This window comes from Strix aluco, chromosome 3 (genome assembly GCF_031877795.1).
Source record: "Strix aluco isolate bStrAlu1 chromosome 3, bStrAlu1.hap1, whole genome shotgun sequence".
Lineage (NCBI taxonomy): Eukaryota > Metazoa > Chordata > Aves > Strigiformes > Strigidae > Strix > Strix aluco.
Genome location: NC_133933.1, coordinates 97,708,309 through 97,996,666, shown reverse-complemented (window position 1 = coordinate 97,996,666; position 288,358 = coordinate 97,708,309).

Below are 288,358 nucleotides of genomic sequence, written 5' to 3'. Positions count from 1 at the left end.
ACTCAGAGACCTGAAAGTAACCTTGACAGCATGCAATAACGTGCTGTGTAATCTGCCAATGAACAGCTGTATCTGGCATGAATATGCATCCCACCTGTTGTCCCACTTTGATATTTACGAACATGGTTCTGTGCCCCACCAGGGCCTGGACAGCAGAGGGTTAGCCCTGTCGTATGTACCAAACCACATGACCTTAACAATGAATATAAGTGCATTTTTAGAATGAAACCACAGGCACTGAGGTCCTGATGCCCACACTATGCACGTTTCAGAGGCATTTACTTTGGGGTAATTCTAGTCTGTGTTCTTGGGCTGTTGGACCATAGTGGTTGGAACATAGAATCACAGAGTCATAGAATGGTTTGGGTTGGACCTTTGAAGATTATCTAGTCCAACCCCCCTGTGGGTTGAACATTACAGGCATTTTTTTCTTTTCAATCTTTTTTTTCAATTTAGCTTGTGCCTTGATACCACCTCTCAGTGTGAAATCAAGCATGGTAAGGGAAGATGACACAAAGGCCCGTGCAGCAATAGGTTGCAATAAGTTCATGAGATCACTGAAAAAAGTCAGACTCCACTAGAAGATATGCCAGGATGATTCCTAGCAAGGCTTCACTGCCTGGACATCAGAGAAACCATGAACACCAGATCCAGATCCAGAAGCCAGTAACAAATTACAAAACCAATGTGCATAGTTTGTATGACTTTACTTTGCAGGGTGGACAAGTCATGGCAGATCTTGTTAGTGCAGATATCCTGGGACAAAGAATATACCTAGGCTAGATTACAGCAGCATTAATTCTCTATACTATTTTATTTCTTATTTTTCTAGTTAATAAAATTGGTAATTAAAACTTTTTCTGCTATGCCAAATGCAAGACCGCTTAGCTCTCCTGCACCTTACTAAGTGCTTACCCTTATCTTTGTAGACAGGAGCTGGGAGAGAGATTAGAGCAATAAAAACCAAAAAGTGACTTCCAAACAACATTGTGCACTGCAAGGGCCGCTGTCCTACTTTGGATACCTGTTGACTTGGTCTTATGAACTGAAAGAAGCAGGAAAGACAGGTTGTAGACATGAGATCTGAGTACTGCTGAGCAGAGGCTCTGCAGAGGAACTACGCAGCAGTTACTAACTTATTTCTTGTCATAGATATCTCATGTTTTCCATGCCATGGTCACTTGTTTTGCTCCTTAACTAGTTTCTAAACAATCTATATTAATCAGCCTGCTTACGGGGTAGGAAATTCATTAATGAGTTTTTTAAGTAGCTGGTTGAGATGCTGGCCCAACTCTCATTGACCTCAATGCAAAGATTTTACCCCTCATGTCTTGAAAATGACAATGGTTTAGGTATCGCTCGCTTCCCTAAATCCAAACAGATTATACTATCAGATTACCTCATCACTTTTATATTAATGTGGAATTTACTTATTTATAAAAAAAAATACAAACATGAATGGTGTGACACAGCTGAGAAACATAGTGAAAAATAAAAGTGTGTTGAGTATCTTTCAGTAAATAAATTTATTTTAATTCATGACTCAGGCCTAATTCTTGCCATGATTTTGTTATAATAAATTTTAAAGAAAATAAGATTACAGTGATAAAACAACATCTCTTAGCAATGAGTACCTAGTGCACACATGCAAACAGTTAGGCTGTCTGCCTACTCTGCCAGCTAAAAAACACCTCAGCTTAATCTTTCACTATTATTTCCAAAACTGACTTTGAAATTTGATCTGAAACAGTTCATTCCCTGAACAATACCTCAGACTTCCCTGCCCAAGACAAATAATTCAATTAGAAGAAAAAACAAACCATTCTATCATTCCCATGATTAATACTCACTTTTGCCTGAAACCTACATTCAGGAAATCCCTTCTGTCATAAATCCTTTGTTGATATGCATCTGAGTTGCTTGAAGTAAGACACTTCTCAATTACAGCAACCCAGAAGTATTAAAAATGAAAAGTTTTTGGTCAGGAAATATAATTTCATTGAAAGCAAGTTGTTCTCAGGAAGGAACAGTTTAATCTTTTGATCTAGAAATAAAAATAATTCTAAAATGTTTATGATGTGAAATTTTGGTCTGTACAAGCATAATAAATCCACAGTTACTTGTAAGTGTATGACATTTAATGGTATGTAAAAGATTAGCACTAGTAAGAGATGCTTACTAGTTAATGTTTACATTTGAGAAGATGTCTCAAATGAAGAATGAGGAACAATTAAAATGGAACTTCACATGCAGTGGCTTTTTTATGACCAGTCAAGAGAAATTGACACTATTAAAGTGTGACAATTTTACATGTCTACTTGAGGATAAAATGATTTGCACTTAAAAGTGCCTATAACTATGCACTTTATAATTTAGGATCAGTATCTCAGCTACAGATGTCTACAATAGGTGAAATAAATCAAAGGAAGAAGAATTAAAGTATACATATTGCCATGTTCCACCTCTTCAACTTTTCCCATAATTCCTGTTTGTGCTTTATCTTAGTATACAATTTCAAGGTTTTCTGATTCTAGAAAACTAGGTTACTGAGAGTAAAACTTTCTCTCCCACTAGTGTTTTCCAAGGTTCATGTAGTGATCTAGTCACTTGTATATTGCAAAATCAGCAGCAGAGAAAAGAATGAACAATTCCTGTAGCAGTTTTTTTTCATTTTAGTTTTTATAAAGTTGTCACACAGTCTTTCAATGTAGTGAAGTTGAAATTATGAGAAAAGAATCTGATTGGTTATAACAGGAGCAATAAATGTGCAAAAAACTAATCTGTCAATTTTTTGAAAAGAAATGAAAGCAGTAATATTTTACAACTTTATCTCTTTATTTAGTTAATACTTATTTTGTAGTACCAAACAAGATCTCAGTGTTCTAGTATACCTTTAGTGATCATCAGCTGTGAAATATCTCTGTGCACAGATGACAGAATAGAATAGAATAGAATAGAATAGAATAGAATAGAATAGAATAGAATAGAATAGAATAGAATAGAATAGAATCACAGAATCATCTAGGTTGGAAAGGACCTTGAAGATCATCTAGTTCCACCGTTAACCTAACACTGACAGTTCCCAACTACACCATATCCCTCAGCGCTATGTCAACCCGACTCTTAAACACCTCCAGGGATGGGGACTCCACCACCTCACTGGGCAGCTCATTCCAACGTCTAGCAACGATTTGTGTAAAGAAATGCTTCCTAATATCTAGTCTAAACCTTCCCTGGCGCAACTTGAGGCCATTACCTCTTGTCCTATCACTTATTACTTGGTTAAAGAGACTCATCCCCAGTTCTCTGCAACCTCCTTTCAGGTAGCTGTAGAGGGCGATGAGGTCTCCCCTCAGCCTCCTCTTCTCCAGACTAAACAACCCCAGTTCCCTCAGCCGCTCCTCGTACGACATGTGCTCCAGACCCTTCACCAGCTTCGTTGCCCTTCTCTGGACACGCTCGAGTAATTCAATGTCCTTTTTGTAGTGAGGGGCCCAAAACTGAACACAGTAATCGAGGTGCGGCCTCACCAGTGCCGAGTACAGGGCTAAGATCACTTCCCTGTCCCTGCTGGCCACGCTATTTCTGATACAAGCCAGGATGCCATTGGCCTTCTTGGCCACCTGGGCACACTGCTGGCTCATGTTCAGCTGGCTGTCAATCAACACCCCCAGGTCCCTCTCCTACTGGCAGCTCTCCAGCCACTCCTCCCCAAGCCTGTAGCGCTGCTGGGGGTTGTTGTGGCCAAAGTGAAGAACCCGGCGTTTGGCCTTATTGAAACTCATGCAGTTGGCCTTAGCCCATCGCTCCAGCCTGTCCAGGTCTCTCTGCAGAGCCTCCCTACCCTCGAGCAGATCAACACTCCCACCCAACTTGGTGTCATCTGCAAACTTACTGAGGGTGCACTCGATCCCCTCGTCTAGGTCATCAATAAAGATGTTAAACAGGAGTGGCCCCAAAACCGAGCCCTGGGGGACACCACTCGTGACCGGCCGCCAACCAGATTTAACTCCATTCACCACAACTCTTTGGGCCCCGCCATCCAGCCAGTTTTTTACCCAGGAAAGCATGTGCCCATCCAAGCCTCAAGCAGCCAGTTTGGCCAGGAGAATGCTGTGGGAAACTGTGTCAAAGGCCTTACTAAAGTCAAGGTAAACAACATCCACAGCCTTTCCCTCATCCAATAAGCAGTTCGCCCTGTCATAGAAGGAGATCAGGTTTGTCAAGCAGGACCTGCCTTTCATAAACCCATGCTGACTGGGCCTGACCATCTGGTTGTCCTGCATGTGTTGTATGATGGTACTCAGGATGAGCTGCTCCATCAGCTTCCCGGGCACTGACATCAAGCTGACAGGCCTGTAATTTCCCCGATCATCCTTCCGACCCTTTTTATAAATGGGTGTCACATTGGTGAATTTCCAGTCTTTCGGGACCTCCCCAGTCAGCCAGGGCTGCTGGTAAATGATCGAAAGTGGCTTGGCGAGAACCCCAGCCAGCTCCTTCAGCATCCGAAGAATAGAATAGAACAGAACAGAACAGAACAGAACAGAACAGAACAGAACAGAACAGAACAGAATAGAATAGAATAGAATAGAATAGAATAGAATAGAATAGAATAGAATAGAATAGAATAGAATAGAATAGAATAGAATAGAATAGCTCAGTTGGAAGGGACTTTCCAACAGTTATCTAGTCCAACTGCCTGACCACTTCAGGGCTGACCAAAAGTTAAAGTATGTTATTAAGGGCATTGGCCAAATGCCTCTCGAACACTAACAGTCTTGGGGCATCGGCCACCTCTCTAGGAAGCCTGTTCCAGTGTTTGACCACCAGTAAAGAAATGCTTCCTAATATCAAGTCTGAACCTGCCCTGGTGCAGCTTTGAACAGTTCCCAGGCGTCCTGTCACTGGATACCAGGGAGAAGAGATCAGCACCTCCCCCTTCACTTCCCCTCCTTAGGAAGCTGTAGAGAGCAATGAGGTCGCCTCTCAGCCTTCTTTTCTCCAAACTAGACAAACCCATGAAAATGTAGAGGTTAGGAAAAGAAAAAAACAGCAAAATGAAAGGAAAAGACAATGAAACTATTTGCTTTGTCTTTCCTTTGAGGTAGCAGATAATCATCAGATGATTCCAAAAGTGCAAAAAAAGTTAAAATATGATGTGTACGTGTGTGTCTGTGGGTCCCTGTGCATGCCTGTTGTTACTCAATGTTTGCTAATTCTTTTCCATTCTTGTGAAACTACTTCTTCTCTCCAAACCTTCTGCTCTAATTTCAGTCTTTTTTTTCTATTGCTACTAACCAGTTTCCATGAACACCAATGGAAACAAAGTTGCAGTCATATTTTTTTTTCAGGATCTGAAAACTAGATATTTCACAGGCCCATCTTGTGTAATTTTTTAGCCATCTTATTTATCTATTAAGCAATAAAGCCCAGAAGCATCAGTTCATAAAAAAGGACAGCTTTTCCAACATTTTTCTTATGAAAAATACAGTTTAAATTTATGAATCAGATACACCCTGGCAAACTATTTTTTACTATACCATGAAATCCCTGATTGTATAAGTTGTGATTCAATTTGGATCTGTAACCAGCTGCCATTTTCTGCTTAGATGCCATGAGAATGAGGGTGCTTTAGGTCTAATTAGGAAATGAACAGAAAATTGAATGTGTAAGTGGCACTCAGAGTTACATGTTTAAGTTATTTAATTATATATTGAAAATGGGATGTCAGTTTCCATGTCATTCTGCGATCATTAAATATTGTATCATAAATCTTTTGAAGTTTACTGCTTAAGTGTGGCAGTAGTAGATGTCTCATAAATACATGACAGACTAGCAGAATAGATCAAATTCGAAGATACAATGAAGTATTAATTTTAAGATTATTTGTAAGTATTGTCAAAAAAATATAGCTTCCTGCAAAGTAGGTGTGCACAGATAGATATTCCCCAAAAACTGATGACTTACAGAATCACAGAATGATTTAGGTTGGAAAAGACCCTTAAGATCATTGAGTCCAACAGTTAACCTAACACTGCCAAGTCTGCCACTAAACCATGTCCCTAAGCTTCCACATCTACGTGTCTTTTAATACCTCCAGGGATGGTGACCACTTCCCTGGGCAGCCTGTTCCAATGCTTGATAACCCTTTCAGTGAAGAAAATTTTCCTAATATCCAATCTAAACCTCCCCTGGTGCAACTTGAGGCCATTGCCTCTTGTCCTTGTTACTTGTTACTTGTTACTAGGGAGAAGAGACTGACACCCACCTTGCTACAACCTCCTTTCAGGTAGTTATAGAGAGCAATAAGGTCTCCCCTCAGCCTTCTTTTCTCTCGGCTAAACAACCCCAGTTCCCTCAGTCACTTCTCATAAGACTTGTGGTCTAAACCCTTCACTAGCTTCATTGCTCTTCTTTGGATGTGCTCCAGCACCTCAATGTCTTTCTTGTAGTCAGGTACCCAGATCTGAACACAGTATTCAAGGTGCAGCCTCACCAGTGCCAAGTACAATCCCCCAAATACAAGGGGACAATTACTTCCCTGGTCCTGCTAGCCACACTATGTCTGGTACAAGCCAGGATGCTATTGGCTTTCTTGGCCACCTGGGCACACTGCTGGCTCATGTTCAGTTGGCAGTCAACCAACACCCCCAGGTCCTTTTCCACCAGGCAGTTTTCCAGCCACTCTTCCCCAAGCCTGTAGTGTTGCATGGGGTTGTTATGACTCAAGTGCAGGACCCGGCACTGAGCCTTGTTGAACCTCATACAACTGACTTCAGCCCGTCAATCCAGCCTGTCCAGATCCCTCTGTAGAGCCTTGCTACTTTCAAGCAGATCAACACTCCTGCCCAACTTGGTGTTGTCTGCAAACTTACTGAGGGTGCACTTGGTCCCCTCGTCCAGATCATTGATAAAGATATTAAGCAGAACTAGCCCCCATACTGAGCCCTGGAGAACACCACTTGTAACTGGCCACCAGCTGGATTTAACTCCATTCACCATCACTCTTTGGGCCCGGCCATCCAGCCAGTTTTTTACCCAGCGAAGAGCACATCCATCCAAGCCATGAGCAGCCAGTTTCTCTAGGAGAATGCTGTGGGAAATGGTGTCAAAGGCTTTATTAAAGTCCAGGTAAACAACACCCACAGCCTTTCCCTCATCCACTAAGCGGATCACCTTGTCATAGAAGGAGATCAAGTTAGTCAAGCAGGACCTGCCTTTCATAAACCCATGCTGACTGGGCCCTATCGCCCAGTGGTCCTGTATGTGCCATCTGATGGCACTCAAGATCATCTGCTCCATAACCACCCCCACTTGTTGAACTGCTAAGTCTACTACAGCGCCAGGAAAATATTGATTTGGTCTATGGTTTTGATTATCAATTTAGGCTTATGTGGTCATTTGCATTTTAATCTTATTTAGCCAAATAATCATGTGTAAAAATAATACTATTGTTTGAGCAAATTGGTAAATGTAGTGTAATTTTCAGTTTCTAAAAATGTAGATTTTTGTGAGTGTGTATGTGTGTGTGTGTAAAATGTAAAACACATTTTGAAATTGTAGTACTCAATGTTGTTGCATTGTTCTTTTCTCTTGAGATTTATTGCCCCAGAGCTGGTATGTATCTATAGCATTGTCAATTAGCAGTGCATTCCAATATGCTAGTTTTTCAATTTCATGAACTTGCTAAGTGAAAACTGAGAGCAGTATCTTGGCCTGCCAGCATGTATTTCAGATGTATATTATTAAATATAGTAGTAGGCAAAAGCAATTCTTCCTAGGTGAAATAACTGCATAAAAAAGCTATCTTAAAACCAACGTCACTGGGAAAAGCAAACTAGTTAAAAAGAGGTGGTGGATAACCTAACTGCCTTTCACACAACACTGTGTTGCAGGTCTAAATATGAAAGATGTGCAAATCCTGCAGTGGTATAGTCCATGAGTTTATGCCAGTGATTAGGAATAGCTTTTCTTCACATCTGCTCCTTCTTTTTCTGTTTGCCAAAAACTTAGGAAGAAATTGTTTGAAATCACTTGAAGTCTTGCATTCTTTTTTTTTTTTTTTTTTTTTAATAAACCTTTTTCACATTAATGTTCTATTTAAACAGGATACAGTCTGTCATAACTCAAACTGCAGTCTGGTTTTCCTATGATTTGTCTTATATCACAGTGATTTTTTTTCCTGGAGGCATAGCTTGCAAATAAGTGATCTTCATGGATGAGGATAGTTGTTTGTCATGGTAAATAATAGGAAAATCATGGAGAGAAAACACAGTCACTAACTTTTTGAAAAAGGGGAAAATCAACACTCCCTCAAACCTGAACAGAAAATTTTAATTAAGGTATTTGTCCCAATAAAAAGAATAGTCCAAACAAAGAATGCTGATTACACAAGGAAAATATTTAGACTCATGTGATGATAGTAAACTAATAATTTTAAATAATTTTAATAATTTGCATTCTTTTCTGAAATACATCTGGTATCTTATTGTTCTAATAACTCCCAGTTTACAGTTTCTTTGTTACACTTCACTGAACTATAAAGATCCTCTGAATTCTTGTGCACCAGCTCTTTCATTCGCTTATATATGACTGAGTTGATTCCCTTAACCCCTTTATTTCAGGCTATGTACAGCTTTTTTTCCCATTGTCTCGTACACAGTGAGGACCTTGGTATACAAAAAAGACCTTGGATTAGGGCTGTTTTCTGGAATGTATTTGTATTTTCAATTGTCTTGAGACATTATCTATTTATAGTATCAGATCCTGGAATTGTTTGTTGTCATCCAAAATTCTGATCTAAGCATGTTGAGGGCAGGGTACTTGGAGTGCTCAGGTACGTTTTTTTGTGTGGACTGTAACATTTTAAATTAAAATGTATGGGCCTTAAGTGGATACCCACTTGTTTTTTAAAGATTGAAGGCAACCTGTCAGTGCACACACAGATGTTATATCTCTGGCAGTGGTTAAGATGAAAGGGTTATAAATTCTTTCTTTTCCCCGACTGTGCCGGAAGACGCGCTCTGACTGGATACAAGGTTATTTGCTTATTCTTCTGAACTGAGACACAGTAGCAGGGGCAATACCTAAGACAGGATGTGATGAAAGGGGTCCTGAATATGGGTCTCACACACTACAGTATTATTTATTCTATAAATGCCTTAACAAAAGAGATCGGCTGGGAATATCCATATCTCAGAAGAGTATGAAGGATTCTTTATGTGGGTGATTGCAATATTACTACTGTTTTTGTGTAAAAAGGTTATATAATTTAAAGTATGTATAACTTAACAACCCTTTCTGGAACTGTGATTTTTTCATAATAGTTGTATTCTAACAGAGTGTAATGTGGCTAGTTGAGTTTGCTAGCTTTTAAATTTTATTAGCAATAAGAGTTCAGTCATGTAGGAACCGAAATCAGCCTGCTCACTTCACTTGTAAAACCCCTGTGATGTTGACTTAGCTGCTGTTTTATTCAAAGTATGTTAAGAAATTTTGCTTGTTTGTTTTTCTGGTTTTGTGTGAACATATCCCGTGACTGAAGATCAGAAGGAATAGATGAGACACAGGGAAAGAAAGAAGAGATGTAACTACAGATCTTGAGAGTTCAAATCTGTGTTGCTATAGAGTGTGCAACTATGGAAATAACATACCATTTCTATTGGATTTTTAAAAATTGCATCTTGCTGCACAGTAAGTTCTATTGTGGAGATTTTTTTTTCCATTAACAGTGTTAAGATAAATAAAAATAAAGAAGATATTGCTTTCAATAAAATGAAACTGTCATAACAGAGACAGATGCTGAAGGGAGCCGATGGTAAAAAGAGACAGTTAAAATAAGAGGAGTTCACAGGTATACATAGGGCTGGACTACTACGTATGTTTGGTACCAAGGTTAGGAATACAGTTACTTAGAGTCTAAAGGCTCACCTGGAGTTATCAACACAGGAGCTCTATATACATGAAAACCCCAGCAACTTTGAAAGACAAGAATGTTGTGGTTTTAATTGTTTTGACTGTTTAGTGAAAAAAAGGAGTATGTGGTCCCATTATCTCTCATTGCCATGGGAACTCTAAGCTTTAAATGACATTTAGAAAATTATTAACATCTATGCAGGATAGAAAGATAAAACGACTAACAAAGTATAAGATAATGGTCAGTGCTCACAAATGAGGGAGGTTATAGTCTGTGGTCTTTGGTTTTCAGATGTTAGATGTTTGGACTCAACTGTATTGCAGTTTTAGCAGAAATATACCCATAGCTTATTGCCACTTTCCAAGTTGTCTAAATGAAGGTGCCAGAAAACAGAATTCATTTTGTTTAGCATCAGAGGTCCACTACTCTAGGTATCTTGTGTAGTCAATGAATAGAAAAAGGCTCTTTGAAGGTGTAAGCCCTCTGAAGTACTTTAGACAGCTGCATCAGAATAAGAAGAAACAGCCTTTTCTATTAACTAAACAGAAAATTCAGAAACCAGCTTTTAGGTTGAGATGCACATTTGGTAACATGGATTCCACCCTGAGGGCTGAATCTGCTGCCAGGTGATATTTATGTCTTTGGAATTTGTAAGGAAAATAGACTTTGGGAGAACCTAGCTGGGACCAGGGACTCTGGAGGGATCTGTAAAGCCTTGGGGTTGCTACAAGGAGGATAAAGGAGATGATTGCAGGAGGAACATCCATCAGAGACAAAAGTGGCCATTTCCCTAACAGACACCTCACTTGAATAAGATGAGTTCAGAGATTAGCTTGCACAGAGCTTTCTCTCATTAAAATACTGGTAAGTATTCAGGAGATGCTTCCACCTAATCAGGGGGAGGCATTATGAAATAAGAATTTTATGACTATTTGATCATTGACATCACTATATAGTAAAACTTCCCTACCACTCTAGAAAAAAAAATAATTCTGAGGATGTAAAAAATCAAGTGACAATCTCCAGTAGGGGAAAAAAGAAAAGAGCAGACTTTAGAGCCAATTTAAGGACTTTAAAGAACTGATTCATGGTTGTTGAATTTGGGAGTTGTTAAGATTGCATCATATTTAATTTTTTTTCTGTGTTCTGTGACAGAATATGTAGGGATGTTTGCAGGTATGCTAGATACCAAAGAATTTTGTGAGCCATCTCTTCAGGTTTCATAGGAAGACTGACAGACAATATCTCATGGTCTCCTGAATCAGCTGAAATAATACTGCGGTGTTGGTATTCTCCTGTTGGTATGCTCCTTTTCCATCAAGTGTTTCTTTTTGATAGAGAGAAGCAGTCATTTAGCAACTCAGTGCTATGGAGGTTTGTAAAATTATCATTGTATATGTGAAAAAAAAGAACAACAATAGATATTATATGAATCACCAATATATTTCTCAACAAGGCTGATCAGGAGAGATCAGATTGTCTTGGGAATCACTTGTCATAAATTTGACATTTCCTTCTTTCTATGTTGTCAGCATATTTCTCATTGCTTATTAGCTGGTTACCTGTATGACATATATTCATGGTTTCAATCTAGTTTCTATTGTGTGGGCATGTACCTGATACTGCTTTGATTAACTCAGCTGAAGCTGAAGGCTTGAGTGGTTAGTAAAATGAGCTTCTTTCTCCCACTAAAGCTAGTACCTGTCTATCAGAGATGAGTGTAATTAGGAGACCACTTATTTATATCATCCTGAACAGAGATGCTGAAGCACATGGCCCATCCGCAGTTCTGGTGCTATAAATAGAAAATTACCATATGATCATTGTCTTGTACATATTTTTCCTGAGAGCTAAAAGACCCAAACTTATTGATGCTTAACTAGACCTACAGAAATATTAAGTTAATTTACCAGTAGCACAAATGCCAATAGAAGTCTTACAGAATGACTGAGTACAGAACGTACAGCAGAGAACAAGGAGGCTTTGCCAGTGAAGACAAAATGTTCTTCCTTCTGAGCATGCTGCCAGAAAACTCTGTTGAGGTAAAGATATCACCAGTAAGGAAATGGCCAAAGTGGTAGACTGATTTCAATAGCAAAATAACTCATTTTCTCCAGCTCCCATAAAGCTTCCAGAGGCTTAATGATAAAGTGCAGGCTTTGTGTACAGAAGACTCAAGGCTAGTATGGAGAAATAATTGTAGTTTTTTTTCCTATGAAAAATGAAAACTATTTTGTAAGGTGTTTCAAAACTTACTGTTGAATTGAATGAAGCTCTCATCTCTCATGTATTAAGTTCATTCCTTTTGTGGTATTTCCTGAACAAGAAGAGCAAGTGTTTCAACTTCCATCTGGACATAGTTCTGAAATATGTCAGAGACCGACCAGACCTTGATGTAGATGAGCAGAAAAGAAATTTCATAATCGTACAAATTTTCTCTATCACAGCAAAAGATTTACAGTCTAATACACCTTATAGTAAAATTTCCATCTGATTTATCAAAATTCATTCTATGCAGATATTAAAACACTCACTAACAGATGAACAATTGCTGATGTCTACATTGGTGGATATACATAAATCCCCTTTATTGAAACTTTCATTAGAAGGCATTTATAGGATGGATATTAAGGCAAAAATGTATGCCAGACTTTTTTCCTTCCATTTCCAATGCCTGTACAGGAAAATGGTATGGATAAAATGGAAAATAAATAATTTTTTTATACATCCTTAAAATAATCGTGTAATGGGTCTTCCCTTTCTCTTTTGGAATTCCTAGTAGCCTTTTCAAGATGAAGTTAAAAACTAACCCTCAAAGACCTCCTCTTTTAGCTATGTTATCAGGGTTGTTTCCTGTGAAGGTGAAATTACCACAAAACTTCCAAGAAGAATCCTAAAAAACCCCAGAATCTACCTTTAATAAATACTATGTTTTTATATCACAGCATTTATTCATTATAGCATTATAGCATAATCTCCATTGTATGCAAATTGACAATGTAGGACACCTCTGTCTCCAACTGATATGTTAGAGACATTCTCAGAGAGAAGGCATGGTTAGAAGCAGGTCCAATAATTCCAGGGTACAACAATGGAAGCATTAGATCATCTCAAATTGCCATTAAAAATATTTTCTTAACTTGCTTTTCCAGCTGGCTTAGATTCTTTGTTTTAGCTCTGTTGAAATCAGATTCATCTTGACCCTGAATGCATTGATGAGTTCCTGGTCCATTTGTTATCACAAATGGTTATTTTTTAGAGGAAAAACAGTGGCAAGGAGAAATGTCACAGAAATGTTATCTTAACTGTGGTAGACCATGGGAAATTCAAGTTTGGGTGAAACTTTAAACTTTTGCTTTCACTGCAAGGTGGGATCATTTCAATTCTACTGACTTTTTGTTATTTTCACATCTCTTTAAAAATCCCCTCTGTGATCTGTAATAAATTTTGGGTCTCCAAAAACAGCTATGTGGACTATGTGTGCTGTTTTACCTAGTATTTCATCAGGCTCATGATTAACATTGGACATATCAAAGGAATAGCTAAAATAAAGCAAATTGTAACAGCTATGGAGACACACATTTCTGTATATTGTCAAGATAATTTGTGAATTACACTTTTTAACTAGCCTCATTAAAACTTGTCCTTTGGAAAAAAACCAATCACATAGCTGAGTTTTTTCAAAGCTTTTAAGATTTTTAATGCCCTTACATTCCTGAAGTGATGGAAACATGCTGCAAAATATTACAAGCGAAGAGATTACAATAGAATCTTGAAGGACAGAAGAAATGTGCTTGAGATATTTAAAAAATTGAAAACTGCAGCCATAGTGGTTCCCCCAGCACAATAGAGTTACTGGGAAGCTGAAGCAAACTCAGAGGGCCGCCTGGATAGTTGGAGTGCTGGAAAACATGGCATGAGAGGAGTAGCAGTTTGTTCAGCCCATAGGAGAGAAGGTGGCCACTGACCCAAAATCCTTCACTGGCTAAAGGAGATCATAGGAAAGGCAGGATCAGACTCTCCCCAGAGGTGTGCAGTGAAGAGACAAGAAGCAGAGGTCACAAACTGAAGCAAGGGAAATTCCTTTGAGATACAGGAAAAAAAAAAAAAGACAATGGTCTCTCTCTTTACTCATAGCAGGGTTATCTCAGAGTTAAAATTGGTTGCCACGTCCAGTCACTTTTTGAAAATCTCCAAACATGGCATCATGACAGTTTATTAAATATTTGTGTGAATAATCTAAAAAATTCTAAAGCTTTAGAATTATTTTAGAAAATATACATAAATAGCACATTGGATAAAACTGGTGCAAATTAGTGATGTTTTAAAATTTTACTGTTCATATAACAATGTATTTTTTTACAGTCAAAACTTTTCTGAATCACAAAGATGTTTAAGTTATCTTTGAATTTGCTATGGTTTCTAATTACTTGTTCTTGAAGTAATAACTTTGAAAATTGGATAGGAGTCTTTTCCCAAAGGCATAATATCTTACACCTTGTTTGACAAAGGCTGAACATGTTTTCTTATTAGTTAGTAAACTTTAAATACTTAGGCCTCACCATGCAAAAACCTAAACAAAAATATTTCACGTAGAAATTAAAAAAATTCTTTAAGTCGTGCAAAAAAGGACACTTTAAATTACTCTTGTAATAAACAGACACATTAGTTTTCTTTAAAAATCAATGCATCAAAACCAGGATGTGAATCAAAACCAAAAACAAGTTATCTAAGTACAGTTAGAAATGTACTTTTGGAAACCACTGAATTAGAATTTTCATGCCAATGTGCTCTGACATTAAGTGGTTTATTTTAAACTCTTCTGTGAAAGTTCCCCATACTGCTCACTGGGTCTGGGCCTCTGGATCTATGGAGAACTCAGAGGAGGACAGTGAAACTCTTCCTGTTAGTTGGACTAACTAGTGACCCAAGCTAGCTGATCTGACCAATGGCTTCATTTGCTTGGATCCTTTGCTAAGCTCTCACATTGCAGCATTTCTGAGTAATGTTTCACAACATCTCCAGTTGGACCAAAGACCATGTCCTGTTCTGATGGGTGACGACCTGGCCTCTATTATTCATGCCTTCATCACCTCTTGGCTACAGTATAGCTGTGTGATAAACCTGGGCATGACACCTACAGCATTTAGGAAACTCCAACTAATAGAGAAGGCTGGAACACATCTCCACAGGCACACTGGCTACCATGGGTCCACCAAGCCTCCCTGCAGAGTTTTCCCACGGAATTTCAGCTCAAGTTCAAATTCCTTTTCTGCTATCAAAAAGCCAGATTGTAATTCTGTGATGAAGTTTTTCATTACAAGATCTGCTCTTTTGCTATAGACAGTGCATTGTAAATGGGATAAAGCTTATCTCTCAGAGCTTTCTTGTGGATCAAACTGAGACCTGGAGTTCCTGCAGGGACGGAATGTCACTAGATTCTCTTCCTCAACTCGAAGCTCCTCTCCCACTTTGCCTTTTTTAATGTAAACACATAATTGTAAAGCTTACTAGGACACTGCTCCTTCTGGAGAGGATGAGACAATAGAAATCACAGAATCACAGAATCACAGAATCATCTAGGTTGGAAAGGACCTTGAAGATCATCTAGTCCAACTGTTAAATCATGCAACATATGCACAAGTCTGTTGTTTACTGCAAAGCAGGAGGTCAGGGAGTGAGTGAGGACTTCAGCCAGGAGGACCTGTGTGGTGGACCAGATTGATCATGCACAGCTAATAGAAAGTTCAGAGTCAAAGTTGTGGCTTTCTTTTGAACAGAGGTGGTTAAAAGGCATAGAGGTTCAATTTAGCGATGGAAAACATTTTCTGAGTTCACTGAAAAATTCTTCTTGTTTGTTACCCCTAGAAACAGTTGATAAAATCAGAGAAATATTTTAAGGCTTTAATTCATCAGAGTATTTACCCAGACATCTAAGTCCATTCCTATTTAGTGAAGCATGTGAGTATTTTAGTGTTTTGTATCTACTACTTTTCTATTCATACTGGCCATGTGAAAAGTAGGTCTGGATGTTAACACAAGATGGAAGTGAGTTTCAGAATTTCTGTTGTGGGAGCAGAACACCTGACACGTTAATGCAAATACAAAGTTGGACAAACTAAGAATGCTTTGCTAGTCCCTCTGAAGTAAGCAACTAGTCCTGAGAGCAGAACTGAAGAAGTTGACAATTTATATAGCTTAGACTCCTGAAAAAAAAGAGATTATGGCTGCATGTATGGCTGATATGGAGGTGCAATTCCTAGATCCACTTCAGGTATAGCAATAATAATTTAAAAAAAAAAAGTTGTTAGGTAGAACATTCAAAACTGCCTCCTGAATATAGTCTCTGGAAAGAAAGCCACAAATAACTTCCCAAATATTTAGGTGGAATCTCTCTGAGTAACTAATTGTGGCTTGTCCTAAGGAACTCTGTAAATCTCCTCTTTCAAGTTTTCCTTACTTCATTCTTCTGTACATAATCCAGTGAAAGCAATTCCTTCTGTGTACCACAGCTGACCTACTGTACCACTTCAATTTGAGAGAAATGCAATAAAAATAGCTAAAGAATGTGCTGATGAGAACATTACTATTATTAAGGGAAGCTGTCATGAGGTTTATGTCATTAGGCATCTTAGTTTGCTGGTTCCTAAGATCTGCTGAGCTAAGAAAGCAGAGAACTACAGCTGGAAATCAAAGCCAGCTTTCAAGTGCAAGTGTTATTGATATTATAGAAGAATACATCTGAAGAAGAAAGCAGAATATGCCTTGACAGCACCAAAAATCTGTCCATCATATTATTTTTGCTAGACCTAAGCATTCTGTGCTCCAGCTGTGAAGGAATTTAAGGGATTACAGCAGCTAAAAAGGCAGGTATATAGGTCTATGTGTGTAGGTATATTTCAGGTTCAGAAGAACTATTTTTTTAAAATGCTATACTGAATTCAGTGTGAAATGGCTGAACTATTCTCTTTCTAGACAATTCAAGGGAGTCTGGTAATGAATTTGTGGCTCTGTAGTGCACTGGAGTTGCATGCATTTCTATTGTCAACATCTGAATTAGGTCTTGCAGCTCACTAAAATAATTCTGATTCCACCACCCAAACATTTTTTTCTATATAACTTTCTAGTCAGTGTGTCAACAGGGAACTTCAGCCATGGTTAACAAGGATGATGAATCAATTATTTGACAAAGCAATTCTATTTTACTGTTTCTCATGGGTCAAAAGAACACAGTTCAGCTGTAAATTTCACCTTCTCACATGTCAGTGTGAAAAGCACATTGTCAGTGAAAATAAGCCTTAAAGCTTTGAAGATTGATATCTGAAAGCCTATGCATTGGTATAAATTAAGCACATTATGTAAACTCTATCAATTTAGGTGTTCAATAGTTTCTGCACTAATCAGCGCCACACACATTTAAATGATACAACAAATAAGTACAGCAAAAGGAAAGGAGGAAGAATAAGGAAATTAACACAGTAATCACAAAGAATTGCTGCAAACTTTCCTAGAACTGTGAGGAACTTTTCTAATTATCCCATGGTATGTCTGAGGCATGTTATTGAAACAGTTTCAGTTTTGCAAAGAAAAAGCAAATAGAAGAGAAAAAAAAAAACTTTATTATGTTCTCTTTAGTCACATGTATAGCAGATCATCTGTATAACTACACCTCCTTCATCACCCTGGACAGACCACCTGTGGGTCATCCAATGCTTGGTGGAGGTCAGTGATAATTTGTTCAGTGGGTCTGTTATGTTCTATTGTGTTACATAGCAAATGTAATATATTCCTCTTCTATGCAAAAAAAGTACTGTGGGTACCTCAAGGATCATTTGCATTGCTGAATGCAAAGCTATACATAGCTGCAGATGTAAAATTAATACAAATGCACACTAAGGTAAATGCTAACATGTAGACATTGTTTTCATTGACATTATGCTCTTGAGAGCCTCTGCACAGAATGCTTTCACGGTTTCCTGTGAAAGCTATTTGTCACTCAGTAACAAATCATGATTCCAGTGCTCAGTCTATTTTTTCTTACCTCATTGTTCTTTATTTATAACTTGATGTATAAACTACACAGGAATTTTCCAAACATAAAGAAAGACAAGAGATATTGCTTCATACCCTTGAGCATCTAAAATAACAAAGATATTTGGAGATGCTCTCACTATACTAAATCCCAGATGACAGTATTAGCTCATTTCTATTGTGAATTCCTTTGTGTGTGTTCCTAAGTATAAATGATGCAAAGTAGTATGACTACAAATAATATCATGATCATGCTGGCAAAAAGAATTGTAGGACTGCTTTAGTAAGGCTACATCCATACTTTTCCCCTTGGATACCCTCCATTTACTGAAGACCAAGTCCTATATTTATTTATTCTGACAGCTTCGGCAGAGCATCCAATGGCTCCAGGAGCTGACCTCCGGACTGGCAGGAAAACTCTGTTATGAGCAGATTTGTTAATGTAATTCCTCTCATGCTTTAACAAAACATTTTCCTTTGAGATATTCAAAACACTTTAAAAAGGAGATATAAACTTTCTCTATAATAGGAGAAACCTGCCCAGATAAAGGCAGAAGCTTTTTGTGATTGAGTATTTTGCTATGCCTTTTTTGAGATACAGAAAGTATGGATGGGCATGATAAAGGTATCACTTAAGAAGGAAAAGGCAAATCTTTCTTCACATGAAGTTGTATCACTCCACTGGCCAGCATGAGCTTTCATCACCTTTAGATGCTGTTGCAGACATTGCTTGATTTAAAGACATTAGAGCACTTCTGAAGAGCTCATAGCTCCCAGTCTCATACACACTATACACCTATACAGTGTATAGCGGCCTTTGTATTAAATTATGTATTGCATGTGAGTATTTCTGTATAGAAAAACACACATAGACAATGTTACTGATCCACATCCACGTGTGTCTGCAGGATACACTCACACAACACCCAGTGTCAATTCCCAAGAAACTCCTCGGCTTTCCAGACTGTTGTGCCATTTCAGTTCTCAGCTACAAAGGAGACAAGAAAGATAGAAGGAAAAAAGCAAGGAAAATAAGTGCGGTGGAGAAGAGATAAAATGGAGTAACAATAGTACCTGGAGTGTGTGAGAGTGTTCCTTAAGAGAAAACAATGAGGCAGAAACTTGCACAAACAGTCAAGTGAAAAAACAACATAAAATGGAAACAACAACGGAGAAAATTGGGGGAACAATGCTCAACTGAAACGAGGTACAAAACATCTGAAGGACAACAGTGGCTGGAAAAGGAAATATATATATATATTGTTTTTCTTACATAGCTCTGTGGGTCCATGGCAACACCCACCACCAGACTTCTTTATAAGGTGATAAATTTCATAATTCTGAACACAATTTTTGGAGTAAATTGTTTTGACATTGTAAATCCCAATGAATAAAAAATTTTTTCCAGGGCCAAAAATGATAAAACTAACAATAGAAATGACGCTGTTCTGAGGATCAGTCAGTCTCCCTCTGCCAGTAAAACAAAAAAAATAAAGATCCTAAAAGGTCATGATTTTTAAAAAACATTAATCTTCTAAGAAGTTTTATAATAAAAGCATGAAAAAGCTAAAGTGTGACAGGGAAAAAAGAGTAGAGAACATTTTTTTTTTTCTCCAGATAGCTCCTGAGTTAGAAATAGACTGTTAATTTAAAATTTAAAGAAGGGTGCCAAGGATAATCATTGTGCCTAACTCCATCTGAAACTTCATTCCATACCATATACATATTTTTTGAGATGTCTGACATAATACGTTGATTAGGTGGATTTAAACACTCTGAGAAACAATATCCTAATTTATAAATATCAGTCATCCAAGGAGTTCTCTGAAATCCTAACTGGGGAGTTAATTTCTTAGGGATAAGCGATTATAGGGAAGCAGAAGCTACTATAGGGAGGCAGCCCTGTTTATCTTTTTTTTTTTCCCATTAGTTATAATTGTAATTGCATGCTGGGCAGATAGGGCAGTGTGTGTATATGTGTAGTTAGGGTCAGGATGGAGGGAACGAGGACAGAAGAATTAAAGTCAGCTTGATGCTCTTCCCACTGAAAAAAGCTCAAGTACTTACCTAAACCTTAGACATTCTCTCTAATTTTGCTCAACAGTTCTATTGACGTCAATGGAAATTCCAAAGGTAGAATGAAGACAGAATACAGCTTATTGTCATTTTGGAGCATAACAAAATATAAATCAGACATTTATAAAATATTTCTAATTGCAGTCATTGCAGAACACATCATTCTTGACAAGTTTTCATAAACATAAAAGTAGGAGTCACCCAAACCGGTAAACAGAATTCAGTGCAAAATAATATAAATTTATATTTTTAAGATTTTAAAAGCATTGGCTGTATATCTCTCCCTTGCAAATGGCAGCCAAGAATTGCCAGATGAAAGATGCATGTTATCCCTGCTAATGATGTCACCAGTGTACTTTTTTATGTACATATATTAATCATTTTGTTTAAAAGGTGATTTTCCAAAAAAAAAAAAAAAAAAGAGGTCAAGCTACCCCATTAAAAACAACCCAAGAAGATAAAATAAATGGACACAGCAGATATTAAATAGTTATAAAATAAGATGTTATCATTCATTAATCAGTTTAAGTGGTTTTATCTGATTGCTGTGGCAGTTAATATGTCTATGCCTGGAACTCTTATAACATAAAAAAACAAGAATGGGAGAAGTAAATCATTTATATATGTCTATTTCCAGCCAAACAATCCAAAATCCAGAAAGGAGATAGATTTTGATCTTACTACGACTCTCACCATGAATGCACATAAGCTGATTTCTGGGAAGTTCTTTTCAATTGTCCTTTTGGTATGTAGCAGAGGAGTGCCAGATGAAAAATATAGAAAATACTGAACTGCAATTTTTTAGTAATTTCTTTTGTTGTAACTGTGGTTTACTGTTCAGTGGCACACCATCTATCAGAAATTTTGTAACCTCCCAATAATTTTTCTGTGAAGACCTGGTGAATGTAGCCATGTCCGGACTTCTGGGTGGGTGGGTCATTCACTCAGATGAAATGGCTTTAGGATGTGAGAGTTTGTCACTAATGATGATCTAGGTTGGAATATAGGACAGGAATGGACTTTGTAGATCAGGTTCATTGTTTTGTAACTGCAAGTAGCTATGATGTTTAGTCTAAATGTCACTGCCTCTTCGACGGTCTTTGTCTGCCCCTCTTTCCACACAGCAAAACCGAATATGCTGGCAAAATACCAGAAAATGCAAGACTGACAACATGCTCTGCTAAGCCAGTAATAGCTTTCAAATGGCACTACCACAGTCCTGCAAGAGGAGAGACTCTGGTGGACCTGCCCAGAACGTGGTAAAGAATGGATCCTGTTTAAAAGAAAAGGTAAAAATATAAATATAAAAATATCTGGGTTTCTACCACAGCAGATTGGGGAGAATTCCCTCCTGAGTGCCAATATGGTGTTGGAAACATCATAAGCAAGATCCATTGATCTGGCACCAGGAAGATCTATAATCATCAGTAGATGAGGTAAGTCCTGAATAAGCAAAAGTCAATGAAACTATTGTTACTTTTCTACTAAATTTATACTTGTTCAGATGACAGTAGACCTGAGTATGAACAGATGTGCTGCTGTTTACCAGCTCTGTTCTGCATGCACCTCATGCTGTAGTAGGATTAAAGTAGCTTACCACTGCATCTACTCAATATCTAGTCAATGACGACCTTGACTACTGAGTGAAGAAGGTACGTGCAACTCAGTGTTTTCAAAGCATTTACAATGAAACAGTTTTGTGAGCCCCAAATAAATCTGTTTGCTTTGTGAGAGTGGTATACCCCATGATCCCAGAAACCTGGGATTCATGGTGAATTTTTAAAAAAGCATTACCTGGTTATGATGATTATCCCTGACTGGACAACGTCCTGAGCAACCTGCTGTATTTGACACTGCTTTGAGCAGGGGTTGGACTAGATGAGCTTCAGAGGTCCATTCCAACCTCCTCTGATCCTGTGATTCTATTATTATGATTAATTGTGATAAATTATAATTACATATGTTGACTAATTATTATTAAGGAGGCATATGCAAACAGAATATTTAGTGCTTATGGGTGTATAGATCTGTGTGTGTGCAGGTACAGATTTGCTGTGCATGGAGCCCTGAAGAGATACCAGTCCCCATCATCTCCTGATAGGCTACCATGGCACTGGCATCCCTAGAAATGCAAACAGGAATATTGCTGTAAAAGGGTGTGTTACTAAAAGGGCTAGTGGAGCTGGTGAGACATACTCAGGGCGGGGAACTTCAAGGCTATGGGAACCTGTGGTTTCTGGTGTTGTGGGACGAACCCTCCCCTGCAGTTTGAATGCCAAAGGATACTGAGTGTCTTGCTGCTGAGACAGTCTCCCATGTGTGAGGCCAGCTTCCCCATCCGCACTGGGTGTGATTCCCTCTTTCCTCCTCAATGTGTGATGCTGATGAAAACCATGAGACAATTTGTAAATGCCAGAAGAATTTTTGTCCACATCCAAATAAAAATTAACTTAATCTAAGTGCCTCCTGGCTGTGTCTCATTAAAAGTAAGCTGTATTGAACATTCAGAAATGTTTAGCAATGTCAATTTAGTGGGAATGAAACTATGTGTGTAAACTGCACAACTTTCAGGAAAGTCAGCCTTTGGATGGTGTGCTAATAAGGACTGGGTGATCTCTGGCATTTACTGTGGAAAAAGAAATGCATTACAGAGTGGAAAATAAAGCCTATGTTAAGCATGTGCAAAGGTACAGCATTAAGTAGACAGATACACTGGAAGAGATAATTATACTGAACTCATGTTTCTAGCCACAAGGGTGAACTTTCTCCAAAACACTGTAATGGCTGCAAGATCCCTAAGCTTCAACATTCTTTTGCTGTTTAGTAAATCACTGTGAAGTCTATTGCATAATGTGCCCTTCATCATTTTCTAGGGGTTTGTCCTCCCAGGGAATAATTGTCTCATAGTTCCAGCTGAGTTTAGCTGCAACCTGAAATATAAGAAAGACTAAAAGATCAGCCCTTAAAAAAATTAGTAAACTTCTCATCAATGTATAAGGATGCCCTGTATGTCTAAACCAGAGCACCACAAATTAATAGTCATGTAAGGGTTTTGATCTGACATATTTTGATAATTTATGTCAGAGTTTTGCATTGAAGATCCCTAGTTAGCTTCAGAATGTTTACTCCTCACTTTTCATCAAGTGGGTCTTTTGCTTTCAAAGTATCCACTGTTGAAGAAAGAGTTCATGGCTCAGGAACACTTGGGGAGTCCTACAGCTGGATTCAGCTAAGTTACTTCACCAGTTGCCTTCTTAAACTGTTTGCCAGCTAATAAAGTACCTTTCTGTTTCACTTTTCTTTTAATGTGAGAAAGGAATTATGCCACTGGATTTGCTGGGGGGGGTGTCACAAAGAAAAGAGTCAGAATTAGTCACTGACCTGAGAACCTAAATTTAAATAAAAGGTAAAACAGATGCTCTCTGGAAGAGCTTGAGACAATAATGGGCATGTGCATTGCGTCTGCATTCCAAGAAGAGCATATGATTTTAAAAGCTAGAAGTCCTCTAATCTCAGAATCCTCTAATGAGGATTTAAAAATAATCTGACAAAATAATCTGATAATCTTTAAAATAATTTGAGAAATCCTTTACTATGGACCATTTTAGTATTTTTGTCACTAATTAGATCAAAGTCAAGCTCTAGCATTAATACCTGTTAACCTGCTTTTCTAGAATTCTGTCTTTTAAAATTTCTTTCACTTTTCTGTAGTTCCTAATCACTGGGCAATTAAGCATTGAAATGTTCCTCTGCAAATAGAGTTCACTATATATCAGGCTCATTTAAGGTAACTGCTCACACAGGGACAATGATGCTGTTGTGATCATGCAATCTACATCAGATCTCAGCCTTGAGAAGCAGAATCCCAGGAGACATTTCACATCTACAGTCATTCCTTTAGTGGTTTGTTCTGTTCCACTTCTACTGGTACTTAGATGGTCACAACATTGTATTATCTCCTTGAGGACATTAAAACAATAGTAAAATACAGTGCAAGTCCATATGATTGGTCAGAAATGATTTTGAATTGTCTTTATATATTATTCTGTAATTGACTCAGGATGGTATTTTACTGCTGCAGTTTGCATGCAAAAAAGTGCAAATGCCTATTTACTGAAGTTAGTAGAAATATTGGGAAAAGATTGGTTTCAGCTCAAGGATTAAATGAGTTAATAGCTTCATGTTAATGAATTCCTTTTACTGTTGGGTTGTGTGCACTCATTATTTAGGCTAGTTAAAAATGTTTCAGGTCAACACGTCCTGTAGTTTTCATTATGTTTCATTATGAAAGTACTTTTCAGAAGTGTCATCCGTAATCAGTGCACTGTATACACTATATTGTGTGCAGTGGCCTTTGCTTTAAATTATGTATTGTATGTATTTCTGTGTAGAAAAACACACACAAACAATATTGCTGAACAACATCCACCTGTGTTTGCAGGATACACTCACAGAACTAGTGTCTATGCTCAAAGATGCTCCTAGGCTTTCCAGAATCGTTGTGTCATTTCAGTTCTCAGTTACAAAGAAGACGGACTCGGATTTCTGTCTTGGTTAAACAGTGCCATGCAACACTAGGTCTATTTATTACAGAAGAATTAAGAACCAAATCTACTCTAAAGAGAAAGTGAATTAATGGATTCAGAGTTCCTAGATATTTCCAATATGGGGTTTACATGGTTTTTCTCACTTTGATTTTATTTGATAAAAATAGTTGTTACAGGCCTGAGAACAAACAAATTAAATTTGAAATATGTAGATAGGAATCACACAACATATACTTACGGTAAGCACCATAAAACCTTTGATAATAGCTAGCTGCAATAGGTATATTTTTAATTATTTTTATTTTTTATGTATAAAACACACATTTCAGATTTTACTTATCTCCCTGAACTTTCCTAGAATCTGAGCCAGCTCACAATAACATAAACGTAATTTATCCTGTTCTGTCTGAGAAATGGCCACTGTACAATGCTCCTCTAAATGTATTTATCCAGCTAAAAATAGTTTGAAACCAAAAAGAATTCCTTTAGAGAGACACTGAAATGAAAGGAGAATAACTAATTAGGTCTTGATCCAAACTATGCTAACAATCATCCAGACTTCCATTGTGTCCCTGAGCTTTGCATCCAGTCTTTGGGACTATAAACAGCAACAAACAAACAAATATTTACCTCCCAATAGAGTTTCATTAATGCTTCTCCCCAGCTTCTTAAAATTAAAAATGTGCTTACTATTCTTCTGGATCTAAATCTCAGACCATGAGACTTATTTGTTAAGAAATTATATTTTGTTGGTACTTTGAAATACCACAATGTTTTCTCACATTGAATAAATATTTACAAAAATTAATAATAATCACAGAATCACAGAATTGTCTAGGTTGGAAAAGACCTTGAAGATCATCCAGTCCAACCATTAACCTAACAATGACAGTTCCCAACTACACCATATCCCTAAGTGCTATGTCGACCCTCCTCTTAAACACCTCCAGGGATGGGGACTCTACCACTGCCCTGGACAGCCCATTCCAATGCCTAACAACCCGTTCTGTAAAGAAATGCTTCCTAATATCGAGTCCTTTCCCTGGCACAACTTGAGGCCATTACCTCTTGTCCTATTGCTTGTTACTTGGTTAAAGAGACTCATCCCCAGCTCTCTGCAACCCTCTTTCAGGTAGCTGTAGAGGGCGATGAGGTCTCCCCTCAGCCTCCTCTTCTCCAGACTAAACAACCCCAGTTCCCTCAGCCGCATTGTGGAACAAAAGATATCATTTGGTAACTCGATTTAAAATTGCGTGACAAATAAAACCCTTATATCTGTCACAGGCTTGATTTAACCGATATTGCTCTTCTGGTGTTTTGGGTTTTTTTTGGTTTTTTTTTTTTTTTCAGCATTGTGATAAGCTGTTGGAGTACCATCTTTGATTCTGAGAATTATGTACAAGTGGATTACAAAAAAAGAGGGTGGTAGGGTCCTTTCAGTTTTGGTGAGACAAATTTGAAGATTCAGATGCCATGAGGTCTGTTAACAAAAATTGTTGAGCATGGCATACCTGTTTTCCGTGATTAGCGACTTGTCCTGCCAGAGATGCTACAGGAGCATCCTCCCATCTTATGACACTCTGGTCAGTTATTTCCTTTGGTTTTAATCAAGCTTATTGAAACAAAGCAAACTTTGGACAACTGAAAGGATACCGTTACTTTGGGTTATACACTGGGAAATTCTGGTGTAGTATATGTAGAATATGCAAAAACACAACCACAATGGCATGTGAATAAGTACACAACAAAGTCTTTATGCACTGCCACTTACGGCAGGTAGCATTTCTAGCTCATGTTTTGACTATCAATTTACTGAACTGTTATTTGAAATTCAGGTACAGGTTTTAATGCAGTTATGCAAACATTTTTACTTTGATACTGTGGAAGGTTGAATCACAAGTAGCAATGATTTAACAAAAGTCATGTAATGATGCAGGCAGCATGAGGTCTCTTGTTAAAATGTTCCACAAGCCTAGCTGGACAGCTCTTGTGCTGGTGATCAGTATGGCCATCTTCACCTATATTTCTCAGAAGCAGCTGAAAATATTACAGAGTCTGCCCAAAGTTTCCCTTCTTAATCCAATTTCCCCCCTTTTTTGTATGGTGTCTAAGCAAGGAGAGTACGAAACTTTTAAGTTCTCTTGCAAGATTCCATACATATTTTGAAGAATGGTGATTTTTTTTTAACTGATGTCATCATATATTAAAATATCACACAGAATATTCAAATAACAGCATAAAAGTAAATTCAAAAGCAAACTTCAAGGTCAACAAACTAGCATTTCAGGAATCCTTAGTCATATCACTGACATAAAAAAAAGTGAGGGCAGCCATGACAAAGGGAGTATTAGTCAGTGGTTCCTAAATTAATCAAATATAAACAAAGAGAAGAGTTGAAGAAACTGAACTCACAATTTTATTTTCCATTTTAGGAAAGTATTACAGTTTTAGAGTTCATACAGAGATACCCAAACACTAATAATTGTATCATTAAAAAGCCAAACACTGAGAAGGGGAGGTTTTAGTGGTACCATATATTAAATTTTCCCTCTTGTTACCTTAGTCAATTTGACAGCTCTTGTTCTCATGAGTGGAATCCAAAACTCTAGACTACATTTTACTTTTCTTTGACAAACAGAGGCAAAATAATATATGAAGAAAATTTAAATCCAGATGATCTACAGCATACTAGACTGCAAGTGGCATACTGCTGGGATTTGTCCTCTGATGTGCTACAGATTTTGTACCCAGTTTCTGTTGCTTCTTAGTGCCTAAATTTCATTCTTCCAAAAGTCAGATATTGACCCACAACTCTCTCACTCATGGTCCAAACAGGTGACAGAGGCCTCTGAGTCAGCTCAAAACTTAAAAAAAGGCAAAATAATGAAACATGTGCCTAAAAATGCCTTAATTGTTGCTTTTCAATAGAAAAGGATGAAAGAAGGAGGGATGGGAAAAAAAGGATGGAACTATATTGTGTTTTAGACTGGGAACACAGAAGTTTTTCATTTTAGGCTTGACTTTGACATGTCTTCCTAGTAGCATTGAACAAATCCTCTTACCTTCAGCTTTTTTTTTTGCCTGTGTTGTTGCTCATATTTCTCTTGTTTGTCTTCATGGGATCCTGTTTTTTTAAGTGCTTTAAATTGGACAAGACCTACAAAGTGGCTAAATATAAAAGTGTAATACTCAACCTAAAGTGTAGAGTAATTAAAAAAAACTAAAAGGGTAACATTAAACAGGTCATTAAAGACACTGCAATGAAGTAAGTTTTACATTTGACTTCTCTTCTACAATAAAAGGATTTGGAAGGTTTTTACTTGTAAGTAGAATAGGTGCTAGTTAAAAGAAAGTTATTTAGTTACTGTGTGGTGAATGTAAAGTAAGAATTTCTTAATTGGCCTGAAGCAGAAAACCCCTTGAATAATATATTCAATAGAAAATCAGAAATTTGGTCATGATTTGGAGGCATGGTTTTAAATAAACCTTTGTGAGCTGATGAGAAGGAAACATTTCACTAATTTTATAAGTGAGATGGTGGCTTGTTTAAAAATGATAAGGAGCACTATAATGTCCTGTAAATATATCTACACAGCTCATGGATCCACTGTATTACGGAAAATTTTTTGGTTAGCACTCGTTGCACAAAATATACCTTATCCAATCAGGAAATGAAAACAAATTATGTATTTTTTCTTTTTTTTTTTTTTTTTTTTTTTTGACACTGGTGCAAGCTCTGCACACAATCTGGTTCATCTTGAGTGTAGCAACTTGCAAACATACAGTTCTTTCACCTGAGTAGACACAAGGGTGTTTTTAGAAGTTTAATATTCTAAAAGCAAGGAGAATATTCTTTGGAATAGTGGAAAATCCAACATTGTTTCTTCAAAGAGTTCTGGCGAGCAAGATGACATTCTTGCCAAAGTAACACCAATGCTTTTATAAGCACCACCCCAGAATTATCACTGACTAATATAAATGCTTTTTTGTTTACTTGTGTCTTGGTAAACTATCCAGTTCAATTAGAAAATAAACAACATTCACCCTCACATGGACAGAAGGACCCTAACTCTACCAACTCCCATCTGTTGAAGTTTTACTCCATCTTTAGACTGTAGAATCAGAATGATTTCTTTGTCCCTCTCTGTTAATCTAGCCAGCTCCCTAGCCCTTAAATTGTCATAAAACATTTATTTACATCCTATAAATGCTCTGTAAGAGAGAAACCCACAGCAAAGTCCCTGAAATCCACTGCCAAGATTCTGCAAGGAGTGAAGACCTGACTGAGGGCTTGTCTGCTTCCAGAGCCAGGAGCAAAATCTTTGCCACAGGAAATAAGATAATGCATCAAAACCTCAATTTATCTTCCAATAGAAGCACCTTGCCTTGGGGAGATAGACTAAATACCAGATGCTGTGACACCAGAATCTGAAGCAATTTCATTACTGATCTTTCAAATAAGGAATAATCTTTTTTTCAACTTATTGTTCAGAGAACTATTCAAGGAGTCCTTCTTAAGGACTTATGGAAAATATGGAACCTAGGGTGTTAGCTGATTGCAATCACATGTATCAAGGGCAAAAAGGTAGCATAAAGCCAGAGAAACAGTCTGTCAGGTCCCTGAGGGCACCAGAAGGCCCCCACTGGGGCTGCCCTCCAACCCTGTCCATGGCACAGCTCCCTGTTTCAGCCCAGTCTACAGATGTGAGCCTGTCTCAGTGACATTGCAGCAATGCCAGCCTCCATCTCCATCTCCATCCCTGTAGGTAGTTGGCCTCCTGGATGGACCCCCTCCCCCCAAAATGTACATTGCAGCTTGTCTCCAGCCCTGCCTCTGGGCCTAGCTCCTTTTGCTATTGATGGGACCACTTGGATAGACCCCGGCTCTGGTTTGTTGCTTGGTATGTCTGGCATGGCTATAGATAGACATGGCCAAAGATTAAACCAAGTCTACAAACAGCAGTCATCTTTTCTCAAAGTCATTATTGCATTGGGTATGTTTCAGGACTGTCCTTGAGCTTATATGCTTGGACAGCATTTTCTGAAGTCGTAAGGTGATGAAAACTAAGTCAAGGTAAGTCATGGTAAAAAGCTCTGTAGTTAATAACAACTTAAACTGCTGGTTGGTGCAAGCATGGAAGAGGTCTTTCAGAGGGTGAAGGAGAAATTCACCAAAAGCTAGTTGATAGTAGAATTAATCTAACTGTTAAATAGTCTTTTGACTTAGATCAACCCAGTTGGTAGCCAAACTGACAAATCTGTATTTTAGATTATTTCTGCAGAGAACAGCATAGGTAGAAATTGGTAGTACAGAGGGAGGTAAATGTTAGTAGTAAATGAAAAAAACAATTTGGCCTGGAATTAAGTGATGAGTAGGTGAGTTGGGATGAGCTTTATTAAAAGCTTTTCTAAATTACTTCATAGCAGGAAAAAATTACATAACAATAAATGCATTGATGATACCAAGGTAAGAGAAACTGTAATTATTGTACCACAGAAGAATAGACCAAGGGACAGAAGTGGGGGCAACAGATGGATTTAGTGTTACAAATTAAAAACTAATTTGAAGAAAATTAACCAAGAAATTCATAAAATATTTGAATGAAATGCAGCTTGAGGGAGCCGAGAGGGATAAAAGTAACAAGCTAAATAATTAACAAAACTACCCAAGAAAAAGCAGCAAAGCAGTACTAAAGAAAGTAACAAAATAATAGAAAGATAACTCATAAAGGGACTAAGACAACAGCTTGCTTATTACATGTGGCACACCTCAGGCTTTGATTGTAACAGAGAATGTAGATGTTGATTCAAAATTCAGTGAAGTCAATGGAAATATTCCTTTTGAGTAATAAAGAGCTTTGGGACAGGACCTCAGCTATTGGGGTGTGTCCAGATGTGAGAGAAATGTCTTATTAGGAAAAAAGGTTCAAGAACTAAAGCAAATGGAAGAAAACTGCAAGCTCCTCTAGTTACAAATTATAGAGATTTGAACAGTACTTCAATTATATGACGTTCCAGTGTCAAAACCCTTATGTGCAGCTGTGTAAGGAGATGTTCTGGTTAGAGATCATACTGCATATTTTCAACCACAAATGTTGTTTCCATTTAGTTGTGGAAAAGGACAATTAGTGCCAAAGTAGAAGCCATCAGTACTATGTGCTATATAAACCAAGACTAGTGTGAATATTATTTCACATATTCATATATAATTATGTGTATAGAGAAGCAGATTTTCAAGGGATAGTTTTTGTTTTAATCCAAATAGTTGTTCTTTAAAATAAATATAGAAATGATTCTCCATATCTCCATTATATTTCATATGGACATTTGAAGTTTGTTAACTTCTGCACTTTTCTACTCTTATTGTCTGGCTAATGGTATTTTTTATTTAATATTGCTCTTTCCAAATATGAATGCTATTTCTGAGTTTTTTTATTTTTCCCTGTTAAAAGGATTGGAGCGCTATAGGTTTGGTAAGAAAAATAACTTCCCAGTGCACATAGAAATTAATTTATTAGCTATTTTATAGCTCTTATGGCCACTTTTAAGGCTCTGGGTTATAAGCAGATAGCCCCTAACAAATATTTGGATGCAAGTAGTTTATTCATATGTCATATTTCAAATGGTCACAGTTTTATCACAAATCTTGAAATATATGTTTTTTGAGTAAGAGTCTCTACTACTGAGAGAAGTCACTACATGGAAAAACTCAGCTTCTGCTCACAAAATGTTCCTACCTATCATGAATATGGAAGATATCTTGAGGTCATGAACTGACATCTTGTTCTCTCAGAACTAAAAGGTTAAATAATCCCCCAATTTATTTTTTTGAAAAGTTCGAACACACATTTTAACACAGCTGATGACACAATTATGAATTTCCTGACTTAATGACCTCACTTCTGCAGATCAGAATATTAGAAAATTACCAGTGAATGTATTTTATTCACTCCGATTCTCTGAATTAATCTTCAAAAGAAGATAAAGTATAGTGAAGTAAAGATTATCCTGAGTTTACAGATAAGGAGTGCAGTAACAGGGTTATTTGTCAAAGATTAAATGTGGGTCAGACCGTCTAGATCTTCTGACTTCCAGTCTAGTGCCTTAAGCACAAGTTCTTATTTGAACTTCAAATATTTTGGTAAGAAAGTTGAGAGGACTTCAGAGAAAAAAGGATGTGTCAAAGTCCAAAGTCTACCTCCATGCTCTGGAGTACTCCTGTAGGTGATGTGGTTGTCTCTCTTGAACATATGAACACATTTCTCTTGTTGGACTAGAACCCTGCTAAGATAAAGATACCAAAGCAAATAACTGTGCTCCCACATTGATGTCCCCACATTAGCATTCTCACAGTTACATCAGAATGCAAACACAAAACAATCATAGTGCAGGTACACGAAGAAAAGTGAACCAAAAATAAAAATCTTAGACTGAAGCACAGACTATGTTTTCTGAACCATTTGTGATTGCTCTCTAGCTCTTCATGTCTATACTCTTCCACTGAAGAAGACACTGTAAGATACTCCTTGCTGGTTGTGACTTGGGATCATAAAGCTACTTTGCAATGTTGTCTTTCATTTTGAAGCACAGTTAAGGTGATTTCAAAGCTTATTATTGTATGCCATGATTAAAGAACTGTTTTAAATCTTTTTTTCTTTCAGATATTGACTTATTATATCAGACAGGTCAGTTTTTGATGAAATGCTTTTTACTGTTATTAAAGTGAAATTTGACTTAATATCAAGGCTTCCCTATTAAATTATTTCCATAAATTAAACTACAAATGACAGCATCAGAACTATAATCTGCTTAGGAATTCCTTACTTTTGGAATACTGGAAATCTATATTTTAAGAAGATGTGTACTCTAATATTTTCATTTCTTCTTGGAGTTCAGCAAGACATAAATGTTTAAGTACTCAGTTTAACACCTAAAATGGGGCTTGCCCACTTAATTTGTTACACCAGTGAGTTCAAAAGAATATGGCACATTTGTATCTCGCATTGTGTCCTTATACATGAATAAATGACTGAAATAAAGTTAGGTAGTCTTTGAGATTAGAACGGGGTTTAATACTGGAGATAGTAGAATCATAGAATGGTTTGTGTTGGAAGGGACCTTAAAGATCATTTAGTTCCAAGCCCCCAGTGCCTCATTCTCAGTTCTTATTGATCATCATAACTATTTAGGATGTTGACCAGATGGTTTTCTGGTCTGATGCAGTAAAGATAAATGAGGGCATACAGAAATTCCTCTGTTGAGTGAATAGAATAATTAAATACATGTTTAATTAAGTCTCTGCACACAGTGCCATAGTTGAAGCAGCTCTAGAAGCATTTTGACTGAACCATAATATGTTTATGAAAATGCTGGAGAAAAGAGGGATCAGGACCTCCATATCCCCTCTCTCAAGCAGGAATCACAACTCACTGATATTTTTCCCCTTTCTCACATAGTCCAATATCAGTGTTCAGTAACCACCTTCTGAACAAGTCAAGAAGCCTTCTGATACCCTCTGCAGAGACCCTATGGGCTGATGGTAGGTGCCACCGAAGCCATCTCTTTTCCAGACTGGACAAGTCCAGTTCCCCCAGCCTCTCCTCAAAGGTCAAATACACCAGCAATGACCATGTTGGTGGTCTCCACTGAACTCAGTCCTCTTTATCAATGTTTTTCCTACACTGGGGAGTACAAAACAGGCTGTACTATCCTAGATGTGATAAGTAAGAGTAAAGGCTGAAGATCTCTTCTCTTGATCAACAGACTGTGATCCTATATGATACGGGCTAGGGTGACTGACTTCTTGCTGCCAGGGTGTAAGGGACTGTGTCAGCCATTTTGTCTTGACATTGCTGTTACGCCATTACACCCCCCCCCCACTGACCCCCTCCCCCAAGCTGTGGGGTGGTGTAAGATGGCAACTGTCTGTTTCAGCACCACTCCATTTCCTAGGCCAGGCCTTGACTTCCCGTTAATCTTCCTGGAGCTAGGAAAGCTACACGTGCGTGCAGGGCCGGGGGACAAGGGGGATGTGCAGAGGCTAAAGGCGTCGATGGCTGACCCCCACTTGGTATGACCACTGTGGACATCTGGGCATGTGCACATGGGAGAACACAGGGTGGTGAATATGCAAATGAGCTCTGTGGCAACAAGCAAACTAGTGGTGGGGACTGGATAAAAGGGGCTGCGTTCTCCTCTCTGAAAAAGCTTCTCGCTTGCAGTAGTTTTTTGCTTGTCTTCACTGTATCACCTGCCGAAGCTCTCGCCTGCTAAAGCTCTCGCCTGTCGAAGCTCTCGCCTGCCGAAGCTCTCACGTGCTGAAGCTTTTTCTTGCTTGTTTTCTCCCCATCGCCTGCACTGGGACCGGACCAATGGAACACTGCTAGACTTGTGGTGGTGGTAACTAGTATTGCTGCACTCTTTTGCTTGCTTGCTTAGGTATTCTGACTTTTCCTTTCTACTTCCTTCTGTCCTATCGTTATTATCAGTTATTTCATTAAATAAAGCTTACAAGGTTTCTGTGGCATCTGACCTCATTTGTGTCTTAATCTCACTCTTGAGATCGTTTAAGAACCCTCCCTGATATTGGATCAGGACACAGGGCCACTGCTGTCTCATGCCTGGCTCACTGCCTGCTGGAACCCCAGGGTTTTTCCTGCAGAGCTGGACCCTGGGAAGGCACTCCTCTTCAAGAATTTGACCTTCTTGAATTTCATCTTATTGGCTCATTTTTCTTTTCTATGTTTCTATGGGTGGCAGCCCTGACCTGCACCACTCAGTTTCTTGTTATCTGCAAGCTTGTTGTCACCTCCTCAAGTCATTAATAAAGATGTTAAACAAGACCCCACAGTACCCCACTAGCCTCCAGGTAGAGAACAATCCATTAGGTATTATCCTTTGAACGTGACCCTTAAACCAGCTTTTACCCATCTAGTTGCCTACCTAAAGTGCTATTTGTTCCCATGCTATTCATACGTTTAATGTATGCTCATCTTTCTCATCTGGGGAGGTGAGCAAAGACACACAATATTCAGAGAGTCAACTTTTTCTATTTTTCACTTTTCAACTTGCAGACTCACAAAATGTATTTTAGGAAATCTTTTTCAATGCCACAGGCTCCTACTATGACAAATCTTGGGAATGAGGGAGACAAAATGTTAAAATAACCCTCTCTCACAGTCTTCTTCAAGTCCTATACCTCTGAGAGAGAAACTAACCTAAAATTGCTAGAATAGGCAGCATATTTCCTATGGGTTTTGTTGACACCACACTGGATAGTAACTCAAGGTATTCATGTAGTTATTAAGGTTTGATTACTTACTGAGTAATTGAGGTTTTCTCACATTCACTGTGAACCCCGGTTCTCCTTTTTCTTCCTTTCCATACAACCTCTTCAGACCATATGCATTTGTCAGTATTACCCAAGAATCTCCTGCCAGAGGAAATATACAATACAATAGTTTTCCAACACTGAGGTACTTTGGTGACATTTAGAATTGTTTGCTGCTGGCTTATCTTAATATTCACATACAGTTTCATAGTACGAGAGCACAGGCTGGCAGCTATGTTTCAGTCTACCATCACCCATTTTATAAAGCTGTATGTGATTAAACAAAATAAAGGTATATCACCTTTCTTGGAACGTAAGTGAGCCAATAATGTTAAGATTTGCTTCTCACAGAAAACTATTTGTAGAACACAAATTGAAAATTTATTTCTATACAACCTGTTTTCTAAAGATCACCTGATAACATTGCTAAATAAGGTCTTGTGCACATATATATATTTGTATGAAAATAAGCTTCTTTTATTTGGGTGTGTGTTTTGGTTGGTTATTGGAACAAGTTCTGGCAAGCATCAGTGGAGCCTGCTGATTGCAGTAATCCCTTTAACCAGAATTCGTTCTTGAGGCAGAGTTGTTTCCTGACAACCATTGTCCATGTGCAGTTTGTGACCAAATATGTTCCACTAATGATTTATTTGTATAAACAGAATTGATTGCATTAATATCTGTCAGGAGTCACAATACTAGGAACTTGGAAACAGAAGAAAACACTGAACTAGGCTCTTCAGAAACCTAAAGACTTGTCACAGTAGGGGTGACTGTCCTAGTGATGAGATACAAGGCCACATACCAACTTATGGCTGGATCTTAATTCAAATGCTTGCAATGTCATGACTTTGTATCAACAATTTCATCTTCATTGAAAAAAATGACATCACATACCACTAGACAGACTGGTCTGCATTACTATGACATGTATTCTGGTAACTACCTACCTTTATGAAAATTGTACATATACAACCCTTTCAGAAAGTACAAGCCTGAGAATTCTTTTTCTAAAAATGGAAATTAGTACCTTTAATTAGTAATATAATATTGGAAATAGGCAAATGTGCTACTCTTTTGCTTTGTATGCTTTTGTCCTCTTGATGTTTTTGCCCTCAAGATCTTTCTTCTGCCAGGGTCTCTAAAAGCACTTTTGCCAGCTCCTTATCATCAGTAGTAGATGAACGCTGCCAGTTTTCCTTTACACTGATGCTATGTGGAATGCTTCATGTAAGATTGTTCTTAAAGTCTTATGAACTGGTTGCTTCTAAGGGAGAATAGCTGTAGTGAGAGATTTGTCCTTATACTTTTTACTGTTTGTGAACTTTTGTGCTCATCTGCTTTATCTTGTTCTCTGCCCTGATAGCACCTGCAATGACTCTCCTGCTGGGAACCCAGGTAACTCATTGTCTCCCATACCACAATCCTAACGGGACTTCTTCTTACTCCTTAATTTTCCTTTTCCACTAACTGTGTTTTCAAAATGAAAGTTTCAACTAGTAGTATCTTTGTGTGGTATCATGTGCCAAGATGTGTTGAGGGAAATTCTCTTTTCTCTTCAGTTTTCCTGCAGTCCAGTAACACTGTTCGCAGACTCTTGAGAAGGTCAAGGTTTCACAGATATTCCCAGTAACTTGCATCACAGCAGGCAGCAGCATCTTGCTCTTGAGTATTGATGTAACCATTCATTCCTTTTGACTCATCACAATGGAGAATCAAACTATTTTCATCTTTTATATCTGGCAACACTTCAAGAAATATGTGTAGAAAACTGCTGATGGGAAACAACTTGAAATGTAAAACCACCAGGAATTCCAAGCCAGAGAAAAACTTAAAAATCTAATAAATAATGTTACCTATTTTAGAGTGTTACTGGAATATATTTTATTTACTGTGTAGCTTTATTCAGAGCCCTGCCTTTTAAAATAAAAATTATTAAGACAATTTGTTAGCACATTCCTTACTTAGAACAAGTGCTTCCAAGCAACTGTTAAGCAATCCATCACTGGACAGACAGGCAGATAGGTTGAACTCAGATACCATAGTTCAGTCCCATTCTCTATTTTATGGGATGTCTGGTCATCTTCTATATTGGCTCAGGTATCATAAAGCATCTGTGGCTCCTGCAATTATTCAGCAATTGTGTTAGAGCTTCTGGATCGGTGGAATCGATTGTTATCTTATACTTACCTTGTTCTACCAATGAGCCTTTACCAGGCAAGTGCTTATTTCCTCTACCAGTAGGTTTAATTTGCATCACAAATCATTATGTACTAACTTTCCCTAAAGCTATTAAGGAAAAATGTCGCTGACACTTTAAAATTAAAAGTTTAAAATTAAAAATTTAAAATGAAAGGTGTGCAAGAACTGAAGAGCTGTCTGAACACTGAAGTAAGCAAGCTATTTGTCTTCCTGTAAGGGAAAAGCATCTGTGCAGTGGATCAAAAAAAAAAAAAAAAAGTATGTGGGTAGATTTTAGTGGTGTATGAGGATGGAGAGTAGCAATGGGTAACAGATGATGGGAAAGTCTGGAGGTATTTAGAGTGTAGGGTATCAGGCTGGATGATGGGCAGGAATGTAGGGAGCTGAGAGAGCTGCATGTGGCACAATCAATGAGGAATAGACTGCTGGGATATAAAGTGATCAAAATGGGTACCCTAATGTGCTCAGCCCAAAACATGCTTGGTCTCCTAAGCATGCTGTTGAACTGAGTTGTGCTGGACACTGAGAAAAAGTGGCAGCTGGCCTCAGATCGCAGGAGTAAAGGCAGGTTCAGTGCTGGCTGTGGGATTTGCCACTGAGCTGAATCTGCACCCCTGCTAGGGCACAGGTTGGGGTGTCTTAGGAGATGACCACCTTCAGCCCTGCACACTTTATGCTTCCACTGAGAATCCAAATGTTATGACACAGACTTTCGTCATACCCACTCAACTCACAGCTTCGCTTTTCCAACTCCCATACTTAACCCACAGCTGTCCCAGCTCATTCTGCACATAACCTCATTTGCCGGGCCAACAACCCAGCCCACAGCTCTCCATCCCCTTGGTGCATCTCCCTCCTGACTCTCTCTTCCTCCCTTGCTCACCCCATCAGTTCTACTTTGGCCTGATCAGGATGGATAAGTTGGGAGCACCAGTCTTTTAGTGTCATGTACACTCAGAGTTTCTGAGTGCATAAATCTTAGGAATGAATAGTTGGGTTATGGCTGGTCTGTCAGTGTTCATCAAACACCATGAAATATCAGCTATGCAGAAGAAAATCTGTGACCACAACCCAGTAAATCAAATTGAATTTCATCCTCAGAGTTTACATGAATTCTTAATATTTGGAAGCAATTTAAAATCTAAAGGAAGAAGCTCTTCCAGAACAAGCTCAGACCAACAAAAGATAAATTTTCTGTGCATTTCTTATATGCTGTGAGAAACTGGCTTGTGGGTCAACCCTCATTAAGAGTTGTTACAATTTGTTGTCTTCCCTAGAGAGAGGTGTATAATATAATTCATTCTATGATTAGTTAAACTTCAGATTTACATCTTGACTTGCTCATGCAGTTTCCAGTCTTCCAGATTATTTCCTGTGACCCTTCTTTCCAACATAATTCCATGGAGATTGAAACCTGAATTGCTACACATTGCCTGTGACATACTCATTGGCCTTTTCAGAGCATTTGGCCCAGTGTCTATGTATCCTGTATTTGTGAATCAAACAGAGGTCACAGGGCTCAGTGCTCAGCTGCTGTGAACTGTCTTCAGAGGAACTATGTTGAAATAAATCAGTTGGTGATCTGTTTTATCATGTGGAAAGGGAAGCTAGAGACAGACCAGATAACTTCATGGTTGCTTTTCATTGGTAGTTGCCAGTGTAGTGTAACTTGGTCAAGGCATGCTAAAAGGCAAAAGGTATGAAGTTAACAACAAATCTTGGTTACTTGACTGTGGATTTTTGACAGAACTCAGTGGGACATAAAGTCTGTCATAAATGATCCTGAAAAGTTATATGAAGATTGTATTAAAATGTGAAAATATAAACAAGTGAAAAAATGAACACTAGCTATAATATTTTCACATATTATGAATGAGTTTATTAGAAAAATAGAGAATTAGCTGGCTCAAGCATTTAGAATAATTACTGTTAGCTTCTAGCCAAGGTAATGTATAGTATTTTCCTGGATAATTGCCACATCCTCTCACAGTTTTTTTTTTAAAAAGTGGTACTTCTTTAAATGTCAAGTTGGGCTGTGTTGAATTATGTCAGTGTCCTGATCCAATGTTGACGGAGGTTTCAATATGATCCCAAGAGCGAGATTAAGACACAAATGAGGTCAAATGCCGTACAGTCAAAAACCAGTTTTTAATATTAAATGTGAAGAGTGGTAGTGGTAGGACAGAAAGGAAGGAAAAGACAGAAATCAAGCAAGCATCTGGAATAGAATTGTGAGAATAGTCACCACCATGGATCCAGCAGTGTCCCACTGGTCCTCAGTCTTCAGTTTGTCCGTGGCGTCCCATTGGTCCTCTTCAATAGTGGGTGCACATGGATCTAGCTTTGGCGGTGGGTGCACACACAGCAAAGATTTCTGTTAAAGATCATAGTATCAGCTGATTAGCATGTCTGCCCACCTTTAGTTTTTCCTAAGGTCCCACAGGTTTTTGCTGACTTCATGCTTCTTGAGCAATCATCTGACTTCTGGGGCAAAAATGCTCACCTCTTATCAGTTCATTAGCAATGTGTGTGTGGTGTCTGGCATACACAATAGAGCCACAAATGGTTTCACTCAGTCCATGTCTTCCCCTTTGAGGCTTATCTAAGGAGTTTGACAATGCAACTGCAAGGGAGTGGGGGGTGCAACCTTTGATACACTTCTGCTTCCTTGGGTGACATTCCTTAGACTAATCCAAAGGCCGCAAATTGTCCTTGAGGTTTGCACAGACACAAGCAAGCTTTGAGTCAATCATTTGACATTTCAGTCTGTCACAGATTATAGAATTTTCTAGGGTTTAACTTCATATAACATGGTTAATAACCAAAGTTTATATTTTATAAGAAATGCAGTATTAAGGAACAAGTTTTTAGGAATAGAGCAAATTTCATCCTACCAGTGACAAAAGATAATACTTGGACAAAGCATAGTAAAAACTAGGCATAGACAATTAGGCAAAATAAAACATAGATCTCTCTCCTACAGGAAGTTAATTTACCAGACTATCTTCTCTAAGGGCTTCCAAAATTCCTGTGTAGGCAGCTGGAGAAGACAGGTTAAAATTAATCATGAAATCCTAGGTAGCTCACATTATTAGGGCTTTGGTGTGATCAGGATTTCATCCACAGGTTGTACAGGCAGGTGATCATTTCAAGAGACCCCCAAATGAGGAATAACAAAACCCACAGCTGCATTGGATGCTGATATTTCAGATACTTGTCTCAGGCAAAGCCGTTGCTGTGTTCGGTTCAGTCAGATCTAACAAGGCAGAGTATGTTTCAAGTATATTAGAGTTGATGCAGCTTAAATATGTTTCAGCACATGGTCATTATTAGACAAGCACTATCAGTGCTCTTATAACTATGGAAAAGTTCTGCAGTTTTTTATATTTGAGGTAGAACGGTTTCTGAGAGCTAGAACTAGGTATAACAACTGCATCCTGCTTTTTTAAAATATGTCTGCTATTCCACAGAATCAAAACCACCGGCTCTTATATAAGGGATCACATAAAACTGAAGAATAAGATTTCTGAGTTTTCTGAATCTCAGTGTGTGAATTGAGACTATAATAACAATTTCTCCCTTTTTCAAAAGAAAGATAAGGATTTCTTTTTTTACGTTTTTTGTCTCTACATGTAGATCTCCTGGCTCATTCACTGACAATATAGTGTATTTTCACATGCAGCATGGAAGTACATTTATTATTGCAGTATTTAATGCTGGTAGAATATAATATATAATTTGAAAGAGCAACAGTATTGAACTGAACTCTTTTCTTTCTGGAAGATACTTGCTGTATTAAAGTGTTTTGTAGTGTGAATGTGAAGAACGCTCGGGTCTTGCATCTGTCAGAAAACTATATCCTTCTACTATGAGAGATGACATAATACCAGACCCTACAGGGAAACGTTTTGGGAGAAACTGTGGTTCACATTGTTTTAAAAAAGATGCTGACAACATTAGGATGGTGACCTTAGAAATATGAACACAGAGGTAAACTCTATGAGTATAGATAAAGCTGACTGTTATCCATACAGAAAGTTGACTTACTCCAGTGTCAGATTCCTTGACACATTAAATCTGTTCCAGTAGGGAGGGTGGGAAAGCAAACCACACAGAAATTATATTTCTGTGTGAAATAAAGAACTTTATGTACTCTTGATTATATCTGTTATTTCACACCTTTTTTAAAAAGAAACTGAGTTAACTAATAAAATCTTATAAGAAGATTAACATCATATTCATTTTCTACATAAATAAATTCAGACAAAGCATAATTAGTACACAGACTGCACTAGAAGTGACTTGTGAACCGATTTAAAATAGCACTAATAGAAGGAATCTCCACTTTTTATCAAATAAAAATGTGAACAGGTAAAAAGTTGAATACTGCATAATTTAATGCAATGTGTTTAATGTGTCACATTTATAGTTATTTACAGTAATATTTCCATGCAAACTTAAGTTACTTGTTTAGGAGAGTCCCCAAAGTATACTGTGCTGGTTGTCCTGCTGCTTTTCTTCCAAAAGGTCCAAAGAAAGGTGATGTTGACAATACTTTCTCAATCATCTATGCAGCTGAATTTCTAAATATAATTTTCTACTCACCAAAATTTAAGCTATACTGAAAAATAAAACCAATCTTTTTTCAACCAACATCAGAGAGAAAATCATTGATGATAAAAATAATCTGTCTTCACTAAAATTACATCAGAAATTAATTTGCTTTAGAAATTACTTAGCTCTGTATTACTTCTGAGCATTTGCTACATACTAATAAAAGTTTTTTCATACCAGCAGACTTCAGTTGTTAATTCTGGGACTTGTGCTATGTAACTCTAAGGTCCAATTCATAAAGGCTTGAGACAGCCTTCTTGAAAGCTCCCCAGGTTGGAAAAATGATACCTGCAGCTCATATTAAGTCTTTGTGAACAATTTTAAAAGTAGTTTGTACCTAAATATTGGATGCTATTGCTTTTGCTCTCTGAATTGGGGAAAGCAAATGTGTTCTAACAGGTCAGGTTTCTCATTTGTTTTTCCTTGCATTTCTCCTGGTAACATAGCTAAATTATCTCTTTATCGTTTCAGAAGTGGATAAACTGCCATTTAGCAACTTCCCTTACATTAGAAATCTTTTCCTAGTGTCTAGCCTGAAACATCTCTTTTGAATGTTAAATACATTAGATTCTTGTGCCCATGACTGACATGAGGAGAGGTAATGCCCCTTCTTTGGCAAAAACTTTTCATGGCACTCCTTTTGTTCTCTCAGTGTTTTAACACCGATCCTTTGTTTTTTTAAATCTTTCTGAATAAGTCATATTTGCTGTAACTCTGTGTATTGCTCTCCTCTGCGTTATCATTTCTAGATTGTGATGTGATGCTCACAAACTTGGTTTCATGTTCTCTGCAAAAAACTCCAGCCAAGGCACAGAAGATGTTGGGTATAACAGAGTGATCCTTCAAATGTTCTGCAGGATCCATTCATTCTTTTCAGATCCAGATAATGACAATTGTTTTTCTCCAAGACAGCTTGGCATTGTGAGTTATTATCCAGTTTGCGATCTGTAATAATCCATCTGCCCTCTGTTGGCCAGGTGGGATGTATCTAGATGTATCATCTACTTGTCTTGGTCCCTGTCTAAAGACATTCTCAAAATCCAGAAAGTCATTTTGCTGCATTCTTAGATTTATTGGTGAAGAAGTAGAGCTGTGATAATGTTGCACTTGAGGAGCAATACAGACAGTATTAGCAGTTAGGGTGGTACAAGATTGTAGGCCTTCTCCTGAGTTGTAGAAATTCACTAGTGATTGAAACCAGTATAAATAAATAGAGTGTGCTTTAGATTTTATTAGCTGATCAAACCCCTGTTAGATGCTAATTGAACTGTTAAAGAACAGCCCTTGAATATTTTGCAAATAGTGTGCTAATCTCACTGGGATTGTCTGCTTATCACTGCTAAAGGAAATAAACATTTTAAAGATAAAATACTGAAATTCAGAATGTATTAAAGTCTAGACTTAGAAAAAACTAATAGCCATTAGAAGAGAGGTTCTCTCCCTGTTTGGTTTTAAATATTATAAAGTGGTGTGACTGAATTCTGAGTTACAGAACCTTTCATATGTTTTTCAGGTGAAGGTTAGATGTTTTTCCCATTAATGAGATCCTCTAACGCTCCTTACATTAAATTGCTGCCCTATTCTTCTTGAAAGGCCAGCTTTCTGCTAGGATACAAGGTTGTCAAACATGATTACTTCAAAAGGGATGATTTTTCACTCTATGAAGATTAACTGGAGCTACTCAAAGCCTAAATTGCTTGGGGAAAAAAGGAAGCAATTCTTCATCAACAGTCATAATGTCTCCTGGGCACATGGAAAAATGTGGTGCTGGGAAGATCTTACACAGAAATTGCTGAACTTAAGTAGTGTGTAGGCTGGAAAAACAAAGAATCTGAGTGCAGTGCCACTCACATATTTTTTCTATATGACTGTTCTGCAGTAACCAGTCCCACTACTGCAATATAGCAACGCATTGGGAAGCTGATTATAAACTAAAATTTCTCTAGTGTGTGGTAATAGTTCAGCTCAAACAGCTTTCTACCTGGAAAACTCTCTTTGAGCAGTTTGTTTCTTAACTCCCCAAACAATTCCCTGTTGCAGTAGGGCTGTCCCTCATCTCCCCTGTCCAGTGTGTTCTGCAAAAGAGCTCATGGGGCTTTTTAGACATTTTGCTTATATTGCTTACAGAAAAATGTGTTTACTTACAAGAAAGCAAATTTGTAGGAGAAAATCCCAGCTGTTCATACTGACATATGCTCTTGTTTCCAAGTAAAACATAGAGTGGTGGGATATTTATTAATCGTAGAACATAACGTATAATTGAACTTGTCTGAGGTAAGTGAAAGATCTTTTTTCCATAGGAAACAATGACTATAGGAAGTGTTTAGTTATATCATTAAAACTAAGATCATATTGCTCTTTCTCAGCTGCAGATCCTACAGCAAAATAAAACATTTTCCAGATAGTGAGATGAAGATCCAATGTCAGTCATCTTTAACTCTTTTTTTTTTTATGGGAATCTGATCCAATTTCCCATTATTTGCCAAATTTCTATCATTCATATTTCTCTGTTGCCAGGAACAAGATAATAGATAACTTTAAAAATCCATAAAAGAGTGATACATTCTTCTTTGATGAATATATTCTTTTAGAAAAAATATTCCTTAGTTATAAGGAGGATGGAATTTTCAGGAGAATGAAATGTTTTGGTTCATACATAACATTTTTTGTTTGAAACATGATTATTACAGATATGACTACGTGTTTGCCTACCACATAGCTGCAGACCTATTTCTCTGAAATTCAATGTAAGTGTTACTTTTGACGTCCATGTTAGCAGGTCTGTTTCTGCCACAGGCAAAGGTGTGAGCATTGCCAAGTACTTGTCCCTTACTTCCTTTATTAGACCCTGCAGTATTTTTTTACTGTTATCCTTAAAAACCTAAACTGAAAGGGATTGAAATTGCCCTAGCTTGAATATTAAAGAAAAAGAAAAGAATAAAAAGAATGTGTACATTGAGGAGCTGTGGGATATTTGAAGTAACTTGTCAAAGAGGCTGAGGCTGTGATTCAGGAGAAGAGACAGGGACAGAGATTGGGGGATGAAAGTGGGAAACACATTGGGTTTGGTGGCTAGAAGAAACTTAGACAATTTGGGCAAAATGAGGAAGACCTGAAGAAAGATACTCGAAAAATTTAATTCAACAAGAATGCAGAGGGAGACGCAGGCCAGAAAGATGTGCACACTGAGAATCGTTCTGAAAGAAAATGGACATCAAGAACCATGATGCAAGATGGGAAAAAGATTTGAAGAGGTGCTGCAGGAATGGCAAGGAAATCAGGTGTGGTTTGTGATATAAAATAAAGTGGAGTCAAGGAGACACAGTTAGTCTGGGAAGAGTGAGAGAGAGCAAATTGAAATGGGAGGGAGTGGGTAGGAGTGGGATGTAAATGGGGCTAAGATTGAAATAAAGTAAGGTGCTGAGGAGGAGTTTATGGATTTACTGACTGAAGAGATGCAAAATAATTGCTGGATCTCTGTCACAACTCTTTGTTTTCACAACTGCTTCTGCTCTTCTAAAAGAAACTTTCTCTTAGTGTTATCTCTTTGATCTGTGACCTTGGGTATCCATTACTCACCACAAACTCCAATTGTGATGTTTCTGTTTTCCTAGTTTCTTCCTTCTCATGGGAAATTGTCCCATTCAGTTCCTGTTGGGCCATTCCATACTAGCCAGACATCTATGGAAACCCACTCTTGTGCTCTCTCTGGGCTGTTGTTGGGATGAATTTTAAAGTCTGATCCTGCAGTCTCTGAGCAGTTGCTGTCCACTCCTTGTCCTCCTGGCCACTTGTTCTCAGTTTTCCTGCCAGGTTATTTGTAACTTAAATCTTTTTATTATACAGCTCCACAAACTTGCACAAAATAGTGGTGGTGGGTATGGAGGACCGTGTGGTGGCAGATGACAGTGGTGGCAGGCAGAAATGCTTCAATTAGCACTGCTATTTATACAGTCGCACCCAAGCAGAAGTCCCATGGTACGCTAATGTACAGATACTGAAGCACGTAAAATGTTCCTAAAAATACTACAGAACATATTCTCATTGTTTTCAGACGGGGTGAGCAGAATGTTTTTCCCCATGGGCAACATGGCCTTGCAGATAGAGTGATCTGGAGGTTTCACTGTGCTCTGGTACCAGTAAATATCTTTAAAAGGCATTGGAAAAATGCTTCATCCCCTCTAATACCCCTGATGCACAGAAAGACAGCCTGTTAGTGTTGGTACTGATTCTGTTAATACACATGGTGAATGGGTCTAATGAGTCCACTCACCTTCGGTGATAACCATGCAGGTTGTTGATACAGTGCCAAAGGATAGATATTCTTTTAATACACATCTATGCACACACACTAAGCTCCTACATAGAAAAGTTTGTTTATGAAGATGGTGCACAAATTGCATGTATTTTTCCACTGCTGAGGAATAGCTGATGACTCCAGTTCTTTTAATTTAATCTGAAATTATGAAGGTTGGAATTATTTTCCTTGATCTAATGGGTAACTAATCAATTCCTTCAGCTGAGAGTAATTATAGTTCACTTAGACACACTATTTAGTTACAAGAAAGCTGAACTGAGCTGAACTCTTGTTCTTTTAATATGACAACTTGTTATTGAAAGGGAAGATTTGTTTTTATCTTTATGGTGCATTATTTATTTGAGTAGATTTTTAAAGTAGCTCACAATAGAATACAAAAGTTAAATTTGGAATCCTATATCCCCTAAGCATATGGTATTAGTGAAAAAAAATCTAAACAAATTAAAAATGCCTAAAAAAGAGCGTTGCCAGGGAGTGGAGAGAAGTGATTATTTTCCTCTATTTAGCACTCATAAGAATGCATCTGGAGTATTGTTTTTGTTTTGGGGCTTCCCAGTTTGAAAGAGACCTGTAAAAATGGTTAGGAGTCTGGAGTACATAATATATGAGGAATTGGACTCGCTTTGACTGGACCAGGCTGCCCAGAGAAGCTGTGATGTTTCCATTCATGAATGGTTTCAGATCTTGACTGGACATTGCCCTGTTCAACCTGGTCTATCTGTGAAAGCAACCCTGCTTTGAAGAGGGCATTGACCTTTCAGGGATCCTTTCCAACCTTAATTATTCTATCATGATATAACGAAACAATGCTGTTAAGCATAGTTACATCAGCAGTAGTATTCTATAAATCAGCCTTTATATCTCACATTTACTGCCTACAAAAAAATCTTTTATTTGCCGTTATTTATTTAACAGATCCCTTTGCCACTTACATGAAATGAGCTGCACAGTGTATATGTTCTTGACTGCGCAGTTAACATACTGCTTCCTGAAACCTCCTCTTCACAGTCTCAGCTTTATAATCATAAGAGATTTTAAAGAGAGGACAGACTATTCGATTATAACGTCTTCTACACTCTTCTACCTACTTATTTCATGTATTATCCTACATACTGAAGGTAGTAACATGAGCTTGGATAAAGCATATATTTGAAGTATTCTGTTTTCATTTTAAATCTTCAAAAGATAGAAAATCCATTAGTCCTGTCTTTCAGGTGTTCTCATGATTAGTCATCCTTTCTGCTAAGAATGCGAAAAAATTTTTAATTGGAAGTTTTTGGCTTGTATTGGGTACAAATGGCAGGGTTTCTGTGACTGGACTACAGGGTGGCTTGGGTGGAAAGTGGTGTGAGCTGCTCTCATTCAGTCACAGTCAGTTCTGAAACTGATGAGGGTGCCCCATCATGTCCCAAGACTGCAAACAGGTAAGGGAGTGTTCTGAACCATGGCTCAGACACATTTAAGAAAGAGTGGCAACCCTCAGGGGAGGAAGTACATGAAGAAAATATGTTTGGAGACATGTGGGGAGATGGTCTTGGGAGGACGCATGGAGGAGATGCTTTGGAGATGCATGGAGAGGCACATTACCATGAAGACATGTAGCTGGAGGTGTGTTTGTTGGAGTAGGCCCTCCATGCCAAAGGGGAACATTCCTGAGGGACTGTGGCTAGCCCGTACTGGGACATGGACACCCCTGAGGGACTGTGACCTGTGGAGGAACCCATGCTGTGGCAAGGAAACTAGGATGCATGGAGAAGTGGAGGAAACCCAGTAAGAAATATGGAGCAGCAGAAAGAAACCTTTGTGCACATAGTCCAAACCTATCGTGTTGTTTGTTGCTTCACCAAAGGGATTGGGACTGAGTGAGTGCAACCCACAGCCAAAAACAAGGGGAGCTAAAAATAAGGATGGGAAGGGCAGGTGTTTGGCATAAGATGAGCTTGGGAATGGGGTGGAAAGATGTTTACTTACGCGTTTGTTTAGCTGTTTGTATTTTCTTTTTTCTCAATACACAGATCAGTGATTAGAAGTTTATGTTAACTGGCAAAAGAATAAGTGAAAATTCCCCAAGCTGATACTCTTTTGGCTGTGATTACTTTCTAGCAGTTGGTCCTTGTTATTCCTTTCTGAAACAAAAAATTCACTAGTATGATATATTTCCTTTCTAGCAAAAGATGCCTAAATTGTAATCAAGCTGAACTACAAATCTTTTTGGTGAATCTATAAATATACTACTATTGGTGTTTCTGTCACTGCCAGCCCTTGAAATGATTAATCGGCAGTTCCCTACAGCCTCTTCAGTTTTCAGCCTCCTTTTAAAAGATGGACAGAGCATTACAATACTTGTCTATGCTGCTATGCAAGAAGATAAAATAAACTTTCCCCATACTGACTGTTTCAATACTTATCTAACCCACCTAAAATAACTTTTGCTGAGATATCTAATCAAGAGCTTATGTTGAGTTCCTCATTCACTACAGTTCTTTTTTCACTTTTCACAGGTATAACTCCTGTTTGCCTCTGTCCTCCATAAGTAGATGGGCCCTCCATTCAGTGTCCTGCAATTTTGCACTGTATTTTTTTAAATAGACCCAGCTTCTGAATGTTGCAAACCACTTAGTATGACTGCCCCATTCTCATTTAGAAATTGAGAAACTTCTCCCCTCCTCTTCACTCCCCTCCTTGCTGCCTTCTTCCCCAGCTACCAGTTTCCTTATGGCTATCAGTTTCCATAAAAGATCAGTGATGATGGGAAATGCAGATACAGTACAAGAGAAGGTCAAACATAGTCCTAACTTTGTGAAAAAGTACCCCTAAGGAACTACACATTGATTAATCTAATTTGGCCTCAGAAACAGTAACTCAAGAAATTATAAAACTATCTCCACAAAAGATAAAGCAAACAGAATTTAAATAGACAAAAGACAAGGCAAAAAATAGCTGGTATAGATTTGTCAAGGACAGGTCATATCAAATAAATCTAATTTTCTGTTATGATTAAATCTAATTTTATCCTTTGACAGGATAAATGGCTAAGTGGATAATGGGAAGGTGCATGCATGATGTGATATATTTTGAGCTTAAGGTTTTTCATGCTTTTCCACATGACATTCTCTTAAACTTAAGGAAATATGATGCAGTTATAGTGACCATAAGGTGAGAACGGATTTGGTTGAAAAATATGTCTCAGAAAGCAGTTATCATTGTCAATCCAAAAAAGTTGAGGTCATATTTACAGAATGATAATATGGAAGAAGAAAAATTTCAATGTTTATGATGAAATATGAACATATTACTTTTTGAACAATGCCATTGCAAATTTTTATCTTTACTGGGAGAGTAGAAATATAGCACAGGAAAAAAATATTGTTTAAGACCAGACGTCACTTCAGTTTTCTCTTACTCATTAGATTTTATCAAAGTATTTGTTGGACTTGCCCCTAGCGTATGGGAGTATGCATAAATGAAAAAAGGGAAATCTCAGGGTAGGAAACTACCCATAAAATGTCAGTGAAGAAAAAATATATGTGGAAGATGCATGTTTGAGGCTTTTACTGTTTCAAGTGAATTAAGTCAAATCAAGAACCCCAAGAAAATTATTCTTCTGTTGGAACCATTAGTAGTCATTATCCACATAATAATTTGTAATAAACTAAAACCATCCTTTCTTGATTCTTATGGGGATTCTGGTACACTTGTCACAAGAAGGGAAGAAAAGATTAATGTTCTTCCCTACTTACTGTGATAAGCACAAGCATTCAGTCCTGATGGGAGGGGTAGACATCTGAACTTCATTAGAGGAGAAAGCCTTTATAAGAAGTGTTTAGATTGGGGAAGAGAACCTTCTTTCCAAAGAAATATTGCGAGAAGATCTGTTCATACCCTGACCCTTTGCTGCCAGGGTGACAAATGAAGGCCTACAAAGAGCCCATTATGCAGTCGCAGTGCTGCTTTCATTTATTGCCTTGTGAGTTGAAGGACATGGGTCCCATGAGACAGTCTGAAATGAAATCTTCTTTGTTGCCTATAGCTATATAGTACTTTGCAATATTATGCCCTTAAAATTTGAAGCTGACAAGGCAAAAATGCCCCCTCCGCAACCAACCATAGATGATGGCAGAAAATTAGAGAGATTTTCATAAAAATGCAAGTAGGATGTCTGATCATCTTTAACAGTATTTCTTACAGGTGATATCTTCATGTGTTTAATCTCACTGAAATTAAAGCATTTAACAGTTAAACATTCAGAAGCAGTTAGTGGTCTAGGATCACGCTGTGACCATATCAGTCATATTTCTGCTCTGAATGAGAGCCATATTGAATTGAGTTAGTACTTGAATCGGAGACATCTACTAAAAATCCCAGAGATTGAGAAAACTAAGGGATAAAATTACGGAGCAAAGGCTGTCTAAAATTAAGGGTTGTATATCTGAACTAACATGTACTTTCTTGTAATATAGATCTGATTTCCTTCAACTCTCCCTTTGACCCTTGCAATCTTGTATTTCATTGTTTTGCAGTGGCGTGTTGGCAAAATAAGGAATGTTCTACAATGGTTTGTCTGTTGCCACTTCATGGCCAGCCACAAGTGTTTGTGTGGCTAAGCTTTTCCAGTTTGATTGGGAGTTTCTTTCTTGTTTCTGCTCTACTGACCCAGCTTTTGTTTTGTTTTGTTTTGGTTTGGTTTTTTTTTTTTTTGTTTTGTTTTGTTCAGGTTAAGCATGGGAATTGTATTTATCCGTGTATTAGCTGACAGCTAATTGCTTCATACTTGGATGTTTTCCCCTTCCTTTCACCACATACCCAGTGTTAATTTCACCAAATTTAGGTTGTGAGGTACAGATATTACCAGAAACAATTACTTTTACAAAACATTATGTATTTCATTGAATATATTTATTTATATGGTATAATAATACACAGGAATACAATATTTATTCTCAATAAAGTAGATGCCCCAACATAGGAAGTGTTGCTGTAGATGTTTATAAATGTTAACAGAGGGAAGAAGTTGGGAAAATGTCTCAAGGTCAGTAGAGATTAATTCTATTTCCTAGGCTCCTTTCCATCATCTGCTCATGTCTGTTGCTGGAAAGCAGTCATGAAACTAGCAAATCAGCATGGATGTTCTTACACTCTTTTCTTTACACATGTAATATCTTCTTGAGTTGAGCTCACAGAAGACAAACAGACAAACAGACAGAAACACACGATTCACCATTTCATGTTACTAGTGTGGAAGAAGCATTTCTCTGTCTATAAACTTTTTATTTCATCCATATTCTTAATAGAGATGTCAGACTGCTCTGAAATAATGGTCATTCCTTTCACATATGTCTCTTGTTCAAAACCTGTTACGACAACCTCTTAATTTTCTTCTGTCACTGACTGCGTCTTTGAATCTCTGGTTTTAAAGTAGAATAGAATAGAATAGAATAGAATAGAATAGAATAGAATAGAATAGAATAGAATAGAATAGAATAGAATAGAATAGAATAGAATATTTTAGTTGGAAGGGACCCACAAAAATCATCTAGTCCAACTGCCCAATCACTTCAGAGCTCACCAAAAGTTAAAGCATGTTGTTAAGGGCATTGTCCAAATGCCTCTCAAACACTGACAGGCATGGAGCACCGACCACCTCTCTAGGAAGCCTGTTCCAGTGTTTGGCCACTCTCTCTGTAAAAAAATGCTTCCTAATACCAAATCTAAATCTCTCCTGGTGAAGCTTTGAAACATTCCCATGCATCCTATCACTGGATACCAGGGAGATCAGCACCTCCCTCTCCACTTCTCATCCTCAGGAAACTGTAGAGAGCAATGAGGTTGCCCCTCAGCCTCTCTTCTTCTCTCTGTGAATTCCCCTCCAGGTTTTAATATTTCCCTGTATTTACTTTGTCTCACCTCTGTGCGAATGGGTCTCAGACTTAGTTTTTGATCCCAACATATGATCATTTAATTTGAAGATTTCAGTGGATAATCTGTGATAAATCAACCTCTTTGGTGGCAATTATCCTACTGCTCATTGTGTTTAGCTAGTACTTTTTCCATACAGTGTGATGCTTCTGGGATTACAAAATGAAGCTCTTGTGGTCTGCAGTGCCATCCCCACTGTTCTTATGAGCCAATTATACTTCTGTCATGAACAGCAACATATGAATTTTTAACTTGCCTGCAGCCCCTTAAACGGCCTATTTCAAAATGATAATTGTAGGTTGCCAATATAGTTATATTCAATCCTTAAAGGGAAAAAGATGTAAGATGTTCATTTTATGACTGTAAACATTTAGATACATTAACTATGTCATGTTTAGATACATTAACTGGGTCCATGAGCATGCAGAAACTGCAGCAAGAATTTTCAGTTGCAATTCAGCTCACAGAAGTTCTGTCCCAGGAAAACAGAACCATGGAAAGAAAAAAGAAATCCAGAAACTGCAAATTTAGACTACAGCTAGTATCCATGATCAGACCAGCATGTCCGTATGTAGGAGTTGCAACATATCAAAGCATAACTGTCCCATCTGTTTTTGAAAAAACTCTATTACAATATAGGTTATCAGGCCAGTTAGGAACCAGACAGTGGCCATCCTGGGAGAGGATGGGAAATTCATAAGAATTAATTAGAGTAATATTTCTCTTTGAGGTGGACATCACATCTCTGTAAAGCAGCCACACTTGATCTCAGGAATCACTTGATCCCTGGAAGCAAAATAAATTCTTAATTGACTGAGACGTGAACTGAAAAGCACTGAAATGTAGAATATCCTGTGGGAAAGGAAGTGTGAAGTTTTCTCCAGTCCATGTACACAGGGCTAATATTAAAACTACCAAGTGTTTGTGTGCTACATCTGGAAGCCAGAGAGCCAGAGAACCTCAGATGCTGGGCTGTAAAGCAAGGGCAACAGGGGCTGACAAAGGCAATGACCTGGACCTGGTTTATTCCATGTACCAGGAGCTATGCCAGCCACCAACAAGGACCTTTCTAAATCTGTGTTTATTAACAAGAGCAATATACACAGTGCTGAACTCCTGGGAGTAGGACTCACAATGGTCTTATGATCTCTTTTATAGTTTTCCAGCCTGACCACATCACAGAGCTCCCATTAATGTCTGTGGAAATCCTGGTCCCATGAGCTCTGTCAGATGACGTCCTGGGCGCTGACTATTATCAGCACATATTAATGAGCCTTCTCTTCCAGTGCATTTTAGAAACTAATTTTCCCCTTTGTGTTTTGTTTTCAGGAACAGCAAAGTGGGGTATTTTGTGTAATATTTGGGGGAAAATGGCTGAAGAAAAAACAATTAGCTCCCTAAGGAAACAAAGCAAAACAAACATACATCTTAAAATTACAGAGAACCTACCCTTTTTTAGATTTTGGTAAAAGACAGCAGGGACTTTTACCTACAAACCAGCATGGGGCAGTGTTATCCAAGCAAAGTCAGACCGCGTCTCCTGACAGATACAGCAGCACCAGCGTCTGTAAGATTTAGACATAAACACCTGAACAGACTCGGAACCTCTTGTAGGTAACTGGCTTGGACAAATATAGCTACATAAAAAAGAAAAAAATAATTTTCAGCAACAGTATTAAATGTGTTATATATTTTAGGAAGCAAACAGGGTGTCATAACAGCTAGGCACAGGTGTCCCCAACTCTGATGGTGATTATGATGATGATGAAGACACCGATGATAATGATAATACTGTGTTCAGTAGCTGAGGATCAGGAAAAGTAAAGTTAGTCCTGTTCATACTCACTAAAAAGGGAATGTAGAGAAGTGTGGGCAGAGGGAGGCACCAGAATAGACAAAAGACATGATATCTTTGAGCAAGATAAGCAGTGAACTCAGTAGGCCAGATTTTACTGGGTTAGTTTGTATGCATCTTTACAGATGAGAGCTTTGTGGAAAAATGACAGCATCTTTAAAGGTAGCAAAAGAAGTATGTAAGTACACTTTCAAAAGAAAAATTCAGAAAAATCTATTTATTTCATTATTAAGAGATGGTAGTTAAGGTCTGGGTTTAACCCATTACTGCTTCTGTATTGGTAAGGTTACCTTCCACAAAGACACATTTGCTTGAAAAGCAGCCACATAAATCCTGCTTTAGAGTTCTATGGACATTCAGGCACTTCTTTCACACACTTGCCAGCATACTTGCATGACAATCAGGATCACAGTAACAATGCTGGAAAATGTTTTCGCTAAGCCTATTTCTGTCTTTTGATGTTGTAGCTAGACAACAACTCATCTGAAGTACACAGATGATCAATCAAACATGGACCATTTTAGGAAGGAATGTGGAACCCAAAGGGAAATCTTTCAGCAGCTCCTTGAAGATGCTAAAATCCACAGCCACAGAGTGGTACTTGGATGGAGTAAGAGTTACTGCTTCGTAGTTGCTGCTGATCACCAGGACAGAGGGGAAGAGGAAGCCTCCTTTGCTGGTGATGAGAAGCTGCTGAACCCTCCTGCAAGTTTGTTAGAGGACAATGCTAGAGCAGAGGTGATCCCCTGCAGGAATTGTACAACCTTGTATGAGAATAATGGTAAAGCACTTGAAAAATAGGGCTTCTCTGTTGCTTTGTTTTAGTTCTGTCTGTAAAGAGGTATGTGGCCTACAGAAATAAATTATGTTGCTGTGGAATTTACTGGAGTTAATGAGTCGTTAATATTGCACCAATTGCACTGAAGTTCATTAAGTCATTTGCAGAATGACACACTGATTCAACAAACCAGTTGTTCTGGGTGTCAAGGGCACTTGATTACGTGCATTTGCCAATGACCTGAAGTTCTGGCAGTTCACCACTGTCCAGGTCTCCTTTATAGCAACCTTTTGTCACCTCAGAATCTATTGAGGGTTCATTTACATTTGCACTGTGCCAGGCACAACACGGACTTTGTCTTGGCAGGATCTCTAGAGGTCTGTTATCAAGTGTCATCATGATGAACTGAATAACCAGCCCTGAACCTGTTGCTGCTCAGAAGCTGAAGACACAGACTTGTATTCTATTCTTACCTCCTCCACTCTCCACCTGTGACAGGTTTTCTGCTCTTGAACATTACTTTTCTTCCTCCTGGAGTAAACTGTTCTGAAGTATGGATGACATATATGCTTCAACGGTACAGACTAATTTTTGGCCAGAAAACCTTAAGTGTAATATCCCCGAAGTACAGACTTATAATATGTTTTACTATTAACCATTGTAATTTTTTCCTTTTTTACTGAAATTTCCTTTGAATATGCTTTTTAGAGGCTTTTTGTTACTCAATGAAATGTGTCACTTGGGGGTGCATGCTTTTAAAAATAGAAGTAGATATTTTGAAGGGTGTTTAGCTTGGGCGAAAAAAGAGTTTTCTCATTAAAAATAAATAAATGTTGAAATACAGATGATACTAAATATTTTTCAAATCCCCCTCCCACCAAATGTATGTCTCTGAATTCTTGTGGTGGCTCTGTGTGGAACTGAATGTTGTAGGAGCAGAACTCTTTCATACAACAGTAGTAGCACCTATTAGTGCCTATAAGGTCTTCTCCAGTGTTTGTACAGCCTTATCAGACTGGAAATTGTCAAGATTATAGCATTTTTAAAAGCAAAATGAGATGGATTGAGTTAGATACAAGTATTGTGTTCTGAGTAAAATCACAAGTGTGAAAGAATCTTCATTCTTTAGTTGCATGTATTAAAATGATATTAAAAATGATGATACAATCCTATATTATTTACTTAGTTTAATATTAATATTAAAAATTGGTTTAAAATCAGGAGAAAATGTGAACAGATTTCTTTCTCACAAAAGGAAGCAAGCTAGATGGTTTTGAGGACTCCTTCTTCTATCATTTTTTGTTCTTTTTGTTCCCTTTTATGACTGGATTCCTCCACTGCTAACGACTTCATTTAATGTGATATGTGTTCTCTTCTTTGCTCCCAACAACTCCAGAGAAAATGAGGTTTCTTTTGTAGAAACTGAATGCTAAAAGGAGACTGTCAGGTATGTCATCGCATTTAATTTATCACACTACGAAGAAGGTAGTGCTTGCCCAGATGATCTGATGGTAGATTTAGGACACTGCTAATTTGTGGACTGCTGACAAATTGACAAGTTGGCAAAACAATAACATTATTAAAAAAAAATAAGAGAGACACTAAGCCAGTTTTTCTTCAAATAAGCTGTGGATAATATTGCTGGGTCTGTTTTATATTCTTAAAAATTAAACAGGAATGAAAAATCAGGAAAAAGAGAATTATTAAAATTGATACCAAAACAGGTTTAGCATGCATGTCCTGTATAAAAATAAATAAGAAGATGGTTCTATGATTCAACCTATAATTTTAAAAGACATTTACAAATAGAAATGGAAACCAAATACTTTTTAATAATAGCCAGATTTCTGTGATATAATATCCCTGAGATGGAGTTATGTGACTCTGGGAGCAAGTACACTGTGGGGAAACACAATTCAATTTAAATATTTTGAGAAGAAACTAAGAAATGAGATTTGAGAATAGGAAAAAAAGACTTCAGCGTTAACAGTACATTTTCTGTAATGTGATACAGCACACAGAAAAACAGACACTTTCTGTCTTGTTCTATCCCAAATTAAATGGTAACATTTATTTCTAAGTAACAAAGCTGTTAAAAGGCATTTGTACCTCTTGAGATAATTAAATTCTGAACATATTCATCAACATATTGATTTTTTTTAAAGAAAATTTATCCACTTTGTGAAACACTTTTATTTTTTTCCTCTGGAATGAATCTTGTGGTGCTGTGAAAACAAGAAATAATTAAATGTACATATTAAAGGTCTTTAAAAATGCTTCAGACAGATTTCTTCACAAAAACTAAAGGGAGGTGAACTTTCAAAAAAGAAGTTTCTGTCTTAAAAACAAGGACATATCAGAGGAACACAGTCAGAGCAACAAAGGGATGCAGCAAAACCCATTCTGTCCTGACGCCCCTGAGGAACCAGCCCTGGCAAATTTACACTTGTGGTTTGAACACAACAGAGGTTATGGAACACAAAGAAGTACAGTACTGCCAGCTTCCAGCAAAAAGTCCAAACTATTTGGACCAGACAGTGAATAAAAGGAAAAAAAAAAAAAAAAAAAAAAAAGAGAGACTTCTCATTGTCAGGGAGGAAAATTTGCAGCTCAGTCTCTCAGGTTGGATCACTTGTGCCATGTCTGTGGTACATATTTTCAGCTCAGCCTGAATTAGTTTTGCAGAATTGCCCTGGACAAGCCATTTGTTTAAAAGTACGAAGTCTTAAGTGTTCTTTAGAAGAATGAACAGACAGTGCAGTTTGGAGGAATGTTATTCAGAAATGCTTTTGGCTGGGCCTGGTGCCTCATTCTTCAGTCACAGTTGTATCTGAGTGCAGCACTGAAATTATGCTAAAAACCCTCTCGTGAAGAGGCAGCTGCCTTACTTAGGGAGAAACCTGGGATAGAACTGGACTTGTGATCACAGTTTCTCCTTTGGTCTTGATCTTGGAAAAGAATGATATACTATAGCTCTTTACAAAACCCTGGAGATGTCCCCAGGCTTCACCGACCTCCTACTTCCACCTTCTCCTTGCCCTGTGGCCCTGGCAGGACCTAAGTGTTTTGCCATCCTTTTCATTAGGCTAAAGACGTCCATGTCTCACAAGAATCATCTCAAATCAGCACAGGGTGCTGGGAGGGTCCAACACTTATCAAAAGTATTGCAAATAAACATTTAGCAAAATAATCAGGACAACTGTTATGCACAGAAAAATAAAACTGAGTATCCCAAATCAGTTCTTATAACCTTTATCAAACCAATGAGCACTAGCGAATCTATAAATGTTAAACTTTAACTTCTGAACAATTCTTCCTTCTGACACGCAATCTGTGTCTTCTTCTGAGCAAAAGTGTAACTTAAATTTTGAATAGCTTAGCTAGTAACTGGCATTGTAGGATGAAGGAAAGTGTGAGGGAGACTGCAGAAGAGCCTGGGAAGAGACATACGAGAGTTTAGGATTTGCATCATCAGGATTTTGATGATATGAAAAGTCTGCTTCAAAACATTCTGAAATAGTGCTTTTTATCTTTGAAACATATGAAATACAGTGTGAAAGCCTCTTAGGACACCTAGATGGCCAGAACTTCAAGACAGAACTTCCTTAATGGATGATATTTCCATGAGTATCATTAAAAAAAATCACCAAATTATGAACATACAACTTTTCTAAAATCAGGAAAAATCATAATGTGAAAGGACAGAAATTAGAGGGAAATTAAAAAAAACCCAACTCTCTCCCTGTTCTTATGCTGCCCACTGAGTTCTTGCAGGTTTGTTCTCAGTCCAGCAACTGTTACCAGCTTCTTGAATTGCAGTGAACTCTTCCCAGTCTCTGTGGGTCCCCCTTGCAGCACTTCTGAAGCCTGGCTGCATATCATCTCCCTTCTCAGGCTCTGCTTGTGTTGATGGTTTCCCCTTGCTCAGTCTTTTCCCCCTGCTAGCTCACCCTGCCTGCTGGGTGAGCATTTCAGCATTTCATTATGTGATGCTGATTGTTTTCTGTCCTGTCCATTGGGTGGGACAGACCATTACCTTTCTCTCCACTGTCTTACATGATTAGACATTGTTTTTCTTCATTACATTAAGTAACCCCAGTTAATTCAGACTCTTTTTGGACATTGTATTTTCTAGGTTGCTGATCACTGATCATTTCTAAAGTCTCTTCCCTGGACTTTCTACAGTCTGTCCAAATTCTTCTAAACCAAAGAGACTTAAGCACAACAAAAGATCAAGAGCTGAAGTATATAAGGCAAAACCAAGTTCAAATTTGAAATGCCATGTCTCAATTCTTTTTGGGAGATGTGATTTCTGGGCTTTCCTATAGGTGCAATTTCCCTGTCAAATACATCTCTCAAGATGCATCACAGTCTATTCTCTTGTAATGAAGTTTCAGAAAAGAAAAGGGATATAAGATAGCTGAACTATAATGCCCAAGACAGATGGAACAGAAATATTTTTATTTTGGTTGCACCATTTTTTTAGACCAAACTAATGGTTTTACAGCTTTGTCACAGGTTTTTTTCTTAACGTAAAGGTTTCATTGTGTAACCTTTTATTGCCAGCATACATTGTCTTTCACAAGAAGTTCACACTTCCCATACTTGAAGACACTGGAAAATACATTTCTGTGGTCATCCTAGTACTGTGCCCTAAAATTCCCTATCCCAAGTAAAAATCCCTGCCTTTGAGAGACAGAAAATTTTAGTTTAAGTTTAAACCAGTTGTAATACAGGCCCATACCTTTCAAATTATGCTGGACACATTTATATGGAGTGTGAGCAGAAGGAGATTGCTTCTGCTTCTAAAATCTGTGGATAAACTGTGTGGAGTACACCAAAACATTTACAAGCAATAATTTTTTTCTAACCTGTCTCTATGGAAGAAATGGTTAGGACTGCTAGCTGCCCACATGGCTCTGGCTGTTTCAACACACAGAGGATTTGACTTTGAGGTCTTGGGTGTATGTGCCATAGTATGAAAGCTAACATACAGCCACAGCCTTGCCAAATTCATACTTCAAAAATGGTGAGTCATGACCTCAAGACATGAAAGAGCCTTATGTGATGGGATCCCCAGTCAAGCCACTGCCTTGAGTTGGAATCACTCCACCACTAAAATTGAGCAGTTCTCTAAGCATGCCAAAAGACACTGAAGGCTTCCAATCTCTAGAGGTATATTTCAACAAAATCCAAAAATAGTAAGCTGGAACATGTCAATTCTTTACAGAGAGAAAACTCAGGATTGCTGGGTGAGATTGGTTAAAAATGAGTCTTGAAAACAAATCTTCCTCTTCTCACTTGTATTCTGGCAGTACAGGACCTTTCCTTTTGGCTTTCCTTTCTGTCCAGAAACCTTTGGTGGTTTCCTGAGTTGCAGAAACCATACACAGATCCTCTGAGGTCTCCAGCAAAGCATTCTCTAGGAGTTCTATGGTGCCTCTTGACTCCTTGGTTGCTCCTTGCATGACTCTCCATTGGCCTCCTCTTGCAGTTGGAGACCTCTGGCTGCAGATGTTCATTTTTTCTGTTGAAAGAGGAGGAATGTCCCCTCCCTCCTGAGAAGTTATGCTGATGCCAGAAAAAAGCACATGGTCGTCCTCACAGACTCTTTAGTAGAATGTGCAATATGCAGTGACCTGAAAATAAAGCAATTAAACTGCCATACCCATCTGTCATCACTTGAAATGATGAGATTTAAGGCATTTTTTTTTTCTGAGAAGTGAAATCAATGATGTCTGATTTCCTAAAGATTTATTCCCCTCTTTGCAGTCCCACACATTTCAGAAATCCCGTTTTTCCTGTAATGGCCCTTGGGGCATTACGCCTAGTTTGGAGCTGTGTCCCTGCTGATCTGTCAGGCCAGCAAGCACACACTGTTTGGCCAACAGGATTATGAAAAAATTCAATGTATAAGTGTGGAATTTTGCTTCCCTTTCCTGAATACATCAAGAACTTCCTTCTAAACAAAACTGATTTTCATGACTCTTATGGGTTTATCTATTGAGACTTCAACTTGTTTTTTTATCTAGGTATAACTGGCTAATGGGTTCCAAAATTAGTAGAAAAGGAGGAGCAGACAGATGGTTGGACAGAAATACATACAGAGAGACAACTAGATGTCATATGCATAGTGAAATAATTTCTGGGTAACACTAAACTAAAATACTAAACTACTTACATTGGTTTTTATTATGTCTTTCTTAATAACCCTTTACTGTTCACTTTGCTGCCACTTTCAATTTTTAGTGTATTTTCGTTTAGGAAAACTGAACTTAACCACTGGATTTAAATGTTGCACTGCTGCATCTGGAACTTAAAACAAACAAATGTAAATGTGATGAGGTAATGAGATCTGGCAGTACCTTTACTCAGCTCTGCTCACAAGGTCTATTGAAGAAGGCATGGTTTGGTTGATCCTTGTATTTTTCTCTTTTCCACTAAAACAGACATGTTACTATAGTATCCAGAGCTCAGGTAGTTGCAAGAATTTAGTTAATATTCATAACATGTATTAAATTTATTGTTTTTAAAACTCCATTCAAAGACCTTCTTTGCAAACAAAGTTCAGAAGTTCCCGGGATTACATTTTCTGTAGTGCTAGCATACCCACACAGTAGTTATACAATCACTAGGGAAATAAAAAATGTACGTGGTTATGTATTATTGTACTTGCTGTTCTGTTAGAATTCTGGAACTCTTCCAAAGTAAAAGAACATATCGTTATTATACTCTAAATCTAAACAACCAGAAGAGGTGTTATTTTAAATTAATACATTTCAAAAAAAGACAGTGAATATAATGTCCATCTAGGAAAATTCTCCACAAATAAGGGGGATTGAATAAGAGAAGGAGAGAAGAAAAAGGGTGTAAAAAGGGTTTTTAAAAAACTCATGAAGAAGTCAATGTAACAGGTTTCATTAGATCCTTGTATTTTTGTCCTTGCAGTACTTCTGCAAATTTGCTTCTTGATTGTTATAGAAATTAGTAGCCTGTTTCTCTATTTAGATTTGCATAATAGGGTTTTAATGTAAAGTGAAATGCAAATATTGGTTCTAAGGCCAGTGTAAATCCAAACATCAAATATCATTTGAAGGCTAGGTGGAAGCTGGCTGCCTGAAAATATTTTAATCCATGATCCTTCTCTCACCTGTAGTGGCTACACACATGTATATATACATGCATACATTTTTATTATACTTCTTGTATTTGACAAGAAGTGGCAAACACAGTATAATGATATAAAAAGCAAAATCCTATGAGTTGTTTTTTATTGTTACAAATAAGCTTGATAATATGATAATAATTTATAATAAAAAGAAAGAATAAGCTTGATAATATATTACAGTTCCCATCAGTAACAGTGAGGTCTTAACTGAAAACAAGTTTCATTAAAATCAATGCATTCTTCCTAAGAACCTTATGTATTTTCTTTAAAGCAGCCTGAAGATTTTAGTTTACTTCTTGTAGAGGAGATAAATTGGACAGGAAAATATTACATTAAGAAGTCATGTAGTAAAACTTTCGTGCTGTGTATTTTGAGTGAAGTAATAAAGCTTGGGCCATCCAAGGTCACCCTCTGACAGACATATGATTTGTGAGTTTGTATGCTGACCCTGAACACATAATAACAGGCAGAAAAACTTTACAGTATCTTCACATTTTTATGAATAGGTGGCCTTCATTACATTTCCAGTGGTTTCTTCTTTTTCATTAGCTCCCAAACCTTTTCCTAGTGTAATAACAATATTCAGGGATACTCTTTGACTGCCTCAAAGTTTCCCATAGGTTGTTCGTAGAAATAGTGAATGATACCTACAGTGGCCAGATTTTTTTCCTTCTAATGGTGAATATGATTGTTAACCTGTCCACACTGGGTGCATAGACTGAAAATTTTCAGTCATGAAGCTCATAAAGGTGCTAACCCAGATTAGACAGCAGCATCTTGCAATTTTAATGACCGTTAATACAGGTCATGTATTGACAGTAAGGCTACCAACAGCTAACAAAACAAACTGCTCTGCTTTCAAATGCATTACAGGATTTTTCCCCCATACTTTCAATCTTCTCTATCCTTGAGTTGATTCTCAGTGTTGCCTAATAACACTTTGTTTTTTAATATTAGAAACATGCATGCTTTTGCTGTTTTTCTTTCCATCATGCTAGAGAGAAACCGCAAAATCAAGCAGAAAGTCTAAATGTTAGTGTAATCATCCATAAAGAAAGGGAAAAACCTATGCTCATAAGAGCTGTTCATCAACTAGTTAAAACAAAGTTACTAGTAAGTGCTCAAAGGATTAAAAATTTGAAATATAAATGTAGAAAATTTCCAGTATTTTTCTTGTGATTTGATGTAATCAAGCTAAGTCAAGAGTATAAGGTTTGTACATGACAAGAGAGCTTTTCTGAAGTGAGATAGAAAAGCTCCACAGATATATTTGTGGAAACTTGGGTTAAACCAGAATGTGAAAATCAGCCGAATACTTGTTGAATAAAGTAAGAATCAGTGATGGATGGGGTAAAACTTGCTCAGCTACTTAAAAAAATTATCAATTTATAATTGTCTCCTGTGATCAGGAATCTGAGGAGCTGGCAGCTGCCTAATGCTAGAGTTTTTGCTTATATAGCTAACAGTATAAGGTGACAAAGGTATACTTTCTTTTTCACTTTTACCCAGTTCGTACATTCTTATCTTGAAACTTTGGAAATCCATTTTAAACAATAATGAAAAGTGTGTTTTATGCTAAAACAATACAAAATACAACAGAGACTCACTCTGAGTAGCTGTTATTGTCCCTGAAGTCTAGAAAACAAAAACCAGGGTTTGTTAAAAGATAATACTTTAATGCCAAGCCAATGAGCTCCACAACTTTTTTGTGTAAAACCATATGATGAAACAATACTCAAAGAAACATCGATAGTGAAGGTAGATAGATCACATGCACATATTACTTTTTATAGGAAATCATGTCAGTATGTATTTTTGTTACCTTATATACCTAATTTACATTGCCTAGGTAAGAAATAATTCAAATATGCTGAACTTCAGGATATATGATTTGCTTATGAGCACATGAATATTGTTTCAAGCTGGAGATAAAATAGGGAAAGATGAAATGTTTATGTTGCACATTAGCCTTTATTACTACGTGTTCATCATTATATTATTTGTATATGCTACTTCTAAGTATATTTTGCCTAAGCCTCTAGAATGGTTAGAAAGATGCTTTCTGTAATTATTTTGTAAATCCAAAGAATGAAAGTGATAAACTTACTATTTATATTATTGATATTTACAAAATAATTTTGGAAATATAGTACCTTCTTTAGTTTTTGGGTAGGCAATAGTGGAAATAAGAAACCTGAGTAATTTTGTTTCTGTGAATGTTTTTACAAAACTGAGGTACATTATCAATTAAACACAAAGATTCATGGGCCAGAAAATTTCTTACCTGAAGATTTTAGAGGATAGAAAAGTAGAAAGTCTTACCAGGTTCTACAAAGTGAGAAAGGTGAGACATGCTTCAGGTGAGGCTGCAGTGATGTGTGAGAGAGGTCTGTGTTGCAGAAACACGATGAGCTCCATGAGGCCAGAGGGTGGGGTAAGAATAGAAGGGTAGTCAAGAGCTACTGTCCTGCAACCCTCACTCATGGTAGTAGAGGAGTGCAGAATTGGAGGATCGGAGGCAACCCTGACCTCTTGCAGCAAACACTGGGGGCTGTGGTAGAGGAGCAACCCCATGTACTGGGAAACCAGTGTGAATTTCACCCAACCCCAGCCACAATTCAGGAGGTCTCCAGTCTTCCTGGAAGTTGACAGGGATATCCTCTGGTGTCGTGAGATTATTTCTGTCACATGAATGCACTGATAATGGTGCAGCACAGGCTTGGTTTCTGCTGGCCATTGCAGGAGACTCGATACTTCACTAGCTAAACCTTCAGTGTGAGACAATATAGCTGTTCTTATATTTATGTTACTAAACAAATTTCTTTATGCATAACCAATATGAAATGTAATGAGTACATTTATAAATGTTTTCATCAAGAAATATATACATAAATCTTCAAGATATATAAATTGGTCCAGTTCCACCTGGTCTGTGAATTTACACCTGATTAAGATCTACTCAGAGTATTCAACTCTCTTTTGAAAACAGTGCAACACAGATACACAGTTCTATAAAATATGAATATGAAAGTTAATTTTCGGAGGTGTCTGTTTTTATGACTTATCAGCCTTGAACATGAAATATCTGATTGAAGTCATCAGATTTCATGAGAGCAGAGTATGAAACATTTGGACAGAATTCAAGAAGCATAAAATGATTAATTTAAGATAACAAATTAAATTTCCATTATGCATTGTGAGAAAACCCATGTGAAGTATTTCCAGTGAAATGTGGATATAGATGAAGCTCAGATGTAAGCATATTTTGTTATGAATGTGATACTTGACCCATATTTGCTAAGGTTTGTGATTAGGATTCCAGATGAGTACAAGCCAGTCTGTGGTTCAAACGAGAAAACAGGTGGAAATTCACCTTGAAAATTTTTGTCTTGCTACTTCACTACCCAGAATTAAAGTCCTGAGAGATAAGGTTAAGGAAACCAGGTGTAAGGAAAACTTTGATTAGATATAAGCTCAAGCTGACAATTTGCATCCAAATCCTTTCCTATATGAGAGTGGCTGAACTGTGCAGATGTTAAAACCTCCATTTAAAATAATACACTTTTATTTTGATTTGAGGCAGAGTTACAATTGGAAGGGAACCCTCTGGAAATTTAAACATAGTCAGTTTCCTGCATAGTTTCATGATACTAAGACCAAAACAGAAAAATTATTTTTCTTATGATAACAGCTAATTTTATGAGGATTCTGCACATTTGGGTTCAAAACTCTCAAAGAGTATGTAAGACTGGCATTTTTAAATATTCAAACTAATTATCTTGCCTTCCTGAAATGACTGCTGTGCACCACTGTAGTAAACAAATCAGAGCAGTTCCAAGATATGATAGTAGTGCTCTTGGAAGTAAAAGAATTATGATCAAATGAAAATTTGTAAGAAGTTATTGGAGGAAAACCAACGGAGTGAAATGCATCAGGCAGAGACATCTGTAGGCAGTGGTCCACTCAAGCTGGAGCAAACATCATGGAGGCCAAAAAGATTAGTCTTTTCTGGAGGTACTACTCAAAGCTGTAAGACTTGCATGTTTCTTCCTTTCAGTTCTTTTCTTAGACCTTTATTATTCTGATACCCACAGACAAATAGCTTTCCTAAACATTGTTAGCAGACCTCATATTCTTTTAAGAGGTAAATATGTTTTATCTGTGCAATATTTTATTTTCTGATGGATAAATTACCTGATATATTGCCTTAATTTAATTCTTTGGATACAAATAACAAGTTTGGAATGGACAGGTAGTCTTCGAGTGTGTCCAGATGATGCACATCTTTCCAGATGGAGGAAAGGATTAAGGGTTAACAAGCCCAGATGAACTCTTTTCCTTCAATTCTATTTACGTAAAGGAATAACATTTTATTTTTCAGATTTCACCTTTATTAAAAAGAAAAAAAATCAAGTTACAGGCATTACAGTAGATTTATGCTTCATTCAAAACAGGCTAAAACAGTACTAACAGTGTACTTTAATAATTTTAGATTTGGTCTCCAGTACTCTAAAACCTTGTTCTATGTGATAGTTATCTAAAACAGACATTACCAGAAACAGATGTTGTTGGCTTTTTTTCTCTCTGCATGAAAGGCGTAGGGTTTCTCCAGAATAAAAGATATAGAAACCAAGAGGAAACATATTTTCTTGGTGCACATGTTTTCTACACTTGGCCTACTAAACTAGGATATTATGATTGCCAGACGTGCCTTCTTTGAAATAATAGATATGGAATAAAATGCCCATGGTGGGAAAACACTTGAAGGTGACATCAAATACAACCTGATTTATATACCTTTGAAATTCCACACAAAATTGAGTGATGCAGGCAACTCTTGTTTTTCTGTATAAATAGGCTATGCTTTAATGGTATCCATTTAGAAATGTGGAAATAAATACTCAGTAGAAAAAATGTACAACTCTAGGTAAATAAAAATTAAAATGAAAAATAAGACAATCAAGAAATAGGTTAATTGGGAAAATAATGCTTCACAAGTATTTTAATATTTATTCAAGATCAATCAGAAAAAGAAAAAAGGGCCTAGTGACATAAAGCTTGCAACGTTGGAGAAAAATGTAGTAACATGTCTGTATTTCTTTAAGACTAAGTACTTCTTCATAGTTGTGAAGCATTCCATTTGGCTCTGTTTAAATTCAGTAGAGAGCTATAAGTGGAGAGAAGCCCAAAACAGTTGGACACAGATAATATATTACATTATGACGAAAAGGTCAAAATTATGAGCAGAAGATAGTTCATTCCACTTGGAAACACACAAATAAGATATTTGGTGAAACTAATGCAAAACATGGATAGTCAGTGACTTGTAACACAGAGATGCCAAGAAGAAATGGCAGCATGAATGGCTAGTTCTAAGGGTTAGCTGTCAATGGAATGTGGCAGCAAACAAGGCCAACAACATTTTGGCCTAAGACATTAAAAAAAATCATGTCATAGTGCAGGGAAGTGGAACTGCAACTTCATAGAGCACCTAGGCTGCATCTGGAATGCTCTGCAACTCTCAGCATCTCACTACTGGAAACACATTAGCAAACTGGATGCAGTCCAGGGAAGGATCACAAAAGTAATATTAGATTCATGAGAAAAGTTTAAAATAGCTAGATAAAACATAATTTTGTTAAAACACAGACAATTGAGGCAGACATGCCAACTGAAAAGTGTTTAAGGATGTTTTCTTCAGTATGTGTGGCTATGAACAACAACAGGAAAGAAAAATTTAGGCTGTTGGGAGAAAAATTATTTCAAGGATAAAATGTAATTGGTGTATGGAAACCATATGCGGAGGGTCTAGTACGCTCAAAAGAAAAAAACAATTACTAAATGTAGAAAACAAATCCATAATTACAGAAGGATTAAGTGGACATAACAAAAGGGGCTTTTTGTACTTCTGACTTTATGACACATGTACTTGTCTCTGGAAAGGACATTTTAGCATTATTCAGGAAAGTAAGATGTCTCAGTTGTTGTTCCTTTTTTTTTTTTAACCTAGGCCTAGCTACTTAAAACTGTTATTAGCTGTTCAGAAATAGAGATCAGCTGTTCTTTTCTAAGTTTTTACATTAATGCTTATCTAGACAAAGCTTATGTTATGAGCACAGAATAAGGACTAGGAGAACAAAATCAGTCTTCATGGGAACTGAGCTTGGCTGATGTCCACAGTAAACATGTGCAGCAAATGTATAAGGACGACCTAAAAGAAACATATAAGGATGATCAAAAGAAGAAAATGTTTTTTCAAGGCTTACATGAGAAAAGATCTGTCTGTACCTTTAAGTCTACAATCTATAGCACATACTATAGGCCTTTTCCTTCTGGGAGCTCTACAGATCCTGGGGGATACAAGTCAGCCAGAATTATCCTTCAGGCAGGTCGGTGACTCCTCCGGCACTGTGGTTCATGATAACTGTTCTTTGTGCTGTTCTTGCAAAGAGGGTTCTCCAGTTGATGTCTGACTTGGAGATTGATAAAATGAGTTTTCAAGGGTGGTGGGGGGGAAATATATGATATCTGTACTGTGATACCCAGTGTCATTCTTGGACTAATATGCATCTTTCTTATTTATTTCTTTCCTCCTGCTTTGTGGGTATCTTCCGGTTTACAGATTAATTAAGATGTGGCTTGAGATAAACAGGGATGTTGAGAAAGTTGGATAGGGTAGGATGTTTGAGATAGTACTACAAAGGCACCTGATCCATTGCCTCAATAAAGTAGCACAAAAGATTAATTAGTATCTACCTGTACCTGCAACAGCTGCTGTGTAAACATGAGTTATCATTAACATGAACTGACCACATCTGAATTATGAGCATGACTTTTAAGGAAGTTTATCAGACTTGTTTACTAGATATTTACAGGTAGATAGGCTTAATGTAAAAGATCTAAATTTAGGCCATCTGAAGTGTTCTGATTTGCTGTTGAAATTCATTGTTAAGTGTGCATTTGTACAAATGTCTCTGAGGAGTTCCTTATAGAATACAAGATATTTAACCTTCAGGATATTTAACCTTTTTGTCCTTCCTCCCTATCTCTTTTTTCTCCATGTACTTGGTCTCTTACAGGATACCTGAACTGCGTAGCAGCTGTGTGATACAGCGCTCCTCAGTTTATTGATCCCCTGATCATCCAAGCCAGGGGCATTACATAGTTTTCTTTAGCTCCCTATGACCCACGGCCTCAGTTTGTATGTCATGGCAAGGTGGATGTAACTAACACACAACAGGTAGTTTTACTGTGATTGTAGGCAGAACTGGACATGGGACCTGGGAAACCATCCTGGATCCTTTAGTTTAAACAGGGCAATAAAGTGTGGCATTTACTTGGAAGGACAGAGTACAGGCTCTCCTGTAGAGAGAGAGACAGGGTCTCTTTTTAATCCTGCTAAATGGCTTGACTGAGAGTAGTGGTAAAGACATGGTTTGGCTGATCTTTACTCTGCTTATTTGCAAGTCCCAGTGTGTCATCTCTGCCATATTCAGAGTCATGTACAGCAGCAACTGGACTCAACCATCTGGATCAGAGTTTGAAAGGACAGTTAGAGGACCTTTTTTCCCTTGTGGTTTCTTTATTCAGTTGTTTCTAGAATAAAAATTAATTTTCTTTCAAAGGTATCCATGACACTCTAACTAATCTGAAATCTTGTATCAAATTGCAAGTAAACTATATACAACCTCTTTTTACATGTCAGCCATGGTCTACTTATATTTTGTCATGTACAAGTATCTGCTGGTAAGCTATTAATATTTTATAGAACAGAATGTTCATATTTTAAAACAATAAATCTGCTCACTTTAAGACATTAGATTATTTTAACTTGAATTTATCACTTGTTTCAATAGTATGAAGAGAAACTATGAATTCCTACTCCCACTGAAAGAGGTGGAATAGGGCTACATATTTATAAGTCTCAGATTTTTGTCAGAAGATACAGGAAGGATCTGTGACTGTAAATCAAGAAGATTAGGACTCACATATGAATGAACTGTGATTTAGAAATTGGTTTCAAGGTCAAGTAGGATAAGATTGTACTAATGCATTTTATCTTTTGTTGAGTACTGAGGAGTTATGAAGCAATATTTATAGAAAGTATTGTTGGTATGTCTCAGTAGAGCAGCCAGCATACTTCCTCCTAAATTCCCAGGTCAAAATATTTTTCTAATCTCATAGAGGGAAAAAAAAGTAACATTTAACATTTGTAGTGCTATAACATAATTAGTTGAAGTTTGTCTTCTTCAATTTTTCATTTATAATTTTCTGATTTTAAGCCATCTGTGGAAATTCTCTGGCACTAACTGTACCGACATGGCCAGATAAAACAGGTGAGAGTAGTCCAAAGAGGAGATGTCACTTCTCAAAGCATTATAATCATTCAACTGAAATGTTCTTCCAAGATTCCACATTTCAAAGTATTTCTAATAAACATATAATGACAGTATTCAAAATATATCAGTAAAACACACTAAAGGCATAACTTTAACTACGTTCTGAGATAAAATTAATAGATGACATGTTGCTGCTAGAAGACAATGCAAACAAGGCCTCTTCCTGCTTGGAGCCTTTTCTGTGTTATTAGGGCCTTTGGTGCAGGAGCCATGATTTGCTCTCTGCAATAGTCACTAACCTGTGACCTTTCTAGTCTGATGAATTCATCAGAGTTGTGCTAAGGAAGACTGCTCTTTTTGACCTGACACTTTTGGATTGTCCTTTGTTATTTGCTTCTTTTTAATATGGAAAAATCATATTTTTCATTGATCTATAAGGCATTTAGTCTGACAGCTTTAAATGATTTTATTTTCTGTAGGCTGAAACTATCCAGGTTATAGCAATAGTTCCCTGAAATATCTGAGAGCATTTTATTGGAAAAAAACTCCAACTTAAACCAAAAAACCCTACTAAAAAAGATTCTCATCCCTCAAGTCAGTTGGTGTCTTTGTATTTATCCCAAATAGAAATGACCCCTCATAGAAAGCTTTGAGTACCTGCAATTTGTTAGTCTAACTGAGAAAGCAACTGAATGTCACTTGAAAGGAAGTGAAAGCCATGACTGAAGCCTTGGGAGAGTCCAGTGTTTCTGAAGCCGTACATTTCAAAATCAGATCCAAAATGAACCCCAGCACCTACCTATTAAGTTCTGTCCTGTGCAGTGCCTTAGTTAGGCCTTGAATGAATGAGAATCTGCATGCAGTTGGCTGCTATTGATTTTATAGCCAAGTTTGAATGTCACTGCTGCAGAATCAATCTGAAGCTTACTAAATCAGGAAAAAAGATTACATAACCTTAAAAAAAATGAAGGTGGAGAAGAAATGTGTTTTGATGTATATGAACTACACTATCTGAATTTATTTCTCAATTATATACATAGTCTCTGAATTAATCCATATCATCTTTGCCCTGAAAACTAGTTTGAATGAAAGCCAAAAGAAAGTAATTTTAGGATGTTGCTTTCATTTTGGGAACGTTATTACATCAGTAAAAAGGAAGTTCTAGAGAACATAATGAATGTTCTAAGTATGGGGTAAAAAATCAATATAAAAGTTCCCTTGTATTGTAATTTAAAATAAGCACAATGTTTGCAGCTTATTTTTCACACCTGTCATATAATATCTCAGACAAATTATTTTAATATTAGACAAGTTCACTGTATGTATAAGATAAATCTCACAACTGAAAATGCAATTTACTGCTAGTAATTCTAAATTTTCCAAAGAAGCCAAGGCTAAAGCTGGCTACAACAGTACTGCAGTTATTCCACACTGTTGGTCAGGGCACTATTTATAATGCAAGCTATCTAATTGGTTGCCTGAGTTAGGTACCCAAATCAGAAAATATTACTTTGAGTCTGAGGTTTGTCTCCAGTGATTGTCAGGTTTCTTTTAAAAATGAGAAATACTGGTATTAATCATAAATATTTTCCTTCTCACAGTTCCATTATTCAGACAGTGGAGGTGCACTGAGCATTTCTACTGAAAATGATTGATTACAAAGGCATTTGATGCAGTTTTTTTTTTGTCAAAGTTACATTACTCTGCCAGCTGTGGAGCAGATGTGAAGGCATGCATAATAAGGGAGTTGAACCTCCCCTCCAGTGACTGGACTTGCTTAGACTGCATTGTCTATATGACCACATTGAGAGGCAAAAGAAGAGGCAAACAAGGCTCAGGAGGTGCATTTTAGACACTCATTCTTGGATGTGGCAAATCATATTTTGAATGTGCCCATCACTCGCAACTGACCTGGTATTAATGCCTTCCTCCTCTGGAATCAGAAACGATTAAAGACAGCCAGAAATTTTCAAAGAAAATGTACATCCATTAAAATCAGCTGAACAAAATATCTGAACGGCATCTAAACACAAATAATTCTTATCAATATTTTTTTAAAATTCATAATGTCAAATATATATTTTTAATGTTTAAAATCTACCTTTCAAAAATAATCTGTACTAAAAGAATGCTTTCAATCAAAAGGAATTTTACAAATCAAGGTGTTTATAGCATCACTAAATAAGAAACACAAAAAAATCAAAATTATCTAAACAAAATTTTATTTTTACGATTTTTACTACTTCACTTTATATTCATCTACAGTATTTGACTTCTGAATTGGTTTTGAATTGAGGACTGTGAACTATGCCAAACCATGATATGGCTTTGCTATAGAAATAAATATACAGTATGCATGTGTAGTTGCGAGAATGAAACTCACAACAAAAAATTTGGAGCTAGGGTTAAAACCAAAACGGTTTTAACCAAAAACATTGAAACCAAATTGACTGAAAGAGAAATAACCAAAATGGTTAAAACCAAAAACATTGAAAGTCAAGGAATTGTCAGCTGTTTTTAAGATCTACTATTACTTTGATCCTTTTTCTTACAAATACTGATATTGTGCTATCAGTTATTGCTACAAAAATCTGTATTCTTGCTGGATGTGTCACAACAATATATCAGAAGTTGAATATGTTTTGATGAGACAATATGCATCTTTTCTTTTGGTGTGCATCAGGCCCTTGTGGAGCACAGTCCCTCATGCTCGATGGCCTGGAGTAAGAGAGTACACGTGGAAGATCTGTATTACCAACTTGTATGTGCATCACAGCAACTGTCTTTAGTGGCAAGAGGTTGCATGGTTTGCAGGGGGACTGATCTGGCTGTCAGTCCCATGAGACAGTATAAGGGATGTGTACTTGATTCCTAATCTTTTCAGATACCCCATTATTTGTTCATTTCCCAGTTCTTGATGGTGTGGTATTGGCCATCTGTCTTCTTATCTGATAAGTGTGGAAGTGCAATCCCTGTCTGATTTCCTCATGGTGGGACAAGGCTCAGCTTTGCCCTTCTTGTGACCTCAAGCTCTAGTTCACAGAGGCAATAAAGGATAATGAATGGCAGTTAGATATGAGGTAAGCACCAAGGTCTCAGGTAGCCCATATATTATGTGCTGGAAGTTACAGTCTCAGTTGAAGGTTCTGTTTGTGTTGTTGAGGAACTTCCTAATGACTGTCAAAGTACTGATTCATCCTCTGACTCTGTAATACAATATATCTACTCATTCTTTCCATGTCCTTTGGAGATACTAAGTCATAAAGCATTCCAGTAATCAAATATCCAAGGTAGTAACGGCTGTTCTTTGTGCTGCTACAGTCTGTAAGAGTTTAGGGTGAAAAGGAGACAGAGCTTGTTGAAGACAGGGCTGTATGTGTCAGGATCAAGTGGAGATGCTCCCTCACTCCCTGGATACAGGGACCAGGTTGCCTGGCCTCCAGTGCAAGTTCCTCACAGGCGGTATGGATGCAATGGTTCCAGTTGTTTTGAGAACCACAAACCAGCCTTGTGGCTTCCCAGGAGCCCTGTGATTCCCTGTGTTGGTACAACAAGTCCTCTGGCTATAACAACAACTATGCTAGGAAACTTCACAAGAAAGACAACCTGTGGTCTACTGTGGCTGAAGGTTTTGCGGCTAGGCACAACTGGCTCTGTAATGCACATGCCTGTCTGAACAAAATCTGGTTTGGATTGTAGCTGGCCTCTGTTTTTGAGGAAGTTTCTTCTTCAGCAGATGGTAATAATTTTTAACAAACATTGCAAAGAGCTAGACATTTACTGAAAGACGCATGCTCGCTACATGGTAACCATGTGCATCTCTTGCATAGCACTGCCAAAACCTTCCACTGTCCTGGTTTGCATTTGCATAAGGAGCTTAACTTTGGGTCCAGAATGCAACACAGAAAGGGGCTGCACAGATTTGTCGCAGCACCTCCTGGTAAACTTGACATTGCACAGATTTAAAAGCCTGAATGCTCAACTGTTAAAAGCAAATGCTGTAAAATCTTTCCTCAGATCTGCTCACTAACTAGTGTCAGCCAAAATCACTGGTTCTGCAATTGGGAGATGTCACTGAGTTCAAGAAAGTGCAGAAAGCACTATAAATCTCTTTCTGGAATTTCAAACCTTATACTGTCATTGTAGGACTGTAGGATTTTTGAATCTTGGAAATTTTTAAAACTTGGAAAGAGTTCTGATGTTGAGTGCAATGTTGATGTCAGACATGCACAAGGAAACAACGCTATATGCATTCTGCATACCATGTATATAATCAATATATAATGCATTTTGTACACCACAAACCCAGCCTTAGAATTCAAGCATAGGCAAGCAGAAATGACAAGAAAGAAATAGCACAGGCTGTAAGGAGCTAACAGTTTTAAGAAAATTAAACCCTGATGTAGAAAACTTCTTATATCAGAGAAAAAAAGTGTTAAATAAAAGTCTGTTTTGAATTCTGTAACAACACTGATAGCAAAAAATAATAAACAAACCTCATGACTTTCAATGTTCTTCTGCCTCTTACTTCTCTAAATTATTTTTCACATTACGAAAAATAAAGAAAATGTAAGAAATGGAGAAGAGAGCTGCCAGATGAAGAAAACAAGAAGAAACATCACTTCAGTAGATGGGTTCACATTTTCAGTTGAAACTTTCCTTCCCTTATACCTAGAAATGAATGGAATGTTTCTTTTGCAGAAAGACCTATACAGTATTTAGGTCAGGTTAAATGATAACAATTGTGCTCTGTATGCTTTGTACTTCTTTTGCAGAAAAAATGTTAATAACATTTGTCAGCAATATGATGATGAATGAGGCTGAATCTTAAAATATAAAAATCAGCAGCTGGAGATGAAAAGCATTATATAAAAATGGTGAACATGTAAATACTTATATACTAACAGCATAGCTGTTTGCACGGAACTCTGACAGATGTTTGTTAAAGAAATGGACAGGAGTGTCACTCTTGTCTGCTCGGTGTGTCCATGTGGTGTTTGAATCCAGAGTGTGTAGGGGAAGAAAAATGATCCAGGGAGGAGTCAGTTATGGGGATGAAAGAAATATGTGCTGGGAAGATCCACATGACATCAGTATCAGCAGAGCTAGAGGCAGGGATTAATTGACACTGGTGGGGTTACCAGAGTCTTTTCCACAGATTTCTGCTTTGGACATTCCCCTACTCTGCTGAATGTGTACGTGCTTCAGTCTGTTTCTGCCTTTTCCCTTACAGACCAAATGATGTCTGTGAGGTTACAAAAGAAAATGAAGCATGAAGATGGATCCACTAAGCAGTGCAGCTGTGGACTTCTGTAGACAAATGCTCTTGCAGAGTTTTAAGGCCAGATTAACGTCTCTATATCCTCATAAAGGTTTGCTAATTTGAGATAACTAAATTGATTAAGCTCAGCCACAAGTGTGTGCAGGGGAATGATCAAACACTGCAAAAAGATATCCTATTAAAAATAAAAAAAATAATAATTGAAGCAAAGCATGAGCAAAGCACCTTGCTTGTGAACTAAAATACCCACAAGTATGAGACTGTATTTGAAAAGGAGGAATTGGCTCCCTAGCCTTTGAAAGGAGGTATCCTGCTTCAATGAGTGAGTCTGGTGCCTCTGCCTCAGGGTGGGAATTCCTCACATGGAAACCCAGAACCATGAGCACCCAGATCCAGATGGACATTTGGGACAGGGAGCAAAACCTAGCCAATCCTAACTGCCTTGAAGGGACAATTGGTTGCTCAAACAGCGTGGGCTTAAGACTGAATGCTGAATGAATAGGAAAAAATAATAATCATTCAGACATGTTTTACCTTACTTTTTAATAAAAACAAAGTTCTACTTTATTTGAAAGGATTTTCTTTATTTGAAGAAATAAGTAAATAAAACTCAGGCAAAATATTAAAATCTATTGGGGGAAACAAACTTTAACAATTCCACATGTTTTTTAAGATATTGTTAAAAGATGCTGAATCTGCTCAAATACAGTATAACATTTTTCTGTGTATTGCGCATTGCTCAACACTTCAGATAATTCAGAGTATTCTGGCATTCTAATGACAAACAGACTTGATTAAATGAGAAAAGGATGTAAATGCCACTGGCAGCTACTTATAATATTCCCTTAAAACAAACACACCAACACACCAAAAGTAAAACCCTCTTGGTTTTTTTGTTTTGGTTTGTTTTGTTTTGGTTTGGTTTGGTTTGGTTTGGTTAAAACTGATATCCCATATTGTGTTGAGTGAGCAGACATCTTGGGAACAATTCACAACATCAATATTTATATCGCTATTTATTTTGACTTACAATTATAAAAATTATAGATATTTAGCATATTTGAAAACCAAGAAATTTTTGGTGCTTACCTTTAGAAAATAATGTTTGGACATTTTAGCTATTATTGCATTAGACAGTAAAAGGAATAAAAAGTCCACATTATAAATACAGGATTCAATATATAGCTCTTTTCAATATATTGCTCTTTCAGTCTTCATTTTTACAAGTATTTCTCTTACACTTAGGTGATCATTCTGGTGGATTTCAGTACTTAGTCATCTTAATACCTAAATATTTTGTGATAACCCAGGAATGACTGGAAAGAGTTGACTCTTTTATTGTTTATTATAAGTGAACAACAAAAAAAGTAAAAGGAATATATATACATATATAAATTTATACCATTAACTAGGACACATTTTTTTCTACCTAGATCTAACACTTCTCCCAATAAAATGTGTTTCTTCATTGAATTCTTCATATTCTTATTTACAAGTCTAGAGAGAAATGTGAAAATCATTCCAGCATAGGAACAACTGATTTGGAGCTACATGAGGAAAACAAAGAACAAAAAAGAAAGATATTTCACATATTTGCAAAGATCTTAGCACAGTGGTATATGAGTTTTGGCTGGAGCCTTTGGCTCTGCATAGTGCAAAAGCTAAAAAGTGATGACTGATGAGGGCTGTTGTATGGTGAAATGCCTAATTGAAGAGGCACATCTTGCAATGTCCTTGTGTCTCACACAGCAGCTAACAAAAAATTTGGATTCAGCCTGTTCTGTGGTTAATTGACATCCTGAACTCATGACCCTTCAGTGCATGTTCTGTCCTAATTAAAACAAGATTTTCAAACAGTCTCTACTATTGCATCCAAAGACTATACTGGCCACACAGTCAGCAGAAATACTTCTATCAGTCATCTCCAGTCTTATTCCTCACAGAAAAAAGAAGAGATTTCGTACATTTTTAAAAATCTTCAAAGCAAATTTCCAGAGAGTAGAGTAGTTACAAAGCACCTGAGTTTTAGTGATGGCAATGAATACGATATCAGGCTGTAACAGGTTAAATGTGCCTTCAGGAACAAAAATGAAACCTGTGGAAATTACAGGATTGGTCACCTTTTCAAGATGCACTGGAATCTCAGTCAACCATTTAATGGGACACATGCATCATACAAAGTTGTTTATTTTTTTTTTTATCCTGAGTTAGCAATCTTAATATAGCTAGATAAGCTCTAAAAATAATGGTAGCTCAGATGAGGAATTTCTAGTGATACAGGGCTAATTATGATTTCCAGTGGGGAACATCTGCACTTCCTGTGTGGGTGGATCAGTGTGTGGGAGGAGAACTGTCTACCGAAATTTATTCACCTTATCCTCTAGCCATGATTCTGAGAGGAGTTAATATGGCTGTATAAATGTAAAAGCTCAATCCAACAATTCTTATCCTGGCAGCTTCTGTAGTATAGCCAAAAGTAACTACATCTAGTCAATAAGTACAACAGAAGTGCAAGCAATGAAAGTTGAGGTAGAATCTTTCAGTTATGTTGTTTCCTTCCATGATATTATAAAATTGGGTTTGTACCTACTCACAGTCCCTGTGCTAGTGCACCCCACTGAATACAGGGGTCATCCTTAGATTCACACTGTCAAAGAAAAACAACTTCTAGAGCAATGCTATTTTGAACATTCAGATGATGACTGATAGTTTCCTTAATATTCTTAAGTGATTCTGCACATTGACAGAGCAAATATTCATCTGAATTGTAAGTAGGTGAGACTGGGGAGTTCTGTGCTGAAAAGCACTAGAAGTAGCATTTGTCTGCATTTGAAAATCAGAGGTATGGGGCAAATGAAGGCAATGAGAAATGCATCTCCTAGCACTGCACAAAAGACAGCAGAATGTAGCAGGCAAACAACCTAAAGAAACACAGAGAGAATACATAGCTGAAAAGAGGAAGAAGGCTTTCAATCCTACTGCACACCTAGACCCTGTTCAAAAACTCCCCTGTAAGCCTTTAGAAAGATTCCTGCTGACTTGTGGATGCTCTTTTTTTATGAATTTTTTTAAAAACAATTGGGATCTGTTGCTTTGGCAGTAAAAGGAATGTTAATCCAGGCCGCAGACTCTCCATATGCCTTCAAGCAAACGCCTGAATCATCTGGGTGGTGTCTGTGGTTTATTCCTCAGGATAGTGGGGAGCTGTAGGTTATTCTCTAGCTGCCAGACTAATGTTTACAGTGTACTTCTGCACTTACCACTCTTCCTTCTGACTCCACAGTATATCAGGGAGACTATTGTCTGAGCTGTGGTTTTCCCCATTTGAATAATGGAAAAAAGGTAAATACTTCTAATTACTGTCTAGAAAACAGGGTAAAAGTGCGCTGTTCAGTCACTGGTTGAAGTGTGACTTCAACTTGGGAGAGCTTTTATTTGACAGTGAGCACAGGCTGTCACACAGCACAGGTGGCTTCAGGAGGCACCCTCTTTTCATTAAGACAGGTAGCAGTGAACTTTGAAAGCCTGTGCCAATAGACTTAAAAATACACATGTTTAAGTGATTTGAAATGAGAACTGTAATACAATATTTGCATGGAAACAGCTCTAAAGACACTAAAAGACCTAATTGTCAATAATTCCCAAGATCTGGAAATTAAACCAGACTTTCTGTGATGCAAAAGCATACTGAGCAATTTGGCTTCTACTGGCTTCATAAAGCCCTTAAATCCTAAACTCCATGGGTATAGACAGCTTTGATTCCACTGAATCTATGCTACCTAACTGTGCTGTGCGTTAAGAATTCCTAAGACAATTCTTAGAGGAAAGTTATAGAGAGTTTATTAGAAAAAAATTTTTTCTTGGAACTACCCATTACAATTTTATCCTTGCTAGAAATGTGTAATGGCATGTTTAAAGATCATTCTTTATTATATACTATTTGTCTTTTTTCTCCTAGAACCTTTAAACTTGTTCATTCTGTATTTAACTTCTAAGGGATTTTGCTTCAAAGAAAGTGTCTTGTCTGTAGTTAGTCCAATGATAAGGCAGGAGGCAGTAAACGTACAAGTGAAAAAAAATATATTGGAAGTTAAAAAAAAATATTGCTAAGTGAGGATCTGCTGGAGAGCTCCAATGTGACCAGGAAAAGCACTGCTGGAAAAAATCCAGGGAAGGAGAATAGGGACTGATGCCAGGTAACTGTAAGTGCAAAGGCTTGGGATAGATGTGCAGCCAGCGAAGTGTCAGTGCCATTGGTGTGGAAAGCAGCCACTTAAAGCTGTGATGTGGCAGGGGATCAGAGACTACTACTGCTGCAGCTTCACTCAGGGAAGAAGCAACATCCCATAACAGTTGGGCTCTGTCACACAGACTTGAAGACTTGCCCAGGTTGTCGATCAACCTTTTAAAAAAGTATTCTGCTGCTAGATGACTATGCTACTCTATTTAAAATCTGCAGACATTTTTGAGAGATAACTCTGCCTTCCCCCCCCCCCCCCCCCCAATGGAAAGCAGGAATGAAATTTGCATTTTGTTTTTCACAAAAATATTAATTTTCTTTTGATTGGATAATCAAAGAAGAGACACTGTTTATGCCTGTTTTACAAAGTGCATAGTTTTGTATGGATTAGTGGAACCCAGATGATGAAAAAGTCCATTTGCATAGACTTCCAAATGGCAGGATGTTTGTCCAGATTTGTTTATGGTAATCATTTCCACTGACCTGTGGATGTGTATGTCTGAGCTTTTGTTTTAAAAGCCAAAGGCAGAAGTTGACCTCGTTGTCCTGGATAGCTGACTGAAACCATGAATTTTGTTTTCGTAGTCAAACATCTTCTCCAATGTCTCTCTTATTGTCATTTGGGACTGAATTTTTTTCTTCTTTCATTAAAAGCCATGGAGAAGGCCAGCGGGGGGGGGTGTGGGGTGTGTTGTGTGTGTGTGTGTGATGACTATACCCAGCATTTTATTGCTTTGTTTATGAAATTGTTCAAGACTGATTCAGATTATTAAGGTTTTAAGGGCCTGAACATACAAGATCATCATTGCTTATTTTCCACTGAAGTCTATGGGAGCTTACAGAACCTGCCAGACTTCAGCTTCCACCCTGAGCAAGGATGACTATAGAGTTTCAAACCTACTCAAAAGAAGTATGCCAAACATATACATTATTAATATTGTACAGAAATAAACATTTTGGTGTATGGATAAGAGTGACCACAAAACTTGGATGTAAATTTAGGGAGATATTAAGAAGCAGTATGAGTTTTGTGCATCTCTGGAAATAAGCAAGAAAACTGCTGAGATGCTTTAATCGCTTTTGTCAAAAAGTCTATTAAAATTTACAAGATTTAGCAAAGACCTGCAGGTTTTTGAAAGACTAACTGAAAAAGCAACTGACCAAAAAATTTAAATATTTGTAGTTTATCCAGGGCAAGATTGAAAAGTTCAGCAGGAATCATTTGCAAAAAATGATACATGAGTCTCAAATCTAAGAGAGAAACGAGAAAAGAGAAAAACCAAGCTGTATTGGATTTATTGTGTAGGCAAATGCTAATAAATACCTTAGTAGATTGTTAATTGTTAATACAGAATTAAACTCACATAGAGAAAAAAACTTATTACCACTTTTAAAATTTAGCACTCACTATTTAACTAGTGTTGGGTAAAAGCTGAAACTAGATACTATTTAGACATGACAGAAGATAACAATACTTTTGAAGTCAGGAAAAGCAGACATGGACAATATATATATTTATAAATGTATATTTTATGTAAATAAGTATACATAAGTGTATCATTATATATTTGTATGCCTAAACTTTTATATTTAACTTTTTATTGATAATGCTGTAAATCTGCGGTGTTTAGGTGACATTGTCTCTGGAAAAATTATAGATCTACATTGTCTTCTTAGCACCCAACATAAGTAGTAGAAGTACACATATAGGTGAGATACTATTAAACTTAGGAAGATAACAGGCAAAAATTAACAAGAAAAAGCTTTTAGTATAACATATGACTGCAGATGCTGTTTACTTAGAAAGCTGAAAAGTTACTAAAAGTTATTAATTTATTTTATATATACTTTGCATTATAAGATCAAAAATTGTTTGCAGAACAGACAATGTTTGGCCACTGTACACTGTTTTTTCAGGTTAATTATTGACTGCCATCTTACTTTACCCCATATTTACCAAGTTCCACCCCAATGACAAAGGGGTCACCTAGTGCATATGGCAAAAGCCTGTTATTTTTCAGATCAATATAACTCTAAGGAGACCTTAGAGAGGAAAATCTTGACTTCTAAAGGTTTTTCCTATGTTTTCAGTGCCAGATTATTGTATGGGGGCTCCATACGCTTTTCTCTGTATTTTGACATGCAAGTTCAGAGCTGGTTACATACTTGAACACCAAGAGCCAATGAAAACAGCTAAATCTGGGATGCATTAAGACTAAAGGCATAAGAACTGGAAAAGCTACAACGATTGTGCATGACCATGATTTACTGTAGCTTCAGGTTTGGTTGTAAAATATTATGCTTATCATGCAGGGTATTATGTTATTCACTATAATCCTGATAATTTATCAAATGAATTGAGAAGTTATTCATTACCTGTTCTAGAGAGAAGGGCCTTTGTAATGTTTTTTTCATTAGGTCTGAACCAGTTGAGTTCTTATTTTAATATTGATGTAGCTTCTGTCAGATGGCCCATTGCTTTACACTTTAGAAGAGTTATTTTTTCTATTCTACTTTTGATATAATTTCAGAAAGATTTTCTTAATTCCCTTAATATATATCATTGACAGATGAGCATCTATCAAGAAGGATTTTTCATTAAGGTGTTATTTGCTTTTAATACAATACTACAATAAGTGACAGAAAGGTTAAGCACTTTTGTGTAATGTGACTGTATTAAACGAACATGGGTTACAGGTTTAATAGTTTTCTTGAAATATCTCTTTTACTTATTGGAATATAGAGGTAAGCATTTGTGTCGTGTGCATCTGATTCTGATATGCAAATAACTCCAGTTTCTAAGTTAAATGATTTTTTTTTTTTTTTCTGAGTTACCAATTTGATTACAATATCTGTTAACACCTTAATCCTGAATGTGAAAAAATGCACTATGTTCTCAGCATCTGTTGTGGATTATATTTCTTATCTTCTTGAAAGATAAAAAGTGTCAACAAATGAAATAGTATTAGATATAAAAATAAATTCCAATACTAAAAGATACATATTTTTGCATAGAACAAAAATATACTTTATCCAGATACTATAAAATATCTAGACTTCCTCTGCTGTATGTAGTTATTTTAGGCTATATTCAACCTGTTTTATTTTATGAGATTTAGGAAATAATGAGAAATTTATCTGTGCCTTATTTCTCAAAAAACTGAGGAAAAATAAATCTGGGGATTTACATATGATGCACCTAAGAAAATATAGATCTAATTGTTAGTCTGGGTTTCTTTAACACTGAAAACCTGTATTTCCTTAGTGACTTCCACTATAAACTCAGTGACCAACATTCTTCCAACACATTTTTTTCTGATAACTTCCAACACGAGTGGTGAAAACAATTGAACCTCTCCAAGACATAAATTTAGACTCCTAATATTCATGATCATCCCTCCATTTAAAAACATGTTAATCTCTTTTTCTGTTCATCTGGCAGGGGTTAGTGACATAAAATCTTTTCTTCTCCATATCCAATTTTTCTCAAGTTGTTTAACTGCTTAATTAAATTTTATTTGATCTATGTCTCTATATTTAATTTCAATTGTGTTACTTCCTGTTGAGCATCTAGTGGGAAACTATATTAGTTTGCTTAATGAAAGATATTATATATCCCTACAAACTTTGCCTTTGGTGGTCTGCCACTGGTCATCATAGTGACCACACTCCTTTAAGAGCACATTCCTGATTGTGATAATAATGCTGCCAAGTAGTTCACCCTGGGCAGCATTTTAAAAAAACCCCCAACCTCTAGTTCAGCCTTGCCCATAATGGAAATTCTGCCAAAGCAGCACTGATGATGCAAACCAAAATCAATAGAAAACTGTTGTTACTTGGCAGCAAACTATGCCTGACCCCTGTGACTGAAACCCATGTCATGAAGAAGACAGCAAATGCCAGAGCAGCTTCACAGACATTAAATCATTGTATCTGAATAAAAAAAGAAAATTATCAGGTTACAATCAAAGTTGTATGTGTAACACACAACTGTTATCGCTGTTCTTGCTGAATATCTGCAAAGATCAGTCTGCAACCATCACACCAAGCTTTTTGGTCAATTCCATATGGAAGGTCTTCCTGTTTTGTCCTTGATGGTGTAAGAATGTGGATGAGCTCTGGGATGATGTCTTAGAGCCTTGTCAATATTTTTGCCATCAAAACAATGCTCTTGCAGACTTGGCTATTCTGGTCTGGGTATATGGTACAGATTGAACAATTAGCTGCACAAAGCCATTTTAAACAGACAATTAAAATGTGGTGAGGAGCTGAGAATTAGGACAGTGAAATGAAGAAGGACACAATCAGGAAATGTCACATACCATCATGTTCTTTATAAAGGGGGGATTACAGTTAGAGTGCTTGCTGTAACAAGGAACATGTACTCTCAAAGTCTATCAGCCAAAACCAAATTAAGATTGTATGGGAAACTATAGCTGTGTGTAAAGAACTTATGCACTTCTAAGGTGTTAAGAAAACTGGACAACTTCTGAAACAGTTGGATTGAAAAAGCTGAACTACATGCACCATTGGGCATCATGTTAGTATCCAGAATGAAATGGAATGGAAGTTCTCTGCTAGACCTCAAGCTATCAAGGGGCTGTGGTATCAGAAAACTGGAGATTTCCATCAATGTTAAAAGTGGGAAACAATAGATTAATAATGACCAAAGTGTATTAGCTCAAAGAGGAAAGTATGGTTACATCACTCCTCATCTGTGTCTTTAGTGATTTTCCTTGACAGAATCCTTACAAAGATTTGTGAAAAGAAAGGCATTGTCTGTACCTTTCTAACACTGAATCCTCCTAGCAAAAGAAAAAAAAACCCTATTAAATCAACAGCCTCTTACGCATTGAACTTCTTGTGTGCAGCAGAATTTCATTTTTTGGGAGCACTTGAAACAGCTTCCCTTATTTTGATATTTTGTGTGTAGTTAAATTAGTCATGAATTAATTTAATGTCAGACAAATCTTCAAAAGCAAAAGAATTATTTTACTTTTAATTAGAACCCATCTTTTTTAGAAATGAAAATTTAGATCCTTCAGCTTTCTGAAATTTACCACTGTATTTTTGGAAATGTATTTCTAAACATTTGCCAATCTGTATGTGGTCATGTCATTGCTCATCCTAGATTCAACATCTGTTTATATCACAAAGTGCGTGTAGTCTTGCTATAATGAATGGAAATGTACATTTTAATGAGTTAATTTATTTCATCTGTTCTAATGCCAGTTTTTCTTCATTTAAGTACCCTGAAGAACTTTAAAGAATACATGGTTTTAGTCCTTTTAAGTAGTCTAGTTCCAGCTGATTAATCCATAAAACATGCTAGTTTTATATTGTCTCAAGGCTGTTTGAATTAAATAAATCATCTATTGTTATTTACATTTATTATCACCAATACACAAAAAGGATATATACATTTCTTCACTTGTGAATACCATGCCAGAATATTTTTCTACAGTGAGGCTAAGATCCAGAAAGATATTTAGGCATATAATTCCTATTTCACAACAACAGGGTTTCACCTATCAAGCATTTCAAAAATTCTGACTACTGTTCACTCTTAGTTACGTAGGACCCTGATACCTGTTTGGCACTTTGAGTTTTCCTAAAGAGATCACACAATGAACATTCACATGTAACATAAGCCCTGCTCACCGTTAGGTCTCTTTCTAGTCTCTCATTTTCCTATATAACTCCTCTCAAGTGAATACTTTGGTCTTGGTTTGTTTCCTCAGCTAGAGAAATGCTTCTTTTCTCCCTAACTTCTAGTTTGGGTCCCAGTCTTGACTCACAGAGAAAGAAAGGTAAGAAGACATATTGCGAGACATAATTGTATTTTCTGTGTTGAGACTAATTATTTTTCAGTTTTGCATATATATTTCACTACAAAATATTGTTATAAGTAATAATGATCAAAACACATTACTGGAAATGTGCAAGGAAAATGAAAACCTTTCACTTCTTTAAAAAGACTTATCATGGTTTAACCCCAGCCCTCAACTAAGCACCACCCAGCCGCTTGCTCATTCCCCCCTCCGTGGGATGGGGGAAAGAATTGGAAGGGTAAAAGTGAGAAAACTCATGGGTTGAGAGAAAGGCAGTTTAATGAGTAAAGCAAAAGCCACACATGCAAGCAAAGCAAAATAAGGAATTCCTTAACCAGTTCCCATTGGCAGGAAGGTGTTCAGCCATCTCCAGGAAAGCAGGGTTCCTTCACACATAATGGTTACTTGGCAAGACAAACGCCATCATTCCGAATGTCCCTCCCCCAGCTTTATATGTTGAGCATGATGTCATATGGTATGGAATATCCTTTCGGTCAGTTAGGGTCAGCTGTCCCAGGTGTGTCCTCTCACAACTTCTTGCGCACCCCCAGCCCTCTCGCTGGTGGGGTGGGGTGAGGAACAGAAAAGGCCTTGAGTCTATGCTTAGCAATAATAAAACCATCCTTGTATTATCAACACTGATTTCAGCACAAATCCAAAACATAGCCCCATACAAGCTACTATGAAGAAAATTAACTCTATTCCAGACAAAACCAGCACAGACTGTGTGAGCTGTCAGTACTGGTGTTAACTACTTTAACCTTAATTCTATTCTAAACTGAAGCTGTACCTAGGAAAAGATCATTCACAACCACAATTGTACACAGAGACCTATGGTTGGTCCTGAGCTATGAAAACTCTTTATGGAGGAGCAGGCTGCTGGATCCAACTTGCATAACTCTTGTCTTGTAACTCTTCTCAAATACCAGGCATGTGGGGGAGAAGATCTTGCAGGGCAAAACTCTTTTGTGATTTGTGGCCTGTTATGCTTCTGATCACAGTAGCATTCTGTAATGCTGTGCGATATTCCATACTTTCTGGAACTGTATCATTTCCATGGCCTTCACAACCCTCTGTAATTAATGAGCTCTGTGCTTCTCTGAGAACAGCTCAAAGAAACAAAACCCACAAAGAAACCCAAAAAACTTGTTTTCTGACTTCTAAAGTGGAATAAAGAAAAACATAAGTAGTTCAAGGAACATGGAAAAATAGGTGCATTCTAAATCTATAATACCTAGAGAATAATATGAATAATAGATACCTTTTTTATTAATTTAACAAACTAAACTACAGTTTTTGGAGGTCTTGTTACTGATTTCTTTGCCAGTAGCAAAGCAAGGGCAATGGCAAAGCAAAACACAGGCATGGGAAGAATCACAGAATCACAGAATGATTGAGGTTGGAGGGCATCTCTGGAGGTCATCTTGTTCACTCCTCCTGCTCAAGCAGGGTCACCTAAAGCCAGTTGCCCTGAAACATGTTTAGGATATGGACATGGAGCATGTTTGTATTCAATCAAAGTGCATTGTAATCATGCTCCTTAAATATGATTTTGTTGAATAAAGTAAAATATGAGTAGAACTATTACCTCACATTGTATACATCCTAGAGAAAAAATACTCACATAGACTAAATGTCCTGCAATATATATCCTTGGTATATCAAAAACTTGGAACATAACTGTTATTTACCAAGAAAGAAGAGGGAATGGAAGAAATATTAAAAAAACCATTGCTTAATACTGAAACCATAATGAGATAAAAAAATAATCATGGTACTGTTACCGTAAAAGCTGGCAGAGGAACTCTCTAAGATTCATTTTGGAGTTCTAGAAATCAGGCATTCTTTATTGAACTACTGTACTAAAGAACAAGTTTAACAAAGTAAAATGAACTAAATTTTTGAGTAGAGTTAAAAATTAGAGAAATTAAAGTTTTATCTTTTTTCAATACCTAATTAGCAGCCTGGCACATTGCATAAAGTGCTGTAAAAATGTTATAAGGACAAGTACACAAGGAGATAAAGGAACTTCTGATTAGTTGAAGCAGCATTGAAGACATTTCCTATGCAAGTCAGCTCAAATTAAAGCATCTAAAATATCTGTGAAATTTTCCCTTTTGGGATGTGGTGGTTTGGTCTGCTTTTCCCTATTGATTGTGCTAACTTTTGAGAATAGGAACAACAAAGAGGAAGTCTGTAGTGTATGGTAGGTTATATGATAAAAGGTTCCCACCTCCACTCACAGTGGTGGACAGGGGAACAGCAACACCCCCCTCAGAGACATGAGCTCCTGACACAGCTCCTCCCAGGGGCACCCCAGGAGATCGGTGGTCCAAGGCCCAAGGTCCATGTGTATGTATTACCTACGTGGTTTCATCTGCGTGGGCCTGTTGGAAATGCATGCTCAGCCTGGCTGCTGACTGGACCTGGGGACTGCCAGGGTGCAGGGTGGGTCTATGGCTCCCTGCAGTGCTGAGGCCTGGGAGCAGGGCTCTCCTGGGATGGGCAGGGCAGGGGGCACTGGGGTCAGCCCCAGCCATCGGACATCTCCCTGGAGACAGGCTGGGGCTGGGCTGGGACATCGTTCCACAGGTGGTCTGGGCCCAATGGGGTCCACGGCTGGGCAGGGCAGGGCTGGGGGGGCCTAGAGAACAGTCCTGCTGCGGTGTCACTGGAGTAGGGGCTTACGGCCCTGGTGGGGCTCACATGGGGTCCTGGGCCATGGGCAGGATGAGGGGGGCCCCAGGGGTCTGGGCTGGGACAGTCAGGCTTAGTGGTACCTCAGGGGCCATGACATGAATGTGGCAGGGTGGCAACCTCACCTGTAATGGGCTACAGGCCTCTTAGCACTGTTTCATTGCCAACAGAAGTAAATGTTGACATATTTCATCTCCTCCTGTTCAATTTAAATTTGAAATCTGAAATTCTGCAGTGTTCTCAAAGAGGAGCCACAGTCCTTTGGTCAAGCTATAAAGTCTTAAAAGATACAGAGCTTTAATATAGTTCTCTACCAAGGTTCAAAAAGGAATTAAGGTACATTATAGATGCACATCTTGTTGGTTTTGCAACTCCTATTGTGAACATGTAAATCATATGATGTCTGGCTGTGTATTGGAATTTGGGAATATGACTGATGACCAGGAGTCATGACTCGTTGGCTCTGTTTCAGGAATGGGACATGTGTTCCCAAATTCTGAGCTAAGATGACACCATCTCTGCAAGGACTACATCTGGTGTTTACTACTTGGGTTAGAATTTTGAAAGAAATGACCACTTGAAGCCAATTTCATTGATGTTGAACCTACTTTTGAATTATCTGCAAGCCCAAACCTTGCCTGAATGTCAAGATAGTTTCCTCAGGAAATGTAACAGGGCAGGAGATCAGAAAAATACCTGTGAATCCCTGGTTTACTGTTCTGAGACCTCTCTAGATGGCAGAGCACAGATAATCAAATGCCAGTAGTTTAGGCTCTAAAGGCCTGTAGGATTTTAAAGCACAGCTTTTATTTTGCATAGTGTCAATATTTTTGTCTGAACAGCCTACTCAATAGAATCAAAAATTCTTTTCTGAAAAGATACACATGTCATCTCAGTCTCAGAGTAGTGAATGCAGGCCCTTGGGTGTAATGATTATACTTCTACTCAAAATGTTTACTGGATGAAAGTGGGGAAATGCTAGGGAGGATCCAGGAAATTTCTTGATATCCTCCTGAGAATACAGGAGTTTTCCTCCTGGTATACATGTAAGGGAAAAAAGACTAACTCTGATACCATACAGCTTGAACAAATGAGCTTCACAAGAGAGCCAGATGAAAGTTAGTTTCCCTGTACACCCACAGTGGATGTGGATCTTCAAATATTTTGCAGTTTCACCATCTAGTAGGGCATTATTTGTTCATAATGCTTTCCTGAATTCTACTCTGGTTGTGGTAAAACGACAGTCATGGAAACACAAAAACGCTTTTGCTTATTGTCTCTTCCATGAAGATCCTATAGAAAGATAAACAGACATACAAACATGCTTCAAACTGCTTTTGAAATGGTAATTTGGAAAGTATTGTATCTATTTCTTTCTGAACATTAATTAATCATCTTTCTAATGAGTCAAAGGTCTCTGAAGCAATGACTCTCACTACATAAAAATTTTAAAATGTATTCTTGTGATTTGCTATTCAGAATGCAGTAAAGACAGTTCCTGTTAATGAGCAGAAATGTTTTATGTCATTGTGGCACCACAGTTGTGTAATACTTAGTAAAAACGTGGGAACACCATAAACATTAACTTCTTGCTATCATTCATCCAAACCTAGGATTAGTGTGATCCAAACCAGATGAATGACAAAAACAGCTACTGTTTTAAATAGTTCACTTGTCCATTTTCCAAGCAGAAGATAAACTAGCTGTAAATCACAGTTGGTCAGTTTAACATGGCTTTCAAAGTCCCATAAGAGTAAAACCAAACCCTGGAATCGTTAGAATGTAATATTTTCCATGTGTATAGTGCTAACCCAGGCACAGGGACAGAGAAGCACACACTTTAAGCATCATTGCAGATGATTCTCATGTTTATTAGAATGTGAAATATAGGATTAGTTAAAAAGATGATGATTGTTTCATATTGAAAAGGACTTTGTAAAATTGGTTACCCCACATCATTAAGCACTGTATTATGATGCGTACTACATGTCTGTTCTGGAAAGAAGGTCATTGTATTTATGCCGTTGATACCAGAAAACTAGTGAAAATAATTCTGTTCTCACTGCTGTTACTTTAAAGTTATCACAGTTATTCCATTTTATCATGAGATGAAGATCTTTTCCATACAAAAGCTGTTTACCTTTATTCGGCATTCTTACACTAATTCATTGCCTAGCGATTTCATAAGCCCATGATTATATTGTATTATCTGCTGTGTTGCAGGGGAGAGCTCTCCTAAAGTCACTTAAGCTTCAGTGATGGTAACCAACAGATTTCTCCTTGTCTGTCCAAACAAACAGACCGAAGAAGCCACACTCATTTCTATAATGTCTATGGCAGACTGAGATATCTCCCTACTGGCAAACACAAAAGCTTGTGTTTCCACACAGACTGACAACATCTTTATATGGTAAATGATTTTCAGTGACCATTGTGGTCCTTTCTTACCACTGAATCATTGTATCTGAAGTTTTGTGTGACATAGTATTTCATCCAATCATATTCTCTTCCCTACAGAAACATTTTCATCATTCAGGTGATTTTAATTACTAATCAGATAATTTCTTAACTTTGTTTTGGAAACTGAAATAAACTCACAGAGCAGCTTTTCCAGAACTCAGATATGTCTCTTTCTGAATTGTTTCCCACTTCATATGCTTGAAGACATGCTATCAAGAAAATCCCTGAGCTTCCATTTACTGAAGCTGTAGATCGATCTATAATAACTCTTAGATCTCCAAACCTGGTACTCCTAGGAAATAAGAAATATGTTTTCATTGTGATTTTAAGATTATTTTTAAAATACAAACATGGGAAATTTCAAGTTTAAATATCTGGCCTTCTGCTGAAGAGTATTAATAGCGAATTCTGCCAGATTCCCTTTTCTGTTTCACCAGGACAGCACTCAGCTCCAGTCTCTCTGGAAGTCAGTGTACTTATGCAACCAGCTGCCAGTTTCCTGGAATGTGAGGTAATTCCTGTGCCACCTGCTAGGAGTTAACTTCATCCTCAGTGCAACAAACATTTAAACCAGCTGCAATAAAGTGTATGCTGTTACTCTGAATTGACATTGACTTAAACTTGCTAAGTACTGAGTAAAGTTGCTGTGTTTTTCTCACTCCTTGCAGACCATTTTTATTCTTGAGGGCTAAGCAAATATTTTGGAGAGAAGATTCTCTTAACTGCCAAGAGCAGCATATTTGCTTGCTTCACATCAGAATTCAGTTATACCATAAGTTTTTTCAACAAATAGGATGTTGAATCTCAATTTTCCCTTGATTTGTGGTTTTATTATGCTGGAATACATTCAAAATACCCAGTTTGATACAATATTGAGAGGGTGTTCACAAACAGAACGATGTTTCCATGAATACTCTCTCAGGAGTGACCACTTTGTCTTTCTCAAGATCTTTCACTTTACTGGAAATTAAAATTTACATTAAAATGCCTTGGTCCAGCCTCTGGAAAAGATTAAACAGTGGTCTGTGGTGCCATCTGAACTTTTTGTGATGCCCCAGAACTCAAGACAAACTCTTCCCACAGATAACATTTAGAGATTATGTGCAGCTTTCTGTCATTTTCTAGTGGCAAAACTAGATGAAGAGTCTGAGGCTGCCAGTGCCTGTGAGTGAATACCCTTGTTCCAGCTGTAGATGCTCTGAAGAAGTTCTTGGTTAAAAAAATTCTGCTATGGCCTGAAAAGGGACACTGTTACACGTGTGTATTTGAAGTGGGTTTTGGATCTCATTAAACTCTTGATTTTGAAGATGACTTTTTCTAGTAAATTCTGTAATCAGTTATGGCTCTTAAAGTATTTATTTTCATGGTTTGCAAATGTATTTTCTTTGTATATTGGTGATTGCTTCCTTGCTTTTGAAAATGAATATTTGATTTATGTTTTTATGGTTCTGCCCCCTTATATTTGCCTTTAGACCAAAAAGAGTAATATACTATTGTCAATATTTAACTTAATGGATTTTCTTTAATACTCACTAGTGAACCTCTTCTAATTTTTTCACATCTTTCTGTTATTAGGAATCAAAGCTAAGTCAGAATGTCCAAAGAAATGGTAATACCAATTTATGTAAAAGCATTGTATTTTCAGCATTATTCTCTACCACATCCTTATTGTGTACCAATATTTTGACTGGCTTTGGAGGGGTTTAGATCAGGTCTTCAGTGATTTTCTACAAGTATCATAATTCTGTTTTCCATAATTAGTTCACCTTTTTTTTCAATATTTCATAAAACTACTGATCTATGTATAGGAAATAGAACATAAATCCCCAAACCACTGAAAAAGGCAGAGAAAAATAATGGAAGAGCTGCCTGGTTTTGCTATTAACTCATTTTGTTGTTTAAAAAAATAAAGAAGAATTTTTGCAAATTAATTAATAAGAAGGTGGAATTTCAGTCTGAATGCCCTTGAAGCTGTTGCTTCTGCATCTGCTTTTTTCCAAAGGAAGTTTATGACCTGACTTCATGTTACATGACTGTGGCACATGGCAAAGCTACTTTCTTTCTTTCTTTTTTTTTTTTTTTTTATTCCTCCTTTGCTTAGCTGTGCTGTCCATTTCCTCCAAAACACTTTCTATCTAGAAGGAGCTTAGCCACTGTCATTGACATTACCTGAGGAAAAGCCAAAAACCAAGAAGAAATAATCTCTTGGTCTCAACTGTGTTGTAGTGACTCTCATAATTGTTCTAAGATGTGTTTTTTCCTCAAAAACCTGCTGATCATAAAGAAAGCTGGGAGATCACATAGCCAAAAAAATAATCCAATGTAAATACACGTACTCTATCTACCAAATTTGTTTTTAAACTCACACTAGGAATAGTAATGTAAAAAACATTGCTGGAAAGCACAATTGTCTTGGAGTTTCCCTTTTAAATCCTATAGCTACCACTGAAGGCTTTGTTTCAGGATGCATTTGTCAGGAAACTGACATCATCAGCAGATTTTCCCAGACTTTCTAAGAGATAATATTCTTTGGTTTTTTTTCCTTCATAGCTAACCAGAAAAAGGTGACTAACTGCACTGCCATCATTCATAAATTCTATTTAGGAACACATATTTTGTTCACAGAGTTTTGTTATACTACTCTGGGGAAAACTGTAAGTCTAGTAAACTCAATAGAAGTTTGTCACTGACTTTTATGGATCCAAGATTCCACACCCTGCATCAGACTTTTACCTGTCAGGAAGACCCCTGCAAATTTCTCTGGTATTGTAAATGAGCTAAAAGGTGAAGATCAAGATATTTTCACATGGCCAAAGTGTTGTCAAGGGATTTTAACTTATATGATCATTAATAAGCAGTGGAAAAAGTTAATAAAAATTCTAGTCCAGATCCTCAGCTGTGATAATTCTATGTAGGTGTGTATATTTAACTTCATGAAGACCCACTCGCACCAGTTGAGGATTGTTTTGCTGATTAGGGATATCAATTAAACTCAGACACCAGAGTGAAAAGAGCAGGCGTATTTTACTAGAAATAACTAAATAATATCACAGAATAATACAGAAAACATACAGTAAGAAAAGACAGAACAGTGCACTTAAACAAATAGGAAAATACAGGGTAATGCATCAAATCATTACTACTTGAGAGAGAGAGAATAGTGATTAAGAAAGATCCATCACCACTTGCATACGTTACCATCACCCAGATCCGCAGTCGCTGGGGAGCCCCGGTTACAGCGAGGATTTGGAGAACCTTTCCCTGCAAGTGGGAAATCCTACGCGGTGCGTCCACCCGTAGGTGAGGCATCCAAAGTCGCTGTGAGCGGGTCCAGCCTTATATACCTAAAAATCAGTAAGCCAGAATAGCTGGCACCTTTGTTTTAAGCGGAAATATCTGGTTTTCATCTCATGTTAGGTTCCCCCCAGAGCCTGGCCAGGGCTTAAGGGAGAAGCTAAGGGAGTTTCCCTGCTTATCTAGTTAATTTATGAGCAAGGTCACAAGGCCAGACAACTGTTTCTGTGGCCTTGTTATCTTGCTCACACATAAAGAAATATAAGGATACATTCAAGATAGACATGTTTTATGACGTTTAAGCTACATCTTCTATGCATATTTCACCAATGACTACATATGGAGTTAGCAGTTTCAGTTCAGGGCCTGTTGCTCAGGCTTCAGTATTCCCACCTTTTACATCAGAATAGTTGGTTTGCTATAACTTAGTATAATACCTATTAGCACAATGGTTATCAGTTATAAAATATACAGGATTCATCTATAGGTCAACTCTGGCTTGGGCTTATTATCCAAGCCTTAGCACTTCAAGGATCCAGCCAAAATATATTTTGATAATATTATTTTCTTTAGATTTACTTACTTTTCTAAAGTAGATGACTGAGGGATAAGATATAAATATTATTATTTATTTTAATTTGGAAAAATTCAGAACAAAATTCTTTGAAAGTATTAGTGTAAGTCAAGGAGTAGATTCACAGATAAGACTGGTCTTGTCATTGCCAGCTTTGCAAAAGGCATACCAAAACAAAGATGAGTTTAACTGGGTAAAAAATCCAAGAGTGTTTTCTTGGCAATATATAAATATGTGTTTTACAATAATTTTAATTCTATACATAGTTTTATTTATTTTTTATTCTCAGCAGTAGAACAGCATAATAACTGAATTCTCTGTGTTATGGCTGAACTTCACCCCATTCTCACATGCAGTTATTCATGAAGTGGAACAAGAGGTCATCTACTTCCTTTGGGTAAGCACACTGAAGAAGTTAAACATAGGAACCATATGTATAGAAGAATAAACTTGCATAATTTGCATTATCTAAATAATTAGTAAGTACAGCGTAAAAGGTATAAGTTGTTACTTTATGCATAATGTCTAAAAAAACCTTGCATGAGGCATGATCCTTGGGCAACTATGTATTTTGGTTTGTTATTTTTGATAAAGCTGACTTTATAAAGAGAAAGCAGAATGTGTTGTGTGTCTGCTACTTAATGAGAACTTTCTGCAGGATACAAAGTCTAACATTTAGAATAAAGTGCATAACTAAGCTATAAAGAATATATTGTATTAAACTGTTTTTTCAGGCTTTATTTTTTTAGATCACACGGTTTTATCATTACTTTTATATACAAACGTTGAGCAGCTTTTTGCCATACAAGAAAGTTGACTTCTATTACATGAGATGAGAATGGGATTCCACATTTATAAATAAACCAAAACCACAAATTAAAAAAAAAAATCTTATAACATTGAGAACAGTTGTTAAAATGATGTGAATGGGTGTTAAATAAAACCTAAGGTACAGTCAGTTTCGGAGTAGTTTCTTATGCCCTCAGGAATGCAAAATCCATGCAAGTGCAAAAAGAAGATTAATTTTAATGCATGAATTTTAAAGGAAAATAAATCTAGCTCATTCAAAAAAAATTACAGTCAGGTTTCTGATGGATTTAGTATAATATTTCTTTTATAGAAGTGGAACTTTTAATGTGATACAGTTCATACTCTGTATTGGGATAAACAATGCTCTTACTTTGCAAGAAAGAAGAGTTAGAATTATTTATCATTAAGAATTTTATATGTAGGTTTTCAATATTCTGAAAGTGGGCCTTTACAAAAAATCTATTATATCTGTTGTGTCTTACCTACTATAGCTATTTCCTGTTGCAGTTTGCACACGTAGCTCATTATTTAAGTACCTACATCATGCTGAAGACATACCATTTATTGGCAACATTTGCATTACCCATTAGTATAGGCATTAAGTGTGGGTTTGTAGATGGAAATAGCTGGCGCCCAGGACCGATGTCCACACTATACACGTTTCAGGAGGTTTTACTTCAGACTAGTTCCAGTTTAGTCTAGTAGACAACATGTCCATCAGTGGTGGGAGTTCATTTAATGCTCTCTTGGAGTGCATTTCTCAGTTTAGCTTGAGCCAAAGGGAATCCTGTTTGTGTGTTCTGAGACCACTCGGTGGACTAAGTGATGGTTGTGGGAAATTTCCCTCAAAGGTGTAGCCCTGATCATTAATTTATCATCATTCAGTTTAGTTCTACAAATGCTAATGTAGACATAACATAGTAAACTAAATGATGAATTAATAATGCAAAACATAAATATGCTTCTAGATACAGGAGCTACACAGAAAAGTTTTTACAGAGAACATATTTTCCTCTCTATCATTGAAATGGCTGCAGATGTACTTTACTAACTAATTATTAAATAATTAATTTTGTTTAAAAATCCAAAGGGTAAACATCTCAGAAATATTTTACTAACATGTCTGAGTGTCTGAGTTACTATTTTTCTTGCACTTTGTATAATAAATATCCTTTGTAGGAATAGTATAAGATCAAGAAAGTAATTTCATAGTATTATAAAGGAAAGCAAAAAAATTATTACTAGACAGCATATATTCTATACATGTATATAATGTAAAACATGATTATGTGGTAAGATTTCATGGCACAACACCTATTCACCTGGAGTAATTCTTCAAGGTGATGTTACTGGGCACAGAAAGGTAAGGTTGCCACTCCAGCCTTACTTAATGAGTTCACAGTAAAGTGTTTTATTATGAAAGAATAGTTAAAATTCCAGTTAGAATTACACAATCAGCATTATAATGTCTTTTTTTCAAAAACGTTTATATTTTTTCACCATTTATTGTAAGTGACTAAAAATGGAAAGTAATTTCTTGAAGTAACAGCTGTCTGAAATTTCATTTGAAATATGAAGTTTCTATATGTACACAAGCTGTGGTTATTGTTGAAAAATAGGATTCCTTTGTGATTAAAAGGCATCTTTTCCACTGAGGGGATTTATGTGTATGAGTTAGTAATTTGTGCTGTGTAAGTAAAAATGAGCCTTTGAGGTTCTTTTTTGTTGTAAGGTTTTACAGTGATAACCACAACAGACTAAAAATTTCGTGAGCCTGAAAATATCTGTAACAAGGACAGAAAGAAAATTTGTTTAATGGCTTTTCTATAATTGACAGGAGCATCTTGATCAGAGAAAATCTCTCAAATAAGTCTTAGGGAATTCAGCTGCTTTTTGCACAGAACTGTATCTAATTAATGAATTTTTACCAAAGTAGTTTTAGGCCTCGATAGGCAAGGCTTCAGTATAGAGGCAAAGTGTATTTATCACAGTGAGAACAACATAGTTAGTTTATCTCCTGGAACAAGTTTATGAAGCAAATGAGTTAGAATGAATCCCTGATGTTAACTATTTATGTAATAAAGCCAAATCCTAATCCTTGTGAGGATTCATGCAAATTAATAACATTCCTAGTTTAACATGGATTTGAATTTATCTGATTGGGATCTAGATTTGGAGAAAAAAAACCTTATAGAATAATTCTGTATGTGTGTTCATGGATAGTGTGAATCAATGATTATAGCTGAATTCTGTCTCTGCAAATTAATAACACAAACTATCAGCTAGATGAAAAATGTATTATGCAGAACAGGACTGTATTTCTATCACACCTGTGAAACTATTAGACCACTGGTATTTCCTGCATAATATTTGACATCACTTGGGCGATTCTTGAATTATTGGTGTGTATATAGCTGTAAATATCATTCTAGCATAATTTGTAAGGTGGTTTCTTAATTTATACACTGCATGAACTTTACTCTTTGGATTATTATTAAAAGAGTTCCATGATGGATTTCTTTCTAAAAGTGAGCTAGATGGCTAGTATTTTGTGATTTAATATGTTAATAGAATACATTATAATTTATTCTAACATTTTTTGAGAGATTGAAATTCATACAGTAGAATACTATATATTTGTCCTTAGAGTAGTTATTAAATAAATGCTTGAGTGATGTGTTCATTCTTCCATACTAACACAGGTCTAACATTGTACAAGCTGCAAAATGAGTATGAAAGTGTTATTTTTTAACATCCAAAGAACTGATGATTTCGGACCTGCCCACAAACCTGGGAAGTTTTGAAGTCTACTGCTTCTTTGTAAAAGAGACATTGCAAACTGTTTGCTGGAAGAAACATTTCTATAAAATTCAATATGTAGTCTTGTCCTCATACTGTCTTTCAAGAAATGCTCTCTACAACGCACTTGAAGACTCCTCTGACTGTTTTTATGCTAGAAAGTACTACCTGCTCTGTTCGTTCAGGAGCTCAGTATACCTGTACCTATATGACTAAAATTTCCCAATATCAAATGGCCTCGATCATAATGCCCATTTAGAAGAAACATTGGCTCATCCTGTCCTCCAAACTGTGCCAGAGAAATTGCTAGAAATGAAACAGTATGGTTGTTTCCATGTCAGTGCTTGAATATGCATCATAGCTTTTTCTAAGTTACTAAGAAAGGCAAAGCCTCTGTGCCCTGACCCTTCAGATATACCTAAAGATATTACTTTGCTTAGAATCACTAAGGAGGAAATAGTCACAGAATTGTCTAGGTTGGAAAAGACCTTGAAGATCATCCAGTCTAACCATTAACCTAACATTGACAGTTCCCAACTACACCATATCCCTAAGCGTTATGTCGACCTGGCTCTTAAACACCTCCAGGGGTGGCGACTCCACCACCAACCTGGGCAGCCCATTCCAACACCTAACAACCCATTCTGTAAAGAAATGCTTCCTAATATCCAGTCTAAACCTTCCCTGGTGCAATTTGAGGCCATTACCTCTTGTCCTATTGCTTGTTACTTGGTTAAAGAGACTCATCCCCAGCTCTCTGCAACCTCCTTTCAGGTAGCTGTAGAGGGCGATGAGGTGTCCCCTCAGCCTCGTCTTCTCCAGACTAAACAACCCCAGTTCCCTCAGCCGCTCCTCGTACGACATGTGCTCCAGACCCTGCACCAGCTTCGTTGCCCTTCTCTGGACACGCTCGAGTAATTCAATGTCTTTTTTGTAGTGAGGGGCCCAAAACTGAACACAGTAATCAAGGTGCGGCCTCACCAGTGCCGAGTACAGGGCTAAGATCACTTCCCTGTCCCTGCTGGCCACGTTATTTCTGATCCAAGCCAGGATGCCATTGGCCTTCTTAGCCTCCTGGGCACATTCTTGGCTCATGATTTGTTTCTTTATTTATCATAAAGGAAATGATCTTTCAGATAATTTTTTGTTATCACTAATTTGTCTTTTCTCTCAAAAAGGTCAGTCTCCAGTACAGACATTTTAAAATGTGCAAGAGGAATGTTTTTGTTATCATAGCACTTTCTATGGACTGCATGTGTGCTAAGCTTGACCTTCTGGAAAGCCCCATTCTCCACTTTCTCATAATGAGTTTTCACTTCTTGTCCTCCTAAAAGGTTAGCTAGTAAATTCACAGCCTGACACATATGCCAGGATGAGCCAGTATGTCTTCAGCTTCTAGCATCTGTGCTCAGAGAGAAAGTGGCATAGCAACTCTTAGGGGTCACAGCTCAGTATGAGTCACTTGTTTGGGATTTATTTTGTTGGATTCACAGGTTTCTTTAGAAAGTCTTGAGCAGAGATTTTCCTTTCTGTTAGTCCAAAGAAGCATAGATGTCACAGAGACATACTTAATACATATTTACTCTGTGTTCTTTTCCACCCATTGCTTATAGTTTTGCTGTACAGCACCTCTTCCTTTTACTGAACTTATTTATACAGGACAACAACCTAGTTTTGGAAATACTGTGCTGACTCCTATATGGCTGCTTAAAGAAGAAAAATGAATGATGAACTTTTAATGATATTTTACACAAAACCACAACTCCCTAGAAATATACAGTCTTCTGTTTTTCATTACATTATTTCCCGCTGAGAACAATTCACACCTTAATTTCCAGCCACATTCCATCAGATTTTCCCCCAAATGAACAGTTATTTCCACTGGTGAGATGTTAGCATGTTCATTCTCTTATGTGGCATTTTCAAATTATCCCTTTGTACATAACTCACCAATTAACAGATAATTCTAGTTATTAAGAATTCATTCATTCTTTCATTTGAGCCCTTTTGTTAGTATTATGACAACTCACTGATATATTTATAAAAAGGCAGGTTAGGGTAAAGACCACTCCTTAAGCTTTCTCAGTAAAAAAAATTAGCGGAGAATCAGAGCTCTTTGTAATCACAGGTAACATCTACAATCAGCCATGTCTGAGTTCTCATCTGAGGTCACCATATATGGCTCCCTGCATGAGGTCTTAGTTTGCCTATGACACATGTTCACAGAATCACAGAATCACAGAATAATCTAGGTTGGAAAAGACCTTGAAGATCATCCAGTCCAACCATTAACCTAACACTGGCAGTTCCCAACTACACTATGTCCCTCAGAGCTATGTCGACTCTACTCTTGAACACCTCCAGGGATAGGGACTCCATCACCTCACTGAGCAGCCCATTCCAACACCTAACAACCCGTTCTGTAAAGAAATGCTTCCTAATATCCAGTCTAAACCTTCCCTGGTGCAACTCGAGGCCATTACCTCTTGTCCTATTGCTTGTTACTTGGTTAAATAGACTCATCCCCAGCTCTCTGCAACCTCCTTTCAGGTAGCTGTAGAGGGTGATGAGGTGTCCCCTCAGCCTCGTCTTCTCCAGACTAAACAACCCCAGTTCCCTCAGCCGCTCCTCGTTCGACATGTGCTCCAGACCCTTCACCAGCTTCGTTGCCCTTCTCTGGACACGCTCGAGTAATTCAATGTCCTTTTTGTAGTGAGGGGCCCAAAACTGAACACAGTAATCGAGGTGCGGCCTCACCAGTGCCGAGTACAGGGGTAAGATCCCTTCCCTGTCCCTGCTGGCCACGCTATTTCTGATACAAGCCAGGATACCATTGGCCTTCTTGGCCACCTGGGCACACTGCTGGCTCATGTTCAGCCGGCTGTCAATCAACACCCCCAGGTCCCTCTCTGACTGGCAGCTCTCCAGCCATTCCTCCCCAAGCCTGTAGCGCTACTGGGGGTTGTTGTGGCCTAAGTGCAGCACCCGGCATTCGGCCTTATTGAAACTCAAACAGTTGACAATCCACTCTCATTCTTTCACACCATTCCTCTAACATCATTACCTCACGTTACTCATGTGCCATATGCACCCCATACACTTGTGATCTTCCAGTATGTTCTCCATCAGGACCCCTACCCGCACTCATCTCTCAACATCCATGCTGAATTTATTGCAAAAGCATGTTGTTGCTGGAAAAGAAAATAAGAGCCATCACCAGGAAAAGAAGCCATAGGTGCATTTGCAGTGCCTGTGACAGGTCCTTGCTTAATCACCAGAAACTGTAAGACCACACAGGTCTCCAGCCAGTGAGAATTATTATTCAAGGGTGGACTGCTGTTGTCCTTGGCTGTGGACATGGATTCCTGTACCATGGATCCTTATCTGTCACACCCCTCACCTGGACTTGGCAGGAGGCTTGGCATATACTGCATGTGGGTGACACTGTCATATCTCCTTTTCCAAAGTCATCCTAGTGCTAATCCTAACTCTACCCTTCCCCAACAAGGAATTACCACCACTGGCACCAGCTAGTTCCCTAACACCACCAATACAGCATGAAACTGGTGCAGATGCATAGCAGTTAAGGACCATTCCCACTTGCCTTGCAGATCAGTCAGTTGAGGAAATATTTTCAGTTACATTGCTGATGGAGTCATGCACTTAACTCATAAGAGAGAAGTAACAAAAGACTTTATTGATATAAAACAGTGAGTTAACAAAGGTAAATGGTAAATATGACAGTGGTTTAACAAGATTTGATGCCAAGGTATGCTTGATTATTTACTGCATAGAGGACAGGGTCAGACAAAACTGTCAGGGAGACCCTCCCATTAAGTCATGAAGTTCAGAAAGGACCCCCTTGCTTTCTAAACTCCTTCTCAGAGAGGAGTCTATGCACAATCAATCCTTTAAATCACTTAGCTAAGATTTCAAAGTTTAGCATTCTATTAATCACTTACTGTGAATCTGTTGTGACAAGGAAGCTCTCAACCTTGAGGAGTAACTGTGAGAGGCATCCCTACTCAAGGGTTGTTCCTGGCGTGCAGCCTGCTGCTGTGCAGGAGATCTCAGCAGGCTCTGGGATGTCCACTATTTATAAATAATGATGATTGACTTATAGTCATATCTGCATACCAGCAAGACATCTGGGTCACCATTACAGACAGCCCTTGGCTACCATGTTTTCATCCATCCTCCAAAGTCCAGAGAATGCTGGATACAGCCATCACAAACTCCACTGGTGGTTATGGTTTATGGGAGGGGCGGAGGGGAGCACACTGCCACTAGTCAATTTATTATTTTATTCCTAGAGAAGATGGAAATGAACTTTCTGTGGTGAGGATGACTAACTATTCAAACTTACCATGATGCTCCAAAGCACAGAATGGCACAGTGTGCCATATAGGAAATAGTTATAGAATACTTTGAAGTAATGTTTAATCTCCTTAAAATAAACAAAGCTACGGTTAAATGAGATTTGAGTAGATCTTATGTGTTACTGTAGCAGAGTCCAGGTTCCTCTGCTGTTGCATTGTTTATTTCAAGGTCAGGTCAACTTTTCTTCAGCTCCTTATTTGTAAACTTTGTACTCCAAGTGGTCTTCAGGGCCTTCTTACTATATGAGTAGCAGTGCCTTCCACTAATTCTGTAAAATGCATTTATAGTTTAAGGTGTGCTTCGAAATATTTTCAGGAATCTCTGTCTACAGCACCTTCAGACAAAACCATTTCAAATCCAAATCTAATCCAGAATCTTAACTAAAATATATTCGGCTGATCTTTCTCTCCAACATAGGACAATATAAGTTATTTCCAGAGAATAAACCTTATCCTAAAGTTGTGCTGATGTTGATTGTGATCAGGAATTTATGTTTTCTTACTGGAAGGATGGGTTCTGTGGCAATCATTAGAGCTAGGATTAGGTTTGGATTACATTTCAGTAATATAAAATCTTGAATAAGCCGGTTAATTATTTTCTGGCTGCAAGAGTTTGGAATAGAGCTAGAGTCTGTTGTCAACACCTTTTTTTTTTTTTTTTTTTTACTTTGTGTACAGTTCTTGTCATAATTACTCTTATGTTGGGGGCCTGCAAATCTAAAGCTGGAGTATAGCTTTGTTCTTGAGACTGAGCAGCCTTCAGAGGGAAGACTGAAGTCTGGAGTAAATTGTGGTCAACAGTTTATGTTCCCTTCACTGGATGGGTGGTTCCCTTGGCTAGAATTATTTTTAAGGATAAGGTTATTTGGGGGGAATGTAATGACTGAAGAACCCATTTCAACATCTGGTGCCTCTCCCTCAGAATAAGGAAAAAAGAATTGTTTTAGGTCAATACTTTCTGCTCTTTTTTTCTTATAATTTTTTCCATGGCCTTGATTAAGTTCCACTCTTATGTTTGTGCTAGTGTCTGGGAATCTACAGACTGAAGAAGGCTGTTACATTTTGGATGCTACGTGTCTCAAGATTAAGAAGAAGGATTAAAGGACAACTGATGCTTTGTGTCCTATTTGTTTGGGAGTTGCAATCCCTGACCATTACTGGGTTTAGAATTAGGGCTCGCTCAGGGTTTAAGAGTTGGAAAGTGAAGAGCCCCTTTTAATGGTTGAAGCTGCATGCTTTTCAGCATTATGAAAGGGAATTGTATTACCCGTGTATTGTATCTTCTTTTAATCTATTTGTTTTCAGTCTTGTTTCTATCTTTTCTTGTTGGGTTTCTATTGTGGACAACAATTGTAAATTACGTTCAGAAAAGGGTAGCTCAGGGTGAATCATTATTTTATGCCTTGGGTTTGGCTCACATGGAGGTTTGAGATGATTTGAGAATTTAAATGTTGCATATCTCATTTTGTTTCTGGAGGATTTGGGAAATTAGGGTTCGGAAAGTGGCTTGTTTGATTGGGGTCTATATGTTTTGGTCTACAGTGAATGCTGACAGCCAGAGTAAGACTGGGTTTAGACTGGATAACCTAAAGATTGAAGGTACTGCTCAGACTGTGTGGTCCTAATAGTTGGAAGTACATGGGCTACAGCTGAATTATGATTAGGGTAGACAGTATAAAGTACGAAGAGCCATTTTGCTTATGAGATAACATATGACCTTCAGAGACTAGTGTCTCATTAGGAAAACATGATTTCTTTTGCTGTAGTTACATATGGTTTAGTTTAGAGTTAGGTATAAAAGCTGGATAATGCCCACGTGAATTCCCTGTCTCAGGACACATGGAGTTAAGGAGAAGACTGATATAACGGAAGTCCATGTATTATTTCCTCTCTCCCTTGTAGAGTTTACTTCCCTAAGTTATTAAAAGGTACTTGTTTGGCAATAGTTCATTTATATTTATATAATGTAAATAAATATGTGTTTTGTCAAACGTTTCCATTGTACCCTGCACATATGTTAATTCACTTCTGTCATCCTTTTGGGAGGTTAGCTAACCATGTCTCTCTGAACAGAGTTCAGTACAAGGGATACGTATCTCTGCAATTTGCTATTTATCTGTACAATTTGTTTGAGATAATATGGGTAAGTTTGTGCCAGATTTGTCTCTTTCTGTTCTACACAGTCCTCAGATTTCCTCGTGAATGCTTCAGTTCTTGAAACACAAATTCTCATTGTTCTAGAAAAACCAGTGCTCTCATCATCTGCACTACAGGGCTCACATTATCTCCTTCTTTCCTTCCCATGGAGTTTATGATCTCCCCGATGCCTGAGCATACATGGATAGATACCCAGAGACATGTCTAGTACTGGAGAGTTCATTAAAAAAATTCCTTCCAAGAAATATGTCTGTCTGTTACATGACTTCCTATTCTGTGCTATCCTTGTCAACTTTCTGGAGTGTGCCTTGGTCTTCCAAGTAATGCTTCAGCATCCAGGGCTATGTTTATGAGTAAATGTCTTGCTTTCTGGCTCCCAGTGCAAGTGGCATAACACCAGTCACAGACATGAGTTAATTCTTCCCTTTCCTGTTGTCCCACAGTGTAAGACAGCATCATCCATACTCTAGTTGTGAACAGTCCCTGTCCCACATTAACCTCTGAGCTTTACTCACACATTACTGTGAGACTGACAAGAAAAGCTTCTATAGGTATGTTGGTGATAAAAGGAAGACTAGGGAAAACATAGGCCCTCTCTGGAAAGAGATGGGAGTCCTGGTTACCCGAGATGGAGAAAGCTGAGGTGCTCAATGACTTTTTTGCCTCAGTCTTTACCAGCAAGTGCTCCAGCCACATGACCCAAGTCACAGAAGGTAAAGGTGATAGGAGAATGAGCTGCCCACTGTAGGACAAGATCAGGTTCGAGAACATATAAGGAACCTGAAGGTGAACAAGTCCATGGGACCTGATGAGATGCATCCACAGGTCCTGAGGGAACTAGTGGATAAAGTGGCTAAGCCACTATCCATCAAATTTAAGAAGCTGTGGCAGTCCAGTGAAGTTCCCACTGACTGGGAAAGGGGAAACATAACCCCCATGTTTAAAAAGGGAAAGAAGGAAGACCCAGGGAACTAGAAGGCCAGTCAGTCTCACCTCTGTGCCCAGAAAGATCATGAGCACATCCTCCTGAAGCTATGCTAGGATCCATGGAAAATAAGGAGGTGATTAGTGACACCCAACATGGCTTCACTAAGGGCGAATTGTGCATGACAAATTTGGCGGCCTTCTACAACATTTGGCCTTCTACAGAATTTGATGCTGTCCTGCATGACATCCTTGTCTCTAAATTGGAGAGACATGAATTTGACAGATGGACCACATGGTGGATAAGAAATTGGCTGGGTGATCTCACTGAAAGACTTGCAGTCAACGGCTTGATGTTTGAGTGGAGAGTGGTGATGAGTGCTGTTCCTCGGGGGTTGGTATTGCAACCAGTGATCTTTAACATCTTTGTTGGTGACAGGGACAGCGGGATTGAGTGCAACCTCAGCAAGTTTGCCCAATGACACCAAGCTGTGTGGTGCGGTCAACACACTGGAGGGAAGGGATGTCATCCAGAGGGACCGTGACTGGCTTGAGAGGTGGGTCTGTGAAAACCTTATGAAGTTCAACAAGGGCAAGTGCAAGGTCCTGTACATGGGTTGAGGTGATCCCAAGCACAAATACAGGCTGGGCGAAAAGTGGATTGAGAACAGCCCTGCAGAGAAGGACTTGGGGGTATTAATGGATGGAAAACTGAATATGAGCCAGTCATGTGTGCTCACAGCCCAACTGTATCCTGGGCTGCATCAAGAGAAGTGTGGCCAGCAGGACAAGGGAGGTGATTCTCCCCCTCCACTCCACTCTCGTGAGACCCCACCTGCAATACTGTGTCCAGCTCTGGGGTCCCCAACATAAGAAGGACATGAACCTGTTGGAGTGAGTCCAGAGGAAGCCACAAAGATGATCAGGGGGCTGGAGCACCTTCCCTAGGAGGACAGACTGACAGTTGGGCTTGTTCATCCTGGGGAAGAGAAGGCTCTGGAGAGATCTTATAGAGGCCTCCCAGTACTTAAAGGGGGCCTACAGGAAAGATGGGGAAGAACTCTTTATCAGGGAGTGATAGGGCGAGGGGTAACAGTTTTAAACTGAAAGAGGGTAGATTTAAATAAGATATAAGGAAGAAATTCTTTCCTGTGATGGTGGTGAGACTCTGGAACAGGTTGTCTACAGTTGTGGATGTCCCCTCCCTGGCAGTGTTCAAGGCCAGGTTGGACGGGGCTTTGAGCAACCTGTTCTAGTGGAAGGTGTCCCTGCCCATGGCATGAGGGTTGGAACTGGATGATCTTTAAGGTCCCTTCCAACCCAAACCATTCTATGGTTCTATGGTTCTATGATTATTTGCAAAAACAGTAGATGGTACAGGCAAACCACATACATGCTAAGAATTACATGATTTGGATAATTTCATACTAGCATCCAACCCATGTCATGTCCCTGATTAGCCTATTTGTATAGACACAGCCCAGGTCTCCTTCTTCCACCATAAAAACCCGCTTTTTTTCTTGCCATTATTCAGTAGAAATCTGATAGCAGAAGCAGACACTATGTAGAAATCATGATAATTGCTTTAAGAGATAGGTAAAATAAAAACAAGAACTCAAAAATGGAATGTAGAAGAAAAAAAAAAACACCTCTACAAAAGGAGATAAAAACAATGGTTTAAGTGGTAAACTTGTTAGCAATTTCAGTTTTAACTCCTGCCACAAACTAATCCATGATCCATGAATGACACTCAAGGTGAATGAAAGTGACCCATGCAGGTGAGATAGGGCTTTGCTTTATTTTATTTCAATTTAGACAAGGTCTCCAAATATATATTTAGTAATCAAGAATGTAAAGGCTATGGTGGAATAGTTTCAAGCATGAAAACCAGAGCAAAATTTGGATCCAAAAATCTATCTGTGATAACAGTGCTCAGAATAATAAAGGCAATCTCTTTTGTTGTACTCTCATAAAACACATGGTGAGGACTTGTTTTGGTTAGAAAATAGCAGCAGTTTATCTACAGCACTGCAAATGCACACTTTTAAAATGTCAGGAGCCAAATTTAGTCTTTTGAAAGAATACTGTAGTATACAGAGTGTAACAGGGAAGTTTATTTTGCCACTGCATTTCTTCAATTTTGCTCATGCTTTCACAATCCCATTTTTTCTTTTGTTTCTTTCAGTCATGAGGTCATAAATCCAGATTTATGATGACACTGGTCTTGCCACAGAATGATCGGTATGTCCCAGATTCAGCCTTGTGGGCTAAACATGACCAACTAAGAAAAAAATTGTCTGAGACATATTTCATCCTTTTTAAAAGAAAAATATTTTTAGTAATAAGTAAATATTAATTGTGGGATGTTTGAAAATACTATTTATCTAGAAACATCATAAAAATTCTGTTTTGATAAAGATTATTCTGCAGGATTGTTAATTTTTCATTATGTTATTTCTAAAAGACTGAAGTACATGTTTTTAAGAATATAGAATACCCCTGACTGTGCTGAGAATTTTATACGAAGGACAACAGTGAAGTCTCACTCATATTAACTATACTGAAATTCATGTTCTTTTATGTTCAGGGGTCATGTTGTTTGCACAGCCCTAAGTGTTACATATGCTAACAATGGTCCTAAGCAAAAAAACATTTTTGGAATTATTATGGAATATTTGAAAATTGGAGTTACCATGAACATCACGTAACAACATTTTCAAATTCAGAGTCTGTGAAATGGAAAAGCTCTAGAAAACTTTCCAAGTAAATTAGGATAGAAATCCAAGTCTCTGGATTATGGTATAGGAATTATGCTGAATTATATATTGGAAGCCCTGTCTTCTTTGAGAGGAGATGACAAATATACAGAAGATCTAATAAAAAATCTAATAAAAAATAAGGCTGTCTGAATAAACTTCCATAAATAGAGGCATTCAAGAGCAAATCCTTAACTACCATGTCTTTCTAGGCTCAGCCTAGAAAGTCAATTTGGTACACTCCTTGAATACTCTTATATACAGGGAAACAAATATATTTTCTGAAATACTGTGCTAATTGTTATGAAATAATCCGAGTCAGTGCCATCTCAAAAAAAAAAAAAAAAAAAGAGAAAAAGAATTTTTCTTTCAGATCAAAATCATTGTGTATGATTTCATTCTTCTCATGAGCAACAGTGACAGTGACAGAATCCTACTTATTAAAACCAATTAATTTATTGATGGAAAGAATCATTGTCAGAGAAGTATAATTTTGTTAAATATGAGAAGTTTTAAAGAAATGCTAAGTATAAAACAAATCTACATACAAAAAAAAAAGGTGTGCTGTTCTGTCAGCTTAACTGACAGGTTGCTGGGATCCTGAGCTCTTATTGTGTCTAGCTTCAGAGTGGTATTTTCGTGAAGGTTGTGCTCTGGTTAGCAGTGCAAAGACTGTCAGGTCCTAAGCTTCTCTGGTCCCTCTATTGCAGACTGACTCCAAGTTGGGAAGCCCATGGAGGTTTAACCAGCATGTCCAAGAGCCTCCCTGAACAAGAATTTTCAGGGTTGTTGAGGTTTCCTTTCCAAGGCTGAGAAATTACCAGACCAAAGCAAGCTGTGAATCTCTGCTGAGTGGTGATGCCTAGGGTACCTCTACATGATGTCCACTAGGCAGTATTGAAGTGGAGTAACATACTTTCATAACATCTGCTTGAGGTGGGATGGGAAATGGATTGAGGAGAGAAGATATGGTGATGTAACTTTTCTGAAGTGGCTGCTCATTGCCTGGCCTGCCATAATGCTATGAATGAAAAGGGATGGCTGTCACAGAGGAAAACTATGATAGTTGTGAGTTCAGGCTATGCTTTTTAATAGCAGACATGTATTTTGATGGTTTGCCTTACTGTTCATCTGTACTGCCCTTGTAGGCATCTTTCATACATAAGACATCTGGTCACCTGCATATCCCACCTGCCCTTGTAGACAATGTAGCAGCAGCTCTGTAAAGGGGGCTCTTACCACATCAGATGGACTCAAAGTGGAGTTTTCCCATTTTTTCCTTAAAGTGAGAATTTCAAGATTCTTTTGACATTTTTGTTTGTGAAGTTCCATTTTGCTAGAAAACAATATTTATCTGGAACTAGATAAGTTAAATAAAACTCAGAAAACTCTTCTGATAAAGACTAACTGGACAAAAATCATTCTGATGCCCATAGTGTGTTTAGATCATGAACTATTTCTTCAATGTTACTTTTCTGACCAGCAGCTTTTGGTGACTTCCTGCTATTTGCCTCACTGATTGCTCTGTAGAATCTTCTCCCAGCTATAGATGCTGGGACATGAGTGTGGATTTATACACTCCAGTTGGCCATGAGACCCTTGCATACAAAAGCTCCTTACTCTGAGAGCTGGAAGGTTAGTTTGAGAAGAAGTCCTCCTGAACTCTGTGTCCAACTTTCCAGCACCCATCTTGAGTGTCTTTCAGAGATGAGGAAGACAGCTAATAATGACTCATGCAATGAACTTAACCTTATATTTATATTTACACCTAAACTTATAAAGATAGATACATTTATTTATGTTTAAAATGTTATTACTCTTATTTCATATTTTTTTTTCTGGGATGACCGCAAGATATGTAGCTTGCACTCTGACTCAAACCAGCATTTCTTTTTGAAGTTTATTTGAATTTGTTGCAGAACGGAAATTCCAAATTCAACCAATGCTATAATAATGTTTATTCCTCCTCTTAGCTTTACTTTAGACCTAGTTACATCCCTTCCAGTATTAATGAAAACACTTAGAACTAGGATTTACTGATGTTTCATATCAAAAACCCTGTTTTTCCATTGTCTTGAATTCTTAAAAGCTACTTACACATGTACAAAAAGACTGAAGATGGCTGTGAAATCAGGGACAAGATTTATAATGCTTCAGAAGTAATTTCCTGAAGAGAACACTTAAAAATCCCTGCTCTACTGAAAGAGAACTGTACTAAAGCAAGTCTGTAGGAAATGCCTTTTAAGAGAAAATAAATGGATTTCACACCCACTTTGGACTTATTGTGCAAAGTGAAAACACTGAATATAACACTTGTCTGAGTAATGATAAATCCACTACTAGCAGTCTGCCAGATCAATCTCTGCTCTTGGATACTTACTTTTCTACAGTTCAACAGGAGTACACATCTGCAGCCTCTCCAAGGGGTTCTCACCTGATGTCTGCTGTGAAGGCAGCTGCTCAGGATTCAGAATTTCCATTCAGTAGGAAACTCCAAGATTAACCAGAAACTCTGATTTTTTTTTTTCAAATCTAAATATTTATTTTACATAGCAGTAAACTTAAATATGAGAAATATACCGTTCCAGGAGGGTGGTAGAACAGCATTTTTGCCCAGATGTTTTTTCTTTTTCCAAATTGAAATGCTCTTTTCCTTGCAATATAGGCAAATATTTTGCCTATGGCAAAATATCTAATCAGCTTCACTGATAAAAATCAGTTTCTGAGAAATGCAAGTCTCATACCATTTTTGGACTGATAGTGACATGTTAAATGGCAGCCAAAATAAAATTAATACATTGTAATGCTAAAATAGTACAATATCCTACAGGTGAGGGTAAGTGCGGAATAAATAAATGTATAGCTTCCAAGGGATATCAAAGATAGATTTTTTAAGGCACACTTTGGTAAGTGAGGTGTGTATTCTACTGATCAATTGTAACAAGGTTTTAAAACCAAGATAAAAAGCTTGGAAAATACAGAGAATAACAAATAAACCTAATATTACTGCTCTAAAGGAAACTAATACCAGGCGAGTATCAAACAATATCATCTGTTTTAGCAAAAAGCATCTCAACGGTGGTAAGAAAAGCAAAAATGTAAAGAGTAGACATTAGAAATACCAGATAATTCCACTCTCGATTACGAATTTATGATAAATTAACCTTAAATTAACCAGACTTAAAGTTTGATTTCCAAAATATGGAAAGGCACACACGAACATGCACACCAACAATCCAGTCACTCCTAAAATAATTAGTAGGTGCAATTACACAGAGAAACAAGAGTGTTACACAGACCATTTAATTAACTAATAATCCAGAAGATGCTTGTAGAATATAAAGCTTTTGTGTCTTTTCTGGCAGTTAGAATGGAAAAGCAGCAACCATCATTAGACAGATTACTCTTTGTTTTATTACTGGAGCAGGTTGTTTCAGTGGAAAGTCTTTGAAACCCAGCTAATAAAATAAACTAGAATAGTCCTCACAGATCTTTCTTATGTTGCAGGTTTTAAGTCAGGCTAATATTTAAACTAAATAAGGCAAACTGAAATATGTGCTTAGGCATATGGTCCTGTGACAATGTGAGTTGCTAATGTTTATAAATAAAATAAGGAGCAATAGTTGTACACAACGGCAAAGCAACATGGTTTGGTTCTTTAGAAAAGAACCATTTTTACAGGAGACATTTAAATTCTATGTAAGTAGCTAAACTGAAACAAGAATGGATTTCAATGTCTGCAAGACAATCTGATTTCATCCAGATGGATTTATTTTTTAAAATATTAGACAATACATAATATATACAATCAATCTCACAGAACGAAAATATCTTCAGATGATAGATCAGAAAATAAATTTCAGTTAATGCGTCAAACTAGCAAATTTCATATACTACTTTTTTTACTAAAATTCACTTCTGAAACTAAACTTTTAAAAAAAGAGATTTTCTATTTTACGTTGTGTAGACCCAACAACTTTCATATACTTATGTCTACTTAGGACTTCAGGAAATTCTCAGCCAACAGTATGTATTTAACAAATGATTTAACTTAAGCATCAGATATGCCCAAAGTTCACAAAAATTTATCCCATTGAAATGTTCACTTTAAAGTCAGCAATGCCTGACTAGAGCCTAGGCATTTCCTCTTTCATTAACATTTTCCTTTCTGTAGCACTCAGTGTAGAATTTCTAACTACTGTTCCTTCTATTTTCTTGACCTAGTTCTTATATTTCATTTTCACTTTCTGTTAAATCATTCAGCTTTTACTACTGCTGTATAAATATGTGTTCAACCTTTTTGCCTGCAGTTGGTGGAAATGTATATTACTGTATTACTATCCTCCCAAACACATCATGTTTTCCCCATATGTGCCCTTGCATCCTGCTAGTTTTAGACCTCTGTAAGGCTGAAAGTTTGTTCAAAGTTTGGTTTTTGGATCTGGTTTTATTTTTAGCAATAAGAATAATTCAGGCAAACACTCTGGCTGTTTTGACACATCTGCTAGTGTCTTCTGTTGATCTTCTTTGTGTCTGCCTGAAGAACATCAGAAGCATATTCCCAAAAGATTAATATGTGGTAGTGATGTATGAATAATTTAAAGAGGCCTTATGTAACCAAATGGGATCATGCTAAATTGTCTCATGACTAATTCTTCCTTACCAGCCGGGCACTGCTGGGAAGAATTTCCCCCTGAATCCTGTCACCTAGCAGTGCTCAAACTGAGCCTAGAAACTTGGTGGGAAAGACACATGATTATCTGTGAAACATAAACTTGTTTCATGTTTCAGATGCTTAAAGGATTTGTGTATATATAATGCCTTCTGTGAACATGTTCTTTCTGGAGAAACAGAGTGCCCTTTACTTGTAAAACTTTGCAGTTTTGCTTTTAGCAGACAAAATTAATGAAGAGTTAACAAGCAAAGGTTTCTATTACAGAACTGGGGAAAAAGTTACAGAAAAAAACAGGAACAAGGTCATTAACACAGTGGGTCAGAATATACTTGCAACACTTTGCCTATCGCCCATTTAGGATTTTTCCTAGGCATGGCTTGGTGATTATAAAGTAAGGATCACTCTGTTCTTGAGACATATTTTTCAGCATCAAATGCCCTAACCCTGAACTTTTGTCCCTTTCTTATGTCTAATAATTATCTCTTTACTGTTGAACACACATGAAGTTTCAGTGTACCCTAGGAGATGTGTTTCCCCTTACATTATGATTTAGGGAAATGTATCATCAGGTAACTTTGATTATTGATTCATATGCATGAGAAGGCACATAAAATTTCTTTTTCGTTTGATTAGTTCAATTCCTATGATATGCAAAAATTTTTTTGGAACATAAATTGCTCATCTGTTTACATTCTTGCTTAGGAAGTCAATTGAATTAGAGTGTTAGCTGGCTCCTCCCTTCCCAAACAATATAATGTCCACTGTGAACACTTTTCCCCTTGGCTTCATAAGAACTTGAAAAATGAGCAAGAGGAAAGATATTAATTGTACAACTGCTTGATTATGCCATAGACTGTGACACATCATTGGCTTCCCATAACAATCCCTTAAAATATACCAATAATACAAATCAACTATTTAATACATAAATTACTTTGTGCAAACTACCTCCTTCCATCTGTCTTGTTATTGACTGTTAATGTTAAAATTGCATCCTGTTAGCTCTTGCCAGGGACAGGCAGAGCACGCAAAACTGCCTTGGTGTAAGCATGAGAAGTAGATACCTGTAAAAGCAAGAAAGATTAAGTAATAGTCATAATCTTATATAACAAGAAGTAGAAAATTTCACATACTTAAAACCTCAAAGAGTAAAAAATCAAAAATCCAACAAAAAGAAGACAAGAAGGAGAAAGTTAAGTACCTTGAGCAGTATGAATGTCTTTAAAATATCGGGCAGCAGAGTTTTCTCTTTCCATGTTCCTGCTTACAGAAAAACCTACAAAGAGTTAGCAATTCTTCATTAAAGTATGAAAAGTACTTCCATATATGAGTATCTCTCAACATGTCCCTTCAAAAGGGTCTTGTTCATCTGATAGATAGAAAAAATGAGCTTGGGAAAGGGCTGCCGGAGAAAATCTATTTGTTATTTGTACTTCATGAACACCTGAAAGACTTAATACTGGCTTTGAATAGTGCTTTGTGGAAAACAGAATTTAGGAAGGGGGCAGAGATTATTCCCTAGAAATGGGAATGGGGGAAGACAGAAAGAGTGGAAATTATAGTTCTTCATTCAAGGTAAGCTGTCTATGCGAGTTAGCCCATGACGAAAGGATAACAGATAAACATGATAGGAAGAGAGTACACTGTAGCACAAGATCCTGAAAAAAATTGAGATTGTAGGTCATGAAGTGAGATGTGAGGAGCACACTGATGGAAATATTAAGTCAGTTGGTGAATTAGTAAAGACTGTTATAGAAAATAAGGCTATACAGGGGATATTCAGTGTCTGTATGATACTGGTTGAAAGCTATTGCCCTTGAAAGGACAGGAAGCTGAAGAAATTTGCCAAGTCCCAAAACAAGGCAAGTACCATGAGAAGATGACCTGGAATAGGATCATATGGAGTTGTTTATATAGGACCACTGTTATCCTTGCTGTATTCATATAAGCAAATATTTGTTAGTGGATATTTACATAAAGATGAGAGTATTTTATGTAGTTTTTCTCCACTTGTGTCAGAAATCTGTGATCTCCCATTTTCCAGAAGTTCCTAATGGCTGCCTCAGTCAGCAGCTCTTCCACGCACCTGTTTCCTGCTGCACTGTCTGTATTACATGTTTGTACTTGAAAGTAGTAAAATTCTTTACAAAGCTGGAGAACAGGAGCTCTAGGTTTTTGTTGTTGGTGGTTTTGTCTGATGGGGTTCATTCGGTCTGACAGCTCATTAGCAAAAGCTTACCATTGAGCTAGAAGGAGCTCAATATAGTCAGCTCAATATAGCTAGGAGCTGTAACTGCTATATACAACCGACAGGCAGACTGGGAATGGCAGGTGAAGACTTTGGGGAAAAGAAGAAGCAAAAAAGGATGTTTTAATACACCAGAAAAATATGCCTTCTGAGTAATTTCTAGTCTGTAAGTGGAAAGAGGACAGCGTTTTATAACTTCTGAAGACTGAGATGTTGTTAACTATCTGTGACCAAAAAGTCCTATTAATGTTGGATAGTGGCAATCTTCAAGAGATTATTTGTGGGAAAAAAGGTTTATGGAAGTTTATAGACAGTAAATATAATGTGATAGATCTGATAACATAGTTCCTTGACTTACAAAGAAGCACCCACCAGTGTTTTTTAATTTTATGTAGCTAGTACTTCCAAAACTTGACAAGGTTTCTCAGAAAGATAAGGATGTTGAAAACATGATATGGAAACTAAGGATACTTAGGAATCATGGATTAGTATACAAGACATCAGACCTTTTGGCATCAGATGGGATGCACCTGTCCCAGAGGGGGAAAAGGATCTTGGGGCAGGAGTTAGCTGGACTCATTGAGAGAGCTTTAAAATAGATTTGAAGGGGGAAGGGGACAAAACTGGAACTCCCAGACATAAGCCCCAGGGTAGATTACCAGAGTTTGTGGGCTGTTGTGCCAGCGACGACCCTCACCCTGCCATCTCCGTGGAAGCAAGGGATGGTGACATGCAGCACAACAAAGATGCAAGGGATATTGATGGATCAGTAACTGTGGTAACACCTGTGAAAGGTCAGGCTGGACTTAGGACCTCCAAATGTGAAAAGGTGCTGAGGAAATGAACCCATCTGAAGTGCATCTATACCAATGCACACAGCATGGGTAACAAACAGGAGGAGCATGAAGCCATGATGCAGCAGGAAAATTATGAAGTAGTGGCTATTACAGAAACATGGTGGGATGTCTCCCATGACTGGATTCTGCCAGTTGATGGCTACAAGCTCTTTAGGAGGGATAGACAAGGAAGGAGAGGTGATGGGGTGGCGCTGTATGTCAGGGATGATTATGATAGCTTTGAGTACAAGTGTAGTAAAGACAGAGTGGAGTGTCTTTGCGTTAGAATCAAGGGGAAGGCCAACAGGGCAGATGTTGTGGTAGGAGTCTACTATATGCCACTCAACCAGGACAGAGAGATGGATGAAATATTCTATAGGCACTTAGGAGAAATCTCTTGCTTGCTCTTGTTCTTGTGGGAGACTTTAACTTCCCAGACATCTGCTGGAAATACAACACAGCAGAGTGGGACCAGTCCTGGAGATTCCTGAAATGTCTGGAAGATAACTTCCTGACGCAGCTGGTGAGTGAACTGACCAGAGAAGGTGCCCTGCTGGACCTCCTCTTTGTGAATAGAGAAGGACTGGTGGATGATGTGGCAGTTGGAGGCCGACTAGGGCACGGTGATCATGAAATAATAGAGTTCTCTATTCTTAGAGACGTCAGGAGAAGGGGTAGTAGAACTGACATCCTGGACTTCCATAGGGCTGATTTTATCTTGTTTAAGCACTTGCTTGACAGAATCCCTTGACGATGGTCCTGAAGGGTATAGGGGTCCAGGAAGGCTGGACACTCTTTAAGAAGAAAGTCTTAATGGCTCAGGAGCAGGTGGTCCCCAGGTGCTGTAAGAGAAGCCGGTGCCAGAGAAGACCACCCTGGCTAAACAGGGAGCTTTGGCTGCAACTCAGGGAGAAAAGGAGAGTTTACAGCCTTTGGAAGAAGGGGCTAGCCACTCACAGTGATTACAAAGATGCTGTGAGGCTATGCAGGGTGGAAATCAGGAGGTCTAAAGCCCAGCTAGAAATTAACCTGGTTTCAGCAATCAAGGATTACAAGAAATGTTTCTATAAGTATGTCAACAACAAAAGAAAGACCAGGGAGACACAGGAGGAAACATGGTAACAAGTGATGAGGAAAAGGCTTCTTTGCCTCAGTCTTTAATAACAAGACAAGTTGTATTGAGGCAATCCAGCCTCCTCAGCCAGAAGACAGACTGGGAGAATGACCCCCCTACAATCCAGGAGGAGATAGTCAGTGACCTGCTGCATCACATAGACACACACAGGTCTATGGGACCAGACGGGATACACCCGAGGGTGCTGAAGGAGCTGGCTGGTGTGCTCACCAAGCTGCTTTCCATCATTTACCAGCAGTCCTGGCTGACCGGGGAGGTCCCGACAGATTGGAAATCAGCCAGTGTGACACCCATATATAAGAATGGTTGGAAGGATGATCCAGGAAATTACAGGCTTGTCACCTTGACTTCAGTGCCCGGGAAGCTGATGGAGCAAATCATTCTGAGTACCATCATACAACACATGCGGGACAACCCGCCTATCAGGAGCAGTCAGCATATGTTTATGAAAGGCAGGTCATGCTTGACAAACCTGATCTCCTTCTACGACAGGGCAACCTGCTTATTGGATGAGGGAAAGGCTGTGATTGTTGTCTACCTTGACTTTAGTAAGGCCTTTGACAGTTTCCCACAGCATTCTCTTGGCAAAACTGACTGCTCATGGCGTGGATGGGCACACACTTTGCTGGGTAAAAAACTGGCTGGATGGCCGGGCCCAAAGAGTTGTGGTGAACAGAGTTAAACCCAGTTGGCAGTTGGTCACGAGTGGGGTCCCCCAGGGATTGGTTTTGGGCCACTCCTGTTTAACATCTTTATTGATGATCTAGACAAGGGGATCGAGTGCACCCTCAGTAAATTTGCAGATGACACCAAGTTGGGTGGGAGTGTTGATCTGCTCGAGGGTAGGGAGGCTCTGCAGAGAGACCTAGACAGGCTGGAGTGATGGGCTAAGGCCAACTGGATGAGTTTCAATAAGGCCAAATGCTGGGTGCTGCACTTCGGCCACAACAACCCCCAGCAGTGCTACAGGCTTGGGGAACAATGGCTGGAGAGCTGCCAGTTGGAGAGGGACCTGGGGGTGTTGATTGACAGCCAGCTGAACATGAGCCAAGAATGTGCCCAGGAGGCCAAGAAGGCTCATGGCATCCTGGCTTGCATCAGAAATAGCATGGCCAGCAGGGACAGGGAAGTGATCTTAGCCCTGCACTCGGCACTGGTGAGGCCGCACCTCGATTACTGTGTTCAGTTTTGGGCCCCTCACTCCAAAAAGGACATTGAATTACTCGAGCGTGTCCAGAGAAGGGCAACGAAGCTGGTGAAGGGTCTGGAGCACATGTCGTACGAGGAGCGGGTGAGGGAACTGGGGTTGTTTAGTCTGGAGAAGAGGAGGCTGAGGGGAGACCTCATCACCCTCTACAACTACCTGAAAGGAGGTTGCAGAGAGCTGGGGATGAGTCTCTTTAACCAAATAATGAGTGATAGGACAAGAGGTAATGGCCTCAAGTTGCGCCAGGGAAGGTTTAGACTCGATATTAGGAAGCATTTCTTTACAGAATGGGTTGTTAGGCGCTGGAATGGGCTGCCCAGGGAGGTGGTGGAGTCCCCATCCCTGGAGGTGTTTAAGAGTAGGGTCAACATAGCGCTGAGGGATATGGTGTAGTTGAGAACGGTCAATGTTGGGTTAATGGTTGGACTAGATGATCTTCAAGGTGTTTTCCAACCGAGATGATTCTGTGATTCTGTGAAATGCTGAAAGCTATCCCAAATATCTATTGCAGTATCTCCAGACATGTAAGCCTACTTGTGTACAAAAGCCTTATAGTTTCTTTAAGACACGATTTCACTTAGGTTGTGTTCTGTGATGATTATCATGTAGAGAACATTTTTGAAATTTTTAATTCCGCTTTAATATCTTGGGTTGTATTGATTAAATTTCTTGTGTCTTGCAGAATTATTCAATTTGTCTTCTTAAAATCATTAGCACATGGTCCACAGAAGATCATACTATAGCACTAATTGTGGGCTATACAGCTCCGGTTGCCCTGAGTTAGGAGCACACCATGCTGCTCTCGCCCTTCAGGTGGACAGCAGTGGCAACTTTTACACTAGGACAGTCCCCACCATTCATATACTTTGCTGCTTCAGATTTTTCCCCACCATCCCAGGACTGTTTCTGAGCCTGGTTCCCCTCACTGGGCCTGATCCTGACCCCTACCTGTGGGCTGACGTCCTGGCCCAGCCTTGGCTTGTCCCCATCCTCAGGGAGCTGCCTGATGCCCAGGGATGGGGATGTTCCTGATGCCCCCTGGCTGCCCTGCTCCTGATTGGGATGATGGGATGGGCCCTGGCTGCCAGGGCCTGCCCTGTTTCGCCTGTGGAGGCCCTACCACTCCCTGCATCCACCACACAGGGAGTACAAGGTCTCTTGATGAGCAAAACAGACACAACAAATGTTAACTTCCATTTGAATCTTTTCTGCACATTCTGTGGACACCCTTGGGGGAGATATTCCTTGTGTCCTGGTTCAGAAATCTGCCTTCTAGACTAACGAAAATCAAGCTATATTTTAACCAAAGTGAATTTTATAGGAAATAGGGGGGGAAAAACACAAGACTAAAATACGAAGTTCTATATGAATGTTATTTAGCTTCTTCAAAATAATTGTTTTACTATAAACAGATGGCTCTAATATATCTTATGTCTAATCAAAGCCAAGAAAATTTTAACTTGATTACTTAAAAGAGGCTAATTGCCTTGAGGCAAATCAAAATCATAGAATCATAGAATATCTCAAGTTGGAAAAGATCCATAAGGATCATCAAGTCCAACTCCCTGTTCTGTGCAGGAGTGTCTAGAACTAAACCATACAACTAAGAGCATTATCCAGATGTTCCTTGAACTCTGACAGCCTTGGTCCATGACCATTTACCTGGTTAGCCTGTCCCAATGAATGACCACCCTCTCAGTGAAGAACCTTTTCTAATGTCCAATCTGAACTTCCCCTAAAGCAGCTTCATTCCATTTTCTTATGTCCTATTGTTGGTCACCAGAGAGAGATCAGTACCTCCCCCTCCACTGCTCCCCTTGGAGAATTTGTAGACTGCAATAAGGTCACCCCTTAACCTTCTTTTCTTGAAGCTGAACAGACCAGGTGACCTCAGCTGCTCCTCATAAGTCTTGCCCTCAAGAACTTTCACTGTCTTGGTAACCCTCCTCTGGACACACTCTAATAGTGTGATGTCCTTCTTATATTGAGTTGCCCAAAACTGCACACAGTACTTGAGGTGGGGCCACATCAGTGCAGTATAGAGGGGGACAATCATGTCCCTCAAACAGCTAACTATGCTGTGCTTGATGCACCCTAAGACATGGCTGGCCCTTTTGGCTGCCAGGGCACACTGTTGACACCCATTCAACTTGCCATCAACCTAAACACCCAGATCTCTTTCCACGGGGCTGATCTCCAGCCTCTCATCCCCCAGTTTGTATGTTTTACCAGGATTACCCAATCCCAAGTGGAGAATCTGACACTTGCTCTTATTAAATTTCATATGATTGGTGATTGTCCAGCTCTCTAGTCTATCCAGATCTCTCTGTAAGGCCTCTCTACGCTCAGGGGAGTTCACAGCTCCTCCTATTTAGTATCATCCGTAAACTTAATGTACATTCAATTCCTGTGTTCAGATCACTTATAAATACATCAAAGACCACTGGCCCTAAAATTGAGTCCTTGGGAACCCCACTGGTGACTGGCCCCCAGCCTGATGTAACCTCTTTTACTATAAACCTTTGAGCCCAACCTGTCAGCCATGTGCTCACCGAATGTATTATGTCCTTGTCTAGCTGTGTGCTAGACAGTTTATCCAAAAGGATTCTGTGAGAGACAGTATCAAAAGCTCTGCTAAAATTCAAAAGCACCACATCTACTGGCTTCCCTTGGTAGATGGGTGACCTTGTCATGAAAGGAAATTAAGTTGGTTAGGCAGGACCTTCCCCTTGTGAACCTGTGCTGCCTATGACTGTGTCGTCTCTCAAGTGTTTTTCAATAACTCCCAGAATAATGTTCTCAATAATTTTATCAGTCACTGAAGTGAGACTAACAGGCCTGTAAGTACCAGGGTCTTCCTTCTTACCCTTCTTGAAAATTGGGAAAACATTTGCCAGCTTCCAGTAGACTGTGACCTCTCCGCAATTATTATTAATTAATGAGTATAGGGAACTGTACACTCAGTTTAATCATTCTGCTCTCGTTCAAAAAGGAAATTTATCTTTTTGCCCTTTCCAGGACAATCGTGTTGTGTATTCGTGAGTTTGGGTTGGTCCAGGTGTCAGCTCTCATTGCTCTTCCTGGGCTCAGTCCCTTTGTGACTTGAATCTCTCCAGCTCCTGTAATATAATTTCCACGTACATTTCCAATACAGCACTGTGGTAGCAGCCATCTATTTTATAAATAGATGAATTTTATAGAATGTGCATGGCTATACTGTGCCAGGTAATGGGCCATGGCACTGTTTAGTTTACTGTGAAGGCTTATCTCAGCTCAAGCTAGGAAATTCTCTGACCCACTTACTTTAAATATCCCAGAAATCAAGAAGAATTTCAAACTAAAAAAATCTGAGTGAGACTTCCAGCATACATGTTCCAGATTGATAAATTCCATGATGGCATACTACTTCTGACCTCAAAACCTGGATAGTTTCATAGGGAGTGATACATCTGTTCTTCTGATGTTTATTAAAAGAATATTTGTTGAGAAATTTTTACTTCTTTATATATTTATCAGAAGTGATTTACTCAGTATAGTACTTAAGGCAGGATCTTATATTCAAGTGGTAAAGCAAGAGGACTGGTTTTAACTATTTTCACGCTTGAGGAAATAAGTGACTCAATTCAATATATATTTTCAGTTTCAGAAAAGTAAAGAAATAGGCTAAAATTATCATCTGCAGTACTTCTGTTAAATTTCTTAAAAGCTGTATTTTGTATAAATGATTGTTTGAAAACTGTTCCTGAAAAATTGACATGAAACACAACCTAGTGCTTATTTGTATCTACTGTCAAAGTCATTATTAGTACAGAATCAATGTGTACACTAGAAAGATGTAGCATAAGCTCTAGATACAATTTGGTGCCATCTCTCCAGTAAGCAAGCAGAGGACTCTAAGTGCTATAGTGGAATAGTGCTAGGTACAACATGTATTTCTCAAACTCATTTCTGTGTATTTTTTGCTTGCTTGTTTGTTTTAGTAAGGAACTGTGATAGAAGTCTTTGGATAATGCTGAAATCTCTGTGTTCAGTATTTGTCTTTAATTTTTAAAACACGATGTCCACTCTCCTCACTGTCTCATGCAAAGCAACATCCTTTGTAGTTCCTGTCATGGGGAGAGGTAAACACAAAAGATATCAGTTTAGGTCCATTATTTTAAAAGGAGATACTGATCCTGTAAACCATTATTCACAAAAATACAAATAATTACTTCAGTTGTGACCTCTTACAACACTAAAGATGATATAAGACTACAGGTTGCAATATTATAAAAAAAAAATGTAGAAAAATATTTAAGATTTAAATACTGTTTGAGAATAATCTGCCCTTAACTATTATCTGTCAAAGGCTCCAACCTTGAGGTGAACTGAAACACACCCAGAAAGAATGGTTGTTGTGATAGCATCCCATCCCCAGCAGAAAGTTTACATTTCAAGAGTACCTTCACAAGATGAAGAGCTGGACTGAAATAAAAAATTCTGTTTAGAGACCATTGTTGAGGCTTGAAATTTTGTTTTTCTTCTGAATTAGAACTAAACCAAAAATCTTTCAAATATTTTCAGGAAAGGGAACTGTGATAAGACATTTGTTTTCTGATCAGAAAGGTCAACTTTTGAATTCATGTCTCTTGCTACTGGAAACAATCTAAGAACCCTGAATGCTTGAAATCTCCCACTGTAAATGTTGTCAAAATTGATATTTCTCTGCAAGACATCCTGGCTTTGATGCAGCTGCTTATTTTGACCAAAAGCAAACAAACAAGTTGTTAGATCAGCTGACTAGTTCTAGTTAGAAACAAACTAGGTGGAAAAGATGGGAAGGGGACAAGAACGTTGATATTAGCAGTGTGGCTTAACTATTCCCCACAAGAAAGTGTGTAAGTGGGGAGCCAAGGCCATAGACAACAGTGACTGACTCTGGGGTCAAATTCCATAGCCCCTGCAGATGACTTCCTACTGCATGCAACTCTTCCTGCTGCTTCTAATGGATCATAATTCCCTTTTAAGCTTTATAAAATACACATACTGACACATGGTAATTCATGTTTATTGTTGTAATTTGGTCATACAAACAAGGGCAACTTTATTCAATTGAAAGTTATTACCAGAACGTGTCAAGAACCAAAACAAATGGCTAGAGCTGAGTATGCTTTCTTTTTTGTCTAATATAAAATGGCATAGAATAACTCCACTGTGGAATTTTATTGAAAAATGTAAAATTAGATTTTATAGAGGGCTCACTGGGGTAGCACATTCTTGGATTTTATTGAAGCTTAACATTGTCCTTAGCTTCTCAGACATAGTGTGTTTCAGTGACCACTATATTATTCCAAATAACTGTTGTGAACAGATTCTGGCGAAGGTTTGTATAACATTTATAGTCCTCAGCAAGCCAGTATTCCCAACAGAATTTCTCAGTTTCTCCACATTTAAATTGCCTTTGTGCTTCAATAAATGTTGAGTCAGCTGTATTTAGGTTATGCAAGATATTTTATGAGAAAGCATGTGCATTGAGCTAACAAAATCTCAGCACTTGTTTAGAGGCAGAGATCAAGTTTATTGTACAATTTATTCTGCTAAATGTTAATGCTATATACTGGAGCTTTTACTAGTACCTCACATGAGCTTATATTTCCCTTGTTCTAAAGTACCATACATAAATTTAAAAATGGCTCTAATGACATTATCTCACTGGAATTAGGATTACCTGATTTTCTTGCAACACTGAGCATTGTGTTTTGTACTTGCATTCTAAATATTACTAATATTGTGTAAAACTCTTCAGAGGACTTGGTTTCTCAGTCAGTGTCCCTGCTGATGTGTACAATAAAGGCTGAACAGGTTGGGAGAACAGGATGGAGTTTCAGCTGGCCTTGGGAAATGAGATACAGCTGTTTCCAAGTTTTATGAATTTCTGAGTTATGCAAGCACTTTTTCATGACACACATAGCTTCATGGTTTGCTTTTTGTGGGACCCTGCTGGAACAGAAATCAAATTGTCAAGGACTTGGATAATTTTGGCTGCTGTTGGTAGGCAGAAGGGAATGACTCCTTTGAGATGAAGTGGTAATAATCATCAGGAGTATATCATAACTAAATACCAGGCAAAGCACAGGAACTAATCCATAGATTAAGTTCTGCTCAAGACCATGTGCAGAGACCAATCTTCCCTCTAGCATCTTCCTCCTGTTTTCTTTTCAAGAGCTCTTCCTATGATCAGTGAGGAAGCAAAGCAGAGAGGAGAGAAGGATGGTGTTAATTCCTAATGTGCTTGCTATCTGTTTCTAGTATCTCATATTATGTAAGGTTCCATAAGAAACGGTTCTTACACAAGCTGAAGTTTTACAATAAATTCAGATATGTATAAATAGAGATTTGTGATATTAGACTGCCCTTTGTGTCTGTGTCCTCCTTGTTGGTGCTAGGACAACTGTGCTTGTGGCAGCCCTGTAGAGTACTATGATATTTTATTTATGCTGTGGAAAATCTCTGTGAGCTGACATTGTATTAATGCCCTTCAAACTTCCACGGAGTCTCTTCTGCAGTCTCTGACAAACACTCTGCTGGAACAACGTCTATGACATTATAAAGGGTAAAAATTAGACTCAGACTTGCTCTTTCTGATAGAAGGAACTGCAGTTTTACTTAATGGAGTTTATCAGAGGCAGTGCTGTGTAGTAAGAGAAACCTATCTAACTTTTTCCTTTTTATTCTACTTATATTTTCAAAATATGTATCTTGCACTGAAGCCATTCAAATTCTAGTTAAAGGATTCCCCTTAGCACAGCTTGACCTAGGAGATGCTTGTTACTCTTCCACATTATTTTTCTGTTTCCCAACTGCCCTTCTGTGCAGGAACACTAGGAGCAGCTTCTGGTTGTTAGGCTGCAGGTGGTGAAGAGAAGAAAAATGAGGCAGAGGCAAGGGAGGGGAGGCAGACAGCTGAGGTCTGTGTGGGACAGGGGTGGTTTTGATCTGGCAGCTTGTGGAAGCTCTTAGCTTGTGAGCCAGTCTCTTGTTGCTGAGAGCCTCACACGCTTTTAATTTGTCATACACACTGCTCGTTGAGGGCATTCAGCTTCATTTCAAAGAGGTATTTGCTTTCTCTCAGCTTACATTAACGCTTACCAATGAAAAGGGAAGCAAAGGAGAAAGTTATATTTGCAAAAAGTCCAGATAGATTTTACATTTTACTGTGTTTATACATGAAAACATTCAGTAGTTTATTTTTAACCTATTTCTAAAGCAACCAAACAGTAGTTTGTCTTTGGAAAGAGCTGATAGTCAATTAAGGAAAACTTCCATTAATGAAATTGTACGACTAATACTGAGATTAAAGGGGAGGAAGATGCTGTGCTCCTGACACTCAACTTTCTTTGCACGAGAAGCTTCTGTGTTGTGGTGCAGTTTGAGTTTTGGGGAACTTTATCAACCAGATATGGGGATAATAAGAAGAAAATAACAACATTTGAAGAAAAGCACATTTCTACAATGTAGTATCAGAGTCAGCCTCAATTCTTTCTCATAAGAAAATACCACAGAACAGTTAAGGTCAGAGATGAAGCCACAGGTATGTGTTTGTGGTATGTTTTAGGCAGATGTGAGCTGGTTCAGGAGAATGGTAGCCAGACATCATGTAGGAATCTTGGTTCAGCCTAAGCCATTAGTTACCAGTCTGCAATGGCTCCACATGCAGATGACTTGGCATACTGTCAAAGTGACCTTGCAAAACAGCAGATAGATGTACTCTTACTCCAGGAAATTGTAGGTGGCACTAACTGAGAGTTTGAACCTAAGGCCCATAATCTGTCATCTGCTGTACACTTAGAAGTTCCTTTCAAATCTAGGAGACTGCTGAGCTCTCTGTGTCTGCATGATGTGTGTTTGGAGAAAATACTGGGCTTCACTGGCCCTCCAAAAAAGAAGTTCCTCTCCAAAGTGCCCCTTACCTACCGTTTTAAATATTCTTCTGGTCTCTGATGAGTTCCTGCTCCAGTTTCTGCCTCAAATTTTGGCTATTTAAAATTCATTAAAGTTCACTTTTGGAAAACAGCTTTTTGGAGACTCAGTTGAGCTTAAATTCTCTTACCATTATTCTCTGTGTGTCTTAATACTCTCTGTGTCAGGCTGCTGAAGACAGGAAAATCTTTTACTCTGGAGGTATGTAGGACTTCATGCATAGGTCCCTAGGGTAGCTGGGATTCCTACATACTGCTATCTTAGAAATAAATACTAGTGACACTTCTACAGGATTTTCCTGACTGTATATTCCTTCAGCTGCTGCTCAACTATTTTATTTAGCACATAGCTTACAAACACATAAAAACTGTTGCTTGAAAACAGTTTGTATTCCTGTCTTTGCCCTGATTCTAAATCCTTTTTATTCATTCTAGCCACTAGCAAAAATTTGTTCCTAATCCTGTGCTATCGTCTTCAGTACAGAACCCTTTTCAAAATTATTGCTCTGGGCTTTCATTATCTTTCCATAGTTCTAATTATTCTGTTTTCTCTTTTCTTACTCACTGATAAAAGCCATTAAACATGCCATTTCTACTTCTTGAAAATGGAAGTCAGTCTCTTTTCCTTGGGACACTGTCCTGTTTTTTGCTTAAACAATGAAGCTAAAGAATAGTTTAAGCCCCAGGCAACATCATTATTATCTACATAGTGCTTCACTTTGAAATGTCTCATTCTCCACTGTTTGCTGTTCATTTCTATGCCTACTGTGTGCATTATTAACAGGAATCTGCACCCCCCTGCAAACAACTTAATTTATTTAACCACCCCACAGTTTCCTCTATTTCTCATGTTCCTTTATGCAGTACCATTTGTTTTTAACTGGCATATCCTATTCAAATCCTATTGGCATAATCCTATTCAAATAACCTTTTCCTCTCTTATCAGCTTGGAAATTGAAATATGCCACAGCCTAATAAGCTGTTCCATGCAGCTGGGTTTGGATCTGCTTAAAAACCACCACGTGTTTGTTAGTATCTTCACGTGGGTAGTGAGTTGTACCCTCACAAAACAGTCTGTACAGCTGGTGCCAGTGTCTTAGGCAGGAAACAATTCAATTTCAAAAAGGAATAAAAGAGTCTTTTTAATATCAAGATATAAATACTCCTACTGATATAGTTACCATGGTAGGGCAGGACTTTAGCTCACACAAGACCCAAATCTCGACTTCCCACAGGAGACAGCGGGTCCAAGCCGAGCTGACTGGTGCTGCCACTGTCATGAGCCAGACAAAAGCAAAGGACAACCCAGGTCTCTCAGACTTGACCACCTGTACCTTGGGAGCAGGTCTCTGGTGTGCCAGGTATCTCTCTCCCAACTAGTTCCTTGCTCTGGGAGTTAGCACAGGCTGGGGCTGTTCCCAACAGGTGGTTTGGGCACTACCACAGTGTTTTGAAGGCTAAGAGTTTGACTGTGTAGATGTGGCCAACTCATGCCTTATGGCAAAAGGATGGGTTCTGGAACTGTTTATGCTATGTAGTTGTTTTTCCCTCCATTTTGTTGTATTTTTTCTTTCTAATCTGCCTTTCAGCTCTCAAGTGAAGAGGGAAATGCAAATCACTTTTCTGTTAATTTTCAATCCTGTTTCTTTAGCACCAAGCTCTTTGTCTTTCTCTTATATAAAAGAAATTATACACATGGCTTCCAGATATGTTGCATAGTTATACAATTATATGTATAATTCCTAGATAATTTTCCTTTGGGTATGCATGCAAATATGCTGGGTTATTAGACAATAATGCATTTGTCAGCTGGAATATTTATTTACAACATAAATTAGTGTAACAGTGACATCAGTACTTGGAACAAATGAGCCATTAATCAAGCAAGCAGCCTGACCTTCCCTATTTGCTTGGTACTGTTGTCCCCAAGGCTTCTGTATTTCCATTTCCAAGTCCCATTTGCTGACTTCTTAGCTTAAAAGCTGTAGTCATAATTATGGAGAAAAGTAGATGGACTCTAAAAAAAGCACTTATTCCAACATAATAATTCTTCATAATAACTGTACTTAAGAAGTTGATGGTTGAATGGCATTCCTATTGCACATACAGTCATAGTAAATAACAGCTTAAAATGTAGACAATTATGGAGTGCATTAGTAGGAGATGCTGTATGACTGGGCAAAGGTATTTACCACGTTAGATAGTAATTCATAGACAAAACTGGCAAACAATATGTTATCCATATGTGATAGCTGCTTTCCAAAGAGAAAAATGAACATATTTCTGCCCCTGCATCCAGAACACAAGAAACCTGAACACAAAATGAGAGAGCAGGAAGAACGGTAATTTTACTTTGGGCTCCTGTTGGACAAGACCTGTTCATATGCATCTATTCCTTCTCTTAGTTGTATTCCTTTTCTACACCTCTGTCTGCTCATTTTTTGTAGGACTGGTAACCCTTTGGGTTGGGAATTTTTCATTAACAGTGAGACAAGGGGAGTTTCTGTATGGTCTTGGAAAATGTGGCCTTTTGCACATTATTTGACACTGAAGACCACAGCTTAGTTGGTTGCCATGAACTAAGAGAATATAAATGTTGATTCATATATTCATTGAGAATGAAGGGAAATCAATAAACAGGAAAAGACTAGAATTTACAAAAATGTAATGACATACAGTATGTATCATCCATCCTTTCATCAATATAAACTCCTTACAGCTAGTCTTCCTCTAAACTAAGAAAGGTCTTATAAGACTATCAATGAAACTTTATTTATGCATCAGAAAACACATGATTTCTGTTTGTAAACCCAACCAAGTCTTGATTAGTTCTTTTCCATACAGTGATTGTTTTTTTAATTCAGAAGGGCTTACTGTAAGACAGAGCTGCACAGGCAAATCTGTAGACTGTCTGTGGCAAAAATATATTTCTTGACTCTGTGGCTGATAATTTCCTTCCTTCCTTCCTTCCTTCCTTCCTTCCTTCCTTCCTTCCTTCCTTCCTTCCTTCCTTCCTTCCTTCCTTCCTTCCTTCCTTCCTTCCTTCCTTCCTTCCTTCCTTCCTTCCTTCCTCCCTCCCTCCCTCCCTTCCTTCTATTATCTAATTATTTTCTAGATCAGAAAGCATACGTGATATTTCTAAATGTCTCTTTGCAGGGAAGGAACCATACTTTACTGAACAGAACAGAATCATATACTCTAGAAGCTAAAGGGTAACTTGGAACTTTTATCTTTCGTTACTCTGTCAGCCATCATAACTCTTCCACTACCCTAATTGCTTTGCTAGCTCTCATTTTGCCCATGAGAGTGTATGAAATATAACCTGCAACTCATGGGGGAAAGTACTTCTCTGCAATTTATTATGAGAACGCCAGTGCTTGATCAAGGCTGCCTCACTGACTTGTCCCTGAAGAGAAGAAATGCTTCTCCTCTCTCCAATTTTCTCTTTCTTCCCTTTCCCTCAATACATTTATTAAATTGTCATTTTTACTCTTATTTAGACAAGCAAGCGCAAATATAGCACATAATCTCTGATTTTCATTTCTGTGTCACATTCTCATGTGAGGTAATCAACAACAGTCTGCTGTTGTTAGCAAAGCTAAATGAGTCTTTACTTGATAATGATCCAGTTTGTTGGGTTTTTTAAAGTAAATAGGATAAGGATATACAAACATGAAATATAGATTTTTTTTTTCTTGTTTTTATGTTTTTATGTTTACAATGCTGCTGTATTTGTACATAATTTGTATGAAAGAAATTATGCTTTGAGACATATACCATATATTCTTCTGATAGATCTTTTACCTACATTTTTTCATGAGCACATCTGTCTCAGTAGTACTCATATAAAAGCATTGCTGTTTGTGTAATCTACCCTAGAGAACCAGGACTTCTGAGAAGAAGGGCAAAGGAGGGGGGTTTTCTAAAGTTTTCTTCCAACTTCAGTGACTTCATACGATACCATGAGTCATATAGAAAAAAATCCCCTCAATTTATCAAAAGGATTCAATATAAGATACATAACAAAATGTGTGCCTTTACTTGGTACCAGAAAAACATGTCATGAAAAAGACATGCAGTTGCGTTCTATTGGGATAATGCATGAATTTTAAAATCACAGATATTTGACCCTTAAATTGGGTGAAATATGTAAAAGAATGCAGGCTAGAGAATCAGACTTCACAGAAGCTATTCATGTGTCTTTGCAAAAAGCCAGTCTGTCAAATAGCGCCAGTGGTTTGACTTATTTATAATAGCCATTAAAAAATAAACACATGTACAAGTACAGAAGAAAGCAGCATATTAGATGCAAAGGATTACTCTGATAAAATGTATGGTATGCTTTTGTTTCAAGTTAGCATGATAATTCATTTTTTTTCCTTTCATGAGTATTTCTTTTTTACATTATTTATGTTTTGCTGCTTCTCTTCCTTTGCTCCTTATGGACAAATTCAAACTTGCTGGCATACCAGGGCCCATAATTACTCCTTTTTACATAAACTGTTCTTAGTAACTTGTACTGTCGTGGGGAATAGGAGAAGAGAGGTGACTCCTGACAATCACTTCACTATGATTCAGGGAAATCCTACATCTCCTTGTTGGCTGCTTTGAGTTGTGATCTGTATTTGCTAAATAGAGTGAACAGGCACTGCAGGAAAAACAATATTCCTCTCAGTGAAGATTTCAACAAAAAATGTCTCTTGGCTTTTTTCTGATGATTTTTGACTATAGTATTCCCAATCCAAAGCCATGTCTGTCCAGTGAGTTTAAAGACTTGCTCCCAAAATACATGAAGTAAAATCTGGCAAGTGTGGCCAATTTAGAGCTGAGCAGAAAGATACAGATGCGGTTTCCAGGACTGGTGGTGAGCACACCTGCTTTGTGCCAACAGCTGGGGAAGATATTAGCTGGAGAGCTACTATGCTTCTATCCAAATACAGAAAGCAATCTAAGACCTTCTGACATGGTGTTCCTCAGATAGGACCTAACCTTCAGGGGTGCTTTACAACTTGATTCACTATCAGCATCTTCCCTCTGGAGCATACCAGTCTGACTGTTGTACAGATGTGGCAACTGATGTTTTCTTTTCAGCACATGAAAGGTGCTGTAGAATAGAAAAAAGTATTTCAATTCCATTTCTTACTCATAAAGTAAATTTACCTAGTAAGCTTCATAGAAAATAGCTGCAACAAGCACTTGACCTCAACAAGGAAAAGAAAAAATGAAAGGGATGTACTTTCATTAAGTTCATTTCTTCTGGAAACATCACCTGGTAATAAATGGTATGATTTTTTTAAAGAAGGTTCTTTCCAATCCCTGTTATTCTGATGTGGGCTTATTATGAGGCCTTATTATTTTCCTGTCTGAGGAGGCTCAAAGTTAAAGCATGCTCTTCTGTGAAGCAGAAGTGTCATTTCTGTGCTAGAAAACATCCTCCTCCTATTTTCTTAGTTGTCCATTCCAAGTTGTATTTCCAATTCAGGGTTACCCTCAAACCAAAGTCCCATATACGTCAAACACCTGTCCTGGATCCCTGCCATTTGTTGTGACAATTTGAAGAAATTGCCTCTAGGAAAAAAATTAATCCAGTAGAACTTTGATATTAAGGAGTAGCACAGTTTTGGCCAGTGATTCAAAATCACAATCAGCAATCCATCTTCCAGTCAACACTGAATATCATTCATGAACCACAGGTGAGGAATATGTAGATGCTTACATGGAAAATCACCTGATTATGGTCATCAGCAAAGGATTCCAGAAACAGTGGCACTTCAAAAAGTGGAAAAAATATTGTACTAGTAGCAATGTTAGATTCCTGGTTCTCGGAAATACTTTTAACAAGATAAACTGTCAATAAGTAGATAACATTACATCATAAAATATCTCTTAAATTTATGGTTACATTATAAGCAGCCAGGATTCATTGCCAAATACAGTATATTGACTGTTTAACTGTAAATCAACTTTATAGTTTGCATGTGTTAAAACAGTTTCTTTTAAACAGCAAATAACACTTGAAATGTCCCCATTTGGCAGTAACAAGGGAAGATTTTCAACCAAGAGAACACTGGGCCAAGTGAACAAGTTCTGAAGTACATTTTATATTCCACAAAAGTGCAAATGAAGTGATGAACGTGTCCAAACATAGGACACTCATGGGTTGGTATACTGTTTAGTTAATGTGTTTGCTTTCCAATAGTTCAATAGTTTCAACATATATATTGTTTCAGTCTAGAAGCAGTAAGTTTTTTAGGTTTAAAAATTAAGATGAAAGGAAGGTGTACCTTTTCTCTGGACCCCACAGACTCAATATTTTTCATTTACTTGTGTGGAAAGGTGAAATTTTGGCACACTTCAGTGAATGGAAAAATACGTGTAAAAAAGATAGAGATATAAAATTATAAAATGGTTTGAGTTATAAGGAAACTTAAATACCATTGAGTTCCAACTCCCCTGCCATGGGTAGGGACACCTTCCACTAGAACAGGTTGCTCAAAGCCCCGTCCAACCTGGCCTTGAACACTGTCAGGGAGGGGGCATGCACAGCTTCTCTGGGCAACCTGTTCCAGGGTCTCGTCACCCTCACAATAAAGAATTTCTTCCTTCTATCTAATCTAAACCTACCGTCTTTCAGTTTAAAACCATTACCCTTCTTCCTATCACTTCATTTCCTGATAAAGAGCCCCTCTTCATTCTTCCTGCAGGCCCCCTTTAAGTACTGGAAGGCCACTATATGGTCCTCCTGGAGCCTTCTCTTCTCCAGGCTGAACAATCCCAACTCCCTCAGCCTGTCCTCATAGGGAAGGTGCACCAGCCCCCTGCTCATCTTCATGGCCTCCTCTGGACCCGCTTGAGCAGGTCCATGTCCTTCTTATGTTGGGGGACCCAGAGCTGGACACAGTACTGCAGGTGGGGTCTCATGAGAGCAGAGTAGAGGGAGAGAATCACCTCCCTTGACCTTCTGGTCACACTTCTCTTGATACAGCCCAGGATACAGTTGTCTTTCTGGGCTGCAAATGCACGTTGATGGCTCATAATCAGTTTTCCATCCATTAATACCCCCAAGTCCTTCTTGGCAGGGCTGCTCTCAATCCACCCATCAGCCAGCCTGTATTTGTGCATGGGATCGACTCGACCCATGTGCAGGACCTCAGCTTTCTCCACATCACATGTAAACAGGTCTCCCATTGCCTTCTGGAGAGGACCCACATTTTCCCTTGTCTTCCTTTTTTTCACCGCCATGCCTATAGAGGCTTTTCTTGTTGCCCTTGATGTCCCTGGCCAAATTTAATTCTATCAGTGCTTTGGCCTTCCTAACCTGATCCCTGGCTGCTTGAACAGTTTCTCTGTATTCCTCCCAGACTATCTGTCCTTGCTTCCACCTTCTGTAGGCTTCCTACAGAAAGCTGTTTGAGCTTGTCCAGGAACTCCTTGTTCATCCATACAGCCCTCCTAGCATTTTTGCCTGACTTCCTCTTTGTTGGGATACATTGCTCCTGAGCTTGGAATATTGAATATTAACCAGCTTTCTTGGGCTCCTCTTCCTTCCAGGGCTTTATTCCATCCTACTCTGCCAAGCAGATACCTGAAGAAGCCAAAGTCTGCTCTCCTGAAGTCCAACATAGTGAGCTTGCTGTGTGCACTCCTTGCTGCCGTAAGGATCTTGAACTCCACCATTTCATGACCACTGCAACATATCCAGAACCTGAATGCTAAAGAATGAATTTTTGTACATTATAAGCAAGTGTCTCTGCTTAATTCAATTAGATATTCTGCAGTTCATGAGAGCTGTTATACAGATTTCCATTTTTTAAGGGTGTGTTTCAGTATCTTAGTTTGTTAAGAGAAAATTTGAACAAGTTGCTGTGATTTACATAACAATTGAAAATGGCTATGAATTAGCTATTTAATTTAACTTTTCCTATTATCTAAATACAACAGCTTTGGACAGAGAAACGAAAAAGAGAAACTGTATACAAAGTCTTCGAAAAAGAAAGTTTAATAAAACTTAATTTGGCTTTAAAGAGGTTGCTTTAGGAAATACAAAGTCACACTTTGGATAAGTGTGTCTCATTGTTCTTTTTTGTGGGTGTGGCAAAAAACCATGACCACCAAGAATGGACTGTGTCTTCCTTCATGAAAATGTAACTAGTGATGTAAAAGTTAGATGAAATAAGAAAAATATACAATATTCAAGATGAGTAATTTCTGAATGAAAATCTGTTCAGAGATTCCCATTATGTATGAATAAGTCTTGAAGGTAGCTTTTCTCTGTGGTCCTACTGCTGGCTGTAATACATCTATGCTTGGTAATGTGTGATTTAACATGCGCAGCTCCTGCTGACACATTGTAGATAGTATAAGAGTCCATATAATATCTTAAGAGAGCAGTGTTGAAATCCAGAAAAAATGTGTTAAATGAAGAATGACTTTGTACATCTGGACTATTTTCAGGAAGAAATGAAATAGGAGCCCTTAATACAGTATTATTGTATTTTCAGGCATCAGTGATAATAAGATAATTGCAGAAACATAAAGGACATTTCTAGTCTACCAGTGAACTGTTTGTGATTTTCAACTATGTATTCCTTCCCCTGTATTTACATATTTTTCAAAACACCTTGAAGTTCTTGAACAAAATACTTGCATATTGTTGCTGTAAAACTCAAGACAGTGTGTGGTTATAGTCAAACTAAGCTTGGGTTCAAGAGCTTTGACAGGTATTTGATGGGTGCCTGAGGTCCTGCAGTTCTTAAGAAATGAAGAAATGTGAATTCAGAAATACTTGTATGAACCAGGATACAAGAGAGAATTTAAATTTAAACTATGGACATAACTATTTCCAACATTAACATCTGAACAGTCAGCTGACCCCAAAGTCATGGGAGCCAAACTCAGAGAAGATTCAAATAAAGTTCTGGAGTAGGATCCATTTTCTGTTGTGTCACAGTCTTGGGATATTTATTGTAGTATTTTTATTTGAGATTCCATTCAGAAGGTTTTCAGAATTACAGAAAACCTCTGCTTACAAACATATAGCAGAATATGGAGTATTAACCTCTTGTGACTGAAAGATTCTTACTCCTTTGTCTCTGTGAAAGTTAAAATGCTATGAAAGTGTCTATTAAAACATGAGTCACCTCATCATTAAAAGTTATCAGGTTAGCCAGGCTTGATTTATCCTAGGTATATACATGCTCAGTCTTCCCAACTACTGTCTTTCATGTATTTAAAAATGGCTTTCCAGAGGACTTAGTCTTTAGTCTTCATAGGGTTAGGCTGAGTAAGTCTGTATCTTCTTGATTTTCATTCTTGCTCTTCTTGAAGATGGGTATGATATTTGTCTTTCTGGTTGACAGGAAACTTCTGTGATTGCTATCACCTTTCAAAGATTATTGAGAGTGTCTCTATGATGATATCTACAAGAAACCACAGGGATGCATCTTGTCTTATCCTGTGGACTTGTTCATGTCCAAATGGCTTAAGTGTTCCCTAACTGTTATCTTCCTTAACAGGGACTGATACTGCATTCCCACAGATTCTGTGGTGCCACCACATCTCAGTATTCCCAGTGTTGTCATAGATGTCTGACTGTGCATGGACTCTAATTCCTCCTACTTACTTCTCAAGTGCATGTATTTGTGTACAAACACTTGAGACTGGCTCCAGCTGTACCACCTTCTGAAGTGGAATGAGAGTGATGGCCCTGTCTTTTGAGTGTTTACTCTTTATTTTCCCTTCACCCACTTTGCTTTGGGCACCATCCTCGATGCACCTTTTTTAAAATCCTCCTCAATAAGTTAGAAAAAGATGGTTGGCAAACGTTTATATCCCCCTTCGTCAGATGGATTTCATGTCTCCCAGCAATTCTCATTCCCTGGTCATAAAAAGCAATACTTTGGCTGCAATGTCAATCATGCAGATAGATGTTGGTCTGCAGGATGCATCCACTCATCCTTGCTGCTAGAGCTGCTCAGTCCATTCAGAGTTTCCCTTGGTGATGTAATTTCCCTTGGTTATGTCATTGTTTCCCAGTGTTGCAAAAAGTCAGAGGATGACAGGATCTTTCCACAGCTCATGCATCTTTCCATGATGCAACACTTCCCTCTCCTATAGTGCTCCACAATGACAGGCTACCCTCCAGCATGGCGCTCCACAGTGTTGTGCTCCTCTCCTTCATGGTGGTTCTCCAGGAACCACATTGGAGGCAGCAGCAGAGTCAGGTCAGCCAGCCAAGAGCCTCCCAGAACAACATCTATATCATGTTTTTACATGAGTGATGCGTAGTATGGCTGACAGATCACAGTGCTGTCTCTCCTCATAGACCATCTACTCCTACCATTGCTGCAAGAGGAAACAGTGTCACTCTAGTGTGATTTTAACTGTATGTCCTCTGCTGGCTTTCCTAACTGCAGGTAAACTTCAGCCTTTCCCCTTTTGTGCACAGTAAACAAGGATATCTTGTAAATCTCTTTGATCATGTTAGGGATTTTTTTCAAAATTTGTGTGGGGAAAAAAGTATAAATATTTTCTAATTAGACGTTGGTTAGAGTTCTTTATGGTACCTTAACAAACTGGAGATCCAAAATTCTGTCATATCCAGATTTACTGCCTGAAATACAAAATAAAGAAAAAAATCCATTTCATGATTCATGTATTTTGCAAACAGAGTAAAAATACAAAAACGAGCCAAACAAAAAAACATTTAGCAGATGCTAGGCTTATGGTGTACAACATGCAAATATTTTCCTTCTGAGGGCACTTCTATTATTTACAAAAGAAAGTTTAGAAAATAAGTGGTGGTAAGCTTCTGGGTTGCTAAGAATTCCTAAGGACTGAGCTAAAGATTTTAGTTTAGTTCCCATAGCAGCTCTTTGGAGGGGGCCTCACTTTACTTGCAATCATCTTAACTAGGAATTTACTTTGTTGAAGGTAAGAAGTCCAATGTAAGAAATGCAAAATGTATTCCTACTAGGAGTGATCCGTGAAAATGATAATTGTTTTTGTGTTGTTCTGTTTAATATGTAGATTTTCATGTCAAGACCCAGATTTCTACAAACTTACTGTGTCAAAGTGTCTCTAAGATTGACAGAAGACTACCTGTGCTGACAATGAAGCTTCCCTGTGCTTATCTGCGCAATTGATAGCGATTATTTGTGACTCTTTGTGAGTCTGCAGTAATTGCTGGAAGAGTAAAAAGAGTGGCATACAAGCACCAAATATCCATCCAATTTGTATCTTTTCTCCTCCTTTTAAAATTCTCAAAAAAATAGTAATGAATATTCCATAGTCATCAAAGATCACCACAGTAAATAATAATTCAGAAGGTCAGAGCAATATAGAACTACAAAACCTATAATGGTCTGTTCCAGGACTTTCAGTCTGTTGCTCTGCATATACATAGAGCCTTTGTGATAATTAACAATTTGTATGAATTTAGGAACATGAGAGCATAGCTAAAAGAAATAAGGGGAACAGCTCCATGACATTTGTAATAAAGGTCTTTGGAAGCTATTTGAGAAATGTGTTTCAGTGCATGCAGCTAAATACTGATAGCAAAACATACACATCCCAATAATTTACATCCTTGCAAATAGTGCATGAGGGAGAAGATTGGCGATAAAAACCTAGAACAAACAGTATTGTGTGTTGGCTGTAGAGGAACAGTTACAGGCATGGAAGAGTCTGCTCTGACACCACTGACGTGAGAATGAATCCAGGAACATGTTAGCAGGAAGATTTTCCACTACTCTGGAAGGTCTGCAACCTCCCACAGCTGCAGCATTTGTTTGAATAGACACTTGTTTTGTGAGTGAAATTACTTAGTAAAAATGCTGTGCAAACAACAAAGACAACTAAGTTTATATCAGAGATTTCTAGCCAGGGTTCTTTACATAGCTGAGCATCCACAGCTGTGACAGCAATCAAGTGCACAATGTTTTCTTTTCCTTGGTTAATTGTTGTGATGAAATTGTTTCTAAAGCTTGGAGAAGTCAGTAGACAGCAACTGGGAGTAAGGAAAGTGGCCACAGACTCCTGGCAATTAATAAAACAGAGCTGAAATGTAAACAGCATAGTGTAGGTAGAGACATTTGTTGCTAATCTTCATGTGATTCTTCAGTAAAATACAAAGCCTTTTTCCCAGGGTAATGCTCTGAGGTAATAGTTTTAGAAGTGTTTTTCCAAGACCTAATGCATCAGAGCAGAGACACATGGGCTTGTAGCATAGTTGGTGAAAGAGGCAGTTGACACACAGATATCCATGCTGGATGGCTGAAACAGAGGTTCATGAGCTCACCACAAAACAAGTAGGAGAAAGTTCTAAGAGTCCGGAAATCTACTTTCTTCTAAAGATAACTGGCTTTTTTTTTTTTGCCTGAATGCTAGTACCATAAATGCAAAGGAGATAGAGAAGGGCTGGGGAAGGGTCAGTGAAACACTCAAAGGGTCATATTGAATTACATTGTTTTTGAAGTCATTGTCTTTCCATTTTGCTATCCCCAGTGCTTCTCCATGTTTTTCACCTTTATCTTCCTACTTCAGCATTTCCTTTCCTCAGTCTCCTGCTTTGATCTGCAGCCTGAGCCCGAAGTGACTGTCCTATTCACTGCCATGTTTATAGGAGCCTGGGCAATCTAACCTTAGCACAGATAGAGAGCACTTAATTTTGGGTTAGTTTTGCCAACTGATTTCTTTAGTTCTTTCCATTGTTCTTAGTCTTTAAAGACTTTGCTTTATATATCCACCTATATCTAACTTAACAGTTTTTTTATGATGGCAGTTTATTTTCTCATAACTTTCTGGTTCTGTATCTCTCATTATGTTCTCTTTTTTCTTTTCTGACACTCTTTGCCTCTTTGCTGGTATTTTCTGAGAATAACTTGTTATTTATGTGGCTCTCTTACCTTCTTCTTTCTTCTAACTGTACCCTAGAGCTACACTCTGTTAGAAATTTTTTTTTTTCCCAATAAAGAGTGTGGATATGACAAAATGGTGTTCAGTGATTGGATAGTGGGTGGATAGACATCTGACACCAGACAATGTAGACAGATGTCTGATAAATTATACAATTCTGGAAGCAAGTTCATCTGGGATTAGAAAAAAGCCATTCTACACAAATCCCTAACAGTGGCTTCTTTTCTTCCAGTATTCACAGGGTGGACCTTAAATTAGTCCAACGAAGTCAGAATAACTTTGGGAAACTTGGTTTTAATAACTTATAGAAGATAAATTTTATTTGGCTATTATTATTTAGTTATTAATATTATTGTCCTTGGCCTTGTGATGCTGGTATTCAGACAATTTCACAGTTTTCCTTGGAATTGAGGAAAGGCTCAGTAGACTGATTTCTTCTTTTACATTTGTGCAAATAAAGAACAATGGAAGGAGAATGGCCAGTCAAAAATGTTGTCAGGACTGAAGGGGAAACATTGAAAACAAATGATCTTTTTTTTGGAGTGACTCCTTTTACAACCCTGAAGAAAACTGAGGTCAAAGCAGCATTGGCATATTGTGCATTTAAAAAATCTGTTCTAGTTTCACTCTGCTCTTCCTTTCTAAGCTCAATGAAGTTGGTAGTGCACTCTGTAAGTGTCTGCCAGATGAAGACATCACAAATCTTAAATTTAGCCTAGGAATGCTGCCTCTCTTTCTTCTCTGGCTGACAATTCAGGGCAGAGCCAAATTTTAAGCTTTCTGAATTTTTTCCTCTACACTTACTGTAGAGGGAGATTAGGCTTTAACCTTCTGACTATCCCTTCCTTGATGCTATCATCCAGTTTAAGCATACACGAGGTTATTGAATTTCCCGCAAATACTCTTATACTTGAGCCAAATAACTTTTGTTTCATGAGAAAAAAATCTTTAGGAAAGTCATCCTGTCCTGATCTGGAGAAGACAAAAGATGGGAAATCCATCAGAACTCTCCTAGTGTACTAGAAATAACCAGGGAGCTTTTTTGTTAAAATGTTTGGTGTTTTTACCTGAAGCAGCTGAGCTCGGAGGCCTTCCATCATCCTTCTTTACCTCTTTCTGTTAAAGAGCGCTGTAGTGTTTGGTTATTTCCCTTAAAGAAAATAATGATTCCACCTTCCACTTGAACTAAAGAGGGAAGCCCGCTAGCTCTTGCTGACACAGTATCAAACTGGGAGCTGTGGATTAATTTTGTTAAAGTCTGCTATCCTTTCTGTAGTCACTGCTTTTTCCATTCTATGTATTTTCCCTGTTTTTCTGTTTTCTTGATTTATAACTGTGTACTTGCATCTATTACAGTGATTATTTTTTTTTCTACTTTGCAAAATCTGTACTTACTCCTTGATAACATGTACCTGAGTTCATGGGCAAATCACTGTCTATGCCTGAAGTGTCATCTTCTCTATTTTCCTTTCCACCAGTCTTAATGTTATTGGTAAAGCTTATCAGCAATAATTTAATATGATAATCTTGTGTAATTGTGAAAGTGCTGTATAGCATTTGTTATAAGAAATGCTCAAGGGTCTCAGGTTTAGTACCAGTTCCTATGATACTATAGTAGAAATTCACTGATTCACCTGAAATTTAATGATTACTTGTTCTATTTTTGTTAATAATACTAGCTATACTTGGTAGTGTTATCATCTGAGCAAAATAACTTTCCTTAACTGAGGTTTATGTCTTTAACTAAGATGACAGAGACATAAAAAAGGCATTTGGTAGTCTCTGGCTGTAAATTTTCAGTGATGCGAAGACAGCTCAGTTTTTGCATTATTAAGCAAGAAAAATGAGGCATTGATTTCCCAGGTCAGCTACACTGCCCTTGTCCCTTTATTCCAATATTGTTAAGAAATCTTTAACCAGCTGTGAAGAAGGGAAGACATTGAGATGTTCCCAAGTGTGAAGGAATCCCAAGCTAGAGGAAGGCAATCTTTATGCCAATGGTTCTTCACTGTTGTCACAGAAAGTATTTTGGGCAAGGCAAAATTTGGACCACACTGCACTCCTCCAACCTTTAGCAAAGCAGCAATACCTGTGTGATATTCCTGACAGAACAATTTTTAGCAACCTTTACACTTAAAAGTGAACCAAGCTGAGGCTGGTTCTTCTCTCTCAAATTGCTTTTTCCCATTGAGCCCTTTGGAGTTACTTTCAATTTATACTGACATGTACATGAGGACTGAAGGTACAAATATGATTCTTATAAATTCAGGTGTGACTTACATGAGTCAAAACTACAAAACACAGCCTGATAAAAGGTACAAGGCCATCTGGAGGGGCAGATTCAAAACTAGATTAACTACTCACCTGTTAAACTTGATAGAAAGTGGTTCCAGAACAAAAAATCATAGAATCATAAAATGGTTTGAGTTATAAGGGAACTTAAAGACCATCTAGTTCCAACTCCCCTGCCATGGGTAGGGACACCTTCCACTAGAACAGGTTGCTCAAAGCCCCGTCCAACCTGGCCTTGAACACTGTCAGGGAGGGGGCATCCACAGCTTCTCTGGGCAACCTGTTCCAGGGTCTCGTCACCCTCACAATAAAGAATTTCTTTCTTCTATCTGATCTAAACCTACCGTCTTTCAGTTTAAAACCATTACCCTTCTTCCTATCACTTCATTTCCTGATAAAGAGCCCCTCTTCATTCTTCCTGCAGGCCCCCTTTAAGTACTGGAAGGCCACTATATGGTCCTCCTGGAGCCTTCTCTTCTCCAGGCTGAACAATCCCAACTCCCTCAGCCTGTCCTCATAGGGAAGGTGCACCAGCCCCCTGATCATCTTCATGGCCTCCTCTGGACCCGCTCGAGCAGGTCCATGTCCTTCTTATGTTGGGGGACCCAGAGCTGGACACAGTACTGCAGGTGGGGTCTCACGAGAGCAGAGTAGAGGGAGAGAATCACCTCCCTTGACCTTCTGGTCACACTTCTCTTGATACAGCCCAGGATACAGTTGTCTTTCTGGGCTGCAAATGCACGTTGATGGCTCATAGTCAGTTTTCCATCCATTAATACCCCAAGTCCTTCTTGGCAGGGTTTCTCTCAATCCACTCATCGCCCAGCCTGTATTTGTGCATGGGATTGCCTTGACCCATGTGCAGGACCTTGCACTTGGCCTTGTTGAACTTCATGAGGTTTGCACGAGCCCACCTCTCAGGCATGTCAAGGTCCCTCTGGATGGCACATGTCTTCTCTCAGCATGTCAACTGCACCAATCCCCCTGTCCATGTCTCCAACCAAAATGTTAAACAGCAGTGGCCTAAATACTCACCCCTGAGGAACGCTACTTGTTTCCTCTCTCCACTCAAACATCAAGCTGTTGACGGCATCTCTTTGAGTGTGACCATCTAGCTAATTCCTTATCCATCTGTCAATGTCTCTCCAATTTAGAGACAAGGATGTCTTGTGGGACAGTGTCAGATGCTTTGTACAAGTCTAGACAGATGACGTCATTTGCTCTTCCCTTTTCCACCAATGCTGTAACAACTCCGTCGTAGAAGGCCACCAAATTTGTCAGGCACGATTTGCCCTTACTGAAACCATGTTGGCTTCACTGAAGTCATGTTGGCTGTCACCAATCACTTCTTTATTTTCCATGTGCCGTGGCATAGTTTCCAGGAAGATCTGCTCCAGGATCTTGCTGGGCAGAGAGGTGAGACTGACTGGTCTATAGTTCCCTGGGTCCTCTTTATTTCACATTTTAAAAATGGGGGCTATGTTACCCCTTTTCTAAACAGTAGGAACTTCACTGCACTGCCACAGCTTCTCAAATATGACGTTAGTTTATCAACATCCAGGGGTAGAACATGTTGTGCGTGTTTTTGAAGAGGTCAAGTTTTGTATTAGTTATTAACATTTACAATTTATAAATGCTACTAATACAGTTGTGTAATAGACTGAACATTCTTCTGTTTCATTATCTTTGAGATGTTTTAATTAATTTCTCTATATTTCCACCTTATAAGCTTCATACCGCACTTAATTTGGTCAGTTTTTGCATCAGAAATTCCTCCTATCTATTTTGGACATGAAAAGAACATAGATATTAAGCTCTGTGAAAAAAAACCCAACCATCATCTGTGTAAATGTGACCTCAAAGAGCTATAGAAAATCACTGTTTCTAGGGAGTCCACTTCAGTAAAATATGTGATGACATTTTACCTTGCGTATGCTAACTCTCCATGGTGTTGAAGCCTGTCATAGCATCTGAACACACTTTTTTCTCTGTATCTGGCCACTAAATTACTCCAAATACTGGCTTTATTGTGTTGTAGAATACAGAGCAAAACCTACTACCATTTCATGTTAGAGAATGAAATATAAACTATAAATATTCAGAACTGTAAATATTAATATATAATGACTGTTTTTCAAATGGCTTCAATTACACTGTCAGTTGTAAAACTTCCCTCCCATATGCCTCTGGAATATGATCAATCATAAAAGGGTGGGTATTGCGCAAATATCTGGTACAGACATAGCTCTCTGGATCTGAGCACCTGAAACTGTTTATTGGTACATTTAAATTTATTGTTAATGAATTTTAATGGCTAAGCAGCCAATTCAGTGTTCACAGGAGTCAGAGAAAACTACTCTGAAGCAGCAGAGAAACACCGAAAAGAGAAGCTGTTTACACAGCTCTTATTTCTTTGAAAAGTTACACTGCTGTCTTACCAAAAATTAGCAGTAGGGTAAAAAGAGAATAATAATAACTTAACATGAATCTATGATGAAAGAAAATCCAAAAACCCAGACCAAACGTGTGCATTTAGGGAAATCCATTTTTAAACTGTTCAACTCTGCCCTCAGATTCTTTACAGAGACATTTCCTCTCAAGTCTACAAATGATTTTACAATTAAATTGTCTTTATTGTGAGATGATGAAATCACCCTAAATGAAATCAGTTCAACACCAACATGGTGCAGGAAGGGCTGTTGGGCCCATCTAGGCACACTTACAGGGAGGGAGGCTTGATCCAGCTGTTCTGTCTTGGGAATTCTGCTTGGTGTCTCAAGGGCTGTAAGCAAGTTTTTCCTTCCTTGGCTTATGCTTGATGAAACAGATATTTTAGGGAGCTTGTGCTACTGCACTTCTCTCTGAAATGCTTTCTGTGGGGCCTCTCTATCATGAGTTTGGCCAGAAGAACCAAGGGCTTAAGAAGGAAAGCTTTGCTAGGAAGAAAACCTTAGAAGTTCTTCCATGAACTCTGCTAGTAAAATTTATTTTAAAAAATCCTTCTAGTTCACATTCTTTTAAAAATAAGAGGTAGAATCTACAGCAAATAAGGCACCACATCTCTTCCTACAGGTACAGAAAATGCAGCTGTGTTAGGCCTTATAGAAAACAAATAAGGTCATTCAAATGCACATCCAATCATTTTTATGTTCTTTTTTCCATTGCTACTAATAATCGTGTTCCTCCCAAGGCCATCTTGAAGGACAAATGATTGTATCAAGAAGGGTTTCTACAGAAAAGTACAGAGATGAAGAATTTCTGTTAATAGAATTTATGAAGAGATAGGTTTTGGATTTCCAAATCTGCACCTAATATTTTTCTTTCCATAATGAGTATGGTAGATTTATCTTTACCCAAATATCTTTGAAAAGAACATTCTGATTCACTTGCTAAAATTGGATATGAATTTTGAAACAGAGAAAATGTTCATGTTTGCTCTAAGAATTGTCACCCCTTCTGTATCACTCCAGGAACAGTTCCTGCACTAGTAGGCTGAGAAAAGGATGAAACTTAGCTTTAAAGGAAGATCCATTCATAAAAGGTGATATTTATTTATTTTTTTACTGCTTATTAAGCAGAAGTGGCTTTCTCCTTTTATATTGAAATTAATTTTTTCCTTTATCTTTATCTACTACTGGAGGAGAGCATAAGCCAAATTCATGCACAGTATGTATATGATATAAGCAGCTTCCTGAGATCCGGTGTAATGGCCTGAGTGTAACATGATTGGCTGTACACCTGAAGGGTACAGAACAGGCTGATGTAAAAAAAAAAAAAAAAAAAAAAAAGTCAAGAAAAGTTTCCCTTCATTTTATAGCAAGTTCGTCTGGCTTTTGAGGTAATAATAATACTGACCCTTCAGTAGTGTTTAGGTGTATACCGGTTTGTCCTGATCAGAATGTGGTCAGCTTGGTCCCCTGGGAACACGGGCTCAAAACTGCAGGAGTGATGATGAGTCCAGCTGGAAGGAAGGATAAGGATTATGCCTCCTGCCAGTGGAGTGCTGTACCATCCAGAACTGTCATGATGGACTGTGGTTTGTCTCATGATGGAAGGAAATGGACTGTCTGAAAGATACACTTTTACGACAGGTCTTCTGTGTATTACTTCATACCAGCAGTGATGTTAATGGGATCAAATATAGCATTTCCAATGTGATTTACATAGTAACAGCACACCAGTGCTTTTCAAATGAGTCTAAGAAGCGGTGTGGTAAATACCTGGCTTCCTTTAGGAGTAATGTTTCCTAATTCCTATTTCTTGGTCGACTGTTAAGGAAATAAAACTGTTATTTTAAAAGTGTCTCAAGCATCACCATATTAGCATGTATATACACCCTTCAGAGAGTGATGGATAAATTAGATTGACTGGAGATTTTTGGTAGCTGGAATAGGTACAGAAGTCTTTCACACACCTGAAAGATTTTGTTTTGAACAGAGCACTAGGAAATAACTATTTGTCTCCTCTGAATTCCCTTCCAGATCATTAAATTCCTGATTAAATTTCTGGGGTTGCATATTAACCCTAACAGCTGTACTCAGACTTCCCTTCCGAAGAAAGAATTTGCCTGTGACATGGAGGAGAAGCACGATGCAAGTCACTTCCAGCTCCTTAAGAGTGCACAGAACTAAGGATTTTAAGTGATGAGGAACTTAAATTGTTGCTAAATTAAATCATTCAGTCAAGATGTATACCGTGACATGACATGTTCCTTGACTTATTTTAATTCAGATCAGAATTAGAATTTTAGAAAGCTGGTGGAGAATTTATGAACTCTAGGATTATTTCTTGAGATGGCCTAATTCACAGTCACATAAAAATTTGAATAATACAATTATATATTCGATATTTAATATCATAGGGTAAATGTATAGAAAAAATTAGTATTTTTCCCAAGAAAATTCTTTTAGTCACACTTTCATTTTGATTGGAAAAACTTTGCTCAGTTCTCGTAATAGTGTACTTTCATATCAGCTCCTAGTTATTTTATTATTATAGGACAGATTCACCGGAAAATACCCTGGGGCATTCTGTGTATCTTCCAAAGAATTGACAAAATAGAACAGGTACATGAGTGTTTATATTTTTTTTTCCATTTTTTTTCCTTTTAATGACATGAGATAAAGTAGTTGGGTGAAATAATAAAAAACTCATTAGCAAAAGAAGTGTTCCTAATAAAGAACTTTGGGAAATGAAGTTGTCTTTACAGAAGCTTCCTCTTCAGTCTTCCACATTCATTCTTCTGACTTAGTCTAAAAATTGATAGTACCTTTTGGATGTTTACTATACTTGACATCACTCATAGTATTACAGTATTATACACTTGACTCAATTTCACTGTTTCATCAGTTTCTGATTTTTATTGTTTTTCTATCAGTCTTTTTCACTTGTGATAAATGTTTAGAAGTATGTGGTTATGTATAAGCCCATTATATGGACTGTTGTATTATACTTATTTTTAAGTACGTGCATGGGGAAGAATGATTTTCCCTCTTGATGTGTTTATTCCTGCAAGGAACTATTTATGTACATACTAAAGAATGCAGTGATGCCTGGGGAAAGTGATACAAGCTGAAAATTATTTTGTTTTAGTTAAAGTTGAATAAAGATGAGTGTCTAATTAAGTGTAGGTCTTTTAGGGCTGAGTACAAACTAATGGTAATAGGATCCTTCTATCTTTATCTTGGAACAATATTGAATTGTGGAAATATATAAAGATCTTCATTTAGTTTTGTAAGATCCTGAGACTGTAACTTCCCTCCTATGTTTTCATCAATTAGGATATCTTTAGTAAAGTTTGAAACACAGCCCACTCTGAGTTCATATTCCTTCATCCAAGATACATTCCATGAGTCACTGGCTACTTGGATTAAATGCACTGTGTCCATTTTAGATCAGACATTTCTCAACCCCATATTAACTGTCAAAATGATTTGGAAAGCCAGTTACCAGTAATAGAGTGTTTGGCAGCTAATAACAATTGCATAATCAGATTTCATTTTCCATTGTCCAGTGATCTAATAGCAAAAGCATTAGATACCATAGGCTGTTATTTTTTTTTTTTATAACTATTTTCAAATTGTTATTTAGTAGAAAGTACCCCAGAGCTAAGGTAATAACTATGTTCTCAGGTACTTGCTTGAATACAGTTAGTAAAAACACATGTTTATAAACTGTTTACAACTTGTGTCACACTCCTAAGTTTTTACAAGTCACAAATGACTGAGTAGTACTGCCGACTGGGGATAAATAGTTTTACTGTGGAATAAGAGGACTAGTCTGGGAGCTCTGTGCCCAGCCTATTTTGTCAGACAAGAGGCATGGGTTGTTCCCCAATATTATTCCTAGTGTTCATAAACATAACCAATATAAACATGCTAGATGGGAGTATTCAAGGATGGGGAAATCTAACTGACATTCACAGGACAACCAACCCTCAGATGAATCTACAGAGGGAGAAAAGAGTGAAAGCTGGAAAGCAAGAAAGAGAAGACATCATTGTAATACCAGTTAAAAGTGGAAAAAGAAAATGAAATTTTAAAAAGGGAAAGAAAAAACAGAAATTATATGGGATGTTCATACATTGCTTTTCCTGGTACATACATGAAGTTGTGAATGGCAGGTTTATTCAATTTGCTTCTCCTTTCTTTTCTCACTTCCTTGTCTCCTTTAAGCTTCATTATATGCCTTTAGACCTCTTCTCCTCCTGTCTTTTCCATGCTTCCTCTACTTCCCCATAGTAGAGTCTCCCACCATACATTCTTCTTCAGATGCTCCATTCTAGACGTTTGCTTTCATCCTTCAAGTCCAAGGTACTTATCCCATAATCCTATTTTATACCATAAAATCTGAGGTTTCAGAAGTACCTTTCCTTTCAGCTACAGACATTTTTTCCCCTACCCCACCTTGTTGCTAGCAGCTAGTTAATGTACTTGTAACAGGAAAGCACTGTGTAGCTGAAACCCTCCTTCTTTTCTGAATGTAGATAATAAGTCTTTTTAAATTGAAACCATCCCACATAAGTGAATTTGGTCCTAAACAGTGAAAATCCCCACTTGCATTCTTCTTATATCTGGTATTTGCAGAACTACTGCCTAAAATTCATTTATATTGCACAAGTCTCCTTGAAGTATAAGGAATAAGTGAAGCAAAACATAAGAAGACCTTGTCTTGCCTCAGAATTAACATGCTAAAATATTTTTGGATGCACTAAGGTCAATCACTCAAAAATTAGATTTGAAGTTATCAGACTGAGAAAGAACACAAAACATGATGTCCACTGAATTAAACTTCTATTTTCATTCAGGTTGTAGATGACTTAGGTCTAGAGTGGCATACGGACTTTAGGTAAGTGGAGAGATGGAATACAAAGAATATATTGCCCAGAGTGGGCTTCAGTTATTTATTACTAAATAAATAAATAAATAAATAGATCTTCCTAAACCAAATCCAATAAAAAATAAACAAGCATACAGTTGAAACAAAGACAGTATACTAAAACTCTGTATTACATTCAGTATCATTAAGAGGACTAGATGCATTCTAAACAAGGAAGTACTTAAACTGCAATATCTTCAGTCATTCAGTCTTCCTAAAGTCAATTCTTCCATCTAAATGATCTGTTAGACAACGCATTTTGAACAATAACATTTAAAGTAATTGCTTAGTATTAAAAATTCAGTTCTTGCCTGTATTTAGCATCTTGAAGTATTATTTATATATACACTTCTCTGTATTTTATTGTCACTTAGATTAGTATCCTTGATAATTATCTTAACTGTCCCAGGGCCCATTTTCTGGCCCTGAGGCCAATTGGCACAGTTTGACCATACTGTTAAACTCCCTTGGTTTCCAAATCACGTCTGAATTACCTTTCTGGAATGGCCTGTGGCCCATTATAACTCCTGATCTGTGTTAGGAAACTGTTATTAGATGTCCCAGGAAAAAGAAAAATATATTAAAAAATCATCCAACGAATTATTACATTTTAAGAGCATAGTCAGTTGAGTTCCAGTGCCTGGTTCTCTGCCACAGCAAATAGACATGACTGTAGAACAGGAATCATTGTCCCATTTACATTGAGCAAACATGTGATTTTCAGAAAGAAGAGGAAAAATTTTACTCCTGAATCAAATAGAAGCTGTGCTGGCCTATGCACTTTAATAGTTTTAATATTAAAAAACAAAGAAAACTTGGAATGGAAATAACAGCAGAGCTATCTATCCTAACTGTGTTTAATTTTTGTGATTCAACACATTCTTGGTTGGTTGGTTGGTTGGTTAGGTTTTTTTTGTTTGCTTGATATTTTGCAATGCCTGGGATTCACTTAAAGCTCCAGATCTGTTAAAAAACAGTGTGCTAAAGGCAATACTTGAAACTAAACTGAACTACAGTCTTTGTATTGTAATTTCTTCTTGCAGAGTCTCTAGAATATGCAGAACTTTATTTGCTTCCAAACCCTCCTGCTTGTTAAGATAAGGTTCATTGAAAAAGCAACAAACCTGTTAAAGAACCTGTCCACACAGTACTTCTTTTTTGACCCAGGCTGTGCTGAATATGTTTTGCTCCAATTTGTCAAATAGGATGTTGAAATCACAGCTGGTTCTTGAATACCTTGTTATGAGTCTTCTCATGCCCTATTCCTCATTGCTCCTGCCACTTTTCCAGATCAAGCCAGTTATGCTTTGTTTAGCAAGAAGCTCCTCTCTCTTCTCTTGCTCCTCAGACCTGGCATCCTTTCAAACCTTCTTCTCGTGGTGGGATCCCCAGTCCCTGACAGCTATCTAGTCTTACTGCTACACTTGACCCTACCCTTACACAAACTGGCCTCAGTTTTCAAGCTGGGTGATATTGAATGGGCACAGCACCTTTGTTTTTGGCTCTTGAAAATTTTAATTGCTGACACAAATCTTAGAAGCAGAACCCTAATCCTAATGGCCAATAGGTCATCTGATTTAATGATGAATTATCTGAATGTATATGTGGCAGCATTTTTAGTTGGCCAACCCCCCAGTAAATATATATTCCAGCTTTCTTAACTGTTTTGCAAACAACAAATTTCCAGAAAGGTGATTTTTAAAAATTTTTAATGCCATTTAAATGTTTCTTAGAAAGGTTACAGGTTACATACACACACATATAAAACACAAACAAGCCCTCCCCAGGAGATATATTTTGTTGTTTTGGAAGCGGCAGGTCTCCCGAGACAGAAACTCTATCACTGTGATATGTTTAAATGGTGTAGGAACCAAGACCTTTATTCCAATGACACAAATTAATGACACCTTAATTTGTGAGGTCGTAACTCAGCTGACAATAACACTCTGTAAAACTGCAATATAGGCAGAAATCAGCACATATTTAAAAATTACTAAAAGCAACAAGTTGCACATTTTATAAGAGGAGAAACAACTGCTTTTGCCTAATTTCACAAAACATTCACAATTCCATGAATTTCCATTTCAAATTCTCTGTTAGCCACAGAGAGAGAGAGAAGGAATAAAGAAAAGGCTCAAGGGGAATCTCATCAGTGTTTATAAACAGCTGAAGGAAGAGTGCAGATAGGATGGTAAAAGTAGAGAAGAAACCATGTCTGGTCTTTTGTTACCTGAAATTCTACTTAGTCCATCCGCACCCACTGGTAGCCAGAACTTTCCTCAAGGTCTGTGATCTTTTGACAGCGGTTTTTTTTTTTGTTGTTGTTCTTAACTATTCACTGTCCATGACACTGTCATTTTCTGCTCAGTTTCCCTCTTGCTTGACATTTTTCTTCAAAATTTGCAAGGTCCACCTTGGGGAAGAACTGTTACAGATGGATTGAGATTTTTCAAAGTGATGGAGCCCTTGTTAAGAGCATAAGCATAGCAGTTGCCAGTTGCCAGTGAGAAAACAGGCCTTCAAAGAATGGAATTAATTTGCTTTTTGGATAGGGGCTAAGGAAAGAAAACAATGCCAAAGAAGTATAAGGGGAATTGAGGACTGCAGATTTCTTTTCCCCTTCTTATTTTTAAGCTAATTTCCATTCTAGAATCCCAGGACAACTAGTCTGCAAAAAATTTAGTTGGTAGAAAGACCCAGTCAGAATTCTTTGCCTGTGGTCTGCAGGCACTTTTTTATGTATTCTTTGTGAAATTTACTTTAAAATTAATAATATCACTTTCAGTTAGTTTTCTCATTCCATAGTTGCACACTGAGATCTGTCTCTCCTGAGGAAACAACAAACCTGTGTTAACCCTGAAACAACTATAAAGACTAAACAGTTTTTTTAAATGCTTTATAAGCAAGCCTGAAGTTGTACATTCCCCAATCATTAAGAATATTCAAACATCGAGTTAACTTGACATAATAGAAAGCAGAAGACTTTCATTCTTGCAAGTTTAAAAGATAAATAAATATTAAACCTGTGACTTTAGGTAATATGAACAAGCATAATACACTCACACAACCAAATAATTATTTGATTTAATATGGACAAGAAACTGGAAGAAAATAGTGGACTTGATGGTAAGGTATACTATTCTGGTGAAAGGTTATGAGTGGATTTTAATTTAACATTGTCATTAATGACTTTAGCCAAAAAAAGTTGATTATAATCTACATGTAGATATTATCAATAAGAGAGAGATCAGAATAAATACAGGAGGAACTGAATTGTTTTGAGTATAAAAACATGTGATGTAAGGATAACAAAAGCAAATTGAATTCCATAAATGATTAGATTAAGTATACCTGTACACTGGAAAATTATGAACAATTCTGACCTTACACATTAAGAAAACACATTCAGATTAGAAACTGAATATTTGTAGAACGGATTCTTAGATGATTTAACAAATACAGAGTATAGACCAAGGGGAGAAAAAGAATTTGGGGTTCTTTAACGGGTCAAAATAAAGATTGAGAAGAGATGTCAGTTTTTATAAACATGATCAAGGTAAACACTGAGGAATGGAGAAGGAGAGGGGAAAAAGAAGTAATCTATTGGTACACACTAGTCATTCATCATTTTAGGGACCCTTTCAGAAAGTTCCGTTTTAAATTCTGTGTACATATGCCAAAAATCCAAAGTTTATTCCACAGTGCAACAATTTAACAGTTCTGTGTTGGCACTGCAATTATTAGTTTTAAAAAATGGAAGTAAAACAATTCTTTTCATGACTTGAATTATAAAATGCCCCCTGAATCTAGTTTTTTTTTTCTTTTTTTTTTTTTTTTTTCTAAAGCCATGAGACCCAGTGATAGCTAACCTCTTGATTTTACTGGGTTTAGACAGTGTAATTAACATAGTCAGTATTACAGAAATATTGAAATGCTTTGGTTACTGTAATCTGGAATCAAAGCTGTGTGAAAATCAAAAATTACATTGAAACACATTCACATCACTTCTAGTCCAATTTCCTGTTCAATTTCTCTTCATTTTTTAACATCAAACAAGTTTCTTTTGTTCTTTTGTCATCAGATATGCAATGGGGAGATGTTCAAAAGTCAACTTTCAAACTGGAGTGCTTTTCAAGGCTAATGAGAAGTAGAAACATTTAGGTGATGTGATAAAAGCTCTTCTGCACACCCACAAAGGAGCACAGAAAGGTAATAGCAGGAACGGGACTCCAAATATTACCATGCTGATCTGCTCCCAGGCCCATCACAGAAGACATCAGGCAGAGCTGGAAGGGACACCCAAATTAAGAACTCAGAAGAAGGGACACCCTGTCCAGGCCCCTCTGAGATTTGTCTCAGGGTAATCTCTGCGCCATTGTCCAAGTGTGGCACCCATTACAATGGGTCAACAGCAGCCCGTCTTTTGGACTGAAGGGTTGCTGCTGTATGGTACACATCATGGGGTGCAGGAGAACAGCACTTCAGGATAACACAGGAGTATGGGATGTTTAGGGGAGGAAAAGGGATGGATTTAGATGATTTGGAGAGGGACAAGTGTGGGAAAAAGAGAAGTAAGGGGAAAGTATGTGAAACTATATATGAAGTATATGAAAGGGAAAATACATGAACTCAGAATAAAGTAACAGTGTCAAAAGTGCTGAAGAACTTTAAATACTAATGGTAATGGATACACCTGGAGTAGTTCATTCTATATTGTTAGACTTTGACAATATAATTCAAATCTAACAACCAAGTTTAAAGAAACTGCAAAAGAGTGCATTGCTTAAGGATTTCCCCATTTTCCTTTAACACTTTTAAAATAATTTTGAATTTCAGTGAAGTCTTTCTTATGTACCTGCAGATACATTTGTTTGTCCTTCCACAGTGTAGTGAGTATGGTTCAAAATAATAAAATAATGGAAACTGTAAGTATGAAAGCAAGCCAGATTATTTTCAAAGGAACCACAATTCAGACACAAACTTTTGGGAGAATATGAGTGTAATATATGTTAAGAAGTGAATATGGGGAAAAAAAGGACTGCTCAGAGATGTCCACACTGGGAATGAAAAGCTGGGAAAACATTCATCCAATGAAAGTTTTAGTGAAAACAAAAAGTTGGAGGAATTAGGTCCGAGTCATTTTAATAAGAAACAAACTGCTGTTCATTACAGTGTCTTGTTCTGTACATTATCTTTTTGTCCCAAAAAGTACAGTAAGGAATAATTCCAGATTCTGGAAACAGTTGTCTTGAAACCAAATTCTTGTCTTAAACTGACACAAATGTCCACCATATGGAGTACCAAGCTGAAATCTGGTAAATTTTCTTTAAATAGAATAATAGTTCAGATGAAAAGATGAAAAAAAGTTGAGATTTCTGGCTCGTGGGGCTTAGCAGTATGTGTTACAACATGAACATTTACATATCTTATTTTACCCACTTTCTAAATTTTGTTAGGTCTATCTTGATCTTACTGCCATTGGCAGAGAGCAAGATTTACAATTAATGTATATCTAAACTTATTGGAACAGCATGCCTATGTTGCAAACTTCATGAGAAAAAATCTTGTCTGGTTTATGAAAAGAAAACCCCAAACATTTCATAGGTCTATTTTCCCTTGATGTGTATCAGATATGTATGAAAGTTAGCAAGAAAATATTATAACCTATTTGTTTTATCCATGATGCTGTTCTTTAGTTGTTGATAAAAGGAAAACATCATCCTTTGAAAGCGCAACAACAGGTGTCTAAAGAAAATCAGGTTCATTTCTGTACTATCTGTTATGGAGCATTCAATGAAACTTTCTTTCAGAAGTTTTATGATGTTGAATGACTGTTTTAAGAAAATAAAAAAGAAAAAAATACGAACATGAGAAACAAAGCAGTGGGCTGCTTCCACTTAAAGATCCTTTTGTAAGGAGTTTGGAGTCACTGAAATGTACTGACATTTAGAACTCTTCCCTTCCTTTCCTTTCCATTTATATTGAGCTCCATTGTCCCTAACCACTGTTGAATATTGTGGTGATATTTCTGCAAAATTTTTGCCAAACATCCACTTGAACCTGATGATGACTTTAGTAGGATAGCATGAGCTATAAATGATGCACAAACACAAAAATTATCTAAGATCTTTATTGTTTTCAGTATTCATCTGTTGATGTCTTTGATCTTTACATGAAACCTTCAGCATAGATTAGCTCTTAATTAAACATCACATAAGTCTTCATGGAAGCAGATTCTTTCTGCTCCTTGCTTTTTCTGATTCCAGTAAAGTCCATATTTCTTTAACTTTCTCCTTTCCCTAACTTTCCAGTAGACCATTTAGCCCAACAATTCCACAATAGCTCTGTGCTCACCTTGTGTACATTGATGTAGGCTATGCTCTCATCTGTCACAACATTCTCAGATATTAAATATAAGCTGTGGTGCTACTGCTAACCTCCTTCTGATACAAATCAGACCATAGTATATTCAGTCTTGGAGATGAAAAAAAATAGCAGGACACATGACCCTGAAACCATGAGGCTTTTTAAATTAAAGCTATTTTGGATTATATTAAAAAAAGATGTCTTTAGCTACTGAGCCTTTCAGACAGCCCATGCTCATAACTTTCAGAGTCTCTTTGAAATCATAGAATTAGAAGTACAATGACCTCTTAATGACATAGAGACTCATTTGCAATCATTTCACTCAAGGGTCTTTAGTGACAATAAATGCTGTGAAAGTCACGATTAAATTGTCAGTGTTCATAATGCTGTGGCTACCTCTAATAAGACAAACTATAACTAATTAGAGTAAGATACTTTTGAGTGTACATAAAATTATTAGCATTCTTGGATCAGAGCAGTGAAAGAAGAAAGGGCTTAGCAGAACTGCACCAGGCTGTCAGTGTGGGCAGCATGTGGTAAGATGACAAATTAGGGAGGAGGCACTGCAGCATGATGTTGTGTTACAGGGTAATGGCATGAATGAATGATTGTAGGGAAGAAGTTGATGAAAGGTCAAAGGGAGAGAGCAAGCAATTACCAAAAGTTTAGGTAATTGAGAAAAGATTTGCATAATTTAACATCTGAATGTTGTTATTTATCCAAAATAAATGAAAGGGTGGAACTTTCTATAATCAGCCCATCAAAAGCTCAGATCCCTTTATATGCTATCGTAGATGGCTCCATGGTAAGAAGTGTGATGTTGCAAACAAATTGATGACTTCAGGTGGAAATAAACAGAATTCATACTTTTAAGGCAATAATCTTTGATGTTAAATGATGTAGGTAAGTCTAGATTTAGAAACACAGCCTCTCAACAGAATTTTTCTCAAAATTAATGTTTCAAATTTTGCAGGAGGCATCTTTCAACAATATTAAATAGAAACTATAGTTTATGTAAAATGCTTTCTTGTTCTTAAAGGTGCTGACTAAAAATAAATTATCTTTATTTGCCTACCTTTTCCTCAGTACATAATAGACTTTTGCCTGTGTATCTTCCCCTGTAGCTCATTCCATGTAAGGAACAGTTGAAACTCTAACACTCAAAGCTTTATTTCCTTAAGAAGGAAAATAAAAAGGATCATCTTTTCATGCTTGTATTATTGGGCACTTCTTCTTGGCTCCTAAAATTGTGAGAGGCAGCTAAAAAGATGCCTGACCCTGTGGAAACCTTGTAACTTATTTTCTTACTGACAAATCTCTCTTTTCCCCAAAGGATTCATAGGAGACTTCCAGTTTCATGTTGACTGCCACTCTGTTTCTTTACTTGTCCCACAGTTTATTTTATAGGGGTTTGGGTTTTTTTTTTGAAAGGGGAGAAGTCCTTCTTCTGTCTCATCACTAATATTCAGTGTCTTCCACTTGCTTTCCCAGGCATAAGACATGTAGCATTAAAACCAATGGATTTGGAAAATGTTGAAGGTCACTGAAGAGAACTGACTGCAGTCCTGGAGTGCTCCTTGTTTGGAACAGAAAGTGAACACTTGACTGCTTTACTTCAGCTCCCACTGCATGCAGGTCCCTCCTTGGGTGTCAAAAGGATGCCTGGCTCCTAGGAAGAGCTGTATAAAGTGAGGGTGCCAGCTCATGCCTGGGCCGGTGAAGTGGCACTTGAAATTAGAGCCTTTGAGTAAAGGGTGTGAAAGTCCAGCCAAATGGGCAAAGCTCTGAAAGTGCAACAACCTGAAAGATCCTTACATAAACAAACATACCTATTCACTTGCACTTGCTGCCCCATGAAATCTTTGGATGGATATTTTGAGGCACGCAACTAGAATGGCATATACAGTTATATTATCCATTGTATTGCAGCACAGCCTCTGTTACTTTCCTTTTTTTGCACCTCTTTTTCACCTAAACATCTCCCACCACTCTAACCCTGTTTTCTTGTTTCTGTGACCTATGCAAACAAATCTATCTGACATGCATAATGTAGTGCTTGATTCCTGGGTATATTTTTATAACTGTATCTGAACCTTGTACTTTGCATGTTTCTGTATCTTTACTATGCCAGAATAACATATTGCACATTATGTATAGCAACAAGTTATCAAGTTATATGTCTATGCCTTTTTTTATTTATTTTTTTTTTCCCATGAAAACAACAAAAGATACACTCTAGGAGAACAGTAAATCTCTGTGGCAATCCTGACCCCTGAATGCATTTATTTTGCCTACAGCAAACAGCAGTAGCAATATCCAAGCCACTAGAAATTGGAGCTGAATATAAATATATTAAATGGCCATGACACTTTTGTAATGTAATTTAACCTCTCTGAAGAATGTAAATATGTTCTTTTATTGCAAATTCCAAGAGAATGAAGGCTGTGCATGACAGAGTTAATTTCCATTCAAGCATAAAGGAAGCACTTTTATTGATAAAAGGAATATAAAAGTTATCTAAGAGAGTATAAAAGCAAGAGTGAAAAAAGCACCATTGCCTTATTTAAATCTCCCTTAGAAAATATCAGTTATTTCTTCAGAATTTAACTGCAATTTCTATAAAAAAAAAAATTAGCATTCTACACTAAACTACTCATGAGGCTCAAGTGTTCATTTTGTATTAGTGTTATTCCACAATGAAAGCCACAATATTGGAGTTTTGTTTTAATTGTTTTGGGCCAGACCTTATGGACAGGGTGGCTCTGCCTTCCAAATTTGCAGTATATGCAGCTCTAACCTTTGGTGAAATGGCTTCAAAATACTGGTAGAGATTAGTTGATTTTCTAGTGAAGACAAACCCAAGATTTTCCATTCTGCAGTTTCAAACATTACATCCACAAGTTGATTCTTCTTCCAGAAATGGATTATTGAGGAATCAACACAAGAAAAGTGCCAAAAAATACAGAAGAGACCCTCACACTCATACCTGCAAGTTCTACACTGTATTTTGCAGGCATTTTTCCCTTTGTTTACAGAAGCCAGTGGAAATAGGCCATGGAAGTTCATTACAGTGAGAGTAGAGATGTTACAGATTTACAGGGGTTTTTTTTACCTTTTCACAATGGTTCTGAATCAAACACAGAGGATCACTGTCTACATATATAATCTTGCCTTTTGCTTGTCTGCTCAAAGTCATTATTTTCCACCATCTTCAAATCCAGGTAAGTTTCTCTTTCTCTTACTATTAACTACATAGTTGAGTGAACTAGGGATATAGTTTGAGACAATGAGTATTGTCATGGAGCTGGGTCTTTCAAATTGGTACAGATATTTGGTCACTAAGGCATAGTTTGGCAGATCACAGTTGGGACAGAGATGATGTATGAGCTAATCAGGATGAAGTAGAAAGAAAGATATTCTCATGAACTTTCTAAAAATTAAGTTAATGAGGGGAAATGCAAGAACCACTTAACCAGTTAAACATTCCTGAAACCGAAATTCAAGAACAATAATAGCAATAATCCAGACTGCAACTCTGGAAACTTGAACGTGATTGTTTTGGTTTAATTTGTTTCATTTTCCCAGGCTTTCATTTCCTTTTGTTGTTTGCTTTTGGTTTCCCTCCCACATCAATTCTTTTCTTCACTCATTTCAGAAGAGAATTATTTTTGGTAACACAAATTTTCTTTTAATAGAAACCATTTTCAGATAAGTCTACTACAGTTTCAAACCATAAATCACTACTTTTATGTATATAGGTTTCAAAAGAGCTCCATGTACTGTGTTTGGGAAGTCATTTGGTGTTTCTTTTACTATATAAGGAATTAAAGAACAAAAGGCTGCAAATATAAGGCATAAGAAAAATAGAGGTAGAGGGCATAGACTTTTTTTACTTTCTGCATTTCCTGTACATTTACAAGTTAAAAAAAATAAATATTGCCCAACTAATTTCACTGGGAGGGCAGTCTAAAAGATGATTTGTATGAACCTGTAACCACTGAAGTTCTGTAACTATTTTGCCTCACTGAGAGCAGGATCTGCAGATTGCCTAATCCAGACATGAAGAACCAGTTCTACAATCCATTAAATTCATGGTCCATGGGTCAGTAAGCTCTTCTGTGTGATTTACAACAGCACTAGAATTTAGATCAGATTTTCTTCTACTCCAAAACTGGAGCATCGCAAACCAAGCCTTGATTTTTTGTACTACAGCTCCATATTAGGCTGGCAATGTGTATCTAACCCAGCATCTCAAACTCTCTCTAGACAAGCTTTTTTTTTTTTTTTTTTTTTTTAATGCACTGGTGAAACTCTAGACTAATTGTAGCAACAGTAGTGGAGCTACTCGTATTGTGTAACTATGCAGATTGGTGGACTGAAGCCTGAGCAAGAAGAGCTGTTGCTCCCCAGAGAGCAGAAAACCAGTCTTCCCACGGGTGCTGAGGGCAATAGTGAAGAACAGGGGCAGGGGGTGGCTGGAATAAGCCAATACACAGGCAGAAACAAGTCCAACTTTCACACAACTTGGCAATGGCATGTGACACTTCTATTAAAAACAGTTCTGTTATAAAGTTGAGGGAACGATATGATGTCATTCATAATCATGTTGTGAAAAACATAGGCAAAAAATTTCCAGAGAGCCTGGGGTGAGGGTTTGCAGTGTGATCTACAGCTGCAGCCTGCAGCCTGGCCTGAAGAAAAACTGCAGAAAGAATTCTGAGAATTATTTTTTTTGAAAAAGAGAGAAAATACTCCATACTGAACATGCCAACTGTGGCATGGATGCTGAATGGATCATGCTTATCAGTGCCTCCTTTCTCAGGAGCTGAAATGTTGCCAGTGGCTTCTGTGCAAGGAATGGCTCAGCAAGCCATGGTAGCAGCAGAGCAGGAATCCAGCCAACAGATTGGATGTTAAGCCAATGTGGTGAACCTGGATAATTTGAATCACTGTAAAAGACCATGGCCTGTGAAGATGATTAGAAGCAAATACAATTTGCAGGAATACCAGAAAACAGCTGGAGATGATTGGGGGGAAACTGGTGAAGGGGAGCAACCAGGAGCAGCAACTTTGATCAGGAATAGTAAGTAGTTTATCAGAATGGGAGTCATGCAGTGAGGCTCTCTCCTCCCTGAAGCCTCAAATGGGTCAGGCTGCTGAGGGCCTCCAAAACTCAGCCTCTTCCCTTCCTCGGGGCAGCCAGTAGTGAGTGAGCTGTAAGAGGGAAAGGGAGGAGCAAAAGGCTGCCCAGTCATGCAGTTTTCAGAGAAGGACTTGGCTTTGGACAAGTACCAGAGAGCTTTGTTGAGGTTAATGGTAATTTGCCACTTGTGAATTGTTACTGCATTTTTTTTTTTTAATTTCCCTTCTGCCCTCTGTAGATACAATGACCTCTTTCTTGTTTAAGTCCATCTGTTGAACTCACTGCCTCACTGAGCATCCAGATGATTTAATTTCTCAGTTTTTTGACTGGATGCTCAGACTGGTGACTTTTAGTAAGGACTTCTTGTGAGATGAAGACTATGAAAGGTGAATGGGGAAGAAAAATAGAGCAGACAAAGGGGATTTTAGCTGTGAGTGCTTCTCAGACTGTGGGAGTAAGGCAGCTTTGGAGGATCTCACTGGGGTCATGGTGGCCATGAATTTGTCCTTTGTATGTGTGGATTTGGGTAGATGCATGCAGGATTAAGAGATTTGTGAGACAGACACAGTATGGCTATATTTAATTTATTTCCTGAATAAGCAATGTTTGGTTTCTGGTGACTGATGACATTTTGTCTTAAATGTCTCTGACTGTTCTTACTTATATTTCAGGAGTACTCATTCTTCCATGGGTGCATGGGAACAATAAGAATTCAAAGTAGTTCTATGGCATACAGAATTCAGGTTTTCTATGGCACAGAACTGGGCATATATTTTGCATAGCCTGTGATATTAAGAGAGGTTAAGATAATGTTAAGATTCAACACAAATGCTAAAACATGTAAGACTGCAAAACCTTACAGCATAAATGAGATAACTGTGAATAAAATTTAATTCATGGTAAGTCCACCATGAAGTCCATGACCACTCTACACAATATACATTGATGGTCTCTGACATTTTTCTGGTTTATTCTAGAAAGGTCTGTTTTCAGCTGGGAGGAAGTAGGTTACTTATATTGGATTGCTGTGTTCCTAATTTGATCTAAACTTTAATACGCTCTCACTGAGACCACATAAATATTACTTGTAGGAAGTGAAACTTGCAGTAATAAAAATAGCAAGTTAATGTGTTTTTCTGCTTAGGTCACAAGTAGAAATTACTTCAGTGATCTCATCACAGTCCCAAGTGGACATTTGTCTCCATCAGAAACAATTTCAGTTTGACATATTTTGAAAATTATGGGAAGATGACAACCAAGACTGGAGCAGCAGGCATTTAGCAAATTAGATGTTACTTTGATTAAAATTTATGATGGAAGAATATTGTATAAAATTCAGTTCCTTCAAAGAAAGACAGAAAGAACTTTTAAAATAGGTTAAGCTCATTACTTCTCCTCATCACATATAAATATGTTTAATTTAAATGCAGGTGGTTCATACCCTGTGCTGGATTAAATTAATTAAGATCATTTGGTATAGTTCAGTTTAGCTTCATTGACTTCAGTAAAGCCACACTAACAGTAAACTAGCTGACTGGGTGGACATACATAAGAATCACTCATATAAAAATTGAACCTTTGTAATAAAGACAGGCAAAATACATTAATGTTAGTACCATTCCTCATTAAAGACCCAGTCCTGTGCAATCTGAGTCTGTGGGACTGTTGTCAGTATTTTCAGTGGATCCAAGATTAAATCCCATGAGGCAGGTGGTAAGCCAACTCTCCAGCCAAAATCCCTGTCCAGGGCAGCGAGGTGTGTGTGTGAGCTGGTGGGTGAGACCACCTTCCTGCTGGGGCTGCTGCTGGACAAAAGCCTGCCTAGGGCATGGCTTCCCGGGTTGAGCTTCTGCATCCCTACCTTGTCCACTGTCTCCCAGCATCCTGTCTTCAATGAAGACACTGGCCCTGGAAGACAATGCTTAGATTTTGCTTTTTAATAGTTTAGTAAAGCCAAGACACTTTAATGTGAAGTCCTAGCATTAAGTGTCTCTTCTATATTGGGCCCAAGCCAAATTCAAACCTTGGCAGTGGGTACACAACACTTATAATATTGTGAATTTTGTGGAAGAATGTATATATACCTTCCCCTATTTACTCAGGGCACACCTTAAACCGTTGAATATATTTTACATCCCAGCCCAACAGAGAAAATCATGACACCAATCAAATGGCTGTCAAAACATTGAAACATATGTCTTCTGAAGTAGCTATCAGCTGTAAATGCCTACATTGATCATATTAGATTCAGCACAACTGGAAAATGGGTTTCCAAATTATTACTGTTTGAGTTAAATTTTTTAGTGAAATAGTTTCCTTAACATAACACAACACTGTAAAAATATTCTAAAACAGGAATCTAACCTGTAAAGTCCCAATAAGCATTTACTTACAGAAAACTATGGCTAAGCTACATAAAATAATATATTCTTTTCCCTCAGAGTGGTTAGGGATGATATATGGCATGTGTGCTAGACATGTAAATCTTAAGCGCCTAATTTGAAAAAAAAAATGAGCTCTGGGATTTAGAGGAAAAGTCCACACAACATCATTATTATTATTATTATTTACACAGGATATTTCTGCAATAGCAGTCATCATGCACATCTTAAATAGGGATGGTTATAAGGTAACCCAAATACAGTAAGGTGGGTGAATCTAGTGAGGGATTTACTTTTGACGTACGTGAGATCATAGAAAGACTAAGCCTCATAATAGAAAGTCTTTTTTTACGTTGCAGAAAAAAGGAAAGGGAAAGGAGAAAACACAGTAACATAGACGTAATAGAGACTTTATGGTTTTTATATTAGCTTGTGATCTCAAGTTGTATTTAAATCTGTATCCTAGTTTGTGCCAATTATAGTATGTAAACTAGAGCTAAAGAGATACTATTTGAGGAGAGGTGCAAAACGAGAAGGCAGAAGACCAGGGAAGAGGGAGAGCCTCAAGTCACCTCCCCGCTGAGCGGGAAGAGTGAGCTGGGAATGAGGGCAGCGGGGACTCAGAGTGGGCGGAGACTGGAGTAACGACACCCCACACCCCTCACAGACAAGAGCAGCCCCCAGGGAGCGCGAGCGACCAGGAGCACAGGACCAGGACGGGCAACCAGGGCGTGGCGCATCAGTTTGCGCGGCAGTTTGCGTCGACATGGTACAGTCCATTTCCGGGGTCTAGAACTTATCTGAGCTAGTTTCATCTTATCGTCTTCCACGAGTACACTGAACCATGGTCTCCACTCACGTTAAAACCACCATCAGAAAGAATGTGGCAACCCAGATGGAGCTGCCACGCAAACATGCAGCAGTCCAGGTCCCGGGCTGGAGGGAGTTCCTGAGCCTGTCAGCCCTGCCAGAGGGCAGCAGTGAAAGCACCTGTGTGTGCTGTGATCAGCTGGATGACCTGCTCAGCCTGGTGGTGGAACTCAAAGAAGAGGTTGAGAGATTAAGAAGTATTAGGGAGTTTGAAAAGGAAATTGATTGGTGGAGTAGCACCTTGGCACCCATGAAGCAACAGGAGGAAATGGAGGCTCCAAACGAGGTAGGTAATCCCTCATCCTCTTGCTACCAGGCAGAGGGAGGGGACCTAAGAGATGGGGGAGTCTGGAAACAGGTCCCTGCTCACAGAGGCAGGAAAATCCTCTCCCAACCTCCCTCACCCTCCATGGTGTCCCTTCACAATAGATTCGAGGCCCTGGAACTTTTGAATGAAGAAGAGAAGGAGGAAGAAAATGAGACAAACAAGGAGGAAGACCAAGGTCCACCAAGCCTGGGTCATTCTGGACCAGGTATTAAAACCAGTTCTAAAAAGAACCACAGAAGAGTCATTGTAGTGGGTGACTCCATTCTGAGGGGTGTCAAAGGCCCAATATGCAGACCAGACCCACTTCATAGGGAAGTCTGCTGCTTCCCTGGGGCCCACGTCAAGGACATCACGGAAAAATTCCCCGCTCCTAGTGAGACCCAAGGACTACTACCCTCTCTTGTTTTTTCAGATAGGTAGTGATGTAATTACCAAGAGGAGGCCTAAAGCAATGTAGAGAGATTTCAGGTCCTTGGAGAAACTGATTAAGGGGTCGGGGGCACAAATTGTGTTCTCCTCCATCCCTGGGGGGGATGAAGAAGAATACAGGAGAACTCAACAGATGAACTTGTGGCTCTGAGACTGGTGTTACCTTCAGAGCTTTGGATTTTTCAATCATGGGTTGGTATACAGGATGCCAGACCTTTTGGCATTAGATGGGATGCACCGGTCCCAGAGGGGGAAAAGGATCTTGGGGCAGGAGTTAGCTGGGCTCATTGACAGAGCCTTAAACTAGATTTGAAGGGGGAAGGGGGCAAAACACCAGTCCATCTGAAGTGCATGTATACCAACGCACACAGCATGGGTAACAAACAGGAGGAGCTTGAAGCCATGATGAAACAAGAAAATTATGATGTAGTGGCTATTACAAAAACATGATGGGATCTCTCCCATGACTAGAGTGTGCCAATTGATGGCTACAAGCTCTTTAGGAGGCATAGACAAGGAAGGAGAGGCGGTGGGGTGACGTTGTATATTAGGGACTGTTATTGCTTTGAGTACACGTGTAGTGAAAACAGGGTAGAATATCTTTGCATTAGAATCAGGGGGAAGGCCAACAGGACAGATGTTGTAGTAGGAGTCTACTATAAGCCACCCACCCAGGACAGAGAGGTGGATGAAATATTCTATAGGTATTTAGGAGAAATCTCACGATCGCTTGCCCTTGTTCTTGCGGGAGACTTTAACTTCCCAGACATCTGCTGGAAATACAACACAGCAGAGTGGGACCAGTCCTGGAGATTCCTGGAATGTGTGGAAGATAACTTCCTGATGCAGCTGGTGAGAGAACCGACCAGAGAAGGTGCCCTGCTGGATCTCCTCTTTGTGGACAGAGAAGGACTGGTGGGTGATGTGGCAGTTGGAGGCTGACTAGGGCACAGCGATCATGAAATAATAGAGTTCTCTATTCTTAGAGAGGCCAGGGGAGGGGGAAGCAGAACTGACATCCTGGACTTCCATAGGGCTGATTTTATCTTGTTTAAGCACTTGCTTGACAGAATCCCTTGACGATGGTCCTGAAGGGTATAGGGGTCCAGGAGGGTTGGGCAGTCTTCAGGAAGTCTTAATGGCTCAGCAGCAGGTGGTCCCCAGGTGCTGTAAGAGAAGCTGGTGCCAGAGAAGACCACCCTGGCTAAACAGGGAGCTTTGGCTGCAACTCAGGGAGAAAAGGAGAGTTTACAGCCTTTGGAAGAAGGGGCTAGCCACTCACAGTGATTACAAAGAGGCTGTGAGGCTATGCAGGGTGGAAATCAGGAGGTCTAAAGCCCAGCTGGAAATTAATCTGGCTTCAACACTCAAGGACAACAAGAAATGTTTCTATAAGTATGTGAACAGCAAAAGAAAGACCAGGGAGAGCCTCAATCCCCTGCTAGACGCAGGAGGAAATATGGTAACAAGTGATGAGGAAAAGGCTGAGGTGCTTAATGCCTTCTTTGCCTCAGTCTTTAATAACAAGACAAGTTGTATTGAGGCAATCCAGCCTCCTCAGCCAGAAGACAGAGACTGGGAGAATGACCTCCCCGCAATCCAGGAGGAGATAGTCAGTGACCTACTGCATCACATAAACATATACAAGTCTATGGGACTGGATGGGATACACCAGAGGGTGCTGAAGGAGCTGGCTGGGGTGCTCGCCAAGCTGCTTTCCATCATTTACCAGCAGTCCTGGCTGACCGGGGAGGTCCCGACAGATTGGAAATTGGCCAATGTGACGCCCATATATAAGAATGGTTGGAAGGATGATCCGGGAAATTACAAGCCTGTCAGCTTGACTTCGGTGCCCAGGAAGCTGATGGAGCAGCCTGAGTACAACATGTGCAGGACAACCAGATGATCAGGCCCAGTCAGCATATGTTTATGAAAGGCAGGTCCTGCTTGACAAACCTGATCTCCTTATACAACAGGCCGACCTGCTTATTGGATAAGGGAAAGGCTGTGGATGTTGTCTACCTTGTCTTTAGTAAGGCCTTTGACACTATTTCCCACAGCATTCTCCTGGCAAAACTGACTGCTTGTGGCTTAGATGGGCACACACTTGCTGGGTAAACCGGGCCCAAAGAGTTGTGGTGAATGGAGTTAAATCTGGCTGGCGGCCGGTCACGAGTGGGGTCCCCCAGGGATCGGTTTTGGGGCCACTCCTGTTTAACATCTTTATTGATGACCTAGACAAGGAGATAGAGTGCACCCTCAGTAAATTTGCAGATGACACCAAGTTGGGTGGGAGTATTGATCTGCTCGAGGGTAGGGAGGGTCTGCAGAGAGACCTGGACAGGCTGGAGCGATGGGCTAAGGCCAACTGCATAAGTTTCAATAAGGCCAAATGCCGGGTGCTGCACTTCGGCCATAACAACACCCAGCAGTGCTACAGGCTTGGGGAGGAGTGGCTGGAGAGCTGCCAGTCGGAGAGGGACCTGGGGGTGTTGATTGACAGCCAGCTGAACATGAGCCAAGAATGTGCCCAGGAGGCCAAGAAGGCTCATGGCATCCTGGCTTGCATCAGAAATAGCGAGGCCAGCAGAGACAGGGAAGGGATCTTAGCCCTGTACTCGGCACTGGTGAGGCCACACCTTGATTACTGTGTTGAGTTTTGGGCCCCTCACTACAAAAAAGACATTGAATTACTCGAGCGTGTCCAGAGAAGGGCAACGAAGCTGGTGAAGGGTCTGGAGCACATGTCGTACGAGGAGTGGCTGAGGGAACTGGGGTTGTTTAGTCTGGAGAAGAGGAGGCTGAGGGGAGACCTCATCGCCCTCTACAGCTACCTGAAAGGAGGTTGCAGAGAGCTGGGGATGAGTCTCTTTAACCAAGTAATGAGCGATAAGACAAGAGGTAATGGCCTCAAGTTGCACCAGGGAAGGTTCAGACTAGATATTAGGAAGCATTTCTTTACAGAACGGGTTGTTAGGTGTTGGAACGGGCTGCCCAGGGAGGTGGTGGAGTCCCCATCCCTGGAGGTGTTTAAGAGTCGGGTCGACATAGCGCTGAGGGATATAGTGTATTTGGGAACTGTTAATGTTGGGTTGATGGTTGGACTGGATGATCTTCACGGTCTTTTCCAACCTAGACAATTTGGTGATTCTGTGAAAGTAGGGCTGAAGACAGCTTCCACATTTTGGGTAAAAATAGTGGAAGCTAAGTTGTACCATGAAAGTATATATGCAGAAGATATCTTGGAGATAAATCTGTCTCAGGATTTAGGGAATTAAATATTTTCAGAAGAAGACATCTCAAATATTCAGCATCCATATTGTCTTTATTAAGGTATTCAGATTCTGACTATGCTAACAAATTATCAGTATATATTTGCTGGAATATTTATATGGTATTCTGAAGAATGGGAAATTTGTTTCTGCTTGGTTTTACATTGCAAGCATATGATAGTTCATATAGTAACTTTTATCACAATTGTGTGATAAATCCTGCATGATGATCCTAATTAAATTAGAAGTACTTAACTTTATTTTACATCTGTAATGAAAAACAGATTCAGACACTTTTTAAACATACTGTTAATTCCTGAGTCTTTGAACACAAGCAACTGAACTTGACTTTGATTCAGTAATCAACAGGCAGCTGCAGGTAGGAATGGAAGATTTTAAAAACGGAAGATTGTAAAAAATGGAAAAAAAGAAGACCCAGGGAACTACAGGCCTGTCACTCTCACCTCTCTGCCTGGCAAGATCATGGAGTGGAACCTCCTGGAAATTATGCTAGGGCACATGTAAAATAAGGAGGTGACTGGTGACAGCCAACATGGTTTCAGTAAGGGCAAATCATGCCCGACAAATTTGGTAGCCTTCTATGACAGAGTTGTTACAGCATTGGTGGATAAGGGAAGAAGTACTGGCGTCATCTGCCTGGACTTGTGCAGAGCATTTGATGCTGTCGAGCACGGCATCATTTTTCATAAATTGGAGAGACAAGGATTTGACAGATGGACTGCTTGGTGGATAAGGAATTGGCTGGATGAGCACATTCATGTGTACAAGTGGTGTTCCTCAGGGGTCAGTATTGGGACCAACGTTGTTTACCGTCTTTGTTGAAGACATGGACAGTGAGATTGAGTGCAAACTCAGCAAGTTCTCCAATGACACCAGGCTGGGTAGTGCAGTTGACATGCTGGAGGAAAGGGATGACATCCAGAGGGAGCTGGACAGGCTTGAGAGGTGGGTCTGTGAAAACCTCATGAAGTTCAACAAGGTCAAGTGCAAGGTCCTGCACATGGGTTGAGGCAATCCCAAGCACTGACACAGGGTGGGCAAAGAGTGGATTGAGAGCAGCCCTGCAGAGAAGGACTTGGGGGTATTAGTGGACAGAAAACTGACTATGAGCTATCAATGTGCATTTGCAGCCCAGAAAGCCAACTGTATCCTGGGCTGCATCAAGAGAAGTGTGGCCAGAAGGTTGAGGGAGGTGATTCTCCCCCTCTACTCTGGTCTCATGAGACTTCACCTGCAGTACTGTGTCCAGCTCTGGGTCCCCCAACATAAGAAGGACATGGACCTGCTCGAGCAGGTCCAGAGGAGGCCATGAAGATGATCAGGGGACTGGAGCACCTCCCCTGTGAGGACAGGCTGAGAGAGTTGCGCTTGTTCGACTTAGAGAAGAGAAGGTCTGGAGAGATCTTATAGAGGCCTCCCAGTACTTAAAGGTAACCTACAAAAAAGATGGGGAGGGACTCTTTATCAGGGAGCGTAGTGATAGGATGAACAATGATGGTTTTAAACTGAGAGAGGGTAGATTCAGATTAGATATAAGGAAGCAATTCTTTACTGTGAAGGTGGTGAGACACTGGAACAGGTTGCCCAGAGAAGCTGTGGCTGCCCCCTCCCTGGAAGTGTTCAAGGCCAGGTTGGACGGGGCTTTGAGCAACCTGTTCTAGTGGAAGATGTCCCTGCCCATGGCAGGGGAGTTGGAAATAGATGATCTTTAAGGTCCCTTCCAACCCAAACCATTCCGTGATTTCATGATGCTAAGATGGCTATGGTGTATTTGCAGGTAAGATGTACCAAAAGACCTTGTCCCTGGCTTGAATTTCCTAAATGTTGAATACTTCATGCCCAAGTATAAGCGATAGCTGCAGGCAGCCTAGAAGGAACCAAGTCATGTTTTACTGATATAAGCAGACATGGAAGGATTCTCAAAAAAAGCTGGAGAAAGGATTAAAATACTATTTATACAATTTCTCTAGAAGGGAGTACCATCTGTCAGCAACCCCCAGTACTGACCTTACTGTCTGTGCATGTTCAACAAAAGGAAATTTTCAGGTGGTTCCAAATTCTTTGAAATTTCCAGTAACAAAATATCATCTTTCTTGGATCCAGATTCAACAAGCACTTCTTCTGCATGCTAAACCCTGAATTGTCTTGTTATGGTTGTTGATACATTTGTTTGTACTGAAGGATACTTTTGTTGTGGCTGCACATGCTGTTCCTTTTCTGTTTCAAACAACAAACTGTTACTGCATTTCCTTCTATATGTAGATGAATTTCAGTGCCAGTGAAATAATCACCATTTAAATCTGCAGTGTTCACAATGCTTCTTCTATATCCTGATTAATATCAGTTATATCAATTCCCATAGCATCCAGCACCTCAATAATTTACAAAGTGCTTTGGGGCCAGAGAAATAGCAAGATAGACATATATGTCACCATCATCTTGAGGACACATTTCTAAATTGGTATGAGAGAATGTAGATTCAAATAAAAATATCTTTTCATATTGAGAACAGAAGGAATTTAAGCATGATTAAAGAAAGGCAGAGGTTTAATTATGTTTTCAGAAATCAAAAGATTGGCCAGCTTAAATATTGCAGCCTGAAACCTATTAAAAAATAGATGAATTGAGACGATTGATGGATCTTTTGTGCTTTTATAGAGACTCATAGACACATGAATCATTTCTCTTCGCTCATGTTACAAGCATAAAACTTGGTAATCATTACATGCAAGCCTCAGAGGCTGATTATCACATTTCCATAGAAGTTAATGTCTTCTGCAGAAGGCAAACTGTTAAAGTCAGTTACTCAGAGTCTGTAGAAACTGTATTTTCTTTTGAAGATCTGGGGGAAAAGTTTGACACTCCTTACTACTAAAGTAATATGAGCTGCAAAGAAATCTCTTCACTGTTGAGCAAAGGATGAGAGCATAGTATTACCCTTTAGTCTATACACTGTAATATTACACTACAGTCACAAGACATCAAAATAGACTTGAAAAAGCATATTATGCCACTTCTGGAGTAGAACAGAAATTCTCAAATGAAACTTTATATATCAGAAACAAGAATTGAGAGAAACCTGAACTTTTGCTGTACTGCATCTATTGAACAACAGCAGCTGCAAGAGTTGTCTTCAGGCCCTAGACAGAATATCTGGTCAAAAAATCAATCTGAAAACAGTCACAGTATGGGAGACTGAAGGGCCATGTAGGGGTTCTCTGATCATTTAATAAAGTAGGAGGATCTAATCATGACAAAAAATCTTACCCCAAACCAGACAAAGCAAAGCCTTGTCCTGAGTGGTGTGTACTCTTACTCAAGTTCCCCACCCGCTGTGTAATCAGCTAACGAATGAAGTGACTTTCTAGCTTGTGAATTTGGTTTCCTTCTGGTAGGAAAATATATCGAATCTGGAATTTTTTCACCAAATGGAATTCCTGTTTTCTGAATAGTTCTGGTGTTTCCCTGAATGATTTAATCACAGTTTATGTCGAGGTGGGTGTCAGAAAATCACAGAACTTTTGGCTGGAAGAGACCTCAGGAGTTCATCTTATCTACTTGGTGCCTCTAACAGCATCAGTTTGTCTTTGCTATTCCTGACAGATGTTGGAAAGATTCCTAAACATTCCTGATGCTGAAGAGCCCACAGCATGCATAGGTTTTTTGTTACAGTTTTAACCTGCCTTTTTCCTGTTGCAGCTTAAGATCATTGCTTCTTAACCTATCTGTTAGCAAACAAGCATGTTTAAAGCAATTTAGGTTGTTTCTCTCATATTAATATTCCTGGCATAAAAAATAGCCCATCAAATTTTCTCTACCAATTAAATCTTGATTTGGGTTATACAGTAGGAATTTCTACTTCTGAAGTTTACTTGCTGTCCATCTTGCATTGGAATAAAGCCATTTATGATTAGCAGCTGATGCACTATCACAGTTTCTCACTCTTTTGATTCTGTTGTGCAAAACTTTTTCCCACTATCTTTTAAGTTTCTGTCCTGTTTATACTTACCTGGATGAATTTGCTCTCTTTCCCCTCAATCTTAATTTGAAACATTCCTCATTGCATTTGCAGATGTGCAAAGGTACTCTTCCTCATCTTCTTTTGAGGGAGCCCATCCTCGCTCAGTAGTTCACAGAATCCCATGGTTAAGCCCCACTGCTGACATTACTGGCAAGGCCATATTTACCCTCAGGCTGTGTTTGTCCCTGTTTGAACCCTGAATTTTTTCCTGGGAGGGCTGATGAGAGCAGCCCCTGCCACTGCACTGCCCTGTGGGCTGCTTAGGCTCACCCCGGCCGAGGCATCTGTCTTCGCACGAAGGAGAACGCGTAGCCGGAGCCCAGATGTGCCTCTGTAGGCTGCCAGTAACGTTTTGGACAGCAATACTCGGGGCTGGGAGGCAGATGGATCTGTTCACTGCCAGCAGGGGGAAGTCACCAACTACTTTTACGTTTTGGTTTTCCTCCTGAGAATGAGGGCAGTGAATCTTCCAGTATTTCAGGTTTGTGCCTTTTCTTCCTCTGCCATTGGCACTGCATCTTCCTGTGCTACCCGAGCTGCATATTTATTTCTGGAAGAATTAAAAAGAAACAGCAGCCCTCCTCTAAAGAGGCGAAATAGTCGTTACTAGGTGGTGTGACTGTAGCTTTGCCCAAACTTTTGCTTTTGAGGCTGACTTTTAGACTGTGTTCTAACATGAAATTGTGTCTTAAAAGGTCTGCAGTATCTCCTTGCAAATAGACTTGACTCCTGTTTTTGTTTTCTGTTCTGGGGGAAGCCAGGATCAAGTACTTGGTTCTTATCCTTTATCCACAAACCACGTACTGCTCCCATATTACAGAGCATTTCGCCAGGAAAATACAAATACCTCTGGGTGTTCATATATAATTTAAGATGTTATTAATAAAACATTGCCACTTCAAAGTTTAAATAGCAAAATAAGGATACATAAAATAAGTGCTCGCTTATGTAATTTTTTTTTTTTCTTATTGGCTTTTTCATGTCAAATATGTTTTGGTGGGATTCTTATACATATAAACACTATTGATTTATGGCAAAAACAGTACTACCCAGGAGATTAAGCTAGCTAAATAGCACTGACAATGAATTGAAGATACTTAGGTGAATAAACATGAAAAATTTACTGCATATTTGCAACAGTCCATCATTTGTTAATCATGAGTGTTCACATAGTTATGAGATTATTCATAAGAATATTAATTTTTTCACACATAATTATAAATAGTTTGAAAATTTATCTCAGAAATATCTTTTGCAATTTGTAATTTTTAAAGTAAGCATTCTTACCTATTCCCTCAAAAAGCAGAAGGAATAGAACATGATTGAAGTGGTTAGTCACACTTCACTAGAAATCAATCACATGTAACTGATTTTATGAGACAAGAAACCTGAAAGATGAAATGAGTATGCAGCTAACGTTGTTTGAAAGTTAAGCACACAAAATATATGACAGTATTGATCTCCAGCAAGAAAGGGGTTGCTGACACAAAAAGCAGAGCTGAATATTTTGTGTGGTGTGGCCATTATTAATAATTAAACTTCCTCTTTTGCCATGTTGCATTTTTGCTGTTGAGAGGGAGCTGAGATTAATACTTCTAATCTCTTTTTCAATTTTTCATCCAGTTTGTGAGCAAAAACAGGCTGCTGAAGTGAGAATTTAAGCTTTTGTTATTGTCCTGTTTACTTGAGAATACACAGCACTGGTAAATCTACTTGATTACTGTGGCAGCATTTTCACAGTGGAAGAATATAGTTTTATTTATTAAAAGAATATAGTTTTCAGAACAGTACGGCAAGGGTAAAAGGAAGTGCAGAAAACTTTTTTTTTTCATTATATTTACAGTTCTCTGTTGTCCTGGAGATCCAGCCTCATGACAGAAGTTCATACAAAATTAGGTGGGGGTTCACCCTTTTCAGCTGTGTCCTTGTGTGGAAAAAAAGAGTTGCTAAGTCATGCAGTATAGCTTCTCTGGGTCATTTATATAAACCACGTGCTGGGTTATTCTCAAACGCTAAAGGCTGGCATGCAAAATATTAAGGCTCTGAAGGCAATCAGATAGGATATGGGGACTGTTATTGCAGTGCTTATACAGCTAACGTTTCTAAATTCATCTCTTTGGAGCAAAGCTTTTAAGTGTATATTTAACTCCACCTACATGGATAATCTAATTTAAGGCTATGAAGTCCATATATGTGCTTCTAGATAAATACCTTTTTAAGTGTTTTCCTGTTATGGAATAGTGAGTGATTCCATTCAAGAATTAAAATTCAAAGTTTTAGGACTGATGTGCTCCCAATGCTCAAGCCAAGCTCCTGAGATATGTTGCACCCAGGTTCAGCCATGCAGCCTGACAGCCTAGGCTCACACAACACAAAAAATAACTATGGTCCTTGTTCTCTCTGCACTGATCAGAAGGGTCTCCTTGAAACAGAGTCAAGAACACCTATATGAGGGCTCTTTTGAATAGTTCACTCACTTGTCATTGTATTCGTTGATACTGTCACAGTCATCTGAGTTGGTTGGGAATGGATTTTGCAAAAAACCTTAGAGGTGAGTCCATTCTCAATGTTAAATATACCACAAACTTAACTATAATAATTTGTTTCAGAATTATGTCAGTTTTCGATTCAGAGGACACAAACAAAAAAATAGCAGGTATTTAATTTCTTATGTGACTTCAACATTCCAGGACAAACGGTGGTGTAAGGGAGAGTAATCAATATTTGTCTTCAATCAATTTCACTTCAGTTTCATCTCTTGTTGAGTGCTGCCAAAATAAATGGCTAGTACAGCCAATCTCAAATGTTAGTTTAAATGAGTCACTCATGCTGTTTGCATAGTGGGTCAGATAATTGTTATTCAGTTTATCAGCATCTTGTCTTCTTTCTTTGAAGTAGCGATGAATATAAATAATTTCTGAGGCAATGCAAGTGAATAATCTCCAGTGTCAGTGTGGCGTGCTTCATACAGCTCACAGGGTTCTTGCTTTGCTTTCTGCCAGTAACTAAGTCCATGTGTTTCAGATGGACTGCTGTTTGCAATGATTTTGACAATTGGGAATAAATACCAGGAGCAAATATTTCTGGCATCATACAGCTGTGATTTAAGCAAAGTTTGTCATGATTTTCTTACATTCTTGTGGTTTTCATCCTTTGAGTTCAACATGACGTGGAGCTTCCATGCCAAAAAAAAAAAAGAGAACAAAAAAATGGCAGGGCGGGGCAGGACAGGGAAGGGAGCTTAATTTTGTAAACCTGAAAGCTAAATATGAAATAAAAGATAAAATACATCCCACCTTTCTACCAGAAGTTACAATAGTTACACAGAGACATTTTATACTTCCTTAAAAGGGAGCTGAGAGTTGCTGAAACCCTAGTGGAGAGGTGATTATAACTCCTCAGGCTAGTGAGAATGCAGGAATGATGTTGTGGCCAGCCCTGTGGCTCAGAGGGGCTGGGCAGAAAGATACTGAAATTACTGATGAAGGCAGGCTTCTGGACATTTCATACAAGTGTCCATATGGGTGTCTGAGCTTCTATACATTTAACATTTTGAGCTAAAGTGGCATTGTGGGAGATTCTGGGTCTCCCACTATGGGACTGGGATAGTCTGGGTACTGATGAGGCATATGGTGATACAGTACTAACACTGATGAAGATTTGTAGGAAGATTCAAGGGAATTTTCAGTCATGTGATGGAAACTTTGAAGCAGAAGACAGAAAACACCTGATGTGGTTCATGGGAGAAGGGGGGAACTGGGCTCCTCGGTGTCACTGCTGGTGCCTGGAGCAGCAGATGAACGGCAATGCAAAGGCTGCCTCCCATGAAAGGACAGGTCAGGCAGTCTGGTGATGAAAAGATCTGTCTCCTCTGCTGTTCCTTTCCCAGCTCTCCTTAAAGGCCTTGTAAGTTTTGTGCAGAAAAAGTAATACTTCACAAACTCAATCATTACTTGGCTGAGGTACACCACAGAAAAGAAACACTCGGGCATTTGTCCATGTTGGAGGCTAATGACCTTAAAATTCTGCTTTAATATTTATGAGTGCAATAATGATCAATACTGCATTTTTCTGAGTAGAAACAGCTAGATCACTTCTAAATTCTTGTTATTAAATTTGATAGTATTAATGCCTTTCAAAATATTCAACACCTGGCTTGTCTTTTAAAGCAAAAGTCTTGTATATTTTTAAAGTACAATGACAAATAGAGTGAAATATATGCTGCACCCACCTCACAGGCCCCATTGTCCTGGACCTGAAAGGAGAAAACGAGATGGAAGGATGTGGTTTATTTAGGCCACACATCTATTAACTGAACTGAGAATTGTGCAGCAGTAACCTTCACAGTGGGGATCATGTTTCTTTACAGAGCTGTTTCTGTTTGATAAATAGCTGTCTTTTTCCCATTCCCACAGGGGCCCTAACACTTTTCCTCACACAGGCATGGTGGAGCATCCCAGCTTGTTTTGGGGATGTCTGCCTCTTAATCTCCTTCCAGCTTAATTTTACAAGGAGGTTGAGCCCTTTCTGCAAATTGAACCCATATGATATCCCTGAAACCTGCTGCATGCCAACAACTGATTGGGTACCTCCATGTCTCTCCTGCTCTGTCCTTGGTCTTATATGGAGCAAAGAAACCTCATACTGTGGAGGTGCCTTAGTGACATGGGGAATAATCCTTTCTGGTTTTCCCAGAAGGATGATTAGAGCAATCTTTCACATGGGTCCCAAAACTATGTCTCTATGTTAAGCTGAGGGCTGAATAGCAAACCTGGGTGTGACAGGGTTTTAGGATGCTAAAAAACACTTCAGGACTTTCTCAACGGCCAGCAGAAACCAACCAGGTGCCATGCATCCAATGGTTCAAGTTGCGCTTCATTCCTATTTCAAATCCAAAAAAGCATGAGTGCTTGAAGGAATATTTATTCTTTATTCTTATCTGTCTAGAAAGTCTCCTAACATTTAAGCTTGTGACATTTGTATTTATGTTTCTATGATGAAATTCTACTCCTAAATACCTTACACAAAACTTGCCTTACTTCAGTGTGCTAGGGAGTTTGCAAAAGGTGGTTATTGACTGTAAATATATCCTTATTTGAGTTTTCTGTAGCAGAACATTGTAATGACTGTTTTTTTTCTTATAGAGAAACATAACCTTTACTTGCTCCTTGCAATCTTATTTTAAACATGTAAGGCATGAGTAAGGAGCCAAAGATTGATCTCATAAAGTTTGAATCAGCATAAGGCATTATTTTAAATATATTGTACTTATATCTACTCTTAGTTGTTTACTGCAAGTGTGAAGAAGTCTGTACATGTATAAGTTATATATAGGAGGAAAAGGACCTTTGTAATACCCCTGTAAAGCTAATTTTTCAAGATGCAATTAAAGTAAAGAAATGACTTTTGCATTGGAAATGAAATGCTCATCTTTTTAAATTCTGTACTGTAATTTCCATTAGCTGGTCAGTGGCGAAAGGCTCTCATCTGGAATGCTGATGAGGCCTCCACTGTCAGACGTCTTTCCTAATAAGGTAAATCACACAGCGTTTGGTCAATCAAACTAAATTCAGGGAAAGATCTCCAGCTTAAGCTCCTTTTGCCAAAAGACACTAGCAAACCACAGGTTAAAGTTCATGTCCACCAATAACATGTTGCCAATCCAACAAGAAATGCAATCAGGATGTATTTTCTACCTCTGACAAAAACTATATTATTATTTTTAAATGACAGCTTCTCTTTAGAACAGTCATCTCTCTGTCATCTGAGAAAGCTTATCTGAAACAGCTGGGAAATAACCCCACTGTTTTTTCAGAGCTTTTTTTGTTATTCTTGTTTTTAAATTTTATTTCTTAGGTGTAGGACTAAGCAGTCTGCTTTTGGTTTGTTATAAGCAAGAAGGAAATGGCACGACTTCTGCATATGGCCTGTCCTTGTAAGTCTGTCCCATTGATTCTCTGGTATTTCTTGAAATTATTACAAAGCACTATGCCAAATAGTTGTATTGTATGCTCTTTTTAAGTTTTTACTGGTGGCTTATATTTAAGTAAGAGTATGAGCAGGTGGTAAATATTAATCTCTATGAGAATATACCCATATATAAGGTGTGCCATTTTGTAGAAATAAATAGTTCAAGCTTGGATCATACAGAGCATATAGTTAGGTCAATAGAGGTAGAGGTATGTGGAGATAACTGCAGATGCATAAAAGGATATGAGATAGGATTTTCTTTGGCTCCCTTCAGGTTAATAACTAGCTATTTCTATCTCCCTGTCTAATAGGTGATGGTTTTACAGTGCCATGTAGGATCATACTACTTATGAATTTTCCATATGAAATCAATGTCAATGTGAAGCTGATTACTGAGCTGTTCAAGATTTCTCAGCCTTCTTCCTTTTGGGAGTAAAATCTTCTTATCGCTGGTTTTGAACTTATAAAACTTGGTTTTCACTGGTAAGGATTTATAAGAAAAGGCCTTTAGCATAACAGGCATCATTATTTCTGTGGTTTGTGTTTGTTTGGTTGGTTGGTTGTTTTTTTTTAAAGAACAAGGTTTCTCACACCTTCATAACCTGTGAAGGTGCCTTATCTTCTCCAGGAGCTGGTGACATCTGTTCAGCTCAGACTGCTCCATGCCTGTCTCCAGCATGGCTTCTGACCAGCTTCACCCCAAAGCAGAGCAACTACTAAAGGTGTCTATATGGAAAACTTGCCTTGTGAAATTCCTCTGTAAACTGATTCATGTCTTGAATGTGTGCCAGAGGATCATGGAGAGCCAGAGAATGGATTTAGGGCTCCTGCAGTGTTCTGGATCCTTAAGAAAGTGGACAGAGACACAGGATATAGACTAGAATCTGACCTTAATTCACTCAGACATTGATACTGAATTAAGACTATTATTAATATGCCATTAATTAATACCATACTTAACATTAATACAATACAATTAATTCAAGGACATTGATTTCCACACCAGACTCACTATGATTATGATGAAACAACCAATTCCTAGAGGGAATATATAGAGGGAAATATAGGGAAAAGAAATCTTCTAATATATTAATGCTACTTGTCACTCAGTCCTAACAAAAAAGGAAATTCTACTTTGAGGCTTCAAAAACTTTGATTAAAAATATTTTAATGAAATATGAGAATACCAAACCAAATGAAAAATTAAATAGTCTGAAGAGACTGCAGTTCAAATCGTGAATACTTAAGCAGGACAAAATAGTACTTAAATATGTGCAAAACTGAGATTTGGTCCATTATGTTTCTTACTGTGGCTGTCTTTGGAAATCTGAAGAATAATGTAAGCCAGAAATATCTGTCTGAGTAGCCAGTTAAATAAATCATGCATGTTAAAATACAAAATATTTTTGGTGCTTCCTTTACAGTTTTCACTCTATAAGCTACTGAGTGTCTTCTTGAAATTGGTATATTCAAGAGAAATTTTCTGTAAGAATATAGATAACTTCAGAGGAAGTCAGAAGAAGACACATGAATATAGAAATTAAACATTTTTAGTACCTCTTTCTGGGACACAATACTAAGTCGTTTATGGGTTCCAAAACAGGACAACGTTCTAAATAACTGTTCATGCATATCCTCTTTTTGATCATCAGCCAGTAGGGCCAATCCTATAGTGTGGTTCAGCCGCAATTGCATAGCTTTGTGCTAGCAGAGAGGACACAGCAGAGAAAAGGAGCAAATGCTCAGTATTTTGTCAGACATCTGTTCAAAACATCAGCTTTTTCTCTGCTTCTGTGGGTTGCACCCCTGAGAAAGGTCCTAGTCTTGTGAATGGATCTGTGCATGTGGTTCATTGTGTGAACCAACGTTCAAGTAGATAAACAGAAACAAATCTGCAATTTTCCTTTGAAACAGAATTTCACTTTTGTGTGTCCTCTTTACTAGTTGCTTAAGTGTGAAAAAGATCTTATTGCTTCCTCTTCTAGAACAGATATCAAGAGTAGACCACTTGGTCAAAGCTACAGATATGCAGCTTCTTTTCCCACAGGGCTGAAATGTGAGGGTGGATGCTGCTCCTTGATAAAAGGAATCTGAGCTTCAGGTCTTTTCAAATGCATATAAGTGTCTCTCAGCTTTATGAACTATGATCTAAACAGAGAAATAAGGAAAAAAGATTAAGTAGCAGAATATCTGAAAGTACAATCCAATATTCACTTTGTGTAATTATGGTAATTTGAAATTATATGATACATTTTCAGCTATGTAAATATAGATTTGATTCATATTGTTCACTGTTAATCCTGCATCAAACAGACATGCCAAATCTATCACACTTTAATTTTAACATTTTAACACTGCAGTCATTAAACCCCTGCAGAAGGCAAAATATTCAATGCAAGGAGAAAGTAGGTGTGGATCCCTCAAAAAATCTATAGGAATTTGGCAAATACATGACAAAATGTTTTCCTTATTGTCAGACACTAAAAATGTGTCTTTAACCAACTTTTCCATGAATCCTTCATCTCTATTAATTTTGTCTATTATTGGTCAGAGTACTTGTTTGTTTTAATACAAAGTTGGATATCTTCTTTACCAAAATATCCATTTGTTTACACAGCTTTTGGTTTCCTGTCATAACTGGGAACTCAGTTCAATGTGGGAGGAGCCTTCCAGTCCATATAGACTGAACTGGAATTGGGTTGCACTGGTCATTGATGGTAGAGAAGCAGGGAGAATTTTGTAGTGAATAGATAAATGCTATTAAGTATTAACTATTCATGATGACAATATGCAGACATCTATATATTGGTGTGCAATTTAGGTTTTACTGTGAGTAGGCAATCACAAGGAAATTGTGCTTTATCACTTTCATGTGCCTTTTATTTTCACATTTAAATGAGGGGTAAAATTAAATCCAGTATATAGGACTCACAAAAGTTTAAACTGAAGTCCCATGTAATTCCTGTATCACAGGCTTATCTAATGGAGTGATACTTTTTTTTTTTTTCTTTTTCCCTTCTGGCAAAGAAAGCAGTTTAACTGTGGTGCCCTACATTTTGGGTGAGTTTGCTAATCATAGAGCTTCAACAGACACAACTGTGCCTCCTGCCAAAGAGTCAGCTCCGAGTCTCTGCAACACAGCTGGGGCAGCGGACACAGCGCACAGCTACAGGATGGCTTTGCCACTGCTATGCTTATGCTACTGAGTTTAGGAAGATCATGACCTCCGCCTTGTTTGCTCTAAGGTGGCTAATTCTCTCCTTGTGAGGTGTGAGGCGTACCTGAATCACAGGGACCAGAGGGGCTGCATATTATAGTGCCCAACCACAGGTCCTGGGTGCAAAGGAAAAGCCAGGTGAGACAAAAAGCTGCGGAAGGGCTGCCTGCTGGCTGCCACTGCTGCTGGAAAGGGTGGGTGAGAACATAGAGGAGAATGTATGACCAAGCATGAAGGGGAAGGAGTTCCCAGGAAAAGCCATCCCATGAGGATTTCCTTCCCATCTTCCAAGGAGCAATGAGCTCAATTCACCAGATCTCTCCAACTCCAGCCAGTCCCTTTGTCTGCTATTTCCCCTCTTGTGGCTGAAGATTTGCCCCTCCATCTTGAACCGACAAAGTTCAATTTTGTTTACGCTGCAGAGAAGGCTTGTGTTGGCTATGAAAAGTCCATTTTTTTTTTTTCCCCAACAGAAATACAGTTTCAATGAAGCAGAATTACTTGGCTTTTTTCTTCATCTAAAAATCTAACTGTCATAAAACTGAAGTGTCTTAAGAAAACTTTTAAAAACGCTTTTAAAGAAAATTATTCTGTTGTTATTGTGCTGCTTTTTTTTCCTGCTTTTTTTTTTTCTGTTTTTTTTTGTGGTGGTTTTTTTTGTTTGTTTTTGTTTTTGTTTTTGTTTTTGTTTTTTTGGTTTTTTTTTTAAGAAATAAGAACTCCTCTTTGGCTTGCCTGAAGCTGTTCAATCGTCTCTACAGACCACAGTCCATCTGACACTGTGTTACATAAACTGTAGATCATGGAGGGAAGAGGCACAAAAAGGGAATACATATTTCTCTGAGACAGTTTTCAGCACATGTTCATAGTTGTCAGTCTTACCTTCTTTTTAATCTTGCTTCCCTGGAAAAATCTTTTTGAGAGGTGGGGCATTTGTCAATGAACAAGAAAAGCAGTACCCAGACAGTTAGATATATCACAGCCAGCTGGTCCAGATTGTATGTAAATTAAGTAGTTATACAATGAAGTAATAACCTTTTCAAATGACTGATAATAACATTTACAAATTCTTGGAACAGCCCTGCTGGCTGAAGAGAAGTAAATCAAACTGAAAAACAGAAGACGACCAGCATGACAAATAGTGTCCTGTTGATCACATTTCTTTCCTCAGGAAAATACTTCTATTAATGCAAATGGAGGTATAATTTAATATCAAAAACTTCCAGAAGGGTAAAAAGTAAATAAAGGACAAACTGTACCAGGAAAATATGACCGTCTGATTTGACAGCATTGCAGAAATAGTCAGATTAAGAAAACATTCCATTTGAGGGACCATTACTTAGAACTGATCTGATTCATAGTTTGTTTTTGTTTTGTTTTTCTTTCATAGCATTTAGGTCAAAAGGGATGACTGGAAAATCCAGGCCATCCTCCTGTTTGTGAAGAGACTTCACATTTCACCCAAAAGCTTACATGTAAAACCCTTTTTTTGTTGTTGTTGTTGCATACCCTGTGTTTGGCTGATGTGTATTCAGAATTATATTCAGTCCTGGGCTGAAGAACCAAGGGAGGGTTATTCTATCAACCCCCTTTGAAGTTCACCTCAATGGTTTGTCATTTTCAGTCAAAAATGTCTTCACCATTTTTTTGACTTTGACTTTCACTGATGACATGACATAATTAGATTTTCAGTAAGGCACTTACTAAAACTTTTAATACTGGAATAATTTTATTTAGAAATTGTTTAGAGAATCATGGTTAGAGTTACTGATAAACTTTGAGATTTCAGTGTTTGTTAGGAAAGGCTTGCTTCTGCCTTCCAAATGATTTTTTTTCTTTCCAAACAAATCTTAAATATTGTGCAACTTATCCTATTTTTACATGCTGTTCTGAATCTTAAACTCAGGCTACATTTCAGCAGGTTTCACAAGCCATTTGCAAAGCGTTAAGTCCAAGGTAATACCTTTGCTCTATGCTCTATTTGGACAAGAATTTATGAAAAAGGGAAGGAGGGGAAGAGGTGGAAGGTGAGATGCTATGCCCAAATTGGTAAGAAGTGTCCTGGCATCTGAGAGTTGAAATCCTTGTTGAACTTTATTCAGCTGAGAGACTGGGACTCAGGCATCCTGTAGTTCACACTTGCCTGCTCTAATGATTGGATTTTATAAGGCAGCTGCCTTATTTCTGTCTTTTGGAGCTGTTTCAGTTTCCAAACATGATTAAGTAAGCACTGATGTTGAGGCTTGATCTTAGCTCTCCCACATGGCAGAGAAGTGCACCAGCTGAAGTGCACCACCTGTCAGCACCTTGTTTGTCCTTTTTTATAACAAAAAATAATCTTAGAGTACAGACATATCATCACACACAAATTATTTCACCTTAGTGAGATATGTCCATGCCAGAATGTGTGGTGTTGGAACATCCCAGCTGTAAGTTAAAATGCAGTAGTTTAAATGACAGTGGAGATGAGATAGACGCATAACTTTCCTCTCACACCTAAGATAAGCGAACAAGGAAGGCCTGAAATGACCTTGCAGGCAACTAGGAAGAAGTAACCTCTCAAAATGTTACCACTGGACCACTTTTGGTTACACATCTGTGCACCAGGTTTCATCTTACTACAGAAAATTAAATTTTATGAAAGATGAAATGTTTTATAGGACAGTGAATTTGCTTTCACTTAGACTTACCATACAATTGTTCCTCTACTTACATTTTCCTCAAATTATTTTATTCATGAAAAATGACTGATGAACTTCATATGTAAACACAATTTAAAACCTTGCTTTAAAACTTTTCTACTTGATTTCTCACTTTCTGATGAAGGCATAATCTTGGAAGTAGCTTGGCCCATGTGAAACTAGGAACTACAGGCACCTGATTCAAATTTAAATTGAATAAGAATTAATGAGTAATTGATTAATTCTTTGTAGCAGCAAATGTTTTTCTCATTCATTGCTTATTGACAGAACTGCTAGGCGCTATACTGAACAATAAGCAATTTCTTCTCTTTCTCTTTCCCCACCCTTCCCCAGGTACAGCCTGAATCCAAATGTTGGCTCCAAATACTTCAACACTGTTTCAGGAGGGAAAAAAAGCAATTTTGGGTTGAAACATTATTGCCAAAGCCAATCCCACTAGCAGTCCAGTCTTCTTTCTAAAAGAGATGTTCTAGCTCATGTCAGAGTTTCCATGTTTTCACACATTGTGACAGACGGTATAAAGGTTTTGCTTGTGCTCGGTTTACTGTATGTGCACCATATGTTCTGCTTTGCTAAAGACGCGTTGCTGAGCAAAGTAAAAAGTGGCCTTATCCCAGTTGTCATGTTCTGGGTCAGGTAGAAACATCTGGCAGAAGGGGAGGTTACACCTTCCTGGGGAGCAGCCCAACATTCGCATGCAGAGAGACACCGTGAGCTCAGCAAGCAGGGAGGCGGCAACATGCGTCATGGCTGGGAGGCTCCTGGGTCATGGGCAGGACACAGGCCATCAGTCAGCCCTTGGAGGTACTTGGGAAAAAAATCACCTTGCTGTTCAAGCAGGACGATATGAACGCTGACACAACTCAGGAAGGTGCTGGAAGTTGCTGGGATGAGGACAAGTCTGGGGTGAAGGGCTGGTCCTGAACAGTGGAGTACTTACACAGAGGGGAGACTGGTTTTCTAACCTCGTTGCTTGCCCAGAAGAGCTGAGTTTTCTCTGTTTCAAAGTTACTAGTTAGAGGCTAGTAAGGCTTTAAAGTCGTTATAGTACACTGGTCATTATGGAGAAAAAGTGTGGAGGGTCAGCCTTAAAGCTCTGTCAGATGTGTACATAGTCTGTATTTCATGTAGCCTGCAGTGAATTAAAATAAATTTTTTAAAATAATTTCCTCAGATAATCTTCACTGAATAGAACCTGAATTAGGAGAGAGCAGAGTCAGAGAGTTTTCTGAGATAAAGTTTCCATTGTACTTCAACATGCCTAACTAGTTCTAATACTTACTAATACATTGCTTTTTTACAAACAGCAACAGGATAGTATGGCTGAGTAAATAAATCAGGAAAAACTTATCGCTTGTGTTACACATATGGTCAGATTAGGTGATGGTAACAGTCCTCTTTCAGCTACTGAGTCTGATGTGGAGCTTTGCAGCTATACGAGGTGTGAACTTGTCTGCAACCTTCATTTAAAACAAGTGGAACATAAAAAAAAGGAAATGGCCTGGAAACATTTTGTTACTCTTCGCTTTTTCCACAGTTCCTTTTGTATTTGTATCTAATGGTAGAAGTTATCCTGAACAACCTGATCTAACTTTGAAGTTAGCCCTTTATTGAACATGGCTAGATAAGATCTGCAGAATTCCTGTCCAATCTAAATTATTTTCTGATCCTATAACTCAAATTGTCCTCTCACCCAGTGAATTTACCTTTTCTTACCTAAATTTCATAGAATAATAGTTTTTAAAAGTGCCATAATTTACCCAAAGTAAGACTGTATCATTTCAAGACTGTAGAGTGCTGAGTTGTTTCAAACAATAGAGATAATTTTTCATTATTAGAATTCCAGTTAATGTCTGTTACGTAAAAGAACCAAAGATGAAAGAAATCTTAAAAGTCTTTAGGTTGGTAATATATTTATTTTGATGCTTTGTTCTTTTCTTGGCATAAATTCACCACACAAGAGGCATGTTGTCATATTGTCATTGTTTAATATTATTCTGTGCCAAATATTATTTCCAGCATTTGGCAATTAAGGTGCACAATATTTGCTATATCTGTCATGTACCAGAGAAGTTTCTTCTGCTGGTTTATTTTTTCTGCCTAGATTGCCAAATCTCTCAGCTTGGGTGATTGACCAATCTCTAGATTTTTCTATGTACCAATAGAAAATATTTTATATAAAATACTTAAGCAAAAAACTTTTATTTTCAGTATGTGCTAGTTTTTCACTGTATATAAAAAAATACACTATAGTGTGTGAAGGATAATAATCCAATTAATATGTGTCACTGCACTATTCATTTAATCTATGACACATGCCAGACTCTTCTTTCACTTCTTTTCTGCCCATCTTTGCCATAATCAATTTGTAAAACTTGATATAAAATACTCCAGAAATTTTTTTTTTCAGTTTAAATTCTTTGCTTAAATGTTCAATATTTTTTTGTCCAGAGATTATCTCTAAATTCTCCTTAAATCTTTCCTCAGCATCTGTATTCATTCTTCTCATTTCATATTATAACAAGATGCACACTAGGGTTGCATTCAGCAGTAATAGTAATAATATCCCTGTTCAGGGTGATTTCTCTAAGGTTTCCATTCCAAACTGAATTTTAGACTTTCTCTACCATTTAATAAAAGTTCTTTGAGCATCAAATGTATTCTGGAACATGGCCAGGAGGAAACAGTCATTGGTTTCTTTGAAAAACAGATCCAAGTTACTTTTAACAAGCTGATTTTAAAAGAAAACATTAATTACAGCTGCTTGTAACCCATTTTTGCCACATCCTATCTACAAAGCAACTTGCTAGATCCACTTCAAATGAAGTCTGTCTGAAAGATTACAGCAAGGTAAAATGTGTGAGATTAAATGGATAACATCGAAGCGAATATTCAAGGCCAAATTAGGAATGGTTGAAAGGCACCAGTTTCTTAAAGGTCACTGAGGTTCCAGTAATGAGCTTTACAAAACTGCTGAGATTAATAAAATTTGCCAGACCTCCAGTTAGACTCCTGCTTTCCAAACTACCTACAAAACACCCACACATTACTGGAGAGCAACACCTTGAAATAATTCCGCATGTGTCTCTGGGTAGCAGCTTGGACCTCATAAATCTCCCTTATTTCAGCTGTTTCAGCACTCCTGGTGAAGACCTTAGCTGATCCAGAGGAACATGCAAATTTTCTAACCTAAGCACATGACATTTTCAGAGCTGCAATGATCCCCAATTTGTCCCCCTACAAGAAACTGTCTCCCAGTTCATGGCAGGGCTGATCTGAGACACTTTTATTTCATGGCCCTATATCAGGATGAGTACCAGAAGCAAAACACGAGGGTCTTGCTTCTAGCGTACTGCAGCCTACACTCTGCCCTTGTGCAACACACAGAGATCCTCATCCCAGCTGTGCCACAGATGGAGTGCCCTGTTTGTCCATTTCAGTGAACAGTTTCTATCTTCTAGTATGTAAATAATATGTTGTGGTATACAACTACAGCTGCAAATTTACCTTACCGTGTGGTAAACACTTTGTCACAGTAATAATATTCTTTGTATCCATCATGAATTAACCTTTTTTCCATGGACTGTGCTATGTCCCTAAAGACATTTTATTAGGATGGAAGTTCTCTATGCATTTTTAACAAGAATACATAAGGTTTCCTTCAAATTGTTTTGTGGCATTAACAATATGTGGAGTTGTAGCCTTGTATGCCATTTTCTTCTTTGTGCTAAACACACAGTCAAGTAATCAAAACTCCTATCAAAAGGTCTAGAAGTAATTGCACATATCATTTTTTGTGCTGCTTTGATCAAAAATCTGATCAGTGAGCTAGCATTTAAATAATTTGAATACAGTTTCTGGAGAGGGTCCAAAGAAAGGTCACAAAGATGATCAAAGGTCCGGGAAGCCTGCCATATGAGGAAAAGCTGAGAACTGGGTTTGTTTAGCCCTGAGAAGAGAAGGTTTAGGGGAGACCTTATCACCATGTTCTGGTATTTAAAGAGTTTCTACAAAGAGCCACAGTGAAAACAGTCAGCTACTGGATTAATCTCCCAGGGAAGTGGTGGATTCCCCAACATTGGACACATCTAAGATTCAGCTGGACAGGGTGCTGGGCCATTTGTCTGGACTGTGCTTTTGCCAAGACAGGTTGGACCAGATGATCCTTGAGGTCCAGATGATCCCTGAGGTCCCTTCCAACGTGGTATTCTATGATGAGTCTATGATGATGAAATAAGTAATATAAATGGAAACAATACCCTCCCCCCCCCAAAAAAAAAAACCAAAAAAAACCACCAACAAAACAAACCCAACATTAACTTCACTGCCTGAACATTTATATATATGAACATACATTAACCATTGCAAATGTTCATTACCTTATGGAATAAATAACACTATCATTCTTACTGTCATGGTATAATTTGTCTTTTTGAGGGCTATTATTCAGGTAGATATAAATGAACTTTGGAACTTAATTAATGAACCTGAGACTACTCTTCACTTTACCTTTTGTGACATATATGGCTACTGTTCCCATTAGCACATGAACATATCTTGTCTCTCAATTTACCTTTATTGACTTATTAACATGAATAAATAGAAAAGGAACCAAGAAAAGTGAAATCACACAGGAACATTGCAAAAACTGGAAAGCAAAGCTTTGAGTCCACAATGGTTAAGCAGACAGAAAAATCACATACCATCATAATCCAGCAACAATTCAATTATTATTACAGGCATATGGTGGCTCAAAGCAGAAAGAAAAGGCAGTGCAGAAAGATAACACTGATTTACTATACTAAATGTGAAAGAATGTGTTTAAAGAAAACATTTAAACCATATTAACAATTTCTTGATTTTCAAATTAAAAAAGCAGTTGTAGATAATTATTCTTTCATAAAGGTTTTTCCTAGTAAAAGCTGAATGTATGTTAGGTTAAATCAAATTCTTCACATTTTTATTCCTCAAGACAAAACCATCCTGGGGAAAAAAAAATAAAATTAAAAGTTCTTCTTATCCTGCATGGTATAAGTCACTTAGTGTTGGGCAAATTCAATGTGAACAATTTTAAAATAAAAACATGTTCCTGTAAAATCTCCATTCGCTCAGTGTTTAATTAAATTAGTATATGTGTGTGATAATGGGAATAAAATGTTTTATTAAAATCAGTGATAATGGATGCATAGAAATATACAGAGAAAAAATAACTAAATATATCCTAAGTAAACTAGCTACCTACACACACACGCATATTTGGTCATGGGCTCTGAATTAGAGATTACTATTCAGGAAAAAGATCTTGGTGTTATAATTCATATTTCTATGAATAGTTCAGTAGCAGCCATGGAAGCAGCCCAAGTAGTAGGAGTTACAGGGAAAGGCACAGAGTGAAAAGAAACAGTTTCATCATATGACTCTTGAGTCCACAGTGCAGCCCTGTCTTGACTACAGGGTACTGTTCTCTTGCCCACATCTCAGAAATGCTGAGGCAGAACTGAAAAGGGTTCAGAGAAAGGAGATAAGGGTGACAAAGTGTCTAGAAATCTTCCATGAAAGGAGTGAGTCAATAAAGTAGTCCTTTTCAGCAAGGAAGACAGCTGGATCAAGGATATAAGAGAGATCTGTAAAATCTCAGATGACACAGAAACCTTGAACAGAAAACATTTTTTCCTTGTTTTTCATAATATGGGAACTAAGAGCCATCAAATCAGATTATCGGCTGTCAAGGTGCAAAACGGACAACAGCAAGTATTAAAATGATGGATTTTATTTCCTTGAGACAATGTGGATATCAAAAATTTATGTTGCTTCAAAATGCAAGTACACTGATTCATACATGGGATAAATATGTCAAAGGCAAGCTGGAGGTCATAGAAACCCAAAAGGACAATTTAAGGACTATTAATTATAGATCTGGTGAATTATAGATGAACTACAAGTTAGCGTATTTTGGGGAAAATTATCTTCTACCCTTTGCTACCTATCTAATGTTTTGTTAGTGATGGTATCAATCAGGATGGACAGGTGTTCTTGTGGAAAGTATGACTGTGGTGTCAGGTCTATTTGAAACAGAAATTTTAAATAGATGATTGGTTGGACAATATTCAGAAAGATATAGAGAAAACCATTAGCATAAATGTCTGATTGAATTCTGCCTGAATATTTTCTGAAATACTGAGATAAATTCATTCTAGTAATGCCCACACTCTGATCTTATACTTTCTGAAAAATCTCCAAATGTTCATTCTCTGCAAGCTTTAAAATTTAATGGAAAATAACTTTTCTACCATTTCTGATGGAAACAGGTCTTAAAATGAGCATATTATTGCCAAATTGTACCCACTAGTTTCTATCCACTAGGTCAGTCTTAAATAGATAATGCAGCCCAACATCTAAATATCAAGAGTTTAGTGAATTATTACCTATCTTCATGAAAGAAAAATGAATAAAGAAAAAAAATCCTTATATTTGAAGAGAGAAAGACTCTGCAGTCCTCTTCTGGATACTGACTGAGTGTGAAGAAACTCAGATTTCAACACTGCAAATATTAGAGTCATCATATAAATTCATTATGTAATCTCCCCTTGAATTCTGAGTTCAGTTTTGCCAACTGCAGAAAAGGGAAAATGCAAAGCAGGGCTGCATTAGAAATGAGAAGAGATAGAGAAGCACTTCACCAAACAATAAAAGATGAAGAACTCTTGTGTGGGAATGAAACTTCAGAAGATAGGCAGATAGATCAATTGATCAATCTGAACAGTATAGACTATGAGGAGTCAAAAATTCCGCAAATCTATGCAAAAAATCTGTAGCCTTGTAGCCCAGTAAATACAGTGTTGCCATTGCTTGTAACATGCCACAGATTTTTGTAAATCTCTTAATGACATAGGTATATTTTATTCTTAGTTAATTTAATCCTTAGCTTCATAGGAACTAATTTTAAACACATTTCTCTTTAGTCTTTCATTGTAATACTCTGACCATTTTTCCTATCCTTTCAAAGATATCCCACCATTTATAAACAGATGATGTTCCAACAAAATAAAAGAACAAACTATTTTAAGTACTCAAAGTTTATTCTCTTTATTTTTATTATCATCTATAATCACCCCTTCTGATTTGACATGTCTTTATGAAGATCTTGAAATAGGAATTAATTTTTAGCACTTTGACAGATTTTGTAGAAGAAAGTCAGTTGTCTTGTAACCTTTTTTTAATTATATGAATATATGCTAGGTAGAATAAAAATGACCTATTTTGTATTGTTTGTTTCAGTTTGTTTCTTGTTATTATTATGAGACTAAAATTTGGCAGCAGAATGAGGAGCTCTTGCTTCTTTTCATATGGTGTAATGAGAGAAATAAAACCCTGGTGAAAGGGAAAGATGTTTTAATACTTCTGAAACTAAGAACACTGCACTCATGCCAAATTTTCCTGACCCCAAAAAACGCATACAAGTTTGGATAATGAAACCTCTAAAAAATAGCTCAAAATGGATTGAATCAGTCTCAAACTCAGCCAAAACAAACTGACTGGTTTTAATGATTTTTACCAAATAAGAGGCAAAGGATTCTTGAGACAGTCCTTCAGACAGATAGGACAAGTGTTAGTATTAGGGTCCCACATTCTCCCTTCTAGGTTGTAAAAATTTCCTATGCCAGCTTGTCTGTGCACATTGAATAAGGGACTACAACTGGGGGGATCTGCTTGGTTTCCGTTTAAGTAGAATACTTTCTCAGAATGGTAAATTCAGAGAGCAGCAACACAACTTGGCTAGGAAACTCCACGCTTGCTTGAATTTCTCTGGAAACACTTATGCTATGCTTCTGAAAAAAACCACACACTTGGCCTACTGATAGACTTGTGTTAAGGCTGAAAGCGCCTGTGGGGTTGATTTGTGGGCTGCACAGTGGAGCAACTGCCCCCTCTCACATTTCCTTGTGATGCTCCAATAAATCCATCTCTCCCAATGTCTGATGCTGCTTAGAAGCCACAGAACTTATAGAAGTTCTTTTATGTCTTATAGAAGGCCCCTGAGTGCACTGAATTTTTTAAAAGAAGCTTTTTACCATTTGGGACACTTCAAGCATAAAAGAAATTGAGAGCTCTTCAGAAACACTCCCTATGTCCTGAAGAGTTATTTCGGAAAAAATAAGACAAACTAAAAAAGCAATCTCTTTCCTATCAATTGACACTACATTTCCAATTATTTTTAAGATATACAACAGTAATATCATTCTGTGATGTCAGAAGCTGAAAAATTACTTTATTTTTTCTGTAAATGGTGTATTAGAATTCTAAAAGGGTCCCACAAGAATCTGCCACCTAATTAAGTTTAAGGAACAATATTTCACAATTGCTATTTATTCTGGCTGTTCTAAGCTGTTTTGGAGTGTAGTTGAAGATTTCCATCACAGTAGCCAGAATATGATTTGTAAGATTAAACTGTTAGAGCCAGTTATCTCAGAGCATTATAATGACACTAATAAAAATGATCTCACACAGAATGATCAGTGTGGTTATCCATTATGCAGCACTTGTTCCATAAATGTGGCTTTAAGAATGTGCTTGTTATGCTCACTCAGGCAAGCTTTAAAGTTTCTTAATAGACTAATGTTGCCATTTTAGAGAACTTTGTTACATTGTTAAAGATTCAGTCTTCTTCATCAGTTTTACCAATTTAAGGGGAAAAAGATTATGAGGATGTATAATGAGCTTAAATAATGAGCTTAATTCAAATATTCTGAAGACAAATCTCAATGTTACAATACAGGAAAGCAATATAATTGAAATACGTATCTAATTCTTATTAGATTCTAGGCAGTCTTCCTTTCACATGAACCACAAACTGCAATACTACTCAAAGATACTTCTCAGAATATAAAGTGAGAAGAGAAGGGAAATAAAAACTGTATTTCATTAACAGCTTATAACTGCAGGAGACGTTATGCCTGTACTTTCCAAAAGAACCAGACTTACGCACTGTCCCACCTGCTACTTCTATAGAAAGATGAGATTGTCCTCCATTTCCACAAAAAAAGGTCCCTAAAGCTTTGCCTATATAGTGGAGTTCTGGGATGCTGTTACTAATAGTGGTATTGTCTACTCAGAATAAAGAGGACAGTATCTGGATGAGTATGTAAGTGTCAATAATTCTGAATACACATTGTTTATTTAGGAGAAGTTTATTTTGATTATTCTAAAGCATGTTTTATTAAGATCTGTGTTTCATTAAGTGGAGTTCCTCAGGGGTCAGTACTGGGACCGGTGCTGTTTAACATCTTTGTCGGTGACATGGACAGTGGGACTGAGTGCAACCTCAGCAAGTTTGCCGACAACACCAAGCTGTGTGGTGTGGTCAACACACTGGAGGGAAGGGGTGTCATTTAGAGGAACCTTGACAGGCTTGAGACATGGGCCCATGCAAACCTCATGAAGTTCAACAAGGCCAAGTGCAAGGTCCTGCACATGGGTTGAGGCAATCCCAAGCACTGACACAGGCTGGGCAAAGAGTGGATTGAGAGCAACCCTGCCAAGAATGACTTGGGGGTATGAGTGGACAGAAAACTGACTATGAGCCATCAATGTGCATTTGCAGCCCAGAAAGCCAACTGTATCCTGGGCTGCATCAAGAGAAGTGTGGCCAGAAGGTTAAGGGAGGTGATTCTCTCCCTCTACTCCGGTCTCATGAGACTTCACCTGCAGTACTGTGTCCAGCTCTGGGTCCCCCAACATAAGAAGGACATGGACCTGCTCGAGCGGGTCCAGAGGAGGCCACAAAGATGATCAGAGGGCTGGAGCACCTCCCTATGAGGACAGGCTGAGGGAGTTGGGATTGTTCAGCCTGGAGAAGAGAAGGCTCCAGGGGGACCATATAGTGGCCTTCCAGTACTTAAAGGGGGCCTGCAGGAAGGATGAAGAGGGGCTCTTTATCAGGAAATAAAGTGATAGGAAGAAGGGTAATGGTTTTAAACTGAAAGATGGTAGGTTTAGATTAGATAGAAGGAAGAAATTCTTTACTGTGAGGATGGTGAGACCCTGGAACAGGTTGCCCAGAGAAGCTGTGGATGCCCCCTCCCTGGAAGTGTTCAAGGCCAGGTTGGACGGGGCTTTGAGCAACCTGTTCTAGTGGAAGGTGTCCCTGCCCATGGCAGCGGAGGTTGGAACTAGATGATCCTTAAGGTCCCTTCCAACCCAAACCATTCTATGATTCCATGATTCTATGATCTCTAGTCACACTGAAATTTCAGCAACAAAAGCTGCACTCACATTCTAAGCAAGAGAAAGGAGATAATTCCCAAACAATGAAATTTTAGAGCACCATTTATATAAAGTTGCATATGTTGAATGATTATCCCAGTAGCATTAAAGGGAAATTTTTCAGTTTGGTAGGTAGTTAAAAGCAAATAACTCCCAGAGAAAACTGGTACATATATATACTTAGTGCAATGTAAACTGAACGTCTACACCTTTTAACTAATTTCTCTTTTCCTGACATCTGGAAGTTCAAAGTAATTGCACTTATCCCCGTGGAAGCTAAGGCTCTCCGATCCTAGGGAATGCAGTGAAAATAGGGAATGATCACGACCAGGATGGCTCGAGCAACACAGGATTGGAAACACAGCATCCCGCAGCATAAATCACCAGTACAATAAATTACAGGCAATGCAGTGATGGTCAACCCGAAATTAAGAAGCTAAAGTCAGCACAAACAATGACCTAGAATAGTCCTCAGATTAGATTTTTCTGGAAATACAAGAACCCTTAACGAGTAGCCACTTTCTTATGCCAGAGTTTTCTTGCCACTAGGCTCTGCAGGAGCATCTGCCTCACCCGGCACAACAGTCCCATCTTCTACCATGTGATCACCAACGTGTTCCTAAAAGCACAGAAATATCTTAATCTACTCTTTTATTTGCACCTGAGCTAAAGCCTTTGCACAGCTACTTAGTTGTTTTCTGGATACCTAGTTTTACAGTAGGGATTGTCATGCTGCTACTTGAAAAGCAACTAGCAAGGGGCATTGGTAACATGGAAGCAAAGGGTTTTAAATGGGCTGTAAGGAGAAATGATAACTAATATCTACCCAGGAGAAAGTTCTAGTATTGACTTTATGGTTCTAGTGTTGAACCAGGCTCAAAATCTGAAATATCACCAGAGTAGAAATTTGGATTTAAAAGCTACTAGTTTACTATTAAGAATAGGTTTTGGGATTTCTGAATCAACTGTGTTCTTTCTGATTGTTGACTGAAATAAAAATGTTTGATTTCAGCCACCCTGAGCCCCGAGGCTGTGCTGTGAGCATGGTCCCTGAAGCATTGCTTACCTCTGTGTGGTGTGCTCAGCCCATAAGTTATCTCCCATATGCATTGTGGCCCTATGACTATTAGTCCCTATATCCTGCCTGCCCTCCTGTACGTACCCTTCCTCTCACACCTCTTCTTCTTTGAAGTCCCGATAGCAGACACAGGAATTCTGTGTCTGAGAGGAATTTGGAGGTGCAAACATCCTCCAGCCTTTTTGTACACACAAGAGGGGCATCAGCTTTATTCATATTCCACTAAGTATTATGGTAGGAAATCATTCAACTGCAGGGCTTATATATGGCTAGTGAGAGAGCACATTTTGAGAACATATATCAGAGAAGAATGGTTACAAGTAAGTAACTTCCTTTTTTCTAAAGAAAATTGGTTGGGTTTTTTTTTCAGAAAATTATAACCAGCTGTAATCCAGATGAGATTCTATTTTATGCAGTTCCCTCAGGAATAGAAAGTTTAAAAACTGGTGCCACCAGGTACGACTCCAAGTGTAAACACCTGCTGGGAAACTATAATTATTCAGTGAATGTAACTTCCATACAGACTTTCTGTTTAATGTGTACATTTAATAAAACATCTTCGCTATGTCACAGTAAATAAAGTATATGGAGCAGATTCAAATAGGAAGAAGAAGTATCCTGTTGAACTGTTATCTTCCTTCTAAGCAAGTGAAATTTTAACACTGCTATGTCTCTTCTAAGAATCATGAGAAAAGACTTCTAAGCATTTTTCAATCCAGAACTGTGGAAATCATTTTTGTAATTTAGTTTAATTTTTTAGTAATTTGTAGAGTCTGCCATACAGTAGAAAATTCATATATTTCTACAGTTGATGGTTTTGCTGAAATTAATAATTGAACAGATCAGTTTAAAATCTACCCGTTTTGCTACTGCTTGTTGAAGAAAATCTAAATTACAAGAGGATCCTTTTCATGTCTATCTACATAATGTCCAGAATGTCTTTCAGCTTAGACCATTAATATTTCATAGATTAACCCCAAAAACAAAGTGAAATTGTTGGTTTGTTTTGTTTTTTTTTTTAGGACATGTTTATGGATGCACTAAACAACTTCTTAGAAATAAACAGAACAATTTTCAAATTAGTGTCTGTTTTTTTACCTGAAGTATTGAGAAGGGATGTTTTAACTGATATGATGCAGTTACTTAATTTGCCTAGAATAGTCTGTAGGATAAATTGGTTTACTTTACTTTGAAGGTATATAACTACATTACAGATGACTGCCTATGGCACATGGAATGATGCAGGCAGTTTGCAATATGTATGGTATGTGTAATAGTATAAGGATTTTGCCATTAACTCTCTATGTCATTCAGAAGCCACAAAGGAATGAGAAGAAAACCCTACATTTTTGCTTTGTTGTTTTCAGTGAGAAGGACAAAGCATTTTCTTCAGATAGAGAGATAATCAAAGGCAGATTTTTAGAAAATGGAAATAAAAATCTGTTCAAAATAAAAAGAACATTATGCATAAGCTGTAAACTATTTCTTAAATGGATAAGATTTCAAAATAAAAATTGGCTATCTGTTTTCTTTCCACCCATGTGTTGATGTTTATCTGTGTACATCAGTTATCTTTTGGCACATTTGGGGTTTAAGAATAGTTCACTTGGCACTGGCAATCTTTTAAGTAATGCATATGAAGAGCCATTTAAACCATCTTAATACCAGATACTCTCTATGTCTCATGCTTAGAACAAATATTTGTTTTCAAACTTACTACCTCTGATATTAGCAGAGGTATGGCTAAAAACCTCTGGTCTCCGTGCATTCCCAGTGCATGAATTCACATACTTTTTTTATGTTGCTGAAAACCAGTGACATAGATGCAAGTATAGTCAGCATTAGAGGATTTTCTCTAGGTTCACTGCCAGTTTAAGTGAATCTTTATTTAAAGCTATGAAAACAGTATGAAGCTTTTTAGATTTAAAGCCCTCAATACTTGCAACCCGTTATTTAGTCTCCATAACATGTCTAGTTTGATAAATGTGGTCCCAACAGCTCCAGACAATGACATCAGCACTGTGCCTTCCTCTGTTCCTGGCTGGACTTCAGCAGGAAGAACACTAGTAAGCTTTTAATCTATACACGTCTTAGTGAAGATCACTGAAGTTTCACTCCATTACCCTGTCAGGCCAAAGCAAAGACCTTTTGCTCTGCTCAACCACATGAACTTAGTCCAGGTGTAGGTACTTAGAGAACATACACAGCTCTTTAAAACACTTTATATTTACATAATAATTGAAAGCTTATCTCTGTGAAGATTCAGTTGTAGCCTGTTGTACTATTCATTAGAAACTCTACATTGATGATTAGAGACCCATTAAAATATTTGTCTCATCACACAATTGGATTTGCACCTCGTTTGTTTGTAAGTGCTTGAAAACAATTTTCACCATCTTCATAAGTCCCTTCACAACTCTAATGGAATTAACTTGTTTTATTTACTCTAAACTAAGTGCATGTTGGCTGAGCACACTCATATAATCTTTCAATATTATCCTGAATTGCAAGCTGCCTTCTTTTGTCTTCTTCATGCAGAGAGACTAAGGAATAGGGATCCTTCATCTGGATTTGACCCTTCTGATGCCACCATAGTGAGACTGAAAAAACCCTCCACAGCTTTCAACACCTGAATTACAGGCAATGTCAACTTCAAAGACCATTATAAGACTGACTGTCTATGAATTTATATTCTACAAACTGGATGCTCTGGGAAGGCCCTACTTTTCCCCTCTAGCTTATCCTACCCCTATGATGTTCCCTCCTAACTTGTGCCATTCATATGGTGACCTTCTGGCCACTCTCAGGAAGGACAAAAGTCTTTTCTATACAAGTTGACTGGGAAGACTATCACCCTACGTGGCAGCTTCCAAAAGTGTGTAACTCCAGCTCTGATGCCTCCCAAAGCTACTGAAGGATGGTGAAAATATCTACTATGCACAGCCTCTTCACAAACATCTCAATGAATCAGAATTAAAACGTTCTCCCAATCTCTGGTGTGTTAGCTAAAACACCCTCGATTCATCTGTCCTGCTAGCTAACCCCAGTCATTTTACCTTTCCTATAGCTCTCAGGGAGGATGTGGTTCTCCATCCCTACTATCTTTAACATTCTGGAAAATCAACCAGACTGAAGCTTTGGAAGCCCCTTGAAAGGTGAAATACAGTGTTAGACAGGAGGGAAAAAGAACACAGAAGAGAAAGTCCAGACCACAGTCCAGATTGCATATCCTTGTTACAGAAAATGAACATTAACAACGGGAATAGATTAATTCATCTGAGATCCTTCAGTGTCTTTGTTTGTCAATAAAATCTCAAACCCACTTAGATTTGTGACAGTTTGGTGTTCATAGCAGGCCTTCTATGTTGTGCTAATATACATGAGCTCCTCAGAGGCAACATAGGTTATCACACTGAGGTACAATGTAAAGCCCAAAGCTCATACTCATGTCACACAAATACTGCTATTGTAGTTATTTTCAACGTCAAAAAGACAAATCTTCTGCCAAAAGCCATGGCAAGAACAAAAAGTATCATTATTAAAAGCACTCATGAAAGGGTAGAACATGCTGTTGCCCACAATATCCCTTGCAGCCAGACCTCTCTTTGGATGAGTGCTTTGAAAAATATCACTTTTCCATAGTCTAAGTAAAACCGTTCTCTTAGGCCTATGGAGTGGTAAGGGAAGGTTGAGTTTTGCAGCCAGCATTGTAAATAGGCCATAACCAACATTAGGCTGTCTGTTTCAGTTCATCTGGCAAACTATTTTATTCACCAGCACTTCTTGCTGTAGACTGCTGGAGCTGAAATAAAAAAGGGAGACAGTGTGGCAAATGCTCTTTTAAGTCCATAAAACCCTGAAGATTTCATAGATGAGCTAGTACTTCAGCATACCGTTCACCCTCTGCAATCTGTTTCTAAGTTATTTTTAGAAGCAGAAGTCATCAGGGCAATTTAAATGTAAGGGCCAAATCCTGATCTCAGCTGCATGAAAAAATAACTATAGAGGCATTTGCCCATACTGTAGGCCTGATGGTTTTACTACCAAATGACCAACTGCTGAAATCATTACAAATTGATGATTTACTGTTAGATGAGCAAAAATGACATTCAGTGGATATTTCTTCATGGTAAGGATATTTGCACTGTCTGTTTACTTACTAAACTTCATCATCATAATGCCTGTATATATTAGAAACATAGAACTGAGCTTTGCAGTATCTTAACAATATTGTCCCCTGTTTAGGGAATAAGGGTGCAAAGAAATCGAATGACATGCCATTTGTATCATAAGGTGTCTGTGACAGAATTGGGAACTCATCCTATGTTTATTGTATACCAGTCCACAACCTTAATGCCAAAACTACTCCTTTCTCTCAAAACCTAGTCCAGTGCAAATGTCAATTAATGATACACAGAAGCTAAAGAAAGTACTTAACCCGTCAGCTTCATGACAAAGCAAGTCAGCGTGCTTAGTTAGGGACTAAGCTCTAACAGCTCTCTCATTTGGGATTTAGAGATGCCTGTTTACAGGCCTTGCTTTTTAATTCAGTTTTTCCAATTAAGCTCAGTTTGTTTAAAGGGACTGAGCCAGTCCCCACATATAAAATTGGTGGTTCTGCCTGATCACCACTTTCTACCAGCTGCGGGTAGCACTCAGTGAGAGCCAGGCACTAAAGTAGGTGTATGCTGAATCCCAGCATTCAGAGATAGCCCTGTTGGCCCAAGGATGAATGAGAACAAAGGAACTGTTCCTAGAGTGCCAAGGATTCGGAAAGCTGTTATGTTAAGCCATCACTGCAGGGATAATAGGGAGGAACATTTCATATTGTATATTCTGGTTTAGATTATTCAGGCATGGAAATCATGCTTAGTCTGCTGGATGCATGCATTCTTAAATAATGCTACACATTTCTAATATTTCTGCCATGTGCACAATCTGAAGAATGCAGAGATGCTTGCCTCTTCAGAATTTAATTGGAATTCCTATAGAAAGGAACATTTAGCTAAATATAAATCAACTCTCAATCTGGCTCAGAAGAAAAGTGTCCTAAAATGTACTAGTACGTGTTTTGATTAGGAATGAAGGAACATTTTATTACTATACATATAGAGACAATTCAAAACATATGTTCTGTACACAGTGTTTTGGGGGAAAGTTTCATCAGTGAAGCAAACTTAATCTACCCTTGGTGACTTACTGAGGTCACTGACTGAAAGAAACCTGTATGGTTTTCATGTTGTGAATAAGGAATAACTGAATATGGAAAACTTTCTTTTTCTGGCAAACAGGGATGACTGGTTGGTTGTCTGACAGGATTAGGCTACTAATATAAAAATCTTTGTTCATGAATAAAACAAGATTTTGAAGTAGTTATCTTCTGAGCATCCATGGATCCACTGAGGAATCATGTAGGTTGGAAGGGGCCATGCTTCATAATGTGATTGGTCATTCATGTGATATATACCCAAAATATTTCTGGCCATAGAAATCAACCTGAAGTATCAGACCAACTTTGGTTTTGTAGAGTACATATCTGAATTCCCACCTGAGAAATACAGATTTTGAGAACTCTGACTAGAAACTGAGAATCACTTTTAAGCTTTCAGTCTGGTTCATTTACCTGCAATACAGAAGAAAGGAAAGAAAAATGCTCTAAGTAAGTAGGGATTGTTAAAAAGTCCTTAAAAGTTCAATTTCATGTTCTTGAAGTGCTGAAAGCCAATTTGCTAATGAATTTTACAGCTGATAGAGCTTAATCCAGTTTATAGCTGGGAGAACTTGGCAAAGCAGAAGAGCAGTCTAAAAGTCTGTTAGTCTCTGTTATATGCGTAATTGGGCATAACAGGGAAGTGAGTGCTATCCTGGAGACACAGTTTACCAATTCACTTCTTTAGCTTCAGTGGAGGCTGGATTAGTCCAAACTGCTTGAGTTAAGAGAAATCAGAAAATTATATGACACTAATATTGCACCCATTTCCACTGAAGTCATGGGGTAAGAGATCTGGTTGCAGACTCTGACAGCTAGCTCTGTGGCTGTCCAAAATTCTCATGTGAAATCATGGGAAGTTAGGTTTGCTTCTTTACTCACTCGGTTGCTAATTGACATTAGTCCAGGGATAATGTTAAGGTTAAAAGGGCAAGGTATGCACCTGACCTCATTTAAGGGATTGATAGCAGGCTACTCCCCAAAATGGTGTTAATTTCCATCTAGCTATCAAGTATTAACAACTGTGTTAGAAATTACCACCATGACTTAATCCTGATTACAGTCACCTTCACACTAAATAATGATCTTGAGTAAAACCTTTTCATTTCCATTGCCTTTAGTCAAGCAATGTTTCAAGCCATTTTCTCATCTTCTGAAGCAAATAAGAGCTGTGGTTCACATGTCAGATTAACACAAATGCCAAATCAGACTTTACAGAGGGTCTTACACACCTAAATCAAATCATTTATCTAAAAAATCTTTTACAGTAAATCATTGGACACAGTATTGGTAAACATTAATAAACCTTAAGCAACAGCAATAACTAAAGATGGTTGGCTTGGAAACAATAGCAGAGACCTGGTATGGGTGATAAGGATGTTTCATATGCTATGCTACTTCCTGCAAAGAAGTCAAAAGTGAACCCTTTCTCTTATATGATATTTTCCCTGCTACTTAATTACATTATCATATTGTACTAGTGTGGCTACTAAGATAACAAAAAAATTAAATTTTATAGATTTCATGGACTTGGAGGAATGTTACAATTGTGCTCTCTTACATCATCCTTTGCTGTAATAAATAGATATTGCAAATTCATTCCTAAAGTCTCAAACTTCCAATAAAATTTTAATTTGATGGGAGTGACTTATTTCTTTGTTTTATTGGAGAAGGTTCATTCTGATTTATAATTCACAGCAGCCTTATTTTACTCATTTTCCTCATTTTAGAGTATAGATATAAAGAGTATGGTAGATAACAGAGCTTTGTATTATACAACAGTGGTCTGTAGGGATTGTTGTTGCATCTGCTGCATTAAATGAAGATACAGTCATTAACATACTGAGAACATCATTCTGGCACATGCCAATTAGCTGTCACACTCTTCTAGAGCCTACTGATAACCCAGTGTAGATATAGACAAGTGTATTATCATTTAATATAATCCCAATTATTTCTTTATTCTTCTCTCTACGTAAGTCAGGGAAGCTACTCTTTAATATTAAACAGAACTTGAGGATGTTATTAGCATTGTCATTTAATACAAATAATAGACCATATAAAATATAAAAGTCACTTGAAAATAAGTCAGTCAGGACCTTCTAAATGTTTATTAGCTCTCAACATCTCATTTTCTACCATGCTGTAGCATGAAAATAAGAGAAAGAGGAGCTTAGCAACCACTGTCTTTCCTATACCCAGTACTCATTAGATTTTCTCACCAGCTAGCAAAATCCATATATTTAAAGACGGAAGAAATGGATAACAGGGAAAGTGACAAAGATCTGCCACCAGGTAGACTATTCTGCGTCATAATGCACATCTGTAGGTTGTAATACAGTACAAACTGTGTAGTTAAGTGGCAACAAAATTGTTCAAATGTAATTTTCAAATATTAGCCTACATTACAAGAATAGTTTATTGGCTCTGCCAGCTTCTGTGTTCCCATTCCATGACTCTGAGTCTAAGCAGTGAGAAAGAAGTGGTGTGTGTGGAGTACACTGAGACTAACCCATCCAACCCAAATTAGCCACTGGGAAGTTCACACCTATGCTGGACTCAGGCAGAATATGTGTGATTCATAAACTACTTGTGACATTCCCTAAGGAAACTGGTCACCACAAAGAATTAAAACCTTCTCCAGCAGGCCTTCTTTGGTTTGATCCAAGAAAGGACAGTATTGTTTGGTGCTGAAAGTTAAGAAACCATCTCTCTGATATTACAGTTCACAGCTTTATTTGTGTGCCTATTTTTGCTGAGGTTTTCACTGGTAAGGTCTGCCTCCAGACCTTCCAGGTACCTGAGCCTAATAGGTAGTCTGTGGGAATGAAGCATTACCCACAGTAGAGAAAGACCAAGTCTTGGAGCATTAAGCCAACTGTAAAAACACAAGTCCATGCAGCCAGATGAATCCAGTGGTGCTGAGAAAGCTGGACCAGGAAATGGTCTGGATTTTATGGTAATAGTAGATTGTGGTGGAAGCTGAATGCGATGTGAAATGGGATATTATAAGAATGTAAGATTCATTAAGTTTAGACGGAGAGTCGGCAGGAGGTCGCATAACATGTTTGCCAAGACTTGGGACATCCAAGTTGCTTCTATTCCTCTACAGTGAAAAGATACTCAACTCCCCTGTTTGCTTTGACTCATAGGTCAAGCAAACTGGAAATTACTTTGACCATGTTTTTCAAGAATGAGATCCTTTGAGTTAGATGCCTTGCCTGAGGAAAGAACCCTGGGCTCTGTCTCAAGAGAATAACATGAAATCATGAGTAATCAAGTAAACCTTAAAGGAAGAGAGAATTCAGATATAAAAATGTATTTAACTTTTCCCAACATCTGTCTCTGGATGTGTCCTCAATGAATATGTGAGAAAGCTGAATTGTTTCATGGAGTCTTCTAATCCAACCTGCTTGTTTTAGAATATAAATTCTTCTCCAGGGGTTGTTGCTGCAATATGATACTGATGCCTATGGTTTGCAGGTGGCCAGAGTAGATGATCTGGCAGACCTTCAGCAATTCATAGTATATTGTATCCCATTACAGGCTTTTTCTCTGTGTAAGTTGCCCATAAATCAATCAAGATAGTTATTCGTTTGTTTGCTATGCATGGTTGCTCAAGGGATTGTATTTATAACCATTTTTTGCACTGCAGTAGTCAGCTACTACTATAAGAGCTCATTTGATTATCAACATTAAGTATCTAATTGGTGAAAATCATTGCTTAAATCTCACAGAAAAGCTTTTATTGCAACTGAATGAGAGAAACAGTTTAATGTTGCATGTTAAATAAAAAGATTGATAGGGTTTCCTGTCTGGAATATGCAGGCCAAGGACTGTGGGGATCAGTCACAATAAATCTGTTATTATCCCAAATAGTTGACTACATTTATGGCTGCTCTCAATCAAAAAACAGTAAAAAGCTAAGTGCATTACTCCAATATCGATGTTGTTGTCAGCATATCTATTTATGTATAAGTTGATATGTATATAAAGGTGAGCAGATGGATATCAATCACATTGAAATGTATATACTGAGTGTGGGATCATCTGTCTAGCTTAGACATCTGATTTTCCTTTTACCACCAGTGGAGAAAAATAGGCATCTCTAGAAGGTGAGTCCTCTTATGAGAGACTTCTCAAGAGAGTTCATGTAAATAATGTTTTGTATTTTCATTCTATCTTAGGCTGACTTAAAGGGGTAGCCAGTATCAAATCTTCCTCACAAAAGCAAGTGATGGCAAATCAACAATTGAACACATCAAGAAGTGGCCAGCTTTCCAACATACTACCAATTCGAGCTTTTCCATTCAAGCTCAACAACCTTATCTCTCTGTTGGCATTTCAGAGATCAAGTGAGGAAGAAATGTGGCCCAGTGATCAGTGATATTCAGGAAACACAGCAATTTCTGATATGTTATGAGGTCACAGCATCCATGCCAGAAGACCAAGCACACCTAAAGTGTTTGTCACACTACAACAAAAAGATATTTCTATACCTTCCTTATTATAAAGACATCTCTCCAGTGAAGAAAGACTGAAAGAGTTAGTGTTGTTCAGTCTGGAGAAGACAAGATTCTGTGGAGACCTTATTGTGGCTTTTCATTAATTAAAGGAGGCTTATAAGAAAGATGGGGACAGGCTTCCTCATAGGCCCTGTAGTGTCAGGACAAGGAGTAATGGTTTTAAACTAAAAGAGGGTAAATTTGGACTAGTTTTAAGGAAGACATTTTTTATGATGGGGCTGGTGAAACACTGGAACAGGTTGTCCAGAGAGGTGGTAGATGCCCGATACCTGGAGACATTCAGTGTCAGGCTGTATGGGGCTCTGAGCAACCTGATCTAGTTGAAGATGTCCCTGCTCGTTGCAGGGTGTTGGACTAGATGACCTTTAAAGGTCCCTTCCAAGCCAAATGATTTTATGATTAGCTTTCAGAAGGTGTGTTTTACTCTCCTTTAAGGGCCAGAGGTGAGAGACCTGAGATGGAGTAGTGGAAACTCTTCCCTTGCTGATAGTTGAATTGTTTTCTCTTTTAACAGTCCTTTCTCTGAGATCATTCTGCTGTATTGTGGTTATTTGGTTTCACCTTCATCATTACCATAAGGGTTTTTCAGTACGTAATAAGAGGAAAGTGCAAGTATAAGACCCACTGATAATTCTGTTGGTCTTTTTAAGTGCTTAAGCATATGATGAATTCTATGTATTAGCTATCCACCTTTTCCCATAAATTATTATGAGTTTTGAAATCAGCTCAGCATGTCAGTAAGTCAAAAGTATCAGAATGTGAGCTTCAACAGCAAATCTAAAACCAAAATTGCAAGGAAGAACCGAAAAGCTGCAACATAAATGTTTTGAGCCTAGCATTTTAAAAACTTGTTAACATGGCAACCCTTGCTGTAAAAAATCAAGGAACAGTACTTTGTTATACTAGGTTAAAATATATCTTCCAGAACATTTCTTAAGGCCCTACATAGATAGTCCAAAACTTTTCTTGACATTTAAAATATATGTGGTGGGTTGTCCCTGGCTAGATGCCAGGTGCCCACCAAAGATGGTCTATCACTCCCCCTCATCAGCTGGACAGGGCAGACAAAATATAATGAAAGGTTCGTGGGTCAAGATAAGGACAGGGAGAGATCACTCACCAATTACCGTCACGAATAAAACAGGCAGCTTGGGGAAATTAGTTTAATTTATTCCCAATCAAATCAGAGTAGGATAACGAGAAATAAAACCAAATCTTAAAACACCTTCCCCCCATCCACCCTTCTTCTCAGGCTTAACTTTACTCCCAATTTTCTCTACCTCCTACCTCCCAATGTCACAGGGGGATGAGGAATGGGGGTTGCGGTCAGTTCATCACACATTGTTTCTTCTGCTCCTTCCTCGTCATGGGAGGACTCCTCACACTCTTCCCCTGATCCAGCATGGGGTCTTTCCCACAGGATACAGTCCTCCACAAACTTCTCCAATGTGGGTTCTTCCCAGAGGCTGTAGTTCTTCATGAACTGCTCCAGCATGGGCTTCCCACAGGGTCATAGCTTCCTTCATGCTCATCCACCTCCTCCAGCGTGGGGTCCTCCACAGGCTTCAGGTGGAGATCTGCTCCACCGTGGACCTCCATGGGCTGCAGGGGCACAGCCTGCCTCACCATGGGCTGCCCCAGGGGCTGCAGGAGAATCTCTGTTCTGGTGCCTGGAGCACCTCCTGCCCCTCCTTCCTCACTGACCTTGGTGTCTGAAGAGTTGTTTCTCATATATTCTCACTCCTCTCTCCAGCTGCAGCTGCCATGGTGCAGCAACTTTTTCCCCTTAAATATGTTATCGCAGCGGTGCTACCACTGTCGCTGATGGGCTCAGCCTTGGCCAATGGCAGGTCTGACTTGGAGCTGGATGGCGTTGGCTCCATCAGACACAGGGGAAGCTTCTAGCAGCTTCTCATGGAAGTCACCCCTGTAGCTCCCCTGCTACCGAAACCTTACCATGCAAACTCAGTACAATGTGTAATAAAATATTTCCATATTTTTTTATATTTTAAAATGTCTTTACTTTTTTAATTATTCATACCACTGACATTGAAAGTACAGTGTTTCCAAAGGCTTTTGTAAATTGCAATATTAGATATACAATCAGAGGACTTCAAGCAAAACTGATAAATTTTAAATTCTGTAACTGAATAACAAATCTGTTACTAAAAAATCCCTATGAGCAATGTAAGCCCGTCTGCATGCCTTTTTCATCCTTTACCAAGGATTAGCACCAAGGACTGACAAAAAAATTAAAAAAAAAAAACTTAGGTATTTCTCAAGACAGTGCATAGTTTTAACGTAAATCAGAAGGTCTTAAGGACGCTATAGTGCTTACACATTCTAAATGGAAAGCACAAACCAGATGGAAAATATTTTTCTTAGGGAGGGTTACATTTCATTCCAATTTTCAGGAAGATTAGGGTGATCTGAAATTTCCAGTGAATGAATTGCTGACATTGATAGAACAGCTGATGCAAATGTTAATTTTACACCAGAGTTCTAAGAACATTTGAGACCTATTATTTTGGAGACTTTTATACATTTATGGTGACATCAGATGGTGCTGAGAACATAGGCCTGCTCTTGTCTTCTTGGATACTTTTTTGAAAGCATGTATTTAAATTAATTTTAGAATTTCCATTGATTTCAGTGTTACAGGATGAGGCAGTTAAGCTGAAGAAAATCAAGAGCGATAAAAAAAATGTCAGTAAAGTAAGAAAAGAATTGTGGACAAATGGTCTATTCACAACAAGATTTCTTTGTAGAAATCTGTCTGAAATAGTACAGTGCATACAACTGAAAAATAATTGAAAAATAATTAAAATATAATCTACTTTCATACAACAGGGAGTTAGAAGATAGGCATAGTCCAGAACTGAATGATCAATTAATATCCCACCCCTTCTTTAGTACTGGGAAACACTGCAAAACAGGGATAGGAAGGTCAAGGAAGTGACCAGCTAATCCTTTTTTACCAAGTTATTTCGTGCCTGGTCCCTCCAAATAGACTGTCATGGACAAGAAAGGTAGGGCAAATCCTTCACTCCTCAGCGTCCATAAGTCTCAGGCAATGGCTAGGCAGTCAGTGCAGGAATGCTGTGATGGCTGAGGGTAACTCCTTTCCATAGCCTCTGTCTGCCAGCTGTTTGCTATCGCTCCCTTGCTGGAAGCTGTCACTCCCACAGCAGGGTCAGTGGAAGGAATTGTCTCATCTGCTTCAGCCAGATACAGAGTCAGCCGCTTTACTTTGCAGGGCCTTCAGAAGCAAGTTCAATTTATGAAATGAATTTTTCACCAATGTGGATGAGAACTGCTCATAACTTGATCTCTGGGTTCATCTGCAAAGTGGCTTGTCTCCAGCAGAGATGTGATTAAAAAGAACTGCTTAAGGCTCAGAGCACAGTTGTAACATAATCCAATGTGGCTATTTTCTGCAGTGATTTTTGACTGTGGTCTTAGCAGCATCAGTATCAACAGACATGCACTGCAAAACCTAGTGTAAAATAGCAGTAAAAACAATCCTAAAAATCAGAGACTTCTCTTTGTGGCATTTCTAGTATCATCCTTTGCAAATCTTATTTCTTTTGGCTTTATGCCATTAGGAATTTAAATAATGACAATTAATCTTTCAGAATATGGGAACCAAAAGGGGCACATAATGTAATAAAAATAAAATTCTTTCCCTGAATAATATACAAATGGTTATCAAATAGTGCAGTGCTTTCACTAAGATTATTTCTTCAGTGATTAAGTGTTCCTAGGCACATACGAATATGAATATGAGTTGTAACCTGCTATGTATGATTTATGAACCATTACAAGTGTTCATGGTATTGTGCTACCGATGTCCCTGATAATAAAGATATATAGCATAATAAATTCTTGACCTTTAAAATGATCATTCACAGGAAGATTCATGTCTAGAGTATTAGTATTTGCATAAGGAGTCGTTGAATTTTTTAGTTATGAAGCCTGGACAGGAAGCAAAATAAAAAAGAGCACATGAGCTGCTAGTAAAAGTAGGAATCACTGAGGTGATGGAGGTCACAGCTCCTTACTCCAACAGAATCATGGTTGACAGGCCATTCGTTTATGACTTCTTGGGTAGGTTTGGCTAATAGGCTAAATTGTTGCAACTGTTCTGCAGTAAGGACACTCCCAGTCTTGGGGGATTTTAATTTTTGGTTTTTATTTCTGTTTTTAGAAGTCAAGTAATTTTTACATTTTGCTGATCTGATAAATAGGCATTATAATTTGTAAATTGCAGAAACTTTTTAATGTTATTTAAAATGTACAGCATGTTGAAAACATGGACTTTTTCTAGACCATTTTCATTTTATTTCCAGAAAATCCCAGAATCCAGAAACTTCAGTGATGAGGAATTGCTGCTAAAATGACATAATAACAGGAACTCAAAACATGGTATATTTAAGGGAGAAGAAGGGGAATTCAGCTGTGCAGCCTGTAGTAGAGAATTAAATTTCCCAGGTATTCCCTGAGGACTGCAGGAAAAGAGAGGTTTTAATCCACCCACTCACTAGTCTGCATAGGGCCTAGAGACCTGCACTAACAAGTGCTGTTACTGTATCTTCAAAGCTCACGATAACTCCTCTATTAAACAGGAAGATTTTCTTCTCAAGTGAAATACTGGAAGCTTGTAAAACTGCTGACTTTGCTATGTAATGAAATGGCTTCTCCAAACTTTATAAATATATCAACAAAGATATAGCACATAATAGGAAGTACAAAACCCTAACTTTTAGTGCCCTCAAGTTTCACTATCTTTATAAGTTCACATCAGTGGAAAATGTGAATGACTGTAAGTGGTATTAGCATCAGAGTATGCCAAATGCATAATTACCTACTTTGTGCACAGCAACAATTTAAGAGCCCTCTATTCACCGGCAATTTGAAAAGAACTTTCTGATGGGATATTTGGTAATTTCAATTAGACTAGAAATGCCTTGGAGGGCCAGTTACGTGTTGTGGTATTTATGCTGACATCAAAGGTTTAGTTGTTTAGACAAGGAAAATGAAGGCCATCTGACTATTCAGAGTATTTAGGAAGAGTTCAATTTATTTAAACCTAGAATTTTACCATAGATAGATGTCTCAGTTACAAAAAACGTTACCCGTTCTGATAATCCAAACTTCTACATCAGCTGTGTCCATAACTCGCAATCTTAAAATCTTCATTTTTCTTGTTTTTTAATGTACACTACTGCATAAACAGAATAATACTGAAGAAAATCTTGCACTGTAATTTTTGCTGTAGTTTTAATGAACAGAAATTCATAAGTAGCACTGGAGTTGAGAATATGTTCAGATATTTTAAACCTTGGAAAATGAGTAGGCTTAGATTTTTTCCAGACCATTTGATCACAATCTGAGCAGTCCATTTTCTAAACCATGTGGATGAGTTGTATTTGAATTTGACTCTTCATGCTTGCAATGCTTTTTCCAACTCACTGTTGCTCCTTCTAAACTAATCACAACCTTTGCCAGAAGAGGCAGCAGATTGACTCGAGTTTATCACTAAATAAACTGCTAAACTAATAAACTGTTAAATCAATGAACTTAAAAAAAAAAAAAAAAAAAAGAAAACTGAGTAAAAAGTTAATCAGCTACTAATCTGCTAGGTGCTAATTACTAATACACAAAATCAAACGCTTCCATTGCAATGTTTTCTGACATAAAACCATGTTTTGCCTTTATTACAGGTCACATGCTTTCATCATCAACTTGGCTGAGTAAGGTGAAAGATACTTAATACTTATACAGTGTCAGTCTGATCCAAAAGCCTTGAAAATCAAGGGAAACATGATCTGAACATGAAGTAATCAAACTGCTACTACTTGCTTCCACTGGCAGCCACTGCAGAGCCAGGAGACAATCTGCATTTGCTCATTTCTCCTTGATGATGCTTCTAAAGAGACACCTGGTAAAAGGTAGGAGATGATGTTGCCTAAAGCACATTAAAGGTCTACTTTTAAAAATTCTTGTCTGGTTATAATTCAGAGAGAGTAAACCACTTCCAGTGTCATCAACCACTTCTATATCTGAGATGGTGAAAGGCAGAATTTGTCACACAGCCAAATTCTCAGGTTCCAAAACCTTTATTTGGGCCATTTCTAATATGCTGTTGAAACATACCTGTCATCAGTACTTCACTACCATTATTTTATCTGCTCACTGTGTATGGTTTCTTGGAACGAATGCAGTTCTTTGTGGGAGGTTAAAATAAAGCAACTGGTTTTATCTTTTCAAGTAAAAAAAAATGTGTTGTATCTTACCTAACTAATACTGGACTTTACAGTAGCTCTGCTTCCTATTCTTTTCCTTCGTAGTCTATGTAGTCATAACATTTCCATAACTCTTCCCTGAATCTCAGGGAGAGAAAAAAAAAAAAAGAAAACTAAGAACTACAAGCCTGTATAAGCACCCTGGGTCATGATTTGTGCTTTCATTTGGGACCACACTTTGAAGTGGAAAAGTTACTAACACAAGGTATTCTGAAATTTTCTGTTGCTTCCTTCTGATCTTTACCCTCTGTTTATGTCTGTGAAGTTTCCCACTGTTTGCTTTGTTCTCTGTAACCCCTCAAACCCATTACTTTATGACACTATTAGCATCATGTTCAGGCTGCTACACAAAGTCTTACAGTAAAGTCTTCTGATTGCTGTATTGGTACTATTTTTCAAGTACGGGCTAGTCACTGAGTAGGTTTTGAATCTTGGAGACCAATAATATTATTCTACTCAGATGACAAATACACTCTTCTCCTTCAACATCAGAGTAGGAGATGTTACCCTTGTTTCTGTCTAGCTGCACTGAGTCTCTCTCTGCCTATCTTAGCCCCCCTACATCCATCCTGCAGAGCCAGAGAAATCAATAGGATCTTTCATTAATTTTAACAATTTTGTTTCTGAAGTAGGAGTTACCGCTTTTTTCCTGGCAGTCTGATAGGTGGAACTTCTCGTGCAGAGGGAGGAGATGGAAGCCCGGCTTCTTCTCATAATCAGCAGCACTGAGAGACAGTGGTGGTTGGTAGAAACACAGGACATGAGGAAAAAAATAATCACTGGGAAGATAATTAAGTAGGTTACCCACAGAGGTTGTGCAGACTGGCTGCACAAAGCCCTTAAGTAACCTGCCCTAACTTTGATGTTGGCCCAGCTTTGACAAGGGGATTGGACTAGGTGACCTTGGAGATCTGTTCCTGGCACAGTGCTATACAATCACACTTTGTATGTCCCAGCCCCTGCTGGGACATACACATGCACCACCAGACCATGGGTATCCTTAACTAAAACAATGTGTCTCTGAAGCAGGGTGAGTGCCTTTCCTGCTGTGCCAGAGTTGGAATCACCCAGCAGCCTTACCGAGTTTTCTGTTCTGTCTCTGCAGTGGCTCATCTTGAAAAGGCAAGGTGGGATTTTTCAAGGGTACGTGTTGATGCAGTAGTCAAGACACCTTCTGAGATAAGATTTAACCCTGTCTTTTCCTTTTGAACTGCCATTGCAAAAGAGCAAATGATTGGCACCTTTTCCATTAAAGATCACCTGTTAGCTTGTGAAAGCAAAAAGTAAAACATTTAGGGAACTTTTGGGCTAAGTGTATAAACAGTGAATGGGCAAGGGAAAATCTAGAGATGTCATCTGCCTGGACTTCCATAAGGCCTTTGATACAGGCCCCCACAACATGCTTAACACTCAGTTGGAGAGATATGGGTTTGATGGATGCACTGTTGGATAAGGAACTGGCCAGGTGACTGAAAGATATGGACCTGTTGGAGTGAGTCCAGAGGAGGGCCACAAAAATGATCAGAGAGATAGAACACCCCTCCTGTGAAGACAGGCTGAGAGAGTTGGCGTTGTTCAGCCTGGAGAAGAGAAGGGTCTGTGGAGACCTTATTGTGGTCTTTCGTTATTTAAAGTGGGCTTATAAGAAAGATGAAGAGGTGTTGGACATAAGGAAGAAATTTTGTATAAGAGTGGTGAGATACTGCAACAGGTTGCCCAGAGAAGTTGTGGATGCCCCATCACTGGAAGTGTGAAAGGTCAGGTTGGATCTAGTGAAAAATGTCTCTGCCCATGGCAGAGTGTGGGAGTGTCAGCCCTGCACAGCTGTGGGGGATTCAATAATTTAAGAGCCAAGTCGACATCAGCCAGTGAGCTCTGCTCGGGTCAGCTCAGTGCTGCGCAGGCTCAGAGAAGTGTTGGTCAGTCCTGCGCTGGCTCAGAGAAGTGCCAGCTCTGCTCTGTGCCGGCCCGGAGAAGCAGCAAGACTTTGAGGAGAAACAGGCCTTGGAAGAGAGATAAGAAGCTGCCAGGCTGTGCTAAGGTGGATGGAACTGTTTATGAGAGAGAGGGTTGATGACTGCTGATTTGCTTATTATGAAGTAAGAGCTTGAATGAGAGTATAAGTATGTATTATCGTATAAGTATGAATTATTGTAAGAAGAAAAAGGGAGATGTAAAGAAAATAAACAGCCCCTGCCTTGCAGAAAGAAAGAACACTGTGACGTGTGAATTATTTTGGCCGCTACAACTTATTATGACTTAATACAACTTATTAAAATTTAATACAATTTAATAGCAGAGGAGTTGGACTTGATGATCTATAAAGGTTCCACATGATCAAGTGGGCCTAGAAAGAGCCATCAGGTCAGTCAGAGACAGGGATAGTCCCACAGCAGGCAAGATTCAAGCAAGCTCATGATTTCCTGCAACGTTTGATAGCATAGAATCAAAAAGTGTTATGAGCAAAAAATGCATGAATATATCTCATTTCATATACCCTGTGATTTGTATTTGAAACACCCTGGAGTGGAAAATAAACATGCCTGTGCAGAAATAAAAGACATTTTGGAAAATTCCTAAGTTTTACCAAAATGTGTTGTTGATTCCTCTTGTCCTACACATGAAGCCACGTCATATAAGACATTTATTTTCACATTACTATATGGCTAATGAGAGATTGGATCTATTTTGGGGCCACATATTGAACTTGTTTAGTGGTATGACAGGCTGCTTACATATAAATCAATTGAGAATAATTTGACATGAATATGTGATATTTCTGGTCAGTAAGAAATCAAAACAATATTCATAAAGAAAGATAGCTGTGAAATACAAGAAAAGAAGCATTCAAATGAAAAACATGAAAACACAAAAAACCTGGGACAAAATAATTCCATCTATCATCCAGACCAATGAGTACTATTTCTGTAACATGGATCATTCCACCCCACATGTTATTTTATTAAAAGCACTAAAATCTTCCTTACTTTTTGTTTACAAATGTTCTTGGAACTTCAGAATTTCTCTCAGATTCCTTGGGAAACACTGGTTGTTCATTTCTATGAACACTAAGCCTAGGGCTACATACTAGTAAACAAAACAATAGGAGGAAAGAACTGTTCACTGGCACACAGATGTCTGCATTAAAAAATTAGTGGCTTAGTTTGGTCCAGTTCAGTTAAGTCTTTAATGTCTGGCTACAACTGGGGGTTTAACATGGGGTATGGGTTGTTTCCTAGCAGGTGGTTTAGACGTGGATATCCTCTTTCAGCAGGTAAGAAAGCTAGTTCAGCTGTCCATATGGAAAGGAGCCAGGTTATACCACTTGATGTCAGAGCAGATAGTGGCCCTTAAAATATGTTATTTACTTGTGTGTGTGTGCTGTAGGGTTTGAGGCACTTAATAGGGTTTGGCTTTTGGCTCATCAGCAGGGATCCTAGACCCTAAATCCTGAGAAAGTCAGCTGTTACTTTTGGTGTTGCCCTGTTCTAAGATGCAGAAGTGAACCCTGCACTGGTTTCTGAAACTTGGGTTTAGGCACTCCCAGGTAGCTTAGCTACCCAAACTGCTCTGAAATCAGGTTCTGTGAGCTTCTTCCTAAGTGTCCAGGGAAGCTGATATTCATGAAGCTGCTTCAGCACTGTCTTCTGATTTCACTGAAGAATTGAAGGTCTAGCAGGCTTGGTTTTGGTGGTGGTCATGTTTTCTTTGGTTTGGTGGTTTGGGTTTTTTTTATTTATTTATAATCTTGTTGAGTTTTTATTTTTTTATATGGGTGTCAGGTCTAGCTTCTGTGAATGAAAGTTGGGCTGGTTTTCAACCAGCTTGAATGTCGATGAATTGTGATTAACCACACATGTGTTACACAGTAGAGGTTTTCTTCTTCAGCTGGAAGAATATCACTCCAGACCAGTTGATAAGTATATTTATTTTCTCAAAAGTCACATCAAGCAGATACTTCAAAATAATAATTTGAAATGTGCTGTTTCCATGAATACTGCTTCCAGAATAAATGTTTGTTAAGATCAGGGGTTAAACAATGAAAAGAATATAGAGGAATGCAGTTCCCTGTGGTCCAGAAACCTGTACTTCTCCATAATTCTTCCTTCTCTTTGGCTGGTGCAGTGGGAGCTCCCCCTTCATAAATATACCATTTCCCAGAAAAGGAATGAGAAAGGGGGAGAAATACAGCCAAAATGAACTCAGTTTTTTTTTTAACTAAGTATTTCTGGAAAATATTTAGTGGTATTTGCTCAGCCCTATTAAATAATCCAAACCATTTTATTGACACTGAATGTTATCCATATAATCATTATAGCTGCACTGACTTCAACAGAACTACTCTCAATTGTTGCAGCTGAGGATCAAGATTAGAGAATTAACATGCTGGCATGTATACATTCAGATGCTCTCAGTGATACTGTGTTAGATGTTCATAACACAATGAAAAGAGCTGTAGTCTGATAATTGGTCTATATTGCCCCTTTGTTTCTTTTATGTTCACTGGTCTTTGTGCATAGCCATGATGCCACATGTACAGCCCTGTGTCCTTGGTATTTATACATGTTACTATCATGTTCTCATTTACCTCATGTAAGTATTCTGTCGTATTACTCTTCCCTTTTAAATTCACTCTTTCCTGATACCTAAATATATTTTCATGTACTTTTTTCTGAACTGTTTCCCTGTATATCCTTCTTGATCAGTAAACACCATAGGTAAAGAGGACAGTGGTTTCACACTTTTAAAATACATTCCACTCAGAGAAGGGATTGCAACACTGACGCTTAGCTTTGATTTTTTTTTCTAGACCAATTAACAGAGAAAGATGTCACTGGGAACTGCATAGCACCAACAAGATTCTTGGATGGGTGAAGACCATGACAACCTACCAGAAATAAGCATATTACAGCTCCCAGTTCCATTGGTGCATTCACACCTCAAACAGGATTTGGGTGAGCAATCACAAGAAATGCCCTTTCCTACAGGCAGTGTCACAATTAGTACAGGGATTTCTCTACAGATCAGTTCTGAAACTCATCAAAGTCAGTGGGAATGTGTCAGGGGCTTCAGTGAAATTTGATTCAAGTCTTGAATTAGTCCTGAACATACCCATTTGATGGCATTATAAGGAAAAAGATAAATATTAAATAAGTTTCAAATTACTATATTTCCTACATGGAGATCAGTTACTGCCACAGATAACCTCATATTCTTTCAAGTTTGAGCTGACTAACACCAGAAGGTTTAATATTACAATAAAGCTAGTGGTCTTCCAGCTAGTCCAGGATATACCATACCCACTGAAGAAAATAAGGAAATTTTTACAGGAGAAGCAGATTAAGTGTCATATGCCTGACTTTGATCTGATCCAAGCATAGAAAAGAACAAGAAGTGACCATAAATTTATCTCTCATTTTTTATGATATTATTTTAACAAGCATGAAAAGGGATCCCACAGGGAACATAATTAATGCCCAGAAGAGAGGCAAAACCAGGTACTTTCTATTACTATAGAAACTGCCAGGGACAGACTTTTTTATTACAAAGCAATTAGGAATCCAGACCTATTTTAACTAAGAAAGTGTGAAATATATCTAAGCAGAAGACAAACCCGACATGACTAATAAAGGATCTACCTACCTCTACTCATGCCTTTTTCACTGTATAGATTATTTGGGCTAAAGACTCAATATGGTAAAGGTGGGTAAGAAAAGTCAAAAAGGAAGTCTGGATGCGGAAAACTCATTTTTTTGTATGTTGGATAGTTGAGTATCATGCTTCCTCTGATCTTGGATTCACAGATTTTTTCACAGGTGCCTAGAAATAGTAATGGGGAAATTCTATGTTGATATTGCCTTTTTAGTAGGTTTTTTCCAATTGTATGACTAATATCCAGCGATGTCACATGTTAGAATTTTTGTTCAAGAACTCAGTACTTTTAGTAGCTAAAATCCTTTTGTACTTGGAAGTCAACTCTACACATTTTCTAGGTAGTTGTATTTTTATTTTTACTGCTATTATTTTTGTACAATGTACCCCTAGGAGCAAAGTTAGGGTACTAAACTTCTTTATGATGAACAAACTCTTTTGTTAGATTGTAAACTTCCTGAAGAAATGTGTGTGTTTAAAGCCCTAAGATAGCACAAGAAGCGGACTTGTTTTTTCATCTGAAGTGATATGTTGGTTTGATATCATATGGTTCATATGTTATGTAATCTGTAATATAAGTGCCAATGCATTAAAAGAACCCCAGTAAGGATAGTGCATGTACGTACATACAAGTGTAATGAAGCCACCTATATTAGATATGTAACACTTCAACTCACAAAATCACAGTAGGTTCAGATATTCTTTACTAGCAACTGGGAGAATAACAATGCAATAGTTAGAAGACTTGGAATTCACTGTGAAAAAAAAAGAAAACTTTTTCTTTGTTCAATACCTCATCATCCCCAACCAAGGAAGAGAGTATTCAACAGAAGCGATAGATCCAGCGGTCTTTCTGGCAAGTCATTTCACTGTTATGCACTGTGGTTTCCTCACCAATTCAATGAAATAAAGACTTCGTCTTTGAAGTACTTTGTGGACAATGCAGTTGACAAATGTAATCTTCAGAAAGATTTAGTATCAATTTCTGATAAAAAATTATGAGGTAATGTTACCACTATCTTTTCATGTTAATACCTAGCACTGCTGGTATATGAAATCAAAAGGCAAATTCTACAGCCCTAACTCCCACTGTGAAGCAGCTAGTCATGTGAGGGGTCCTATACCTTCTCGGTCTTATTTCTGTTCATCAGTTTCCCACCACTCCTATAGAGGAATGAAGAAAGCAGCTTTTGTATTCATCTGTTCCTAAACTTCCCATAGGATCTGTAGAATTTAACCCTAAGATAAAGAAAGATAGCCTCTTAAAGATTCATTAATTTTTAAGGCAATAAAACAGATCAAAGAATTCTTCCTAATGTTTCTATATCGACCATAAATTCTGTTTGAACTAAAACTGTAGCTCTTAGAAAGTCACTCTGTCTTTATTTAAACAGCTCATTTAATGAAGAAATCCCTATATATCTAAATAAATCTCACAAGTCAGAGTCCCAGTGTGGCAAGGACGCAGAGTAAGGAGTAGGAAAGTTAAAGATTGCTTAAGAAGTAAAAATATGGGTAAGCTCTAATTGTGAAAATATTACAGTAGTGAAGCTATCAAATTCTGTCTTCTGAGATAGGAGCAGAGTTGAATTCATCTGTTAATATCAACTGACCTAAAAAAAGAGTATTCATGTCAAAAATCTGCAAGGGTCTACACAATTTCATTTTCTCACCCACTTCTGGTCTATCTATGTGTAACCTTTCTGATTTTGTTATCACACATGTCAGAAACTATTCAGAACTTGTGATAAAGAGATAAAAATCTTGATAAATTAATATAGGGTCACTGAGAAAAAACAGGATAAAATGCCAGCTTTCAGCAGAACTCAAATCCATTGAAACTGTTCTGAGGTTTTAAAATGTGTCATTAATCTGCTTTGTCATTTTTGTTTGTCTTTTCTCTTCTGGGTTTTGGCCAGGTCCTGAAACAGAACAAGCATTTGTGGAACATATCTTATGTTTATGACGTATTTAATAAGGTGTAGTGAAGTGTATTATAATTATGTGATTTGTCAAGTGAACACTTTCAAAACATGTTATGTTTGATTGTTATTTCAAGTCTTGCAATTTAGACCATATGTGACCTAATAACAGGGATTTGAGCATTAATATCCACTTACTGTAGCCTATTTCTAATTATTTTTGAGATGTGTTGAAATGCTAAAGGACATCACCACACCCTTCAGAGACATTCAGAAAATAGGAGGCATTATTTTCAAAAGAAAGCACCTACCTTGCCAAAAAATGGAGATTCTACCTCTACCAGCAACAGCTCTCCTTTCAATATATTGATATATAGAAGAATTTTCCAGAAGACAAGTCACCAAGCACAAAGGTAGGTCCTTTGTAGAAACAAGGACATGTCCCATGTCTATAGGAATTTAGCATTATAGCATTTAAAAGCTAGGGGAAAAGAATCCTCTAAAAATACTGTTGAGGGAAAATGTACTTAGAGTGCCAGAAAATTATAATTAGGCCCATGGATTTGTGTAGCTAGAGATACACAAGACCAGTCCCCTGACCACAGATGCAGATATGCTCTGAAAGAGAGACCTTGCTCTTCAATAAGACTTTTTTATCCTGCTGCTGGGATGGGCTGCTCTATCTTAAGCAGATCTCTAGGTTATACCTGAAGTGGTTTTTTTTTTTTTTTTCAGCTGAATTTGGGAGAGAACTAATTATTGGATTTGCTTGTGTATCTTCTTGGGCTGTACATTTCTCTGTATCAGTAGCAATGTCATGCTCATGCTTTCTGGCAATTTTCTTGGGTGATTCTGCACCTGTATGAACATTTTGCTCTTTATTTTGTTTCCTTTCATCCTTTGATTTTATCCCCTTTCATTAAAAATCTGAAGAACTAAAGATAAAACAAAATGGAACTGTCAGTTTTACAATAAATCATTCATGAGTTTTGTAGTTGGAGGGAGATGACAGTTTGATATGAGAAGTTTTGACTCTCAGATGTCTCTCTTGACCTAAGTCTATATTGGTGTACTGGTTTTTTTTGAGGTTGTTTTTTCTCAGTTTCTGAAACCTTGGGGGTTTCCAGGTAAGCCAAATTTGTTGTGATATTCCCCTCCAGAAGGCAAGATGAAAATATCTTCTTCAAGATCACTACAAAGCTTGAGGAAGACCCAAGCCCTGAATATCATATTCCTGGATATGCAGATTAATTCCTAAAATATTATGGAAGAAACAGTCTACACTCATAACACCACTAGTATGAATTATAAAAATGTGTCTAATGTTGAATTAGGTAAATTCACTGACATAATTTGGGGGTCTCAGTACAAAAACGTCCAAAGTATAGCACTGAGTCAGATGGCTAGGCTGTGTCAAGGAGCAGGATTTCAGATGTACCTCTGTGCTCAGTATTTCTTACTGGTTAGCTCTAGGCAGCTCAGAGTGACTTTGTCATGATCACCTTTTACAGATGTGTGGATAACAGACAATAAGCTACAGCTTATCTGTACAGGCCAACTGCAGGTCACTGTAATGGGATTGTTTCATCTGGAAAAGACTAACCATTCATTTTATCTCTTAATTCTCTTCCTTCACCTTTTTGAGGAAGGTTTGTGGGATGGAGATGTCCTGCTTTGGGACCTTCCTTAGTATTCTTTGGTCTGAGTTTCTGAAGTGAACTTGTAAAAAAAAAAAAAAGACCTGAAGTTATTACAGGTCTTAGTGATATAGATGATGTCGTTAGTGTTGCTTCATCTCTCTCTTGCTCTCCACAGTTTTTGAAACTAGTGTGTAGGATAAGTAGGTCAAAAGATTAAAGTTGTCCGGAACAATGGTTTCAGATAGGTTTTCTCAGTAAGGAGACGTCTGTATTTCTTTCATGTGAAACTGTACCTTACAAACATTTTATAAAGTTCAGGTTCTGTAAAAGCAGTAGGAACTGGACAAGAAGAAGCAGCATCTTTGCTCATGCTTCCAAGACTTTTTTAATACAATTCATCACTTGGTTCAGAATATTTCTCACTGAGTGTTTTTTTGTGGCTGCATTTCCAGTATTCATCTCACTGTTCCTTTGCATTTTCTGCCCCCTACTCTTTCTGTATTCCTGTCTTTCTCAAAACCACACAGATCAGGAGAGGAGTAATTATATGCTACTATAGTAATTTAGGTAACAATCATTCTTAAGCCAAGCTACAGCAATCATAAAATATTGACTGTATTACTATTATTCAAATAGATTTTATGTTGTTAACTCAACAACCAAAGCCAGTCTTAAGATTGATCAGAATGACTGTTCAAGAATGCAGCTCACAGGAGTCTGCAAGTAATGATTTATGACTGTATTTATTTTTTTCCTGTTTTCCTGTCATTTGCCTCTGTATCCTTGGCAGCAAATGTTTCAGAATTACAGTAGAACACATAATAAGTAGAAAAGTGTGATGCAACAGTTTTTCAGGTAAAAAAATTCTAGTTAAAATATTAGAATTTACATTTTGCATCTTGATTTTTCAGTCATCTTTTTCATGTAAAAATAATTTCATTGCATAACATGATATTTAGAAGAGTTAATGTAGTAAACAATACAGCATAATAAGTCTTTCCAAAATTCTTAACAAGGTTTTTTATTGTGCTATGGATAGTAATAACTTTACTGTGGAAACAGCTGACTTAGCAGTTGTAAAATACATTCACACGTTCTTTTGCTTGAAACGAGCTAGGTGGCCAGAATGCTTTTTGTATGTTTCTCTTATGCATGCCCAATGTCTGGCCTCAGCCTCATAAACCAGGCAAAAACAATACTGAAAACAGGAATGAAACATGGGGTAACTGAATTAACAGATGGAGAGTGTCAGAACTTCATCTGTGTATCACGAAGTAGGGAAATATAAAATTAAATGCAAAATGGAAACAAAAGAGGACTGGAAAAAATTCTGCCCATTTAATGAAGGAATGAAGATTTTCCTTAAAAATATTGTGAAGACTTTTGAGCAGATGACTTACTTTTGCCCTTTGGAGACTCCCCTGAAATGGAATCTCATGAAATTTTAATTGGATTTTCTAAAAATTGGAGTTTCTAAAAATGCAAAACTTTTCAAAAAAAAATTTCCAAACATTAAACCAAAACTATCATTGCAGTCCTTAAGACAATGTACCACTACTTTAAAAATACTATGTTAAAATATTGAAGTGATACTATGGCTATTATTTGTAATTGTTTATGTCACTGTCTTTTGTAATAGAACTATGATGTTTATATCTGTACAGTTAAATAAAGAGTGCCATGAAACATTCCCAGTTACTGAAACTGGATTGTCTATAGCTAAGTTGTTAGAAATGTCCATGGCGCATTTTTGGTCCACAATAGCTAGCTCACTTTCTGACAGCTCCTGGTGAGGCTCAGGGACTAGACAGACCAAGGATCATTCCAAACAGGCTGTTTGTGTCCAGATACGTAATTTCTCATAGGCAGTTTTGGACATGGGCTACTGAATGCCAGCTGGCTTCATTGCCAAAAGAACAATCCCAAGCACCTTTAATTTACTGCTATTGACATAGTCATTGTGTCTATCCGATACTTCTGACTATGTGAAGAGTCCAAGCCCAGCTGTTACAACAGGGATAACAAAGTGGCACTTTTAGAGATTTGCCTTCTGACCCATTCGGGTTCCTCTAAGAAGTGGAGTTTTCTGCCCCTACTTACACCAATCTGGAATTTCACAGCTTTCCCACTTCTGAACTGAAGTTTGATTAAAACCTGATTAAAATCGCCTCTTTGTGGTAAGCAGTCAGTACTACACAATGCTGCAACAATTTCTTTCTTGGAGAAGTTTGCGATGTGTTATTGCATCAGCATTCACCTTTAAATAAAAATCTCTGTTAAGAAATGGACAAAACATTCAAACATTATATACACATAAAACAACAGTCTACACATTTGTAGACAATCAGTCAATTTTGTGTTCAACCACAAGCTTCATGAAATAAAACCTCATCTGGTAATCCTCTCTGTAGCAGAAGAGGTGCTGGATGTCTTCTTTTATGTAGTTCAGGAGCATTGGGACCCACTGTTGTGTCTGGTTTGCCCTCCATGGGCAGTCTGCAGTTCCTTGCTTAAGGAAAACTGCCTTTTTCATAGACCTCAGGCTTCTGAGTCCCCTCACCATGCACTTTCTACAAGCAGGGGTAGGTGTTCAGCATTCTTTTGCCAGCTATCTAACCAAGACAGAATTACCTTATTTGGGCAGCCTTTGTGGGTTGTCATCACAAGCCTTGTGTCTACGGAAGAAAGCTCTGAGACCTTCTCTCCCTGCTCCCAACTAACTGTGGAGAAAACACATTTTGGCATACGGATGGATATTTTTCACCCAACATTCTCTATATGTCACAGCTGTAAGGATGTGTACTGTGCTCGGTCAAAATATTTCTGCAAGCAGAGCTTTTCAAAAGAAAAAGTAAAACATACTCAAATAACAACAGTAATGCTTTCCTACACTAGTTCATAAATGTTTCACAGCAGCAATGACTGGAGATTTTTATACTATTTTCACCACTTGGTTGTCCAGAGGAAGTGGTGAAAACTCCATTATTCAGCAATCTAATCTAATATAAATAAAGTGTTAAGAGATTTAGTGTAGAGAACAGTTTAACTTTAGGAGGAGGATGAAGTACATGAAATTCTCCGTTTCAAATATCTACAATTTTTGACATAAATATCTTCAACACTGAGTGTTTAGTAGGATGTTTAAATATCATTTGAAAAGATTCATTGTGGCTTAGGGACACCTAAAAAGGTAGAGAATCAGATATGAATTTTGAAAAGCACTTGAAAAAGAAAATTTGATTTTGAGCAAAAAAGAAAGTCATTATATCTTATAGAAAGTTTTAAGTTGCTTTTGGTGCCCTAAAAGGTATTTACATCTACTAAGAACCGCATTCCTTTTAGATAAGTTTTGAGGGTATAGTTGAGAAGGATGATTTCTCAGATGTTTGGTTGCTTATAATTCATTCTAGCTTAAAATAAGCTACTTCCACTGTTTACATGCAGGTTGTTTTTTTAAAAAATGTACCTACTTATATATCTAAAAGGAATCCAGCTTGTGGAAGAAAGAAATTAATTTACACTTCAAGACAACATCAATGTCTAGAAAAATTTAGACTGAAAAGTAAGCAGAAATGCTGAAAGATCTGTAGCTACCAACAACACCTTAAAACAAACAAACACCTGACAAAAAATTAGCTCTAGAAATGGTATAATGTAGTTCATTACTGAATATTATGAAATATTTTAGGACTCCCAGTAATGTAAGATATATAGTAAACTATGAAGTCAGTGAAAGGGAAGTTACATTATTACTTTAACAAAACCTTGGAATAAAGGCTGTCTGGTTAGACTACAGGTTTCCAAACAGCATCTTGAGTGTATCAAAGTTAGAACTTCAGGCACTGATCCTGCTTTCATCTGTAAGCAGAGTAATGAAAGCAAAGTCCAGTAGGAAGAATAATAATGTTATCTTTCAGTAGGTCCCTGAAATGCCTTGGCTTGTCTAGTGATGGTGTTAACTCTGAATGTCAAAGATTATTTTAGTTAAGGTTCTTGCTGCTATTTCAATATCGTATTTGTGTGTGTGAGCATGCCCAGCTATTTCCTCGAGGGAACACTTGACAGCTGTACTAAATGGATGAACCAGTTAAAGGGAACAACATGTTAACAACTGTCCTTCTCTGTATATTTCTGTGTGTACATGTAAGTGAGCTCCTCATTCTGCCTGTCACAAATCACAAAAACAGACTGAAGTGCCTTTTTTATAAGGTATACTGCATCTAACTGGGTCCTCTCATGTTCCCAGTCTTCCCACTTTACTTGCAAATTCAGCTTAAAATGTATCTGCCTTCCTGCAAGCTGTGATGTATTACTTTTGCAAGCAAAATTAGCAGTAGTAGTATAACTACCTGTTGTATAATTTCTTAATGCAACACAAAGGAATGAACTATGTCACTCAAAGGCAGGTGGATGTGACACAGAGGCCATACAAGGCTTTACTGATAATTTTGGAAATTATGAAGGGATGCAGTATGAGATGAACTAGAATATCACCAAACAAATAGGTAATATAAACTGATACTGGTCTGGATTATGAAATTAAATACGTCTGCAAGTAGCTGCTCACAAGAAATATGTTCATTTAGACTTAACGCTGGAAAATTAAATTGGAAGGCTAAAACCTTGACTGGGAATGACTGTAACATCAGACTTGAATTTCTGCTTAGCACTGCAAGATTATGGGTGGGGGCCAATAGCAAAAATTATGTCAACTGCTGATGTTTTGATTAAATCAATGAAGACCAAATATGTCTGACACACTAGTGAGCGATGCCAGAAGAACTGGAATTTGCTAACAAAAAAAGAAGAGGTAGGTAAAGCCAAATTAATAAACATACCAATAAATGTGATCTGGAGTCCTGAACCACTGACCTCACTTCCAAACAATGACCACACGACTGTTCTTGTTTCTGGTGGAACTGGTGACTGCAGACAAGCCAGGTCTCACAGGTAGTGTTTGGTTTAAATTCCAGGTTTGTTTTTTGATGCACGCTGTCATGCACTTCTGAATCCTTTTCTAGATCATATACTTGTTATGTCATGATCCTCTCTGAGATATTCACTTTAATTTCCTTAGCACAGAAACAGAGGTGTGGAGAAGAAAGAGGGAGAAGGGCCTCTTGTAGACCAGCACCTTAGTCCATCACAGAATTAGGATGTGGTTAGGGCACAGGTAGCACCCTTGGCAGTACAGATGAAGGCATTTTACATCACAAACAAAATGTGTTTTGATCATAGCCTGATCATAGTCTGGACTACCCTTAATTGCCTGCCCTATCTGAATCCGGAAGGAGTCCACTGTAAAGACCCTTGATCTTTGAAGGATTTAAATCTAGCAACAGCAGCTGTTTTTGCAAGTGGAATTGACTTTTTTTCTAGAATCCATTGTTAAATTTAAAGGGAAATTTGTAATGAAACTGAGGGGTCCTAATATAGGATATACCTGCAGCTTTAGACTTAAAAGTGATTATTTTAAATCCCCCAAAAGAGCCTCTAAAATTATTAATGCATGTGATCCCAGAGCAGAAAGAATAAGTTTCTGTTAAGCAGGAACCTCCATTCACATAACTTAGGAGACTGGCTTGCTTAGTATGTTTGGCTTTACTGCTTGTTTCAACAAATTAATGAAAGGGCTGACTTCATGACTGCGGTTCTTTTAATTTGGCCACCAGGGATGTGCTGAAGTTCTGATGCAAACTGCTCAGGAAAGACTACCAGCTTGTTAAATCTGGCCCCGTAATCCCATGGGTCAGACTGTAAATAAAGTAATCACGGAGGCTATGCCTTGCTAAGCCTGCCTACTGCCTTTGAGTCAGGAAACAAGTTCAGCACTAATTAACAGACCCCGTTCTTGCTGCTCGGACCCTTCAGGACGAAGGACTTTTTATTAGACTGTTTTTGCAATAAGAAGTTAGGAACTGATCCAACAAAATGTTTAAGTATAGGCATTATTTCTAACACCTGAGTGTTGGGCCTTCGAAGCCATACTCGTGTAAAGGTAAACGTGTGCTGAAGGGTTTTGCTGAGTTGAGGTCTCAGTACTCTAGCCATGCTGTGCATGATGAGTTTTAACTTGCCTCTAGGACTACTTCTCTCAACAGAAGAGGAGCCACGATGTGATACCCTGGAGAGGAGACAGCCTGAATCCTCCTTTTCACTGCTTCTATTGAACTCATTAGTGTAATTGATTGAGACTCTATAATAAATTTAGCTTCTTTTTTCCACGATGCAGACTGGGCTGGTCCTTAGTTGCTGTACAGTGCTTTAACAGATCCACATAAGATGTGACTTAGACTGTGTAGACCACACTCTTGCCAAATCTACCATACATGTATTTAATAAGCTGTCTGTTATCACTAATATTTTTTAATTTTTCCTTGCAAAACTTTTCCTATCATCTAGACAATCCATTTACCTTTTTCTTTTTTCCTTTTTCCTGGTAAAATATGTCCAAAATTATGCTCTAATATGCTTTAATTAAATTAAATTTTGAATCTGTCTCTGATATGAGGCCTCCGTACTTATAGTATTGAATTACACTGGTCTTTCTAGAGCTGGGCTCTCACTACCCTTTGCTGAAATAATTATATCTTCCTTTCCTGCAGACTGAAACTAAGATTGTGTACCTCCAGCTTGCCAGATTTTTCCCTTCAAAATTCTGACTTTAGAAATCTCTCTAGGCTTGGACTTCCAAGACATAAAATGAGGTACAGATTACAAATCAGCAGTTGTTGGAGGCCACATATACCAGCAGCTCATGTCTTGCGACTGCTGCTATCTCCAGCTCTCCTCAGGAGCAGTTGCAGGCTCCCAGAACCTTGTATTTTGATCCTGTCTTCCTCCTGAGGGGAATGTTGCCCATCACTGACAGCTGCCATATGCATATCATGGTTATACAAGATTAACAAATCTTTTTGTCACCAAGATTTTATTTGTTCTCACTGTTGGGCAGGATCATTGAGATAATGCAGCCAGCTGACTGAGAAGCATGGGTCAGGAACTTTCCTGTCTACAAGTTCAACAAAGTCTGAGATCCTCCAAAGTGTCTTATCTTGCAATGGTAGATACTGTCAAAGCACCCATTGTTAGAGAAAATTTGGAAGATCAAGGGATGAAAAACATCGATTCATCCTCATCTGAATCCAAAGGCATGAAGGGTTTAGATAGCAGTTGTGCTTTACTGATTGACATCTCTATAAAATTGTTAATGTATTACAGAAGTGTCTTGACCAACTCAGTAGGAGAGTTGACAGTTGATAGATCTGCCAGTGTAAAATGAAAAGCTGAATAATGTATTTGCGAACATGTTTTAATTATGTGTGATATCTTCCATCTCTTCCTTTTCAGGTTAGCTTGTGCCTGTTTGTTTTGGCAATCCAAATGTGTAAATCACATTACATAGACTGCATTATTCCAACACTCTGAAGCCCAAACTGTTGAAATGTCCAAATGTAATCATTCTGTCAGCCAAGAGCAAAGTGTCTCCTCTTTTCCGAGGTAGAAACACACAGCACTTGCATCACTCAAGATCTTTTTCCTTCACCCAGGTAATTCTTCCCTGTGAGAGCTGCAAATGTTATCACAGCATGTATCAAAGCAGGGTGTTGCAGATGCCCCTCAGACCATTTCTCCGTCAGAGTATGTCTCAGCCTCTTCACTCAAGCAGCACCTTCCATGCCAAATGGGCTGGGAGCCCACATTAAGCCCTTACGTCAGTCTGGCTCCTGCACATCCCCAAATAAAACGGTCCAAGTCTACAAAATCTGCCAGGCCTATTTACACATTAAAGTGTACTGCTTGTCTATCAGTTTCATCATACAGCTGTGGAGTCCTTGGGGTATACCAAAATAAAAATCATTGCTGAAGTGAGACTGGGATAGTCTCAGCACCACCAGCAACATACTCGGGTCAAAAACCATATGAGAATAGCTTGATGTCTTTTCTTTTTCTTTCAGCTTTTAATTACAGATGTGTTGGCTTCCCTTTCTTCCCTTTTTTATCTGCCTGCTGTTTCTCACAGAATTATGACAAGGAGCAGGAGAATGCATGAATCCCAGGAGCAGAGAACAACCAGCAGTCAGGAGGGTAGGCCGGCATGTGAAAATGGAGGCCTGGGTATGACAGGAAACCTTTCCCACATGGCACCCCCTAATGTGCCAAGATGTTTTGCTGGGTGCAGTAGTACCCTGTCACGGTGTTCAAACAGTGCACAGCATTTACATCCAGTCTCGGCCTTTACCCTTGTGTGTACAAATTTGACCAGGAAACTTGGCTCAAAAGTGGAATCCCCTTGAAGTTTGAAGGGACTCAGACTTGGGGTTTTGGAAAAGCCTAAGTGGAAGATTGAAATTCAGCTTTCACTTCCTGAATGCCCAAAGTCTGGGAAGTATTTGGATGCAGCAATATTTTTTCAGCTCAAATAAAATACATGATAATTGTGAATGCTCCACTCTCAGGCATATTTGGGTAAGAACTTTTCAATGTGAGCAAAGAACCCTGTTCTTCCATTTCAGTATTGAAGATGGAACAGGAGTATTTGTTATCTTCTCTACTACACATTGTATTCATAAATTTTTGAAAGCAATGGGAATGTATATGCATTTTGGAGAAAGTCCTCCATGAAGAAATTTTTTTGGATCATGACTAAATGATGTGAGAAGGTTTTACAGAGGCCAAGAGGCCCTTCTTTTTTGTTCATGTGAATGCTCAGTAGTAGAAACATCTTCTGCCAAGCTAAATGAACTTTCAGTAAACTAAGAAAGCAATAGAAGTAAGGGAACTAAAGTCTTGCAGACATCTGAAATCTACAAAGATACATAGAGAAAAGTCTTTATTTTATTTTTTAAAAACACACCCTTTGGCTGAGAAAAGTCTATAAGTATCTGTTTGTGTAAAGCATCTGAATGAACTGAGCAGAAGTGACTGTGAATTCTGTATTTGAAAATGTTGTTGCTGAACACTGTAAAACGTGAGAGGGTTCTGTAGAAGTTCCTCTCTGCTTGAAAAAGGCACCACAAGATGGCAGCTTCTGAAGAGAATATCTAACATTTAAATGAAAAAAAGAAATTGTCATTTTATAAAGGACTGTTACTGAACATATGGTGGATATGAATGAAAAATACATCAGGGACTAAACAATAGGAAGGGGAAGCATAATGTAATCTTCGGCATTTATAAATATGCAGTCCATGACTGAAAACATTTATATACAAGTTTAGCTTTGTGACTAATCCAGTTACTACACAGTACCTGTACATGTTACATACTTGTAACAAAAGCCAGGTCTTAAAGTACATTTTGCACACCTACATAGCAGATGTGGTCATAAGTTACTGAGACTCCAAAAGCTATATAGCAATGATAGCTGTAATATACAAACACGCCCCAGTTCTTTTAATCAGGAGATCAAAATAGTATTTTGGTGAATGATTATGGATTTAAATAAAATTATGAAAATTCTGGTGGTATTTTATAACTTAACTGGCAATGAGGTGTAGATGAGAACCAGTATTGTTCTTCGTTGCAGCAACTTTTTCTTTCTCTAAATAATGTGGCTGTAGGTACACGTGTACAAACACATCTCATATTTTGCATACACACAGGGCTAGTATGTACACAAGCACTTTTCTTTTTGTAGGGCATTTCTTTTTTCACCTTTTTTTATTTTGAACCACTATTAGTAGTGTTCCTGAATCAAGTTGTTTTAAAGATAAAGTGTATGAAAGAAGTACAAGTAAACTAATCACCTTCCCTAGAAAAACACCTTATCAACAGAATTGTATTTGGTAGGTGTGCCTTAACATTGAATTGCCATAAGATTGCATTATCATTTAACTGCTCTAATCTCAACGTTAACTGATGTCTGATCCAAAAGAAGTGATTTCAAGTTTTCTGGCTGAAAATAACTGGGGTTTTAGTTCTTATATACACACTGAATGTCCAAAGTACCTCTTCACACAATGTGTATGTACTGGCCTTCCTCCCCACCTCTGCTGAGGGAAACTCTCCCACCTCCAGGACAGAGGGGGATTCGGTGGCAGGGAGCCAGGGGGAGGCAATGGCCAGCAGGTCAACAGGCCAAAGTGGGGTGCTCAGCCCCCTGTCTCCCCTCCAGCAAACCAAGCTTTAACAACTCACAGGTCTTGAGACTCCTGATATGGAGGTTTGGGGTGTGAAAGAAAATCTAATCATACACTGTCCTGGTTTTACAAACTGTCCAGGGGAGCAGGAATGGGCGAGAATCAAGAGTGGCTTATGCAAGCTGATTTTTCAGTCCAAAGGGAGATTTTCAAGAAACATAGTTATCAATAGACCCGTTCAGCATTTTTGTTATGGATTCCTTTTTTGGCTCTAGAGCTCCCTGTGTCTTCTCACAAGTATGAATAGGATAGATGGTTTCCTGTTGGCATTGGTGTCTCTTTCTATTCAGAAAGCATTTTCCTGTGTTACTGGTGGAGCAGAAGTTGGCATGGTTTTTCAGATGTTTACCAGTGTGGATGTCAGCTTCTCTGATGCCAGGAATGATGGCAATATATCTGTCTCTGGAGAAGGAACTGTTTGTTCAATTAGCCGCCTTCTTTTTACTGTGTACTCCCACAGAACTAAAACAAATGGTTTGTAGTGATACATCCTAGATAATTAACTCCTGGAGATCTGCCATACAAGCCAGTGAAATACACTTGAGTGCCTCTGTGTAAACCATTTGAAAGACCTTTTAATCCAGTATTATTAGGTCACTGAAAAAGAACACAGCAGAGATGTGGTTAAAATTGTGTGTTATTCTTTTCACTTCTATGTGCAGACTTCTAGCTCAAGCACCTCAGAACAATAACCCTCTATGAAATTTGTAATATTAAATTTAGACACTAGAGAACATCCTTCATCTAATTATACAAGGTTTGAAATATTTCAAAATCTGAAGGTGAAAATTGCTTGCTTCAAATAATTTAATTGAATATCTCAGTTCTTAGTATGTCGACTTCCTATGAGATCCTGTCATAAAACCCAAATAATTCATAGAACATTTTACTGGCAAATTATCTTTTCTAATATTATGAGGTGAATAGAACAATAACAAATCAAAAGAAAGCAGGTATTCTGAATATTAGTTATTAAACTATGTTGCCACCATCTGTAGAATGACAGTCTTTTCCTATATACTGTAATTTTACATCTCCGCAAGACTATACAGATAATAAGATAAATTGATATTGTGTGTTTTTAAAGACATTGTATTTTTAGATCAAAATGTCAAACACAAGGTTTAAATGCTGGTGATTTGCCAAATGGTTGAAACCACACAGCCAGCAATTCTTCCTTATGATTAACAGAGGTCTTATTTGCAAATATGGAATTTATTGTTTCTGATAATGTGATAAGTTCATGTATTTTCATTTATGTCAAGCACAATAGGCAAAAAGTATATATACCTGAATGATTAATGGAGGCACATAAACACAGGGAAATAGATAAAGGCAAGAGCCACAACATTGCAAAACAAAATGTGGAAGAAAGTATCTAATATAATCTGAGGTTCCTATCAGTCACGCTGACCCCTTCACAAACTTCTAAATTATGTCAGCCTGTAAAAATGTATTGCTTCACTTTCTAGGTAAGTCAGTGATATGTGAGTTCACTGAACACAATGCCTTTATAATAGTCATTAATCTTCATGGAAAAAAATACTCTATGTGCTCTGGAATGCACTGCATCCATTCTCCTCTGAAACCTCATCTGTGTTCCTAGTAATTGCCATCTGTTTCTAATTTCTGACATTCTGTGTCGGTGGCAAAGACTATTCAAGCTTCTGTACACAATCTGAGCTAAGATAGTTAATATATTTTTATATAGTAAGGCCACTTTTCTAAAACCAATAAATAAAATTTAACTTGCAAAGCAGAATATAATGTACTTCTGCTGATGCCAGTTTAAACAAAAGTAGGAACTGGACACCATTTACAGATATTGTTGTGAGCAGCCCATACATTCTGCTTGCATGTATGTCAACATTACAAAAAGTCCTTACAGAACCAAACTTTGTTTTAAGAACAAAAGAAAACAAAAATGATATACCAACACATTTTTCCAACACAGGCAACTAGTTAATGCAAATAACACCCTTGCATAAAGGAGTCAAGTTATATTTCATTCCTGCAAGAAAGGGTTGGACACTCACTGAGAAAACTCCAAGATTTGGACTTTGGTCTTTGAAGCAAATTGGGCCCTCTTGGAATCTTTATTTTAACATAAATCAGATGGCTCAAGGATCACACTGTAGGTGTTTTGAGGCGGAGGCTGCTTTCTTCCCTGGTTTTGATTTAAACTCTTGCAAAGCTTGCAAACTTGCAAAGATTTTTCAAAAGGGTAGAATAGCTTGACCAGCAGGTGGCTTCTATCCCAGAGTTCCTTGCCCTGCTTGAAGGCTTACTTGGCTTGTTTGTTTTAACCCCAAATGGTAAGGAAAATCTACATAATGTGCCCTTCTAACCCACATGCCATCAACTTAGAAGTAACAGCTTCTCTACTGACTGATGTATTGGGTCAAGCTTTGAGGAAAACATAAAACCCCCCCAAAGTGCAGCTTGTATCACTGCGGATTCCATGAGAGATTCTAACAGTTAACCAAAACATTTCAAGAATATGAACACCATGGTTTTGGGGGAGTAGGTGGTATGATTTCTCCTTTGAAGACAACTGGCCAATATTTCCAAAAAAAAGTCCAATCATCTCTATCCAATAAGCCAAGAACCCTCATCACTCTGGCATGTCAGTTTTGGGACCTGATCCAAAATCCACTGAAATAAATGGAAACAATTCAATGGTGAATTGCCCAGCTGGCTCAGCTGAGCCTGGCTAGTACAGGTATCTCATGACATCTAGAATCTCTACTTCATACACATAAAAAAAGAAAAAAGGGAAAAAAAAAAAAAGACAGGACAATGTCATAGCCTCCAGTTGGTAAGATCTTACTTGTTCTTACAGGTATATTCATTTTATACAGGCCTAGAATGCCACAACTGTCCCATTTTGATGTGGACCCTGAATGTACTTCTGCCTTTCATGAAGAAAAGAGCTCCAGGGCCTTCTGCAGGATCCTCTTCTCTGGCAGGACTTTCCAGTGTTCAGGATTGCTGAAATATTGCACTTTGGATCAGGGCAACAATGAGTAGGATGGATAATATGCACAGGTAGGGAGATAACAGGTATTTGCCAGCCCACATATTTAACTTATTTGTCCCAGCTTGACAATGAGAATATTGTCTTAACCTGATGCCAAAGTATCAGTTTATCTTGGTTTTTCTTTGAATTGGGATCTGTAAAATATATCTTTGGAGAAATACAACTGTAGATAAAAAAGTTGTTCATTCTGTCCTTTTAATTACCAACTATGAATACATCAAGAGATTAAATAATATGGAAAGGGAAGAGATATCTAAGTTAAAGAACAATGTTGGCACAAAAACTATGATACATAAACCAGCCAGGAACTTGGTCTGGAAACCATAATAATTCAAATAATCAAAGCAACGCTATTCTGTAATTACTTTCCTGGGGCTGAGTATGGAGTAGAAACGTAACCAGTTTTAAGATAAATTTATGAACCGGATTAGACGAAGTGGTTTCTGAAGTAGCAGGGGACTTGAATCAATGACACAAGAAGTAGTTTCCAGTACTGGATCATAAGATCATAAATTAAACTACTACTGCTCTATTTCTCTCCTTCAAGTAGCAGCATGGAGCAAGAAATTAATTTCATGTCTCTATAGTCAATTCTCTGTTATCCAATACATTATGAGATTGAGTTATCCTGGATAATGGTAGTGGAACATGCTGGCCAGGCCAGATTAAGGTTGAATTTGGCAGAAATTTCTGCACTGAGTTTCCTGCATCCATACCCTGAGCAAATAAATTCTGACAGACCAGAGCTGAGCCATCCTGAATATTCCAAGTTGCAGGGAAACTTAGTGTGGGCAAAACACTTAATGGTGTGGAGCCATTATTCCATTTAATGCACTGCCATGCTTGAAAATGCTAAGCTCAGTGCAGACACCTAGGCATCTCTGCAGGACTGAGCTTCTTAGCTCTGGCTTAATAGCCAGTCATGCCAGACCCTGATAACTCAATAAACAACAACCCAGCTGTGCCTGTGTTTCCCTCTTCCTGCTCAGCATTGCAGGAGCTTCTTTTGGCCTGAAGCAGGGCTGGACTTGACCTAGCTGTATGCAACTACCCGGCTGTAATAAACGACTTCAAAACAACCTGTTGCAAAAAGGGAGCACAGACACCACTGTGGTCCTTCAGGGGCTAAAAAACACCTGGGTCCTTTGCAGACTTCTCTGGTGTCCAGTGAGTAGTGCCAGGAATAGCTTGTTTCATTGCCTACAAATAATGATGTGATTCCTGCAGTTGTGATATATTGAGGAGATAGGATACATACATCATTGCAGACCATACTACAGACAAAATTTTAAAGATGATAGACATTCAACTTTAAGGAACATCTTAAATTTGCCTCTTACTGGTCCTGCCCAGTGGCAGAGTCTTTGTTTCTCTGCTCCAAATTGTTATTTTATTTTGGTCCTCTTACATCCTTAACCATTTTACCTCATTCGGTGTATAGGATGGATGGGTGTAAAGATGGGTGATGAATGCAGAAGCATCCAATATTTTTCTTCATTCTCTCTCCTGGGGAAATGAAAATTAGAGTTTTTAAAAGCTTTTTCTTTTTTTTTTTTTTTTTAGATCTTTCTGATGGAATGATTATCTTCCTGGCAAATTTGAAATTCTTGTAGAAAGACTGGTGGGTAGAGGTTTTTCCACTGTTTTTTGTTTTATTAATGTAAATCAGTATTTTTCTCTATTTTTTTTTTTTTTCAGCAACAGCTGAACTATTTTGTCTGGTATTTTCTAAACCTACTCAGCCAAAGGAAGACACCTGTCACAAAAAGTTTCACATATATGGCTTACATTTGCAACATTATAAATCTCTAAGTTTTACAACGTGGAATGTGCCAGACAATCTGACAGTTTTCCCATACACTTCATCCCCTAGCTGCTCTCTCAGTTTACTTCCAGATAGTATTGATCAAAACTTCAAGAGAATTTCCTTCTGTTTTTAAAGGTCTTCTCTATAAAGCAGAAAGAAAACTTACATTTAAAAATATTTCCCTGGAAATAACTTTTTCTTTCCCATAGCCAGTTCTTCTTCATGGACGAAGGCACCTGGAAGCCTTGAAAGACCTGGCCAGAAGATAGATGCTGCAAGCCCAGGAATTCCCAGACCTTCCATATGGCAGAATTGCTTGTGAAATGTGAAACCTGGAAATTCAGAGTTCCTGAACATGATCTGACAATAGAAATAGTTTTACTGGCATAAATCCTAGCTGGCCCTATTTTTACTGGCAATCCAAGCCACGGGTCTGAACTGTCCAGAACAGCAGGTGACTGGAGATCATCTCTCCAGTCAAGACCCACAAAGGTGGCTATTCATGAGATTCAAACTGAAGAGCAGATCTGTATTTCTCTCCCTGGGAAATCAGGTGTTTAAAGGTAGTTGACCCAAAATACTAGTCTAAGACAGTAGCTGGACACACTCCTCTCTGGAGCTGGACATCCTCTTCTGAGGACATGAATGCTAACTTTGTCAAACAGCCTCTCAGTTCTAGGTCACAGACGTAATTTCTCTCTGAGTCTCAAAGCATTCAGCGTCAGAGCTCCTACTTCCCAGAGGAGTACCTATTGGCTATACTCAAGATTGCAGAGCAGGGACAGCCTCCAGTGACTGTCTGACATGAAAGGAATAAACAGCTGGGTGAGCAGGGAATGGGGTTGTCCTGCACAATGAATGGAAGGAGAATGGTGATGTAACTCCCCACTGCTACTGTACAGCGTGGGTCTCCTGCCACCCTATTAATTGGTGCAGTTGCTTCCAGCTGGGTCAGAAAACGACGAGTTTGTCTCCAAGGCTGACTAATGCTTGATACAATCTAATGGCCTGGGCTATTCTCACATGGGTAAACTTTAGTTGAATCAAGTCCCAAAAGCAGACTTCAGAGCTACAATAGGACAAGATTTGCAAAAGATGCCTTCATTTTTTCATCTGGCTAGGATGTGGGTGCTGCATCTGTGAATTGAAATGACTAGATCAAAGGACTAATCAAGGCAGGCTTTTCTGTTAGCTAAATAATAGGTTGGTGAAACTAAAAATCTCTAAACAAACCTGACAGGTTTTTATACATTTCCACAAGGAGGAATTTTAACATGTGTGCCTAACTGGCTTCATCTTTTGTAACTCATGAAAAATGATAGGTAGATGGTTAACAGTCAGTGCCAGAATCAACATACTTTCTTTTCCTAGAAGCTGAAGATTTAAAGATTTTCCCATCAGAAGGATTTATGCAAGGATTTATGGATCCTGAAAAAGTTGGCTTAACCTGTATTATTCCTCTGTTTTTTGGAAATTTTATTTTTAACTAACTTTTCTTTTTAAATATAAAAATAGTGAGCATATCTTCATGAAGTCCATGAGACCACATTGTAAGCCTGTCATTATCTTTTCCTTTTATTTAACACTTTTTGCAGACTTGTTATAACACTTATCACTGGAAAAGCTGTTAATTAACACAAACTACATACAGTAGTAATAATACTTTGATCAGTAATAAAAACTAATTTCACTAAATCCACACATTCAGAGCTCTAGAAATTGTTACTCAAATTAGTTTCCTTTCTCTGGCTATTAGATTGTATCAGGCATTAGGCAGCCTTGGAAACACACTCAGGTTTTTCTGACCTGCCCCATCTGGAAGCAACTGCATTAAATGATGGGGTGACAGGACACCCACTAAATTTCCCTCACCTTAAAAATAATGACCTGGAGAACATGGCTCTTGATCTATTCTGGTGTAAATGACATCAGAATTATGTCTAGATCTGTTTATTTATAAAAGAATTAAGTTTTTTTATCTCTTCTGAAACATTTGAAAGGGAGATAAACACCATAAAAGTCTTAGGAATGGTGGCAGCAAGAAAATGTGAGTCCACAGCAGCACTGCTTTGTTGTATAAAGATTAACTGCAGTCAGAAGTTTGTCACAATTAATATCAATAATAAAAAGAGAGGAGCTGAAGATAGAGTAGGAAAAAAATAATTTGACAGATATTAGTCCAACTAGGATGTTGTCAAATCAACTAGTCCTGCTGTAATTCACCTGAGGACACTTACAAAACTACCTGAAATAATTTCCAAGCTACTAGCAATTGTCTTTGAGGACACACAAGGGAATGGTGAACTTCTGAGAGCCCGAAAAATGGCAAATACAGAGCCTATCTTTAGAAATGGGAAAAAGAAGAAGTCAGGGACTTGTAGAAGAATCATCTTAACTTCAGTTCCTGGAAAAGTACTGGAACAATAATCAGCTAAACTCTTTGTGAGCACTTGGAAGATAACAGGGAGGTGAGTAAGAGCCAACATGGATTTGTTGAGAATAAACCTCTCCAAATTAGCTTCACTTCTACTTATAACAGAATAGGAGGCCTTGTGGAGAAAAGAGAGTCAATAGAAGCCAGATATCTCTTGACTTTAGTCAGAATTTTGACAGTTTCTCTCATAACATTGTCATAAGCAATTTTAAGAAATATGATCTTAGTAAATTATAGTAAGATTAGTGCAAGACTAAAGCGTAATGGTAAGTAGGGTTTCTATTTGTCTTAGAGCAGTGTAGGGGTTTGCACAGAGAGTGATATTATTCTCTTCATGGATAACAGCAAGTTGGAATGACCCTCAGGCACACTAAAAGGCCATAGTATAATCCTCACAAACTGGAAACATAGTCCAAAAAATGGGATGCAGGTCAATAAACATACTCAGACATATAGAATAATCTGTGTAAATAGTCTGATCAACATCAGAGGGTTATAATACATCACAAACCGTGCATGAAACAACAATGTCATTTGGCTGGGGAAAGAGGCAAATATTCTGAGATGTATAAACAGTAATTTCATCTACAAGGTATGTATACTCAATAGGATAAGACCATGGCAGGAGCACAATGTTATGTTTTTGAGGTCTTTATTCAGGGGATGTATAGACTATTTGGAAAAAGTACAAATAATAATAATAATAATCAGAATTCTAGGAAGTATGATCTATGGAAAAAAATATGCCAAAGGAATTTGGAGTGTTTAGACTGGAGAAGGGGTGGCTGGAGGGGGTGATAACACTGTTTAAATAAGTAAAAGGTAATAAATAGAAGTGTTCCATCTTTAGCAGGCTGAGATTGTAGGTCCTGTAGCTCAGACTCAGGTGATGAGACCCTGTCAGTGAGCAGAGCGAGGACTGGAACAGGCTGTGCGAGGATATTGTGGACTCTCTGCCACTGGATATTTTGAAGACCAGCATTAGACAATCATCTGCTAAGAATGGTTTGGATATAGCCAGTCTTCTTGTAGAGAAAGATTCAGGGACTCCATGAGGTTTCTTCCACTCTGTTTTTTATGGGATATGATAAATACAATCTAACAATAAAACATTGTTCTGTCCCTTTAAATTCAGTATGTGGACAGTTCTTCTGAAACGAAATTTTCATAGTATCATGTTGCTAAAGAGACCACATTTCAGGCAAGGAAAATGGGGCAGTTGAAAACATCCAAAATGTCTTCAGTACCTGCTGTGTTACACTTACAAATAAAACAAAATGTTCTCAAACTAAAGAGTACAGCACATAGTTTGGTTAGTTCATTTGGATGTGGCTTTCAATGAGAAATTACATACCACATGCTTAGTGGCAGTTTCTTATAAACTGCTGAGGTTTTATTAACTTTCAGCAATAATTGGACTGTGTTGTTAAGGTAATGCCCTGTAGTGAGGATTCATCATCCCAAGATCATAAACCACCATAAATGATGAGAAGCAATATTAATGGGAAGACTCTGAATCAGTTTTTCACTCAATTTTTTAAACACATTTTTAAAGTTACCTCAGTACACAACACAATATTAACAATTATTACATCTTTTATTGCCTTTGTAAGGTTTTACTGAAGTTTATAATGCAACATAACACACCAGTGTAACTACAGCATGCAGCCTCCAGAAAGGGGTCAGTGTCCTGGTAGCAGAGGAGGTGCTGGGACCTGTGTCCAAGAAGCCTCTAAGCTGGTGGCACCTGAGTCGTGCGGCAGCACTGGGAGGCAGTGGTGGGATACTCCCTGCTGCGGGACAGAGGTCCCTGTCTGCCCACCTGACCTGCTTCCTAGGGAGGTTCACTGCATGCTGGGAGCTTGGATCAGGGATGTTTTGGAGAGGGACTGCTGTCCCCGGCTGTTTTTCCACAGGGGCAACAATGATATTGTCAGGGCCAACCTGGAGCATGTCAGGCATGACTGTATAGCTCCAGAGGTGATGGTCAAGGTTAAGGAGGGCCCAGGTGGTGTATTCTCAATCCTGCAGATGATAGTGGAGGACTGGATGGATCCTGCAAATAAACAACAGGTTTCACTGCTGGCTTTAACAACAAGGATTCAGCTTTTACAAACATGGGACCTCCTTTGAGGAAAAAGGACTGATTGGAAGAGATGTGCCCTGGTTTCAGCCAGGATAAAGTTAACTTTCCTTGGGCTGAGAGGGAGCACAGCTAGATGGCCAGGTCCGGATTGATCATTGGAGTATTCCATATCATGTGACATTGTGCTCAGTATATAGGCAATGCGTGCTCTCTCACACCCTGTTTTGGTTTCCGGGTCGGCGTGGTGGGATTTTCTGGTGCAGTCAGGATCACTGCTGGTGGTGGGCTGTATACTGGTCGCGGCTCAGTAAGCCACTGCTGCATTTTACCCGTTTTGGACTTACTATTGTTACTGTTGTTTTTGTTACTATTGCTAATTTTTTTTTAAATTCAGCCTACGAATTTCTTCTTTTGTCCCTCCCCTATTTCACTGGGGGGGGGGGGGGGGGGGGAATGTGTGTGCGGGAGTAAACAACTGGCCACGTGGTGATCGGCTACCAGCTGAGTTCAAACCACAACAAGATGGGATCCACCTGACTAAGTGAAGTAACAGGTTGGCCACCATGGTGAGGAGAGCTTTAAACTAGGAGTGTCGGGGGAAGGAGAGGATAATCAACAATGAAGTAAGGAAATGGTGGACTGTTTGGCAAGCAAAGGGTGTGGGGTGATATGAACATGGCAGGGCACAAGCAATCCAGGAGGTTTCTAGAATGCATTGATGACAGCTTCCTGACACAGGTGATCAAGGGACAAATGTGGCTTCATACTCTGCCAGACATACTTGCAAACATGGAAGAACTGTTCGACGATGTGAAGACTGGGAGGAGCCATGACTACAGCGAGCATGAGATGGTGGAATTCAGGATACTGAGAGGATGGAACAGGACAAAAAGCATGGTCACAGTCCTGAACTTCAGGAGAGAAGAATTTGACATGTTCAGATACCTGCTTCGAAGAATCCTATGGGAATTAGTCGTGGAGAGAAGAGGGGTCCTGGAGAGCTGGTTGATATTCAAGGATTACCTTCTTCAAGCTCAAGAAACTTCCATCCCCATGGACTGGAAGTTACGCAAAGGCAGCAGGTCGCATGCGTGGTTGAGCAAGAAGTTCCTGATAAAATTCAAACACAAAGAGAAAGAGGTGGAAGCAGGGACAGGAAGGAATATGGAGACATTGTTCAAGTGTGCAGGGAGAGAGCTAGAAATGCTGAAGTCCACCTGGAGTTGAGTACGGAGAAGGATGTGAAGGGCAACAAGAAGAGCTTCTACAAGTACATCAGTCACAAAAGGAAGACCAGGGAAATTTGAATGAGGCAGGGGAACTTCTGACAAGGGATCTGAAAAAGTCCAAGGTAGTAAATGCCTTCTTGGCTTCAATCTTTACTTGTAGGACAGTCCTTCAGGAATCCTAGACCCCTGAGACCAGAGGAAAAGTCAGGAGCAATGGAGACTTATCCTTGGTGGAGGAGAATCATATTAGGAAACACTTAAACTGGACACATACACATCCATGGGACCTGATGGCATGCAGCCATGAGTGCTGAGGGAGCTAGCCAACGCCACTGTGAGGCCACTCTTGATTATCTTTGAAAGGTCATGGCAATCAGGGAAGATTCCCATGGGTTTGTAGAAAGCAAATGTCACCCCTATCTTCAAGTATGAAAAGAAAGAGGATCTGGGGAACCACAAGCCTTACTTCAAATCCCAGTAAGGTCCATGGAGGAAAACTTCCTTGAAACAATTTTCTAAACACATGAAGGACAAGGCAGCAATTGGGACTAGTCAGCATAGATTTACAAAGGGAAAATCACATTTCACCAACCTGATAGCCTTCTATACTGAGATGACTGAGTTGGCAGATGAGATGAGAGCAGTGGATATTTTTTACTTTGACTTTGGTAAGGCTTTCAACACTCACTGTCTCCCATAACTCTCTCACTGAAAAGCTGATGAAGTACAAACTAGGTAAGTGAGCAGTGAGAAGTACTGAAAACTGGCTGAACTGCTGGGCTCAAAGGATTGTCATCAGAGGCACAAATTCCAGCTGGAGGCCAGTCACTCAGATCGGTACTGAGGCCAGTACTGTTAACTTCTTCATTAATGACCTGGACAAAGGGACAGAATGCACCCCCAGCAAGTCTACAGATAATGCAAAACTGGGAGGAGTGACTGATACACAGATGGGGTGTGCTGTCATTCAAAGGGACCTTGACAGGCTGAAGAAATGAATTGGCAGGGATTTTGTGAAGTTCAACAACTGGAAATACAATGTCCTGCCAATGGGTAGGAACAGCCCCAGACACCAGGACATGCTGGGTGTGCCCAGCTGGGCAGCAGCTTCACAGAAAAACACCTGGAAATCCTGGTGGACATCAGCTTGAACATGAGCCAGCAGTGTACCCTGGCCAGCAGTGTCCTGAGCTGCATTAAGAAGACTGTCGCCAGCAGGTCAAGGAAGGTGATCCTTCCTGTCTGCTCAGTGCTGGTGAGACCCATCTGGACTGCTGGGTCCAGTTCTGGACTCCCCAGTGCAATGTGGAGTCCCAAGGGGCTGCTAAAATGATTAAGGAACAGGAACATCTCTCCTATGAGGAAAGGCTGAGAGAGCTGGCACTGTTCATCCTGGAGGGCTGTTATCAGTGGGTATAAATAGCTGAAGTGTGGGTGGACTGGAGCTGGGCTCTTTTCAGTGGTAGCCAGTGACAGGACAAGAGGCAGTGAGCACAAAATGAAACACGAGAGGTTTCCTGAATATCAGGAAAAACATTTTTTTTGATGGCAAGTGAGCACTGGCACAGGATGTCTGAATAGGCTGTGGGGTCTCCATCTTTGGAGGTACTAAAAGTCTGACTAGACATGGTCCTGAGTAAGCTGCTCTAATTGCCTCTGCTCTGAGCAGAGTGATTAAACTACTCTGTATTCTGAGGTCCCTTCCAACCTTCTTAGAAAGATTCAGCAGCTTCAGGTTCCAAGTTCATTACCAGCAAATTTCTCATTTACATGTGAGCATATTAAAAACTGAAGAAAATTAATTTTACACTTGATTAAAATGATGTTTTATATTGGCCCTTGCTTTCTTTTGGCTCTTAGAAATAAGACATATACTCCCATCATAGTTGTTCAAACAGGTAACATCAGAGCATAAATTTAGAGCTCTTTTAGAAGTTCATATAACATTAGACAAAATCACTCAGCTCTGAAGAGACTTATTTCTGATCTCAAGGATTGTGTCAACTAATTTGTGATAAATGTGTTAAAATCTCAAAATCCATGAAGTATCTCTTCACATCAGTGATACTGAGTTTTAACTGTGTGTGTATGAGAACATTCCCTTTGGATGTCTCCATGGAACTTTGTTATCCTGAAAATTTCTTTCTTTTAGTATATAGGTAAAATTCTCACTGCATAATTCAGCTAGTGCATGATAGTCATATTCATCATACAAACACAAAAATATGACAGAAGATGAAAGCTAGACTCTAAAGGCAAAACAACTCAGGCAAGAGTAGCATGTTATTTTGACAGGGGAAGGTTACTGACAACTGAAACAAGTTTCTTAGTGGCAGAAAAGATTTGCTAACATGAACACCTCTAAATCAAGACTGAGTGGCTTTCTAGGATAGGTTGCAGATATGCTGAAGCAATCTGTAGGTGCATAAATCAGCAATTTAATATGTTGGAGAGGTTGTATTTTATGCACATTTGCCTTTTGGCTTAATCTCAAGAGTGAAACTATTTTTCTCCTGATGAAGGGCATACAACAGTGTGCCAACAAGTCACCCCAACTGCAATGCCAACACAAGATCCTCCAGCAGTTAGCTATACATGTGTGGCACAGACCTAAGACCACTATCTGGCAATAATTTCATTACCAGAAAAGGTATTTGTCGGCACGTGGTCCAGGAACCATAACACATCACAGTAAATCAAACCCTTTTCATTTTCTCTTTGTGCTTTAGAAACACCCAATAAGTAAAATGTATGTGACCCTGGAACAAAATGCAGCTAGATTCATTATGTGCTGGGTTTTCTGATAGTCTTCAGAGACAGATTTCCTAAAGGGGAAGGGGTATAACATTTTCCTGTTTTCCTTTGACAATTAATATCTTTGTGATGATCCAGAATACCATGTGAGATCTTTAAATTATTTCTCATGGAGCCTTGTAGTGATTTCTGTACATCAGCAGCAGTTGATGGTGTTATGTCATCAGCAAGTCATTGTTCTACTACTTATTGTGTTCAGTTTGGTAAATATGACTCATTGAGTAATCACTGACAACTCAGGATTTATGAACAGTGCTTCTTATGAGATCAGACAACATTTTTTTTGCCATCACAGCATCATTATTTTAATCTCACGTGTGATTGTGAATAGCTTTGTTTAAGTCACCTCATTACTGCCCCATCATTTGCAAAGCAGATTTTCTGAAGATTTTCAAGTGTGACTTCTAGTGAAAGTATATCAGATTATTAATTTAAAAGGTTTTGTTTCCTTTCTTGAATTTGAAGTCATTCCTCCACAAGAAAAGCCAGCAAAGCACTTTCCACTGATCTTTCTTATGTGACATCAGCAAATGATTTAACAAACCTGTTTGGAACCAGATTGTACAGAATATACATTTTTGTGCACACTTCTTTTTTGCTTCTCTGTGGTGTTACAGCATGTCACTTCTCTTAAGTCATCTTTAGTCTCCCTGGAATGACTCTTTAAACAACACAGTTACTGAAGATATGTGTGATTGGAGTATGGAAAAGCATGTAAACTTTTCCAGGAATCTCTGCTTTGAGTACTGGTATCTGAAGTACTGCTGTTTGTGTTAGTCTCTATTTTGTCATTTAATCAGATTAATACATTCTTTGGTTAAATTGCAGTTATGCTATTCACCAAGTACGTAAGTTCCAGTCTTGCTAAAACAGTATTTTCCTTTTTTACTTCCTTGCCATAGTTTGAGAACTGATTAATATGCTCCTCCTGCTGATCCAAAGCCATAGTCCAAGTTGTGGCATCATTTCCAGCCGCTAGCGTGTCTGCCATTTTCCTGTGTAACACTTCTGGTTCATCTGAGATACCACAAGAAATGTTGCTGTATCCAATAATATATCACATTTACTCATTAGTGATGTGAAAATATGTAAACATAAAAATTGGAAATACAGTGTTTCCAAAAGAAGAAGGGTCAGATTCTGACACCAGCTGAACAGAAGATGAGCTGAGTCACATAATGAAGCATAATATTCTTCCTAGTGGGTGGAAAACATTTACAAGCTATAAGAGTCCCTGGCTGATAAACTCAAGTACTAGCTTCCTTCCCCCTGTCCCTCAGAAGCATTATGATATGTGGTACAGGGCAAAGGCAGACCAAAACTTCTGCACAAATACAGATATCCTTCGGCAAGGGCTGAAAGTTTCTCAAAAGAACTTTGATGCATGTTTAAATAGGAGAGCAATCAGCAAGTGCAGAGGACCCAGAAGATATATTTATTGGAGAAAATGTGAAAGCAATTGGTAAGGAATCTCCTTGAGATGCAATGTACTAAGACCATATGGGTCATTGACACCAGGAAGACTTGCTGTGTAGTCAGGATATTTAAGAATTAGGCCACTTAACCTCGGTATCAAAATCGGAATATAAATTTGGACCTCTATTATTCAAAATCTTGTCCCTACATTGCAACAGCTACATGAGTATTATTTGTTTCCTTGCAGTTTCTACTGTGTTCAATATTAAAACCAGATCCTCATCTACTGAATCTGCTTTAAAACAAATGACCACTGCCTCCTTAAATTACAAGTGCAAATCTGGACAATAACATTTAAGCAGAATAAAACAGTTACAACTTTCACACACATGCCTGACAGTACATAAGTCTCCTTTCCCTGTTTTTGTTTGTTTGTTTGTTGGGTTTTTTTAAGACATAAATAGAATTAGGACAGCTTTTGCAGTTCTCCCACTTAATTAACTAGCACTGTCATTATGTGCCACTGCAGTTACAGCTTGACTGACATCTTTAATGCACTAGACAAACATACTTGTTTTCACCAGTACTGTTATCATTCAGGTGCACTGGTAGGATTTCTGGGGACGTTTCCTGTATCAATATGCTGAACCAGTGGACACTGGGAGGAGTAGCTCTGTTCTAGAAATTCTGGAAAAATGCTGGAGATGTAGCATTTGCTTAATTAAATGCATCTGCATTAAAATGGGGAAGTATTACCAGTCTCTCCAAAACAGCAACACTCAGCTTGCCCATTTAGCCTGATCTGAGGGATCATCTGATTTAGAGATTTGTGTAGCAAAAGCAAGGCTGAGGAGTAGCACTAGAGCAAGAGTGCAGGCTATTTATGCCATGAAGGCATAACTGAGAGAATAGAAGCCTGTAAAACAATTGCAGATAATCTTTTTTTTTGTAATATCTAAACTCTTGACAAACTGCTTTCCAGCCTAGAAAGCACATCATGCAATTGTTTAAACTGTCTTGAATACCTTTGGGCTACAATAGCCACATATATTTACAAGTAATATAGCTGGGAGGTTCCTCTCCACCTTTGACTACCATTGGGATGTCATTTTGATGGTAATTTTTTAGTCAGGCTGAGGCTATCAAAATTGCATCACTGAAGTTTCTGGTGATGGTTTACTTTCTCTAGTCTTTGCAGCTGAACTACAGACATATAGCTGGCTAGATGCATACATATAGTTCAAGACAAATAATAAAAAAGTGCAGTTTCAACAATCTGAAGCAATTATACAGTTATCTAGGAAATTAAAATATAATCTCCAACCAGTGATAACTAATTGACCACTGCGTAGAATAGTGCACACACGATTGATGTAGTTGCTTTTCTCTGCCTCCTAGACACAGAAATCCAGACAGCCACAAAATCAATGAAATGATTAGAATGTGTCAGTTTGCATCACTCCTGGCTGCCTAAGCCTGAAAGGACAATCTTGTACCTAGTCCATGAGGATCAGAGCAAGAAGGTAAGCAAAGGAAATGCTTGGCAATGATTTCAAAGTGACAACATTTTGGGAAATAACAAGTCTGGATAAGTAGGCTATTTTCAAGGAGGAATCCACAGATGCTAATTTTGCTGCTGACCTGCTGGGAAGTTTTCAGGAGGTCCTTTCAGTTCTCTGTGATATATTTGCACCATCTGTACATGAGGATTAAAATTTCTCTCCAGAGTGCTTTAAGATTGATGAGAGCTATAAAGATGATGTTCTGGTACTTGCCCACAAAAGATACATTTCAGGCAAAGAAAGATACCTCAAGCCTCCACTGATGCCATGCTAAGCAAGAGTCTATTCCAGGCATAGCTTGTTCCATGGGTTTGTAAAAAATTAAATCTGCCAGACAGCTGGATGTATTGACCCTGTGAAAATATCTACTTCTTTTCTTTCTTATGGTGTTATTGCTTAAGATTTCTTTAGCAACATAAAGTTAGAAAAATATATATAACCTCCTAGCAATTTGTCTCAACAAAATCTGCCAGGCAAGGCTAAGGCCAGTGTTTATAGCAGCCTCTTTATTTCAAATTATGACCAGAACATGCTATTGATATATCATCAAAAGACAGATGCACAGAATTTAGCAGGTGAATATGTTTTAATACCACATGGTACATACCATGAAATGTTAAAACTTACTAGGCAGATACTTGGTGGGTATTAACATGTAAGCAAGAATATTTCACACTCAAGAAATACCCTGATGCTGTTTAAAAGTATTCCTTTAACAGAAAGAAACTTTATTTAAGTCACCCAAAAGATATTTGTTAATACCACAACGATGGTCCAAAAGCAATAAGGTACTTAAATATGGTACCAAGGGCCAGCCACAGATTTATGCTAAGCACTAAGAGAAACTCTCATCCATTAATGTCAGCCAGTGCACTCACAGACTAGGTCACTGGACAAGAGACCAGCTGCAGAGTTTTCCTGTTTATACACAGCTGCATCCAACGTCTCTGGATAACCGCTTTGATTTATAAATAGTAGCTCTTCCCTATTAATTTAGTGCTAGGTTGTGTTATTCTAGCCAGTTTGCTCTTTCAGTTCTACCAGTGTACTAGTGCACAAGACACAATGTACTTAAAATACCAGCAGTAACTGGGTAACTGAACAGGTTTTGCTTTAGACTAGAAAGAACAAGAAGTATTTAGGATGTCCCTGGATAAATGAATACAGGGTATTATTATAAAGTGGTCATTCATTATAAGGGAAGACTAAACTCGATGACCTAGCAAGCCCCATCCTGCTCAAGATTACTGTGAGACAAGAATCAAGGCCAAAAACTTTACCAAATAGGTAAAATGAGTGTATCTCTTAAAATAGTTCTCAAAATTTTCAAAATGTGTCTCAAAACCAGCATTTCACATATCCTTGTTCCATCATTAATTCCAAACAAAATGAATGTGTATGACATTTAAGTCTTGCCAACTATAGTTTATGCATGAAAGCCTAGTCTATTTGTCTGTGATTTCAATAGGGGTAGGGTTTCACCCCATATACTTGACATGCTGTACCTTGATCCAAGGTATACCACATAGTTGTCATAAAAAAAGAAATAAAGGAGTTTTCTGCATTATTTTCTAAATTTTCCCTTGTTAAGTAGAACATTTCTGCAATATTTTCTGAAGCACACGTAAAACTGATTAATAGAAAGAATGGTTATTTTAAAAATGTAGCTTTAATTGAAAGATATCACTTCATATTATTTGGCTGACATTTCAGCAGCAAATAGTGAGGTTTCTGTAATGGAGAAAGAGTGTCAAATGCGTGCTTTGTAGACTTGGCAACAAGAATGATTTTACTATCATATCATATCATATATCATATCATATCATATCATATCATATCATATCATATCATAATATTACGTTTGGGCATAATGTTCCCAAGTGTCCAGTGTCTTGGTCTCTTACATAGGACTTCCAGACCTTCACAATGCCATACAAGACTTGAAAGCAGTTAAAACTGGAGGAAGAAAATTCAAACTGAAGGCATTTTCCAAGAATACATGGCCATATGTAGGACACTGGCATGGAACAATGAAGCTCTTAACAGGAGGAGGTGATAGAGCTAAATGTCGTAACGTAGCAGTGTTGCAGAGACACCAGCTTGGGTGTCAGATGTTGCAAAACTGTGTTAGGTGGCACTGAACAAAAACTAATCTGCCTGAGCAGAGCACCCCACCAACACAGCCTGGCTGCCCTGCCAAATCACTGCTAGTTTACAGACTGCAGAATGACAAGTTGAGGCTGGACAATGCTTCTGCAGATCATTTAGTTCAATCTGGGGTCAGCTACAGTACCTTGTACAGGGTTGTATCCAATTGGGTATTGAATATCTCCAATGGTGGAGACTCCACAACCTCTCTAGGAAACCTGTTCCAGTGCTCAGTCACCTTCACATTAAAAAACCCCACCTTTTTCTACACCAAAATGGAATTTCCTGTATTTCAGTTAGTTCCCAAAGCCTTTTGTCTTGTCACTGGAAATCCCAGAGCAGATTCTGGCTCCACCTTCTTTACTGCCCACCACCATCACATTCCTAAGACCCACCTGAGCCTTCTCTTCTCCAGGCTGAACAGCCACAGGTCTCTCCATCTCTCCTCATATCACATATCTCTGCATGGCACTGCACTGTACTTCCTAGTATAGATGTGCCCTGAAGGAAATTTTTTAAATTGCATTTTACAAGAATCTTAATTTTGCAGCCACATACGTTCTGATTGGTAAGATCCATGTACAAGAATATTATAAATCCATTTTCTTAAATTATCAGGAGAACATTATGTGAAGAGGATGTACAAGTTCAGGGCTCCTGTGTCTAACAGACCAATATCAGGGGCCACGCTGGAAGTTAGTGATTTCCTGAGAAATGTATGCTTGAAGCTGAGGATAAGGTTTCATCCTGTGCACATCTGTAGACTCCTTAGTTCCATATGTGAGCAAGACTTTTTTTCTTTCTTAACTGGTGTCCTGAAAACTCCTTTTCTCTCCACCTTCTTTCATTCTCTGGATTATGGGCTCTTTCTTCAAGCCACATCTGGCTGTGTCTTCTGGATAGAATTCAGAGGCTGGGAAAAGAACCAGCTATGCTGGTTGGTTAAATCTTTATTGTTCTTGCTCTTGGTTTCAAGTCCATGTTACAGAGACCTTGAAATGCATTATAAGCATATGTACTGTGTGTGAATGAATGAGGCTGGATGGGCAGTTATCCAACAATGACTGTGCCTAAATGCAATTCTGACCCTAACCACTTCACTGCAATGCTGTAACAGAACAGCATCCTGTTGGCACTGTGCCATTACTTAAAAAAAATATGAGTCTAGTTTCAACCCTTTGGGGATTTACAGTTCCTACCAACCTTTAGTCACTAGATGTCAGGGTTTTTTCTGGCAGTACCCATCCTAACCAAAATATTGTGCTTCTGTAGTTTAGCATACTGCAGGCATTTCTTATCTGCTCTGGGCCCTAAATGAATGAGCAGAGTATGCTGGTGAACGTTATCAGTGTAAAGTTAAAGTAATGATTTTGTTTGTTTGAGTATGTGAAAAAGGTAAGACTCTTCATGCAAAAATGTCTGTTTCAAACACAGTGCTTAATAACATGAACTGACTAAAGAAAGTAATTTAAAATATTGAGCTTTTTGCAGCAGCATGCCTCAGTAACTGTAGTGGCTCCAGTACTTATCTGAAGAGTTCACCATGCACCCTGAGGCAAGCATCCTTGACCCCAAAATTTTCCTGTGTTACAGGGCCTTCACTCTGTGGCACTGAATTCCTGTGAAATTTAGATAGTCAACAGCTGGGTCCTTGCTGCTTCCTGGGGGGTGTACTGTGATGCAATGAGGCCAGTAAAACTAGTAAAAAACAGAGCAAGGACCATTCTCTGTCCATAAGACCAACAGCCCAACCTGTGTCCTGTCCTCAGATCAGAGTTCTTTTCCCCTTCCTCCCAAACAAGGGAGTCCCCATCCAAAATTCACCCTGGGAATGGAGCCTAGCAGAGGCTACACCTCTGGCTGTACCTGGCAGTGTCTGGGAAAGGGATGGTGGCACAGACTGAGAAGCATGCAGGCTGTTACACCGTAGGGCCAGCCGGGTGCCAGGACATGGGTCTGTGCTTTGAGTTTACCCAATTAACTGCTAACAGGGGCTGTGACATGCCTAGTGTAACAGCCTGGCCATAACAGCCTGGTGCCTGATGTGAGGGGTGTGTCATGCTGACCTTGCAAACCTCAGACTGCCCTTCAGAGACAGGTGGACTCTTCGGGTGGCTAACACACAGCCCACCCACTGAATGCAGAAGGGGCTGGAATTGTCTTTTAGGTTGTGAATCATAGAAGTGGGTGTCCTCCTAGTCTCTGCACTGATAGCCTGGGTTTTGCCTCCATCCTGGTTCAAGTGTGCACACAGCCTGTGTCCTGACACCTCAGGCACTGTGCCATCCCTCAGTAATCATGTTTTCTTCTGTGTCTTCTGTCACTGAGCAAGGTTGAGCTGGTTTTTGAAAAATATGCACTTTGATTCTTAAGGTCAGAGAACTCTCTGCTTTTATGTCAGTAGCCTCTAATCCCACTTCGGAAAGTCAATCCTTTTTTCCCTTGATTGTTATCATTTTATTACTATTTGCACTTGGATTTATGCTTAAATCACAGTCACAACCTATGTATATGTATTTACTATTAATATATTTAGTTGCTCAAATAATTATTAAAATTTATAGTAGTTGTATAGTTTGGTTTCCATACCCATCCATGTTTACAATCTCTTTTGCAAAACACATCAGCAAGATCCAGATATTCGAGCATGTTTTGTACATTTTGTAAGAATAGATTGAAGCATAACCCCAAATGAATTTCACACAGGCTGTTAAACAAGTGACACATCTCTCATATTGATAAGCACTGAAATAAAGCCATTAACTAAGGTGTAGAAGCTTCCAAAGGCTGGTGTTATTCCCATGAGTCATTCATCATATAGACACTTGTAGGTTAATATTGTTTTATGTTTTTATAAATGCACACAAATATACACGTATGGCTATCTATATGGACACAACCTGTATACATCCTCAATATTAATATGTTTTAATTGCTCTTGCATTAAATCGATGGAAAACTGGCTCTTTTCCTGACATAATAAGACATAAATACAAATAGTCAAAGAAGAGATTAATAATAGTATAGAAAGAAGTATTGTGGGTTTTAAATATACAAACCAGAAACTTTATAATAGGTGGATATGTTTTAAAAATTCTCTGAAATTTGGGACTGGAAAGGCAGCCATCGGTCCTTATGGAACTGTCATCACTATGCATAGGCTTCCCTTTCCTCTCTAGCACATGTGGTCCTAATTGCTGTGTTGGCGAGACCATGAAGCTGGATTCTTCATGAACTGGCTGTAACATTGGCAGACATTTACTCATCCACTGCTAAAAGTTTTTAATGGAAAATCTGTATCCATTCATACTAGAAAAATGCTTATGTTAAAACAGAGGAAAATTAAGGAGAGAAAACCAGATATCAGTAGCTTTTCCCATTGCCAATAGTAGATATTCTAGTATTACATTAGCATTTATTGTATGAAATTTGAGGACAAAACAATGAATGTGATCAAACATCAAAAAATATTTTGCAGAATTACACATAATTTTGACTGTATTTCTGATTCTGCATATGCTACAACATGAAGATTATACAGCACATGATTGTAAATTCAAAAGTAGTTTATACCTGACTCAAACCTAGGAGCAAGATACACTGGAAGTGACTTTATCCTTGCAGAATGGCAGCTGCCACATAGGATGATTAAGGCACATATCCCTAGAGACATATAAGCATTTCACTGATGGTTGTTATGCATAACGTACAGCTGTTTGGCCAGTGGAATATTAATTCTCAGTTAGAGGTCCCACTTGCCTTTGCAACCAGGAGTTTTCCTGGACTTCACAGCTCCAAACACTCTCCTGGTACTAAACACTTACTGTGTTGCCTCTGCTTAGACAGATATTCCTACAACCACAAGAAGATGGGAATTGTGAAGAGAAGTCAGCAACCTTCCATGTCTGTTGCTCACTGTGACGTGAGAGATCACATTCAAATCTCTGATACATTAACTTGGAGCAGAAGATTGTGTCTTGTAGTAGTAGCAGAAGTTGTCTATAGCTGAATATAACAGAAGACTGGTATAAAGTAACTAAAGACTGGTACAGAGTAAGTAAGAGTAATTAAGATAGAAAAGTCTGTGTAGGTGAGGGGAAACACAAGTAGCATGTGTTAAAAAGGGCAGATTGGACTGAAAAGAATTTATGGCTGCAGCTCCTCAAGGATCAGTCTCCAGGCCAATATTATTTCACATTTTCAATATTGAACTTGGCACAAGTAGTAAAAATGGTCTAACAAAACTTCTTGATGACACAAGCATTGTCAAATTCAGATGGGTATATATATATATTTCAGCTGAAAAATCAAATTACTTGAAAATTGAAGTAATAAAAATGGGATTAAATTTAACAGTAGAGAATTAGGGTATACAGTTATAGACCTGAAGCAGAAGGGTTTTCTCACCTTTCCAGCAGTTCATCCATCAGCAAGGATAAAAAGAAGAGAGGACCAGGGCCTATGAATAAGTTGCACACTGGCTCAGCACCATCAGTGATTTTCCATATTGGGAAAAGCTGAGGGATTCTAAAGTCCATCCACAAAAGTATTACCAGAAAAAGATATAGAAGTATTAATGCATTTATGCAGTGAAAAAAGTCACGTTGGAAGACGTGTGGAGGAGAGCTACTGGAATTTGAAGCAGAGGGAAACTTTATTTACAAAGGGATAGTAAAAGAGATTTGTTGTCTAACCCAGAAATAGCAAAGTTTAGAATGGGTATGACTGCTAGCTTTAGGTACATCAGGTGCACAAATTCCAGTGAAGAGAGAAGCTGTTTATGTCCAAGGACAGCATTGGCAAATGAGTGTAAAATGGTAAATTTGATTAATGGATAAAAAAGGCTGTTTGGCAATCAAAGCCATGAGGTTCTGGAACTGTTCCCAGTCTTATAGTCCCTTGGGTAAAATAGCTTTAAAATGTACTTTAATTGTTCTATAAAACAGATCAAAAGACAGACTTGCCAGCTATGTCAAGGTGCTCAATTCAATGATCGAAAGTCTGCAGCCTTGGAAACAGAGTGTGAACTTGAAACTTGGTTGCCCACATCTTCTCAGCATCCTTTGTCACCAGTACTCAATCACAGTGTATTTGTTCCCACCACTACTAAATGTCTAAATGTCAAGCTGTTATCTTATCCATTGATGGTCTGTAGTTGGTGTTTCCATATCTTATTCTGACATATGCTCTGGCCTTTTTGTAAGATTAGACCATGCAGTCAAACTGGAAAAAATGTGCATACGTAGTGGGTTTAGACATTCAACTCCTTTAAATAATCTGGACCAAAGCAACTTGTCCAAGATAACATGGGAAGTCTGTCTCAGAGTAGGAAATCAAGTCTAAACCTAATGGTCATCTCTCTGTGGGAATTCATTAGGGACTCAGAAGAACTAAGTTCAGATCTCTTTGTAAGGGCATTCTTACATCTTGGATGAAAAATGTTGCCTTAGGTCTGAAAATTCTTTTAACAACATTGTGATAAACAGATTTGTTTCCCATTTTAACGGACCGCTGTTTTCCAACAAAATATACTTTATTGAAAATCTTCCAAAGAGCTTTTACTCCAACATCCTAACCACTGGGGTGTGGGCTGTTTTGGAGAACAAGCAAGACTGTCTCTTGTATTTTAAATTAAATATTTCAAAGGATGTCATTTTTATTCTATCATAAAATGAAACCAAATGTTCAAACTTTACCATTTTTCTTAAAACAGTATTCTTATTTTCCATCCAAGAACATTCCAGCTGCCATTTGATTCACTAGGCCATGCTTCTTATGAGTAGATGAGATTGAAGTAAATGACAAAATTCTCGGCAAAGCTGGTATCAGTGTTTCTACGGCATCTTTGTGGCTAAGGCTCAGCAGTAGCTTCCTAGTGAAATGAATTGGTCATTCAAGGTAAATGGAATGCAGTATTTGGTACTGACATTTCTTTTTAAACTCGATTATTCGGTTTAGTCACAATTACTTTTCCAAGGATCAAATGTAAACATAAAAAGATGGAAGCATAATTAGTCTTCAGAACTCATAGAAAGATATACTTTCTGACTTCTTTGCCTCTCTTCATTTGTACTCCTGGCTTTTGTCTCCTCATAAATTTATTGTCAATCATCAGCATTTTTTTGCCAAAAGGTGAAACGAAAGCATATTTAGTAATAAAATAATCCCACCAATGTTTAAGTAGGGAACTGTAGAAACACTGAGTGCTGTCTTGATGTAAAAATTGAATATCAGTGTCTGCTGAGTTGCCAGCAGGTAAAACTTCACTTGGACAAAGAAAAAGAAGAAAACCATATTCTACTCTGTCCATTAACAGCTTTCACAGTGTGTCATGGTTTGAGCTCAGAGGGCAACTGAGCATCACATAGCTGCTCACCCCCTGCCTTTCCCCCCAGCTCTGAGAATGAGGGAAGCAAAAGACCAAGGAACTTGAGATAAGGACAAGGAGGGATGATTTAATCCTTTAAGGCACAGGCAGAAGACAGGCTCGTTAGGGGAAGAAGAAAAGAACATGAATTTAATACAGACACTAGCAAAAACAACACTTAACAGAATAGGATCACGAGAAACATTACCACATCTTGAAAACACCTTCCCCCATCCCTCCCTTCTTTCCAGGCTCAGCTTTGCTCCCAATATCTCTACAATCTTACCTCCAATGACACTGGGGCAGGGAATGGGGGGTGCAGTCAGTCCTGCCGCTTCTTCCGCTTCAGAGCAGGGGAACTTCTGGCATTCCTCCCCTGTTCCAGCACAGTCCTCCTCTCACAGGAGACAGTCTTCACAAGCCAACTACGACATGAGTTACTCCCACGGTCATATGGGTCACCCCTGCATGTTGCAGTCCTCCCAGAGCCGAACTACAACAGCGGGGACTTCTTCCCATGGGATCCCAGCCTTCTTCAGGCACAGTTATCTGGGTCGACATGGGGCCCCCCACAGGCCACAAATCAGTATCTGCTCCACCATAGACCCCCATGGGTGGCAGGGTGGGGAGGGGGGAGACATGCACCTGTTGTCTCACCACAGGATACAGGGGAATCTCTGCTCTGGTGCAGCTCTCCCCCTTCCTCCTCTGTCCTTCCACTGACTTCAGTGTTCGCACAGATGTTCTCGCAACTTCTCCTCACAACTGCCACAACTCCTCCCAGGTTCCCCTTTTTAAATACATTATCACAGAGGCTCAGCTAGTTGGCCTGGCCTTGGTACAAAGGTGGATCTGACTTGGAGCCAGGGGAGCTTCGAGAAGGTCTATCCCCCACCCTTATTACCAAAAAACCTCCACCACTCACTCAAACCAGGACACAGTGAATCCTGGGATACTGGATGTTCACAGTGAGGACTAGTTTCTTGAATCGTAAGGATTTAATCCTTCATTTCTAACGACAGGTCAAGCCTTCATATGAAATAAGTAATTCTTGCTCCTCAGTGCTTTCCTAGATATTAAATTAAACTTAGTTAATGAATTTTTACCTCTTTAAGATAGTGTGCCTATCTGTGATCTGATTCAGTAGAAATCATGAAGCCACAATACTGCTGCCTTGCTGCTTGCAACACCATTTTACCTTAATCGCAGTCACATAATTATTGCTTGAATATATGGAAGCTGTGTGGTTATCTGACTATCCAACAATGCATTTCTGCGATTTTGAAATATTTAGCATTGTTAAATTTCTTTCTAATATAATCTTCATTCTTAAGGCTCTGACTTTGTAACAGTATGCTTTATTTCTGCATTTTTCCCTGTGCTTTTTACCCTCTAATATTTGATATATGATTTCACCCTCAACCCTTGTTTTTGAGCAGCTGTCTATGACATGACACAGAAGTTCTAGATAAGAGGTGGTATCATCTCTAGGAGCTCAGGAAGAGATGTTGTGTCAGTGAAATGCTCTGTACAACCACTTTCAGCCAAGAGATGTCTGACACCTTCTGCCTGCTGCAGTCATCCCTTTCAGTGGGCCTTGGTGGCAATGGTGAGTCATAGGTACGTGCCCTCTTGCCTCTGTTTTGGAAGCTTAATGCTTCAAGGGAAGCAGCAAGAAAGCAGTGATTGCACTTCAAGTCCATGGCTGAGCTTGAAGTGTTTGAAAGACTGACAGTGCTGTGTCTCATTACATTTAAAATATCAGCTCGGAGAAAGAAGAAGTTGTCCAGAGAAATACACCTCTCTGACACATTTCTGGGTCTGGACCAGTAGAAAATACATGTGCACAAGTAACATGACTGACAAAATCCTATGAGAATGTGACTTTTCTAGACCCATTACAGATGACATAGTGGTGTGTCTACTTACAGTGATATTGCAATATTATTCTGGAAAATAAAAGTCAAAATCAAAGCCCCTTAACACCTATGTTTACTGTCCAGTTAATGGAAAAGATGAGGAAACCTTCATACCAGTAACTTATGTTGTTCAGTCTTGGCACTACTGCTGTGAAGACTTCAGTGCATTTGCCTCGCATTGTATATTTGATGATGCAAATAACCTCATTTTCCCCTCCAACAGAGCAATCTCACACAGGTAGAAAGTGTCCTCATGGAAGAGTAAAAAGGATTCAAAAATTACTTTCAGTCATAACAGCTTTGATAGAAACTTCCCAAGCTGTATTTTTCTTCTTTTCATCTTTGTTGAAATCACCATGAACGTCAAACTTGGTAAAGGACTTTCAAAAATATGGCATATCTGTGGAATGTAACCAGCTGTGCTGTAAAAAATGGTCAAAGGCTGTGGTTAAAAGAGAATCTTGACAGTCAACACTAGTTAGCATCAACTGGGAGCTAATGCTCATGTCTTCCAAGCTCACAGCTTGGCCTTTCAAGCAGCTGAAAATCTTTTACAGTGCAATAGGGTGTTACTGAGTAAATTATACACTGAATTGGTAGCACTGCCTAGTATTAAGGCAGCAAATATTTCCTGTTATAAGACCTAGTTGCTTATACTTTTGCCAAACTAACTGTTTAGGTTGAAATTTTCCATGCATGGCTTTTGCCTTATGAAGAAATCTTTTGGAAAATTTCAGCCAAAATGTTTCTGCTGTGAAGCAAGAGAAAAACATGCTATTTTTGCTGTTAAAAAACCCCAATCCTGTAACCTTTACTTTGGCGGCTCTTGTGCCCTCCTCATATGTTGGAGCAGGAACCTGACATCTGGCAAAAGGGTGATCTGTGTATCACTGATGAGCTTTTTGCTATCCATACCGTTATAATGTAAATCTTGGAAAAGTCCAAACTGAATGAACTCGCTAAAGATTTGCTAAAGCTTGACCACAAAAATTCCAGAAGTTTCTGTTCTTACAGATCACTCTCAAGCTCCCCTCGCTTTCTGAAGCTGTCTGTCTATATGTCATTCCCCCACAACAATAGGCTGTGCTGCTTCTCCTCTTATTTGAATGGTTCATTCACTCTCTTATTTGAATGGTTCATTCACTAATCCCAGCATGGGACTGTGCTGTCGTCCCATATATACTTGGAGTATTCTGGGCTTTTCTTAACATGGTTATTTCCAGGCTGGGATGGGGCCAGAGATCAGAAGGGAGAGAAAGAAGCTCCTGTCTTCTGCGCTGTGAATGATCTACTTGCTGACACCCCAGTAAGTGTCAAAGGAGAAGATGCCTTATGCAAAGGTATACAGGACAAGAGATAGACATAGGACACCACAGAAAAGCAAATGGAACAATCAAGAGAGGTGAATGCTGGTACAGAGCAAAAACTAGAAGATGGGAGCTCCGACTGACTGATCAAAAAACTGTGACTTGAAACCAATGAAGGAAATCTAGAAGTAAACCAAAATCCATGTGAAATGTAGGGTAAAAGAGACTGGATGGCAGAGTTGTATTTCTTGTAACTAAAAATTTGCAGGACAAATCAAAGAATGTTTGGGTTAAAAAACAGGAGTCTATAAAGTCTAGATGAAAATCTTATAAAGGAGTCAGACTTGTGAGGAAAATAACGTTTCTGAGGAGAAAACAACACCTTTAGTACCAAGGCCCCTTTTCAGCATGGATCTGTCATAGTAATCTGTCAAGGCCGCTGCCATTGTATGTCATGTTTCTGTACTGCTGGTCCACACTTAGGACAGCAATCTATTACTGCTATCCCACACTTCATTAGCTCAAGCACCAAAATTAGGGGCAGATTTACAGGGGACAGGGTAAAACAAAAGGGCTATTACCAGCAGGCAAAACACATTATGCAGGAGTCCACACATCAATTAGGAAAAAATGTTAGGGGCTCACAAACTGAAAAGAGTTTAAAATTTCTGATCTAACAGTTGCAGCTTTTCTGGTGATCCGCACGGACATTACACAATGAGATTTGTAGTTTTCAACCCAAGGAAATTACATAAATATGACAAAAGAAAGTTGCAAAGTCAGGTTTTTAGACAACCATCTCCATTATTATTCAATTTTACTTCTCTATCAGTATAAACCTTCCTTATACTCTAAATGAGATAGGGATTCTGTCTGAAAGATAGTAAACAATGATTGAATCAACCGTCACCTCCTAACACATAAGCATAAACTAGGCAAATGTTTTCAACATTTCAAAATTTTGAGTAATTTGGCAACTTAAATGCAAAGTATTTTAGCAGGAACTTTTCATATGTCTTTCTCTTCTCCAAATAATAAACCAATAGGGTAACCACGTTAAAAACAGAAGAGTCAGAAATGTCCGGAGATTAAAGTGAGTACATGACCTTAAGTATGCCTGATGCTGTGTAATAACAGCAGTTTTTTTCCTGTTAGCAAAACATTGTTTTCAGATACTACAGAATAGTTTTGAATTTCAGTTACCTCATGTACCTGAAGCTTTTATTTCTGTTCTTCTTAGTTCGTCATGTTTGTCTTCCTGATTTATCCACTTCAGCATCTACTATTCATATATTTCCAAGAACACTGAAATTTATGGCTTAAAGGTGTAACAAAATTTCTATCACAGATTTAGGTGGATCTAGCTCTTGTACTCTAATGTGGTAATTTTTTGTGTATTTGTAAACTGCATTTGTCCTGCAATCTTTCAAGATTAAAGAACTGTCAGAGTAGTGAGGGGCAAAAAGAAATATCAGTCGTGAGGGAAAATGTAATCTAAATCCTGTATGAAATTTATGCTAATGAGGATACCACAAAATATTGTAATAATAATGAACCCATTTGAAAAGCATTATGAAAACCTTGTGGGGACTTAAGGCAGTGATAAAAACAGGGAGTTTACCAGTGGGTTTTAATAAGAATTTTAACTGTCTATTGCCAATAAGTGTTATATTTTACTCATTTAAAACTCAAAAAATTCCTGGTATCTATGTGATATATGTGATAGATGTCAGTATAATATAGTAATATAGCTTCCTTGCAGTAATATAGCTTCCTAGACCACTCATTACTGAATATCACAGAATCACAGAGTGGTTGAGGTTTGAAGGGACCTCTGGAGGTCTTCTGGTCCAAATCTCCTTCTCATTCAGAGCCACATATAGCCAGTTGCCCAGGCTGGTATCTGGACAGCTTTTGAATATCTCCAGACATGGAGACTCCATGACCTCTCTGAGCAACCCGTGACAATTCTCAATCACTCTCATAGTAAAAAAGTGTTTCCTGATATTCAAAAGGAACCTCCTGTGTTTTAATTTGGGTCCATTACCTCTGGTCCTGTCACTGGGCACCACTGAAAAGAGCCTGGTTCCATCTCCTGCACGCCCTTCCTTCCTATAATGTATTTCTATACATTAATAAGATCCCCCTCACACATATGGAAGGAATTGTTCTTATTTATGAGTTAAATTATAAAGGAAAATAAAAGTATATGTGTATTTAGACTGACCCATATCCCCTTCAAATACTTTTGCCATTCAAGTGAATGAATTTCAAATATTAATAACATTATCATATTTATGGTAACTTTTTTAGAGAAACAAAAATAGCTTGCAGATTCAATCTACTTATTTTTTTCTTAAATTTTACTATGGATTTTTAAACAAACATTTAAAGGAAAGGATATTTGTTTTTTCTTCTTAAAATTAATTTTAAAAACACCTTTATGTTTAGAGTTTACTTCAACATTTTTAACAAAGGTATTGCAAACTAGATTTCTACTTACAAATTTTTTTAATGGCCAGGCAAGCAGAGTTTTGAATAGTGGGAAGCTGAATGGAAATGTTACCGCATCCCAAAAAATTGTGTTGCACTGGGTGTCTGCTTTCTAGAATAACAGCTGTTGCTACATAAGTGCTTAAACACCATTTTCTTAAATTATATACTGAAACATTATAAATTACACTTGCATATGACCACTACTATGTAGGCCCAGAAAAACATTTCTGAGTGAAATGAAAATACTTTAACACTTGATTTGCTGTTGAAAGAGACTGTAAACAGGTGTGGTCACAAAGCATTCTAAACACAAAGCAGGAGCTACTCCTGCCTGTGTTGCCAACCCCAGATTTATTATCCATGATACCTTAAAATAACATCCATAAATCATAACTGGCAGCCTAAACTTTCCTATGAACCTCTCTTTTCCTGAGAACTTTGTATCATGCTCTTTAACCATGACCTTGTTTTCCATTGCTTCCAAGAGACATTAAATTCTTTTACTGTCCAGAATTGAACCTTGTATTACTTTTTCTGGTGTGTATCACAGTGACTCACCCTGCAAACCTAGCTCTTCTATGGCAATTCCTGGACTGTGGTTGGATTTGCCAGTAAGTGGCAAAAGACACTCAATCCTAGTATAAGTTGTGAGATTTTCTCCCACGTATATGGAGACTGAGAACTTGGATCTTGAAATGGCAGGGCTAATTTACACAAAAACTGAGACAAAGGCAAGTCTACAGCATCTTCTAACCTTATCCTCAAGGTAGCCAGAAGATGATTTTAAACCTAGAGTAAGTTAAAAAGCCTTCACATTTGTGACATATAAATGTTCAAAAACTGAGAAGCACCATGAAAAATAGACTAATATGTGATATCTGTCCTGATACCAACTCACACACAGATGGGCACTTTGAGTACTTTTTCCTCTGTTGATTCATAAGATTTTGTTGCAGTATTCCTGAATCTAGAAGAGAGATGCTAATGAATGAGCTCAACAGAAATTCAAATTAAGAACAAAACAGAAGCAGAGAAGAAAATAACCATTCCTTTTTGGTTGCACATGCTGTGTTAGCACCCCACAGGGTCTACCTGAAAGGTGGAGATCCTTCCAGCCTGGAGAAGAAGAGAAGGGGACAAGAAGAGAAGGCAGTACTGCAGAACTTATACTTGCACCCCACAGACCAAGAAAAAAAATAGGGTGGCCCCCTTAAGCATAATAAGAAGGACAGAGCTCAAGAAAAATTCTGATCAAGGTGACTCAAAGGGTGGGACATTGATTCTTCTGAGATAATTAACACACTGAAGCATTTATAGAATAATGACGGATTCTTAAGTACAGACATAAGTTTATGTCTTATTCTTTTCCTTCAGAGTTGTCTAATCTGCAAATAATTTTTAAAGATGACCTTGATAAAACCAGTGTTATATCCCTGTGTTCTATTCTAGTCTAGCAGTAATGTGATTTCTGTGTGGTCTAACAAAGACAGGCCACATGTTCCTTTGAGAACAGTGAGAATCAAAGGAGGGAAAGAGCAAACTTTCAGTGTGCCTTTTGAAATGGGGATCTGCAGTCAACCTCCTGAAGTAGGAATGATGCAGGAATGATGTAGGAATGACGTAAGCTAACATAGGAATTGTGGAAATTCAGATCTATCACTGTACCATGTTGCCTCAATAGCTGAGTGATAATCAGGACCTCTTTGTCAAGAAACAAAAGAGATGTTGAAATGGCTTCTGCCACAAGGAATACAGGCTTTCATAAATTCATCAGTCTGTCCTTGGTTTCACTGGTCCCCACTGGGATTACTTCAGTAGCTAAGTGTTGCAGAAACGAAAGAACACTATGAAAAATGTTACACAGCTTGATTACCTGTGAGAGCAGATAACTTAATCGAGCCACAGAAAGTCTTCTATGCTGTTTTTCTTATACTACCCATACCCTTCTCATCTTTCATATTGATTCTCCAGTTGTAATTCCTGTACGTGTAGCTGGACAGTAAGCCAGCTTTGTATTCTGGCTACCAGACTCAGTGGGAAGCATCTTGCCTATGTTGACAGATGTACATAGTCACTATGAGGTCTGCCTGGCTCTTAGTGGGAAATAAAGCTGACTGTGCACTGAAAACCGTTCATACACAATAGTACAGGACTGGCTTTGTTGACCCAGCTCTTCCTCCTGAGAGGAAGCATGCATCAGTACAACCACATGCCAAAGTGTCTGAACAGCTTCTGAACCAAAGCTGGCTTGGACCCACCAGCCCAGGAAGGGCTGGCCTGTGCTTCTCTGCATCTGAGTATAGATGTATCTTTACTCCCAGTTTCAGAAGAATTGGATTTTTAGTGACAGGGGAAATAGTAATGTTTTCTTCAATAAATTTCCTATTATTCTGTGCTGCTGAGTAAAGCAGGCTTATTTGCTGTTCCAGGCATCCATCTCAATAGACATGGGTAACCAGATGCAGAATATGTATCTCTGAGTCAATAGAAAAAGAAGTTTCCATTGTCAACAAGCATTTATAACAATAATTAAAGTTCAAACCCTTTTAATGAAGGTTTATACTAAGAGTAATCTCACACATGTTATTCATAGTGACTTTTGTATTTTACTGCTCTCAGCCACTTGGCTTTTCAAATTAGATGTTATTTATATACGGTGCTTGATGGCAAAGCCATGTGGAGGCTCTTTGGGTTCATATGTGACTTGAAGGGCAAAGCAATCCCAACAATTCCCACTCTAAGGAAATGAAGGGCAGCATGCTATTTTAGCTAAGATTAAAGGCTACTCTGAATGCCAGGGTGGTGGCTAGTACTAGCCAGCATAGTATAATAACTCATGTACCTCATATTTCTTACCCACTTTGATTTCTAAAAGATTTGTGCCCAGGAGTGGGCACACTTTGGTGTTCAAGGACATTGTTACATGTGCCAGTAAATCAGCCGTAGGATTTTACACTGGACAAGAGGATGGATGCTCAATTAGGGAGCATTAATCCTTCTCTGGCCTGCTGAAGAAAAGGATCCTGATGATAAATTAGCATGTGATCACATTATCAAAGGCTGCATCCACAAGCAAACCTAATTCTGCTTTTTATAACTTTAAACTGCTTGACTTTGCAATAATATTATTTTGAAGTTTGAATATGTGAGTAGTGCACATGTGGGATATGCATATTTACCATGAGTCATCACAAATATATATAATTTAAACCCTTAGAATAATCATAAGGAAATATGTGTAACTGTGTTAGTGTTCAGTATATATACCAAGGAGTACATGTGGTTTTACAATATTTACAAAGTAGATGCCATTGTTGTTACATCAAACAGAAACAGTTTTCATCTCTAACATTACTTGTATACATTTAATGCAACCTAGGGCTTAGCTGGGCTGTCTGTAAAAACAACCCTGTATTAAATCCACCTTTTTGCATTCTGGAAAGTATTAAAATTATTTCAACAGAAGAGTGGAGTTAAATTGCTCTGTGGCTTATGACAAACAAATATTGCCAGCTGAAAGGCTTGGCAACTCAGCCAAGGTTGAAATACCAATACCAACCACAGGCATGCATTTCATCTTCCTCAGGACACTCTGGTGAAGAGGAAAGACTGAGGAATTCTGTTGAGACTGGCTTTATAAAGCGTTTCTTTTAAAAAAGAAATCAATATCAAGCCTATGTTACTGTCACAACCTGACTGATTTACGATTAAGAAGTTTGGGTTCATCATGGTCTTTTTACTACATCATCTTTTGAAGTGCCAATGTGAAATTGTAGGAACAATATCATGAAATAGTGTGAAAACACTGTTTAGTCTAAAGGGAAGAGTCTGGCATTAAGATCTTTCCACTGTTTTCAAGTAGAAGATTTTAAATCATAAGAACATCATAACAATGTTACCTAGACTTTATTTTTCATCTAAAAGCTGTTTGTTCTTCAAGGCATTGGTGTTATTTTTTATACATATATGAACAAAATCTAAATAATACTGATGATGATAATAATAGTTATTACTAAAGTGTCATACTTCACACAAGGAATTAGTTACTTCAAGCTGTTACTACTTTAGTAACACTTAGCTTATGAGGAAGACTCTCTATCCTCTGTTTCCCCTACAGAGGGGAAGATGAAGATGCAACTTCACTAAAATCCAAATGGATTGGATTCAACATTTTCTCAGGTATAGGATGAAACTAGTTAAGCACACTTGAGCTCTACTCTTCAAATTATTTAATCTAACATGCATTGTTCTGACAAAACTGGATTAGGGACTGATTTCCTATGCTGTTACACTAACAGATTTGGTGTAGTATCTTCTAGTGGAGGAGCTTCAGCAACAAAGAGTAGGCTGGAAGCAGTGTCAAAAGTCAGTTAAAACACCAGCCCAAATGCAGCCAGAAAACCACATCTGACTGGCATCTGATACCAATTATAACAATCCTATATCCTTTTCTCCCTTTTCGCCTTTACAATGTAACTCATACACTGCTGGCAAACATAGGCTAGCTCATTTGATATGTTTTACTCACTGCTGTAATGGCATTGTTTGTTGTTCAAGGAAATATACTGTTTTCTTTTTATATTGATTACCTTAAATACAGATAATAAGTTTGCTCCAACTTTCTGGCATTCCCAGTAAATGATGGCTAATAGTTCTTTCAGTCTTACAGGAAATTAATATAATACACATTTTCCTTTACTTTCTGAGCTGTAATTCCTTGCAATCCTCCTACAGTGCCTAGAACAGAGAATGGCAAAAATTCCTTAAGAATCAGTATATTATTCTGTAGAGGCAAATGACTTTTGGCTGGAGTGGTTCTTACGGCAAGGCATCAACAACACTTTTCCATTATGCTTGTGTTCCACCAGGAAATATAGCATGCCAGGGCAGACTCTTGATCTTTCAAATGAAAGAAGTGGCACTAAATATTTAAAAATTATAAGGCTCATTTCAGTGGATATCTGTGTATTGCTTTTTTCCATTACACTCTAGAATTAGAAATCAGTTAAAACATCTACACTTTTAAAAGAGAATGTATATTTTTAAAGAAAAAGATAAGAGAGTACCAATGTATAATCAAAACTGCAGGAGATGCATAGATTTCAATATAATGCTTTTATGTTTATATTTTGGTGAACTGTTCAATGAAAAGGCAGTTCAATTTCATTTTGGCGAGTATGCTGACAGCAAACTACATGGCTCATCTGCATGAGTACGTATGAGAAAAAAAGGTCATGGTTTTATAGTTCTCAACACCTCTAAAATTAGAAAACGTTTCTAAAGAGACAAAAGTTCAAACTATAATAAATATGGAAACTAATTATTTTCTTTAGTTCCTTAAGTGTGCTGGAAGGGCAAAGAAATATATGAAAGACACAGAGTAATGGACTGAATAAAGCCCAATCAGCTGGATTATCAACAGAGGTGTTGAGGTTATTATTACCATACATTGATACCCCTGTGCTATGCTCTTTGCACCACTGAGCAGCAGAGGAACCTTCCTCTGAGCAGATGATGCTTTGAATAGATTTGACAGACATAACAGTAGGGAAGAGAAATTACATACATCCAGGCCACACCGTGTGATGCTGGCAAATGTCTCATTAGTCTCAAGACGTATGCTTCACAGGTAGGTTTTACAGGAAGGTTTCCAACAACTAGAAAGAAAACTGAAGGAAGAAGTAATGATTGAGTCTGGGTAAGAGGAAGATAAAGTAGTTTATGTGAGCAAATCCTGCAATATGAAGAAAACAAGAGGTGTTTGTGGTGATACCACATCAATCAAGCTTCATCTGAGCATCAAAGTCAAATATATGGGCTGACAGCCTCTTGCCTTCAATGGCATATGTAGGAATGATGCAGTCAGCATTCACATATAATTTCTTCTCACTCCTCAGACCAGTCACCAAGTAGTGGTGAGAGTTTGGTTGATGGCAGGAAAGATCTGGCCTAAGTCTAGAGTATGCGTCAAATCCATGTATTGGACCTGCAGGAAATTATTATAGTTACTCTATTACCATAATGCAATGTATACATGCTTTTTGCTTTCTTTATGCTTGTTTCATGTGGTACATAGAAAAGCTTCCCTAGAGAAAGATTATATAGCAAATTGCCTCTCTAGAGTTGCTACATATATAGAGAGCAAAAATGAGAACTGGAAAAGTAGTAAAACCAGAATGATGTCCTCAGTCTTCTTCTCATGAGGCCAAACAAAGTCACAGCTACCTAAAGCATGATTTCGTCTAGTTCTTGTCGTATTGTTTTATAACCACGCTGTTTCAGAAATGCAGCCATAGTAAAATGTTCAGAAATCAACTGATAAAAGCTGGCGTTATTTAAGTTAAATTAAAAACATATGCATAGGTCACACTCTGGGTAGGGAGTTAATTTAGTCAGTAATAATATGTTAAAAATATTTTAGTGAATAGTTAGTTCAGCTCTTCTTTGCATACGCTTATTTTAAATTACAATACTGGCAACATTTTATCTTTTAACTTTGTGATTTATGGGGTTGTTACTGTCCAATATGCAAACTATGTCCTAAAATATTGAGAAGTGTGAATTTCCTCAAATTCCCTGTCCTTAACTTAGACAAGACTCCTAATAATATCAGTAAAACTGTTCACTGGGAAAAGCCTGTTGTCCTCAAAGCTTTGTAAAACCTGAGCTTGTGTAGTTTACTGCTGAAAGTAATCCCTGAAAGTAATCCCTTCCAAGAACAAATGGAGACCTCCAACATAAGTAAAACAAGTAGGATTTTACTCTTGGAAATCAGGCATGTCTGTCTGGTGGATCTGCTACCAAGTAATATACTAGCTTATGAAACATCAAATTCAAGTACTTTAAAAGTCTGACAATTGCTCTCAGGAATTACCATACATTTTAGACAACCACAAATTAGTTCTTCAAAAAGAAGTTAAAAGAAGAACATATTTCAATTTTCAAACATGTTACATTATCAATTACTAGTTTTCAAAATCCCAAAGCACTGCTTTTTTTGTTAAATAATCAATATTTCAGAATGACATTTTGGTTCTATACTTCAGCCAGGACCACTTCATGGTTGTCACCAGAGAACCACACCTTTAAAAACAATAGCTTGCTTGAAGGATGGTTTCACAAATTGACTGATTTAGTTTTAATATGCTACCCTGCTTGACTTGCCAATGGATTTGAACTTTGATCCTCTTGGAGTTGAAGACTCTTGAAAACTCATCCTTGATTTCTTTACCCGAAAATGAACTTTTTATAGTTTATAAAAGTAGAACTATTCCTATAGTGGATGTGGCAAAGGTGACGAACATCTGTAATTTGATAATTAAACATAAATTTGGAAGAGAAATAAAACTTCAGATCCCTGCTCCAAAATACATACAACAGGGACTGCTCCTCACATCTGAAGTTCCTAGCCATTGGACTGCTTTTTATTTATGATTTTGACCAAAAAAAAATTGACATACTGGAGTGTCTTGAGCAGAGATGCCAAGATGGTCAGGGTGTTGGAGCACATGAAATGAAAGCAGAGGTTAAGGGAGATGAATTTGTTCATCCTGGAGAAGAGGAGGCTCCGGAGGAGATCTTATTGATGTCTACCACTACTTGATATGATGGTGCAAAGAGTATGGACCAAGATTCTTCTCAAGGGGTGCACAGACTGTACAAGAGGCAAAATGCACAAGATGGAAAATTTGCATTAAATATAAGGGGAAAAAAAATCTCCATGAGAATGTTCAGACTGTGGACCAGGCTGCCTGGAGACAATTTCCTTCTTCAGAGATATTAAAAACCTGACTGGACATGGCGCTCTCTGGCTGGGCCTGCCTTGGGCAAGATGTTAGACAAGATGATCTCCATGGATCCTTTACAACCTATGTGATTCTGTGGTTCTGTGGAAAAAAATTACAACAGATTTGAGAAAAAAAGGTCTTCTGATGAAAAAATGTTTCACTGAAGTATCCTAACTCCTCTTATTCAGGTACTAAAGAGTATGGTACAAAAGTATAAAGAGTATTTGTTTTACAAATTGAGTAAAAACTTCATAATATTTTTAAAATCAGTAAACATCTTCTAACAAAATGGCACTTGTTTATGTAGGTATAACATGATATATAATTTGGATTTATCCAATAACCAAATTCAGGCTGTCTCCATTCAGCCTAATGCTTTAGATTCAGTATGTTGTGAAGACAAAGAGGGAGACACACAAAATTTGTGTACCTCTGTCTCTTTCTGGGTTTCTCCACACTAATAAAATCAAAAACTTATCAGTGAGCTTGACATTGGCTATTGCAGTCAGCCCTTCTGAGCTTGATTAATCTAAGGTCATGAATTTGGGGTGTTGTTAAAATTGCAAAACCTGAAGACCCACTCTGTGTAAAATATGCTGAGGATAGAAATTCCTCTTAGCTTACCCAGACTGGATGTTATTCACACCTTCACCTTTGAAACACAAACTTTTAATTCTAAGGCATCGAGGCAAAATGGAGTGGAAGGGTTACTACATGGTTTAAGAACTTCGTATATAGGATTTCATATATAACAAGAAACTGCCAACTCCCTCTAGCCACTGTTTCTCTCTTTTTTTCTTTCTTGCTTTCCTTCCTGCTCAAGTGGAACCCCTAACTGCACTGAAGAATGATGAAGAGGGAAAGAGAAAAAAGAGGAGTTAGAAAAGAAACTTCCAAAATAACCACAAATGGTCTTCTCTTTCCCTTCCTTTTCTCACCCTTGTTTCTGACATACCAAATACCTCTGCCAATGAGATAGCAGAAATGAACTACAGAGGATATTTTCTCTTCCAGTCAGAAAAAAATAGTTCTTTTCCCTTGTAAATAGAGAGTTAACTAAAGGAATGTCATCTAAATGTAAGTTGATAATTCCTTAAAAAAACCTGAATGTACAATGCAGGGGAGAATATAGCTTTTCAAATGGGCTGGATGTGAGCAGTCTCAAACTGCCAAGGTCAGCAAAAGATACTGCAGTACTCTACGTGAGAGACTATCAATTTTTCTGGCACTGTGGCGGCCGATGGTAACCAGGTTCTCAAATGCTTGTCTGGAAGGACTGGTGCTCCTGTTACAGTCAACAAGATCAACCCTTTAGCTCTTGAGTCAACAGACAGTCTTGAGGAAAAACTTCATACAAATATACCCTTAAATTTATTGAATTGTACTGAACTGTAAACAGCAGAACTATATACTCTAAACATCTGTGGAAGGCAAATACATTCCCACACCTTAATGTGGTTTGGAAGCTGATACTGTGGACTGATTTCTCCACGACATTCAATCCCACATTGTTGTTGCTAGACAACACAAGGCCTGCTTAAAATGATCCTGTTATTATAAGATGTGATTTTGCATGCAACTTTGATGAGAATCCAATCAAGTTATACACAATGAAGAGTACATTCTTTCCGTATTATTAATTCAGTCAAGATTTACACTTGTTTTGCCTTTTTAAAAAAATTTAAATAAAGTAAAAACATTGTTCCTGGAAACACTATCATATTTGCTTTTTCTGATGAACATGAAATTAAACCATGAAATATATGTTTCTTAATCAAGAATTCTTGAATAATTGCACATTATTTTGGCATTTCAGATCAGGTTTATGCCTTAACATTTAACCACTATTTTATTATGTTTATATACCTGGAATGTCCTAGAACTGTGTTATTCCATGACATATAGCATGTATTCTTCATGTCTGTAACCTTTTTTTGCTCTGGTTGTAATATCTTTTTCTCCATATCAAACACAAAGCACTGATAATGAAAATGAAATGCCTAAGACAAAGCTTTCATCAAGTGTCAGCAATTTATGGAGATCAAGCTGAAAGTGAACATAGACAGAGTTATAAAAAAGTAGCATTTTTATTGGAACATTTAAAACTATTGAAGCCAACATTCCTCCACTTTGGTGGAGGTGGATTCATTCCCTACTCTTATTTTAGTAACAGATTTTTCATCCAACAATATTAAAATAGCTCCACACTTCACAAATCTTCAGAACAATTCTCATCCTCCTCTTTCCTGGTATTAGTGGCAGACTGCTTTCTCTACTGAGATTGGGATCTACTCAGAGAAAAAGTAAGGGAGACTTAATTTGTTCCCTGAATTTTCATTTGCGTCATCCCAAATGCTTATTTTAGCACTGATTTATACAATTTGAGATGGGGGAAGGAGATGTTATAATCTATGCAATTAGAGAATGCCTTAAAAATGTGTGCAGAGCATATGAAATCAGCATTGTGTCACACAGCAGACCTCCCCCTGTTGCCAGGTAATTGAAGCAGGGGGCATTTGTATCCTTATTGTGGTCACAGATGCGACCATAGTCTAATGTAGAACTATTTAGGCTAGCTGCGAGGGAATTAAGGGTGACACAAAACAAATAAGGGGCATATTTGTCCATTATTTGGGAGAGTTGCCAACTGCATCTCAGACCAATCATGCTTAGAGTTAAAGCTATTTCTCAAGTGTTGGATGTCTTAAAATCTAAATACAGTTTCAGTCATTCTTGCAAAATTTACAAATTTAGTCTGGATTTACCGATTAGTTGTGAATCAATTTGTTTTATATGTCTACATCCACACAACTGTAGGGGGAAAAAGTGTTAGATTGGATACTAGTGCATGTAGACTTTCTTCTGTCCTTTAACCAACAGATTTCAAATGTATGTTCGACTCCTGAATTTACATTTTGACATTGTTAGGGGAAAAAAAAGGATTATTTCACCAGTTTTCTTTCTGCCAAGGGCTATGTGAAAATGTAGTTGAATAGGCCTGACATGAGGGCTTTAGAGGCATTGCCTTTGGTCTTTATATATTCATGTGACTACACAAACCATCTGACAGGCAGGGCCTTCAAGTCTCAGTCCACTTTAAACATTTGACTTGGTGTCTTCCACCTCTCTCTTGAGTGCCACCAAGCTCTAAGATTTGGTGAGGTGAAGTGTTAGGATACTTCTGTTGTAACTGCTCTGCTTTGCATGAACTATTTAAAGGGTAACATAAGAAGAGTTACATAAGTAAATAAGGATAGGAGTTGCTCTCTTCTCTGGTCCTTCAGATGTTTGTCTGGCAGGTGGGAAGCTAGAGATTCATCTTACTTTGCTTTAAACATCCACTGTGTCTACACCTCTCCATGTTACACTTGTGCCTCCTGTCAGGACTTCACATTCAGGAAAAAGAAATAGAGAACATAAGTTTAAATCACGTGAACTGTTGTGACAATACACCTGAGAGGAAGATAGTGGCTATAGAGGCCTCAACCCTAAGCAGAAAAGAGCATAACGACAATTATCCAGTCCTAGTTAAGAGTCAGAAAGAAGCTCTGTTAAGATGTTTAGATCATACAGTAGAGTAAATACAAATACCACAGAGTAAGTAGTATTTGTATTTAATTTCTTAATTTTGTCTCTAGTTGTCTATATTAGATGTTATGAATAAATGTTTGCATCGGCATTTTATTTGCACTGGCTTATGTCTAACTGGAAAGCAGAAAGGCATTCTTCAGCCAAGAGCATGACAAATATATAAAATGGACGTCTTGGACATTTGAACAATGTCAATATCTGTCCAGTTCAACATCCACTGGCTTTAAAGAGTAACAGAGTGCCTGTATGATGTGTACATGTCAGGTGGAGATCTGGCATTATAGAGGGCAATGTAGATAGAAGTGTACTCTGTGACGTTAAAGGTTGTCTGGCATGCCGTAAAAGAGCTTCGTGGCATAAGGAGGGGATGCTCATTTAGGTCTTGAAGGTCAAAGAAAGATGTTGTACTTATTTTAGATCTTAAAGTGAATCAAATCCTCAAAATGCTTATTTCTTGCTGTTATTCAAAGGAAACTGAGGATATCTAGAGATAGACATCTGAATTTAATCAGATGAATCTGACTTTTGTGTAATGATGAATAATATTTAAAGTGGGTGTAAAAACATCACAGGAAAGGAGATCCCTTTTTCTCTTAGAATGGTGCATAGCCTGGTTGTTGACGCATTTTCTTGAAACAAGTTCCAAACTGTAGTAGCTGGACCTATTTTTCCAAGTATGAGTCAAAAGTCTAACCTTGAACTAGTGAGAAAAAGGGAGAGGAGCAGAACAGCAGCAGTTTAAGGAATTTTTATTTTGTGAATCCTCCCTTCTTTGTTTTACTTAGAACATACGAAACATTTCATCTCAAGCCAAATGCAATTGCATTAAACTATTTTTACTTCATTTTCATTTCACCAAGGATGAAAAACAAACAAAAAAAATTATAACTTGATCCAAACTTTTTTCCCAGCTTGGTTGTTAAACAGAGAAAACATCTATTCAACCACAAAGTCCTGATATTGATCTCATACCAGACTAAATCAGGAGTGACTCCAATAAGGTTATTTGGGGATGTTGGTATAACATGGTGCTATATAAATGAAATCATGATCAGCCCTTGATAACAGCCCCCATGTAGAAGAAACGTGCTGAAACCTCATCTAGGCAGGAGGAAATGAAGAGGAAAGCTCATACAAGAAGGTATTTCAATAGAAGTTAACTGTTCCAGACAAATTCCCATGTGAAAACCTTATTTCAGAAAAAAAATAGCTTTATCCCAAGCTAAAGCTACAACAGCTAAGATGGTCCTACAGTCCTAGTTGCAAAGAAATTATTCTGGATTTGTCTTTTTAATGCTGATTTAGTGTCCTCACAAGGAGCCATTATATAGCCTTGGCAGCTACCAGTCAAGGCAACCCTTACCCAGTGAACATTCCTTTCCTTTTTCAGTGGGTGACCATCTTCCCATTTCCCTGTTCTCTTTTCTTCTTCATATCAATTTTCCCTCTTCCTTACTTGTTTTAGATTACTTTTACTTCTTCAGCTCTCTTATCGGGCTTCATTATACAAAGAAGTCTACATGATTTTTATTTCACATTCAGAGCAACTTGCACAACAAAGAGAAACAAAATTTGTTGAGAACAGGCAAATAGAAAGACTAAGAGATTGCTTAGGTATCTTAGTGATTTGTGCTGTCAGTGTCAAAAATATGAAGAGCAGTGACATAGCTAGATAAACTAATGCTCTGTTTTTGAGGTTTGCACTGATATATGATCCTTCAGAAAGAAAAGGATTTAAACAGAAAATATAGTACAAATGACACAGATGGGGTATAAAGCACAACACATTGTTTCCTTCTATTTTGGGCAATTGATCTCATAGCTGCATCTTCTCCAGAATGGGGATAACATGGAAAATTACCATGATCATGTATTCCTCATTGATGAAGTCTTTCAACACATTCTGGAATGAGTTGTGGGAATATAGAACTGTAAGAGGCTGAAAAATATGACATAGATGAGTGACTAGTAACTGAATAGAAACATGAGAAAAGCTGTATGGATTCAGATTAAAGATCTGTTTTGCTTAATATGCTGTTTCCACCAATGGCCTTAAATGTAAGCATGAAGAAGAACAGAGCAGGCACATATAAGTTTTCCCCAAGTATTCTGCTAGCTGTTAATTATTTTTTATCATCTCTTACACCCAATGTGTTCTATCTAGTAACCACAGTAGATCTGTATTCCAAATACTTGTTTGATTTCCCTTTAAAACCATGCAAAGTTTTTGAATGGGTTTTCTGTCTCATGGAGGTCTCTGTTCATGATCCACAGCCACATTGTCTTGTTTGTTTTGATCCCAGCTATTGCTGGCTTCATCTGCAGACCCTTAATTCTTGTATTGGAAGAGCTGGCAGTCAGACAGTTTGCCCTCTCTAGGCCATTCATGATCATGTAGACCTCTTTTGTATCACCAGTGACGTGTAACCACAGACTGGCAGTCTGTGTTGCAAAACCAATCACCAGCAGGAACACCTGTACCTAAAAAGTTAATGTTTCCATATTTATGCTTAAGTGGTTTTCAGGCATAACTTTAGGGGGCTGGGGGGAAAGTTGTCATCATAGTGGGAAGTCAGACACTCAAGAGGAAATAACTCTCTAGAACTGAAAGTTCCCTGAGCTTTGTTACTATTTCTTGGGGCTGGCATGTTTTCCACCATGGCTTCATCCTTTTGTCTTTCATATGGTTTCTTAGCATATTAGACACCTTTCCTGGTTAATAATACCACTAGAAGACACTTCTTTCTCTCAGACTCTTCTGTTACTGTCTCTGAAACAATACATGTGTGTCAGAGAATACTCCTTGCTACTCTTTATAATGTGAACTTGGACACTGGTCACCTTAGCCTTCTAATCATTACCCTAAAGGACAGTGCTAACACACATAAAAGTATTCTCTTACACTATTTAAAACAGACTGCATAGTCACAAGGTTTAGAGGAAGAAGTGAAGAGGAACAATAGAAAGTGATGCATCTCTTTAATTAACATATGGATAAATTATACTCACTCTGTATGGTCAGGCAGCCAGAATGAAAGACTGTCTCAGAATTCCCCACTGTGAGGGGAGTTATATGAGGTGCTTGTCTTCATATCATCCTATTTATTCACATGCTTATGAAATAGACTTGGGAATCCAAACAGACTTAGGGAACTACATTTCCTTTAAAAGTCTTATATTTGGGGATGGATTCAAATTCAGTCTTTCAACCATCTACTTATGATTCACTGACTCAGTTGTGATCTGGCCTTTCCTTCCATCAGCCCATTGCCTGCTGTCTCCCAGTTTAGAAATGTTCATGTCCTTTGAGAAGGACCCCAGATGGTTCTTACCTGCCAAGAAAATAAACAGCTAACAACTATTCCCTTGCTTCATCAAGCATTGAAAAGTTCTTTACTCACTGTAAGGCCTAATGCTCCTTCTTGACAACCTCGGCAAGTTTCAAAACCCATTATAAAAACCCAGTGAAGTTCCTTTACTTTTTCAACCTGCACTCAGCCTACAAATACAACTTGTTACTCACTCAAACTTCATCTTATTAGAGAACTAGCATCAATGTGGGCTCTAATTCTCCAGACATTATACAAACAAGTCATTAAGTATGGCAGTGGATTGAAAGATGCAATAGATACTGTGGCAGAATATTTTGAAGGCCACATAGTCTACTCCTGCAAGTTAGGAATTGTCACTGGTATGCTTCACTTGCAGGATAAGTGAGGAGGGATAGAGGGAATAATTCAGAAGAGTCCAGCAAAGATATTAGAAGATTGTATCTGTTTTAAGGTAAGAGAGAAAATAATAAATCATTATTAAAATACAACCAACAATGAAGAAAATGGCAGAAGGAATATTGTCTTCTTATACCAGAAGCAGAGCTTGTAGAAGCAAATAAAAAATGGCAAAAGAATACATTGGGGGCCTCTGTCACAAAAAAATCTGGGGATCAAAAATGTAACAAGATAAGGAAGAAACCATTGATTCAGCTGTAATTGAGAACAACTAGAATGGTGCGTGTGTTAACCGTTTATTTCTTCTTAAAGTTTGGAAGAAACAGATATTTTCTTATACAATGATGGTGTTCGGTGTCTGAACACTCAATCTCTACACAAGTTTTTCAGTTGCTAAAGAGAAATTACTGGATTAACTTATCCACTTTCTAACTAATTTTGGTGTTTTTACTAAAAGATAAAAATATAATAAACTTTTGAAATGATTGTGACACTAATACAGCTTTTCTTTTTTCTAGGAACAAAGAAAATCAGAATTCTTTTCAGGCACTTCAATTAAGATTTCTTAATGAGGCATAAAAAGGAAAATCTCAGGAAACTTTTTGTACATATGATTCATGTCAAAGTTTTAGCCTAAAAAGAAACAGTTAAAATGTTCTCACAAATTATTTTTTTTTATTTCACAGAGCTATCAGATGATGCTAGCATACATTCTTTGAGTATGCTAAAATCACACTAATTTACACCAGCTGACAAGTTGGTCCAGTGTTCTGGAAATCTCATTCAACTTGCTCGTGTCCACAGCACAGATTTTTCCAGAAAAATACATTTTCTTGACATTTTCTAGGCCTTCAATATTCCTAAAAATAGAGGCAAAATCACACATTCAGGGTTTATGATAATATCTGTTCTTGTAATTTTAAGAAAAATAAGTACATATGAATTGTTCCTTGCAGTTGCCAACCTGAGATTTTGTGAACAAATTACAATATAAATATACCTGAGGTAACACCTCATACTCCCTCTGGTATGAAGATTTATGGATGTCATCACAGTAGGATTGTTACGGTCATTGTTCTGAAACTGACTTTATATTCTGTCTACTCCAGTGAGAGAAATCTTACATTTTGGAGTTCTCCCATATTAGCTGAGCCTGAAAACTTTAAGGCACAGAGTAAGCAGTGGAAAATAAGTTAAATATGTATTTTGGCTTTCCATTGCTTGCATGAACCTGTTATTTTTAAAGCCCTTTCTTTTTCAGCAAGAAATGCCTTCCCAGCAACTAGTCTATCCTCATATGGGAAAAGAAAGAGAAAAAATCCGCAATCCAAATGCTTTGATGTTGACATCTATCTTCAGCTTTTATATAGGCTGAGTTACTGAAATTCTGTTAAACCGCTAGAATTGATAAAGACCACTGCTTTCTTAATAAATATCATCAATTCCTGTTTCAGGCTGTCAGCGGGCTGTTAAGTAAGTCGTCTCATGCTGGGAGCAATGGTGTTTGGTAGGGGTGAGGGGTCTGAGGCAGCTACATGATCTTGGGTTGCTTCATGGAACAGAGAAGTGAGTAACAAAAGCTCATTTAAGGGCTACATTTGTCACTTCAGTGCTCAGCAGTTCCTGTCATCACTGACAACAGCTTCTTGGTCCAATTTATGCTCTGTCACAGAGAATCAGCAGGCCCCAAGGTATTTTTCTGGAATTGCCTTAAAGTGCTTTTTAAAAACCTACAGGCACTTTGCTGTGAATATGTCTGTAACACAGTAAAATTAGTGTCAGTAGCCCTTTAAAAGTTGAATTTAACTGAATTCTCATATAAATGGATACATGGTTTCTCAGTGAAATGGAGCAACCTATTTTGCATAATGCAGTGCATTACTGAAATAAAATACTCAGAGCTTATTCCAATTCCAATATAAAGAAGTTCTCTTTGTATTGTATAATTTCTATTATGCTAAGTGCATGTTAATGAGCAGGGCGGTTTTTTCTTCAGTCATGAATTGGAAGAGTGCTTTTTCTTCATGTTAAAATTTTCTTTTTCCAAAGTCAATCACAGACTAGTTTCTGTTTGAACTTTCTCTGGAGTTTACCAGATGTTCTATTTGGATTCCACGCTACTGCATTGTGTTCACTGAAGTTCACAGATGGGCTTTCCACTAAACTAATGAAAACCCAATGAAATCCATATATGTATTTAACATTTGAGAATACAGTATAATATATTTCTCATTCATGCTTAAATCAGCAGATCAAATGAAAGCCTCTAAGTGACATTGTGAGTTTGCAAATAGCCAGAAGATTTTACTTCTCTTCTTTTCTGCTATGTGTGTATGTGCCCCCTGCAATCTTGTGGTAGCAGATATCTGCACTTTCAATGGTGCCTGGATTTTGGTTCTGTTTCAGCTAGTAAAACAGGAAAGCTGAAGGTCAGATAAGAGGAGTGTTCAAAAGCATGTGTTGACAAAGTCGGTTAAACTAGAAGGTTACTTCATATGAGTGGAGAATATTTTCAGGAACAGAAATCAGCGAGGAACTGGGAAAAAACATTTTAATCAGTTTCTGTTAAATAACAATAGTGGACAGATAACCCCAAACACTGTACTTCCTACTACAGTCTGGCATATGAGTACTTGACAGGCACAGAAGGTTTTGCAATATGAAGTCTAACCAGAAGCCAGTTCCAAATGGTGTTGCCCAGAGGCTGATACTGCTCAGTGGCTGCAGGGATGGAATACACCTTCTGCAAGTCTGTGGGCAATACCACCTCATGGGGAGCAGCCAGCACGATGGAGGCCAGGGTTGCTATGCAGAGAGACCTGGACAGGCTGGAGAAATGGGCAGACAAGAACCTCATGCAATTAAAAAGAAGTAAACATGAAGTTCTGCATCTGTGACAGAATAATCCCATGCAGCATTGCAGGCTGGGGTCTGACTGGGAAAAAAACACCTTTGCAGAAGACGACCTGGATTCCTGGCAGTCAACAAGTCAAACATTAATCAGCAGTCTGCCTTTATAGCAATGAAGGCTAGTATCATACTGAGCTATTTTAGCAATTCCATAGCTAGCAGATAAGGAAAATGCTTATTTGTTTATTTCCCTCTATCCAGTCCTTGTGAATTACATCTGGAAGTGTCCAGGTTTGGACTCCCCAGTACAAGAAAGACATTGACAAACTGGAGGGTCCAGGGCAAGGTCACTGTGAAGATTAATAAGCACATGACACATACAAAGGGTTGGTTTGAAAGCTCTGGGTGTGTCCTTCTTTGGAGAAGACAAGGTTAAGGGGGGCATCTTAACGCTGACCCCATCTATCTCTTAGGAGGTTATAGAGAAGATGAAGACAAACTCTTCTTGAAGGTGCACAACAAAATAATGAGGTACAATGGCCACAAGCTGCTGAGTCCAGCTAGCTATTGGGAAAAAAATTTTCACAATAAAAATAGTCAAGAACTGAAATGGATCACCCAGAGAGGTTGTGGCAATTGCAATGCAATGCAATTGGAGGTGACTGAGCAACCTGATCCAACTAGCTAGATCTAGCTTCAAATCTGGCCTTGCTTCAGAAGTCCCTTCTGGGTCATATATAAACGATTCTGTGGTTCTGTTTGGATCTTTTTAATGCCTTCTAGTGACACTCTCCTATTTACAAAAGAATATTATTAATACTGAGGAAGTAATGATTAAAGTCAGTATTATATTCTTTCCTCTATCTCCAAAGCTACTCCGAATGCTCCCTAAGGAAGAAAGCAGTGTTTTGAAAGCAGACTAATGACTTTACATTTGAAAATGAAGATTCTTTCAATTTGAAAGTCTTTGGAAAATTCATTAAATATTCTGGAACTTGCAAGTAACCACCAAGTAATGAAAATGGTGGCTCCAATAATCATACTGAACAGAATCCCTCATTTCATTTCTAAAATATGAACATATCAATTTTATTATCTTTTTACTAAGGGTAATAGAAAGATTTCTACATGTAATCCTGGGATTGTGACCCAGTAACACAGAGCTGTAGCTATGTTTTCCTTTCCTCTATTACTGAAGAAGAACTTGGAGCAGAAAAAAACTGTATCCCCTTCTTGTCTCAGCATAAAAACTGGAGAATTTTTGTTCTAAGAAATTTTGTGATGGTTTCCCCACAGGGAAATGGGGATTAATGACCACCTGGCTCCCTAGCTTCTTGGCAGCTCATGTGGCAGAGTCTGATAGTTGAGCTGCCTGCAGTTCCCTGTTCTTGTGACACCCCCACACAGACGTGGGCAGCCAGCCTCTAGGCTTCAAAGCGCTTCACCAGCTCCCAGGCTCCAGTGCTCCTCAGCAGGCTATCATAGAGCAAGGGAGCCTGGAGAGCACAAAGAGTTTCAGAAACATGGACATGTTCCTGTAGTAGAAACAGAGTTTGGCTTTTCATCCCCCCCAAAAGCCTTTTAAAACATCAAATATTTTTTGCAGAAATGAAGTTAAGCTTCCTAGCCAGGTGGGTGTCTCTGCTGAAGATCCATCCAGGCTTGACTAAGCTTTTTATTCTAGTCACAGGACATGTAGCAGTGGTCATGTAGCCTAGAAATGCTCATCTGAGGCAGAACTGTCTTCAGATTTTCCAAGGCAACGGGCAGCAAGTGTCCCAAAAACAGTGCAGGTGTCAGAAAACTGCTTTCTCCTATTTTTTAAAGAAACTGATGACTCCATAGTACATTCCTACCATGTCAACTCATGGAAAGACAGATGACCTGAGAAAAATCATGAAAGTAAATGAATATTACAGTTGTGCTGCGTTCCCTGGAGAAAACACGTGGTTTTGGTGTTCTCTGCTCATGGGAGTGTATTTGGGGAAAAGTGAGCACATTTAACTACATATATCAGCATCTGCACCCGTTCTTTAAAATGTTTATTACTTTTCTTTATACGAAGAGTAGTTTTTGGAAATTATGAGGCAGTATAATACATAGTGCAGATGATACTAAATATGATTAACATTTAAATCATTGCAGTCTGACAGCAATGATTACCATAATGAAGAGATAAAGATGTGTAATGCATAAATCAAGTCCAAGCATCAGGCTTTTTAGATCTCAACCAGGTCTAAAGAGAAACATACACATGTGTTAGTCATACATCTTTGAATTGTAGACATGTGCTTGAACACCTCTGAGAAAACAGATGGCATTTCCATATCCAGTTGGAGTAATGGCATATATTTCTGTCTAGAAGCAGAGCTCTATCTCATTTTGCCAGCAGCATTTCTCCTCTTCCTTTTCATTTACTTTTCATGTTCAGTATGTGAATGACTAGGGCCAAGATAAGAAAAGGACCCAGAGAGGTGCTAAGCAAATGGAGGTAAGAGTTTCTACCCTGTAAAGCTAATTCTCTAAAAAGATGAAACAAAAAAACCCATAAGATAAAGATATGGTTGATGGACAGAACACGTGAGCAGATCAGCTTCAAATACCCAATTTCAGTGCATTAACTAATTTGCTTTTGGTTTTGTAGTTTACATTGTAAGACAAGGTTATGAATCACCTCCAGAGTGCTTTGTACACTGGAAGATGGTGGAAGGTGTTGGAGATGAAGAAAGGCAAGAAAAAGACAATGGCCAGGGGTCTGGCATGCTGAGTGTGAAATCTACAGGGGCAGCAGTGCCTGAAGGTCCGGACCTGCTGAAGATCACTGACTGATTCCCTATTCCAGTCGCTTTCCTGAAAGCTGTCTGACTGGGAAGAACAGAGGGACTGTATGAGACTTACTCCAGTAGAATTTGTTCTCAGGGTCTGCATTTGGGCCAGGGAAGGTATGTTTAAATGTTCAAGGACTTCCTTAAAAGCCAGAATCTTCTCAGATCCTTTGGATGTCTATTGGCACCACCAAAACAGTAGAAAGAAGACATTAATATATTACCTACTTTAATAGGTTTTATCTTATCTATAGCCTTTCCTTGATTGATATACACCATATATGGGACATTACTTGAAAGACAGTGTGTTGTAACACGGAATATATGTGGCCAAGCAGTAATAACAAGACCTCTGAACTTTCCAGCTATATGTAGTACATTGATTTATTGTTAACCAGAAATAAAACAGAGTAACAAAGCAATTTGTGTTACACAAGCAAGGAATAGATTATTCTTCAAGACAAAGTCAGATTTTCAGCCACAGGACAGGGCAATTCCTGTAACTTGCTTGGTGGTTCTTCAGTCTTCAGTTCTCACCTTGGTTTGCTCAGCCTCTCTTTTTACTGTGTTTTTACTCTTGTTCATGATATCATTAACATCCAGATGGCTATATTGAAGTGCCCTTAACACAGAGGAACCCAAATAAAGCTAATTACTGTTTATTTATTTTTAAATTTCTTTTCTAGGAAAATTTGCATCTCCTTACTTGCCACAGTATGGTACACAACTTAATTTAACATTGTCTCTGATTTGTTTATCATATCTCTTTACAGTAGCTACATATGTGAATGAATTACACCTGCTTGTATAGACCTGGAAGGTGTAAGAAAGAATGAGAAAGAAGTTAGTACGTTACCTTCTCATTTAAGCTGAAAGGAGTCTATGTACACAAATGGTTTCATCTATGTTCAGATCCAAAGAATCACAGAATCACAGAATCGTCTAGGTTGGAAAAGACCTTGAAGATCATCCAGCCCAAACATCAACCCAACATTAACAGTTCCCAACTACACCATATCCCTCAGCGTTATGTCGACCCTACTCTTAAACACCTCCAGGGATGGGGACTCCACCACCTCCCTGGGCAGCCCATTCCAAAGCCTAACAACCTGTTCTGTAAAGAAATGCTTCCTAATATCCAATCTAAACCTTCCCTGGTGCAATTTGAGGCCATTACCTCTTGTCCTATTGCTCATTACTTGGTTAAAGAGACTCATCCCCAGCTCTCTGCAACCTCCTTTCAGGTAGTTGTAGAGGGCAATGAGGTCTCCCCACAGCCTTCTCTTCTCCAGACTAAACAACCCCAGTTCCCTCAGCCGCTCCTCGTACAACATGTGCTCCAGACCCTTCACCACCTTCGTTGTCCTTCTTTGGACACATTTGAGTAATTCAATGTCCTTTTTGTAGTGAGGGGATCAGTTATTTGCTTCAAAACTCACCTAGAGAAAATAATCTAAACTGTACTTAGATGACACTGAGCTCATAACTGGCAGTTGCAATTCAGGAAAGAGACCTCAGAGTTATCACTGACAATAATCTATAATCATCAGCTCAAAGTGCAAAAGTACCCAGAAAAGCCAATAAAGAACTGGTCATATCAAGATGACAGTTGAGGATAAAAGAAGAAAAAAAAAAAAAGGCAACCTGAAAATAAACCCACAGCAAGAGAAAACCTCATTTCCAATCGGATAAAACCATTGTGCACTCACATCTTCAGTGCTATGTGCGTTTCTGGTGCTCAGACTTAGCCCATCCTCATCCTCAGGAGGTGCCCGATGCCTGTGGCTGGGGCTGTCCCCTGCTGCAGGAGATCATAGAGGCAGGCAGTGTCAGAAGGTTAAAAAAATAGATGAGTAGATTTTTGGGTGTCAGGCTGAGAGATACCAATGGGAATGCAATATCCCTATCATTGATAATCCAGCGGCAGAGGGTGCTGGGTGCTGCCAGGGGGTGCACCACAGACAGTAGCTCCCCTGTTGCCAGAGACAGTGTTTCCTTCAACGGTCCACTAATTTGTCCCTGTCAGGCATTTGTTATGCTCTTGCGAAGGAACAGAGGTGTATCCTATCCACTCCAGAAACCCCAGCTAATCTGGAAGAATCTTATGTCAAAACAGCTGATGGTTGAGCTCTTATCTATGTCATTCAATCCTTCCCTTGGCACTACAGGTTCAGGAGTGCCTGCTGCCTGCCATTAGTCCACCATTGCCACAGTGTTCAGCTTCATCAGCTCCACTGCTTCATGTTGGTTTCTTTATCCAGATGTGCTGAGTAACCCACAGTAGTCTCAGATACCTAGCTCCGGTATGGCAGTGAGCTGCCCAATTAGTGAGGAGTTACTTTAACCACATCTCTTTCTTTTCTGAGAGCAGGAGCAGGTGATGCCTCATGGGAAGAGGCATTCTGGTTTGCTGTTTCTTTTCACCTCATGCTGATATTATTCCTGGAGAAGTGCATTGCAATGGAACCCTGGCCTGAACAGGGACTGTCCTTTGATCTCCTGGCTGACATTAGTGCCAGCTGTGCCTTTCTCTTTACCATACAGCCTATAAGCCTGAAGGACCTGTATGCTCACATACATCATCTGCACAGCAAAAAGCGTGTCATAGAACTCCAGAACTTGTTAACTTACACAGAAAGTGTGGCCAGTTTGATGCTGTCCCTTCACTTCAACTGCAAAGTTTTTTCAGTATGTATAATTTGTTCATGGCAATTACATGAACATGAAAAAAGACATAATCGCCATTAAATAACATTTCAAATTTCATCATTTAATCAGCTCCTACTGCTGACCATGTAAAAGCATTTGGACTACCTTCTCTTTTTGTTTTTTTTCTTCCTTCAGAAAATCAACTGTGATATTTTCCACATAAAGCAGCAGCAGAGTGGAAGTGATGCCTGTGGTTAATGTCCTGTTCTTGGTTGACATTGACGCTGGCCCCCAGCTCACTTGGAGCCAGCTTGCTGGCTGAGCTAATGGGATTTCCAGACCTGCCTCCTCTCCTTACTGTCGTTGTTCCTCACACACCCTCAGAGCTCCCAGAAAGCATGCCAGAGAAGGGGTTGCCTTTCAGAAAAGCTTATCAGAAAAGGAGTTTAAGGAGGAAGATGAATCTATATTTCCTTGATCCTGAAATGGAGGCAGTGACCTTTACAACTCCAGTACTGTCCTTTCTCAGCTCAAGCACAGGTCAATGCTCTGTTTTAACTCTGAAGTTGTCATTTAATAGTGGCTTGGGCACTGCAATCAAATGAACCCTAGAACACATTTTCCAGTGCCAGATTTGGTCTTTGAAACTATGCATATTAGGAAATCAGGCTGACCACGTGCCAATGCACCGTTATGTGGAGACGCAGCCAGAAACTAAAAATTACAAGTTTGTGAGGGTTTGTGATAGTATGAGAAACAGACAAGAGCAAAAGAGGTACTGCTTTTTTATATTGCTTTCAAAATTTTTCATAGAGTTGAAAAGAGTTCTACATTCTTAAATTACTCTACCTTTTAGCATACTAAATAACCTATTCCTGGAATTTAGACATCATTGGTCATTAAATTATAACCAAAATAAACTGAAAAATCTGAAGTTCTTATACTTACACCAAATTCAAGGGGCACTACATTTCTACCAGCAGCACAAATATATGTCTTAGATTGTATTCCTTTATGCCTCCTAAAGATCTGATGTCAGTTTAACTAACTTCTGTCTTCTCTTACCATGCAGACTGACATGGTGACAGCTGGTCTTTTATTCCTTCAACAACCATGAGTTCTTAAAGCACAGCTGAATGTCACCTAGTTATATTGACACACCAGCACAAAGGAAACAAACAAATCCCTGTAACCTTAGTCAAGATTAAGTCACAGAATCACAGAATCATCAAGGTTGGAAAAGACCTTGAAGATCATCCAGTCCAACCATTAACCTAACACTGACAGTTCTCAACTACACCATATCCCTCAGCGCTATGTCAACCTGAGTCTTAAACACCTCCAGGGATGGGGACTCCACCACCTCCTTTGACAGCCCATTCCACTGCCTAACAACCCGTTCCGTAAAGAAATGCTTCCTAATATCCAGTCTAAACTTTCCCTGGTGCAACTTGAGGCCATTACCTCTTGTCCTATCGCTCATTATTTGGTTAAAGAGACTCATCCCCAGCTCTCTGCAACCTCCTTTCAGGTAGCTGTAGAGGGCGATGAGGTCTCCCCTCAGCCTCCTCTTCTCCAGACTAAACAATCTCAGTTCCCTCAGCCGCTCCTCGTACGACATGTGCTCCAGACCCTGCACCAGCTTCGTTGCCCTTCTCTGGACACGCTCGAGTAATTCAATGTCCTTTTTGTAGTGAGGGGCCCAAAACTGAACACAGTAATCGAGGTGCGGCCTCACCAGTGCCGAGTACAGGGGTAAGATCACTTCCCTGTCTCTGCTGGCCACGCTATTTCTGATGCAAGCCAGGATGCCATTGGCCTTCTTGGCCACCTGGGCACACTGCTGGCTCATGTTCAGCCGGCTGTCAATCAACAACCCCAGGTCCCTCTCTGACTGGCAGCTCTCCAGCCACTCCTCCCCAAGCCTGTAGTGCTGCTGGGGGTTGTTGTGGCTGAAGTGCAGCACCCGGCATTTTGCCTTATTGAACCTCATCCAGTTGGCCTTAGCCCATCGTTCCAGCCTGTCCAGATCTCTCTGCAGAGCCTCCCTACCCTCGAGCAGATCAACACTCCCACCCAACTTGATGTCATCTGCAAACTTACTGAGGGTGCACTCGATCCCCTCATCTAGATCATCAATAAAGATGTTAAACAGGAGTGGCCCCAAAACCGAGCCCTGGGGGACACCACTCGTGACCGGCCACCAACTGGATTTAACTCCATTCACCACAACTCTTTGGGCCCCGCCATCCAGCCAGTTTTTTACCCAGGAAAGCATGTGCCTATCTAAACCATGAGCAGCCAGTTTCACCAGGAGAATGCTGTGGGAAACGGTGTCAAAGGCTTTACTAAAGTCAAGGTAGACAACATCCACAGCCTTTCCCTCATCCAATAAGTGGGTTGCCCTGTCATAGAGGAAGATCAGGTTTGTCAAGTAGGACTTACCTTTCATAAACCCATGCTGACTGGGCCTAATCATCTGGTTGTCCCGCACGTGTTGTATGATGGTACTCAAGATGAGCTGCTCCATCAGCTTCCTGGGCACTGACATCAAGCTGACAGGCCTGTAATTTCCCGGATCATCCTTCTGACCCTTCTTATAGATGGGCGTCACATTGGCCGATTTTCAGCCTGTCGGGACCTCCCCGGTCAGTCAGGACTGCTGGTAAATGATGGAAAGTGGCTTGGTGAGCATCTCAGCCAGCTCTTTCAGCACCCTCGGGTGTATCCTATCCAGTCCCATCGACTTTTGTATGTCTATGTGATGCTACAGTCATGAACTTCCAGAAGCAAAAAACTATGTATTTCCAAAACAGTAAGCTGAGACTTAAACTCAGGAATTATCTTGTCCATGAAAGAATGCCGAAAAACCTAAATACTTTATTAATATGTTACTTTCATAGACATGTAGTAAAAATTGTAGAGGTATTTTTAACCTGAAAAAGGCCTTGGTGACTGGCTGAAAGTCTACTTGCATAATTCTTCATGTTAACAGCACCACAAATTATAGATGACACTTCTACTGTAGCATGTGGTGGTTTTTCCTATGTGCATGAAATAGTGCTAAAATATCAAAAAGACCCACATTTTCTTTCTAATGGGTTGTGCTCAACTGCAGCTTCCCAATAATTTAAGTCTGCAGGGTTTCTTCTCTAATTTTCCAGTGACAAATGCAAATAAAGAAACGTGCACCCAGTTCTGCTCATTGTTATTTGTTTAGATTATTAGAACGAAAATACTGAGAACTTTCAAAAAGAATGTTTGTGAAAAAATGATTACAAAATACTCTTTAGTAACATTAAATAAAAGGAAGCACTAATGTAAGAAATCCTGTCTACTTAAAACTTGCCTTTTTAAAGCTCTTTTGCCTTTTAAGGATTATTTCACTTTTTAAAGACAATAGATACCTCACGACAGCTTCTCAGGTCTATAATATTAAAGAGCTCATCTGGAGAATGATGGGCTCCTAGAAGCAAATAAGGGGGCATTTTTGCCCATGAACAAATTCACACAAGGGATTTTTCCATTACATATACTGTGGCCATAACAAAATTTGGGGGGAAACTAGGAAAAAGTATTTGACAAAGTTTTCTAGAAGGTCTTAGAAATCTTAAGCATCTTATAGTCATTCAGGGGAACTTATTTTCAATGTCTGCTCCACACTCTCAAGTGTACGCTTATTCATGAATTTTCAATATATGTAAACAAAACTGTATAATTTTTTTCTGGATCTTCTCTGCACTCTTTTCACATATCTGCATCTCTTCTGAAGTCTCTAAAACTAAAAATTATTTTCCATCTGAGGTCATACCAGCTCTGAGGATAGCAAAATATTGATTTCACTGTTTCATATATGATAGTCTTATATATTTGCCCTTTTTTGGAGTAAGATCACATTTTTGATGTGTTCA